Here is a 286,103-nt window from a genome sequence, read left to right as displayed (position 1 = left end):
ATATTCCTTGGGACAAAAAAAAAGTAAGAAGTGACATCAAAGATATGTTGTTTACATATCGAGGGACCTGTCTGCCCGTCTCTTCACATTGATTTTTACCGTACGAAAATATTATTTCAGTGACAAGGATGTAAACCTTATTCAAAACAGGATTTAAACCATATCCTGCGAGTGAGGCATCTCTTCAGATAGCCTGCCTGCACTTACAGCATACCGAAGGCATGCTGATTTTCGTCTGTGGTGTTTGTTAAGAGGGTCACAATATCAGGAAGCAGGAGAAGGCTCATCAAAGCCTCGTTGCTCGCCTTCGCCACTCATCAGCTAGACAGTACCTTGTTTTTTAAAGCCGAGCGGAAATGCATCTCCACTGACCCATTGTTAGAAACTTCCTTTTGTCTTTAAGTTTGCTGGAAGGAGTATGGGGGCCCCTTTTAACTCTTTTCCAATAGGTAATTTCCCTTAATTAGGGCTCTCATTACAAGTGAGAATTTATCAGACATGATTAAAGTAGCATCTTGTCTCTTTCCTATCGCCTCAAAAGGGGCATATTTTGATCTCCCAGCGTGTCTTGCAAACACAGATAAGCACAGGCAATGAGCTGGGAGATCACAGCAGAAATTTGGCCTGCTCAGAAAGTTCATGTTTGGAACTCGGCATCCTCAGAGCGTCCCTCTGAGTGGCAGGGTGTCCGAGCTGCCGCTGTCGGGGAGCGCTGGGGCTCCAGGGCAGGCGGGAAGCCGAGAAGATGCGGCTGCGGAGCTGAGTTCGGGGCTTTGGGAAAGCCACTGGGACTCAAGAACCCCACATGCACTGCACAAATCACCTTCGTGCACGCCCCTGGACCTCACTCCCTCAGAGCATCCATTTCAAGCAACTGTTCCGTCAGTAGAAAAGGGCAACTCCTATCCATGCTCATGAAATTTTAGTAGAAGAAAACATGGATATGGCCTTTTTGGAGCACTTGTAAAGGCATTTCCCCCTGTTCTAAGAGATCTGCTACAGAGCTTGCTGAAACAAAATCCTGCACTTGAATGAGGAATTTGCTCAACAGGTGCACCCCTCTGCCATCAGTACCCCAAACACTGGCCCTGCTCCTGATTCCTTCTCCTCAGTATCTGCTTTCCCAACAGAAAGTCTCCCTCTGACTTCCAGGGCAGTTGGATTGTGCTGGTATGTTAAAAATGTACTTGGGCTCTCAACAGTATTATTTACTTTTAATAAGCATGAGTGATAAACTCACGGGCAAGAGTATTATTTTATAGAGTAACTATGGAGATGCAAGTTATTGTTTCATTCTGTGAACCAACTAAAAGCACTAAAAGTCGTATTATAACCACAAGAATATTAATTTGCACCAAAAAATATGCTTTCCAACCTGCACATTATAGTAGGCGCTCACACTCATTAATGATCTAGTATTTACACTCACACTGAGCACAGAGCAGGCATTAATCTGGCAATAAAGAAGCAATAAGGAATTTTCCAAACATTAAAAACATTCCTAATCTGTGAATCACCTACAATCTGAGGTGTCACAAACATTCATCTCTGTATGTGTCACCCACAAACATCTGTCCCCTCTTCCCCTCGCACGAACACACATTCCATTCAACCACAGATACAATCAGGCTTTAATTTTATTTTTCTCACATAATGTTAATCAAGAGCTAAAAAGATAATTTCCTTCTACCACAAAGCAATTCCACTGTGGTGGAACAAACTGTTATCTTAAGTTTCACAGAGCAATTGTTCAATAATTCCTGTTTGTGGCTCTTTTCCAAATCCTTGAGAATAGCTCAGGCTGCCAACTCTTCTTAAAAAAAAGAAAAAAAATCACAACAGAAGCCGAAAAGCACTTGCTGTCACTCAGGGGTTCAGTGGTGGCAGGCCCAGCCATTTCTCAGAAGAAACTCCAGCTCTGAGACTCCGACACGCAGAAATGCACTGTCTGTTTGAAGACAATTGCCTGGAAAGATATAAGCTCCCAGACTGTAAATTTGTCGCAGCGCTGGCCCTCTGAGATGGTGTTATCTTGGCTTGGTGGATCCAGTGAATTGGAAGCTCCATGAGGAAAAATAGTAAGAAGGACACTTGGCATTTCTGCAGTGTTTTCTACATGCAAAGAACAGAACAAGCTTTAAGTGTTTAATGTTTATTAAAGAAGAATAGGAGGGTGTTTTGTTGCATGAAAGGAAACTGATAACACAGATTTCTTCAGTGAAAGTAATAAAATGTTCTGTTTCTATGGAAAGAAAATTAGAAATAATAACAACAGCCCTTAGCCAGAAAGTACCCTGCATGTCCAAAATCACAATTAATTTTAGCCCGTGATCTCACTGAGGAAGGGACAGTCATTTACTACAGCTCATACAATGAGCAGCACAACAGGGCACTGCCCTGCCCGTCGGTGGGAGTTGCCATCAGACAAATATTAGAGCAATATTAATCACCACAAGTGAAAGTGCAGCACTAAGCTGCCATTTCAAAGTCACTGGCCTGAGCTGGATGAGGAGTAGGGCAGGGAGGGAGGTCCAGGGGCTCAGCCCATGGATGTCAGCTCCCACCCAACCTCCTCCAAAGCATCCCAGCACATCCCAGTGACAACCTGGCCAGGATTTCTCCAAGGGGTTGGCCACGGCTTGCACAGGGCAGACTCCACTGCTGGGCAAGTCTACTGTTATCAACACCACGCCCCCATCACGTTCAACCCCAGTGCTAAAAGGAAGGGTAAACAAGATGTTTTTCACTCCAGAGCATTGATATCTGCAGATTTAATCATGTAAGTGGATAAGCCTCTATTTTTGGCGTCATTTAAATGTTTCTTTACAATGCTTCCACTTTGGTAAAAATGTATGTAACCCAACAAAGATATTCTCACTCTAAAACACAATAAAATTTAAGAATCAAGCCCAGACCCTCTTCTCCAGTCAAGAAGAGAAAAAAAAGCCCCCACACCATATTTAGGGAAATACAGTAGAATTTTCAGGGCTGGAATACACTATTTTATCCAGTCTCTAAAATTTCTGGACTCTGAGCACAGCAGAGAACAACCCAACCATTCTGGAAATATGCTCTCAAGGCAGAATAGTGAAAACAGACATAAATAACCAGCAGCTGCAGAAGAGCTTGGCTGCATCCATACCTGCACACTGAACAGAGGCAGAGAGACTCAGACAAGGTACGGCTGGAATGAAAACGCTGCTGTGCAGTTCAGCAGGACAAGACACGGTTCCCCAACCACGCAGCCTGCTCGGGTTATCTGATGCCTCCTCCCAAAAAACGGGTAAAACAAAACCCCACAAACATGCTACCATCAAAGATAGGCTTCACATCAGCCTTTTGACCTATTCAAGCTCACAGACCAGATTAAATAGAACCACACTAACACCAAGCAGCAGCAGGAGCCCCTTGCCGTGGTGTTAAAGCTCCGTGGGAAGAAAAATCAGCTGGACTTCCCTGGTGGAGGTGGACCAGTCTCCAGCCCACATAGTTCAGTGTCTCTGCTATGGGACAAGGGGCTCCTCCTGCTGCCCCTCTGCTCAGGATGAAACTCAGGAAAAGCAAAATCAGTAAGGAGAGGGAGAGGGGAGATGCCAGATCACATGTTGCATTTTTGACACTTCTGTTCTCAGCCACAAAGGTGCCACATTGAAATAATTGTCAGGACTGAAGAAGTTTGTTAATTCTTGTTCTCTCCCACAGCTCGCCATGCAAGCAGTGTTTATAAGGCCAGGTTCTTTTCACAAATCCTCACACATAAATCCCACTGAGATCAGCCAGGATCCTACACAAGCCTCCAAGACCATAACATGGACAAGAGACCACACCTCCCTTTCATTCCAAATCCAGATCCCCACTTGTAGTAGTTTTTACCTATTACACCCCTGGCTTAACATCCCTGATCTTACAGGTGCCGTTCCCTTTAAGTTCCTCCTGGCTCAGAAATGCCGACAGGAGAACGGCCACCCTGGGCTAAAACACACATACATGCACATGACTTAACACCCTGATCCTCCAGGATAAGCTATGAGCCTGTAAATCACCACACTTCCAGAAAACAATAGCTACCTCTTGTTTAAATAAAACTGCACCTGCTACATTAACATACCACCGAACAATCGCTTTGTTTTTAGGAGGCATCCAGGCTGAAGTCGCGCTGCTTCCTGACCCACATACTGAAAGGGTATTCTTAGAAGGGCACAGGGGTTTCATGGAGCGCACCAGCGTTTCACTGTGATCACCTTCCTTCCTTCTTTTGTGCTGGGGCAATATATGGATCTGTTTAGTTTTCAACAGGTTTATTTCCATCACAGCTCTCCAAGACCTTGGAGCCCTTCTTTGGCAAACACTCCTTTTCGTTTCCTATCTTGGGTCATTGCAAGCTCAGAACTCTGAATTGGGCCATGTTGAGTAATTTTTCAGGAGATTCTTCTCCCATTCAACAAGTTTGGTCAAAACAGGTGCCAGCTGGAAACTTCTTTGCCAAATGTTCAAACACTGCTAAATCATTCTGCTCTCCCCCCCAGCAGGTTAATTATGATGCCTGTTTCAAGTTTATTTATCTCTACTCAATGCTTGTTTATTGATTGCACTGGAACCCTCTTCTAATGGAGTTATTTTGATCAAATAAGGTGCTCAGCTGTCATTGAAAAATGGGCTGCTTGGAGAAGTTGGGTCACACATGCAGGGAGCAGCAGGCAGTGGATGCAAGAGCCAACTTCTCCATTTCACTAAGAAACGCAGTGTCTCCAGTGAGGAACATGGATACAGCACTGCTAAGCCAAAAAAAAGGGGGTTATTCCTGAATCTGAGCCCAAAGTAATGCCAAATCCAGCCCAGCCACTCCATTTCCACTTAGACGTGTCTTCTGTCTTGCAGGCTACCACACTCAAAGCCAGCACTCTGCCTCCACTCCCTAGTCCACCCATGGCCAGCAGCGCTTCCTCACCACCAGCTTTCCAGGAACGTGGTGCCCACTCCTCCTCACATCCCCTTCCTGGATGCCTGCCCCACACCGCACTTCCTGCTCGTCCCACGCTGCTCCCGGACGGATCCGGCACCTCCCAGTTCGCACAATCATTTCCACTCTCAGCTGCCTGAAGGCAGCAAACCCCGTGGGAGCTGTGCTCCATGGCACCAGTGAACAGCAACTTCAAGGTTTCAGGCATTTAAAACTACAGTTGAACTTATAAAACAGCATCTGGATTCAGACCATCCTACACAATTATTTTTGGAATTGTAAGAATATCTGTCCTGCTCCTGCAGGCACTACTAGTAGGTCACTCTTCCTTTTAATTGAATTACAGAACTGCAACCTGAGCATCAGGTCCATCAGCTCAGAATTAAGGAAAATGTTGTCAAACTGCATTTTAAGGCATCATTTGGAGTTTTGGGGAATCCTGAACCCAGGTTGCAAAGACAGTCAATCAATCAAAGGCTGTCTCAGACCACTATGTCAAAAAGGATTTCCAGCAAACACATAAGCCCACACCAGCACCTGCTACAACTCTTTCATAAGAACAACAGTCTCTGCATGCCTCATCTGCAAAGTCCCCATCTGGTCCACTCTCATTACTGTTCCTTCCCAATCAATATATTAAATTGCTTTTAAAAAGCTTCCACATGCAAGGCATGACATTTCTCAAAGTCTCATATAGAGGAAGAAATTACCCTGAAAGCCAAGTTAACCTCCTGGTCCCTCTATCAGCAAGATATGTAGCCATATACCAGGAGAAAGAGATGCCAGCTCTCCTGAAGATCTGCCCTGACCAGCACCTCCTGCTCTGCCACACCTTTCACCTGTGATGGACCCCAACAGACATCTCTGCCCAATGCCCTGGCCAACCCCCCCAGCAGCATCAGGTGATTTCACTGCCTCCAGTCCAGGGTGCTCAAACTGGGATACAAAGCACCTGCTGTGCCTCATACCAGGTCCAGCACCAAAACCACCAGTGAGAATCACCACTATCCGCACAGTTTCACCTCTGCAAGTCTCACCAGTGCTGAGTCTCAGCAGGGACCACAGCCACCCATGCAGGTGCTGTCACCATGCCATGGGACAGGCCCTGTGTGGGACAGCAGGTGCTGGGAAGTCTTTGCAGCCCAGCAGCAGCCTGAGGTCAGGAAGAACCAGTACATCTTACAATGAAGGGAAGCTGAGCCAAGCTCTGGACCAGTCTCTCCCCGACACAAAGGCATTTGAAATATGGACCAAGAACAAAGCTCCCTGTTAATAACAGTTTGTTTCGAGCAGTGAAAAATGTGCAATATTGGGTTCACAAGCTGAATTCCAAACTGCTCAGCCATTTTCCCTTCAACTTCCCAAATTTATTGAAGTGTGAGAGCTTGACGCTCTTTATAGTGTTCAAGTGACTGGCACACCACTTAGTTATGGAGACTCACATCCACAATCACTGCTGTGTCCGAGGGCAAAGTCAGCTCTTGGATTAGCACGCACTGGCCAAGTTCAACATCCACTTGTGCATCACAGGACAGCTAATTCCTGCAGAACCCACACTTACCCACATCCCTTCATTTTCCTGCTCTGGGGTCTTCTTTCCTATCTAACTCCTTCCAAAAGTCAGTTAGCTTCATCACCAACCCTCCCAAACACAGTGATGGATCCTACAGACATCTCTGTAATATGGATGCAGGGAAGCCACCACTCAGCATCTCCCACACTCACAAGGGTCAGCAGCACAGGGGAATGCCATTCTCATCACCATTGGAGATGAGAGAGAACCCTTCATCCTCATGGCAACTGGTTCCCTGCTGACTGTAGATACATTCAACACCTGCCAAGCAGCAGGACCAGCTTGTGTCAGAAACAGGTGAAGAGAAAAGCAAAGGTGGGGTTGTTTGGCCTCAGCAAAACCCAAGTGAAGCACCACTCTGCTGCCCACCTGCATCTTTGGCCCCTACACCCTTCTCCTGCTCTAGCCACCAGAGAGTACTTCTTCCCTTCCCTTTTATCAGTCAGGCTCGCAGATTGAATGTTATCAATTGACAGTTTTAAAGCTAAGGAATTGTATAAATTAAATACAGTCTGCAGCAAATATACTGAGGAGCTACAATTTATATACACACTAGATATGTGAGCTCTTAGTTATTACCCACTTAATGCTATGGCACTGATGAATGGTAAGGCCACCCCATCCCTGAAGGCACTTTTCATTACCCACAGTATAGGAATATTGAGAGAGAGTGTGTGTATGTATCCAGCATGACTGCTCATTTCCATAGTTCTCCATCAGGTTTGCATCCAGTTTATAAAATAAAAAATTACTCCAGGGACACATTTCACTCATTCCAGAACCCTTTCTCTCTCCCTTTCTCCCCCAGCCTATATCACAACTGCCGCTCTCCTCCTCCCAGCCCCGCTACTGTAACAATGCCTTAAAATCTGATGGTGCTTATTAAATGAAACAGCTTAATTACTATCAATATATAATGTTGTGTACTTCAGTCTCAACTAAGACGTCTGATCCCATTCTGCTCCTGACCTTTAATGGCCATCAAATCAAAGTAATTTTGGTCAGCTCAGTACAGCTCTGACACATGCCCAGGTCAGGAAGATGAAGGGACACTAATCTACCATGTTACCCTGCCCATTGTTTAATACCCTTCTCAATAGAATCTAATAACTGGAGAAATGCCAGTTTTCTGTCTAGTTTGGGTTAAAACCTCTTTCCTTGAAAATAAATAATTATGGAACATTCTGAATAGGCCAGGGTTTACATAATTGGTGCCTCTTAGACAGAGCAATATACTTGCCTTTGAAGTTTGCAAGGAGAGGAATTTAAGAATTCAAATCAGTGGCAGCGCTCCTGAGTGCGCTCCACTCTCCATCTTGGAGGGGCCAGAGCCAAAGCAGCCTTAATTAAGGGAAGTGAAAACCACTTTCGATTCACCAAGGTAACACAACAAGTGCATTGCTTCCTCTGAATTGAGGGGAAAATAGCAGGAATGCTTCCACTCAACAGCAGCTATTCTGCAAGCTGGGACTCAAGTCCTTCAGGGGAGGAAAAAAAATCTATCATAAAATAACCAGTAACACAGCACACTGTGCATAAAGACAACGGGAGTGTTTCAGTTCAAGCATTACTATTTATACATATTGTTTCCCTAGTGCTAAACAAAACAGGTTTTCCCATGCCAAAGCGAGGGACGCTGCCAGGAGAACTAGACACCCTGTCTGGATCGGACAAATAGCCTGACCTATTGACGGGGCAGCTGGATGCAGCAATATTTTATGGCAGGCTCACTTTGCTAATGCACTTGCACCAGGCCACTCTCAAAGCAACACACACTCCAGAAAAAAAAGCCAACTCTAGCACAAAAATGACATGTCAAGGCAGATACCAGCAACTCTCTGGAAAACCAGCCCTGGTTGCATCAAATGCAAGGGCAGGAAACTAGGGAAGCGTTTGGGGATTGCCAGGTTTCAAACCAGCCCTGCCTCTGTGCTGGGGAAAGAGGGAGGCTACAAATCATATCCACCCAGCTTTTGAAAATGCCAGTCATGGAAGCTGAGCAGAAAACACAGAAGGATGTTTTTGTTAATTACCCGTTTCTCCAGTGCCCATTCTTTACCTGCAGTCATTAGTCATGTAACAGAGCAGGCAGGTAACAAAACCCAGCGACTGAGATTTATAAGGCATCTCTCAACCCAGCGGTCCCACAGCAGCTTACAGGGTTGGGATTACATCATTCCAGAGCTCTTCAAAGGCTGAAGGGCCGAAACCCCCCTTGGTGCAGGCTCCATCACACCACAGGTGCTGCTCCAGGTCATAAGGAGCTTTGCAGACCCACAGGGACAGGCTCCATCCCTCCCAGCTCCCACCCAAGGGGAGCAGCAGCAGGATGTGGAAGGCTCTGTATGGCTCAGCCTCCCTGCACTGTCCATGCAAGGGAAGCAGGGAGGAATGCCATCAACTCCGGGGGAGTTACACGGGTGTAACTTAGAGCAGGATTTGCAATCAATCCTCACCCAGACACTTACTTGAGAAGGAATTCAGGGTTTGGCTGTACATACACCAGAATCACTTCACAACCACCGAATACATTTATGGTGTAATTGAATCCTTTAGTGACTTTTCTTAAAGACAAACCTTATCCATTTAGAGTCGATTCCGCATCATTAAAGTTAATGGGAGTTTTGCCACTTACTTCAGTGACAGTGGGGCTGAGGAGGGACCAGGACAGGGCAGATCACTCCAAGCAATGCATCAGCATCTCTGGCTGTCAACTTCTCTGAGAGTCAGGAAACAAGTATTTTTCCGTTATTTTGGAGAAGAGTTTATTCTTAAAGGGAACAAATACTGAGCCTTGACCAGAGGTCTATGTCCATGCTTTGCTCTCAGCCAGGCTGAAGTGAATCCAGAGGGAAGCTGGCAAAATCAACAGGGAGCCAGTCTCAGCCCAGGCAGGGGTCACCCAGACACAGAGGGGTTTTAGCACTGCCATTATGTGCTCCCCCTAAACTGGCATTGCAAGAAAATAGCATCAGATCTCCAGACACACAAAGCTGAAGCACAGAATATTCGTTTGATTCAAAAGTAGGCACACAAAAGTGATTTTCCTCATAAACTGCCATGTAAACCTTTTCCCTATTCCCCGCCAACCTTCCTCTGCATCTGATCCCACATCTGTTTGCCCTGAGTGGAAAACACTGATGAGTTTAAATGGCATGAGTCAACTCCCACAACCAAGAAGGGCACAGCCTAGACCACCAAATCACAGCTTATGAGTCTTTCCTAGCATATTCTGAGATAAAAGATCTCAGTTTTATTCAAACAGAGCCAAACCCTGCTGATACCTAATTTTGCTTCTATTACCTCATTAATAACCTACAGACGTTTGCAGCTTACACCTCTTTATGCCTGCATTGTGGTTGTCATACTCAGGCACGAGGGCTATTTCTTCTTGTATTTGTTTTGGGTTTAATTCCCAATTCTAGTCTATGCCTCTGCCACCTCTGCGGGGCTGGGCTCAATTAACCCTTTTGTGTTCTCTTTGCAATGAGCTGCAGCAGCTGACAAGCCATTCACAATCTTTTAACTGGTATTAATGTATTCATGTGAAAATATTCATTGACAGCTTTATGTAGCGTGGCAATCACCAAGTGACATTTAGTAGTTGAGTGTAAAGGCACATTCACATGTCAGTTAATTGCAAACATGTTTAACATGTGTATTTGCAGCTGAAAACAAACCTATATCTTAAATAAATACTTTTCATATTGGTCAGACTGGCAAAACCAAACACAAGTTAAAGTAATTTGACCATGTCAGGTAAACTCTCTTTAAGAAAGGTTTTAAATGAAGGATAAAACTGTTTACAAGTTTTTAACTGTAAAATATTTCTTTTCTTCTTGTATCTTGCCAATATCAATAAAAAAACAACATGTATAAATATATATAAACAGACACTTGGCATAAGAACACATTTCATGAAACGTGAGTAATAGAGCAGGAAAATTCAAAGTATATTTCTTTTTTTACTGTATTGAACGGACAGGTTATCGTAAAGAATACATTACGTGTAGATGGATGAAAACACAAAGTGCATGCAGGATACGTAGGATGTGAACAGGGTGTTCATTTCCAGGTAGAAACACAAACATTTTGGTTCATTTCAGATCTCACTTACGCTGCACTATTTGGTGTCATTTCATTGACTCCCATGTATTTGGACTTCAGTCCAGCAAAGCACTTAAACACATGCTTAGCTTTAAGCGCACAATAGTCCCCTTGAAGTCAAATTAGGCACATATTTACGTGCTTTGCTGGAGCGGGGCCATACTACAGATTTACACAGATGTAAGTGAGCTCAGATGAGCTCAAGCCACAATGTTTGTGTCCAGATTCAAATCCAATTGGCAAATGCTTTCAAAAGCCGGAGGTATTTGGATTAGGGGTTTTGGTCCAAGCCAATCTGTAACTTTAGTACCTGAACCCGCATTTCTTGTGCGCCCAAGACTCCCATCGGCATTAGTGGAAGCTTTGGAGGCACAAGAAGTACAAGAGCAAGACCTGTGGGACTAAAGAGCCAATTTACTTAAACCCAAATTATAACATTTTTTAACCTTTAGATTAAACCAAACTCCCACCAGAGTTCAGCCCTCGCTCCATTACATTTCTCACCCAGCATTTGGATTTTTTGTTTATCGTATTACTATTGCTTTTGGCCAGCATTCACTTTATTATATAACATTAACCAAGGAAAAACTAATGGGCACCATCAAATAGCTGCTAACATAAAGCACTTACAAACAAGTGCCATTAGTGAACCAGCAGACAGCACAGAAACTCATTTATGTTACATCTGTTAACACTGGATAAACACAGATCTACAATTTTAAATGGCAAATGATGCCTCAGTCTGGTCAGAAATTAATTTCCAGGTTTTCCACAGACTTCACAGGTCCAGCAATTGGGCACCACTTGCTGAACCCCCAGCCATGGATAAGCCAGCTAAGAGGTGCTGGAGCCCACAGTGACACACACACTTTCACCCACGTGCGGGCACCAGCCTCTAACAGTTCCAGCCTGTTCACCTGGGGCATCAGACACACAACTCCCCTTCCTCACTGAAGGAAAAAAAAAACAACAAAACCTTCAAAGCCTCGGGAACTGAAGTTATCACCCCTCACTCTGCAGCTCTAGCGTGCTCTGCACGGATCAACAGGTTCCTGCTTCTGGTATTGCTCAGCCCAGAGGTGGCTGCTGGCTCTGGAAAGCCTGTGGTTCCCATAAATGTGGGAAATGCTACTACCGACATGGGAAATCCCACTGGCCCAGTGCTGAGGGCAGCACACGAAGCTGGAGACCTTTCAGCAATTCCTGCCCTCTCCAGAGGACACTCCTTGACAGCAACAGCCTCCAAAACACACCTCGCCCTTGCTGTGGTCAGCAAAACCTCCATGGGACAGCACAGCCTGGCCCTGCTGGTTTCATCAGACACTGATAGGATTAACACATCTTTTCTTGCTTATTAACCAAAACCAGAGTGAGATGGTGTTATTCCATCACCTCCACCACCTCAAATACAACTGGCAAAGCTCTCCCCACACACAGCACACTGTGAGATTTCAGGACACAGGCAGGCTCTGAGCACACTAAAACCATCTCCCATCTCCCTTCCCAAACAATACTGACCAAGGCAGCAGGAAACTGAAGAAACACGCTGGGTTCTGCTGCTGACTGATGGTCATCTGAACCTGCAGCCAGAAATTAATTACTTTTCCCTTTTTTTATATGTTTTTCTATACATCAAGGAAAGTACAAAGAATCATAGGCCTGAAAGAAGAAACAACGGAAGTGCTGGCACTCAAAGTTGTAACAGAAAATAAAACTAGACACGGTATCCAACACTCACTCCCATAACATTTTAGCTGTGGATGGGGAGACTGCTGGGAACAGAGTGGTTTGTCGTTCCCCTGAGTTAATCTCCAACATGATCTGAACAGCACACAGGGGAGGAAAAAAACCTCTTCCTCCTATTGCTTTGGGACTTTGTAACCAACACTGACAAAAATCAGTGCCAGTAGACACAATACTAAACAAGTGAGAACACTACCAAAAAATAAATAAATAAAAAGAAGAAAACCAGGTATTTTTCAAGAAAACATCAGAAATGTTTCTAGTAGCCTCTGCCCAAACTCCAGGAGGAACAGCATTTTGTTGATAGCAGTTCTGGGATGACACCTCGGGACTGCTGTTAACATGTGCATTTACACCCAGGAGATGGAAACACCCCCAGATTCAAGTGCTGGAGGACACTACGGCAGCAAAGAAGTAGCAGCACAGTTTGCCAAAGCCCAAAAGTCAAATCATCCCCTGGCCCAAACCCACCACTAACTAAGCAGTACCTGAGATGGCGACTCCGCAAACACACACTCAGATGGAGCAGGGTGCAAAACACTCTCCCTGAGACCCTACAAGTTGAACAGCAAAATACTGTACAGGGAAACACTTGTCTTCTGTCCAACACAAAGCCAGCCTCCCTACTCATCAACTATCTTACAAACAGGTGTGAAACAGAGGGCCCAATTTGACCATGATGGGCACAGCTGAGCAGGTCCCTGCACAGCTGCGTGGAGGTGAAGCCCAGCAGAGGCACAACATGGCCTCAAAATCTTTCTTTTCTTGTTGTACTGAGTGATCTTCAGCCCTGCATCTCCCACCACCCCCATGTCCAATCACATGTCAGGCCATTTGACATGTCAACTGCACGAACACACTGTGTGACCCTCTGAAAACCTGAGAAACCCTGAAGCAAAAATCAGGAAATCAGCTGGACAGCCTGGGTACTTGAAAGGCTGCAGAGGACAACATTAGGTGGGGCACAGTCCCAGCTCATTAGGGCATAATTAGAAAAGCAGATGTCCTGCTCTTCCACACGGCTTTTTTGACTAAAAAAAACCAAAAACACAACAAAACAAAAAACGTAGCTTAGTTAACTGTCTTTCCTCACTCGAACACTCAGGAAGCCAGTAATGATATAATTCAAGCTTAATTTTTGCATCTTTTCAGCTGGTGTTGCACATTTTAACAGAGTTTTTTAAAGATATTATATATATTTTTAATAGTCACCAAGATCAGCATAGCTGTAGTACCAGAAAAATATCCTAAAAACTGATACTGGCACCAAGGGCTAGAAAACACGAGTGACTGATGGTTAGTCCTGATAATTCACTCTATCAGGAAGTGGAATGGGAGATGGATAGATAGAATAATGTTGTTATATAGCCATGAAAACAAGCCTGTAAAGATATTCCCAGAAATTAAAGCCCAGGCTGTCTCACCATGACTCTGCTCTGAAACAAATGATGCTCATGAAAGAACACAAATCCCAGAGACATCAGAAATCCAAAAGGGAGAGAAAAATCATTACTTTAAAGAACTGAAAATATTTTCCACTTCTAAGTGTTAGAGACTAGAGAAAAACCTTGACAGAGTAAAGATTGCCCTGTATCTGCTCTCTCCCCATCCTGGACAGATCCCAGGAGGAACAGCCAGCACAACTGCATTCCTCTGCCAAAGCAGGTTCTGCTCTCACACCAGTTTGACACCAGTTTAACTCCTGTGCTTTGGGGCTGTTCCTTCAGCATGCTAAGAGGAAAAAACCGTTCGAGCCAGTGCTGCCTGTGTGGCTCCTGCAGCTGACAGGAGGTATGGCTGGGCAGGCTGGGGAAAGGTCTGTCTGCTCCTGCTCCTCTGATGGTCAGGGGAAAGATATCTTGGAAAAGAAAGGGCTAAGAAGCTCCAAGAGTGAGAGAGTTTGGCTGAAAACCCCACCAGTAACATATATCCTCCTGCTAACCTCCTGCAGAATATGTCCAAGCTATTGGCAGATTTGAACATAAAATATCTTTTGCTAATATATTTTCTGTATCAAGATGATACAGCTAATTTCTGAAATTAAGTAGCGTCTTCCAATGAAACATGTATTCACTGTGTACTTCTATTAACTCAGTCCAGTGTCCAGATACAGCAGCAGAGGTTAATATTTGGACACAGCTGTTTTTCTAGCCATTCATATCACTTTTATTTCCTTTCCTTTTTGTTCTTTCCTTAACCTCTTTTTTACTGCTGTTAAATTCCTTGCTTTCATTTTTGCAGAAGTTCAGCCTTCCAGCCCACTCTCCAATGCTGTGAGACATCAGCTCAGACTCAGACTTATTGCTTCTGATATGTCACTCCACAGGCAGGGAGCCTAAAGCAACACTGCTCCCTCCAGCCCTCCCTTCAGCTGGATCCTCCCCGACCCGCAGAGCGCAGCTATTTCTGCAGAGCACAAGCACGGAGGAAATATGTGGACCTGAAGAGTAAGCCCAGCACCCAAATTCATGCTGAGCCTCTGAAACGAGAGACTAAGGAGGTCAGGATGCACAGAGGTGATTTAGCCATGTCAGCTTGCTGAGATCACACACACACACATATATATATAACTGGGACAGCACTGGGGAGACGAAACCACATAGACCAGTATACTTGGGACCTATTTAGTATTTGAAAAACACCCATCATCTCTTAAGAGATGTCCTGAATTATTCCTGCACAGAAAGGTGCCCGCAGAGCTGATTTGTTTGCATACTTCTGCTCGGGGGTCAGACAGCAATCCATCTGCATCTCCCAGTCCTCTTTCCCCCAGTATCCCTGCCCTGTCTGGTCACTTCCACCTTATTTCCAGTGCTACTTTTGCTGGTGACAGTGAGAGACTGCCCTTCATTCCAGGGAATACAGAAGGTTGGCAGGATGAGTTTGATGGTTACTGGCTGTCGTGTGCACAAGTTGCATAAACAAAGTGGGTAAAAAGACATCAAATACTCTCACATTATCTCTGCTCTGTGGCACCAAAAGGAGCAACCTTTCATAAAGGAAATACAGCCATTGGAATGAGTATTTCATTTTTTTTCTCTAGTTTCTTCACCTTTTTTTTTCCTTTCCCACAGTGGTCTCTGCATTCCCTTTTCTCATTCAAGCTGCATAAATACTGAGCACTGACGAGGTCTAAATTCTGTTTAAAACCCCAGAAAGGGCTTTTAAGGTCATATCTGTGTCCTCAGACCAGTCATAACTGGAAGAAGAAATGTCTGTGATTTAGTGTCTAATAAACAAACCGCCAAGGTCAAGATGGCATCTTCTCCCATATCCATAACCACTTCCCTCAACATTTTGAGCTGTTGCTTGTATCAGCAGTACTGCCCCTAATACCCAGCCATGTTTAATTTCCCTTCTATAAATGACTTCCCAGACTTCCCAAAGAGAAGTGGGTGTGAATTATTACATTGTAAAATAGATTTTTAAAAGATGGGCTATGCCAAGTGTAAAATAGTTATTTGTGTGAGGAGCAAACATAATGGAGATTTATCTTGTAAATTCCATCAAAGGAAGTCTGGACCTCAGTTTACACATACATATTTTAAACAAAAGGTTAAGGGACAAAGGATTTTAATAGCCTGTTTTGGAAGATGAGCCTTGAGATTGTGATGATTATCTCACCTGTAAAATCAAGACTCTTAAATTAGAAATGCTTCACTCCAATATTAAGTGTACATTGCTCATCCCTGGACCTGGGTCAAACTATTCCTTTGTCTTTAAAGGACAAAGTCCTTCCCAGGGCTACCCATCCATGCTGGATGGCTTCCTAGGGCAAAGCTGAGTGCTGCTGCCATGTCTTGCTTAGGGGTCTGGTCCAAAAGTCAAAACATTTTGGGAACCAGGAATGTGTGGCACTGCTTCCCACAGCAGGTCCAAACGCTGTGCAGAAAGCTGTACCACCTTGGCTTCTAACATTTCTCCCTGTTTACAAAATATTATATCTAAAACCATTACGCTGGTAACAGAATTGCAATCAGAAGTTAGGAAATCACTAAATAAAGCCCATTTTACTGCTTAGCTTCGAGGAAAACCATAAAATTATCAGTCCTCTCTTTCCTCCATATATTTCCTTCGCAGTTTGCGATGCTCCGTGGGGTATTTCGCTATGTGAACTCCGTGACGGTTTGGCTCCAAATTATCCGAACATAAAACGGGGCTTATGAAGCCTTGCTTAGAGGTTGTGTGGACCCTTTTTGTTGGCACAGACTTAAAAAGAACCTTAATAAACCTTATAGGCTTGAGAGACTTTCTGGTTGCTGGCACTTGCCAGCCACACTTCTCGGGTCCCTCTTGCAGTGCCCGCATGGAAAGTGGGCTGGAACCACAACCCAGGGGTTTTATGGGGCTGGATTACCTGTCGGTGTCGCCTTCTTCCTTCCCTGGGATCTCAGAGCTCTTTTCTTTGAAAGCAAGCAGGTGATGCTGCAAGGATACTCATAGCTTAATGCAGCTTGATCACCCCAGATTAATGGACAGAGCCAAAAATAATAGGGTCGGCTAAAACGGAGCCAGGAGGGCCATTTCCTTGCAGGGGGAAAGGTCTGATGGGATTAAAGCTGAAGCACGTCCACCCATGTGCAAGTGGAAAGCCTACCACTCCTCAGTCCTGACTCCATGGATTTTCCTTAGAGCGCCCACTTCTCCTTGGGATTTTATTACTGCCTGCAATGATGCTGTAATTGCACATGTAGGGCAGCAGGCCCGAAATTTAATCTGCATTTCTCAGGGCCTGAGCTCTGTGCGGGCTGCCCGTGTTTGCACAGAGCTCAGCACAACAGGCATCCAGTCCTGGCTACGTTCTGTGGTCGCTGTTTTAATTGAAGTCATAATAAATAATAATGTCAGGATGGAAATAAATCTCCTATATTTGGTCCACAACTGATCCTTCAGCATGGTGCGTGGTGAAAGCCCCAGCTGGGAAGTTTTGCTGCATCCCCTGGGTCTGACTCTGTACCACCCCTTCTGGCTCGGTCTCAGTTCAGTTTTCACTCAGGGCATTGGTTCAATAGAGGCAATTTCACCTTTTCTTTCATTCTGAGTGTGGTAACTGAGGTGAAAAGTACTGCACAAGTTTATTTCCTCAGGTGGTGTCTCTGATCTGCATCACCTGGAGTGTTCAAGTGCATCATTTCTTTATTTCTCAGTTACCTTGGCTTTATCAGGAAGCACAAAGTCCTGGAGAGTAATTATTCAGGCAGAGCATAACTGCTGAGTAACACTTACACGGGCAGCCAGTGACTACTGAAACATTGCTTACCATAAGAACTGAAAGAATCAGGACGAACATCTCATAGTGTTTATCTTTTACAAATAACAAGTTTTCATTATTGCTGTAAATATCATGAGACAGTAAGAACAAAACAGCAGGAGTATAGAGCTGAGCTGTTAACTCAGACACTGATGATATTCCTGTGCTTTTCGGTGTTATATATTCTTAGACCAATGCTCCATGCCAGTCCCTGCAGCCAAAAATACATCAAGAGCCTAAAAAAAGTAAAACAGAGACATCACTTCAAAATTATTTCAAACAACATATTTCCTTTTCTTCCTTTATACAGAACCACAAAGAGAACGGGCAAGATTAAAACTCACCAAAAGCATTGCTTAGTTCCTTACCAAGGTGCAAGTAAATAAAACGTGACACAGTAAGTTCAAATTGCAAAGAGTTTTCAAGAGGGGAAGGTTAATCATTTCTGTCAAACTTGGAAATGTTAAATGGTTTTTAAATCAAAAATATAGGCACCACCAGTGATTCAAGCTGTGCTTTAGACATGGTTGCAGTGATTTTTTTCCAGTGGTCAGTGCTTGTCTCTCACATACCTTCTGTTTGTCTGAGACTAAATCAGGAGGCAATAAATGGAGCACTTACTAGTGGCATCAGGTATTTCAGCAGCAAAGCTATTTGTTCAGAAGGTACAAATTCAGGCTATTGGGAGAACCACAGTCCTTGGGATGTAGATGCTGTATGTAGATCCTGAACCCCTCCTGCCCCCCCCCCCCCAAGTACCCCCAGCAGTCCTCAACCCATGGGAGAGAGATGGAGAGCGGGGAAAACAGATGGGGCACGGTGGGAAACAAGTATTCAAAGTCACTCTAGTCCCCCCATCAGCAGTGTTCATGTTTCATTGTAATGGCTAAAATGACTCTTAAATGAGGCCAGATTATGGGGCCAACCTAATTCACTTACACTGATGTAAATCCAGGTATCTGTTACAGCACTGCATGTTGGGGCTCACGGCAGAGCAAAAGCTGCTGATAACCAACCCCCCATCCCCCAAGGATGAAGAGAAGCAGATTCCTTCTGGCCAGACCCAATCCAAAGCCCGTTGAAGTCGGTACAAGCTCCTTCAGCTCCAGTGGGTTTGGGATAAGGCCCGCAGTGAGCTCTGAGCCAGCTCTGCTGCCAAAACACAAAATCCTTTTCCATTGGCTTTGCCAGTTTGGTGTTAATACATGTGTGAAGGAGCTTGGGGCTGGGGGGAAGTTTTTGAGGGTTTGGGTTTTTTTTGAAACTGAGGAATGATTTCACCCTTGCCAGCATGTGGACTTTGTGCAAAAGAACAGGAGAGGAGGCAGGAGATCTTTTCCTGAAGCCCTCGGCTCCCTGCCACAGCATCCCAGCATGGGGTGGATGTGTCCATTACAGGGGCCCCAAGGTCCCTAAGGCCACGTTAGTTCCCCCTCTCTGCTGCAGTAGGGCACATTTGGAGTCATAGGTGGGCATCAGTACAGAGCCACACTCACCAAATCCAGCTGAAATAAGAGGAGGCTTGATAAATTCATGGGATGTGGGAGAAAAGTATCCCTTGGACACAGGTGAGCCTCCTATGCCAGTATGGCAGGACCTGCTGAGAGCAGGTATAATTTTTATCCCCTTTCCCTTAATAAACAACGTTGCCCTGAACCATCCTCAAGTTTTCTCTGCCATCCAGCTCTGTCCCCACTGCCAAGTCTTCTGTTGCACATGTCCCATACAAGACACTGTTGCCCCTTTGGCTTTCCAGGGAAGGGGCTCTGCCTTCCTGTGGCTTTCCAAGCATGTAGCCCAGCCAGTCTTGGAATTAGACTGGGGCTTTTACAGCCTGCCACAGTATAAACAGTTTCAGTAGGGCACATGTTATACGGTAAGATCATCTGAAACCAAACATTTTCCCACTGCACACAATAAACATCCGTAATAAATTGCATTATACAAAATATATTTATGGCTAATTTTTTAATTTAAACCACCTGGGAAATTTTTGTTAGACTGGTTGATATGAAGGTCTCAGTATTCTGGTAATCTAATGATATCTAATAGACAAAATAGTATGATGTTACAGCAGTCTCAAAGCTTTCATTTTCTGTATCCCTCTCAGAGATCAAACTGGCAGAACTCATATTTTTTGAAATTTTATACATAATTGGTGATGCAATTGCCAAAAATAACCTATTCATAGAAGTCTTGCTCTTCTGGTTTCTAACTTACTGTAATCACTAAACAGAGCAGTGCAGTGCTTTGCAATGGAATATGGGTTTGGGTCAGGGAGCAAGGGCTACGGTTGTGTGGCAGTTTCCATTCTGCAGATTATTTTACAGGCAATTTAAATTTAGTTTGGAGCTTAAACGGGGCTAAAATGTAGTGCACCCATTCAGACATAAAAGCAATTCTTCAGAATAGGAATAAAGCTGTAACGTGGATGTATTTCTTTTCTGAACCGAAATTTTGCTCCAATATAAGATTTTCTAAACAAAAGCTATTGGTGTCAAAGGAGACAGTGTTTCTGTTGCATAAATTGAGCCCAGACCTGTGTTCCTTCCACCATAAAACTCACAAGCTCATAACAGATCAGCCAAGATTTCCAAAAAGACTTGGGATCATCACAGATCTTTTTGAGCCAGGCTCTTTCTAGTCAACACAAATCCCAGCTCAAACAGTGCTGAGTATCTGCAATGAGCGCTGGCGGCTTGGTAGTGGCTGGACTCATTTTAAAGTGCAGCCCACAACTTTAGGTACTTCCTTGCCTCCTGTTGTTCCTGAGACTTGGAGGCCATGTGGTACATTTCAGCCTTAACCCTGAATTTCCTTTATTTGGAGATCAAACTTTGACATTCCCTTAAGGTAGGGGGGGTTATGTCATTGTGCATATCCTACTTTAAAAGATAATGCTTCACTGAAACAGACCACGGTATTAAACCCCCAAATAAAACTAATTGTGTTTCACTTCCCAACTCTTATTGTGGGATTAACTCACATTTCTTTCTCTTTGCTACATATTTAGCACCAAATACAATATTCATTGCAGGCAAGCTTCCCTCCTCCCACACGTATCTGTGGCTGCCCTTTCTTCCAGCAGCACTGGAGAAGGCAATGCCTCGGCATAGCCTGGAAATGCAAACAAAAGGGAGGGAACATAAAGTCAACGAATGATCGAGCAGGGTTGGATTGTACCCTGAGCATTGTGAATTTTTTATTTTAGATGACAATGCAATGAGACGAGTCCTGGGGACAACAACATGCACTTCTCCTCAGGATCTCCATCCCCTTTCCCATTCCTTCTCCATTCCCTTTGCCATTTACCTGCCAGTGAACACCCTCCTTCAGCAGCCCCTGCAGCGGGGGGAGGCTGGAGGTGCTTCCTGATCTTAGTCCATAGCATGATCTATACCAGTCTTGTCTGGTTCTTGCTCGGGGTGTTAAGGACTGCAGCCATGACCAGTTGCACATGGACATGGCAGGAAACCACTGGAAACTCATTACAGAGCAGTGATCCAACCTGTGACCCCAGACCCCCCTCTTTGTACCCAAACCTCAACACTTACACCCTGTTCTCCTTCCCACCTTTGCAAAACCCATCATTGCCTTCGCCCTCAAAGCCATGGACAGGGCACTCCCGAGCCCAGCAGGGCTCTGAGGATGCCTGTGATCCAGGTAAGCAGTGCTAAGGATGGAAAAGACTTTGAGCCAGACGTTTGTTCTGCATTGTCTGAGCTGAGCCCGGGTTTTTTAATGGCCATTTAGTTTTTAAGTGCATTCCTGTGATCCCAGCCTTGAGCTTATGTCTCCATATGAAACGGCACTGCTTTAACTAGGTGCATAGATTATAAAACCAGGAAGAGTGGTCTGGTCTGCCCCCCTGTACAACACAGGCTACAGGAATTCCCTAAATTAATTCCTGTTTGGATTAGCCCGTATCTTTTTAGAAAAACAGCCAACCTTAATTAAGACAAAGGAATTCCAGTGATGTTGAAATCCACCCAGGTCTCAGTAAATTGTTTTACTGGTTAAATACCTCCACTACTTAAAATATAAACTGTACTTCTAATCTGCATTTGTCCAGTTCTAGCTCAGTCTACTGAATAACATGGCACTTGCATTTGCTAGTTTGAAACCCATATGGGATAAAACTCTTTTCTGCTCTTCATAAGCCACTCCTTGCCTAACTAAACTAAAATGATGTAAAACTGATTGTATTAAATTACAGCAAAAGAACACCAACTTGCTCCAAAAATGACAGCAAACCTAGTTAAATTTTAAATAAACAAATATTATGAATTCCTGGTTGGAAACCTAAGTGTCTGTACAAGCCCTTCCAAAGCTAAAGTACATTTGTTTAAAGAATGGTTTACTGCAAAGCAAGGCGATTTCTGTGGACGAGTTTTCATTAGCTGAGATTTATAAAACTCCATCTGCTTCCCTACTGCCCTTCCCTCTTCAACACTGGGTTGGAGCAACCAATGACACCTTCTTTCATCCACCACATACCTGTCCTGGCAGAAAATTCATCCCACTTTCTTCTTCAGCAACTCAGACATCTTTATCAGGGAGCTGTGCTCCCCAGGACTGCCAGAAATACCTTCTCTGTCCACACACCTCTACTTACATGTGAAGGCAATAAATATTTTAAAATGAATACTCCCACCAGGGAAGCACACAATTAGTGCATTTGGGAAGCATCCCAGGGAACAACACACAGGCTGCTATTATTAACTCTGTGTTCTGTATATGCATCCACAACATTTCAGAGCCTGTGTGGATATGCAGATATTGATGCCAGGACTACAAGCACTCAAGGAGCCTGTGCATGCAACAGTCTCTCTCTAAACTATACACTGTTCATACATTAATTGCAATTACAAATATCAAATGGATTTACCTGCTTTTTCTCTGTATGTGCACGCATAGATACAGATATTACACATATATACACACACACACACATCTCTCTGGCATAAACACAGAAGTATGTTATAAACTCACACAAATGCCCACATATCCAGGAAGCACAGCCATATCCACACTTATGTGCACTTAAATAAGTAGGTGAATAGGTGAATACGAACACTAATAGCCATTTATGGCAACAACAATGAAAGCTGTCCCTGGAGCCCGCCTAGGGTATGGCAGCCAAAATGATTGAGTATGTACAGGGCACTGCTGCAGCAATGGCACTCACATGGGCCTCCTTTTAGAAATGATTAATATTTAACCAACTTGGTGAACCTGGCTTTGGTTTTAGTTATGATTAGATAACAGGGTGCACAGAGCTGTCCCACTAAGGATGCCTGAGCAGCTTCCACTCGTGCTTTCTGAGAAGACAGACAGAAAGTGAGACGGAGAGAGAGGGAGAGATATGAGACAGTAAAAAAAAACCCACCCGTGCTCAGCTCCGTTTGTGTTTGTTTGGAAAGAAAAGGGGGAAAAGCTGCCTGAGAGGACGGTGTAATAAGATGCTGTAGCTTTCATGAAAGAGGTGAAATAATTTTAAACACAGACACACAATGAGTTTATTTATTTAGAAAGTTGTTAAATAGAGTCTGGGAATTCAAATATTCAATGTTGACATTGTACAGAGCTGGCAGGGAGCCAGCCCCGGCTCTCCAGAGGGACCCAATGGCCACGGCGCCCAGGCCCTCGCCCCTCCCAGCCCACTAACTAGGTAAAAGCCATTAGTTATACCCACAAGCAATATCTGAATCCGAGTCAAATAATGTTGCCTCAGCCAGCCAACTTCAAAGGCATGTAAGTGTGTTTGGCTTTTTAGTGCTGGAACTGCAGCAATATGTCACACTTTTGAAAGAGTTTTGTAAACAGTTCCTTCCCCTTTGTAGAAACATTTCTTAAGTTTCGTGTACCCCATGTAAACAGCGTTAATTAACAAGGGTTACATTTTTCATTTACAAGCAGGGCTGTATTAATAACGAGCTCGCTTTTCGGACCGTCCTTTTCCTTTGTGTCCTTTCTCTGCCCACCACCGCGGGCGGCCCGGTGTGGCCGGGGAGCAGCCAGGAGGGACAGCAGAGCTCAACCTTGCGCTCAGCCCCGCGCAGCATCACCACAAACTTGGTCCCAAATTCAGGGGTGGCTGTTGGTCCTGAGTAAGAGACTGTGGGAGGAAGATAGAAAGTGGGGAAAGGGAAGGAAGGGGAGAAAAGGAAGGAGGGAAGGGGAGAAAAAAAAGGAAAGGGGAAAAAAAAAAAAGAAAAAGAAAAAGACAAAAGAAAAAATAAAATAAAAAAGAAGAAAAGAAAAGAAAAGAAAAGAAAAGAAAAGAAAAGAAAAGAAAAGAAAAGAAAAGAAAAGAAACCCAGACAGAAATAGAGGGGAGAGAAAGAAGGGCGGAAAGAGGGAGCGAAAAGCCACACGCACACTCTCCGCCCTGAAAAGGGTTAATGAAGCGCCTGGTGAAAATGTGCCCGGCATATAATGGGATTGTCTGGCCCGTCCCCGCAGCCTCCCGTGCCCGCATCCGCCGCGCAGGAGCCACCCGGGGACAGCGCCGGGCCAGGCAATGCCGAGCCGAGCCGAGCCGAGCCGAGCCGAACCCAGCGCCGGGGCGGTGCCGACCGGCGGCAGCAGCGGCGGGGCCGGGCCGGGCCGGGCGGTGTGCGAGAGGACAGGGGCATCCGCACCGAGTGCCCGCGGCGGTACCGGCGCTCGGAGCGGGAGGTGATGGTAAAGCGATGGCAAATAAACAGCCTCGCAGAGAGGACCGGGAGCCGGGACACGGCAAACATCTCCCTGCTCGAAAACAAATTCCCGGACAGTCTTAAACAGGCAAATAAACTTGCCGGCTCTGTTTTTCAATCAAGCCTTTTAAGTACTAGACTGAGGCAAATTACAGGCGCAGGAAAACCTGCTGAAACTTAGGAAAGTGTTATTTTACTATCTCAGATGGTTAGAGGGATCTGGATCTACCTTGGCTGCACTAAATTGCCTGTAAAAAAGTGGTGATAAAGTGTAAAAGTAACAAGTGCCTCCTTATTCACGTGTGTTCCCCTAATCTGATCACCTTCTGTCTCTTTATGAGGCTACTGGGTGGCTGGGGCTGCCCCGGGCCGGCTGCAGGGCTGCGGCGGCCCGTGCTGGGGCGGGGGTTATTCGGGGATACGGTTTCAGCAGGAGGGCACAAACCTACCCGAGTGGAAAAGCAGCTGCCCCGGGGCCGGGGGCCTGTCCCGGCGCTGCGCGGAGCGGGGATGCCCACGCAGGTGCAGCGCGGATGGGGCGGCCGGGCCCGCGCCCCGCACCGCGTCCCGCACCGCGCTCCTCGCCGGCTGCCTCCCGAGAGCGTGGCGGGGACACAGACCTGAGCGTGTGTTTCCCCTTATTTTTACAGCTGGCCATTTAAAAAATTCACTAGCTATTCCCCGCGTGGCTCTTTTTGTTTCTCCTGAATTATTTTTCTTTCTACTTTTTTTTAAGGGGGGCAAAGCCTCAAAATTATTAAGATTTTTATACTGAGGTCAAGAAAATGCACTTAAGGTATCTTCCCTTAATTAGGAGGGGAAAGCTTTTTTGGATATGGGTGACAGTCACGCAATCGGGGCAATTTTTGTTTCACGCACAAAGCAGTAAAAGTGAAATAATACACGAAGTGAGCCCGATCCCGATCTTGCACCTTTTTCCACGGTAAGTGAATGAATGCTACAAAAGATTTTCTATTCCTAACTCAGAGAGAAAAGAAATGAAAAGCTAAAAACTTTTCCTCTCGAACGACTAAATTACAGGGGTCGCCTCCAGCCCTCCTTCCACTTGCCATGAAACTGAGACGCTCTTCGGGGTTGTGAAAGAAGCAGCTTTTCGAAACACAAAAAAGAAATAAACCCTGGCTTTTTAAATATGATTTCCTTTATGAGTCGATTGTAACCGAAGGATTATTTAATGCAACGCATCTGTCTGGGGTGGGGGGAGGTGCTGCTGCTGCTGCTGCTTCGAAAGCCAAGACGCACAAACTTTGCAGTCGATCGGATCTCGCCCGCGGAGCCGGAGCATGAGCAGCAGCAGGAGCCCTGCATCTCTGCGCAGCGAGCAAAGCAACGCAGGAACAGGGAAACCTGTCGGATTTTGTCGGGGATGTGAGCTCTTTTACTCCCATGATTAGCTCCAAAGTAGGAATGGCAACCTAGAGATTTAACAATGTATTTGTTTTCAAATTGAGGGCGTTGGATTATCCACTTTAAAGATCACCTAATCAAACGCAGGTTGCTGCTGTTGTTGTTCAGGTTCACAAAAAAGCTGATGATGATCCAGAGACATCTTTCGCTTCCCCTTTTCCACGCTCCTCTATTTTTCCCCCTTCACAAATAAAGAGTAAATAAGCATCTGCTTTTTACGTCACGCAACTTATGCAACATTTCATCTGACTTTTTTTTTCTCCTGCCCATTTCGTTTTTTCACTCGGGAATGTGAGTTGCCATCGCCATGGATATCAAATGAAACTTGCCCAGATGTGTCACAGAAAATAAAGACATCAGTTGCTTTTAAAATAGGGCGCGAAAGCTGGCGAAGTTTTGTTGTTGAATCCCTCTTTTTATAAAAAAGAATGAAAAAAGAGAGAGAGAGCCCCGACACTGCAGCATTTAAAAGCAGAGATGCCTATCATAAAGGAGAAACAGATGGGGTGAGTGTAAGACAAATAATTAAGTAAGTCGGGCTTTGCGTGTGGACGGCCGAGCCCTCGCCTCGCGGAACACAGACCTTCGGGCGGCCAAACGGTATAAAAAAGTGCTGGAAAAGCGCCTGAAATTACAACATTTACATCAACTTTTAGCGGGTGACTCCAGCGGGCTGGGAGCCGCTCCGCGCTGCCCTGCGGCCCCGCTGCCCCCCAGAAAACCGCGCGGGGCATCCCGGCCACGGGAGCGGCTCCCGCGCCCCGCCCGCACCGCGCAACCCCGCACGCCCCACGCGCGGCTCCGCAGGCCGCGGGGAGGTGGATTTTGGCACAAGCCCGAAAGTGACCAGGGCAGGGCCGGGAGGGTCCCCGGTAGCTCCGCACCGGCTACCTGCGCCCGCGCCTCGCCAGCCTCCCCCGCGGAGCTGCCGCTGCCCCTCCGCGCACCCGCACACGCACTCGACGCCCCCCCTCCCCGCGGCCCCCGGCCCTGCGACAGCCCACAGCGCCCACTATAGGGCCCGGAGCCTCTCGCACCCCCCCCCTTCCCCGACCCCCCCCCCCCCCCCACTCCAGCCCCCGGCAGCAGCAGCAGCAACTTCCAGCGCTCGCCACTGAACTTTTCCTCAACTCCTTCCCCACCTCCCGCTCGCAGTCCCCAGCCCGGCTCCGGCCGCCGCACCCCCGCCCCGGTCCCCGCCAAGCCGGGCCGGGCCGGGCCGAGCCGAGCCGGGCCGGGCGGCGGGGAAGGGATGCTGCAGGTTGCCGGCGAGCTCCGCGGCGCACCAGACATGTCTATGCAACATGGCAGAGAGGGAGGGTGAAAAGCCAAGAGAAAGGGGTATTGCACCTACTTGCGGCCAGCTTCCTCGCCCTGCCCTTGGATCGCATGCTGCCAGTCCCGCGGCCGATGCTGGCGTGGGGTTGGGGTGGGGGGGGCTTTTTTTTTTTCCTCCCGGAGCTTTTCCTCTTTTTTCGCTCCCCCTCTCCCTCTCTCCTCTCCCTCTCCCGCACACACACTCTCCCTTTCTCTCAATCCCGGCTCGCTATCTCTCCAGCATTGTCAGTTTGGACACCTTCGCACATGCGCACGGGCGGCTCCCCCCCGCTCTTCAACATTTCAGCGCCGCCAAAAAAAAGTTTGCAGCGATCCATCACCGCCGGTGGGGACCCTGACAGCCGGCACCGGGGCCGGGACGGGCCGGGACGAGGCGGGCAGTCGCCGCCGGGCTGCGCCACCGCGACCGCGGGGCAGCCGCTCCGCCGCCTGCGCACCCGGGAGGGGTCACGGCGGGGGAGACCCGCGATCCCGCGGGGCAGGGGCTGGGGGGGGAGAACTGACACCTTTTTTTTTCCCTGCCTTTTTTTCCTGCCTTTTTTTTTAATGGGATATTAAATACTGTTCTGGCGTCTTAGCAACGTTTAAATAGTTTATTCTCACCCGGCAGCAGTCACCGTAGATCTGTCCATATATACAGGCAGAGAGATATAATTTGATTACATGTTTTATTATGTATGCGTACCATGAAATCGTACACTTTCCCAGCGCGCACACTTTTTCGCCACCTTGAACTCGGCTCAGCCACCACCAGTTGGGCAGAAAAAAGGCGTTTTAAAAACAGTAACACCGACCGCTCTAATCTGTTTTAATTACTGGGTTTGCCAATCAAAGAGGGAGCGCGCAGAAATTGGGAACTCCTTTAGGGGATGGCTGTGTCCGAGGTATGAATCAATCCAAACTACGTATAGATTTTCCCCTGGTACAACCTCCTTGCATTAAACAGTTTTGTTCAATACCTTCCATGCGCTATTTATGTTCCCATTAATATCTGTTGCAAATCCTGCCAGACACCATAAAAGAAAATTACAATCTTTCAGACTCGGGGCTGCGCCAGTACATACACGCTGCTCAACTTTTTGTTTTAATAAAATACTCAGCATCGCCCCTTCCCCCTTCAATCCCCCTCCCCCAAGCCCCCGGCTGCCGGTGCTGAGGATCGTGAAGCCCCCCCGGCCGGCCCAGCCCCTCCGCCCAGCGCTCTCCGCACCCCACCGGTGACAACCCCCGGCGTGGGGCGGGGGCAGCGCGGATACCACGATGCTGCCCCAAACGCCCATCAGACCGGCGCAAGCACTTGAACCCGCTCTGCGGAGCCGTCCTTGATGCCCGTCGTTATTTTTAATTTGTAACTTAGATTTGTTATTTTAGGCGCACGCAGCTGCTCTGTGCCCACCACACATCCCCCCGCAGCCGGGCAGGGGTACATCTAACGCCCCCCGAGTAGGAGGGGCAGAAGGGCAAGGGGCTGCGCGGGGCTCGGCCTCCCCTGGATACAGACCCCCTGCACCCCTCTGGGTGCCCAGTCTGGGCTGTCCCGGGCGGATCTGGGTCCCTCTGCCCCGGCGGAGGCAGGGCCGGGACTGCCGCGGAGAGGCCACGGGCTGCGCGGGGGATGCGCGGGGCCGGCCGGGACCGGGGCTGCCCTCGAAGTCCTGGCACTACCCTCGGGGTCCTGGCACCACCCGACCCCAGACCCTCGCCTGCCCCGGGGTGTCCCCACATCACCCCTCTCCGCACCGACCTGCGGCGCCGGTTCACCTGTGAGAGAGAAAAGGCCCGTGAACTTTGCAAAACTCCCCCTGCCACTCACCCCCTCCCGGTTTAAGCGGAGAACCCCCCAAAGCCTCCGCCCGGGCAGGGATGCGCGTCCTTTCCCGTGCCCGGGGACGCGCTCCCAACGGAGCGGCCGAGCTCCATGGCCGGGCCGGGATTGCAGATGCGGGTTTCCCGGGCGGGCAGCCCTGACCTCGGCCGTGCCCGCCTGTCACTGCCACCTGCCCGCCGTCCCAGCGGCCCCGGGAGCCCGGCAGGTGCCGCGCCGCCCGCCCGGGGCACCGGTCGCCGTCCCGGGCCGCCCCCGCCGCCCCTCCGTGTCGCCCGCCGCGACTCCACAAGGTTCGCCCCCCTCCCCGAAAGGTCCCGGACAGCCCCCCGGGAATTCCGTTTCGTTCGTGCGGGGAAGCTGCTCCGCGCCGGCAGCCTCCGCTCCCGCCCGCATGGGAAGGGACCGGCCGCGGGGATGCGGGGTCGTTTTCAGCAGATGCACGGCCAGAAGCACAGATTTAAATTTGGGGATTATTTTTTTTCTGGATGAAGAGGTGGAATTAAATCTATTTCTAACACAGTCTGGGAGACCAAAGGCACCCCCTCACACACGGGTTTCAGTGCATTCCCCGTAACAGGAAATTTTCTCTTCCTTACATTATAATTGAACAAGCCCCGCAGCCTACTCGGAGAAAAGTTGGAATTCTTCATCGAGGTATTTGTTGTGCTATTGTCTTTGTGCAGTGAACTTTACATCGTGTTATTCAATCTCAATCTATATTCTCCTAGCTACCAGTAAGATTAATTTAATCATTGTAATGCAATTATTAATACTGTTTACCCAACGCTTGATTTCAGGTTTGCTGTTAAGAAATTAAGCTTCTTGCTGGGTGACCGAAAAGCTATGCAGGGATTTCCAGTCCACGTCGAAATGAAACAGTCCTCTTTATTTAGTCTCAGAACTCCAGCTTTCAGCCACGGGCTCAATTAGCCAAAATGGAAACAATTTTCATTCATTGCAATAACTCACTGTTCTGCTGATCACTTTCAAAATATACACTTTATTATTATATGCTGACCTCGGTGCCGCGAAGTGGCAAGGCTAGAAAGAGGCAGAGGGATCTCTCCAGCCCCCTTGGGCTGTAATTATTAGAAATTAATTGGGTTCAGGACCCTGGGTAGCATGGGTAAATTAATAGCTTGTCTGGTTGTTTAAATCCGAATTCTCAGTCCACAGGAGAGCAGAGGAGGGAGGCTCTCCCTCCCCAACCCGCCCCGGGAGAGCGCGGCAGGGCTGGGGCAGCGCCGAGCCGCCGGCTGATTTCCCTCCTTCTTTTCACCAACGCATTGTTTTCGGGGAGCTATTTAGGGGTTAAAAATCAAAAATAAAGATCCTGTATACTTGGAGCTGTCGTGCGGGAGTAAAAGTGAAAAGGGAGCCTTAGGCAAAAGGAAATTACTGCAAGCCCGCGTGACCTTTCCGAGAGGTAATCAATCAAGTGATCAACAGGGATATTTATCATTGCTAGATGGGGCTACTTTACAAATGCACAGGAGGGGGCGGGGGGATACACACACATACACACAAAAGTTTGGATAAACCCGGTAAGTCTGAAGACAAATACGGAGACTTTAATCATTGTGAAGATTGCACATTTTCTTTTCTGAGCTCTCAGAAGGAAAGGAGAAAACCACTGCAAAGTTTCCCAGAAGAAAATGCCTCCTGTACTAGGTGGTCACATGGAAGCTGTCCACTTCGCTTTGCAGTCCTGGGAAAGGCTGGGAACGACAGATGTGATTAAAAAAAAGGCACGAAATACAAGGGAAAATAATAGAGAGAGATTGAGGCTTTGATAACCGGGCTCGGTGTTTGTTTTTATGTAATGTGTTTTTATTTGCTGGCTCGAAGCTCGGAGCTGCGCAGCTCAGCCCTGCCTGCCTCTGGTCCCCGAAACGGTTAACTCCGAAAACATAACCAAAAAAAAAAAAACCACCACCCACCCCATGCCCCCTACTATATGAAATCAGCGATCTGGTTCAATTAAACTTGCTCTCCGTAGCATAAAGCATCCACCACAATACAGGCAATGAAAACCAACAATAAAAGCCCATGCATTTTCTGCACAGTTTCCTTCTCCCTTGTAAAACATGCCGTCGTGTAAGCACCAGACATTTAATTTTGCTTCCTATAACTTACCGGATTCCTTAACAAACCTACTCTGACCACTTTTCCCCCCCACCTTTTCTTTATTTTTTCCTGCTTCGCGCTGTGCTCCACGCACACTCCTGCACAAAGCCTCCCTGTCTGCGCGCTGTGCTGGAGCCTCAAACGATTTTCGAGGTGGGGGAGCGCCCGCGGAGCGCCCCGGGAACGCCGCGCCCTCGGTTTTGGGGAGAGACCCGCGGGCCGCCACTGCGCGCCTGCGGAAGAGCCGCGCGGTGCCACCGCCGCCGGGGGGGCTCACCCGGCCCCCGCGCGCCCCTGGGCACCTCGCACCGCCCCGCGCGCCTCCGCATTGCCCTGTGTGCCCCAGCGCGCCCCTGCATCCCCCTGCGTGCCCCAGCACGGCCCAGCGCGCCCCTGCATCCTCCTGCGCGCTCCTGCACCGCTCTGCGCGCCCCCGCATCGCCCTGCGCGCCCCCGCATCGCCCCGCGCGTCCCCGCATCGCCCCGCGCGCTCCCGCACCACCCTGCGCGCCCCTGCGGTCTGCGGCGCCCCCTGGCGGGCGCGGCGCGGCGCTGCAGGGCGCGGGCACGCGGGTGCGCACCCCGCGCTGAAACCGCGCGGAGAAAACCATCCCCAAACGGGTTTGGATGCGACGGGGCTTTTACGGCCCGGTACCGGCGCCTGCCAGGAAGGAAAGCTGCCTCTGAGTTTCCACCAGGCCTGGAATTAGCGTGTCCCTGGTGAAAGCGCCACCGAAAACACGGGGCTGGGAAGAATGAAGTGCATTCATAGGCGGGGAGACACGCACAGAGCAGCAGCGAGCCCTGCAGAACACTCCTCGAGAAATGTTTCCCTGCGAAAATGGTACAGGGTGCCAACTATGAAGCAGATCTTGTTTCTGCCTGTAGGAAGGACCTGGATTTCCACAACACTGAGACCGAAAGAAAAACAGAGAAAAATGAACAGACCAAAGGCAAGACTCAGAGATGGGGGTGGAGGCCCCTGTGGTAAACGGGGACACTGGAGAACTGAACCTGATTTTCTCCTTCCTTCCAGATTTCCTGTGTTACTTGCAGCTGGTGCCTTTGCATTCCTCCATCCCTCACCTGAAATAGACAGAGGTTTCCCAAAACCGAAGAGCTGGATGTCTGTTTTAAGGTGCAGAGCAGGGTTGTTGTGCCTTTGCTCCCAGTCCCTCTAGAAGGTGGCAATGTAGGACCGTCCCTGAACAAAAAACAGGACTCATGCATTAACTAACTGCACCCAAAAAACTCATTTATCCCTGTTCCAAAGAGAGGTGCAATCAATATTTTCAACACAAGCTCTTGTCTACATCTAAAAGCACTTTCCAGCCGAAAATCTCATATCCTCAAGAGGTTACCCCCCAGTACATCTTGCTCTTAAAGCAGCATCAGTGGGGAACCTAATTGGAAAACTTAAAGAGGAGGAGGGGGAAAGTAATTACAGGCCACTAGAGAAAAACAAACATGTTCTGAATGTAGACAAAACATTGAGCAGAGGGGAATTAATAGTACTACAAATCAAAAGGGAAAAATGTCAGCAGAAATCAGCAGAAAGTGAACATCCTATTTAAAGCGAAAATAGAACCAATCAAAATCATGCAGAAACACAGAGGGGAAAGGAAGCTGAAAATCAACCTGAAATCAAAATAAAGGAATGGAGTAGATTTTGCTCAGTACTGAGTGATAGTTTAAGCTGATGCATGGAGGTTTAAAAAAACTGAAGCTCCACCATTCAGGTGAGTCAGCAGGTGAGAGAAAACCTCAGCTGATCAGATACAAGAGTTTTGTGATTTATACCCACCGGGCCAGGCTGACTCATATTCAGCAAAGTGAACTGGGCACGGCTGGAAAATCCCTGCAGAGCATGGAAGGGGGTTTTCTGGTGACCTTCCCCTTCCTCCCTGGCATCCTCCAGTGGCTTCCCAGAAGGAAGAGGCTGGGGACTGGTGCGATCAGGGCTTTGAGGAGCTGTTGTCCCCTTTGGCCAAGACAAGGAAGATGTGCAACAGGGGCTGCTTAGCTCTCACAAGTCAGTAAAACTCTCCAGTGGAGCACAATTTATTTTGCTGGAGCCACGTTCTGAAACAGGCCATGAAGGCTGGGGAAGATTTGGATATTAAGCTCTTTAAAGAAGATAACATGACAAAATATAAGCTGTAAAACTGTAATGGGGTGATGGCAGAAAGGCTTCCAGACCCAGTAGTGCTGAAATAAATGAAATTTTGAAATGAAAAAATGAAATAATCATTTTGTCTGGTGAGAGCTGTGTCATGACCCAGGACTGTCATCACAAACTCAGGGGGTTCCTCTTTGTTGGGGCTTTATCTGCTCTTAGTCGCAGTGTTACTACCAGGCAAAGAGGGGGCTTCTTGCTGCTTGTCTTTAAAGGAACCACAAAGGCAAGTTAACACATCAGCCTTTATAAAATCCACAAACCCATTTTTTCCCTTTAAAGCATAAGGAACACATTCATATTTCACTCTCATTTCTCTCCAGCACAAAAGCACAGGGTCGGAATTAATGAGCAAAGTATTTGTGTGACGTTTTATATTGTATTGGCATTTATATAGTGCTTTTCACAGGCTTCATGTCAAAACCCTTTACAGGGCAATAAATCATACACCTTTCCTGATGAAATTGTATGTAGGCAATTGGGCACCTATTCTGCCCTCAGCAATGTCCCACGTGTGAGACACGGGAAGTGTGATGAAACCTGCAGAAGTGGGTCTGAAAAAATGGATGTAGGTCAAACCTTCCCCCCTTAATATCCTGCAACATGTTAAAAAGTCTTTAGAGCCCACTTGAACAGCCACGGGAAAGACCTAACCTTAACATGACAAAGCTTCTATTACAGTTTGAATTACTCAACATGCAAATTGAATTGTGGGTCTTACACTTAACCTCAGGTTTCTTTGCCTCTGAATTTAAACAAGATGTCCATTTACACGGAAAACAAGGATTTTTCAATCGAGTTCATTTCTAAAAATAGTTTTCATACACAAGACTGAACCCAAGTACAGAATTTGGGATGTTAGGCTTTCTGTTAGCACACACAAACATCCCTCCTAAGATGAAATTTCCAATGTGACAATGCATCTCTGCCCCGCTGGCATTTCCCTTCTTACTTGCAGTTTTTTCAGATAAGCAAGAGTAATGAAGTTCTGAGAACTGTACGCCTGATTAGACTGACTCTTTTACATGTTTATTTGCATTCCTGCCGTGTTTCCAAAGCCACTTTGGGGTAAGAAAAAATAGAAAGTCATTTGAAGTCTTTTCGGGGCTGGTAAGCAGGAGCTGGAGTTCTGCTCCCTTGCCTGCCTGGGAGATTCACAGAACTCTACCCAGTTAAGAAATTTTTGGATTCCATTGGTGCCAAAGGAAGCTTTGGGAGCGTCCCTCCTGGCAGACCTTACCCACTTCAACACAATCACCCCGAGACTGCACAAAGGCAGAGGCTGAGAAGCAAATGGAAAAATCTTTGCAGTGGCTCAACACTGTTTGAAAATCACTTTTCCACGCCGCCTATCTGTAACACGTGAAAACTGATAACATTCTGCACATACTGGCTGACGGTTCAAATGCATTAGAAACCAACCTAGTTATGATTTATTATCCGGAAGAGCTGTTAGAATAATTTATATGTATGAAAGAATACAAAAAAAATACTGTTCTCCACCAAACAGACATTTAGATTAGTTAATCTAAAATCAAGGTAACTCAGAAGTAGAACAAAAATAAACAAGTGAGAACACATTGCCCGGTTCCATTAACTGCCATGGGCTGTGTTAGAAGTGGAGGGTTCTTGCATCTTTTCAGAGGTGATCAATTTCTTGTGACACCTGAGAACTAACAGTGCAGATGCACAGCCAGGGAATGATCTCACGCAGCCTTTGCTTTCTTCTGAACATTGTGTTGTGAGCTCTGCACTCACAAGAGCCCAAACTCATCCACGGTTGTGCTCTGATGGCAACAGAACCTAATTTTATGTCTTGTTCCCATCTCAGTACACAACTTATTTAGTAGTTTAAAGAATGATCTGTAAATAATACACATGCAGAGACCTCACTGAGATGGATGACGACCATAATTAAAATGGTCTTTTCAGTGGGAGACACCATCAGCATCACTAGTTAAAGCTGAAGTTCAAGAGTAACCAACACATTAGAGCCTGAAAGTTCTATTCTTTCTGGCAGCAATACATTTGAAGATTAAATTAGATGAAATGTTTGTTACAACAAACGGACTTCTGTTAGCATTCAGGATTATGGTCCCAGTCAATGTTTATTATGCTTTTGGTCATATATATTCTAAAGGTCTCAATTTCCTACTTCCATAATTTTTTGATCAGTTTTGTTTAAACTGTGAGTCCTTTTCACTTTAAAAATTACTGCTTCTTCTTAAAACTTCTATCAGGTTATGGTATCTGGAATGAGTACTAAGGGAAAGGAAACGAGCTAAAATAAATGACTATCTAATCTAACCCATCTGACTACTTCTAAGGTACCTATTATTGTGGTATCAAAATACTAGATCTCTGATAGCATGTGATCTTTGATCTTAAATTGGACCTCCAATAACATTTTTAATTAAACATCTTATTTGATGCCTGCTGGAGCTAAGATGCAAATAGCATCACATAAAGAACAGAAGTTGAGAGAGCAGGGAACAGAAAATGATGGCTGGTTATTGTACCAAAACAAAGAACCCCATCCTCCAGTCCCAGCAGAATTAAAACAATCAGGCTCAAGGTTCAAAGACTGAGTAATTTAGAAATGAAAATGCTTTCAATTTATTAAAATTAATAGTGAAATAAACAGTTTGTCAGAAGCAAGTTCGAAGTACTACAAGAATTACTTAGAAAAATCGTAAAATTTTTTTGCTTCCTTTGCACTCCAGTGCCCAGCAAATGTCCCACACTGTTGCAATCCTTCACTAGGAATTTTGTAGGACTTCCACACTGGCTGAGACAAACCATGTCTGTTCTCTTTGAAAGGTGTTTTCAGATCACTTTGTGCACAGCACTCATTAGTACTAAAGCATGAATACACTGCCAAACTTTGCACAACTACACTAATAGTTGATTTGGAAGCTATTTCTGGGAGACGTGAAGAAGGAAAGGATCCTTAGAGCTCTGCTACTTCAGTTTGTGGAGGCTCATGAAAGCAGATATGGACCCACACCTCGTATCCACACAGGGCACATACAGACAGTGCTCAGAGCTGGCAGCAGCTGGGCGTGTCCAGTTCCTTTCACATCACACAGGAATTACTCTCGTGTGTGTTACGTGCTGCTATTTCTGCTCAGGACATAAGTCCAGATCCCATTGCTCAGAACTTTCTGCTAGTATGGAATCCCAAAAGAATTCCACTGTACTTATATTAAATCCCCATCAAGTACAGTATCACAATACTTTGATTACCAAGTAATCCTTTTTCAAACTGTCTCTGGAAAATTTTCTAAAGTATTCCCATTTGTTTTCTACGGGTTTTTTTGTTCTGAACTCATCACCATAATATGAGCACACTCTAAGAGTCCACCAGACAGCTCTTCAACCATTTTTCCCCCCAGATACTTCCTAGAGGAGGATGAGTACTTTTTTAGTGATTTGTAACATTTAAATTTTTCACTTAGATACAACTCCATGTAAAGATATCACCATGAGTTCCCTTCTCCAACCGCCTGGAGGAGCAGCCTCTTGGCATCTGCTGCCTGGAAGAAGGCAGAGTATAAGCAGTGGTCATCCCACACCATGAGGTCCAAATTCAGCTCTTTTATTTCAACTGTCACACAGAAAATGACAATAAATTATAGCCAACCCTACAGCAAGCAGTGAATAACAGTAGATACCATATTCCAGAAAGAACAACAGATGGAATTTTCATTTATTTTACAACGCACTGGCATTTCTAAAGGCCCATGAAAGTGAAAAGCCAAGTCAGTTTGTAACTTCCCTTAGACAGACCATCATGGGTGATGTTCATGAAGGGATCAGTTCCACCAGAGCCATCCCATTGCCTGCCAGTCCCTTGAGACCCCAGCAGACCCTCCCTGGTAACACAGTGATGCTCTACTCACATCTCACATTGGAGCAAGAGCAGCCAGTGTCTGCACGGGCGAATCTGTCTGAAGAACAAATCACAAAACTCTGCAGAGGAGGCAGGAGGGCGAAGATCTCATTTTTCTCCTTCCCCACGTTTCCTAAGGTAACTGTGGGCTACCCTTTTTGTTTTCAGTTTTCAGGAAAGTCCTTAAGCCTAGTTCACAGCCGTCTTTATGGCTGAGAGCTCATTCATCAAGAGCAAAATCTCAGATGCAAAGTTCATGACGGAGTGGTGAGGTGCAAAGTTGAAAGAAAAGCAAAATAATTTTTCCCATCCCAGAAATCCTTTCAAAATTTCAGAAGCACTCTCAATCACAACAAGATGACCTTAGAAGTGGGATTTGCTTGTTGTTTGGGTTTTTTGTTTGTTTGCTTTTACAGAAGCACAGGAAAAAGAGCACTGTAACAACATCATAACCCAGAACTAGGGCTCTCTTGGAATGTAAAGACTTTGGGGGTTAAATCCTTCTTCTCTGAGAGGCAGATCAGGGTTAGATCACACTCCCTCTACATTCTAGCCTGAAAACAAACTTTTTATTACAGAAGTTTCACTGAAACTGGCATGTTCCCACAAAGTGTTTCAGTGGTGAGAAATAAAGAGTTCTCAAGTGCAAAGCACTGCCAAAAATTCCCAATCATTTCTAGCCAGTGAGCAAGGAAATGTCTTATTTTGCCATCAGCAGAGAAGGATGTCTCTGTCCCAGTGGTGCTGTAAGTTCATGCTTCACCTTGTCCCCAGCAACTTATGTGTGCCAGGTACCTGAAACAACCTGAAACAGGGACATTTTCAAATGCATTTGAGCAGTTTGTGTTGCAGATGTTTGTATAAAAACAATAAACATGGCTAAAGAACACAGACAGAAAGCTACAGTGACCTCTCTTCTGTCCTGCAGCTATCGTCTCTCCCCTGCATTTACATACACACACATTCATGATGTGTGAAGAGATTTTGGAAATAAATCTTTTATAAATGTTTACTCTTCAAACCTATATTCCTTTAAAAGAGAGGTGGGATCCAGGTTTCACCTCTGGCACTTAGAACTTGCCTCTTGTTCACGTGTTGGGAAAAGCTGGGAAAGAGAAGCTCTTATGTTGCCTGAAATTGAGCACAAGGTGATAACTCTCTGATTTACCAGAACTCAAATTCTTTCTGGAGGAGAAAACCTGGAAAGGAGCTGGGTATAACAGAACACAACAGCAGCCATGGATCTCCTGGAAGGTTTGGTGGACACAAAGCCAAGGGCAGGGTGAGTATCCCTGTTGTCTGAGCTGGGTGTTTTGGAGTGGCCACACTTTTCCTAATCAAACTTAGAGGGGTGGCTGTTTCAGAGCCAGCACCTCTAGAGACCACTCTTGCCTTTACCATTTGAGAGTACTGGATGGAGTTAATTATTTCAAATTGACATCTCTGTGTTACGTTTACACATGCTTATTATACTCAATCCTTAACAGCAGCGATGCTTTGCAGTTCCAATGCATTAATCAACCCACACTAATTCCATCACTTTCCCAAATTGCTTTGCTATCCCAAAGAGGCAACACAACACCTGCTATTACCCCAACAGAGCAAAGGCTACCAGAGACTACATTCCAGGCCAAAGAACATCATCCATCTGTGCAAAAGAAATCCTGCTTTTTTGCTGAGGAAGACCTCATATGCTCAAAACAAACTTGAGAGAACTCAAATGCTTAATATATTTTTAATTAATCCTATCTAGCCACACAGCACTATGAGAAGCTGTAGTGTTTTATATACACATATATATATTAACCTCCTTATGTTTCACTATTTACATTGTGTTATTCTCTGGCTATTTCCCAACTTTATTCATTCACCCTAGAGATCAATTTAGGCACCAAAATAAAATATGATCTTATCTCTGCACTGCACAGAAACCCAAAACAAAGTTTCTCACGGGAGGCAGGGGTTAAGGCACTGGACTGGGTGTCAGAGAAGTGGTGTTCTATTTTTGGCTCCACCACTCACTTGCTGTGGGAGCTTGTAGAGCAAGATACAGAGCAGGAATGGAGACTCCAGCCAATAAATTCCTCCTCTGTTACTTTTCCTCTTTCATTATGCATGAGAGTGAGTTTTTCCAGCATTCAAGCATACGTCTGAAAGCTGGGGAAACACGATTCAACCAAAATACAGAACCAGCAGAGAAAGAAAATTAGTGGAAAACATCAATTACAAAGTTTTCTTGGGTGCCTCTGAAGAACTGAAACAGAATCTCTACTCACACAGCAAAGATAGAGAACCAAACTGAGCCCCAGTTTCAGTAGGCTTTGCTCCAAGGGCTGCACTGGACCTGCACGAGGGCTGACTTTGGCCTCTGTACTGCTACTTCTCAATCCGTTTAGTGCTTCAAGCAAGGAAAAATAGAATTTACTGGGGCAACTTTGATTCAAATGCCATAGTTAAGACTATATATCCAGACCTGAGTAACTGACCGCCTAAATTAAGAAGGACAAACTCACAGTTAAGTCCTCCTGGAAGTGGCATTTCCATGCCCTTCCTTAGGAACAGAGCAGGCAGTACTTCTGGCTTTGGGTAATAGCTGTGATCTAATGCACAAAGTTGCCACATTTCCCATCATTTTGGGAGAACTGAAGACACAACAAACATGTGGGTCCTCACCTGGGCGTAGCTCGATCTTGTACTACCATGCCAGCTACTGATTGAAAAGATGGATTTTTGCAACTACATTATTCTATGTCTAAAATACTTTGTCATGAAGCTGTTTTATCCTGGACTTATTTATTTTTAATCATTTTACCACCGACTCAGGGAATCTGCACCACATTCTGCTTCGAGCCGTGTTCTGGGTGTTCGGTGCAGACTCAGCTCATCTGCTGACAGCTTTACAGCCTGGTCTTGGACCCTTTAGGCTGACAGAAAGAGAAAACTAACCTAGTTGCAGAATATTCTTCAATATTAACTTTTTTCTAAGCTTTGTATATGATATATGTGAATTGTATATGCCTTGTTTTAACATTCAAGACTCGTGTGAAATCAAAGATTGAACAATAACCTCACAAAAGCAGCTGCTGTTCAGTGTCAGTTCTCAAATACAAGTAACTCTGGTTCTACTATATAATAAAATATACTAACTTGGACAAGAGGAATTTCTTAGTCAATCCCTCAAAATGCCAGGTTTTCAAAATCTTTTGGTCTGAAAGTCAGGCACACCTGGGCTCCTTTAAGGTGACCAAACACATGATATATCTAGTCATAAGTAATTTATTAGAAATATTAACAACAAACATTGGTCTCCTTATGTACAAAGTGTTTGTTCCCTCCTCCTATTTTCATGTCAAACCTCTAATATTTTTTTAATTTTCAGGGCCTGCAACAAACTGTCCCAGCCAGTTACTCAGGAAGGAGAACTATCTTCTTAATAAACAAGAAAAAGCCTTCCAGTATTATACTTTCTAAAATGTTCCTAGTATTTTAATTGCTGAAATATTAGGTAACCACAGTCTTCAATCTTTAATCTAAGTGCAAGCCACACTTGATATATAACAATTATTTCTTAATAAAATGTAATTATAAAAATTTCAAGGCAGTCTCAGAGAACGTGCAACTGAAACTGTTAATATACCTGGGGGATTATTTTCACACTTACGTATACTAGGCACTATATAAAACACAGGATTTCTTGGGATGTTATCAACAAAGGAGAAGGCTTTTTTTTAAACCTGCTTTTTACTGATTGCATTATCGAATTCAATTTTATTAGCTGGAATCTTCTGGGAAGGATATGATTTTAATAATGTATAAAAGGTTTGCCTGGTAGTTGGCTGTTGGCTTTTACTCGATACTTAATGTAATCTGTAATTACTGGAGCAGCTCCTTCGTTGGCCACTGCGTTGAGGTCATGGAAAGCTCTGCCGTGTTGTACTTGGTGTACAAGAACATCCTCCAGGTGATTGATGGCTACACCCTATGGAAATGGTATAATTTTGCCCTTGAAGCATTCCTTTAAGGAATGCTGTCAGTGCATATTCCTCCTTGTCAAGCAGTACATGGTCCTGAGGAACCTGGGACAGCCCAAGACCTGCCTCTATATCGAGTGTCCAAAAACATCCCCTTCAGGTTTCCCATTTGGTTCCCAACCCTCCAATCAATGAATGTACATATCTCTTATTTATACAAAAATGCTCACTTAAAGGGCATATTTTACCTTGCACAAGCATTAAAATGGGAAACACTTGAAGCCCTCACTATACTTTTAAAAAAAAAAGAAAATTGTTACAGGACTTGGCTTTGAGAAATAGACTTTCACCTTTTTAAAATAGTTCCTTCTTGCAATATTTTTCTTGAAGCTGTATTCCTGAACTATCCGAAATGCTTGGCCAGAACTTAGAGCAGAGAAACACAGTTAAAACATGATGTGAACTGGCTCCTATTACGAGACTGAACTGTATTTTAAAGTGTAACCCTGCAGTGCTGAGCTGAGCCTGGTGACACAGCAGGCTCAGGAGCCAGCAAGGCACCTGCACCTTCACATGGCACCTGCTTTGGTGGCACTACCAAGATAAACTTGAAATAGAAGCAAAATACTGGAAATACTCCAAACTGCTGTATCCTCCAGCTTATTAACCTTGAACTTTACACTCACAAGATTTCCATGAAATGGACTGACAACCAGAACAGCGGTCAGTAGTAATCACAGAATCAGAGATTTAACTGTTAGTCCACATGTGTTTATGATCCTCACTGGATGTAAACCAACTTTTTGTCCTGGTGACAAGAGTTTGCTACATTAAAACTGGCATTCCTGAAGGAAAAATCACTATGGAAAGTCCTGGTGACTGAATAATGAAAAATCAACTTGGTAGGAAAATGGATGATATCAAAATGCTGATTAATGGGTATATTTTCTCCTTTTTTTCTGTGCTGCATAACAATTTTTGCACTGGCTCACACCACCTTTAGGTTCTATCCATTTATTTCAGAGAAATTCTTCACTGAAAGGTTCTTGAGCTTTCACAAGAAAAACCAGGAGAAAAGAATCTACTTGTCATTTTTCAGAATTTGCCGTCTAGATTGATAGTTTCAAATTCAGTTGTTCTCTCTGAAAGCAATTAGAACATGGATTTATAAGCCATAGGGATAGAAAGATGTAAAATACTTCATCAGTAATATTTTGGCGTTAAAAACACCTCCAAAAAAAAAAAGGTTCCCTGAGATAGGTTTTATAGATTTTTTTCCCAGTATAGAAATTCATGTTTTAGTTAGCTGGTTACTCAGTGAAATTCATTCATTTGATGTCCTTTAAACAACCTGTTTTCCGTGGAGATGTGTCCTCACCTCCAGTTTAGCCAAGAGTGACTGTGGTTTTTCTGCATCTCCCATTGGATTTCCCCTGGGACCAGATGAATTTAAACTGTAGACAAGACCCAAAAGGATTTTTTTTAATATCAAATCAGCTTAGCTCTTATTGCAAATTTAAACCTGCTGCAAGACCAACATGAGTGGAAACTAAATATATTGTTGTTTGTGTCTAATGAAAGAACAGGGAGCTCTAAAACATTGGTCTCTGTAACAGATAAATGACTCACATGTACAAACAAATAAACCACTGCATTTGAGCAAGTCTTGTGATTGTCCACTGAAGATCAAGGTTGTTGTACTCATCAGCTGAGTTGCATCATTCTTGTTATCAGAAAATAACCCAAACAAACAGTAAAAAAAAACCCTAATATTTCTGTATCCTGCACAGCCAAGTCTGTCGTTTGGGGTTTTTTACTGTAACTAAAAACAATCTGCAATCAACATTAATACAGAAGAAAGCTGCTGCTCAGCACATCAGTGAGAACCCCCGGTACCTGTAAGGCCACCACTGTAATCCCTGATAATTTCTTGGGAGCAGAATCAAAGGACTATGGCGAGCAACTTCAATAAAAAAATCCAGCCAGAATAAATAGAGAAAACATGAAAACAGTGATTTTTCTGGCACTCGATTTGAAAGGAAGAGTTAAATTAATACATGAAAAGATCCTATCAGCTCTGACTTGTCTGAGTTATTAATTGAACACCTTCTTGGAAACACGCAGATAAAGACGTGTACCTTCCAGAATACGAGATAAGAGTGGAAGGAAAGGGAGAGAAATTAGCAGTTTTGCCGGTTCACTCCCTTAATTGTCAGGCTAAGGCTGTTCAAAGCTGCCTGGAGCAGTGCAATATGGAATGGCAACGAAAGTGTGGGCTGATGATGCAGAAGATAAAAACTTCAGGATTATCCTTAAACGTACTTATCTTTGGACACAGAAGAGGCTGTAAAGGCAGCTGAACGATATAAAGCTGTTCTAAAACAAGACAAACATCTACTCCATGTGTTAGAAGCAGTTCAAGCTGCTTCCTGTGATGAAAAACATGGACTGTACGGTAGACATACTACAGCTAAGTACAATAGATCCCATGATACAGTTGTTTAAAGGAATATTAGAGTGATGAAAGAAGTGATGGAATTCTGCTCTTTAGGAGCTCAGAGGCTGGACTGGAGAGAAAAGGTTTAACCATGCAGACTTGGTAAATGTTTCTGATCCTGAAACTCTGCGACCTAGAGAACAGCGTTATGCAGGAAGAGCCTGATCCCTCCGGAAACAATTGGGCTGGATGGGTCTGTTGCCCCGGGCAAGGGGAGAAGAGGATGGTGCTGCTGAGCACTTCCCATCCACAGCCCCAGCAGGGGGGCAGGATCCTCACCACCCTTTTACAGAGCAACAATCCAGGAAGCTCAGAAGGGCACATCTGGAGCCAGTAGCAGTCCGGGGACCAAACTCCATCACTTCGTTTCACTCAGTTTTTATTCTTTCTGCCTTGTTTTGTCCCCCACGGAGCACAGCGAAGGGCCCAACTGTACAATTCAGATAATGCCAATACAGTAGTAAGAAACAATCTTATTAAAATCATAATTGCAGCACTAAAATGCTTTCTATGAAATTATCATAGCTGCCAATATTCCATCATTAATGTACGAAAGTCTGATTATCTTTTCAATAAAAACAGAGAAATTCCAGCCTTTAAACTCGTTATCGTGGCAAACCAGAGTGTTGTGATAATGCTTGAGAACTTCACTTTGCAGCTGTAAAATTCCCAAAAGTCTTGTGACTCGGTTATAACTTTCTTATAGACGATCACCTTCCTCACTCACACAGCTCCCACATTCGCTTTTGGGAAACAAAGTGTATATTCCACAAAAGCAAGCAGTAAATTTATTTAAATAAATGAGAAATGTGGAAAGCAATTTATCCCGTGCACTAGAAAGGCCGATGTTTGCACATCCAGTTTCAAACCACACAATGCATTTTTAGAGGCAAAAGTAAAATTGAATATGTGCAAATGCTGATCTCTGACATTATTTTCAGTGAGGTCAAGTTGTCAAACTAATTTGTCAAGGTGAATCTGAAAGCCTTATAGACAGAAAATAAATTTCTTTAATTTATACAAAGTTTTGTTTTAATTAGTTTCTCAACCAAACATAACCTGGAAATTAGTGATGTTTTGAGCAAACTTGAAAGGGAATAAAAATCAAGTGTTAACCAACATTTCTTAATCACTTGAGTTTATCTAGAATATACATTGAAAAGTGCACTTTAAGTACCTGACAATTCATTATAGCACCTTCCCATGAAGCTTAAATATCATCTTTCCAAACTTTTGCTTTGAACTAGATTACATAAAAATTTATTTTAATTGCAAATCTTTTGATTTAAGGGCAGTTTGTCTGTACTTAGGGGGAAAAAAAAGGAAAAAAGGAAAAAAGGGGGAAAACTATTTCCACATATTTTTACTTAAATTCCTACCCACAAATGATCCTCCCTGCACATTAAATTCTGTAATGCGCCCAGTTTCACTCGGATGTTTTACAAATGAATGGCTGTTGCCATCTACCGTTGGAAAAACAGGACCAACAGCACGAGCACATCCCACAGACCTGCACAGCACAGACAAGATGCAGAAAACAAAGACTTCAGTGGCCACAGGGGAGCAGCTTCCCCTAATGAAATCTTTGAAATACGATATTCAGCTGACCAAAAAGAGGTAGAAAAAAGTCCCTTCTACTCCTAAACCACTACCAGTTTTAGGTCTGATACACCTGGGAAGTACACACGGAATTCAAACACTGATGACTGTTCTTTTTGTTCAGAGCTGAGGGTTTGGAAGTTGTCACCCAGGACTGCAGCCAGAATACACACAAATTAAAGTACCAACTAATAAAGCTTAATTTTAAAATACTAATAGGCCCACCCAAGTTACAGTTGTGCCTCTGCAGCCTGAGAACTGTCAATACAGGAGGTGAAAGCCATCCCCCAGCTTTGTGAGCAGTCAGGCAATGCAGAGCTCTTGCTTCAAGACACACCTGATGGGACCCATCGAGCAGGTCAGAGTCACCAAGCACAGGACCAAGACCCAGAGTGGTTCTCCCAGGCTCTTGTGCCAGAGGTTTAGCACTGCCTGGGGTTCGTTTTTCCCAACTTATTTTTGATAAAATAACTTCCCAGCTTGGGTGTGTTAATCTGAATGCAGAGAACTGGGCAAAGAAAGGTACAATGAGTTACTGTATTCTTAAACCATCTTTAGTCCATGTTTTTTAGCATTTGCAAAGATTTGATTGCATGACTTCACTACCATTGAATTACTTATGCAAAAATGATTGAGATGGATGCTTCTTCCATGCCCTTTGCTGATAAATATCCTTGGATACCACATCCAACCACATTTTCAAAGTACCCCTTGTGGGGCAATCTACAAACAGAATTAGGGTAGGGTTCTATTAATGTTTGCCAGACCTGTCGGAGGTTAAACAGCCTTTGAATTAAACCATTCTTTACTCTTTGATAATTATTATTTCTCCTTAAGACACTTTTTGTTGTCTCATAAGCAAGGTCAGCTTGAACTGTTTTGTTAGACTCAGTATCATAGTTCAATGTTAACTCTGCTGATGCTGTTCTTACAAGGTTTGCATGTTCTGTCTCCTCTGCCAACAGCTCTGGGAAGTGTTTAGCAGAATTTTCATTAAGTGAAAAAAATTCCAGCTTTTCTGTTAGTCATTTCATACACATAGCAAAGTGTACTTTAAATTTGCACACAAAGTCATACCAACATATGAATCTATTCTAATTTGCTTAAGTTTGTCCATCTTTGCATATAACCCTCTTGAACTGATTTAAACCTTCCTTGGTTTGTTTGTTGTGCACTGACACATCACATACAATCCAAACAATCATGATTGTTTCTAAACTAATGCAAGAAAGCTAAAATGTAAACTGGACACAGAGTAATGAAAGCAATGTAAGATAAAATCCCGCTGCTTTTCCATCCAGCAAGTTGTTCAGAGGGTGGAAGAGGGTAATGACTGAGAGGTGACTGAAGGCAGAGGCCAAGGCAGAGCCAGGAGTGGAACACAGCTCAGGACCCTGCATGGAACACAGCACCACAGCTGGAACCATCCATCCCTGGCTGGGATTCTGTGCTTAAAAGTGGGCACTTGAAAATGTGGTAGTGGGGGAGTTATGGTTGTCCCTTCAGGAGCCCCAAATCTGTCAGCTCCTCAAACACCCTCAGAAGAAGTTGGCTGTTTGAACAAGCAGGGTAATGTTACCCCTCCTCCTATGCTGTCAATTCTGTGGGATCTCCCAAGGGATTTCATCCATGTTGTGCTGATTTTTTTTCTAGGTTCTCCACAGAAGAGAAGCAATTTCCCACAGGGACAGAAAACTCTGGAGTGTATAGAAACAGCACACTAAAAGATGACCACTCCTGGCACATATGAGTGCAGTGAGGCCATTTCATGCTGCTGGGGTTTCAGACAGGGCTGTATCACCTTTGGCCAGAGCACTGTCCATGTACCAAACGTTATACAGCAGATGTGTGACTGACCTGGAGCAGGGATAACACCTTAGACATGCCATCCTTCACAGCTCATTGTCTAAACATCTCCTACAGAACCTCCTGATGACTTGGGTGTTAATTCCTGAGCATTTGGCACTCAGCAAGCCACCAAGGATGTGCAACCCTAAATCCCAAACCAGCTGAGTGGCAGCCCAGAGTATGAACCTCAATAATATGCTCCCACAACTACAGAGAACAAGAGCTGCTTTTCTCCCAAACATCATCACCTCCCTCTGTACCCCTTTGTGTCACAGCTAGAACTGATCATAACCTTCTCAGCGCACACAAGCTTTAAACGAACTATGAGACTCAGAAACAAAAATAAAAATCTGGAGATATTAAGAAGAGCACTTACACTCTGAGGGAAGAAAATCGACTTAATGCCACGCGATTCAAGCTTGGCACCGAGGTGGAGCTGCTCCCTCTCACAGGTAACTACTGCTCGCTGCCAGGTGAGCTCTGCTTCGAGGAGAGACACTGAATACAATTCCTTTGACAAAATTGCCAGTGGTTTTAAACTCTTCAGGGGAGAAATCGCTGAGGGCTTCTGTTTTCATTCCTAAAAAGCCATAGTAGCACCTTTCACTGTTTCACTGGGGCCAGGTGGGCACCTGCAGACTGTTCAGAAACAGTAGTAACAGTTCCATTTGTTGTAGTCTGTGCCACAATCCCACACTGCACAGTTTTCCTTGCTTCCATAAATAAATAGAAACAAAAGTAGACCAAGTTCTCAGTTTCTTAGCATTTTTACTCTGACATGTGGATCTGCAGAGCACATACTTTTTCATGCATGCAGAAACTTGCGAGTTTAATCTTATTGCCTCTTTCAGAAGTGACAGCAGAAAAAAATCCTGTAAATAACACAAACCCAGATATATTTAGGAGACGACTTTTCTCAGCGATACAATTGTAAGACAAAGTGAGTTTCCTTTGAAAAATGTCATGTAGTAAGCACACGAAGTATCTTGGCTTTGCATGCTTGGCCTTGAGTCTGAACTGAAGTATTTGATGCTAAGTGAAAGGTGTTGCTTGGAAACAAACTAAACAGTGAAAACACAGTCGTTTGAACCAAGAAAGAACATTACCAGTGGCAGAGCCTGTGCTAGTTTTAGCTGGATGTGGTTAATTGAGCAACATTCAGACTCCACGACCAGAAAGGACCGACACATCTTCAACTGTGTGGGTCAGTCTCTCCCATTTCTATTTATGCTGGCAGCAGAAGGTTTCTTTCAAACAGAATCACAAAACTGAGTACCCAAGTTCACTCCCATCCTTAATGCAAAGGAAAGGAGGCCACAAGATGGCACTGGTCAAACACTCGGGAAATTATGGAAGGGTTGGCAAATGTGAGCAGAGTGATGCCCAAGCCCTTTGTAGGGCCATGCCTGTTCCCTGCTGAGATCCACGATGGGGCGGCGGGGCACCCTCGGCTCCATCGCACCGGTCCCACACGTGCTCCAGTGGACCTTCTGCAAATGGGTGATGCAGAAACATCGAGGAAGTTGGGGCCTGTGGTCAGAGCCACCAGCATAGGCAACTGAACAGCCTGTTCCCGTGATGGTGATGGCATGGGATGGGCTTTGGGCACTCCTTCCTCAGGCAGACGGTGCTGTGGCTCCGCACACCACGGGCATGTTTGGTGCTCTGCCTGGCACATCATGGGCAAGTTTTGTGCTCTGCTTGTCACACAATGGGCAGGTTTTGTGCTCTGCCTGGCACCCCGCAGGCAAGTTCGGTGCTCTGCCTGGCACACCACAGGCAGGTTCTCTTCATGGCAGTGCCAGGGCCCAGGGAGAGGAATGGGGACAAGCTGCAACACCTTCCTCTCACAATCTCTGTTCCACACCTCAGGGAAATATTTGTCCCCAGCTCTCCGTGCTCAGTCTCGCGCGGTTCCGCAAATTCAGCCCTGTGCTCCTAGAACTCAACGTTTCCTAAACTCGATGTGCATATTTCGGCATTCCCGAGCTTCCACCGCCGCGGGGCTCCCTGCCCAGATTCGGCCCCGCGGCTCATCCCGCCCCCGTCCGGGCCGAGGGGCTCACAGCGAGCCCGGTGGGCACCGAGGCGGGGGGTGCTCCCTTCGGGGTCCCCGGCAGAGCCGGGGGGACCGCTTGGAGCCCCCGCCCGCGGCGTGCGGACCCCTGGGGCGGGAATGGGGGGCTGAGGGGGTGTCGGGGGAGACGCCGGCCGCGCATCCCACGGCGGAGGGAGCCGCGGAGGCGCCGCTCCCGTTTTGCTCTGCTGGGGCCCCGCGGCTGCCCGGGGCAGGGGGGGCCGCCACCGAGGCTGACAGAGACGAGCTCTTCGCGGCGGCAGTGGCGCTGGGCCGGCCGACCGCGGCCTCCACACGGCGGCGGGAGCGCCCCGGGCTGCGGGACGGGGACCCCAGGGTGCGCCGCAGTGGGGAGCTCCCTCGCTGACGTTTTTTACTGCCGGACCCCGTCCCCTCTCCCCTCCCACCCCCCGGGCCGCTCCCCTCGCCCTCTGAAAGTCAGCGAAAAAAACAGCGGGCGGGCGCTGGGAGCGCGGGCGCCATTAGGGTTAGTGAGCAAGGGCGCTCCCCACGCGACACGCGGCGCGGAGCGCCGCGCGCAGCCTCTTAAAGCGTCGAGGCCACGCCCATCGCGTCCCCATTGGCCGGAGGAACGCGCTCCCCCGTCGCCATTGGGTGAGGAGGGGGCAGGGGGCGGGGCGAGCAGAGTGGCGGGAGTTTGGAACGCGCCGCGTGCTCGCGGGAGCGCGCCCGGGCCGGGAGCGCGCTCGCCCTGCGCCGCCGCCGGGATCGGGATCTGGGAATAGGAAACTGGGGCCTGGAGCTGCGAAAGGCATCCGCGACCCGGAGCAGGCCTGCGGCTTGGGGCGGGATTTGGGGTCTGGTGCCAGGACGGGGGGACTGGTACCTGGGGTTTAGAGACTGTTGGCAGCATTTGGGAGCTGGTGCCTGGGGTTTTGAGGCTGATGCCAGGATTTGGGAACTGGTACCTGTAGTTTGGGAGCTGGTGCCAGTATTTGGGGGCTGCTACCAGGACTTGGGAGCTGGTACCTGGGGTTTGAAGGCTGGTGCCTGCATTAAGCTGGTGGTGCCAGGGATGTGGGGTCCTGGTACCAAGATTTGGGGTCTGGTGTCTGGGGTTTAGGGCCATGACTTGCTGCCTGGGGGCTGGACTTAGGGGCACAGGCCCACATTCAGGTCCTGCCCCCCCCAGTGAAGGACCCCTGGATGAGGCACCAGGCCCAGATCCCACCTTCTTCCCCCAAAGCAGCGCTGTGACAGCCCCCCATACTCTACTGGATGAGGGCATTTATTTCCCTCTGCCATGACCACCCTGTACCAGGTGGATGAGCCCTGCAGTACCTGCTCCCTGGAGCACTCACCTGGGACACCAGCTGCACCACCCCTGCTGCATCATGTTCCTCAGAGAGGCTTTTGTGTGTTTCCTTTTTGACACCGAGATTTCTGTGGAAAAGCAAGGCATTCCCAGGCAGTGCAGTTGTGCAGGTACAGCAGAGTGTAAAGCAGTAGTGTAGAGCTCTTGTTCTTCCCCACTTTAGTGCTACATGTGCTGTACAGTGTCATTTTCGTAAGGAGCCTCTCAAAAAAAAGTATTTTACACCTATTCAGAAAGATGTATTCATGGACTAACTAGGAATAAACAGACCATTTTTATTGGTGTTCTCCCTAGAATCTTGCTTCCAAGTAACTAATCTCAGGTTCTTTTTCATTAAATGTTAAGTAAAATCTGCTATTAAATCACATGTATTTTAGAAACATTTTGTGTGCCCTGTGTTAGGCTCAGCCTCACTGTACTCTGTCACAGTAATCTGCATTGCCTGGGAGGCACCCAGAGAAGCAAGAAGCCTTCTGTCCACACTGAAAGCTTCCTATTAGAAGGAGCTTTGACTTTCAGCCCAGCACCTCCTGGGACCATGCATTCAACTTAATTCCAGGGAAGAGGCCACCAGAAACACCAGAAGAGACTGGAGTGGAAGTAAATCCTTATGTCAACATGATGTGATTCATTCACAGTAGAATTGGAGTGGAGCCATTTCTTCCCCACAACCTCCCATCTCCCCAGAATGTGACTATCCCACATTTTTTTGGATACCTAGAGGAATCAAACTACAGTGGTATTGGACAAGTATTTTTCCACCCCAGACTCCATGGCAACAGCAGCATCTCACTTTGGTCAAGGTACTCAGGGGATGTCACAGGTAAAGGACATTGGAATGTGTATATCTAAATTATGTGTTTTGTTTTGAAAAAAATACTGAAAATGTGTTTGATCTGTTCACAATCCAAGCAACTCAGCAACTATTCAGCTCCTCAGAGAAGGTTACAGCATGTGACCTAAACAGGACCCTCCTCCTGGTTATCAAGCTGTGGCTGAAAATATTATATCAATAGTAATACATATACATTAGTTAATTTGTATTTTTATTAGTTTATTTACAGTTATTAAATCTTCAGGGACTGCTGTAGATCTTGAGGGAACAAAACGGGTGCAATTATGTTACTGTGTTATTATTTTATGTTACTGTGTTATATCTGTGTGGGCGACATGGGGGATGGACGGAGAAGTAGCTGCAACCGTTGTGCAGAAGTGGATTCCCAGAAGTGTTTTTCCACATGGAACTGGGAGATGTTACAAGCACGAAAAGGATGCTAATTTGGTCACCTCTTTACACACACATCCTTGCAGCCATTAGAAACCTCTGCGGGATGACAGCAGGAGCGTTAAGAAATCTTGCAGATGCCACTGCCAAACTCAACAGAACATTGTCGCTGCTTGCTCCCAGCTGTCTTTTGCTTCCCTTCTCCCTTCCCTGTCACTCTTTTTTTCTGGAGCCTTTCCTATTTCATTTCCCCCGGCTCTTATTACTTCTCCTCCCACCGGCTGGAGTTGCGTTTCCCTTTTTTGCAAAGGTTGGCAAACCCAAGTTCTTCTCTGTAGCTCTTCCAAGATCAGGCATTTCAGTGCTTGGTGCAGGCACTGCGGGGACAGAGGGGACGGGAGGCGGGGAAGGCTGCGGGTCCGCGTGGGGAGCTTGGCGGGTCCCTTGGGATGCAGGTCCCGCCGATACCCGTCCCTTGGGATGCAGGTCCTGGGCCGATGCCCGTCCCTTGGGATGCGGGTCCTGGGCCGATGCCTGTCCCTTGGGATGCAGGTCCATGGCTGATCCCTGTCCCTCGGGATGCAGGTCCCACCGATGACCGTCCTTTGGGATGGAGGTCCATGGCCGATCCCAGTCCCTTGAGATGCGGGTCCCGCCGATCCCGGTGCTTTGGATACCGCGCGGGGCAAGACGAGACGTAGAGGCCACGGTGGAGACAGCGGAGCCGGACGGGATGGGCCTGGATTAAGGGGATAACCGGGAAAACCGCCGACCAGCGGCGTTTCCGTAGTGTAGTGGTTATCACGTTCGCCTAACACGCGAAAGGTCCCCGGTTCGAAACCGGGCGGAAACACCCGCCGAGGCGGCGGTTTTTTTTTTCTTCCCCAAGGGTCGCTCTGCGTTCTTAAACCCCTTTCACCCCAGTTATTTTAACTAAAGCCGCGCGGCGCAGGGGGAGAATCGTCCCGGGTTTATTCCCCGTTCCATTCCTCGTTTCCCTCCCGGGTCCTCCCCCGGCGCGGGGCCGGAACTCGCGTCCCGGAAGCGGCGGCGGCGTCAGCGGGACATGGCGGCCTGAGCGCGGCGCTGCCTGCGCGGCCCTCCGCAGGTGCGCGGGGACAGGAGGGGACAGTGCGGGGACAGGAGGGGACAGCGCTGGGGGCACAGCGCGGGTGGCACGGCCGGGCCGGGGAGGGCTCTGCGGGCTCCGTCCCGCTCGTTGGCGGGGCCGGGCCGGGGCAGTGCGGGGGCTGAGACGGCCCAGGACCGGGCCCGGTGACCGCCCGGTGACCGCGCCGTGCCCGCCGGACGCGGGGCCGGACCGGGGGTCGCAGCCCGGGCCCACACGGCGTGACAGCCCCGGCGCTGAGCCCGGCCCGGCCGAGCCCGGCGGGTCCTGCCCGACTGCCCTCGGCATCGCGACAGCGACTGCTTCGTGACCATTAACTCTGTTAGCGGCAAAACAACGTGAAATCGCGCACGTAAATTTTTTACTTCTTCCTGGCTGTCGCAGGTCAGAACAAAGCGGCTGCAGCGCGTTGTCAAAATGCAGTATTCCCATCACTGTGAGCACCTGCTGGAGAGGCTGAACAAGCAGCGGGAGGCGGGATTCCTCTGCGACTGCACCGTGGTCATCGGCGACTGCCAGTTCAAAGCACACAGGAACGTGCTCGCCTCCTTCAGCGAGTACTTCGGGGCCTTCTACAGAGACACGTCTGACAATAATGTTGTCTTGGATCAGACTCACGTGAAAGCTGATGGATTCCAAAAGCTCCTGGAGTTTATTTATACGGGAAACTTAAACCTTGACAGGTATTTTATGCTATTAAAGTGCACGGGAAGGGGGTGGGGGGCGGGGAAGAGAATGGGGAAATAAACTTTGTGGCAAGACAGAACTGGATTCTTCCTGAGTTCTGGAGGAACCAATAGCAGCGGATATGATACATATTAATAGCTTGGAGTTCATCTATGGGCGTGCTTTAAAATACCAGATGACACAGCAGTGCCAGAACAAGTGTTGTCTGATATTTCACTGATTGATAATTTCCAGTCCCCCTCTCTGTCTGTGTTGGCAGGGATTAAACATCCTGTGTGATTACCAGGAGAGGGAAGGACAAGTGTGTTGTTTCTGGAGGTGAATTACAGTAGTTGTTTCTTCAAAATCACACAGAAACTGTATGTGGTAGAGATTACAGTCTGAGGAATGGATGACGATTTTAAAAGATCACATTGGTTAGAATTTGCTTGGTCTGTTAAAGTCTTACATTACAGTGCCTAAAAGGAGTCACAGAGAAGTGTTTCCCCCCAATACTGCATTGATTTTGTGCTTGTTCTGTACATCATGTACAGCGAGGATTTTTTCAGCGCTTTTCTGTCAGCAAGAGATCATCCCTCATGAGGGAACTTAGAAGTGGCTACTTAGAAGTACCTAGTCCAGGATTTTTCCTTCTTTTTCAATGTCTGGTGTCAAATGCAGGTGTAAAACCCCTTAAAAAAGCCCTACTGAACTGGGAAAACTCATATTTGATAATTTAAGTCCAGGTGCAGGGTGTTTTTTTCAATTAGCTACAAGCATTACAAGCAGCAGAGCTGGTGCTTCGACTGTAACATGTGAGCAAAAGGGTTCAGTGTTCCTGATGTCTGGGACTGCAGCAGGAGAGTTTCTGGATTTTTGAACCCACTGCTCATATGGTACAAGATACTGAAACAGTTGTATTCACGTACAGAGGGTAATTGTGCAAGTTACTTATTGTTCAGTTGCATTTGCTGTGTCATAGATTACGTTGTTTACCATTACTATCTTTTTAAAGTGCTCTAAATCCATAAATGCATTGGTGGTACATGCTGGCACCTTCTCCAGATCAATTTTTTCTAAACCATCAAGTTCTGTGTTGTAAGAACTGAAAAATAGTGTAGTGGTTGAAATGAGGACTTCCTTGGTGTCTGTGTGCAGCTGATTCAGAATTAAGACTCTTTGCAAATTGTTTGATAAAACAAGATTATTATGAGTCTTGCAGAGGTGCCGAGATAAATGTGCTGCCTGTAAATTACCTGACACTTTTGCCAGGAGGATTATGGAATGGTAATTTATGTATTTTTATCCCTTTGTGCTGTGATGTCTGAGCTTTTGGGACCAACAGGCCCATGTCTGGCATCACCATCTTACAAGGTAAGTTGACTTTTAACTTAAAATTCTACAGAGGCATGTAATGGGAATAAATTCCTCAGTCTGAGGGTGTGCAGACCCCACCAGACAATGACCTTCAGCTTAGGAGTAGTTGACATTCTAGTGCCCTGTGGCACTACAGCACTGAGAGATTAGACCTTGCTGTGAGGTCTCCAAGGTACATTTTCTGACAGTGTAACTTTTCTGCAGCTCTGTGTCCCTGTGTGATAAAGTTGGTGCAGAACAAATGTTTGCTTTGTCCAGAATGTTTCACCCAAGTCTTGTTTCCTTGCAGCTGGAATGTTAAAGAGATTCACCAGGCTGCCGACTATCTCAAAGTAGAAGAAGTGGTCACTAAATGCAAGATCAAGATGGAGGACTTTGCTTTTATTGCTAATCCCTCTTCAACAGAGATATCCAGTATCACTGGGAACGTTGAAATGAATCAGCAGACCTGCCTTCTGACTCTCCGAGATTACAATAATCGGGAGAAAGCAGATGCTGCTGCTGCAGAGCTGGTGCATCCCCTGGCAAAGAAAGCAGCTTCGGAGAAGAAATCGCCTCAACCCAAAAAGCGGAAGAAGAATTTCAGCCCCCCCAAAAGCCTGGAGAATAAATCCCTCCAGTATCAGAACGATGTGGCTGAGAACACGTCCATCGAGATGTTTTTAGATGCAAACAAACTGGCCACGCAGATAACAGAGCAGGCTGCCCAGGGCAGCGACAACTCGGAGCTGCAGCTGGGGGCTGTGGTGGAGAGCGAGACGCTGGCTGCGCAGGAGATCCTGGCTCAGACCATGGCAGCCAAACAGAAACGGGGAAAGCCTCAGCAGAGCTGTGCCCTGAAGGAGCACTGCATGTCCAACATAGCCAGCGACAAGGGCTCTTACCAGCTGGAGAGCTCGGGAGAGGAGCTGGACCAGAAGTACTCCAAAGCCAAGCCGGTGTGCAACACCTGTGGGAAAGTGTTCTCCGAGGCGAGCAGCCTCCGTCGGCACATGAGGATACACAAAGGGGTGAAGCCCTACGTGTGTCAGCTGTGTGGGAAGGCATTCACCCAGTGCAATCAGCTGAAAACACATGTAAGAACTCACACAGGTAAGCCGTGGGCTGTGGAGACCTGGAATCACACACAGCCTCTGAATGCAGGACTAGAAAGATCTTTGCTTTCTGATTTCTTCCTCTTTAAATTTTGTTTGTTGCTGGTACTGATATCCTGGTAGCATGAAATGTTTCAGCATTTTTCAGTACAAAATCATAGTTTCTACTTTTAGAAGGTAGAGAGGACTTTATTAGTCTGAGCACCTTGATTACTGGAGAGACTCAGAAAAGCTGGCTGTTCTTTAGCTCTCTAGAGAGATGGAGTGCCAAAAACTGTCAGCAGAGCATGAAAAACTTGCTGTATTTGATACCAGAATTTCTGGTGGGTTTTTTTATAAACTTCAAATCATAATATATGTTTGAGAACAAAAGAGGGGGGAAATTGCAGTCTTGTGGCAAAGAATTTGTCCGATAGAGTCTTCAAAAACAGTTAGAGAACTTGGCTACAACAGCATTTGGGATTTTATCAGTAAAACAGACAGCTGGAATGTGTGGTGGTGCATTCAGTAACATTACCAGGAGTTTGTGTCATATCAAGCATCGAAGAGAAATCAGTTAGAAACACTCAAGTGTTTTAAAACAACGTGTCTGACTTAAAAAGATGATGAACAGCAAACTGCTGGAGCCTGCCTGTGAGCAGAATTCAGGGATGGCACTGGTAGGAATGTCAGCTGTACCTTGTACTTCTGAGGGTATTGTCCTTGGAATTCTTGCATGAGTAGGTAGGGAATTCCATGGTCATTGTTAGATGGCACGTTAGATGTGTAATACTTTTAATTTTTATGGTTTTATGTACACAATATACTTAGGAATTGTTGAGTTTGTGGTTTGATTGTGCCCTGCCACGGAATTGCAGAGAAATGCATTTTTTTACTGTCATTGAGGACTGCAGAGTTGCACAAGCCCTTACAGGAGACTGTTCAGCGCTAAGAGAACATGAGTAGTCAGAGAAGTACCTGCATTCTGCAGCAGACTCTTAACAAGAGATTAGTGAGCACTAGACTGCACGTTGAAGACTTGTTGCTGTTGGGCAGATTTACTGGTTCATCCTGAATATTTTGAATGATGAATAGAAGTAACCAGCAAAAAGTCTGAAAACGTGGGAGCAGCATTGTTAAAATAATGTAGAGAAAGTGGCACTATTAAAAACATTGTTGTCTGGTTTTTTTCCCCCCAAACACAATGTAAGTCTTGTTATCCTCTGTGTTCGGAGCACATTCCACTTCAGTGGACTGATTACAGGACGTTCCAAGGTGTTATTTGTAAGAAGTATTAGAACAGACACCTGAGCTTTGGTCGGGTCATGGATTACAAAGCTTTCTTATGTAAATACAGAGAGCACAAGAGTGTTCTTTTTCCCCAGGGGAGAAGCCATACAAGTGTGAACTGTGTGACAAGGGCTTTGCTCAGAAGTGCCAGCTGGTGTTCCACAGCCGGATGCATCACGGGGAGGAGAAGCCTTACAAGTGTGATGTCTGTAACCTGCAGTTTGCAACCTCGAGCAACCTGAAGATTCACGCCAGGTGGGCACGCGGGAGGTCCTGCAAATGCTTGTCCTTGAGTTTATTGAAACAAACGTTTACTGCAGTGTCAGCAAGAGTTATACATTCACGTAATTTGGGCATTTCAGCTCCTTTTCTCATGGGACTTCTCTCACAGTGCCTAAGAGTAATTCCATGGATGTACTTGCCCACTGGGGAGAAGGTTTGTGCTGTGTGAATGTTGCAGCCTGTGCACTGGTATCCTCATGGCAGTGGTGCAGGATTTGATTTAAACTTCTTGTAGCACCAGAAAGGAGAGTGGTGGTGGGAAGTGACAGGACAGTTCTCACTGCTGTCTGTGTGGAGCTTTTGGCAGGAGCAGGAATGATATTCCCTTGTTAGGAATCATCATCTTGTCTTTCACTACACTATAGTGCAAAGCATGCTGAGATCCCGAGGTGCATGTTACATGTGCAGGGCCTGTATTCCAGTTCAGCTGCTGTGAAAATCATGGATGTGCTGATCCCAGAGTGAACAGGCTGAGTTGCGCTCCAAGAGAACTGCAAACAAACCAACTCGGAGTTGCTGTAACACATCACAGAACATGAGCAGGAGCTCTGGGGATAAAGTGCTCGCTGAGGCAGGTTCCTGGGGTGGGTGCTGCCGCTGGAGGTGACTGGGGTGTTGTTCGGCAGGAAGCACAGCGGGGAGAAGCCGTACGTGTGCGACCGGTGCGGGCAGCGCTTCGCCCAGGCCAGCACGCTCACCTACCACGTCCGGCGCCACACCGGGGAGAAGCCCTACGTGTGTGACAGCTGTGGGAAGGCCTTTGCTGTCTCCAGCTCCCTCATCACCCACTCCCGAAAACACACAGGTGAGGGGGCACAAAATCCCAGAGATGGAAGGCACCCGGGAGGGAGGGAGGGAGGGAGCGCTGCGGTGCCAGACAGGCCTGGAAGGGAGGACTGGATCCTGCAGAGGGGTTAGAGATGGGTAATGACCTGGAATTTACCTCTGGAGTTTTTATCCTGCTCCTTTCTCTTGGTTTTTTCCCTGAGATTTCGGTTTAGGGAGCTCTTTCTCCCATTGGACATTACCTTCCTTTTGAATCACAGAATCACAGACTATTTTAATTTGATTTGTTCTTTATGTGTATTCTGGTTTATCCATTGAAATAACAAAGTCCTTGTGTTTCCTTTAGGAGAGAAGCCATATATCTGTGGCATTTGTGAAAAGAGTTTTATTTCCTCTGGAGAGCTCAATAAACATTTTCGGTCCCATACAGGTCAGTTTTCAGACAAGCTGCTTCCTACACTATAAATTATATTCCACCTTTACCCTTTGCCTTTAAAATGCACTGTATTGGGCTGTATGTGAAAGCAGCAGAGTTTCTTAATTTATATATCTCTGGGCTAACATAATGTAAAGAAAAAAATGATTTTTTTTTAATTGCCTTTTTCAGAGTAATATCAGTGCATCAGCGTAGGTGTTGATGTATGAGCAAGGCTTTACTTAAAATGTCTAGGCCTTCTTGCTTTATTTCATACTATTATTCTGGAAAAAAAATTCTGAATACAGAAAAAAAGACAAAATAGGAGTTACAGAATTGTATTTTAAATACAACGTTGAAATCCACTGTGCTACATCTCTTACTGTATTTTCTTTCAAAGTCAAAATTGTTGTAACTGCCAAACCAATATTTTTTAGGTGAAAGACCATTTATCTGTGAAATGTGTGGAAATTCTTACACAGATATAAAAAATCTGAAGAAGCACAAAACGAAAGTTCATGCAGGTGAGTTCTTTGTGCAAAGAAATGCTAAGAAACCACATCAGCTCCTTTTGCCACAATGCTGAATAAAACTTTGCTTATCCAATCCTAAAATTAGAAAATAAAAGATTTTTGGCTAGGAGCTCTCTATAGAGGCAAAAGCATCTGCTTTAGAGATGTTCAGCTATCCAGCCTTGTTCAAAACTGACTCTTTACACCTTGACATCTGTCCATCGTTGTGTATTGATCATAAATCCCTTGCCTCTGTCACATGGAAAAAGGAATAATAGGTGTCTGTGCCCATCTGATTGGGAAGGAGAGAATGAGAAAGGAAGAGCCATGTGCAGAGGGAGATTTGACTTCAGGAAGGCCCAGTGGTGATGGGAGAGCAGCAATAAGTGTGGAGAGAGCCCGGCAGAGCCAGACAGTGTGAGCTGGGAGAGCTGCCAAGGCAGGCCAGGCTCTCGTGGAGGGACAGAGGGCAGACAACAGTGCCCCTGCCCTGAAATAACAGGCTTTGGAGCTTGCTGTGAAAGGGGAAGGGTCAGATACCCCATGTGGTTTAATCAGAGAAACATCCAAGAGCAGTGTCAGGCTGCACTCAGGAAGGCAGCAAGGAGCCCACTAACAGAGATTTCAGTTTGGAATAGAAGGTAATTTCTCAAGTGACTCGATAAAATCTATAATGTGTCTGGCTGGAATGGAGTTAAGAAATGTGTTCCCCTGAAGACGTTTATGGACAAATGATACATTACTATCTCGGTTAAAAGAGGATGCTTGACTGTGGCTCTGGTTTGAGATTTTCTGGGATGGAACATCTCGAGGAAACTCACAATTGCATTCTTTCCAAAAGCCCTTTGTTCACTGTTAAGGATTTGTTATCTTCTGTACTATACCAAGTAGAGATCAGGTTGGAATGCATCATCCTTCTGGTTGTCACACTGTGAGCAGCAGCAGATGCGATTGCTGGTGTTTACACTGTACTTACAGCTTGTTCTGGCTTTCCAGCACATGGAAGCCACTGAAATCCCAGCTGTCCAGGCAGCCTGTGACACACCAAGTGTTGGCTTTGACAGTCAGTTGAAAAGGAATTTGCACAGGAGCTATTAAACATTTGGTTTTTGTTTTTTTCTTTCCCTCAGGACCTGAAACTCCCCCTGATTCTAATGCACTCGATAATTCTTTCAATGAACAAGAATCCATTCAGAGCCAGAAAAGCCCTTTGTCTGAGTCCATAGATGTGAAGCCCTCTGAGATGTCTTTAGCACTTCCTCTTCCCATTGGGACTGAAGACCATCAGATGCTGCTTCCCGTGACAGGGAGCCAGTCCCCCTCATCAGAAACATTGCTGAGGTCTGCTGTGGCTGGATATTCAGAACCTCAGTTTATTTTCCTGCAGCAGTTGTACTGACAGAGCAGTGCAGAGCCATCGAGGTAGTTTGGTAGTGACCCTGCAAACCTTTGGTAACATGAACATAATCACACAGTCACCTCTTTGAATTGGACTTGTTCTGTTTTTGCCCTTTGTGTAAAGACACTTGTAAGGCATTTCCATCGTGCAGTGCTGAGTTGTGCTAATCTACAATCAAACTTCTATTTGCAATTAACACTGATTTCCAGGAGACAATTCCTTTCCAGCAACACCTGCCTTAAGAATTCTCTGTTAAATATGTTTATGTATTTTGGAGATCTCCTTTCATGTTTGTGCTGATTTGATGTGTCACAATGTCATTTGAGAACAGATATTTTAAGCCATATTTGATAGTTTATTAACCCAGAGGTGCAAGGGAAGATCATAATTTGACTATACTAATAAGCCTGCATTCCAAGGTGCTGGAATGGTCCGTGGTGAAGGTAGGTCAGGGCTCTGCTGAGGTGCTTGCAAAGACTTGCTGAGGCTGCCAGAAGTGCCATCTGCAGGTGAAGCCTGACCAGAGGGAAAGAAAGGTTTGGGTGTATTTTCCTGACAAGTAAAGGAAGGTTAATTTCTTTCTGTAGCATGGCAAGTCAGAGAGTCCTAAGGGCATAGATACTACTGGGTCTTCTTTCCAACAGGTTGCCTTTTTGTGTTTGTTTATGTAAGTCAGTCCACCATTGTCTTTTCTTGTCCCAGATTTGTTTTCCACATCCCTGAACCTCCCTGGGTTTGGCACAAACAGCAACAAAAGGAGAGCTGGGACATGCATGTTGTAGATGAGACAAAAAGATGCAGTGACTTAATTTGTGAGGCATAAATCAGAGCTTTGTAATCATTTTTTTACTGTAGTGCTGCTTCTTGTGCTAGACAGGAGGTACAGAAGAGGAAATAAATCCTGCCCTTCACTGTGAAAATAACAACACTACATGAAGAGGCATTAAAGAATGACAGAGCAGATTGGTATTCTTCCAGGGAAGGTTTTGTTAGAGTGTGACTGATTTGTTCTAATTGAAGTTTCTGTGTATTGCTTTGACTCTCATGTCACTTGTCCACCATAACTGCACAAACCTGGCACCCAGCAAGGCCCATGTAATGATGTTTTATTACCAGCAACAGACATGTTTAAAGAGCATTTTTAGTGTCTTGGTAGGGTCATAAAAGACGAGGTGACAACAGGAGTACTTTCCTGCTCCATTTTGCCAGTTTGTGCCATTAACAATGTAAGCATTATTTCAGTAATCATCAAGTAGTAATGAAACAGTGATCATACTGTACCAACAATGCATTTAAAGCTATAATTTGGTGCTAGCATTTATTTCCACTGATGCCTTGTGTCCAGACACTGATAAATAGAAGAGCATAGGAGATACCTCTTAACTGATCCTGTTCTACATGGACTAATAATTAATCTGCACCTTAATTAAACAGACTCATGAAAAATTTCTTGGAGGATTTCATTTAAATATTCTGCAAGTGATCCCTTGACTCCTGAGCATGACTATAGATTTATTTTTTTCTTCTTCCTCCATGTTTGTATTTGTAAAGTAATAGAACTTTTGCTTCTTTATGTTGATCATCTTAGTATATGACATGCTTTTAAAAAATCATATTTTATGCTTTAATATATGGTGAATTTGCTGTTGAAGTCTACCACAGACAGCAGGAGTACAGCCATGTCCAATGGGAACATCCTGAATGCAGGAATCTCACTCTGCCCACTGGAGCTGATTATTGCTGGACCTGCCTGACCTCTCATTTCTTTGTCTCTCTGTCCCACAACATTATGAACAGCTGATGTTCGTAACACTGGCAGAGGATAAAGGATGAAGTTCTCTGGTATTTTCTTTCCTGTTTCTTTGGCATTTCTCCTTTTCCTCCCCTCTTTTCCCTTTTAGCTCCTGTTGTTGGTGTAGCCCCTCAGAGATTCCTTAGCCTTGCCCTTTAAGACTGAAGAACCCCAAAGATCGGGGTCTTGACTGTGTGTAGCTTGTCCTAAGCTTCCTTTTTACTTTCTCTCTCTGAAAATAGAGCAGAAATCTTGGGATAGAATAGACTTAGTCATGAATACTGAGAAAAAAAGCACCATACAACTGATAACTTGCATATTTAAACAGCTTTGAAAGACAAAGTAATGACATGCTGCTGTTTACCTGAGAAAAGGAGCTGAAGATAAACATGTCAGGATAAATGATCATGAGAGAGTACTAGCTCTAGAAAGAAACCTAAAAAGTAATTACATTCCTACATAGAAAATGCATTCCATAACAATGTTTGTTTGGACTGTTTTTATATTTCTAAAATTATAGCTTGTTACTGTATTCTTAGATTTCAGACTTTTTTAAAAAATACAGTGCTTAGATTTATACAGGATTTGTTTAGATACTTATAACAGTAACACTTGCTTTATTAGTCATTTAGTTTTCTTTATAGACAAGAAGATAATCATTATTTTTTACAAGACAACAATTTTAACCTTTCTTAATAGAGTACACAGGCTTGTAGTTTTGTCTTGGAGCAATAATTTAGCGCCCTGCACTCTTGAGTCCCCATCTGAGAATCTTGATTTTTAGCCTCATTTTTTCATGAAGATATCTCAGCTGCTGAGGTATGATCTCTACAAACTGTATTCATTTACTAGAATATAGATTTTAAATAAATATATATATATAAATATATTTGTAGGTGTGTTCAGGCTGTAGGTCTGGACTGTACCTTTTGCCAACAGATGCATGGAAATCAGCTGCACATCTGAGTCCTGGGCTTAAGGATTCTGGGTTCCTTCTGGAGGTACAAGGCTTATAACAGTACTGGTCATTTCTGTAAGGGATTCATATGGGAAAGCATGGAAGCTTTTTAGGCAGATGTCTCCTTGCAAAAGGAAAGAAGGAATTTTAACAGTCATTCAGAGAAAATGACATGATTTGTCTGTTGTTTCAGTCAATTTTGTACTGAAGCTGGTGCAAGTTTTTGCCTGAATAGCTTATCTGCATCTAGAAATCTCTGAATTGGCTGCTTGGAAATACTTAAATGAGAATAACTCCTTATATGACATTTACTTCCAAACCTGTGCCTGTAAGTGGGCACAAAGCATGACAACCATTCTGAAATCCTTGTTACAAAGCAATTTTCAAGTATGGACAAGTCCCACGTGAAGGATTTCAGGGCTGTGATCCCATACAGGCTCAATAAGCCTTGCAGAATTAAGTTCAGATAAGGACTAATAACTGATTTTCTTGGTTAAATTATTTTTAAAGTATCTGTCCTGTATATACAATTTTTCCTCTGTTATTTGTATATACCTCAACTCTCGATTTTATAATCCCCTGGAAAGGGAGGGGGTTGTACATATTTAGCCTGAAGTGTTTTATGTTAGACTTTAATAAACTTGTTTTGTAATTTGGCCTCACTTTGTGTGTCCTGTTCATAACTGCAAGAAGGGGCAGCACTGAAAGGGGAACAGTCCCACATAACCCATCACAGCACCCTGGAACAGGGACTGTGGTGGCCCTTGGAGCACACGGTGGCATTGAGGTGACTGCGCTGCTGGATCAGTCATTTTCCTTCCCTTTAAAACTGGGGCAATAATTCTGCCTTTCAGCAAAATACTGCAAGTTCTAAAAGCTGAAAAAATGGTCTTCAGAGCAGGATTATGCTTAGCTAAGTTATTCTTAGCTACTAGAATAACTTAGAACATGGCAAAAAATTGTAGCTTGTATAAATACTCTCATTCCAAAGAACACAAGATAAATTCTTAAAAGATGTCAAGATTTGGTTTTCAGAGAAAGAAAAGCACTAAAACCCTCTGGCATAGTCCTCTTTCAGCATTATAAGGTTTTGCACAAATAATTATTTTAGGAAGCTGTTTATACAGAATTCAGTGGGAATTACTCAGCAGCCTTTTCTTACAGAAGAATGTCAAAGTAAACTGTAACACATGAGCTGTTTTTATGGGTATTGTCAATAATGCAGAGTGCTCTTACAGGCTGAGCATTTTGCTACTAAACAAGGGTTCAGATACAGTGCAAGTGTTTCAAACAGACACCAGCACTTTTGAAAGTAGATGCCATTTATCCTGATACATTTTGCATATTATATTGTTGCCATCTTAACCACATCACTAAATATAAAATACTGTTCTTGGTTAGAGTTGGGACTGATTGGTAGATTTGGTTCCCCACTAGCACAGCAGATTAATGAATGTCATTCATGTAAATTAAGGCCTAATTCGGTTGGTGAAATTAGTCTGAACTTCATATACCAGAGAAAGGAAAGAAAGACAAATGAAAAAAATACCTTAATCTGAGTCTTTTAGTGATCTTTCTGGCAAGAAATTCTGTTACCAGTACTGAGAGTGCTCTTAGCAGACTATCAGAGTGTAACCTGCAATGCCCCAGAGCAGCCACACTCAGAAAAATACCAATACAGGCTTATCTATTTATTTAAAAACTAAGGAATGTTCATAGTGTGCAGATTGTTCTCAACCAACCACGTTCAGTCTATCCTCGACTTTAGTTCTCATTGCTCTGTCCTTCCTGTTTAACAATAGTTAAAATATAAGCTCCTCTCTAAAACAGGGTGTTCACATGGACTTTGTGCTCAGCACGGTGGCTGCAGGTTAGGAGGGCCCTGTGCAGGTGTGTAGAACAAACATACCTGCTCTGGGCTTACCTCCTGTGATAACAGGTGCTTTTTGGAGCAACAGAATCTGACTGAAAAAAGCAACCAACAGCAAAAAACCTCCACACACAACAGCTCTCAGAACAGCCTTGGTCATTTCAGCTGGGGAAGGGGTGTCTCCATCTCCTTGTTTCTGCCACTGTGGCAATCCAGGGTCAGAACAGCAGCAGTTATGTCGCTGCTTCTCAGCTGGTTTTGGTGAAATTACTTTCATGCCTTTTTCCCCTCATACTTGGATCTCATACACACAATCATGGATTATTCCTCTGCCCTGCTTGGTGACTTTTTCTCTTCAGGAGCATAAATCGAGTCAGTTCTGCAGAGATGAGCAGAGTGAATGGAAAAAGGTTCCAAACTGAGTCATTCCCAAACCTCTACAAAGTCTTCATCCAAACCATTAAACAGTGTTTAACTACCATCACGTGCATATGTTGTCTTAACTCATGTATAGGAGTTGCCACAGGGCTATAATGATAGAAATACTTTCAGACAGTTTTCAAGAGAGAGGAAGAAATAATGGCACCAGGTTTGGTGGTGGTTTCCATTTGTAGTGCAAGAAACAAGTACATGCTTCAAGTAAATCAAAATTCCATGTATATCCCACTAAATTGGGTTCACTACCTTTAAAGTTCCAGCATGACCGTGGCCTATGTTAAGTTCACTTACCTTGGTTTAAAAATGTCACTGTGGGAAGAAGATTTAAATGATGCAATTACTAAATAAAAGGAGAGAGTATATGGAATACAATGGTAACAAATTGATTTACCCAAAGCTCTTGGTTCCAAGCAGGAATCTGGCTCTGCAGCATGTCTGATTTGCTGCCCAGCAATCCTGGGCATCACCTTTTGTCAGTGTGCTCTGCCAGTGTGCTACTTTTTCATAGTAATAGACTCTCCATGGACTGGGCATTATTTAGCACTGATTTTTAAGGCAATTCGTTCAATATTTTATCTCTTAATACCATTTCAAGCAGTTTCAGATTTCTTTTAAACTCAAGAAACAACAGCGAGTCTGACACATATAATCTATAATTACTAGAAAACAGATAGGAAAAGCTCAGGCCTGTGGGGTGCACTGAGCTGCTGCCTCACTCACAAATACTCCGAAACAGCTGCAATTGCCAGGCTGGTGTTGGCAGCACCCTCTGCCACGACCTGGTGCCGTGGGGCCCAGTAGTTGTGCTTCTGGAGGCCGTGGGACAGCTCTGCCAGCTGAACACGCCCATCCACCTTGTATGGGGACACGTCTGTGCAGTCAGGCTTCAGGCGACCCGTCTGAATCAGCTCTGAAAATGACTGAAAATAAAAACAGAGTATGACGTGTAATGTTTCCTTCTGGCTGCAGTGAAGGCTCTAGAAGATGACACACAGTGGGAGAGTAATTAATCACTTCAGTATGCTGATCTTGAATCTCAATCCAGAACCACCATATTATAATTATTAAAAAACCCAAACAGTTAAACAGGTGTCTTGTTCACTATTGCTGTAGCCTCCCCAGCAATGGTAAAAACAAGTAAGAACAAAACCCAATCCTCTCAGAGGAGTTCAGAAACAAACACTTACCCTACAGGCCTCTTCATCAAATTTGTTCCCCCAGATGTACACATAGGAAAGGATCATGTTTGATTTGATGGCATTTGAAAGAGCTGTAAGTCCTTTGCCACTTATATTGCAGCTTACTACAGACAACCTGACAAACAGAGAAAACAGTTACACAATGTGTGTGCCAAACCATGAAACTCCCATCTCTTAGTTAAAGAGTTTAACTATGATTTATACTTACTGTATATTTTATTTTATATATATATTATATATATATATTGAACTTTTATATGTAATTTGTAGTACAAGTCTTTATTTGTAGCAAGGTCAGTCCTACTATATAATATCCTTTTCAGTCTGACCAAGGCAGTTGGACTATGGGCTTGTTCTGTTTCTCAAGGCTCGTGCAGCCCAGGTTGTTCTCTGTTCAGTTCCTCGGTGTCAGTGACTTGCTCCATGGTGGCAAAGTCTCACCTCTAGTCTGCCTTGATGCCCAAGCCTTGGCGTTTATCCAGGCTAAGCTTTGATCTTTGTGGAGTGGCAGTTATTTTTACATTAGTGAACCTGGAAGGCTCTCGGAGGCACCTCACAGCCTCCACCTCCTCAGTCTGCTACTTAAAACTAATGGCTTCAGGTAACACCTTTGATCAGCTTTTACATCCTGCCGGAGCGGGTTTAACACAGCTGTGAAAGACACCCTGATGGAGAGATTACAGCTCCTCTGGGTTCACCCGGAAGCAAACTTAAATAGAGGATTTTCTTAAGTGTTGAAGATCAGAATCAACAAATATAGTGCCTTATCCCTGCGTGGAATCTGATTATCTCAAAATTCTGAAGACCTGCAGCTCTTGTTTTGGTCTGTGCATCACAGGGACCTGCGCTTTAAAGGTGCAGAAAGAACTGACAGATCTAATTGCCTTCCCCACACACCTCTTGGAGTGACTGTAAAAGTTGTGGGAGAGTTGAGCAGAACTGGGGCTCACCTGCAGCACCTCAGGATGCCCCACAGGTCTCGGGGCCCCTCACATGGCAGCAGACACCTATGCTCGGCAAAGAAATCCCACCCAATCTCTCACTCACATTTTTGCTTTCCCCCAAGAAGGTAAAATAGACCAAAACATTTGCAACTTCCTGACTCTCCTGTTTAGATCAACATCAAAGCACAGAGCTTTGATGCCAGTTCTGCCACTGCAAAGTGGCTCGTTAACCTGCAGTCTCTGGGAAACCTGTGCAAGTACTGACGCCTGCAGAGTCCTGTTGTGCAACAACAAGGCTTCGCTCAGGTACAAGGCTCCAACATCCTCTATTCGGTTTGCATTCAGATTCAGGATCACCAGGGTTTGGTTGTGTTTTAGTAGCTCTCCCAAAACTTTCGCACCATCACAGGTTATTCTATTACTGAAAGAGAGATGCACATATTTTATTTTAAACCAAAAAAAGACGCTAAGAAAATTAATTTTTATGTTAGTCAGAGATGTGTCACTTAATCACTTTTACCAGCTAAGGTCCAGGTATCTCAGGCTGGAGTTTTCATACAGGGCCTCACACAGTCGCTCTACACCAAAGTTTTTCATTTCATGCTTGCTCAAGTGCAGCTCCAGGAGAGAAGAGTTTTCCTTCAACATCCGAGCTACATGGACTGTGCTCTCTTCCTAAAAACACACACTCAGTTTTATTAGGCTGAACTTTAAGATAAGATATGGTCTTGCTTCAGTAAAAGCAAGATACACAACCAACATGAAGATTTGGTCCACAGCAGTGTTCTGTTTCGTATCTTGTGTAAAAAAACCTTATGAAACAACATCTTGTGATGAAGCTGAAAATGGAAAAAAAATTAGAAAAATATTTGCAGATTTACAGTATTAGCTACATCCCTGCAAATAGAAGCATCAATGTTTAATTATTATATCTAATCAGTTTTCCTCCCAGTCATTGCTCTTAAAAAAATCTGCTTTTAAAAAACTGAATGTTTGAACCAGTCTTTGCTAACACTGACAGTCTTTTGTCATCATGCTAATCTATGCTTTCAGTGCCACGTCCAATCTCAGTTTAAAAACCTCCAAGGATGGTGAATCCACCCCCTCTCTGGGCAGGCCATTCCAATGCCTGAGCACTCTCTCTGTAAAGAATTTTTTCTGATATACAACTTAAATTTGCCCTGGCAGAGCTTGAGCCTGTGCCCCCTTGTCCTATTGCTGAGTGCCTGGGAGAAGAGAGAATATAGAGAAAAGAAAGAATATTCCTGCAACCATTTACTTCAGTTTGCAAGGAACTCCAGGGAGCTGTGTAGTTCAGATGTCCATAAATAGATCAGCACTGACTTATCTCCACTCTCTGAGCTGACAGCCCCGTCATTTACATACCTCTTGGCTGTAAAGTAAGGGACTATTTAGGTTTATTGCTCTGAGTGATTTGTTCCGAGTCAGGGCTGTGGCTATTGCTACCAGGCACTGCAGGCCCTGGAAATGAAAATAAATAAACTCTTCAGAGAAACTTGTTCAGCATATAGATCAAGTTGCCCAATTATGATGACTATAATTTCTGCCTTCTGTACTCTGGAGAGATGGGAGTCCAATAGGCAACTGCTTACAGATGCATAACAGATTCTGTGATAATACCAATGCCAACTGCCTATGGAATAGTAGAGTGAGATCAGTCTAAGTAGTACAAACGACAACTCACAAAATAAAAAGCAAGAATAATGGATCTCAAAGATACATGTCCATTAAAATTATCCTCTATTTTGGTTTTCCTGATTTATGAAACAAAATCAGCTTATGTGTGTTATCCTGACATTCATCCACTAGGTAAATTCATATTTACTATGAATCCTGTGGTACAGAGAAGTGAGAGTCTAGAACATGGGTCAATTTGGATTTTTTTATTTCCTTCTGCTTTGCTCACTAATTTATATTTATGCTACTTTCCAATTAGGCTGGTCCACACCCAAAGCCCTTTAATTTTAAACCAACTCTCAATCAGTTCCCTACCAAGAACACACATACTAAGCTTTTGAATAAATCCTACACTGGCTACACTTTTCTTGTTCATGTATGCATAACACCTTCACAATTCCTGAGGGGCATTCCCCCTTCTAGTCTAGGTGAAAATTCGGAATTTCCAGGAAACAAATACAGCTTTTTAAAAGTGATCCACAGGCCATTCCAACCTCCTGAGTTTCCCTGTGCACTGTGAAGGAGTCTCAGTGCCCACTCCAGGAGGAGGCAGGTTATCCAAAAGGAAATTTGGTGCTTTTCTACTCAATTTAGCACTCCTGTGTTTATGTCCTTTATGGATCAAGGTCTGGTAGGAGCAACAGAGCTATGGGATGGGTGACTTTCAGGTGTTACAGCACTGCACACTTCAGAAGGAAAGGATTATCCAGGGAGTAAAAAGCCCATTCTTCAACATGAATTACACAGAACTTAGCACAACAGAAATGAGCAGCAGAAACAAACCTCAAAAAATGTGAAAGAGAAGCACTTACATCCCCAGGGACAGAGTGGCTCTAAAATATCATCAGTTCTGACTTCCCAGGTGCTTTATGCAATGTGTCTTTCCAAGCACACATTGCAATATTATATATTGTGTTACCTCTGGCTGTCACAAAATGTAAAATAAATGACAACAGATGGCATTCTCCTCTAATTAAGCTCTGCAGGACCCTTGTAATACCCTTGAAAGACTTATGTCATTGCTGATAGTTTTATTGGGTTTGCTCACCAGATCACAGTCTCCAAGATCCAACTTCCCTAAGGATGAGTTCAATTGTAGCATTGAAGCAAAGAACAGCCCACCTTGGTTTCCTATTTTGTTTCCAGTCATTTTCAGGTGCACAAGACTTCGGTTCCTCTAGATAAAATATATTAAAAAAATCCTTTAAAATGGCCTGGAAAACAGCACTGTCCTTTTTGTGTGTGAAACTCACTGGTTGTCACACAGAGACAAAACAAGCCTTGAGAAGAATTGTGTCTAAGTGATAATGCAGACAACTAAGTGATATCTTGGCCTGTTGGCTCAGGCTCCTCTCGGTGGCATCAAACACATGACAGTCTGCAATAAAAACACCAGTATTTGAAAACTTTTGTTTCTCCCAAGTTCACAAATTTCCCATGAAAATAATCGAGGCAAATATTTCTACTTAAATTGGCATCTAAGATGTGAAGTTATCAAGTTGCTTGAAACCTGCTAAGCATTGTACAAGCCCAGTGTTGTACAACAGCCTCGGTGTTTTGGAGGCCTGTCAGATTGAGTTGAAATCAGTTCAGGGTTCAAAGACTGTGAAGGAGGAAGAAAGAGCTCACATGAGTTCCCTTTCAAAAACAAAACAAATCTTACACACAAGGCTCATTTCCTTGGGAAACCACATTAAAAATAACAAACTTGTTTTTATGCTACTGCTGTAAAGCAAAGTTTTGAAAACACGTCTCAGATGTCTTGAATCAGGACAAATATTGACATCAAGGTACAAGCAAATTTAACACAATGTTTTGGGGACAAAAAGAATGGAAAACACTGATTGCATTATATATCCTGTAGCTTGGCATTTTCACACAGAAAAACACAGCTGCCATAGTTTTGTTTTTATAGATAATTAAGTGTTAATGGCAGCACAGTGCAACTTTCTCTTGTGTGAAATCTGATTTCTGAGGTCTGCCTTGGGAAAATAGGCAATCCCTGTGATACAGCAACATGCTGAATGGAGCAAAGACAGAGGCCCCTTTCAGCCAGCTCTGATGTTGGCAGGACAGCCAGTACTGGTCATCAAAAGCAGAAATATCCAACGAGATGCCACTGCCTAAACCTCCCAGACAAATACTCACACAAAGTGCTCCTGCTATCAGCTCTGCCCCTTTTGTGCCAATGTCATTAAACATGAGGTTCAGATACTGCAGAGAGAAGTTTTCCTTAGGAACAAACAGAGCAGGAAGCAATGAGAGTTTATTCCAGAGAACACCTATATTTTTCAAAAAGTAGATACACATATAAAACTCTGTCCTTGGCTGCATTTCAGGCAGCCCCTGACTGGAAGTAGTTTAAAAATGCCAAAGTATGTCAGATAATGAGGTAAAGGAATAAAAACCTGTCATATGGGGGTCCTCAAGGGGTGTACAGAAACCACTTAGGATGTGTGCTCAGCATGACCAAAGGAGGCAGGTGATCAAACTCAGGGGCAGAACTTCAGGCATTTTGTGAACTTAATGGCACCCCCCAAGCTCTGGGAACACAGGGACCAGGTGACACCTCACCACTGTCTATCTGTATTCCAGTACTTACAATAATAAAAAGGGATCATTAAAGCTTCCTATGTTTAGGCCTACCAAAAAACATAATACAGGTGATAAAGTAGCTAAAACAAAGGGCCTGGCACACTTGACACAACCATTACTCCCTTTCTTGAATTGAACTGTAAGCCTCAAAGCCTTGTAGTTTATTCCACCATTCTTTCCTTGGGACACTCTGGCCAAATATCCCATGTCTTTCTATCAGAAATTAAAAATCTCCACAGAGAATACAATCAAATTCTGGTAGGGTGGATTGGAATGTGAAAGTCAAAACTAATGGAATTTTGCCAAACCAATGCATTCTTGTCTCCAACACAACACATAAAAATACTTCCATGGCCAAATAAATTACAAGATGCTGAAAGATAAACATCACTTTGGTACCTGGAGAAATGTTGCCACGGTCTTTGCTCCAACATCAGTCAGGACATTATAACCAAGATCCAAACCTAAAAAACATGAAAAATGAGGAATGTGACAGATGCATATCTACATTTAACTGATCTCTAAACAAAAAGAAACCAAGATGAACTAAGGCTGAAATCAAGACTGATCAAGTTTTCTTATATTAGCACAGGAATGTCAAACACACGTAGAAAAACCTTACCTTTGACAAATGGAGTGTGGCATAAGACAGAGGCAACAACTACAAGATCATCATCCGTAACTCTCTGCACAGGCACTGGGTGATTATTTCCAGCTATTTTTAATGTGATCCCTTTTGTAGATCTGCAGTAACACAAAATGTAAGAACACAGGGAGAAATAATATGACACAGAGAAATGAGTTGTCTCTCCAGGTAAGAGGTGTGCCCATGCCTGTCCTCACTGATGTGCTTGCACATGGTTGTGCACCTTTGGTAACACCAGGACAGGTGATGTGATTCAAGCTGTCCCTTTCTGAAGGCACTGCACATCTGCAAGACCGTGCTGGCATATGGAACAAGCAGGAATAAGCAAGATGAGCAGAAGGCAGATGGAAATAAAGATTATCCCAGGGGTTACCTCATCATCTTCTTTTTACATGCTCCCTTTCCTTTATTTACTCTATCCTGCCCTCAGGATCAAAACCTAACACAAACCACTTAATTTTCTCAATTTTTTTTCCCTCAAGGAAAATTAACTTTGACCCCAGCAGCATCCACAGAGGAAGCTCTACCTAGCCACATAATGAGAGAGAATTTGGGTGGTTAATAGCTTGGCAGCATTCAGAGACAGCTCAGGGAAGCATGACTAGCTGGAATCTAACTGAATGCAGCTGAGGCTTTTTAAACGGGAGCAAGACAAAAGGAAGGGAGTTAGGATGGCTAGATACTGGGTTTGGCTTATTTAAGGGACAGAAAGGCACCATCCTGTACATTTTTCACTCGTTTTTTTGCTTTCACTGCTTGTAAAGCTGCCCAGAAAGGATATATAGCTACAAACTTCTGCCAAGATGAGTCAAACCAGAACTTCAGCAGTAAATGCTAAATTTGATTTGTGCTTAAGCCTGAAACTGCATGAACTTTCTCAATGCTCAATTCCTCATCCTGCTACCCTGTTTAAGGCTTTCAGAAGCATCTGAAACACTCTGTGTGTTACTTCCTTACATTTCATCATTGTTATCAGCCTCTTGAAGCACGTGAGCAATGAAGGGGTTTTCAGGCTGGCCCACATTCTGGCAGGCCTGCACATAGTGCAGGTGAAGATCTGGAGGAACCGACATGACCTGCTGGCAGACAAAACAAAGTGTTACTGCACCGTTACGGCACCGTAGCAACAGGAGGAGCGAGCTGCGTTAACAACAGAAACGGGGTCGGGCTGCAAAGGGTTACAGCTCTTGGTGTGCAACACTGGGGTGACAGATACAGGCAGGAAAAGCGTAAGGAAAACCCGTGGGTAGGTGGGTGTGTTTCTGATGTGCTGCCGCACAGGAGCTGAGCTGACAGAGAAGTGATCCCTGCACAGGATCTGGGCATTACCTGAGCCACGACCACCCGCACCCTCTGCCCGGGTCCCACCTGTGGTGACCGGCCCCGGGCGAGCGCTGCCCACGGCGGATGGATTTGGTCAGCAGGCTGACTGTTTGGGAACGGAGCCCGTTTCCAAGCAGAGAGAGGGCGGGGGTTGCCAGGTGGAGCCCCCCGTGCAGAGCCGAGCTGTGCCAGCCGCGCTCGGACCCTGCGGGAAGGGCAGGGGAGGTTCGTCACTTCACCCCCAGAGTATGGACTTGGTGCTCTGCCCTCCTCCGAGGAGCCTTTGCAAAACTGCCTGTGGTCACACCATCAGCTGTTACTCCAAAGGTGCCTGTGCTGGCCCTTCCCGGCAAATAAATCCCCCAGCGGCTCCAGCACTGCCCCTGCAGGCAGGACGGGGTGGGCTCCACCCGCCCGAGGCAGATCCGTGCGGGAGGAATGGAGCCCACCTGCCCCGCGGGATGCCCCCAGGTTTGAGGAATCCACCTGAAAGGAAAGCCTGACCTGCCTGGAGGAGTTTCCACATCACCTCTGGTGCTGGCCTTCCCTTTCCCATGTTTTTGTGAGGAACACCAGACTCTGCACTGCGCCTGGGTCCTTCACTGGATTAACCAGCACCAGAATATCAGATCTGAGGAAAAACTGCTTTAATGGTATTCCAAGTGTCACCTTTCCCTACTCCAGGGAGAAGGCAGTTCCACCTGGCACACACCTGAGCCGGGGTTACTCATTATCACTGACATCTCAGCGTCCAGGCAGGGAATAAACAGCAAAAATGTGGAAACACTGACCTTTGTGTTGAGTCATAAAGACGAAATACTGACTGGAGGGACTCCTGCAGTTTTTTGCATCTTTGTTTCCTGTGGAAAATAAGAGCTGCATTTGCATAGAATCAGTATGTCACAAACGGAGCAGAGGGCAATTTAAAAATGGATGTGATACTGTTAATGCATTTAACTCCACTAGTATTTGCTGTTCGTTTGATAATGAACAATTACACACTCTAAAGCTGTGCTAACAGTATTCATGGACACCCTCATTTGAGGGCTCAGGCTTCACCTTCCTTTTTATATAACATAACACTTCTTTTCTAAGGATTTTTCACCAGTGCAATTTTCTTCTTGAAAGTTACATTTACCAAAGTAGTAATTTATGCAAAAGACTCATTTTCAGATTTTATTCATTTAAATTGCTCTCCTCTGCACTGTGTACACAAAGGAAATGAAGAAGCAGACTAACGTTTCTGCTAAGAAATAAAATTAACCCCATAAGAAATCTTTCCAGCAGAGGAATCAACATGGATTTCTTTGCCAACATTTCCACCATACTGTGAGACATAATGTGACATTAATGAGCAGAATATTCTGTGTTCATCTATCACCCATAATGCAACTCCACAGCATTTTCTTGGGAGATTTTTTTCCCTAAAAACAAAATCTCAAAGATTACTTTTTAATTGACATAATGTATCTTTTTAATGGCTGTGTCTAGATACCTGTGGAGGTAAACGAACTGACAGATTTTAAATGCCTTAGCTTGTCTGAAAACCAATTCAGTATCTTTCCAGAGGAAGTCTTTCTCCTGAAGTCATTAGGGAGATTATAGCTGGGACAAGATACAGGAATTAATTGCAGAAGTCTGCCAGAAGACATCAGTAAAATGCAGGCAGAAGCGATAGAAGGGTCTGCTGCAACATGGAAATTCTGTGGATTTCAGCTGCTTCTAAATACAGGATTGGAGGGCCTCCTCATCTCTTGAGGTACGTGGTGCAGCAACAGGCCAGGGGTGTCAGAATAGAAATAATAGCAAAAATCAGTGTTTGAAACTCACGTTGCTTCTCTCTGTTTCACGACCATCCCAACAATTTCACAGTTTATAAACCCTACTTGTGCACTTCCTAATATTCTCTGTACATGGATTATATATCGAGCTAAGGAAAAATCCTTTACTTATTAAACCTCCTGCACACATATTTTCCAGAATCTGAAAGAACTGCATATGGAGAATAACTGTCTGCAGTACCTGCCCAGAGCCATCAGCTCACTGACCCACTTGAAAACACTACAATCTCCTCAAACAGCTTTCAGACTGTGTGCTAAATACAAGGCCTTGTGTTTGGGGCCTTAAGGACACAGGTACCAGCAAACATTTTGGAAGAAGGAGGGAGAGAAGGAAATGAAGGAATGCAGTTCATCACTCAGGGCTCATCCTATAATTTTAATGGAACTGAAAAAGATAAAATTTGGGAATTGGGAGGGTGGCAGAAGCATCGTACCCAACCAAAGTGGAGCTGGAGCTGGTCCTTGTGCATGAGAACCCTGTGATAGACCCTCTGACTGAAGTGTGCCATCAGGGGACATCTGCCACCTGGGAATACGTATGGAAAAAGGGAATAAAAAGGCCATAAACTTAAAGGTAAGTGTGTTAAGAAGGTCACTCCAACATCCACAGAGAGCTGTGTTTTCAGTAACGGGTACTTTGCAGGACAACCTACAAGTCACTCTGGACACATTTTCTGCAAATCCTTGCAGATCCATTGTGCAAACACATTGAACAATACATATTTTTCATGTGATTTTATGTTTGTTTTGTTGTTTTGGTTTTTTTCTTCAAAACAACATTGGTCTGTATCATCAGTGAGTCACATGGAATTAAAAAATACAGGACAACAAGAAAGGAAAGGCAAGTCCTCGGTCTTTGATTCTTTTGAACCTAAAGTATTCCTGTCTTTCTGGAATTCCATAATTTCTTCATGAACTACTTACTGGCAGTCTATCTCAGCTGCAAACAATGTAGTCTAATCCAGAATAAAATGGTTTTTTGGAGACCAAAATGCTCCTGACTTTTTGCATCATGAATATCCATCCACATGACTCTGCTTTTAGCCTTTTTCTCGAGGTAACCAAAATGTTCTTCTCTCTTTTTCAGATCCAAAGTTTGTGGTCTTGGTTGATGAACCAGAAAAGGGATTGAACCTTCCTTGACACCTAAGAATCTAATGGAAAAAAAAAGACAAAGAAAAGAGAGGAAAACAGAAGCCTGTAAAGGGATCAAAAGGGAAAAAAAAGAAATGAAATTTGTGCAGTAAACTGCACAGAGCTCTTTTCTTTTACAAGAAGGACAAATGTGAGCAGAGATAAGCAAGCAGGAGACAAGCAATATTAAAGCATTTGAATCAGTGAGTGTTACAATGAAAACAAATTATTTTTTTAGGTTTGGTTTTGTGCTTTTGTCCACATTAACCCAAGATGAATTAGGCAGACTTGGAAAGAATCTTGAGATGTCTCATTCTGAATGCATGTTATCTCAAAATATAAAGGCAGTTGATTAGGTGGAAATTAATCTAATCTGGAAATCAATCTAACCTGTAGGAATCTGGTGCAATTAAGTGTTATTTCTTCTGAATCCCAAAGTATTTTACTTGAAATTCTTAGAAACCTGTTTTCCAGTCAGTGAGGTACAAACATATTTACAGTGAAATACTATCTGTGGCCCCACCTACTAGCAGTCATTTAATGAGTTTTTCCTCCGGAAATGATTAGTTCTTTGTTTGGAAGTACAGAGCAGGATTCCAGGCAGTCAGAACACACACACTTGTACCAGAACCTGCATTACCATCCTCCCATCCTGCCTTACAGAGGTGTAGAAAGCTGTTTTGAAAGTATCTCCAGACTTTTGCAAAACTGTTCACTGATGTTTTGACAATCTGCAGCTACAGCATTTTGAATGACTGCAAGCTGTTACATCCTGTGGTGCAGCCCTTCTCTGAGGTGGCTCCGTGACTCTGTGTGTGTGTGACAGGCTCATATGAAAGCAGTGAGTCTGAAGGACACAACATTCTGCCATGATTTTGGTTCTGGCACATCACAACACCTTTGTTCTTCAAAAGAGCCACGACAAACACTCCTTGCTGTAACTCTTGCATGCCAAATTTATATTCAACCATGTATTCCCACAGCACTTTACAGAGAGCTGTTTGTCCCAGACATCAAATGTCCTTGTCTAGTTTTTATTCTATTTTGCTCAGTTACTCCTCAACCCCCTCCAGAGTTTTATCTGCAGCATTTACAGAGCATAGAGCTGGGTGGGACTGACCACTGAGCAGGTTCAAAATGCAGAGTGGGTGGGAGCAGAGTTGTTTATTTAGTTTAACTCGCTGGTCAGAACTGCAGTCCTGCTCTCCATCCCCTGGTCTGAGCTGCCTCAGGGAAGGTTCTGCATCCTGAAGGAGGTGGTGAAGGCAGGTCAGTGACACCAGCTCTTCCTAGAGTCGCATCTCCAGGGAGTGCTCTCTGAATCTGCACCCAGAGTATGGATCTCATTTCTGTTTGGCTCTTGATTGATACTGAAATCTCATTAATATGCTTGTTGGCAGGAGAGAGCTGGGACTGCAGGAAAGTGGGACGTCTCCATTCTAATTTTCCATTTCATTGGGTAACTGAGGCTGCTTTGATTGTTTTGAGGTGTCTTATGAATTATTTTCACTCAAAGTGAAGGCAAAGAGGAACAGAGAGAATGATAATTCAGAGGAAATCACTGAAAGAGATTTCTGGGAAGACTGGCAGATAGGACATTTAGTAGAGGTGATAAAAGTAATGAAAACTTTATAGTGGTACAATAGGTATGACAATCATGAGAGGGCAAAGGACTGAGCAGGGGATCAGGAACAGCAAGGGGAGATTTTGCTGCATAATGTGTTCTGAAGTTGAGAATGAGGAACCCAGCTATGAAAGAGAAAGAAACCCTAATAATGAAGTCCAGTTCACTCAGGAAGATTTCAGCAGATACTGAACATTACACATGAATTAGAGAGAGAGATTCAAGTGGGAAAGGAATGATTAAGAGAGATTCTCATAGAACAGATAAAGGATCAATTTCCCAGTTGGATGAGGGGCAGATTTGAGGAGGAAAGTCACAGGAAGGCAAGTGATTAAGAGATGTTGGTGTGCTGCTGTTAAACAGAGGTGATGGTACTTCCACATTAGAACAACTGTCCTGGCTTAAGTCACTGCTTGAAAATCTCTCATCAGCCCTGTATGAAACAGGGACTCTGCTTCATTTCAAAGACTGAGGATCTGTGTAGGAAATAACTGATCCCACACTGCAGCAATTCCCTGCTGCCTCTGACCAAGACACTCCAGTTCAACCCACATTTCCCAGAGCTGGGGGAGCCAAGTGCACTTTTCAAGTGGAACTGAATCCAGGGAGACTTTCACATGAAATCATGGATTAAATGATCAATAGACAACAGTACAGCATTGCCAGCTCCTGGTGATAGCTCTGACCAGCCAAAAGCTGACATTGGAAGGATCACATGGACTGAAAGGTGAATACTGATCAGCATCTGCAGGAGAGAACCTGCTGAGATGGGCCTTAGGAAGTTAGGAAAGTGCCACTGACTGATCCTGTTGTGCCTCTCCTCCAGGAGATTGCTGCAGCATGTAGAGATACTCAGAGCTAATTGAGCAGTACTTTATCCCTCAAGCTGCCTCAGGATTTCTCTAAGACTCCTCACACAGTGGGCAGATCTAATATCTTTACTTCCTAAAATACCTTACCGATGAATAATCCTACTGCAGTCTTGGAGCTCACGTGTGGGTTAACATGCTCCATGACACGAGTGACTGTGCCAGAATTTGGCTCTGTATAAGCAAACGCAATAAAAAGAAAAAAAAGTAATTATCACATTAAAAAGGAACTGGTTATACATCCCAAACTGGTACTTTTTCTAACAAGTCTTGAGCAAAGAGCAGAGTGCTGGGCTCTCACTAAGACCTGCCCTATGGCTTGGAATAGTAGACTTTGCTTATTTCCTTCATCTCTAAGGTAAGGATAATAACTGTCCATGACACAAGGTGGTATGAAGGTTGATGGGTGAATCCTTAACACAGGAAGCATGAAGACACTGCAGGGACTCCCACTGGCTTTCATATGCTCTAGATCAGACTCTTTCATATGGAAGTTTGGTTTTGTGCTGCATGTCATAAAATGGCCTGTTTCAAAAGCTCAGTCTGGGTAAGGCTGAAACAGCTCAAGATGAGAAGGAGCATCCCTGAAGTATCCTGAAATTTTTGCATAGCCTTACTGAGAACACTTATGGATTGGTCTGTGTCCAAAATCCTGCTAAGGTAGCAGGACATATCTCTGATTTAATGTACCACACATTTCCCTTGACCCTGAGACCTGCAAAGACACTGATCAATTCTTTCTTACCTTGATTTTTTGCTAATTCTGTACACAGGACTCATCTACACTGTGAGGTGGCAACATGGAGGCAGAGGCAGAACAGCTTCTTCTACATTCTTCTTACTGGACTTATAAATAATGTTGAGTTGTTGGGATGATTCCCAAATCTCCCATATAGATTTAATTTATTCACAAAGTGGCAAAAGTTTTGAGGGGGAAGAAACTAACATTTTAAACATAGAGGTTTCAAGTATTTTCACATTAAAGGCATTTTCTGAGACCACATTCACACTGCCCACCCACCTGCATTAACACACATCCCACCCACGTCCCTCCACTGGCAAACCTGCAGTGTGTCCATCTGAATCCAGCACTGCTCTCTGGGCAGGAGCCACTGCAGAATTCACTACGTGCAGATTAAGTGTCTATAGTAGTGTAAGCATGGCCCAGAGAATCTGACAGAATATGTTATTAAACTGAATGATCTATTATGCAAAAGGTTAAATAAGAGTTTTCTGTAACTGTGAAAGTATTTCAAGAGATTATTAAAGACTGTGCAGTCTCCTATGTCAGAGACATGTAATACTTGGTTCATGTGCTGCTCGTGAAATGCCTTCCAGAAACCTTCAACCTTCATCAACAGTCAAAACGAATGTTTCTGTTGTTGTCTTGATTAAAGCTTTCCAGTTGTTTCCTCTGGGATTCTGAGAGGACCCATCTCTGCATGCCCAGCTCTGCCAGGGCAGGGAGCTGTGCCAGTGCTGCCAACAACTCCCTGAACCACAGCCCACAGTCCCGGCAGGACGACGGGCGGAGGCTGAGATCCAGCTCCGAGAGTTCCTTGGATACTGCTAAACCTTGACAGAAAACAGCCCACCCTTCCTCAGAGACGTTATCATTATAACTCAAATCCAGCTTCTGCAATCTGGTGAGATGGCCATCCTGTGTCAGTGATGCTGCAAGAGATGACAGACACAAACACAACTAATAAATCCTGGCAATTGCTTTGAAAGCTTTTCATAAAGTAGTATTTTAATACCTCATTATTTAAGGCTTTTCAGCAGTCAAACAGCAAGATTTAACTCCTCAGCAGCATAGAATCACTTGCTGCTTATCTCAGAAAGACTGTTTTTCCACAGCTGAAGGAGTGTACAACACTAAAAACACAGCTAATTCAAAAGGAACACAACTATTGAGTTAAAAGTGTATGGCACCCTGAAAACCTCAGACTCAGTTGGAAGCAGTTATATCAAGTGCCAATTAAAATAGGCAGACAGGCTTTACAGGGAGATTTAGGAAGAGGAAAGTAAAACTAGATGAGGTTGCATGACTGCAATAGCAACCTCTCACTGTGGGAGGGCTTAATATACCCAAAAGGGAACTGAGGTCCTTATATGATTGGCAAAGGAGACACCATCAAAGGTGATGTTTGTTAAAGTCAAAAATACTCAGGTTTCACCTCACCAGATTTCACAGTCCATGGCCTTAGTAGTTGTCACACAGGTATTGCCAATCTCAGACACACAAACCCCTGAGTCAGGCCCACAGAATCACAAAGAGGAGTATAAAATTATCAGGTTTTTCAAAGGATTCTAAAATTTTTTCCTTTATCAGGTTCCCAGTTTCCAGTATTTCTCTGCTAAGAGGTAGTTGAATGTATTTCTGTTTTATTTTGCCCCCTGTAGTCTGACTCCAGAACACACCTAAAGAATTGAGAGCTGGTAGTGCCTGTATTACTGGCTGTCAGCACATACATTTTCTATAACTTACTGAACCTTAAACCAGAAAATGAGCAAAATAAAACTCCCCAGAGGGAGCTTTAAATATCTGATATAAAAACCAGATGCAAATCCTGCATTTTCTAAGTGATGGGGTTTTTGTATTAATAGACAAAAGTGCTAAAAGATTCTTTGTATTTTATCCTTTTCAGTTTGTGCACTGAACATGTACAGGACACACAATCTGCAGAAAAATGACAGCCCTTTCTGGGAAAATACTGCTGTATTTTCCATATTTTCATTTGATTTATGCAAAAATGTGCTCAGCCCAAGGAACAAGTCCCTTCTGAATTGTGGTCTAAATGCCCTGGCTCCTTGACTGCTGGTAAATACCGTGTTATACGTACTTAGAAGTGCCAAATCTTCAGCCACCAAGTTACAGCTGCTCAGTCTTAACACTTGAATCTCCGTTGCAAGCTTTAGTGCTCCCAAAAGCAGCTTTAGGTTCCCACCAACGCACTTATTCCAAGAAAGGTCTAATATCTCCAGTTCAGGAAGGTGAAGGGCAGCCTCAGCTGAAAAGATTAAGACCAACAACTTCTGCTTACTAAGAGAAAACAACACGGCCTCAACAGACACCTCACCTGCAATTCACCTGTAAATAGGATCCTAACAGGCTGTGCTTAGAATGACTTCTTTTATCCTAATAAAAGTCAGAAAAAAGAGAATAAGAAGGGCCTGGCTACAGAATATAGAAGGGATCTGTGCAGGGGTTTATTGCCTTTCTGTTCATATTATTGGCTTGACCTTGTCCCACGGAATTAATTTAACAGCTTGCTTTTAAACCATTTTACATCAATTTAAAGACAGCAATTTTTTGCTGTGAACTCACTATATAAGATGAAATGCTCTGTATCTTCTGACAACACTGATTTCCATGGTGTCACTCTTACATAATTGTAATGATATTAATACAGTACTCTTCCTGCAGGGACCTCAGACCAGTTTTGGTTGCTACTGCTTCTGCTGGAGGCAGTCAAGTCTTACTACAGGTTTAATGTTACCAGCAAACAGCACAAAATATACATACTCAGTGCACAGTAACTGAGGGATCCCTCTGTATTTGGATTTCATGTGCCACATGGAACACCCATCAAAGGCACAGTGTACCCATCAATCCACTGAGACTTGCAGTAAGTAGGCAAAAGAGGCTGAATTTACATATTCTGTGTTAGGCTGGACTTTCTTTATGGCTGTGCAGTATCTTTTCCAGTCCTCCAGACATTTCCTCTGTTTCCCCAAACTTAACTCTACCCCAGAAAGTTTCTACTGAAGTTTTAACCTGTAGTGAGGTGAAAAACACAATCAAAACTTTATTTCACTGAACTGCAAATGAAGTGTTACATCCAAACTATAATTACAGCATAATATGAAATCATGTTCTCCCTTCTCTTCCTAGATTAGGCAATCTACAAAAGCTCACTATCAGACAAAGGACTAAAAGGGCTTCATCCAGTCAGATACAATGGGGGAACTGATCTGACCACAGGCTTTTTCCCTTGGGACCTGTGGGATAATGGAACCACAATCCTTGGAGTTCAGCCAAAGGAGAATGAAGTTCTTTGTCCCACAAGGATACCCAGAGAACAGACACACTTTAAAGGACATTCCTACCTAGTGATGAAAGTGACTCTTCCCCTAAACCACAATTGCTGATGGCCACAGATTTTAGCTTTGGTAAAAACCTGAGTCTGCCCAGAAGAGGATCAGATGAGACTCCTACACTTTTATTCGAGGATAAATTCAGCTCTTGAAGACTGGAGAGTAAAGGTATCACCTGGGCTATGAAAACATGAAATATTTATTAGACAGTCACCAATCCAGAACAAATGTGTAGTTCTACATTTGCCTAACATAATTTCTTTTCTTTATAAATCAATCCAAAAGTCAAGACCACGTTGTTTACACTCATATTCATGTGAGTAATGTTTTAGTCCAAAAATAGCCTTGTCATTTTCAGTAGGAATGTTCAAGAAATTAGGTATTCCATACTGTGTGGAAGGTTGTCAGAACATGGTTTCTAGGAAATCTTGTAAGTGAAATAGGGAATTAAACATTCAGTGAGATGGGGGTTATTTCCAAGTGTCTTCATCACTAACTGAAAATTCACTTTTGTTATTATTCTCTATTATTCAATAAATTAAAAATAAATCATTATTGTTATTACTAATAGTGAATATTGCCCAATGCTTTTCAAATAATCTTTATTGTGGAAAATAAGATATGGGCACTATATGACTTCGAGTCAAGAGCTTTTGTTGTTGCTGTTGTTAAGAGTAAAAACAGATAATGCACAGATAATAAACTGTCTCACAAATTGATTAGGAAATGCCTTTTTCTTCCTAATAGTGTTTACAGCTGGATCAATTCCACCTGGAGAAAGCACACAGCAGCAGCAATGTGAGGTCTCCCAAAATCACTCTACTCGTGTGTAGCTCACCAAGAGAGTTTTAGGCAGGTTCATTTCCATGCACATACACACCTTGAGTCCACCCAACTTACACCAGTGGGAGAACTGTCCCATGGGATTTCCAAAATTAATGATTATCAAAAAACCAGTGATTGGAGGCAGTTTCCACATGCCCACTGTGGGTCTGAATCCTGGTGGATTCAGGTCTTTAATCCCATGTGGGATCAGACACTCTGAGATTTCCTTTGATTCAGAAAAAATACCATTCCATATTGACCCAGAAATCTATTCTCATACTGCACTTCCAGAACTGCTTAAAGAAAAAAGTACTGAGATCACCTATGCTGCCAGGCAGAATTCCTTACATCTTTGAGATATTTTCAGAAGGGAAAACCTGGATTCTTAGTGGATTTTCTCAACATGTCCTTACACAAAACGGTCATGTCCTCTTCTGTGACACAGCATTGGTGAAGATCAAGGACTTCCAGGTTTTTCAAGCTGGCCAAATGAGCTGTTGAGTCTTTAAAGCCACCACCAATCTCTTTGTTACACGATATGTCTAATTTCCTCAGCTCTGCAAGGTGCTGTAAAGCAGTATCTGAAATGGGAAAGGGAGCAAGCTGGTCACTGGCTGCTACAACAGCCCAGGTCACAGCTTTGGCATTTCTTTACCTCAACGTCAAAGCTTGCTCAAGGTATTGCAGGCAAAGCTCTTAGACTAAGCTTCAGTGTGTAATCACAGCAGACATACAGTAATACAGCAAAGCTTCCCCATCCATACAGCTCCATTCTTCTCCGACAGAGCAGGTGAAGGTGAGGCCAGCTCATCCCCAGATCCATTCAATCCTCAGCTTTTTGCAGAAACTACTGATGGACATGCTAATTAATGCCAGTTGTATTGCCTTATCCATGAGCCATCCACTAGGGAGAGACACAGATAACAGACCCATTGCATATGGCTTCACTGGACACTCTTTAAGTGACAATGGTGAATTTGGGTTTCCCTCAGAGAGTAGGATTAGCTTGTTAAAAGTGAGCCGGCCTGTCTGTGTCCTGGTCTATGCTCTGCCTGGGGAAAGAGGAAGTCACTAATCAGCTCTGAGATCTGTCTCAGATAAATGGTGTGGAGGGTGACTCTCCCCACTGGCTTTCACATGCTTGAGCTCAGGGCAGATAAATGTGACTCCTGCTGAAAGCCTCTGTAGTCTTTTATCAATCCTCAAACAGCAAATAACGACTGCCCATTAATGCTGCCAAACCATCAGCAAAATCCCACCTCATTGCCTCTCCTAAATGGTTTTCAGATGTACAATTTATTCAGAATGAAAGTCTTTCTGAACATAAAGTCTAACCTAAGCCCTGGAGACTGTCTTGCTTTAATCCACACATGTGCAAGTTTAACTCTTTCAAGCCTGGCACATTTTTCAGATCCTGAGCAATAACCTTCATGATGCAGCCGATGTGTTTGTTGATAGAGAGATCTAATACTTCAAGGTTTGGGATCACATTTAGAAATTCAGCTGGGAAAATAAAAAAAAAACAAGGAAAACCAGAATTGGTAATTGTCTGGAACACACACAGATGAACCCTAGAAAAATACAGCAACATGACAAATAGAAAGGTGGGCTGGGTCGGCCTGTACCTGTGGTTTAGTCTTGCTAAGATCCTGTTCTACCTAAAAAATACAGTGAAATAAAGACTGGATAGGAGTTGAGAAAACCAGTGCAAAACCTGTATGAAAATATAGGTGAAAAAACTAAAAAAACCTACAAGGACAGTTAGAAAAATACAGGGGAATAAAATGCAGAAATACAGAGAGAAAGAAAAATTTCTAATGAAAATATATAGGATTGTATGTTACATATGGGCCTCTTCCTGCAGTGGAGATGAGGGCACAAAGGCTTCTCTTTACAGAGAAAACACCTTTTAAAACACACAATCAGATAAAGGACCACACAGGATTAAGCTGTGGTAGGAGGACAGATGGGAGGAGTGATCAGTGGTTGCCAGCTCAGCCTGAATTCCAGACCCTCAGGTCTTCTTTCCCATTCCATGGATAACTGCATATTCAGCTGCTTAATTTTAAGCCATCATTGATGGAAATTCTGGCACTCTCTTTTGCTCAAGGTGTCAAAGGGTCCAGCACCCCTGGACCACTGAGGCTGCCAGGCTGTGGCTTAGATCTAATTGTTCTTGTCAACACTCCCTCACATGGTCAGAGAGAACAACTTTCCTTGGAAGAAAGTACATTAAATCCCCACATTGTGTTGTAAATACTGTTACAATGCAGACCTTGAAATAAATTAACTTTCCACCAATATTGAGCTCAATACAGCCATTAGATAAGTCAAAGAAGTTCCATTTTTTTAAGCCAGTCTCAGTGCAGCTCGATAGACACACATACCAAGGGATTCTCCATCCTTTGCTGTCAGGTTACAGTCTGTAATTTTCAGACATTTTAACTTGCATCCTTTCTGGAGTTTTTTTGTCAGCAGTGATAGTTTTCCACCTATGTTACTGTTCCATGACAAATCCAGTTCTTCAAGCTGAGAAACAATTTCAAATGCCTCTCCTGTAACAGAAGTCTGGGATGATTCATTCTAGGTATCAATTCCAGTGCAAACAAAAACACAGGTTTGGAATACATTAAAGAGGAAGGTTAGCCACCTAATTCTCAAATTACTTTATTTTGAATGTCTTGCCAGGAAAATTGTTGAAGGAATTGTTGCTTCTGCAGTAATGTCTAAAATCTCATGTTGAGTAACACAGATCACAAGTTATTGTTACAGTGCACACAGACCTGAAATTTATTCACATCCCCAAACCCTCACCAGGCTGTTTGGATGTCACTGTAGACCCGTGCCAGGACCCAGAGAGTCCAGTCTAGAGGGAAATCAATACAAGTGACAAGTCTGAATTTGCTGTATAGTGATGCTCTGTTTTATTTGGCAAACTTCCAACATCCTCTGTCTTGTGTCCACAGGTCATTTTGGAGGGGAGGAAAGAATTCCTGTCACTACAGTTTCTGAAATGTGAAAGCTTCATTTCTGACAGGAGTTCCTGACTGACCTCATAAGAAACCAAGATGAGCATTGTTTCGACTTGAACTAACTTTCCCATGATTTCAAGGCAGACAGCACTGACTTTGATGACATTCAGAAAAATCAGCCTTTTCCAGGCTTGAAGCAGCTGCCAGTGGGATCTGTGTTAGTGCTTCTTTGAAATACTAACACCCCACTGTAAAGCCCAGATCCTTCACTCCCTTTGTAGAGGAGGGAGGCACATTTGCATAAACTCATTCCCAAGAAAGATCAATTAATCAGACCATATGCAAATGCAATTCCAAATTGTCGACCACAAATTTTTGATCTAAAGTCTTGTCATCAACCTAATAATTGAGAATTGTATTTTAATAGTAACTCCCTTTCATGTCTGTGTGTTTTCATAATTAATTCTTCTCAAAAGATTTATAATAGAAAAATAATTATTTCTGTAAGTGAATATCCAGGTTTGAGAGAAAAGGACATCTTCATTTTTATTTTTGTATTTATTTTAAACTTTTGGCTCAGTCTTGAATACTGAGAAATGCTGTACAGTTGAGAAGTGCACCACAGCCTGTTTCTGTTTGACACCAGGACCAGCATTCAGACACATTTTCCACCCAGAAGATAAACAAAAAGAACTACAACTCCAGGAATGATTTCCTATCACCTCTCACAGTCACAGCTCTCACCAATCTCATAGGAGACATTATTATGGTTGTATTTGAGACACTGATCTCCAAGCAGAATGCAAGTCCACAAGAGGCCACATTTCCACAAATAGATGTGGACAAAGTCAAACAGTCAGTATTGGCCTAAATGCACAAGTTATTTTCAAAATTGCAGGCAAAATCAATGCAAACTGACTGTTGCTATTCCCCTTGTCAAGGGCATCACATTTGGACTGGAAATTCAAGTCCTATGATCAGTTTTCTGTCTGTCTTAGCAGAGCACAAACAGATCTGGGAAGGAAACAGCACTGAAGAACCTGGCAGAATAAATCAACAGGAAACACAGCAAATCAAACTCAAAAGAAAAAAAAGTATGAGAAAAGGTTTTTGAAAAAAGTGAACGAAATTTGAAAAAATAATAGGAAATGTAATGCAGATTTTACCCTCATCAGAAATAGATCAATTATTTTCTGCAGCTTTTGGAGAAATGCATTTTTCCTCTCCAGCAGTTAACATGACCCACTTCTGAGCTACCAACATACATGTAATTTTATTTCTGAACCTCTCCTGGAAAAGGCTCAGATATGAATGACATAAACAAACACCAGCTTTATAACTCAGACAACTTTTAGAACTTGCAAAATAAGCAGTAACTTTTATAATTCCTAGTTGACTGAGTTTGTCCTTCTTTCAGATACAAACCACAGATCCATCCCGGAGTGAACTCCAGGACCAGACGGTGACTCGGTGTCAGAACCTGAGTGTGTAACACCACCTTTATAACCTTTAAATCTCAAGCTTTACAGAAAGCAGAGTGCAGGCACTCCAAGGAAAGAAGTAAGCAGGAGCATGACCTTCTGCCAGACTTGCAAAAAAGCCAAGTCCTAAAGCTCTGAGGTGGCACTTCTGTTTTTCCTCCTCCAAAAGACCATTGTGGTTTTTGTGATAAGCACTCATCTGTCCTGCAGCTTGAAGATCTAAGCTGACCCTAATATGACTGACTCTGCTTCAGCTCTTCTGCCTACAATTAGACATCAAAGTCAGCAAAAAAAATACTGATCTAAATTGAAAACATGCTTTCCTGCAAAGAGGACTGAAATCTCTTCCTTTCTGAGTGTGAAAGCTTCACACCCTGAGGAATGAACTCAGCAGAGGTACCTACAGGTCTAAGGTAACACTTAAGCCCAAGTTTCTACTGTTTCACAGCAGGAGTTTTCATTGCCCAGTGTGGAAGCAGCAGGAGTAGGATGTAGGAAGAGATGAGATGGATTACATTAGCCCCAAGCTGTCTGGAAGTAAATGTAAATGAAATCCTGTACCTAAGGAGATGACATCCTCAGCTGTCAGCCTGCAGTTGTTAAGTCGAAGGACTTTTAACAGGTTCACATGATGAAGATGGACAGTGAGAGGTTTCAAAGTCCCACCAACACAACCATTCCAGGACAGGCTGATCTCTTCCAGCTCTGGGAGAAACGGCAGTAAAGAAGCTGTAAGGAAAGGAAAGGAAAAGCATATTCTATTTGCAAGTTTCTGCACACCCTGGATGTCAGTAAGACATGTTTTCTATACCAATACAGCATTATAAAGCCATGACAACTTGTACCTCAGTTTTTTTATCTGTAGTTTGAATCTGTAAGGACATTTATCTGCTTCACAGACCTGTAAAATTTTTTTATTTATATATATATAACATAATTAATATAATTTATTAATTAATATTTCTCTGGGACCACCAGATGAAATGTTAAATATACCCAGGCCTGTGTAAAAGAAAGGGAAAGGAAAAGAGAAGAGTGAATAACTGAACAGGCAAATAAGAATTAAAGAAATGTATGAAGTGATTAATTGAATAAAATGTTTGTTTACCCAGTTCCGTTATATCTGCTGCACTTAATGCACAGTTATTTAGATCCAGATTCTTGCTGTTGGGTTTCTTTCCCAGTTTCTGCATGAACTGGTTAAATCTCTGCTCACCAGATGGTGACTCTGCTTCAGAAATGAGATGTGAATGTCCATCTGAGCAACAAAGAAATAGGGCCCTGGTTACCTCTGGTACTAACACAAGGTGTAAAACCTGCCTGAGGCTGCCAGGGCAGGACTTCAGGAAATTAATTAAGTCTGTCAGTAAACCAGGCTCTGCTTTTTGATCAATGTTGACCAATAACCTGAGTGATAAGATCACCATAGATCAAATCACTACAAAGCTCCTGATGCAGAGTGAGAAAAGAATCTCCCATTGTATCTCTCCACACCCTGTTGTTTGGAACAGCACCACCAGTTCAAGGACATGAAATTCATGCAAAAATCTCAACTGCAGCTATTTGGGCTGCACAAGCTGCATTAGCACTGCTGTGCCTGCACAGCAAAAAGTTACACAAAATACTGTTCCCACTCTCTGGCTGTCTTCTTATTGTTTCCACAAACGAACTAAAACCCTTAGGACAAAGTATGGGGTTCTGAGCCTCACCTTCCAGCTCCTTTTTAAAAATAGCTTAATTTTCTCTGGTGTGGATGTAAAGAATATTCTTGTATGTGCAAAATAACACATATGATGAATTCCCATTCCTGTCTCCCTCCCCGGTGTGAAGTGGAAGGAAACATCTGCTCTTCTTGTCTTCTGATTGCTTTAACAGCAGGGTGGACAGAGACCCATCTTAAATACAAGCCAAGCTCCTGCTCAAAGCTTGACTGTGAAACCAAAGAGCCTCTGCAACTAATGACCTGACTTCAGCACTGACGTCTCACACTGGAGACCAAGAGAGAGGTCTCCAATGCTTTATCTCTCCTCAGCAACATGGATCTTACTCCTTGCTTGGCACCTATCAAATTAGAGGGTACATCCTTGATAATGTGCAAATCAGAAGTAAATCCTGGTTAAAAGATAAACTGTAGGGACCAAATACAAGATTTTTACTAGCAAGAAAAGCAACTGATTTGCTATGAAATTAAAATATAAACACATGCACATATATTTCATTATTTTATCAGCATTACCTTCTACAGAGACATCTTCCTTCTCACAATGATCATCAGCTCCAGAGTTGTTTATTTCTGTTTCCTCAATTTCCTTTCTGTCTCTGCCTTCAGATTTCCCAAATTCAAAGCCCCTGAAGAATTTTTTGATGGCTGAAGGCTGCTCTTTCCTTTTTTCAGAAGCACAACTCTTTCCTTGCAACTGTTTTATGACAAAGTCAAATGGGGAATTCTTTGGGATGTCCTCTTCATGCTTCTCCTGGCAGTTCAGCATGTCATCTTTCAGGGGATCAGCAGACATAAAATTAGCTTTAGTAACATTCACTCTTGTTTACCTTCTTTCATAATGGCAGATGCACTGAGAATTTGCCACCATTCTCTTCATTCTAAGAACAGCACTGTTTAGTTGACCAGACTGACAATGCTCAGTGCTGGCAGAGCAGGCTCAATGGTCTCAGCCCTCAATGGCACAAGTATCACCCTCTGCTGCCTTGTTAATGCAAACTGCCCCCAAGGCCACCCCACCTGGCCAGAGGGTGCTGAGGACTAACCTGCTGCTTCCCCTGGCATTTAATCCCCAGGTTCAGCTCATAGTCTTGTGGCCTCATTAAAGAAGCAAGCCTGAGATGTGCCTGTTCTGAGGGGATGCCAGGTTACATTTGACACCAAAGTGATTTTTCATGTCAAAGGTCAGTCTGGCAGTCAGGAAGGAGGAGGAGGTGCACAACAGGGAGCACAGGGACATCCTTGCCTGAGTAATGTCACATGGTCCCAAGCTCAGGGTGGAAGATCCAAATGAAACCCCAGTAACCTCAGAACAAAGCTGAAGTCATAGTGCCAAAACCAACCAGGTGTAGTAGCTGTGGACTCTGGGAGTGTGTCACTGCTGGAAGAAAAATCCCCAAGAGCTGGTTTGGAACAGCTCAGAGACCTCAGTTTTGGTGACTAATTAAGAGGCAAAGTAAAGTTTTACTCTATAATTTACATATTCTTTCCTCATTTCTTTTCATGCTACACAAGCCACAGCATCAGCCAGTGATTCTGAAGCTGCTTTGTTTTTCTTTAAGCATTAATTGAATGGTCTTTCTTTAGCTTTAATTCTAACATTTGCCTATACACACATGCTTTTAATGGAGCAGTCATAAAAACTTAGCAGGCATTCATTGACTTTGTGAGGACTTTGTGGAAAAGACATGTACATGTTGTAGTCCTGCTGTGTGCCATGGACTGCAGAGGGAATGACCTGTGCTCAGCCCCCGAGGCTGTAACACAGCAGAGCTCAGGAATAGATTCCTGTGCTCACACAGACTCTGCCTTGCCCAGCACAGACCCGCACACACCTCATTCCACAGTTTGCTGCCATCCACAGACTATATGGACTCAATCATTTCAATAACCATAACCTACAGAGTTATAGAGAATGTCACTGAAGTCTGCTTTCCAAAAAAAGAAGAAACACATGAAGAAGTATGAGAAACCCACACAGATCATTTTCATGTTATTATAGCATAAGGTGTATGGGGGGAAAGGTAAAAATAATGCAAAATGTAATTTTTATGTACATATACTTTGTGTGTGTCCTTGGGTGTGTGTAAAAATGTGGGTGTATATACTGATGTGCACATATGTATGTAAATTTTTGTATTGTGCCAGAAGTTTTCTGCTATGGTACAAATGTTCAAGGGCAGTGCACTTACAACTACAAAAAGCTGATGTATTGTTTAAAGTCTGGCTCTTAATATGTTGTCACAGCTCTATTTCTTATAAATACAAAACTGATACAAACCAACATACCTTGATGTACATCCATATTACTGAGCTGTACAGGAATCCTGCTTACCCTGGCTGTGATTTCATGCTGTAGAATGGTATTATTTTAAACAGACAATGAACATACCTGTCTTTTCCATTGGTTCTCTTGAGGATCTTTTTCACGTTCACAGCACTTTCAGGGCTTGCAGGAGAGCTGAGCCATGGTATGCAGACAAAACCTCACTACTCCTCTCCTTAATAGGAACTTCCCAAGTTGTTTTCTCTCACAGGTTTCTGTCTTCATCAGTTTGAGAGCAGCAGCTCTGCACAAGTGGAGGGTGGGCTCTTCCCCAGTGCCCCTATTCCTCTGCACTGTACCCCAGTCTCAGCCTGCTGTCCCTGGCCTCTGTTTCCTGGGGGGGGTGCAGAAGTCCATTTAAATGCTCTGATCATATCCCAGCTGAGATCACTCTCAAGGCAGAAATCAGGAAGTGGCAGCACAGCCTTCGATACTGCACCCAAACCACTGCACCTCCCTGAGACAGCTGTTGTTAGCAGGGGCTGAGTCACCCTCTAGATCAGGTTACAAGACTACCTGAAGAAAAGCTCTTTGTTTTCCCACCCCTTTTGTCCATACCGGTCAGAAATAGCGCTGGAGGCTGAGCAGAGTCCTGCTGTCAGCAGGATGTTGCACAGTTCAGCAAGGAAAAGATACCGAAGACCAGGGCACTCCTGTTCATTTTGGGGCAACGGGGGACAAGAGAAGAGAGGTCCAACTGCACCATCCACTGCAATCTGCCTGTGGGCAACATCATGATACAACATTGCTATGCAGTCGTGGGACACATCCTGTATATACCTCAAACTTCATCATACATTTTTTTTGTCTGTTTGCCTTAAATCTGATTTCCACAATAGAGAATGTTACAATTCCTATCTTAACCATATCATGTCCATTTATGCTGAATCTCTTTAGCCTTGATAATCCTTTTCAACCTATGAGGTCTTCCCTTTTGTAACCTAAATGAGCCAAACTATTCCTGTCTCCCCTCATGCAGCAAACTCTTAATCTCCCTTATCATTTCCTGCTCACCTTTGTCTGCACTTGTTGCAATGCAATTTATACTTCCTTAAACACAAGGGGCCATCCATGGATATGTGCACACTAAAGACATATGGGGACTGGAGTGATTTTGGTGGGGAGTGATAAAGTTGGTAAACAAAGCTAGCAATTCCACTGCAAGCAGCTGGGCAGACACCAGCCCCGAGGACAGGCCTGACTCAGTGTGTCAATGAACAAGTGATTCACGCAGGCTGGAATGAGGCACAGGCTGCTGCAAGGAGCCAACAGGATAAAATTAAGAGTCGAAAACTTAAAGTGAACACCCTGCCAATGAGAAGTGCCACAGCAGGAAACATTCACAGTAGGTAAAAATGCACAAAACAATTGTGATCATCATCTTTCCGTGCAGGAATGGAAGGCACATTTCTATTCCTGAACAGAAAAATATCCAAGCTGGTTTGAGGGTTTTCTGACATCAGGAGTGGTTGTTCTGTCCCAGTTTCTGTTTTGCAGTTCCCAGCATCTCACTACAGACCTTTATCCACTGGGAAGGATCACTCCCTGTGTGTTATTTCACTTCACATGTTCAGGCATTTCAGCTATGCAGACTATGGAAAATCCCAATTATTTGTGTCGGTAAAGAGCTTGTTGGATTTGGCAGCTCTGGTGCTTGACAACAGAGTGACCTGGAATGAAGCAGAGACAAAGCAACCTGTATTGTTGAACACATGCCAGGCTCTCCTGGCCAAGACATTAAATGCCCGCTGCAGTTCAATGAGAATGTGGAATGGGAATATTTAGCAATCTCCATCCTCTGAAACTGGGGAAATCCTTAAACATTTTAAGGACAAAGTACAGTGGATAGACTGGGCTAACTCTGCCCCCTGACATCAGCATTTCAGGGGACGTGCTGCCCATGCAGAAATTCTTTCACCTCTTGAGGCTGTTGAGAGACAGTGACCATTTCTCATGGCACCATGACAGCCTCCCTCTAATTTGGTGAGAATGGAAATGCAGTTTCACAGTGTCTTCTCTTTCCAGAAACCAAATTTTACCTTTTTCTACATCAGCTATGAGGGAAGAAGGGACAACAGTGTTACCCAAAACAAAGCATGTTAACGAGGTGGCTGCACTGGGCTGAAAACATGAGCAGCTCTTTGCCACAGGCCCAGGCTGGTGCTGTGAATTTGTGACATATCACGACAGCCAGGCCAGCCAGGCCCCCTTATCTGCTGTGTCTGTCTCCTCCATGACACACCACTGAGCAGGTGTCCTGCTCCTGCCTTCCAGACCTCTGTGTCTGCTTCCTGCAGTATGTCACAGGCAGCACAGGGCAGGCTGAGCTTTTGGAGTTTAAAAATAATAAATGCCTTCCCCTTTCTATCCAGTTAAATGGTCTGTGACCATCTGCCAAGTGCTCAGTGTCACAGTTGTTTATATCTGCTCTTCCCTCTGTCTAGACCTGGGGCAAGGTTAGGAACAGAAGCAATTTTGGAACAAAACAGTTAAAGTTGCATCCCACACAGCATCCTTCAGTGAGAGATTAATGTGGATTTTTGTACTTTGCCTCATTGTGACTCCTTAATCCGGCATATATTCCAAAGAAATAATGCCATTAGAGGATTAGTGCCACAAGTTCATTTGAAAAAAAGGATTTGCAAACACTGAAATCCTATATTCTATGTACTTAATCACCAAGTATCATTTTGGGGATTTCCTCTCCATTTAGGAGTGTCTCTTTCAATGAAACCCAAGCAAAGCAGCAACTCTGTTTGGGATGACTTTTATTATCCATTAAGGAAAACAAAAGCCCAAGCATCTGGTTAGAATAATGCAGAAACTAAACACCCTGAACTACACCCATCCTTGCTGCCTCACAAACGTTGCAGTTATACAAGGGAGGCACTTGGCCCAACATTTATATAGAATTTAATGATTTGGGTATTTATCTGCTAGGGAGTTTTGGTATTGTGAGTCCTGTAGCGCACAGTAACACTGTGACCATTCTTTGCTTCCAAGGCAGTTCCCTTCCCCAGCTTTGTCTCCATGGGCTTCTCTTGCTTGGCCCAAGTGGTTGTCCCAGTGATTTGGGGCAGCTTTGTACACCAGGAAATTGTTGAGGGTGGAAAAATATTTATTGCTCTGTGGTTGACTTGACCAATGCCAGGTGATTCACTCTTGGGCTGTGTGGATTCCAGAACACACGTGCCAGAAGCTGTTGCCAAATGGAGATGGGGGAAGAGTGGCCTGATCCAACACCAGGTTCACTGCCCTCATCTTTCCCAGCCATGCACATCCAACTGTGCTCTTCACAGCCCTCTCCATCCTCTCTCTCCTTCTCTGTCCCTTCCACTCATCCTCCAGCTGACCCCTCATAAATTCAGCCTTGCCTACATAGCTGGGAATCCTTCAGCTGGCACTGATGCTGTGCCACGACATCTGTGTCATCCACTATTTTGATGTTGACTTTCTTTACACCCAGGCAATCCACAGAGCAGCAGAGATCAACCCTAGGGTCAGATAAAATCCTTCAGAAGAGACAGCACACACGATGGGGTGGAAAGACCATTCCCCAAGGAAGAATGGACACAGCTGCACTCACTAGTGCAAAGTGCTCTGCAGAACCAAGGTTGGGAAATGTAGCTTGGGCTTCCAGGTAGAGATCAGCCATGTACTGCCCTCTGAATAAACATTTTTTTTCCCATATATTCCAACTAACAATTCAATTATGTCTTTTGAATTCCATAAAATTAAAGACTAAAAGATCTATAGCAGCAAATGTATAGTTATATCCCCAATGCAGACACTTTTAACACTCTGATATCAAGTTACTCCTTTTTAAATGGAGCTACACAGATAGAAACTTAATATTTCATTCTCAATTACAATATACGAGACTAATGGAGAAGATTTTCAGTCTGGAAAACTCTTTTTGGTTGAACTTATGCCAGGATTAATCCCCTTTCAGTTAATCATTTACATGAATGGGCAATCTGCAGAGTTCATGCAAGGCCTGCAAACTATATTAATTACTAGAAACCTAATTACAAATCAAGAGAGTCAAAGGATCAGTGGTACTTCCATTAGGTACCATCTGGTACAATGGGGCTGGATAGTTCACCAAAACTGCCCATGGCATTGTGTGGAACCTCAACCTGGATGTGTGCTGCCAGAGAGAGGAGGTTTATGCAGATACAAGAGCTGGTTGTAAAGCATTTTTATGGTAATCCTAAATGACAGCACCTGATCCCTGTATTCTGGCTGTTATTTCAAAAGTTAGCTCAAAATAAAGTCTAAATCCATACACAGGGTAATGAAAAAGAATGGCTAAACGGGTAAATATGAAGATATCTGCCATAAAATGGTTTAATTAAAAGTATTAAGAGTGTGTTTTGTCATAATTTGCTTTGTTAATTATTACTCCAAGTCATGTCCAGAGTGAAATTCCATGAATGATATGAATATGGCACAATGCACCTTCCATTCCCTCTGGTGTGTACGAGTGGAAGTGGAAATTTAATTTTATCAACTGATTTGCTCTTTCAGCACATGGCCAGTTTGGAAGTTTTGACCAAAACATGTCAGTCTTGTTTTATACCATATTCACCAAACAAAAAATCAGGTCTTTGAAACCTCAACTTGTATGGTTTTAAATCCAGACCTTCCCAACCATTTTGATTCAGAGACATATAAAATCAGATCTTCCTTCCACATACAACATTTGGACAATTTAATTTCCAAAGGATCTTAATGTTTTGCCATATTTCATCACTGAGATTCACTCACTGGCTTTTGGAATTGAGATCAGCCCCACTAAACAAAATTCAGTAGCTTCATTTTTGTCCAAAGTTTGGCTCCACTTCTGATGAATCCCCAGATTTCCATTGGTAACGAGACAGCTGTGTAATCCACCTAGTCTCTTCAAACTTCTCTCAAGAGCTGTGGTAAATGTAATGCTTTTCCACTGAACAACCAATCATGGTGCAACCTGTTCCCTTTCCAGTGAGTATCTGCTGACCTTGTCAGTATGAATTTAGGAGAACACCAAAGCTGGGCACTTTTCAGTGCTCTGCACGGTCAATAAAGAGATACTCTGGCACCAAGTGAAGGGCTGAGGATTGGGAAAAAAAACTCCCAAGGAATGCTTGAAGGACATTCTGCATAGCCAGAGCATCAGCAGATTACAGCAACTCTGACACACACCTTTGCCTGTTCCCCCCTCCGGTTATTTTTCAGTTTCTTGTGGAGCAAGATCCTGACTCTTTCTTAGCCAGTGTTCACTGTGAAGTCTAATGTTTGTTTCTAACCCCAGCATTCTAGGACACAGCTTCTTGTTCAAATTCATTCTTGCAATTCCCAGCCTACAGGTCCTAGACTTCCTAACCCATCCTTCAGTCCCCCCTCTCCTTACCTGTGCTTGTGGGACTTGTCCTCTTCTAGACTAGACCTGGGGGAAACGTGGAAGGAAGTGACGTTTAGATATGGACTTGGGTATGTCTGAACAGATTTCATTTTAGGAAGAGACAGGCTGATCTGCAATAAATAAGTGATTTACCAAGATCTGTATCAGTCCAGTTAATTTCATTATGCAGAAATATGTCTCCACTGAAGTGGAGATAAGCAGATTTTCATCTTGCTCCAATAAAATTGATAAGGAGAAGAAATAGGGATTATCACTCAGATTCCTCACTTATGAAAGACAGTGTTTAGAAATAGTGGATTAAAACCTGCTTAAACTCTAGTTTAGCAGGTTCTCTACTTACACAAATCCATTCCAGCACTGCTTTTTGATAACCAACATAATTCTCAAACTGGTAATAAAATTATCTAATATGATTTTTGCCTTGCATTTTTGAAGACTGATACATTCCCTCAGCTGAGCCAGGTCTGTCACTGATTTTACCAAAAGGTAACAAAGAAAAGTTTTGTTCCAAATCAGTGCTGATAAAATGACAAGTGACAATGGTAAGACTTTGGACAATGGACTAAGCCACCTTAGTGCAAGGAGTTGAGTCCACATGGATAACCCATTCTGGTACTTCAGGAATTGTGAAAGATGTGAAGTAGTTGACATTTCTTTTGAAATTAAATGAGTCTCCTTGTTCTTAATTCAGCTTTAGAATAGTACCTAAATACCCCAAACTCTACATTACTTTGTTCTATTCACAACTCATCTACCTCTCTCTCCCTTCTTTGCTGCTTTCCATTTTTTCTGCTGGTGAAGATGATCAGCAGGAACAGGAATGCTGAGAGACAGGCAGACCACTGCAGGATGCAGAAACACAGTCCTGCCTGATGCCTGCATAATCCAGTCAAGAACAAGTTGGTGTTCTCTGGACAGGGACCACTGAAGCATCTCTGTGAACTGTGTTTGTCACAGTTCAGTTCACTGCAGTCCGCAGCAATCCTGCCTCTGTGCCAGAAACCAAGGGCTAAATGACAGGGAGCTTGCAAAGCACTTTGCTCTCTCTTCAAACTTCCCTCATTAGGTAGAACAGGAAAATATATATATATATATTGCAGGGTTTGTTTCTATCTCAGGAAGTAATCTTTCCTGGTATTAAACTTTTTGTGGTTTCCTGAAATGTGATTCCCACGGATTAAAACAGTGAAAAATGGGTGTTGATGCAAGACTTTGCTTTTAATTTAATTGAGCAACCCCGTATCTTACAAAGAATTTGCTTCAGCCTCATCCTGGCTATCTTGAAAAATCTCAACAGAGAATCTCACTTCAAGACAGTATCTACTCATTACATATCAAATCCCATGTTTCTGTAGGGAGCTACAGACCAAGTGGACTGGACTGAACACAAGCTGACATTATCTTTAAGCCCAGAATGCTCCTTTGCTTCCTTGTCTGCCAGCACATGCAAAGATTTGGACAACCACATGAAAATTATTATCAAGTTATTTTAGCAGGTCTCTATTTTTTTAAAGAAAGTCCTAAAATAAGTTTTATAACCTAGTACTGGATTTCTTTTTTTTTAAGCAATGTATCTGGGTGTGATTTTCTTCTTTATAATGGAAGTCCAGGTAGCAACAAAAGAGCCATGATGGCATTTGCAACAAAAGTATTTAGAGTGTCATGGTGACCTAAAGGAAATAAAATTCCACATGAGATACTATATATGCATTTTGTATCAGGTTATAAAAAAATGGTTTGTTTTCTTTGAGGATGTGCTGGGCTACAACAGAACTACAATAACAATAACATTTCCCTGAGAGTGAATGAACCCATTTTCTCCAGGTTTGGGCATTGTGTTAGTGTTTGAGAAAGGACAAGGGGCAATTTTTTTGTTGCAGTGAGCACCTGATGAACTTTGGGGAGGTGACCAAGGATTAACAAACACCAACTCTGATGTACCATCAGCTGACATGGATATTGGAAGAAACTGAGCACTCCTTGACATTTCAAAACTCACCATTTCTTGGAGTTGGTTCTGGGAGCCAACTCACAGCCAGTGAGAATTAAAGAGTAAATTGTCAGCTTGAGCAGTATAACCATCTGATCCCTGTGTTAGCCTCACAATATGCTTAACAGGATTTCCACCTTGCAGTTCCCCCCCAATCCAATCACATGCACAGTTCTGGGATATCACAGTTCCAGGACAGCTGCTTACCAACGGTCAGAACTACACCTTTCCTAAAAATCAGTATAAAGAGGTAACACAACAGTGAGAGCCAGGCAATTGCAAACCTTCCCTCATATTTCTTGTTGGAACAGGGAGATTTGAAGTGAACGCATCAAGCATCTTAAAAGCTAACAATGGCTTAGCAGGTTAAATGTGAAATAGGTTTATCAGCTCAGTGCAGTGCTCTTCATGTAATTATGTTTTTACAGCCTGGTTAGGGGATGGTATTGGAGAAGAGCTTGTGATGTCAGAGTGGGAAGGGCTTAGGAGCAGGGATGAGGGCTAATCAAGACAAGTTCAGTTTGTATTTAAAGTAAAGTCAGCGTTAGTTAAGGCAGTTTTTGACATGTTAATCTTGATGTGTTTTAAAAGCTGCCAAACACATTACTGAGGCACCCTGAAAGGAAGACTTAGAGCAGAGTCACACACTCTTGGATGTTCATGGTGTCTTCACTTGACCCAAAACTAAGGTCTGCACAACAGATGTAAGTATACATGAAATAAAAACTGCTGGTTTTGAGTGTAAACTGTGATGCAACACCTATTAAGCAAGACCAAGAAGTGTATGATTTTTCAGATTTTGATAGGAAAGACTTGTCTTGCAACAGAAACAGAGCAGATCAAAGCAAACTTGTTTGTGGTGATCTTATATAAGAGCAGCACTGGAGTGCAGAGAGTAAAGTGAGGGATTGGCAGAGGTGACATGGAAAAAGTAAAGTATGGGATTAGCTATTTTCTGATTTCTCACCAATCTGCGAGATTTATTCCTATGGGTAAATAATTCTGCATATTTGGGTACAAATGCTGTATTTTTTATGACATAGAATTGATACTTTTAGAAATATTTAAATATTTATTTCACAAATGGAGTATTTTACTTTGGGAAGGCTTGTAATTGCATATTTGGTAATTTTCTAGAAAACTTGGTACAGATTGTGTTGCTTAATATACATGCACCAATGTTTCACTGTCTTGTCCAACCATAACATGATATTCTTGAAAGCTGGCTGGTTGTTAATCTGTAAATATATCTCTATCTTAATCTTTGTGCTGATTTATCTTTTAAAAGTGCAATAGAAAAACTCAAAATTTTACAGATACCCTCCTGCAGCAATGGATTTTCTGAATCAGTGTGCAAGCAGAATTAATCAAGGCCATCATCAGACAGAAATATTTGGCTCATTTAGCCTGATGAACCTACCTTAGATTTACCCAATGAAACTTTGTCTGTGTGTGCACCCAGTGTAACAACTCCCAGTGCTGGCAGCTTCTGGAACACCAGTGTATTCAGTGGAATTTATTTTTAAAAAATAATATCAAAATGTAATAAGGATTCCTTACATTTTATTATTATCTGAATCTGTGCATGGAATTAGCTGGAGACTGAGAACAGCTTGGGCAGTGTCATATTGCCTTCAGAGCTAAAAATTCCAGTTCCTCAGTTGCAGAATATGTGAATTTTCAGATCTCTCCAGTGCCCCAGAGATATGGAAAGAGTGAGAGAAGGAGGCAATTCCAACTCAAGTAATTTTATCATGGTCCGATCCTTCAAACTGGAGCTGAAATTGTTCAGTCTGTTTGAGATGCTGATTTCTGAGTCTGTTTAGAGGATCAGGTGTGCAATTTCACATGTTAATCTCACAGAGGGAAAAATTTGTATTAAACCCCATGACTTCATACATGAATTCATGAAATAAGAGTTTAGTATCTGACACATGTGACTTACACCTACTTTAACATACCTGCAAATATTTTTTCTGATGAATGTCCACTGTCTCTTGCTTTGTAATAGAGAAAGCTGACCTGAAATGATTAATGATGAAAACCCCCACCATCCTGATTTACATTAGTGGTGTAGGACACATCAAATGCAGTTCTCTGATTTATCGGAGGATTTGGGGAAATCCAAGAAATATTGCTGCAGTATTTAATACCTTGACTAAAAGGGCAGGTACTGAAGATTCAGTATAAGATTTCTAGATTCTTAGTTAGCCAGTGAAATTAGAGAGTTGCTAAATAAAAAGAATTTTTAATAGCCTTCCTAAACTCCTTTCCTCTTTCCACTACCTGGTTTCATTAGGCACTGGGAGAGTTGTCATTTGCACTAGAATTTCATGTCACAGTGAGACATAAATCCAAATGAGATGCAACTGCATTTCATCTGGAAGTACCAACCTTGATCTCCAATGATCAGAAAGCTTTCCATCCCAATAATTCAATTTCCACTATTAGTAAATAATAGATAAATAAATAAATCAATTCATACTTTTTTATGCTTTAAAAGTAGCAATTGTTAAAAATTAAAAAATACATAGTTTAATTTCCTTTCAACTGATCCCATTTAAGCCATATTTTGCAATCTTTAGGTTTCTAAAAGAGTTAAAGACAAGAGGATAATGTTTCAAATGTCATCCCTAATGATGAAATAAACCCACAAGACAAACAAGTGACATCATGCTTTTATCTCCATGTATATTACTGATGTAACACAAAGACCCATTCCTGGTAAATGCCTCCTCCCTGTACCAGTTTGCTGGGATCCAGGGTGGGTGTGCCACGGTGCATCTATGGGCACACACACACACACACACACACACACACACACACACACACACACACACACACACACACACACACTTTCTCCTCTACAGCCACTAATTTTCACTAGTTCTTGTTTAGTTATTGTCCTCAGATTTTTAACAGGCACAGTTACAGCCCTCAGTGTGATCCCAGCTGGAGCCTTTGGGTGATGCTACAAACACAAATAAACAGTATCAGCCCTGTGGTTGGGCAGAGACCAGTCCTGTGGTTACAGCACCGAGCTGAGAGGGAGAAGTGGTGAGCACAATTCCCACCTCAGCTGCTGGCTGTCCTGGATCCATATGCCTCCAATGCCATATCAAACAGCAGGACTGCTCCTTTTTCCTCCACCATCTGTCTCTCTCACCTCGTAGGCTCTGTGGGATCTCAGTGTGTGTTTGTGCCCAGCACAAGGCGTCCCCACCTCTGGTTTTAGTCAGTGCATCACTGTTGCCTTATTGGCACACGGGAATAAGTTTCCCCTTTCCTCCAGCCATTCCAGGGAGAACAAGAGGAACTTCAGTTACGAACCCAACTTAGCTCCTGAGGAATCGAGTTTGCCGGTACTAAGCCTTGACCACTCCTGAGACCAGTGTTTGAAAAACAGAGTGACTTGCTGCTTGCAATCTTACCAAATAGTTGGGTCAGTAGTGGGGAAACCTCCATCTCTCCAAATCCGTGTGAAGGCCTGCAATGCAAACCCTCCTGGCTGACACACACAGTATAAATATAGTTATTTTCCTTTCTTTAGGGAATGTATCGTTCTCAATCCAGTTTTAGGATTACACTCTAATCTCAGTCTCTGAACAATCTGTGCCCACGTATCTAGGATTAGAATTTAGCCCCTCCAATGGCACCTTACCCCAATTAAGAAGACATATTTCATGTTCCTCTATGACATAATGTTAATACAATTGCTTTTTTGCCTTCCAAAAGTCATTTAATTTGGTGACTGTGGACTCTGGAATAATTACAATCACTACTTCTATGACTCTTAGAATAGGTTTAGAGCAAGAACCCTTGATCTTACAGTTAATAAAATTAGGAGTATTAATAATATTGGAATATTTACCTATTTTTTAAAACAGTACCAGATTTCTCAAGTAATCAGGAGAGATTTTTCTAACAAGGAAGCCAATGAAAATGCAAATGAGACTATGTGTGATTTCACACGTGTATCTCAGTCATGTATATGTGTTTATATGTTTGACTGATTTCTCTGACACGGATGAACTGAGCATTTTGCACAATATTCAGCTTCTTCCAAACAGTCTGTGGAGCCACTGCTGAGGGACACCAAACACTGTCTTTAAAAAATGCTGATTCCATGGGCTTGATATAAATAAAGCAGTATAAGTTAATGAAATCCTACCTTTAGTTAAATCATTTAACTAAACAAAGAAGTCTTCCAGCAAGCCTGTATTATACCTAAGACTATACTGAATCTTGCCCATGCAATTAATAACATGGACACACAGACCCCAACAGACATCATGGTAGCATGATTAGATTTGCAAATGCTTCTGGTTCATGAGGTTTGTGTCTTGCCCCTTCTCATCTAATAAATTGAGACAGAATTAGTCCTGGGTGAGTGGTTCTGCCTGCTGCCAAGAAGGGTTTGCTGAGGGTAAGACTCTAAAGGTAGAGATTAACTTGTCTTCATCCCTGTAATGTGCTGTACAGCCAGGATTTGTGCAATAGGATCAGAGCAGAGCCATATATGAATCTAACCCTGGACAGCTGGTGTGTATGAATTTATATGAACCCTGATGGCAGATTCTGAGCTACCCTCAGATCTCAGCTAATAAATGTATCACAAGAATACTTTCCCTGTTCCCTCGCAGAGGCTTTGCTGGTGTTGCTTCCAATATGCTCATTCTTATGAAAATAGTCTGAACCTTCAGCACCTAAAAGTGACTTGCCAGGCAGAACCACAGCTAAGTAACCAAAAAAGGTGTTTTTCCAAATGGAATAACATAGATTGTTATCATTATTAATGTCATTAATAACACAGTCAAGTTCAGTACCTCCTCCAGACACATAGTTACATACAAGTCTTTATATGAGGTTATTAATCTAACTATTTATCCTACCTGATCAATTCAATACTTCTCTGAACAGGAAACCCAGGGAAATAAAGAAATAATTTAATACAGATAACACATACATACAAAACATGTCCTTTATGTTAAATTTAGATCAAACTCATATTCTGCCATTCAACCTGGAGAAGTAGATTATAATTCTGGTAGAAATAACATCTCAATTTTTTATCACAAATGCCAGAGTAATTTTTACATATCTGAGAAGAAATCCAAGATAAGTTAAAAAGGATTGACTATCAGACCAATTAAAAAAAAACAAACAGAATGACTTCATGAAACAACTGCAGTGAAAACCTCATTAAGGAATCAAACTGTTCTTTAGGCTCATGATGATTCAAAAACTGGGTCAATGGAAGCAGTGAGCTACAGCTTGAGTGGAAGAAGATACCAAAGAAATTGCAAGTCATATTATTCAATGATTTTTTCAATACTGTATCTTTGCCATGTCAAACCAACATACCATCTAGTCTACCTTTGCAAGGGTGAGTTGTTTATGTGATGCACATTACCTGAAGAAACAGGTGTTGCCTGAAGTGATGTTCTGTGAATCATGGTCTTCTAATGAATACTAATCTATCAGCAAACATGGATCAGCTCCACTGTGGATGCTGCTCTTTCAACACCCTACACCCAGGGAAAACCTCACTTTTTAAAAGAAAGTTTTAAAGAAAGTTCTTTAGTAGTTTCTGCTTCAGCTCTGAAAGGAGGCAGTGGAGAGATTGCCTGTCAACAGACCTCACATCCAACACAAACCCCAGACTTGTTTTGGGAACTGGACAGAGAACATCACAGTGATACTGGTGCTACTGGTTTCTAACCACAGTTACTGCTGCTTGCTTGTGGATAGATGACTGTCATAACAGGCAGGGCATATGGGATCCCACGTAGAGGTGGAGGATCTGGGTCAGAAAACATGAGTCTTTTCCCACTAGGTTTTCCATGATTCTACACTTTAAAGTTGCATCACATAATTTGAGTCACAGGTGTGATTTTAGGGGCAAGTGCATAAGTTCTAGGTAGGCCTGATAAAGAAAGTATCTTTTCCCTGGGTGTCTTTTTTCCACACAGGGACACCTTCCCCAGAACAGAGTGAATTCACAGCTGTGACTAAAACAGAGGATTAACACATTCTAGCAGTTCCTAAAAAGCAAAAGTGGAACAATTTGTCTGTCATCTGACAGACAAAACTTTGTCAGTGTTAATACCAGCTTTTAAGGGTTTTTTTCTGATTTACTAGAATAAAATGTTGAAACCTGGGGGTTTTCTCTATTCTGTCTATCTGTAACTCTTTGTTCAGACCTTCATATCACAGAATAACAGAATAGTTTGGGTTGTAATGGACTTTTATATCCACCTATTCCAATCCCCCTGCAATAAGCACTGACATCTTCAGGCAGATCAAGTCACTCTAGTCAGGTGCACCAGGCAAAGGTCAGGCTGTAAGGAGGTCAGCATAAAGTTTAAAATTTCAGTTTGTTTTGCTCAATGTTTAATTCAGAATCATTTATCCACGAAAAGAAACCTCCTAAATGGTTCACTGGACAACATGGTGTGGCAAATACCATCATCCCAGTTGCCACCTATTTTTTGAGCTGCTGAAAAGTTTAGTTCAGCACTAAATCGCTTTAGTACTGAGCTTTAAAATGCTTTAGCAGCTCAGAAGCACTTTGGCAGCTCAAATGCTCTTCATGAAGCACCCAGCATCCTAAATCGCTTTAAGTCTAAAGTATCCTAAAAAAAAAAGGCAAATGGAGCAGCACATGTTTGAATAATACATATGGCAGGAACAAAGGACATGGTGCTTCTCTTGGGTTTGACAGAATTTCTGCTGCCAGGAAGAACTGAATCTTGGCCGACGCAGAATCCAGAATTTATATTTACAAATGTAAAGAATCTTTTATTTTGAGGGAGCACCAGCGGTGTGGTCCAAGTGCAGCCTCTACTCTCAGTCTGAATGGCTGAAATGACTCACTTGTCTACCTTTTGGAAAACTCATTTTGAGGCTGAGACAAAGTGTATCTTCACCTTACCAAGGAAATAGTAAATTCCTGAGAAATGTGAATTAGATTGATAGCTTTCCCTTAATTCTTTTTAAACTCATCAATAGGGCAAGGGCAATAAAAGAAGTTATAATGATTAAGCTAAGTTATAAATGGCCTGGGTAACAAAATATGGGATTTAGCTTCCACCTGATTTTTGGATAATGAATTGTGCTCCTGTCTTTCCATTGCCCTCACTGTTTCCTCTACCAAATGCTGGTTGAACTCATGGAGCTCCAACTCTCTGACTACAGGATGAGAACACTTAAGCATTACATCTTCCTTCTTTCAGAAGACAGAAAGACTCTACTTCATCAGAGCTGAATGTGGATGGAAGTTCAACTCCTTATTTTCAACTTAATTAAAAAAAATTAAACACGAATCATTTTCTGTGCAAGTCTGGTTTGAAATGAATGTTCAGATGCCCCTGCTGCTGCCTTTGGAGCTGGCCTGCTCCCTCTGCCAACTCCAGCATTCCATACAGGATAACTTTTTAATGTTCAGGCTCTGGCTTACAGGACTTGCTTCCTTTATGACCTGCCTGTACAAATTATTCTGCTGTAGATTATTCCCCTAAAATCCTGAGCAGGGCATACTGTGGTTGTTCATTCCACTGGTATCAGCATCATTTTTCATCTGCCCACCTTCCTCTTTGGACAGACTTGGAAATGCTCCCACAATCCACCTCAGTGACAGTGCAGCTACTGAGCTATGCATTTGCACTGTATTAGTTTTTTTCTACCCTTCATCTGGCTTTATTTACCTGTACATATATGGGTAATTAACCTGAGTCTCACTTGTTTTATCACTGTTTTCATCACTACAAACCACGTTCCTTTACCTTTTTTACTCCATTTGACAGTCTTAAGGGGCCGATGTCATTCAGAACAGCTTATTTCTACCATTTCTGTCCATCTGTTTCACTTAATTTACAGAAGAGAGGACTCAAAACTATTACAATTCCCTAATTATCCCAGAGACACCTGCATTCCTAAATATGAGCACTTCACTGCTCCCAGGGCTGCTGTGATACTGCAGGCAAAGGCTTTGGCTTACTTACATCCATTTGAGCTGCTATTTCCCAACGTCCTGACTTTCCTTGCATGGACACTGAACACCTCAGTGTAAACAACATTTGCATTGTCCTGAAAACTGAAAGTTTCTATATGGAAAACATTACAAGGCACAAGCACTGAAAGGTACAGCTGTGACTGGCTGCTTATCTGAGAAATTACTGCCATAAACTGCTCTGTTCCTCATGTTGTTGAATGTCACAATTTGGTTGTAATAATGCCAAGGTCATGGGTGGTTCAATTCCCTATGTGGGGCATTGACTTAAGAGTTGGACTCGATGGTCCTTGTGGATCCCTTCCAATTCTGAATAGTCCATGAAAATGTACACGAGTATTTCACCTGGAGTGTTGTGTTCAGTTCTGGGCCCCTCAGTTCAGGAAAGAGATTGAGGGGTTGGAGCAGGGCCAGAGAAGAGCAACGAGTCTGGAGAAGGGACTGGAGCACAAGTCCTATGGGGAGAGGCTGAGGGAGCTGGGGGTATTTAGCCTGGAGAAGAGGAGGCTCAGAGGTGACCTCAGCACTGTCTGGAACTCTCTGAAGGGAAGTTCTGGCCAGGTGGGGGTTGGTCTCTTCTCCCAGGCACTCAGCAATAGGACAAGGGGGCACAATGGGCTCAAGCTCTGCCAGGGGAAATTTATCTTGGAGATCAGAAAAAAATTCTTCACAGAGAGAGTGCTCAAGCATTGGAATGGGCTGCCCAGAGAGCGGGTGGATTCCCCATCCCTGTAGGTTTTAAACTGAGATTGGCTGTGGCACTGAGTGCCATGATCTGGTAAAGGGACTGGAGTTGGACCAAGAGTTGGACTTGATGATCTCGGGGGTCTTTTCCAACCCAATCCATTCTATGATTCTTCTGTTTGCTCCTGCTGTTTCAGCTCCTCACGACAGCCAAGTTGGTGCTGTCTCCTCGCAGCATGACCCCTCGGGAGCACATGAGGAAGATGTCTATCCTGGGGGAACAGGGAACACTGGAGGAAAAGCACCTGTACCGATTAGCAAGCGGCATGGCAGCAGGAGGTGAGCAGGGAGGAACCCACCCACATTTGTTTATAGGATTGCTAATTCCTCTACAATATGTAAAAACCAGTCAGCAAAAGGTTTGATGTCTTTAAAATGTATTTCAAATTTATCTTAGGGGTAACTGCAGAAACATTTCTCTTAAGGTAATTAATAGTTAAAAAGGGAGGCTCTTGGCATTCAGAATTTGTTTAAGAGATGCTGAACATCTGGAAGACAAGTCAAGGTCATACAAGAATTTAGCAACAAAAGCCACAGCTGTACATTATGATGTTCTGGCTCACCATTGTAGGTTCTTCTTTCTAGAGTTGCTGTTTCATGACAAGGCAGGTTACAGCTAATAATATTTTTCTAAAAATGAAACTATATTAGAAATTAAAGCTCTCAAGCAGATAACATTCAAGGCTTTTTTTTCCTATTTCATACTGAATTATTATTCATTATAAATTGTCCTTTTGTACACTTGACTGTGCACATCTTGGTTTATTTTTAATTCAGTTTGGTTGTATAAATTTACATTATTTAAAGTAGTTATGATGGCAGCAGAAACATATTTTTTAGTTGCTGCTATTTATAAAAAGTTTGATTTGCTAACTCATACTGAAAAGCTGGCACTTGAGAGGAAAAAAAAAACAAAACAAAAAACCAAAAACCAAAACATTATTTCTGGTAAACTTATGTATGTATGGCCAGACTTCACAGACAAAGACTTGGGAAGGGCTCTCCCCACGTGGGTGTGCCCTTCCAGCCTGCGCAGTGGAGTTTTTAGGTGAGGCTCAGCGTGCACAGAACTGGTCCCACTGTTTAAGTCCTGGGGTCCATCTGCCACGGCCGAGCGAGCTTGAACAGTGACAGGGAAGTCCTCGGGACTGTCACTGAGTATCCGAGATCTGATGGCATCGGATGTCAGGGAGGCTTTAACTGCCAGGGGACGGTCTCACTGAGAGTCAAACTCAGGTCCTTGGGATTCAGAGTCCAGAGTGCTCTCCTTTACACCACAGGAAGTAAAGTTATACTGCAGACAGAATGACTTACTAAGCGTGCTGACCTCAGAACTGTGCCTGCTTTGTGTCAGAGCTGCGGCAGCGGCAGGAGATGCTGATGAGGAACCAGCTGATGGCAGTAAACCCCCAGCTGATGGCGCCGGGCCAGCAGCGGGTACAGGCGATCCCCGCCCAGTTCGAGCCGCGACTGGTCGACAGGTACAGGGCACCGTCTCTCTATTACAGTCCTACACTCAGCTGTAACTGTGCTGCCCCTGAGCATGTACACATCTCTGATTATTCTTAACTAAACAACATCCTGTGTGTATCTGAATGTATTTGTTTTCCTCCCAGAGATCTGTTACCTTCCACTGAAATGATGGCCTCAGCTGACCCCAGACAAATCCACTTATCCTCCCACCTTGGACCCACAGTCCCACAGCACCCCAACATGCCAAACATATTGGCCAACCGAGTTTACCCAGGCCCAGGTAACGAGGCAGTGTCTGCATCCTGAAAAGTGGGATCAGGGAAGTGAGAGAGCAAACTGCACCTACTAGTTTTCCACTGAGTTACTGGTAGTGTCAATAACTTTTCTTTAGATAAACAGTCTCACTGAATGGAAACAGCCTGTCCACCAGAGAATCTAAACTGCACCAGCTTAGGTCTACAAACATCCATTTGGACTGAGATTGGATGTGGCACTGAGTGCCATGATCTGGTAAAGGGACTGGAGTTGGACCAAGGGTTGGACTTGATGATCTCGGGGGTCTTTTCCAACCCAATCCATTCTATGATTCTGTGATTTTAGCTTTTGTTAAATACACTGTTTTCAGAGTCATTTACATGTTTTTCTACTCTCCTTTTATTTTTCTAATTTGCAAACATTTTCATATCAGAAAAGAAGGCTGCAGTAAAACAAATGAGCCCAATCAACAACACTTTTACACTGCACTTAACTCTTGCTCTTGTATGAGCATTGGCTGCTTTATACTGATCATATTGTTTAATGATAATATCACAAGCCACCTTACTCATGTGGGGCGACTACAAGTCCTTTTAATAAGGTTAAAAATTACATGGCACAACTCCCAGGGGAAGGCTGCACATCACTCAGGTCATGCTGCACATAAATTTACATCTCATTTTATACAAAGGGATCTTATGGGCTCCTTCTTTGAGATGAGTGAATGAATTCTCAATGTCACAAAAGAAGAATTTCTGGCCTCAGCTTTTTTCCCTTCCTAATGTGGATCTTGAATAACAGATTCCCTCAAGAGGAAATGCAATTTAAAATTACAGGGTCTCCAGGCTGAAAACAGTCTTGAAGGAGCAGGTTTGCTTTGCTCAGCTGATGGTTATTATTTTCTGAGCAGTTATATGTACTTCAAAGTCTGAAGTCACCAACTAAAACCATCCTGCTGTCTCCTTCCTTTATGGATAACAGCAGATATTCCTAACTACAGATCTGATCCTGCAAACACCTAATGCTGGACTTCATGTTTCTTCTACATATTCCCAAAAAAGCAATGACTACAAATAGAATTAAAGTCATACCTGCTTCCTGTTGAAACCTTAAAAAGCTTTTTAAAGTGTCTCTGCATTGCTTTGGGTTTTGTTCATTTGCTTGAGGAAACAAGGGGATTTTAAATACTTATTATTTTCCTCTCCCTTTAAGGATACAGCTTTATACAACCAGAATCCATGGAAGCTGTGGCCAGAAGACAGGAACTGGTTCAAAAGCAAAATATTGCCAGGTAATCAATAGCAAGCTTTGCTCAGAGGTGCCTGCCAGGCAATTACTAAATTACACAATTTTTTATTTACAATTATTGAGATTCTTTTCAAATCATCCAGAGAACCAGAGGACTTTTGATTATATTTGAAGGCCTGAAGACACAAAACTTTCTGCTTGCCCCTATTTCACTTTTAGTCTTAAAATTATATAAGAAAAAAACCCAAACCCCTTAGCTTGGTTAAGGAAACAACCTCCAACCCCAGCCCTCTGGATCCAAACACCCTGAAGTTACAAAAATTCAGAAACAAATTCAAAGCTCAAGGCTGTAGGCTGTCACCCACAGCATTTTAATTACCTTTGTCTCTACCCCACCAGCATGGGCAGCTTTCCTAGTTTACCGAATAGTTTGAATATCAGGGTGATTATAGAAAGTCCATCTATTTGTTCTAGTTGGAGTGTAATCAGTAGCTGGTTCAGTAACCACCAGTACCCTCCCTGTCAGCCACACCATTTCCACAGCACAACTCTAAACTCAACCACTCCTGCCCTGGGCTGCAGCACAGGACTCAGAGTAGCAGCCCTCACACTGTGACACTGAGAGCAAAGAACAGGTAAATTATGAGTAGGCACCTGAAGAGAATTATGACAGAAGTGTTTTGAGCTTTTCAGTCAACACAGCTTGATTATTAGCTTGATTATTGAACTCCTCAGAGCACAAGATTTCCATCAGCAATGCATTTCCCTTAGCTGTTGCCACACGGAAAAAAACCCTGAGAAAAACAAGTGAAATAACTAGCAGCAAGCACAGCCATCACATACAGGCTCAGCCACATCAGAGTTAGTCCTACCTGTTCAGGCTCTTCCCTCAGTCCACCAAAGCCAGCAAAACCCCAAAATAAAACAACTCAGACTAAACTCAGGGTTTTTTCCATTATATTCACACTGTTTTCTGCAGCACAGTCACCTTTACAGCTGCCTTTGGTCCTTTCACCTGTTACAGAAATCAGGTGTTGACAACCCCTGCACTTGCTGCAGTTGTGCTGCTGAACAGCTGGGCTCAAATCCTTGTTCTCCAAGGGAGTCTGCCTCATACCAAAGCCCAGTGATCCCTGTCTGCTGGTCCTCAGAGGAACAGACTATCTTGTCTGGAGGAGTAGGCAGGAATGTAATGCTTTCTGCTGCTTGTCTCCACTTCAAGAGCTGTGTGGAAGTAATGACAATTGGGCAGGATGTACAAGGACATGATACACAGACAAAACACTTCCACTGGATCACTGAAAGCAGAAAATCAATAATTCAGAGACTCTTGCAAAGATGAAAAGAGGGCAGAGAAAAATCCCTGAATGGAGTGATCAACTAATTCCCCCTCAAACCAAAAATCTGAATAGATAACTTTTGCCTAAACTGTTTTCCCAAAAATTTTCCACTCTTCTAGAAGTCAGGCTCCCTCTGAACTGTTATCCCCACTGCAGTGTCAAGAAAGCTATCTTGGAGATCTTTAAAGTGCTTTACTTCACAGGCTCTCTTCCAAAGAAAGATGTAGAAACCCCATTGGAAGCTCCTCAAAGCTCCTCTAGAAGCTCTAGTTTTCTGTTTAATCACTAGCTTGGCTTCAGAAAAAGCTGATGCCAGGAAAAGTTGGTAGAGCAGAGACAAAAAGTACTCCTTGTATTCTCTGTTTCCCACTTGTAATCCCTCCTACCCACTACTCCAAGGGCAGGAAGCTGGCACAGACTCTGGACCACCAGCTTTATCCACAAGGAGGGAAATCAGTTGAACACTTACCACCCAGATCTCATCCTTTCACACTCTCAGAGCCATGCCCAGGTGCCATCCACTATGGAGTTACTCAAGGGACTTAGAATTAGCTCACTCTGAATGTCACACATTCCACAGGTAATGTAATTCTAGTTTTTATCATTTACAGTATCACTGGAATTTCGCAGTTTTCCCAAGTGAGCATCATCACTTAATAATGCCTGGATTGCCAATACACAAATAACACTTTTTTGTCTGAAATATTATCTAGAGGCAACACATGAAGACATATTTCCCTTTCTTTTAACTTACTGGCAGCACATTAAATACAGCCAGGTTTGCCATTCCATCTGCAGTTTGTGCCCTCACACACAGCAGTGCAGGGGAGAGACAAGACAGGCAGTACTTTTGCCTCTTCAATTCTCTGAGGTTTTGTCTGTGCTGAAAACAAAGCAATGATGGAGGAACTGAGCTGCTCTAACTGCTTGTGCTCTGTGTGTCTCTTAGAATGGAGATGGAGATGAGTGCTATTTTTCAGCAAAAAGAAATGGAGAAAGCCCATCGGAAGGGACTACTGGGCCTGGAAGCACCTTTCCTTTACCACGGGATGCCAGCCAGTCCCATTGCTTTCCGTGGCAGGCACAGGCTACCTGAAGGGCACCTTCCCAGTGACTTGTACGTTCATCGTGCTACCCTGGATGAAATCCATGGCAACTCCATGCTCATGGCAACCAGCCCATACCCACCAGTCACCACACTGCAAAGGGAGAGGGGACGCCGGCCAGGGAGAAGGGCTGGAAGCCACAAAACCGCGGATTGCAGTGCCAATGGCACAAAGAGCCAGGCTGAAGACAAAACCACAGACTCTGCTACAGCTGCAGTGGATGATGAGAAAGAAGACAAGAAAGAAATAGAGGTGGAGACACCAACCAAACATGATCAAAGCAAAAACTAGACAGAGCCATCTGCAGTTGCCAAAAACTGTAAAGAGTTTGAACGAGGCTTGAGAAAGAACTGTGCTACTCAGGAGATTTCTACTGAAACCAACAGCTGCAGCAACACAAACGAGAAGGAAGCCAATAGCTCCTGTGCTGCTTTTGATGACAAGTACATGTACCCTTCTGCAATCCCTTTCTCAGCATTTCCATATGGATTTCCAGTACCCAATAACCCATTGCTACCTTCAGGTTTGTCAGAACTTCAGATTACAGTTAGAGTGGCACGGTGATGTAATTTGTTTTTATTGATCTCGTCTCATTTTTAGAGAAGAGCAACAAGGCTGGTGAAGGGACTGGAGCACAAGTCCTGTGGGGAGAGGCTGAGGGAGCTGGGGGTGTTTAGCCTGGAGAAGAGGAGGCTCAGAGGTGACCTCAACACTGTCTAGAACTACCTGAAGGGAAGTTCTAGCCAGGTGGGGGGTGGTCACTTCTCCCAGGCACTCAGCAATAGGACAAGGGGGCACGATGAGCTCAAGCTCTGCCAGGGGAAATTTATCTTGGAGATCAGAAAAAAACTTCTTTGCAGATAGAGTGCTCAGGCATTGGAATGGGCTGCCCAGAGAGGGGGTGGATTCCCCATCCCTGGAGGTTTTTCAACTGAGCTTGGCCGTGGCACTGAGTGCCATGATCTGGTAAAGGGACTGGAGTTGGACCAAGGGTTGGACTTGATGATCTCAGAGGTCTTTTCCAACCCAATTAATTCTACGATTCTATTTCTTCCCCTGTTTTAAGTAAATTTTTCATATGGTAGAGTCATTGCAACTAAATGTAGAGTTCATATGCTGCAAACAGTAATAACTGCATTCAGTTCCTCCTTTAAAAAGGAGTATCAATACAAAGTAACAAAATTGCTGTATGAAATTGTGAGTTAGTCTCTCCCTACTGCCCATAACTCTACTACATGTGCTAACTCTCAGTAGGCACTGTGGATCAGCAAAGGCTTGGATCTATTCTACTGAAATATTAGTAAAATTAAAGTAACAATAAAGTCTAAGGAATCAAAAGCACTGGATAATGTACTCATTAAAGGAAATACTGTAGCATGATTTTTATATGTAATGACTGGTAGGAACAGTGCCAGCAGTAAGCAAAAAACAAGCCACCAAATAACCCCTCCAGGACCAGGTACTACTGACTGTCTGGTAATTTTGTACCTAGGACTCCTGTTTCTGTCTGTGATTACACACTCTTGTTAATATATTGGGTTCTGGAGAAGTGTAAAAATTCTTATGTTAACAATCATTTCCTCCTGATTTGCCAGCAAAATTCTATGAACACAACCTCTGTGTTTCCTCCTCCCAGGAGCACATGGCCTGATCCTGAATGGAGAAGACATTTCTTCCATTGAAGACATTCGCAAGTGGACTGTTGATGACGTGCACAACTTCATCGTCAGCCTCCCAGGCTGCTCAGATTATGCCCAGGTGATTGCAAACATTCATCACATTTTCAGGTTTTTAGGACCATCTAGATTTAAAGGTCATCAAACAAATGTAAATGAGAGAGGGTAACTTGTTGTCACAAAGTTACAAATATAATAATAGTTTCCATTGTGTAGTTAGGAAATAAATATGAAGATAAAACACTAAAATTATTATTCTCTCATTTTATTCTCTGTGTCTCAGGATTAAGCCTAAAAAATAACCAGTCTGTTTTAGCACACCATGATGTGTTTTATCATTTCATCAGATATTTAAAGACCATGCTATTGATGGAGAAACCCTCCCACTGTTAACAGAGGAACATCTCCTGGAAACAATGGGATTAAAACTCGGACCAGCACTAAAAATCCGCTCTCAGGTATGATCATTAAATGTATGCCCAAGTCACAGACACATGAAAGAGCCAGAAGCTGACAGCATGAAATTTTCCAAACTAAACCACATTTTTTTCACTGATAAGGTGACTACCATAATATTGGGAGAAAAGAAATTACTCCAGCATAATTTGCTTTTGCTTCTCTGTATGTTACCACAGCACACAGGGAGACACAAAGGAATAGGATCATACATTTTTCAGGGACAGGCTGTCCCTTGTGTTTACAGTTGTCTGCCCTCAATTTCATCCACTAATATCAACTCTGTGTGTGTTTCTGTTCTTGCCTGGTTCTTTAGCTTTTCTTTTCTCATTAAAACCACCTCCTGGCTGGCAGTTTGCCCTCCCTCTGTCCCGGGGGTGCTGCAGCTCCCAGGGAGCAGGAGGACCCTGCTGTCAGGCCCAGCACTCCCAAGATGAGTGCTGACAAGCTCCTTCCACAAACTGGGCCTAAAAGAATACTAGAGAGGGAAAATGGAACAGACTCTTTTTGCTTTTGCTAACCACTGATAACTCTTTGAGGTGGCTGGGATTCCTTGGATGTCCCTGGCATTGCTACATAGAGTCAACCTCGATGTTTAATGGCTTTAGCAGTATCTCAAGCAGCACTTGCTGCAATTGTGCCTTTGTCTTTAAAGGTGTCCCGACGTCTGGGAAATGTGTTCTACATGATGAATGTCCCCCTGCCCGTGCCGCTGCCTCCTGCTGCCGGGAAACCCTCGGAGCAGCCCCCTGACATGGCCTCCCCTCTGCACTGCAACAGCAGCGGTGACACGCTGGACAGTCCCTGCTCTCAGGACCCGGAAACCTCCCAAGCAGTGGAACAGATCCCTTCAGAAAGCAGGGAAAATCCATGTGACACAGCTGGATCTCAAGCTGACTTCCAGATGATGGCTTTCCAGAAAAGTTGAGTTAAATCCAGTAGACAACATATTTTTAATAATACAGGAACCTCTAGTTACAAAGTGTTTGAGAAGAAGCTACAGCCTGAAACCTCTGTATGGCTGAAGGAAATAAGCTGCCAGTGCAGCACGAGGAGTGTAGTATCTGAAAGGCATTAAAAATGCAACTGCATCTTAGTGCAATTACTTTCAAGTGCAATTCATTGAAAAGAATACCAGTACAGTTAGTAGGTAATTTAATTTTTCATTAAAGTCCAGTGTCATCACTGAAATCTATGAAGAGACTCAGAGTACACTGTCTGTCTTACACTGTGTTCCTGTGGGCTGCTAAGAAACTACATGGACAAGTCACAGCTTTCACACATAGCTTGCTTCTCTTCCTATTGAACAAAAGTTATAGCAAACATTTACATGGAATTCATTGGAAGAGTTTGGAATTACCTGCAGAATATAGAGAAATCTCAGACTCAGTAATTTGAGTTAATCCCTTTGGTATTCCAGAACTAAGCCTTTCTAAGTGCCTGCGAAGAGTATACAGGATATAAAGAAGATACACAGATTAAACTCTGGACACAAAAATACCATGTGTCACAGTAATTTCAATTATTCCAAGGCATTCTTATCACCAGGGTTGGAATTTGGTTTGTGTGACTGCCAGGTGAGCTGAGTTTAGGGCAAAGCACTAGCAGACTGTGAAGAGCAGTCACTGGAGGACAGTAACATTCCTGCAGGCACCAGCTCAAAGCCACCTGGTTCCTGCCAACCTCTGCCACAGCAGCCTTGACCTACCTGGGAAAGCCATGGAAAGCCCTTCACTCAGCTCAGTGTTCTTCATTTTGGAAAAGGACATCAATTTTAGCCTGAAAGTTTCCTTTTCTCTGCAAAAATATGGTTTCCCCTCACTTCTGTTTCTGATGAGTCATTATCTCACAGCAAACAAGAAATCAAGATCTTAGCTAAGGATACATACCCAGCATTTATTGTGATTCCTGTGTGACTTCTCTTGTTCCCTCTTTTGGGGTATGTTCATACACTGGTTTTCCACTGAGACTTTGAAAGTCAGTATGCTTCAACTCTTCTCCTTGCAAGAACACTTCTTCAGTCCAAAGGACTCACAAATATTTTTGATAATTTAAGTTCCGTGAATCGAGGTTTGATAAATTGTTGCTCTGCTGTATGTTGCTACTTTAGATTTGCTCCCATTAGTTTAGTTTGTGTGGCCTCAAGTACTTAGAACCCGAGGTATTAAGTTGTTTAGATGGTGAGCAGCTAAACACATGAGGAGAGAGAGTATTTTCATACTCTGTTCTTTTACTTTAGCCCAAGATAATTTGTTTTATATCTTTGCTATATTTGTGCACTAGATAATGTAATTAGGTGTTTGCAACAGCTAATGAACTTGAGATGTTCATCTTGCTATACTGTCCAAACTTTGCACCTTTTGGAAGAGAGGCAAATACCTTTATTCTTTTTAGCATGTACAACAATTTCTAACTTATTTTTTGTACAACCGACAATCATATTGACAGTGTCACTTATCTAATTAAACACAGTTAATGAATTGCTTTTCAACCTGCATCCTACCTCCTCACTGAATGAAATATTTGAATCAGCCCACATGAAATCTTCTCCACCCTGGAAGAGGAACCCCGGACACGGTTCCAGGTGAGTCAGGCCAGGAGGTGTCGCTGCAAAGCCACGCGAGGTCACCTGGCTGCCCTCCCGAGGGAAACGCAGCACACCTGAGTACAGGTGGCACGCTGAGAGCAAGGACATGAAAACACTGAACTTGTTTTTCTAAAGTAACACCAAAGACTTGAAATCCCATATGCCAGGGAGGAAAGATCAAAGTGTGGTTCTGAATAGTGTGATTATTTTTGTAAATGGCTCAGAGGTGAATAATGCCAAAAGTTGAGAAAGTTGGGATGAAAACTCTGCAGTCTGGTAGTACTTCTGAAACTGAAACCCACCCCAGACATAGGACATGTTGCACACACTGGGGTGTTCTTCCCAAAACGACAAAAAGAATGACTTAATGGCTTCCTGTGTTTGGGGGAGATGTGCTGGAGTAGCCAAAATCCAGTAAGGAATGGACTGCAAACAGTTGTGGAGTGAAATAGGAAGGAAAGCAATTTACCTCAACAGACATAATTTATTCTATTTCTAAGGAAGTACCACTGGTAATGAAAGTTTCCTCTCCTACAGACACTTCAGAGAAAATGAAAAACAAAGGAAAAAAAGAAAACCAACGAAAAAAACATAGAATCAGTAGACAGACCAATATTTCCAGACTTTGATGTGTTTTCAGGAATTATGTTTATATGCAAACACTGAGGCCTTGCTAATTTTATGGTTTTTTGACTTTTAATGCTTATTCCAGCTGCAAAGGGGTTCAGGTAGCAACCACAAGTAACTAGAAAAGTTGGCAGAACTCTGCTACTTAATGACTTTGTGGTGCCTGTGCCACTACTGCATTCATCTTTTCTGCTATGCCACTAAAATCCCAGTGGGATGCAGATTTTAATGTATTTTAATATGAGTGGCATTATTAGAAATGTTTCATTTAAAATCTGTTGCTGTGTTAGTCCATAGCAGTGATGCAGGTAATGAAGATCAGAATGTTTTTTATGAGATGCTGTAGATGTATCTGATTTTGTATCTACACTAAATGTCTGGGCTCCTCAGCACAGGGACTTCCATCTCCATTTTTTTTAATAGGGCCAAGGTTAAAGACAAGATTAATAAAACAAAAATATAACAAAATGGTTCTGTACTATAAATACCAGATTAGGAATGTCCTGAAAAGAAAGAAATGGTTTGTCCTTCTTACAATAACCTGGGTTTCTGACATCATCATTGCTGCGTATGAGGATGGTGATATGGAATACACACTCACACAGACCTAAACAGAAAATTCTCTGCTCAATTTCCTGGGTGAAAAATCTCTAAAAAATTCTATGAATAGAAAAGCAAGGCAGAATTCCCACCTGGTCCAAGTCAGGCAGTCATTCTAATCTAGCACACAAACACAAGAGCAGGCAGCCAGGTCCACAAGGCAATAGTATTTCAAGCTGACATATACCCATGCCACCTGATACTTTGTAAAAAATTTAAACTCTAGAACTTTATATTTCTGTGAATCTGCCATAAAAATAGTTTTTAGAATGTTAAATTATCCTTAAACTGTGAAACAGAGAAAAAAATCACCTTTAGGTTTTTTAATTACCTCTATTTTTAAACTAAGTAGTCATTTCTTGTATTTCTTACTTCACCCTCATAGAATGTTGATTGTGCAGTGTTTTGAGTCACCTTCAACATCAGAAAATTTACAGGAAATACCCAATACTAGATACAGCTCTAGTTTTGGTACCTTGCTCTGGTAATGTTCTAAGACCTTTTTTATTCACTGGAAAATAACAAGTCCACTCCATGACAGAACGGTTTGGGTTGGAAGCAACTTTACAGATCATCCAGTTCCAGCTCACTGTGTTCAGCAGGATTCTGTTACCAGTAATGGTTGGGTTTGATTAGCCCTTCATGCTGTAATAAATAGCTGTAGCTACATTGCTATGGCAATTTCAATATAGAATCATACAATCACAGAATCATAGAATGGATTGGGTTGGAAAAGACCTCCGAGATCATCAAGTCCAACCCTTGGTCCAAGTCCAGTCCCTTTACCAGATCATGGCACTCAGTGCCATGGCCAAGCTCAGTTGAAAAACCTCCAGGGATGGGGAATCCAAACCCTCTCTGGGCAGCCCATTCCAATGCCTGAGCACTCTCTCTGTGAAGAATTTTTTTCTGAACTCCAACTTCAATTTCCCCTGGCAGAGCTTGAGCCCATCGTGCCCCCTTGTCCTATTGCTGAGTGCCTGGGAGAAGAGACCAACCCCAATAGTATTTGTTGTAGTAAGAGAAAACCTGACCTCCCTTTTATCATTTCTTTAGGGTTTGAGGGTTTTTTGCAGCTGCAAGGCTCCTTTCCTTTCTTTGGGAAGGCTTTGCTCCTACTATCACCTGTATTGGGGCCAAGAACTACTCTGTTAACTTGCCTTTTATGCAGTCGTTTCCTTTGTCCCATTGCCAAGTTTACCCAAGTCTGTTTTCTTCCAGACAGACATCAATTCTCCTACTACCCACATGTTCTTCTTGAACCACCAATTTCCCTGTTGATGAGGATGCAAAGTCTTTAACCCAGCCCACAGAAAATTCATCAAGACCCACTGTCTGTGTTGTACAGAGAATGATGCAGTATTTTTTCCTACAGTATAGCAAATACATGAATAGATGATTTATCAAAATTTAAAAACCCATGTGGCATCTGTAAATTACTGACATACTTATCAATCACACAGAACAGCAAAATAGAAAAACACTGCTGACCCTGGGGAAAAAAGAAAGCATCAAGCCAACCTGGTTGCCCTCTTTGCTGATTACCTTTCAGTTCCAGGGTTCAAACAGCTCTGCTAGGGGAGCACTGCAGAGCTGGGATCTGTGGGACTCCAGCAGTTCCTAAATGGTTTGCATTGAAAGATGGTCTGTAAAGCACTCACTGGCTTCTGGTTCAATCTGTAAAATGGAGGGATGTAAAGTCAAGACCCACATGTTTATCAATCAAACATTTTTATCTCAAACACTTGTAGTCATAACAACAAATCTATGATTTTATAAAACAGTAGCAGATAGTTTTGCCTAATGCTGTACCCTTAAATATTACCCGTCTTATCCTCCCCTCCTGCCACTGCCAAAAATAGAGAGGTACAAGCAAGCCCTTTATATATATATGTATATTTCCCCCCCCCAAACCTCAGCTGGTTCTTATAAAATGTATTTATGTTTTCCATTTCTGTGTCCAGGCACATCCTCACTGACACCAGCATGGTCTGATTGACAGTGGTCTTTAGGAAGATCTGATGTGCCTCTCCACATCAGGAGAGACATGTCCTTGTTAGGGTTTAACAGTTATTGCTAAAATGAAAATATACTCTTGCAATGAACAAAGCTGGTATTTGAAACAGAGGCAATTAATTACAGAAGGAGAAGTTATTTCTTAGTTTGCCTATGATTTTTGTCAGTTATATGTATCAAGTAATTCTGAGTTGTATAGAAATGAAAAAGAACTTGAAAGAGTGGAAGTCTTTAAGAAGCTTCTTAGTGAAAGATAATTCAGGAGACTTGTCTAATGAATCTTTGTTGTTCTGCTAAATTAAAAGCTAAGTGGCTAACTAAATATTTATAAGCTTTGGAGATGGAAGTGACTCAGGATATGTCTACACTGGAACGTGTCTCTGAGTAGTGACTCACATGTTTGTGGGTGGATTTTAGCTGAACCTGCCCTGACAGTGATGCTGGAGAGCACAAGGCCCATATTCCTCATATTTTGAGTACACAGTCAGTGCTGGAGCTGATTGGATGAAAAGAGAGGTCAGTCCAGAGCTTGCATCCAGAGGTCATCTGTAGATGATCTAGGAAATGGTTCCTAATACATTGCTGGGGAATTTGTCCTTTGTTCCTTGGTGAGGTAATTGTGTTTTGTGTTCTCCCCTGTCTTCCCCCAAAGCCAGAAGATAATCTGTGGGTCCAGTGGATAAGCTTCTTGCAAGTTAATGGTTTGTTCAACAAACACTTGCTCTGACTTCTGGTGTCACTTCAACTTCTCTTTTGCAGAAGGCTCTGTGACTTCAGGCAGAATTGGTGACATGGCTGTCAGTAATTCAACTGGCAACGTGTAGCCTTGTCCTTCTGGTGTGCAAGTCATAGTGATAACTCCACATCACCTTATGGATACAGGATGACCGAGCCCAAAGCAATCAGATAAGACATAGCACAAATGCCAATAAATTTACAGGGAAAAGTGAATGTGAGGGTATAAGAGAATATGTACCAAGAAGAGTAGAACACCACCTAACTGGGTGTCCTGCCTCAGGGGCCAAGAGAGGACAGCTAAAGCAGAGCATAAGAACAAAGCAAACCTTTCAGAATAGTTCCATTGTCTCCAGGGACCTATTTCACAGAGATGATTTCTATATTTAATAGCAGCTCATGATGCATTTTTGTTTCATTGATGTACCCAGCTGGTTTTGGACTAAGCCTTCAGCATCCTTGCTGCTGTATTAGATCACAGAGTTGGGGTAAAGAAGAGGGGAAGTAGGCTAATGAAATGCTCTTGGCCTGGCTTCAGTTGAAAGAGGAAACCACCCCAAATTGTATGCAATATCCTTCTCAACAGTAATTGTGAATCCACTCTAATGACAATGGCAGTTGGTCCTCTGGGGGCTGTGACTTCACTCCATGGTTCTGAAATGCTTCTTTTTGCAGCCTCCCCCACAGCTCAGACACTGACCCTAAACACAAGCAGTTTGAACCTGCACTTCTACTCCCTGGCTTTCTTGGGATTCAGTCACTTGCTTCTCTCCTGTTTGCCATGTTGACGTCTGCAAATCACCTTGTTCCTTGTACACTTCAGTCTTGCACTGCTCTGTGCTCCACAGTGGTAGGAATTCACCATCCAGTGCCTTACACAGGAGGACACATTCCCTTTCTTAGAGATCTGCCTGAAATGATGAGTTTGCTCCCTGTGCTGTTCCCTGCCCAGCTGTCCTGGGAAGAGCTCCTGCAACTTACTGTTTCTCAAACTTCAGATGAATAAGAATTTCTGGAAGGGAAAAAAAATCCAGGTGCTTTTCTGGCAGCAAATGTCTTGTTGTACTGCAGATAACATACCATGCCAAAAAAAAAAACAACTGCAAAATGAAGAGCTAACCATTAAAGATGGGTTTATGAATCATCAATAGAGTGAGAGACAGACAGCATAGAGAAGTAAGACCTTAAAGGAGCCCAAAAGTAGAGGTATGGGGATGATGACAAGGTGATTGCACCCTTCAGGAGGAGGGCAGTGACCAGGCAGGAGCTTGGTTCCAAACTGCATCTCCCCTGGAACAGGGAGAGCTTCACAGGTGAAATTCAGCCTGTGCCTGTGCAGGGGGAGCAGAGGAGTCTGAGCTGTGCTAAAATCCTGACTGCAGGCATCATGTATTATTAGCAATCTGTAAGTTACAGAAGGCTGAAACTTCTCCTGCAAGAAAGCCTCCATGTCAGATGTGCTTTTATGTTACTGTAAGTCAAGCATATGAAATAATTCTTTAAATTATTGCCAGCTTAAAACATTTGTTTTCTTTAATAAAGGCAGTTTGCCTACTTTTTACAAGGCATTGTTTTACTGTAACCATAAAAACTTCAATTCCCTCTACCTAGTTAATCTTTTGAATTACACTTTTCTAGTTCACTCGCTCTGCAGTCAGTCAGCTTAATTTGTAACTTGTATAGATTTTCTGCCCAGCAACAGCAAAAGGAAAACATTCAACAGAAAAAGATGTGGTACCAGCAAGAGCACAAAACCTGGCACAGTGACTGAGGGGCAAATAAGCCTCTAGAAACATTTTTAGGTTCTTAATTGCCCAGTTTTCAATCCGAGAGGTTCCAAAATTGTAGGAACAAGAAGGGGCAACACGACTTGAGAGGACTGGACAAGACGATACAGCACTGAACATACTTTTCCATCCCAAAGTGCCAGGGTGTGGTTTGGAAACATGGAGCCAGGATAAACGATTACACGCTTTGCTGACTGCAGTGACCTCACAGCGCAACTATGTGGGACAACCTCTGGCAAAAGGCCCTTCTGCTTTATAGAGGTTGCTTTTTGAATCTAATTCTATAAGTAAATGTGGAGGTCTGAGCTTTGAATCTGTTTAAATAGGTATCAGCTAACAAAGGCCTGCTGCATAAGGCATCTCTACAGCCTAACACACTGTGCAGGAGTGTCAGAACTAAATGTATAGATTTTTGTGGCCAAAGAGCTGGAGCATCACCTGGCCAGGGGGCTGAGGGGGACAATGAGGGCTGAGGGGGACAATGAGGGACTGAGGGGGAACAGTGAGGGCTGAGGGGGGACAATGAGGGGCTGAGGGAGGACAATGAGGGGCTGAGGGGGGACAATGAGAGGCTGAGGGGTGGACAATGAGAGGCTGAGGGGTGGACAATGAGAGGCTGAGGGGTGGACAATGAGAGGCTGAGGGGGGACAATGAGGTGCTGAGACACTGAGGGGCTATTTTTAGTGGTGCCCAGCACGAGGACAAGGAGCAATGGCCATAAACTAAAACCGAAGAAGTTTTACCTCAGTATGAGGATGAATTTCTTCACACTGAGGGTAGCAGAGACTGGAACAGGCTGCCCAGGGAGGGAATGGAGTTTCCCTCTCTGGAGACCTTCCAAGCCCACCCGGACGTGTTCCAGTGTCACCCGCTGCAGGTGTCCCTGCCTGGGCAGGCGGGGTGGACTGGATCATTTCCAGAGGTCCCTTCCAACCCTAAGAACTCTGTGATCTGTGAGGGGAGCTCTGAAGGGAGGGCAGGGAGGGTCTGAGGGACCGAGGAGTGGTGGTGAAGAGCTGAGGGGGGACAGTGCGGAGTGAAGGGTGACCGGACGGCATTGAGGGGCCGAGGCGGGCTGAGGGTCCGAGGCGGACTGAACTGAGGGACCGAGGAGGCGCTGAGGTGGGGCCGTGGCCTGAGGGCGCTGAGGGACAGCGGCGAGGGCCTGCGGTGGGATGAGGGACGGAGACGGGGCACCGGGAGACCGCAGCAGTTCCAGGTACCCCTGACTGACCCAGGCCGGACACTGACGGTCTGCAGCGCTTCCAGGGACCTGTGAGAGGCCGAGGCCGCGCATGGAGCTGCGGGGGACGGCACCGGGGGGCGGCACCGCCCCTTCCCGCCTCCTCTTCCCGCCTGCTCTTCCCGCCTCCTTTTCCCGCCCCTCCTTCCCGCTCCCGCCGCCTCTCGCGAGGCCGCCCCCCGCTCGCCCCCCCCGCGCGTCGCCGGCGGAGCGGACGGGGACAACATGGCGGAGCGGCGGCGGCACAGGAAGCGCGTCCAGGTACCCCCGACCCGACCCTCCTCTCCATCCCTCCCTCCCCGCCGCGCCCCGGCCGCGGATCCCGCTCCTCGTCCTCGGAGCGGCTTCCCCGGCGGCTCCGCGGCCTCCCCGCCGTGAGGGAGGGGAGCGCCCCGGTCTCGGGGCACCGGGAGTACCTCAGGCCGCGGGGAGAACCCGGGCTGGCAGCTGGCGGCGGGTTTCCCTCAGAATTTTCCAGGAAATGGGTAAACTGTGCAAGGAAACGGGGGAGCGCCGGTCGGAGCGTGTGGAGGGGCCGAGGGGCCCCGGCACGGCCGAGGCTCCTCCGCTCCATCCCCACGGGCTCTGCCCCTCGGAAGTTCTTCACCTCTAAACGGCCAAAGAGGGAGATTTCAAGCTATTCCCTGTTTTTAATCACCGTGTTATACTCTGGATCGCACTCGTTACCGGTGTGACCAATAGCTTAGTGCAGGTAACACCGAAACACCCGGAGCTGCTCCTTCACCCGGAGTGTCCGGCCCAGGGATCGTAACCAAAATACGGGACAGATGGTAAAAGCATCTTAAAATCAAACGTGCCCCAGCCAGGAAATGATGCGGTAAGGAAAGGAAATTAGTGTCTGGAAAACATAAACAAACAGACGCATCTATAAATAGACCTAATCAGCTTTGAGATCGCGTTAAAATGTGGTGATAATTGTGTGGAGGCACCGAGAGGCAAAGTGAAGGCACCTTTGGTGCTTTCGCTTACCTGGAGTCTGGTTTGTCAACAGGGACTTTTACTGAGTTTTTGATGCATGTTTTGGGCACAGTTACACTTATCAGTGACTATAATGCTTATTACTGTTGTGTATTATCAACACTGAGACTAAACAGTGCTTGGGTTTTATTGCTGTAAGAGCAGATAATGTTGACAGAGATCACAGAGCCGTTCAACAACAAACACTTCATATGTCACCCTTCTGCCTGGTTGCTCTCTATCCTTTCTCATCTTTCCCCTTCCCCAGCCCACTTTCCCTTCCCCCAAGAAGATGGAGATCTGCCTGTACTTGTAATGGTTTCTTTCTTCCTTTTAATTCAAGTTACCGAGGCAGGGGGAGAAATGCAAAGAGTAATTAATCAAAATCTTGTTAAACAAGCCTTATCCATCACAGCATTCGATGAGTTATTGTAAACCATTACAGAATTATTCTCTTTCCATGATTGTTATAGACTGTCCCTTTCCAAGTATGACGACAGCTCAATAAAGCATCCATCAAACCCAATTTAAATGTAATTTAATGTTTTGTGTAACACCCAGGGCTGTGGTCTTGCAGGCAGTAAAGCACATACTTAATTTCTAGCCTGTTTGCAGTAAAAGTATTTCCCAGATTGTTAGTAATTAAATCGATGTCTGTGTGTTAATGCTTAAGGTCGTGGCCTAAATTTGTGACATAATTATGGAGATAAATGTGGATTTTGGTGGGTTCCCAGTGAGTGTCACCAACAATGGGAAGACAAGACCCTGAACAAAGAATATTGGTGAATGCCCAGGGGGTGTTCATAATTGGTCACTGAATAAAACAACACATATTTTTCTTGGTAGTTGATTTTGGGGTTGTTTCTTTAAGCTTTTTGAACTTGATTGGCATATTTGCAGTATAAGTATCATATTTTCAGGTGAATGCTGCAAGTTCCTTCTTTTGAATTGAAGTGTGGGGTTTTTATTTCTAGGTGCTTGAAGTGTTTTGGCAGTGTGTGCTTAATTTAAGGTGATGTGTGCCCCTTAATAAAGAGATTATTTATTGTACTGCAGGCAGGTCTGACACTGAATGCCCCTCTGCCTCTGAGCAGAGCTGTAGTTCCTGACAGGAGTGAGGCTCTTGGATTTAGCTGTGGAAGAGACTGATGGAAGGGAGTTCAATTACAAATACCATGTGCACAGAACCTGTGTTTGGAATAATTTTCATAGGATTTTATGCCTGCTGTCAAGACTGGAATCATGGTAGTTAGGCCAGAGAGCTAGACATGAAAAAAGTCTCAAAAAAATAGTTCTGCCCAGCCTACTCTGTGTGTTTCCCATCGGAAGCAGCACAGGAAGGATGTGCTCCATGGAATGCATGTTCATCAAAAGGCTGTTGCCCAATCTTTGTTGCAGGGCTCAGACTCTCCTGCTGAAAGTTATGAAAGCTGCAAAAATCTTAACTTCAAAAATTTGAGCAAAGATATTTTAGAGGTAAAATTTTCCAAGTGTCGTTCCTGATGGTGATTTAACTGTAATTAGCATGGAGGTTAATTCGGACGTGCAGCAGTGAAAGGAGACTGGTCTGTAGGATGCAAATTGCTCACCCTGTGGCTGCCACATGATTCAAATATCTGAAATCAAGAATGTTTGCTGTGTATAAAGGACTTACTGAGAGAACAACAACATATGCTGTCTAATGGCTAGTTTAATATTTTTATTTCAGACACACACATCTCAAACGATGGGACATGGCTTTGAATGGCTGTTACTCCAGCAACTGAACAAAGCTATTTCATGCCTTGGAAAAAAACACAGCTCCATACGTGTCCTGGAATATTCCCTTAAGCACAGAACCTTCAGTGCTGGTTCCTGTGACAGGCGCTGGGCCGGTAACACGTGGCAGTGTTGGCAGCTCTGCAGAGGGACTGTTAAGGAGGCATTAAGTTTTCATTACCTTGGCCGGGTTCCACCCTGCACAGTTTTGGTTTGATCTTTGCGTTGTGATTAACAGCGTTTGTGTCGCACCCTGTGCCATGTCCTCCCCTCCAGAAATGGTGCTGCACGAAAATACCACCCTGGGGGACACAGAAAACACCCCTTGGGCTGTTCTTGTGTCAGGGTCTAACTGCAGGTTGGTGGCAAAAAATAGAGTGGCCAGCAGGCCCAGGGCAGTGACCTTTCCCCTGTACTCTGCGTTGGTGAGGCCTCACCTTGACTGTTGTGTTCAGTTCTGGGCCCCTCAGTTCAGGAAGGAGATTGAGGGGCTGGAGTGGGGCCAGAGAAGAGCAACGAGGCTGGAGAAGGGACTGGATGTGGCACTGAGTGTCCTCTTAAACACCTCCAGGGACAGAGAATCCAACATGTCTTGATCCAACCCTACTGTGATCACCAGCCCACGGCACGGAGTGCCAGAGTGATCACAGTGGGGTTGGATCAAGGGTTGGACTTGATGATCTCAGAGGTCTCTTCCAACCCAACTGAGAAGAGAAGAGCAACAAGGCTGGAGAAGGGACTGGAGCACAAGTCCTGTGGGGAGAGGCTGAGGGAGCTGGGGGCGTTTAGCCTGGAGAAGAGGAGGCTCAGAGGTGACCTCAGCACTGTCTGGAACTCCCTGAAGGGAAGTTCTGGCCAGGTGGGGGTTGGTCTCTTCTCCCAGGCCCTCAGCAACAGGACAAGGGGGCACGATGGGCTCAAGCTCTGCCAGGGGAAATTGAAGTTGGAGTTCAGAAAAAACTTCTTTGCAGAGAGAGTGCTCAGGCATTGGAATGGGCTGCCCAGAGAGGGGGTGGATTCCCCATCCCTGGAGGTTTTTCAACTGAGCTTGGCCATGGCACTGAGTGCCATGATCTGGTAAATGGACTGGAGTTGGACCAAGGGTTGGATTTGATGATCTCGGAGGTCTTTTCCAACCCAATCCATTCTATGATTCTGTGATTGCTGCCATCAGTGGCAGGAACTTTCCTGATGGACTTTTTTCCCTTGATTCAGGCTCTGTGATTCTCCTGATGAAGGACATCTACTAATCATTAACTGTTGTAGCCAAAAAATGCAACAGCTGTGCTGCTGCTCCTGTGCTGCAGCTTTGTGTGAGTGACTGTGGAAAGGATCTGCAGAAAGGACAATGCAGTGGCTTCCTAGTAATGCAGATTTTATTCCAGCTTGCCTGTTTGTCCTTATAGTCTCATAAATTCTAGTCAAGTGGAGTGGGATGAGAATGGCTAAATAACATCTTTGAAAGCTGAGTGGTATCAGGTGGTAGAAGAGGAAGAAACAATGATCAAGGAGCAAAAAAAAAAAATAGGAATTAAAAGTAGCAACCTGACTTTGTCATTAAAACAAGAATCACTCTTTTGGAAATTCTGAGTTACGTTTTTGGAGGTGGGAAGGAAAAACGTCAAAACAGCTGTCCTGGGTTTAGAAGGGGACTGAAACTTGTGTGTTTTGGCTTCAGAGTACTGTACGTTGCTCCTTGGATGTGTTTTAGAACTCTGTATGTTTACAATTTTGCTCAAAAAAATTAGCAATGGTTGGAAGATAAAAATGAAGAATGCTTCTATTTTTCTAGGATATGAACTGGACCGAAAAACATCTGCTAATCTTTTTCTGTAAAGAAAAGTTAATGTTTTGTGGCCAGCACACGGCCATGGCAATCCAGGAGAACTGGTTTCTCCACATGGCTCTGCCACAGTTTCTTTTAAGAGACCTGGGGCAATCCTTGTACTGGTCATCAGTGCAGGAGTCCAGCAATTTTATGTTTCTTAGTCACTGAAGAAAATGCAGATGGTGTCCTAAAAGCAAGTCCTAAGAAAGACCCTGATGTGTTTGTGTCCCCCCTACACACTCCCACCCAACAGCATACCCAGTCATGCCAGTTCTGTGCTTTTTCTCTGTCCTCTGCACCTTGGTTTGCTTTAGACAAATCACAGAATCCCAGACTATTCTGAGTTGGAAGGACCCACAAGGATCATCGAGTCCAACTCTTAAGTCAATGGCCCACACAGGGGATTGAACCCATGACCTTGGCATTATCACAACCAAGTTTTAACCAACTGAGCTGTATAACTGAGTGGGTGAGCAGCACCCACTCCCTGCCACTGAACATCCAGGCTAAGGTACTGACAGCAAGGAAGGGGAAAAGATAATCCTGCAATTCAGCCCGTGTTTGATGCACTGAGACCATCTGCAGAGAAGAGAACACAATTGCAGCTACAGTGTCCCTACAGTGTGAGGAGTGTGAGTGTGGAATGACACCTGGCTTGGCACGGTGTCACTTTTGATGTGGCCTCCCAGCTTGAGGAACAGGCTGCACATGATAAATGTGCTTAAATGTCTTCTTTTTCATGTCTGAAAACTGTATAAACTATTAGGCTTCAGCAGTCTGCTGTCAGGAGTGGTGTTCTGAAATTCTAAGAGCAAAGAAATAAACTAGATATTCATTTGATTGAAATAAAAGAATTTTGATGACCCCTTTAAAACAGAGGAGCATAAATGGAGTTGGACCAAGGGTTGGACTTGATGATCTCTGAGGTCTTTTCCAACACAGTCGATTCTATGATTCTGTGAAATCCTTCTAATGCATTTGTCTGCACATGAAATAACTTCTCTTGTTAGTGACACTCAATATTTACCCTCTTCTGATTTTCCAGAAACTCTGTTTACATTACAAAGCTGAGGAAGGAAATTGTTCTGTCTTCTCAAAACTGTGATGCAAAGAGGGAATAAAATGTGTGAAATTTCCAAACCGGAAATGTGCTCTGGCCTTTTGTCATCCATTGAATGTTCCAGGAATAAGAAACCTGAACAACTCCTGCTTAGGTAGAGCTGAGAGGGAGGAGGAAACTCACGGGCACCCCAGTTTCAACCAACCAGATGTTGTTTGTAATGTGCTCAGGCCTCTGGTCCTGCAGTCCCAGCTGGGGGTTGAATTAACTGGGAAGTACATCAAGGTAGTTCAGAATGCACTGTGCTGTACTTTGATTTGGGAAATAATGGTAAATAATTGGGGTTTTCCCTTCACCTCAGTGGGTCTGAAAGGTCCCTGGGTTTGAAAATCTTGAATTAGGAATTCGTATAGAGCAGAATTGTGATTGAGAATTATTCTTAGAAATTTAAAATGTCAGTGCATTTCTAGTAAGTGACTGGGCCAAGCACTGCTTTTCTTGTCTACAGGTGGAGTTCTTATGTCCAGACAAATAAGAAATTTGGATTGATTTTATTTCTAATGGCATTCTCCCAGAGTTTGTAAGTTATCAGTAAATCTCTGAATTCTGCACACTGTCCAGTGACAACATCCATTTTTCAATACATAAGTAGATGGAATAGTCTAGAACAAAATCTAGAGCAAAAGTACTTGGAAGTTTGACTCTATCCTATTTTTTATTATTTTAAAAGAGTTTAATGATAGAATTTTAATTAAGCATCTTCAGTGTTCTAGAAATAGTTTACACAAGATGTTTCCTGAATTTTTCTCTTCTCTATGAAAGCAAAAGAGCAGGAAGTTTTCATATTCCTTTTTAAGACTCTCTTTAGATTTTTTCAGAACTATCCCTTGATTAATTTGTATAATCTTTTCCTAAATGCCTAAGGAGGCTTAAAGTGCTGTTTTTACAACTGAACACAAGGTTTGGTTGAACTGCAGCTTTTGAAAGTTGTGGCCAGGTTTCTGAACTTCTCAGTGCTTTGGTTGATTTCACTTCATGAGGGAATATAATGTTATTTTCTGTCAGTCATCTTTTAACAGAAGTCTGGCTCTGCAAACAATGAGGTGAAAATAGGATGAAAAATGAGGGTTCAGTTGCAGGGGACACTTTCTCTGAACGGGCTCAGTTAAACTGTGGCAGTGTCTCACAGGGAAGCTGTTTTTGTTATGAAACTCCCCAAAAAAGGACAAAGCAATACATAGAAAGGAGCAGTAAAATCTCCTGGTGCCAGTCCCGGCCTGTGTGGTGCATCACATGGCCCAGCAGAATCATAAATATTTTAGGAAGAAGGAGAAAAACCACCTTGGCAGAGGAATTAACGCCGAGGTGAATGAATATCTGCAGCTCCTGTGGCTGTTTCACTGTCTGTGCCATGAGGAACAACAGTTGCCCTGTGAATTGTTCCAAATTCAATTTGCTGGTAGGAAATACTACAAAGCATTATTTCACCCAGAGATGCTGCCTGCAGTCAACAGTCCCACCGTGCCTTAGCCCCTGTGGTTATTCATTGTTCTGCTATTAAACCATTGTTTTGCTATTTGGTATCAAACCTGTTGCCATCTTAGGTAATTTACAGTAACTGGTACAACTGGACCGTGTAAGAGAACATCAAACCACAGCATAAATTCTGTACATACTTGCACTGTCAGGGAATGGTTTTCTGAGAGTTACCTGATGTTTGATAGTGATTTTAAAAATCCTTTTTAAAAAAGGATAGAACATGGAGAAGAAGATAGCTGAATCCATTTGAGGACTGTTGGGATCATCTGGCTTAATTTGGGCATGTTTGTGAAACTAAGTGGGGAGTGTGAGACTGTGTTTCCACTTAGATATAGAAGAGTTAGACTTTAAAAAATCTCAGAGCTAACAAACTACAGAGTCTTTTGGACATTTGGATACCTTATGTCTGGATTACTCTCTTTTAAAATTGTCCTCAGATGGGAAAAGCAACAAATCTCCTCCTGAAGGATATTCATTAACCAGTTGATTTTGAAAGTCAGCTGTGCTAACTGTTGAAAATTAACAACTCTTACCATCTGAAGCTTTTATTCTGATACAACAACATCTATTTGACCTTGCATTTCCACTTAACATGGTGCTTGTGATATTATGATTATACATCTTAAAAGCTGTAATGGAGGTTGTATATGTTTATTGACCTTTGGGAATATTATGTGTTTCAATAGACTCTGAATTTTTTTTTATTCCTGTAAGTGACCAATCTGGCTTGTGGTTTGTGTAATCTGTTTCTTTGGTCAGCATGAGAATAACAGGTACAGAAGAGATGCTGCAGTCTGGAAGGATGTCCCAGTGTCTCCCTGTTAGTGATCCATGAGGGGCAGGAGGGGTTGGAGAATTAAACCTTACGGATTAAAAGAACTCTCATAGAAAGGAATTTTAGGGAACTTTGCATGAGTCAGTTTAATATCCTAATTTTTTTTTCAGACACGTTTTTTGTGAAGTGGGAACATTAGAAAGTTCTTCCTTTCCTGCTTGCAAATGTTAGATCTTAATTTTACATAATTGAAAATGCCAATCTCCATCCTTCTGAGTTGTGCTGCCTCTGCAAGGTGGTAAAAGCACAGAATTCCTGACTGTTTGCAGACATGTTTGGATGTTCATGTGCTTCCTCCTGCTGTGCTTCCTGCTCTGTAGGTTGGAAGAATCTTCTGAAGGGTACTCCAGAGTTCAAGTTATTTTGTAGTCGTGCAGTCACACATTAATTTTCTAGTCAAATCTTTCAAATTCTTGGTTTTCTCCTTTTTCACGTGCAATCCAGGCTGCCCTGTGTTCTGTCAGTGTCATTGCTGTCATTTCATACCTGCTCATTCCTCACTGTTTTCCTTTGTTCCCAGCCTCACAACTGTTTCCATCCCAGTACCTTAAGCAGCTTCCCATGTGCCCACTGCTCTCCTCTTAGGTCCTCCTTTAGTTTGCTCTTTTTGCAGAGCTGGTAAAGGAGTTCTTAGTTGTACCTTCAGATCATCTAACTTAAAAATTCCTGTGTTTTTGCTTCATACAAACAGAAAATTCTCTGGAAAAAATGCCTTGACCTATTTTCACATCCTTTATATTCTATTTATTATTTATATATTGCTGTGAACTACCAAGGACTTTGCAATACCTGATTTTTGAGCCCAAATGAGTGATTTTCCAGTGTGTTTAAAAGGGTATTAATTTCTGATCTTTCCCACTGTAGGAAGTTGGTGAGCCATTCAAGGAGGAGAAGGCTGTTGCCAAATACCTGCGCTTCAACTGTCCAACAAAGTCCACCAACATGATGGGTCACCGAGTTGATTATTTTATTGGTAGGGTCACTTTTAACCAGATAATTAAGATCTTTTTTTAATATTCTAACTGGAAGGTGGGAGAGGCTGCTTTGGTTTTATTATTAGTGCTTTATCTATTAAGTTCTGATCTTACAGTTTGGGTTTGAAAACTGATCTAGGCATTAGGAAGCCATAAAATTAATCTCATTAGCCTGGAGTAAACACAGTAACCTTTTCACTCTGTGATTTAAAGGTGTGTGGTTGTCAAGAGTAAAGTGTTTCAGAATAGTGACCAGTCTTCCTTTAAAGGTTTGAAAGGATGTGGAACAATACCCAGAACTGACTGGTGTCAGGATGGTTCAAGGAACACGGACTAAATGTTAAAGTACATGACAGTGCATTTTTAATTCCCTTTTTTCCTCTAGCCTCCAAAGCTGTGGATTGTCTCCTGGACTCCAAGTGGGCAAAGGCAAAGAAAGGAGAAGAGGCTCTGTTTACAACCCGAGAGTCTGTGGTTGATTACTGCAACAGGTATGACCCAGCCTAATTCCTCAGTGTCATTAATGGCTGTAGCTGAGAAGATGTGGTAGTTATTTGGGAGCCTGTGTAAGTTGGGCTTCGTGCATCCTAAAACTTTTGTATGCAAATGGTTGTATTTTTATTGCTGTGTTTGAGGGTGGAAATGATGTAGTTTCATCATCTCCATTCTCACAACTCTGTCAAGCTTTCATTGCAGTGCTTGGGGCAGCAAGGTGAGTCAAATGGTTTTCCTGAATATTGTCAATATTTGCAGTGAGTGTGGTCAGAGCTCTCAGATCTCTCTGTGCTCACTGTCTGATGAGCAGGAGTCTGTGCTGCAGTTTTGGAACTGGGCTGTGATCCTTTCAATGAGTTACTGGTTGGTGATGGCCTTGAGACATCCTGGTGCCCCACTGCCCATATAGATATATCTATATTTATTTATATCTAGAGACACACACACACACACATATATATTTTTATATATACATATATACACACACATACATATATATATCTCTATATACACACATATATATTTATATATACTATATATATATACACACACACATATATATATCTCTATATACACACATATATATTTTTATTTATATATATATGTACTTGCTGTAAGGTTTGTTTGTAGCTGACATTAATGGAATACTTCCATATGTAAGTTTTATTTATTGTACATCGGTTTTATCTATTCTACATCACTTACCAAGGGACTCAGTAAGCCCTGAAAGATAATTAAATTGACCTGGCAGCTTTCTGTCTCCTACATATTGTGTATTCATTTATATCTGCAAAATGCTGCCAAAGAGAAGTCCATTTTTTACCCAGTTCTGAACAGATGAACCAAAAAAAAAACAAAGCAACAGGTAAGACATGGGATAACTCGGCCTGGTGTGTGTAGTAAATCAAGCAGATGGTGGTGACCTCTGCCTTTCAGTCATGCTGTTCATGATTGTGTTAGAGAGATAATCCAGAATGGTGTCTAATTAACATAATTGGGTGTAAATGTTGTTATCACAGCTGCATTTAAATGTATAATTTAACTATTTTCAAGACTCCTGAAAAAACAGTTCTTCCATCGAGCACTGAAAGTGATGAAAATGAAACCTGACAAGGATACAAAGAAAGAAAAGGAAAAAGGAAAGGCTGAGAGTGGGAAAGAAGAGGAGAAAAAGAGCAAGAAGGAAAGTGGCAAAGATGAAAAAACTAAGAAGGAGAAAGAAAAGGAGAAGAAAAAGGATGGTGAAAAAGAGGAGTGTAAGAAGGTAAGAACTCTCTGTAAGAGAAGAGACAAACCTGTAACAAATACATTAACCAATTGTTAAGATTACATCAGCTCAAAGGTGTAGTTGGTTATTCTGTATTATGATGTACCTTTTTCCCCTGTTTTCATCTCTAAAATATGCTGCTTGTTTTGTTACCTTTTGAGTTGTTCTTATTTTGATCTAGATCAAGAAAGAGGCCTCAGCTGGCCTTTGTGTACCTTGTTTTGCAGTGTGGGCTGAGTTAATCAGACCCTGCTTCCCTCCAGGGAGCAAGCAAGGCTTGTACAGCAGCAAAGAATGACATATGTGCATGTGACCAAACATTTAAAACCAGCACAGCTGCACAAGTGAAACACAAACAATTTTGCTGTGTTTGGTAACAAGAATGTTTGGAATGTAACATTTGGTATGTGGTGCCTGTAACTGGCTGTGCTGTGTGACAGCTCCCCAGCTGAACCAATCCTGCCTCCTTTCACTTGATCTTTCAGGTTCAAACTATTGTTGCTGTACACATTTTCACGTGGGTTTTTTTCATGTTTTCATTCCTGGTTTATTTTATTACTTTTTTTGTTATAAACAGAACAGAATTCCTAAATTAAAATGTTGGGAACCTGCAGGAGAAACTGGATGAGCAGGGGTGGTTTATCTTTTATATACAGGGATCTGAATCAGTGAGTGTTATTAGGATAGTGCTCCAAAGTTACTCCCATTCAGACACTCCTCTCACCTTTAGTGGGAGCACTGTCTGTCTATAAAGGCTTGGATTTCAGGAGAAACCCACATGGCTACTGGAGGAATTTTAGTCACAACAATCCCAGTAGCACAGCAGGCAGTGTGGGATAACCCAGCTCTGAGGTGCTGATTGTGGAAGTAGGAGCTCCTCCAATCTGCCCTCATCAGGGGAGGTACATTATTAAATGTAATGTTAATTTTTAAACTAATCATTATTTATTGAACAGATATTTAATGGATTATATGAGCCAGTGGGTAGGAACGTGAACAACAACACAGGACCAAAATCTCAGTGTTATTTTCACACAAGGAAATAAGCAAAGAGAAGGAAATGGGAGACAGGGAAGAGGAAGCACAGGATGCAGAAAGCGACTGAGGAGGACAGAGAATAAATGGGCAGAAACTGATTTTGCCAGAAGGCCTTTGTGGTAAATATGGCACCAAAGTACCAGATAATTCTAGGGAAGTGGGTGATGGGGAAGTGTCTTTCCCTGCTCTTGATCTCTGTGCAGACCTCTTGCTAATACCATCCCAGCTTTGCTATGCATTTGAAGAGACAATGTAATTGTGAAGTCATAATCTGCTCTTTAGATACTAATTAAAAATAAAATTTCTCTTTCCTTACAATTTTCCTTTATTTTTGAGGTACCCAGCTGGTAATTAATAAGAGCAGGAGAAAATTGAGCATCTTTACTTAAAAGAAAAAGTGTGAACATGATCTTAAGTTTGTGAAAAGTTATCAGACTAAATGTATTAACATACTAGAAATTCAAATGTCCTAATGTTATTGTAATGTTTATATATAATATTTTTGTGTGTATTTTATATATATATATACACATACATATACATGCATATATATGTGTAAATATATATATATACACACAAACATATATACATATTTATATCTATATAATGATTTATACATATATTAGATATAATTAAAATATTCATGTTTGTCTGTAGGATGAAACCCCAGGAACGCCCAAGAAAAAGGAAACTAAGAGGAAATTTAAACTTGAACCACATGAAGACCAAGTTTTCTTGGATGGAAATGAGGTAAGATTTATGGGTACTTTCCAGCTTTGAGTGTCACTGTGCTATTGCCAGAGAACAGCTTCATATACTGTATTTCTGCAAACCCTTTCTTGCTATGTTGAAAGAAAAAGTAATGGCAACCTGATGGCTGAGCTTGAAATCAGATTTTTAGATGTTTGCAAGGATGTTAGAGACAGGTAAATGTAAGAAAGCAACTTAAAAAATCTAAAAGAAAACTTAATTTACCAGTAATTCAGGGGTCATGAGGTGAAATGTTTGTTCTTGGGGTGTTGGGGCTGCCCAGGTGGTGCTGCAGCCTCTGCCTAGAGCTGACCCTGCCTGGGACAGCAGGAGGGGCCAGAGACTCCTGAGGCCCCTCCAGCCCAGGTTATCCCCAGACACTGCCATGCCAAGATAGTTCTAACCCAAACATGAGCCTTCCAGAACATCATGTTCACTTGTAGGAGGGGAAATAAAAATACCTGTCTGACTTTGTGCTCTGAGCAGGCAGGTGACACTTTCGCATTCCTGAATTCTCATCCCGGCTTTACCACTGAAATTGTGGCCTTAAATACTTCTCTGCACTTTGCTTTTCTGGAAGATAAAGAATTATTTACCAGCTCTGTAATGTACAGAGTCACATTTGTGCTTCCAAACTTTGTGATAAGTGGTAAGTTCTACAGTGCTGTGTGTGGCTGTACTGGAACCTGCCCTAGGATTGTTACATTCCTTTGATTATAAAACATACATAGCAGCAAATTCCATAAATAAATCACTTGTGTGCAAAAATATACTTCCTTTATGTATCTTGATTTTACCCTTCTCAGTCAATTCTTTTACACCTGACTTGCTTTGTTCCATCCTGCCCCCTGTGGAATCACACCTGGCTCAGATCCTCCCTGTTGTCTTTACATGGAGTGCCTGGAGTAGTTTGGCATTCCAGAGGGGGCTGCACCACAGGATTTGCAGCATCACAGTATTTACTGCTTGTCTTGACATCAGTTCCTATTTTGTTTGTTAATGAGCTGGGATATTTTAAGAAGTGCAACTCCCAAGAGGGTTTTTTAAGTAATTTTTTTTAGCTAATTTAGAGCCAACTCTTGTGTATTTGCATTAGAGGGTATTTTTTTTCCCTTCATTATTTTGCACTTACAAACACAGGATATCACACACTGTCTTACTGCCCAGTCTTGATCTGCAGCTTGTTTGGGCTCACAGAAGAGCTGACTGGCAGCAGCCACACCTGAGTACAGGCAGCTTTGGCACCCTGTGGGAGGCAGAATGTCCAACACTTGTTGCCTCACACTGAACCACTGCTGTGTCCTCCTGGGAGTTCATATTGACACATCTGCAATGAGGGCTGCTGGTTTCTAGCAATCAGCAGCTTCTTTTCAGTTACAAGCTTAGATTCAAACTGTTTACCCTGCTAAGAAAAAAAACATTTTAGTAGCTCAGGAAATCCTGCGCTTTTCCAAGAAGTTTTTCGTTTGATATGGCTGAGCAGCTCTGATTCAAATGACCCACAGTTCTCACACAAACAGTGGCACTGAGTGTGGCAACTGCAGACACTGAGGTAACACTGGCTGTGGGACAGACAGAGGGTACAGTGACACTGATCTGAGCCCAGCACATGGCCTGCTGTTTTGGCTCTGTGCTTTGTTCCAGGTGCTTGGCCTGGGTTTTTTTATTCTTGAAGCCTTTTTGTTTTCCCTTGGTGGACCTGAGAAACTTTATTTTTTTTTCAAAAGTGTTTTTGGCTTCATGCTGAACAACATTAATGAATAAAGAAGAATAAAACCGAAACTTGATGCAGTGATTTTTCTGAATATTTCATTTCCCCATCAGTTCTACTGTGATGGTTTTCCCCAAAACCCTTCTTGGGAATCCTGACCCCTTGCCCTGCTCCAGCACCAAGCACTGCAGTCTGGCAGTGAGTTTTGGGTGAGGGGATAAAGGAGATGTTTACCAGAGATTGTTTTCTGACTGTAAACCAGACTGTTTCTGTTGTAGGTGTATGTGTGGATCTATGACCCTGTTCACTTTAAAACTTTTGCCATGGGACTTGTACTTGGTAAGTCAGAGTAGACACAAGTTGCTTTAAGCTCACCAGTGAAGTGTCCAGTGGGCAAATATGGGTTATATAAAAATATTAAATATGAACAATACTTTGCTGACCCTAGAACTGTATTTGCATAGGATAGGACAAATCAGCCAATTTCAGTTTTTTAATCTAAATTTCTGTGTATATGAACTGAACCCATGAGCTAACAGACCATCCACAGTACTGCTGGTCCAACACCTTCCAGCTTCCTCACCTGGGGAGAATCCATGTCATCCCCTGGGGACACACTAAGGCCTTTGACCTTGGGATCACCATGATTCCAGCAGGCAGTTCCTGCTGCACCAGGTACAGCAGCTCCCTGCTCACCCTTTGGCTTGTGCCCTCTCCCAGAGCTGCTCTCTGGGCTCCCTTGGCCACTTGGAGCTGCTGAACAAAAACAGCAGAGGTGACTCCAGACAGGGTCTCAGTCAAGGCCTGAAATACTGTCAGTAGCTCACACTGGGCTAAGCCAATACTTTGAATGCTCAGTAAGCCGGGTAAGCTCTGTACCCCTTCGGGAAATCCTAATGATGCTTCTCCTGCTTCTCTCTGCCCTCACTGCGCAGTGATTGCTGTGATTGCCGCCACCCTGTTCCCGCTCTGGCCCGCCGAGATGCGCGTCGGTGTTTATTACCTCAGCGTGGGCGCGGGCTGCTTTGTCGCCAGCATTCTGCTCCTTGCCGTCGGTGAGTGCGGGTCAGGCGGGGCTCGCGGGGCAGAGGCACAGCCCGGCGCTTCCCGTGCATGAGCCGGCCGGTCCCACTGCCAGGACGGTGTTTGCCACAGTGGATCCTGTGTGTGTTCCCATCCCGGCCAGCGGGGGTCACACTTGTGCCACGGGAAGAAAGATCTCGTGTTCCTGTCACCTCTTAGTGTTTCCTGTATAAATGCAGGTTCTTTTAAAGGAGCCAAACAACCCCAGAACTGCATGTAAGAACAGGTTCCATGGTGAGAATGGTGTCACAGGATTTTAAAGGTTTCTTTGGTTGTACTTCTGTAGCAGAGGGATTAAGAGCCAAGTCACAGATAAACTCCACACTTAGTTGGATGGGGGACATGTGTTAAGAACAAACTATTCCAGTGTTATTTTGGAATGAGGGATCTTCCCCCAGTCCCTGGCGTGGGGTGGATGTTAGTAGTGGACATCTCTTACACCATTGGTTGTATGTTGTGTGTGTTTATAACAAACCCAGCGTTTGCCTTGCTCTTACACAGCTCGCTGCATCCTATTCCTTATCATCTGGCTCATCACCGGAGGGAGGCATCACTTCTGGTTCCTGCCAAACCTTACAGCAGACGTGGGATTCATCGACTCCTTCAGGCCCCTCTACACGCACGAATACAAAGGACCAAAAGCAGACTCAAAGAGAGAGGAAAAATCAGAATCCAAAAAGCAGCAAAAATACGACAGCGAGGAGAAATCAGATAGTGAGAAGAAGGAAGAGGAGGATGGGAAAACAGAAGGCACGAGGAACTCGGGAACAGAGGGCTCAGGAGGGGAGCGACACTCAGACACTGACAGTGACCGGCGCGAAGACGACAGGTCCCAGCACAGTAGTGGCAATGGAAACGACTTTGAAATGATCACAAAAGAGGAACTGGAACAGCAAACAGATGAAGGGGATTGTGAGGAGGAAGAGGAGGATGATACTGAAAGTAGGCCTTCACATGGAAAATCATAACTCACTGTGGTTTGGGACTAAGTATGTGCAAATGGTTGGATTTTCTTTGTTGGCTGATCACCAAAACATAGACCATACAGTAGCATCTTCGTTTGCTGAAATATACGTGTTACCAAACAGTTTTATATCTAGTTCCTTCATTTTTTTTAACCATTAACTTGATTACTTGGTACTCTGTTAATCATTAATACCATTTACAGAAGTTTTATCAATCTGACAAGTTTTTTATTGATTGATAGATTGCCCAGATTGTCCTCAAACCTACTGAAAAACATCATTTTCTGGTACTTGCATAACTGGTCAATTAGTTTAGCTTCTCAAACTTGCTTTTGTAAACCAGGTAAAAGTTGAATGACCAAATCTCAGACTATTCCTAGTTATACTCATTTGATAGTTAGGTAAAGCCCTTCTTAGCCCACAGCTTTCTTGATACTTTCCTTGATTTTGTTTTCAAAAGATTGTGAGAACTTTCGTAAGAAAACTAGTTTTAGCAGAGATATTTTGCTGACAATAGAGGAGCTGGTAGTGCTGAATTTGGCTGCAGTGTCTCTGTTTCTCCAGCCCATGTGCCAGCAACCGAGGAAATCCAAACTGGTTTTGTACATCCAGTGCAGAGAGAAATGTCATCTCCAGCAGGTGAAGGAGGCAGCAGTTTGGAAATAATGGCTGTTTTCTTTCTCCTGCTCCATCATAATTAAGAAAAAAATGTATTCTGTACATAATTTACAAATAAAGCAAACCATTTACTTTAACTGCTACTTATTATTTAGAGATTTGATCCAGCATTCAGTTTGTATTATTGAAGCCATTTTGTGGTGTATCTATGGGAGAAATGCAAGTCGAGAGGACCTCACAGAATATTTGTGTATGATCGGTAGCTGTTCCACAAGAGCTTTAGTTTTGTGCCAACATTCCATGTATTTGAGTAAACTGATCTTTATTAAATGAAAGCAAACACCAGAGCTGTATGGATGCCTTAATGTTAAACCTCTCTGGAACTGGAGTTTTAACCTGAAGAGGCCGGGGAGTGTCTGCTCCGAAAGCTGAGTGGGGACTCAGAGCTGAGATGACCATTAATGATTTGTTTGTAAATCCCTCGGAGCAGCTGGTGGGGTTTCTCCTGTGCATCCCTTCCTGCTGCCTGTGGAGGATGGACTGCAGGTTCTGCCTAAAGCATGGAAGAAGAAAAGACTCCACGTCTTTCCTCTCGATGACTTGAACTGTTGATTGATTGTCTGCTCAGCCCACTCAGAGAAGACGAGGGTAAGCTTGATGTTTTCATATCAGAGAACTTTTTTCCCCTATCCTAAATCACTTCCCATCCTTCCAGTGTCGGCATTTTGGATGAAGATACTAATTTTTCAGATTGTGCAAATAAAACCATCATCATGGGTGCGTTGATAAACAATTTGTGGATATGGTGTATTTGCTTCTTGAATCTCCTGAACAGTTACTCCATAAGGAAGCAGATAAATTGGATCACTTTTTTATTAACATAGCAAAAAATTAAAGGACCCATTAACTAAACAGATTGACTCCTGGCCACTTGTGTGTTGTCACTGATTAAAGCAGCTAATGAGTCCTGTTGTGCTGACTGAGGGGTGTGTGTGGTGGGGAGAGCAGAGCCTGCTCTGGGGGCTCACAGGGGCAGCTGAGCCAAAACAGTTTCTGAGGAAATTAATGCAGTGGCTTTCAGCTGTTTCAAGTACTTTTCCTCCTCTGAGTGAGATAATGTCTCCAGGGCCTTGCTGAGAAAATAAAGTTGAAATGGTCAAATAATAAATACTCCTGTAATGTTGCCATCTGCTCCCTGTTGTTGCACAGGTGCCCTTTGCCAGCACTGCCTGCCTGGGGACAAGTGTCGGGCTCAGAATTAACTACCAAACATTTATGGTGAACCTTAGAGAGTTCCAGGCTCCCATGGCTTAGAAATTTAATTGGCCTTAAATCTTCACTTGACCTGTTGTGAACAGCTCTGAATCTCTGAGGTGGTGTGAAGAAAGAGATGTGGTTGGTGGCCAAGGAAAGGACTTGTGGCTCATCACTGTGATCTAGTTATCCTAGAAATATTCCCCCAATATTTCCAAATTATTTTGGAATGAGATAATGAGAGCAGGGGTTACAACATGCCAGTAATAGTAAAATTATGAGTGGACTTACGGTATCCTGACAGATATTTCCAGACCAAAGAGGAAATCACAAAGGGACTTGGCCACCTTTAGTTATTTATTGGGACATTTTTATATCAGGCATTTCAAAGTTCTTCTTAATGTTTCTGACTTTTGCCTTCCAAGTCTAAGGTGACCTTACAAGAACAAGTATCTAGATATTTAGTGGGAAAGTATTTAAATAACTGCTCTATTAAAATGTCATTCCTGAAATAAAATTTCATAGTGGTCTTACTGATATTCCTGTCAGTATAATTTTCTGATTTGTTCTTAATTTCAAGAAAATATTATAATTCCCATACATTCTTTTTAATTAAGAAATTAATGGTGAAACATAAATGAGTATTCCATGCAGATCAGTATTTAGCAGAGATGTTGCACCCAAGGGTACTCTGCTTGGGTATGGATACAATAACCCCTGCTCACCTGTGGTGTTCTGGGGTCCTTTAACAGAGGCAGATCTTTCTCTAGGAATTAAGAAAGAATTAGAAATATTTGATGAACTAATTTCTTGTATCTGTAGATTAAATTTTCCAGTAGGAAAGGTCTGTATTATTATTTCGAGTTCTAGAAAGCTTGTGCTTGCCTTACTTCTGTATGTTTGAGTCAGAACTCTTGAGGGAGTTGTACTCGGATAAATTCAGAGTAGATCCCCAAGATGCTCAGGACCTGCACATCCTCCCACTGCTGCTTCTGCCCCGGGTGCAGCTGCTCCTTCCCTGGCTGGGAGGGGAGGGGGTATCACTTACCCCTTGGCTGACATTTCATCCTGCCACATCTCATACATTTTTAAACCCAAACATGCAGGTTTGAACACTACTCTTTGTTACACTATTTGTACCAGAAAACCTGTAACAAACATTTCCCAAGCTCCAAAACAGTCGAGATGCAACTTCTTAGTGCTTTTAATGCAAGATTTAGCACAGACATTAGCACTGGGGGTACTTTTTCTTTAAAATTAGGCAGCCCTTGTTCAGACCTGCAGTCTGTCCTGGGAAGTGTCTCCACCCACTTGCCAGCACAGCTGTGATGGATGTGTTAACTGTTAAATACAGCAGAGACAGATCAATTCTGCCAGAGACATTGAGCGAGGGAGTGGTGACATTTAACTGTTGAACAAGGCTGATTGCCAGCTCACTCCAGGCTGCTGAGGTGGTTTGACTGATGAGAAGGGCTCACTGGTTTGATTCTCAGCCTCTCTGATCACCCCCTCTCTGTAGAATTGGAATAAACCAGTAGATTTTTACCTGTTTTCCTGCTGGCAGGGTATGTGACTTGATGTTTGTAAAACACTGGGATGCAGGGCCTGGGACACTGACTTCTAACGAACTGGTACAACTCAAAGGTACCCTTGAGCATCATTTCTTACTGATTCTGACCAGATCCTTCCCAGAGGAGGGAGAGTGGTGTGAGATGGTCCAAGGCACTGTGCCCTTCCCACTTGGAGCACAAGGACAGGGGCGAAACAATCCTATCAGTGTAAGGGAACTGAGACTGAAGCAGCTGCTGAATGTTTTCAATAGACTTCCTGGTAATGGCTGGTACAATTTCATTAGGGCTTCTCATTTTATTTAATAAAGCATTGGATTATTTTATTTGTAATTCAGCAACAGGTGCAAGAAAACAAAAGGCACATTTCCTGATAGTGCCCACAAAGAGTCCATTCCTGCCTGGCTGGCACAAAGGCATTCACTCTGCCATGTGTATTTTTTCTGTATGTGAAAATAATGATCAGTCAGGAAAAAAACCTGATTTATGATAAAAGACTTTTGAAAGAGGAATTGCTTTAGAGTTGGTAACAGCACTGTGCAAACAGTTCCAGTGCAAGCTGAAGTAAAGAGAGAGCTAACAGTACTGGGTAAACACTGATCCTGCTTTAGACAGAGATCAAATCTTTGTCTGCAGGTGGTAACAACCATTAATCCTCATCATGTACAACAGAAGCCAAACACTGAGAAGGCTCAGCCCGTGATGCCCAAAAGTACTCGATGTCCTGGATCCACTGAGGGATGTAGGTGCTTAGGAGAGACACTCTGGCATTTTACCTTTGCTGGTCAATAAACAAAACACGGCGCAGAGTCTTGGGTGACTCTCACTGGCCCTCACAATAAATTCTTATTTTATTTTTCTGGCATACGAGTCTTCAACCATTAATTAGGTTGGTTTTGGTTGGCAATCAGAGGATGGAGTTTTGAATTCTTCACACTGAGGGTGGAATTGAAATTACATTTCCACCCTTAAAAGCTTCCTTTTAAATGAAAGTGCCAGTATAGAATTTGTTTACAATCAAAGTCTACCAGGAGGCACTAAAATACTAAAAGGTGTTGCAGAATATTGCTAGCTCAGCTTTGGTGTTTGGGAGCAGCACAGGGAGAGTCACATCACACCCTGCACTCCATGCTGGCTTCAGTCTTAATTTTAGTTCCTTATCACAGTGACCAGCAAGCCACAAACTGAGTTTTACAAATGACTGGTTCATGTAATGTTTACAAAGCCCTGCTCATACCATTTTTCTTCCAGTTCCCTGAAAAAGACAAGCCAAAAAACTCCAGCACTGCAGGGTCACCATGAGCACCAGGAAAGGTTACTCCTTGTGCAGCGAAAGAATGTGGTGGGTACACAAATCAAGGGAACAACACTCCTGAAAAATCCAGCAAGGCTGGCATTGACTCCGTGCTGCCTTCACTGGCTTTTCACTGAATAAGCAGAGTTAGAATTCTGTAACAAGATGCCTTCAAATTAAAGTTACTATGCAAATGTGTTTCTTCTCAAGTTCTTCCTAAGAACAAACCTGTTTTAAGATGAGCACCTCAAGTGATTCAAATGAAGATCTAAACGCACATTCTCTGTGCTTTTAAAAGGTTCCTGAAAAGTGAAAACATTTTGCAAATGGGACACTGGTCAAGCAGTTTCTTCCTTAAAGCTAGTTAAAGTTAGATAAAGTGGGTTAAATAGTTTTTAGTTAAATATTTTATTAAAAAATTAAACTCTTCATAGCCACCACCCTGTCTCTCTGAGACACGCAGCTTTTCAGGAACAGCAGCCCCACAACCGCTTGTCATTGCAAAACTCGGGCTGCTGATCCTGTGCTGACAAGGCACAAAGCCTGATGGGGCATTAAACATGCCCAGCTGGGCAACACCCAGTTAAAGGCACATCCAGGGGAAAGGAGAGGACTCGGGCAAGGCTGGATCAGACTGGAACTCATCACTGCAGGTAAGTGTGTTCCAGACAACACTCCGCAGTGACCATCCCTCTCCAAACCAGTCAGCCCCAGCCCCTCGCTGCTCACAGGGAGTTGTTCACAATCATTTTGCAGTGTTCACAGCAAGCAGCTTTCCTCACACATGACATCAAAATGCATAAATATGCACTTATCTCCTTGTGTTCTCCCACGTGGCTTGAGATGGCCAAGACACCAACATCAGATTTCTTGGAATACACAAAGGGGAAGTTTAAACAGAATAAAAGAGCAGATGGCAACAGGGTTCTGAAACAGCATGTCCCAAACAGGAAGAGCAGGGAAAAAGCAAAGATTCAGTTCTAACTGCACAGGAAGAACACTCCACACTCCTTCATGTAAAAGAGCTGTGTATTGTCTGCGCCTGCCTCTGTGCAAGGGAAAACTGGCCCCGAATCAGGCAGAAGCAACATGCAGGAACTCTTAAGGGTCCACACTGCTCTTCTTAAGTGACCTCTGAGCCCACAGGGAGGAGAGAGTAGAGCCTCACCCTGTTCAGTGAGGACACTTTGTTCAGTCACTGTTTCTTTCACAAAGTTATCAAGTTAGATTTGAAATCAGAAGGGCTCTTTTCCTCCTGTTGCTTTACCCTTTGTTCTAAAATCCTACCCTTACAGTTAAGTTCAGAAACAGAACTCAAAACACGAGCAACCAGCAGCAGGAAACAGCCTTAAGAGGGAAGGAAGCCTCTATGCAAATAAGGCAACAGAGGACACAAATCCACCACACAAGCTCTTAGTACTCAAACAGCTTTTGCAAGAGGTTTGCTGTTTTGCTGTATTATTTCATGTACCTCATCCTGGAGAAGTCTGTCTGTTTTCACACACAGCTGCCTGCATTCAAATATAAACTGATTTCTTAAACCTTTCTGTTCCTGCACATGAATATAAATGAAGCCTCTTTAATCAGGCAAGATGGGCTCAAGACATTATTTTCAGAATATGGTGTTTGTTAAGCACCTGCAAGATTTCCTGTGAAGGAAGATCTAGCCCTTATCCAGTACTGTGAGCACTTTCTGGCACAGAGAGAAGGATTTCCAGTGCCAAACTATCCATTTCATTTCCAGGGCATCCCATCTTGCACCATCATTTCTCTGGGATGGAAGATGAGATGCAGTATCCAGGAGCAGAAAACAGGAGTAATCAGTGAGTAATAAGCAAACAGCCAAACCAGCACAACAAGGTGGTGGAGGGGATGGGCAGCTGAGAAGCAGCCACAACATGAACCTGAGATGTGATATGGGCCACACTGAAGACCCTGCTTGGAAGAGTCACTGGGCACAGATCTGACACAGTCTGGAGGGCACACATTCACTGGGATTTTTAGCAGCAGAAAAATAAGTCTTAACTGTCCCTGTCCCCTTCTGGCTGCTCATTTCCACCCCCCAGGCATCTCCCCACACAGACAGCACAGTATTGTCTGCTGTCATAAGACAGGCATGAACAGAGACAAACCAAAACATGTGACAGACGCCATCCAAACTGTTCATTAGCTCCCACTGGCAAAACCACTTTCACTGCTTTGCCTTGGGTTAGAACTAACAACAAGGCTACTATTGAAGGCATTGGCATTCAGGTACTTGTGGGTGGACTGAGCTCAGAAGATGCAATACCCCCCTCAGGTGCAAACAGTTTCTTATACTCCAGTATGTGTACCAGTCCTGGGAAAAATGGTTTAGACAAGTAACTATTGCTGGTGTGAATTTTGCTGGAGATAACTTGAAGCTCCTACGTTTTTCAGAATACTGATCATTGTTCTTTCCCCCCTGAAGTTATTTAATCCTTCAGATGAACCATGGAAGGAGAAGAAGAGGAAAATAAAAAAGGGGAGGGGCAGGAAATCTCTATCATAGAATCATAGAATCGATTGGGTTGGAAAAGACCTCCAAGATCATCGAGTCCAACCCTTGGTCCAACTCTAGTCCATTTACCAGATCATGGCACCCAGCGCCACATCCAATCTGTGTTTAAAAATCTCTAGGGATGGTGAATCCACCACCTCTCCGGGCAGCCCATTCCAATGCCTGAGCACTCTCTCTGTAAAGTATTTTTTTCTGATATCCAACTTAAATTTCCCCTGGCAGAGCTTAAGCCCGTGCCCCCTTGTCCTATTGCTGAGTGCCTGGGAGAAGAGACCAGCCCCCACCTGGCTATAACTTCCCTTCAGGTAGTTATAGACAGTGCTGAGGTCACCTCTGAGCCTCCTCTTCTCCAGGCTGAACACCCCCAGCTCCCTCAGCCTCTCCCCACAGCACTTGTTCTCCAGTCCCTTCACCAGCCTTATTGCTCTTCTCTGGACCCGCTCCAGCACCTCAATATCCTTTCTGAACTGAGGGGCCCAGAACTGAACACAACACTCAAGGTGTGGCCTCACTAACGCAGAGTACAGGGGAAGGGTCACTGCCCTGGTCCTGCTGGTCATGCTATTTTTGATACAGGACAGGATCCCATTGGCCTTCTTGGCCACCTGGGCACACTGTTGACTCATGTTGAGCTTCCTGTCCTCTACTTACATCTGATTTTAATTTCAGGAGTTACATATTTTCAGAGTAAGTCCTCCCAGCCACTTGACACTTTTGTACACTAATACACAAACATCACCCACTGTGTGGACTCAGGGCTTCCCAAAAGGAGCATCCTGTGCTCCCAGCCATGTGGCAACACCTGCTGAATCCCCCTCACACACCTCCATTGCCTTTGTTCCACACACACATCAGACGTTTAGAACCCAAAACGTTTATCTGCCACATCGTTTAGGGTTTGGGAGCCCCAGAGCGCTGCCTGAGGCGCTGAGATATCACCGGCTGCTTCGCCTTCCTGTGCTGAGGGATGAGACGAACGGAGCCAGTTCCTCGGGGCGGCTGTGCTGTGTCATACGTGTTGTGTGCTGTGTTACATGTGTTGTCTGCTGTGTCATACGTGTTGTGTGCTGTGTTACATGTGTTGTGTGCTGTGTCATACGTGTTGGGTGCTGTGTTATACGCGTTGTGTGCTGTGTGTGCTGTTTCCCCAGCCACGGGCCCGCCCCGTCCCGCCCGGTCCCCGCTGGGGTGGGCGGCGATGGTGCTGGGCAGGATTGCGGGGCGGCGGCCGCAGGTGGGTGCCGGGGCCGGGCGGGGGGAGCCCCGACGGCCCCTCGGAGCCCCCCGGCCGTCTCCCTCCCTCCCTCTCCCTGCGGAGAGCAGCAGGAACCCTCTGGGAGGGCGGGGAGCCCGGCCGGGAGCTCCGGGAGGAGGCGCGGGCAGCGCCAGTCCCTCCGTGGGCAGGGCGGGGCCGGGTCCGCACGCTGGGACTGAGGATTCCGCGTTAAAATACATACATTGTTGTAATTATTATTATTATTCGCTTACCGAGCGGGACGCTGTTGGCGTGCAGGTTTCCTTTTCCGCGGACACAAGCGCAGCGCTCGGTACATGAAGAGGAAACGCAGACGGAGTTAAGTCGCGCTGTGAGATCTCTCAGGTGTCAGAGGATGTATTTGAGCCGATGGAGTGAAGCGGCGAGCCCAGGTAGGCTTGTAAACATCTGTGGATACTTCTCAAGTTGTACTGCCAAGGACTTCTAGTTGCTTTTCAGGGCACACGAACTCAAATGTCCAGTACCTCTGACAGGCTGGTTACAAAACACAGGTGTCTATTCCAATCCAGCTGTTGTTCACAGAGAGCCTAAGAAGCCAATTCCTTTTTACTTCTGCCTTGGCTTCTCAGCTCTTCTCTGCTGTCGCTGAGATCACTGACACCATTCTGCTTCTTTAAGGAAAGAGAGGAAAGCACGGACAGCTTTGTCGATGTCTTGCTGATTTACATGAAGCCATCCTGTGTTCATTCTCCTTAGGAATTAATACACAGAAAAGAGTTATCATAAGGAAACTTATGGAAGTCCAGAAGGAAAACCAGCTGTTCTGAGGTGTCTGTACTTACATAGCTTAATGAACTAAAAAGCCCAGTAACCAGTGAAGTCCACATGCTTTGGATTGCTCTGGAGTTCTAGGATTTTGGGAAAGGAGCAGCTGCATTGATGCTTTTTCTGCTTTCAGGATATTTCTGCAGTCTCAGTTTCTTTCAGGTTCCATGAGCATAATGAACTGTGAGGCCATACTGTGACATCTCCTGTGTCTTGTACAATTTCTGTAACTGTCTGATTTCTTCAAAATATGTAGGAGCTCTGAAACCTCCATCCCTCTGCCCAGCTGGACAGAATGACCCCTTTCTTTTCTAAAGGAGAGGAACACAGTCAAACTTATCTCCCAAATCTTTCCTTGGGACAGTAGCTTGAAAAATAACTTATATCTACGTTGACCTTGTAACTCTCAAGAATGTATTTCAAAGAACATAAAATTTAGGCATTAGTTGGCAATTTAATGATGTATTAATGAAGTTATTTACTCTTAATTAAGAAGACTGGAAAATTCAGATGTAAATTGGATAGTTGCTATGATGGAGAATTAATTAATTGGTAGAGGTACCTAGAAATAATTTTTTTTCTTTCCAGAGATGAAGCACCGTGCCCTGTGATACTTGTCTTTGCTGTTTTCACCATTGAAGGATGGCTGCCAGACTCTGTGAAAATGGTCCTGGTCAGTACCACTGCACCCATGTCAACCAGCCTCTTGAAACCAGCTGCATGTTGCTCCTGATTATGCTCGGAAAAGTCTTCCTGAATTTCTTCATGTTGCAAGTTAGGCCAAAGAACGTGAGAGTCAGTTTTATGGGGTACTTTTGCGTCTCAGTGGCACTGCTCGATTTCACGCTGCTGCTGAGCATCTGTTTCATTTTCTATTTTGAGGACTTTGCTGTCTGGGGGGTGCGATTCACCAAGTACCACATCTGCCTCTTCACACAGGTCACGTCTCTCACCTACAGCATTTTGCATTACCCAGTGTACCTTGTGGCTGGTCTAGACTATTACACCACCATCTCCCAAACATCCCAGTTCCCTAAAAGAGGCCAGAAGTTACTTTACATGTTTGCTGTGGTGGTTATATGGATCTCAGGGTTTTTTTGTACTCTCAAAGTTCCTGCTGTCTATGAAGAGCTGGAAATCCAGAGTGCTGTCTCTCCTCAGCAGTGCCCTGTCTCTGCCAGCCTGCAGAGCTACTCAGTCTCGTGTGCCATGGTGCTGCTCCTCGGCACGGCTCTCCTGGCCTGCTGGAAGGAGGTGGGAACCACCCTGCTGTCTGCTAGGCTCGTGTCCTTCTCCAGTCAGCCTGTTTTCCTGTTCTCCTACACGTCCAACAGCAGCACTTGCTCTAAGTGGCAGCTCCTGACCAGACTCCTCGTCTGCTTTCTCGGCACTTGGGCACCTTTTGTTGTTCTCCAGGTGCTGGTTTTGCTCCTGGGGGCGCAGATTCCGGCCTATGTGGACATGAACGTGCCCTGGTTGTACTTCATCAACAGCTTCCTGCTGGCTGCAGTGTATTGGTGCCTCTGCCACAGGGCCCAGCTGGCAGAGGGGATGTGCAGCACAGACCCGTTTGTCAGCTGGAAATTCTGCTTTGTGCCCTTCGACAATGGAAACACGGAGCCAGCTGACGAGCCCGGCGCGGTAATTGTCATCTGTTAACGAGCTGCTGGCTGAGAGGGCTGCAATAGGCGTGGGCTCTGCTGCTCTGTGCCTGGATCCTCACACACAACACAAGGAAACAGCTCCAGAGCTTCACTCCATGGAAAAGAGTCCAGTGTTGTAGTGAACATTGCACTGGAGTGCAGGATGCTGGTCCCAGTATGCCAGCTCAGGGTATTCAACTTCAAATTACATCCTTGAAGACCACTGCTCATATAACACAAGTTTTCAGTTAAACCTCATGCTTTTGACAGAATTTTACATGGAATGATCTCAGGTTTCACAGAGCAAAATGCAATAAAATCTTCAAGGCTGGGGTTACATACAGGTGCTAAGGTTCAAAACCTCTGTGTTTGTTTCTGGAAGTGCATTTCCTTGTTGAAGTGCAGCTTTTTGTAAGCTTGACTGAAGTTAAGGGTTGTCTGTTTAAGAAGAAATAAATTGTTTTAGTTAATGTAAAGCTACAGTTCTTACAGAAATAGAAACTGTGTTTACATGGTACAAAGACAGTGCAAGATGTGCAACTTCCACAGACACAGGAGAGGTGGGGGAGTTTCATTGTTTCTTTGCTGCTGTTCCACTAAATGTGTTAATATGTATTAAATATTAAATTATTACAGTCAACTGTAAGCAACAAGGTTAGTTACTATATAAAAATACATGCCCAAGGTTAAAGAATGGCTTACATGAAAACATAGTTTATTTTTAAGTCAAAATTACTTTAAAACAGTTAAATATGAAAGGGGACGACAGTGGGGAAAGAATTAGTCAGGCTTTGAGCAAAAATTCACTTAATCTCCAAATTCTTACAGTTTTATAAAGGACTTGGTTTAGTTTTGTGGAAGTGAAATAAATGATACACAACCAAAGCCGACAAATGAAAGCAGCATTTATTTCTGAAGCACTGAACTCACAATACAATGTTGTACTGAAAGAGGAACTAAGTAAATGATGCTGTAGGTTGGCCAATCATTCCCCCAGACCCACAGGGAACAATGATTTCACACAAGAATACTCATTAAGAAAACTCTGCAGATAACAAAAGGTGCAATTACAAGCAAGTTTAAGCAGCATAGTATAAGGTGCTTTGTTTCAGCATTTGTAGGATGGATTTATCCATTAACAGACAGATTAAAGAAATTTCACTTTTACAGATTGTAACGAATCTAAAATTCATTCACATGCTAGTTGGTAATAGGAAAGTGCTTCTTAAAAAAATTATTCACAAAGTGAAGATCATACTTTTACATAATTCATTGTGTGCTCTTCAACTGTAAAATTTAAATTTTGGGTTATAACTTACATTATTATATATCAATTATAGAGATAGATTTAATTGCAGAATTTAATGCCATGTGAGCTAAATTTTCTCATAAAAGAATATTCCAGTATTCACTCCAGAAGAATACACAATCACATCTTAATCATAAATTAATTTTACATTTCTGAAACATTATCAAAGTCTGATTATTTTCTTTTATTACTTCACCTCACATAGTGCTTCTTTCACCCACAGTTTGGGGTAAGTTCCTTTGAGGTTTCTGTGATATAATCAGAAGGACATGAGCATTTTTTTCAGGAGCAGAAATTGGTTTTGGGGGAAAATCTGTTAAAAAGGCCATCAAAAGGACAGGAAATGATCAAAAACTGAATTTTAAAACTAGTGCAATAAGAAGAGGCAACACTCAGCAACATATTTCGAAGTGTTTGGCACCACAAATTATTTCATCTTTTAAGCTGGGAAACGTACTTGGAGGAAATTCTATTTCCATGTTAAAAGTAGGAAAGCACATACAATATTAACTGGAAAAACAACCTTAAGCAATCACTCCCTGCTCTCTCAACCTGTAATTGCTGTTAGTTAGTGCTGGAGATGCTACAGGATAAACCATGGCTAAACACAGGGTTTGACACAGCATTTCTTCAGGTTTTATATAAACTGGACACCCACTGAAATGGGGCTGACAAAATATTTACAAAACCTAATTCCATTTAAAAACCAGCAAATACTTCAAATACAGTAATGCACCAGGCATTTCAGAAGATCATGAAATAACTACTCCCTACGGACTCAAGAGACAGGGAAAATTTCCTCATTTCAAAATCACACCAGATGAAGGCAAAGTTGTTTTCAAGTCCATTTAGGTGTGTTTTGCATGGTAAGTCTCACCCTTCTGATTCACAAACGTACACAGAACTGGAACTGCAACAAGCTGGGTGAGGCTGTTGAGGTGTTTGATTTATCAGTGTGGTTCAGCTTCCCAACCCCTAATTAAAGCTCACACAGCCCCATCTACCCCAGCATGGCAGAGCTGCCATAGTTGCTGCACCGCTCCTAAAGCCATTTGAAGTTTACAAGTCTATTTTTTTACAGGGGATCCACAACACACGGCCAAAGCAAATATTAATGATTGATGTTATGTCAAATTTATTCTTCCCATACTTTCTGGGGCAAGTGCCAAAGAGATCAACCTTTAAGCTGCTGCTGCACCCACTGAGGAGGCAACAGTGTCACTGCAGGACTCCAAGCAGCATCCTCTATACTGTCTGATTAAAACTATCAATGGTAACTCTGTTTGTAAACTCCCTTTTACCCTTGACATTCATGTAGGGAGACACCAGCTGTGCAGTGATCTCCATCCTGCTGCCTTCCTAGCTACTGTGTCTTTTCCTTGGTGCATTTTTGTTTACCTGGTCCAAAACTGACCCCTGGGTCCAGCCATGCAGTCCTGGACCATGTTCCTCTCTAGAACAGGATGAGTTTCACTGCCAGAGAGGACAGAAGTTATGCCAGGATGGTGGTAATATCTGAAAGAAAACAACTGCAGACAACCAACCACTGCTGCATCTCCTCTGTACATCCCTTCTTGTGCTGTGCCAGCAACTAATGGCCTTACACCACTCAAATACTTTACAGCCTTTAATTCTTATAGGATTATTTTATATTAATGGTAACAGCAGCTCAAGTGTTAACCCTTAATGAGAAACTTCTGTACTTTCCTCATACAAAGAATGTCTTACAAATCAACACTGATCTCAATGAGATCGTCTATGTCTTTTCAACTCTTGAGTATTTGGCACACAACGATAAAAACCTTCACCTTTACACACATCTTTTCTCATCAGTACTGGTTTGCTCATTCTGTGACACAAAGACTACTTAAAAATACATTTGAATGTGCAGAATCTCTCACTGTTCTTTCCAAAATGACTTTGCAAAAAGCAGCCAGAGGATGGGAACATCCTGGCTATGTAATGGAGAACATGAGCCTTCCAGAGGCCGCCCGGGTCTCTCCCAGGAAACAGATACACCTCAGGAATCAGTTCCATCTGTGCTTCGAGCCTAATCCCATAATCAGCATGGATACCTCATTTAGGACCAAGGAACAACACCACAAGCCTCTCAACAACCCTATGTACCAATACAGTGCTTGTAAAACACAACTATAATGCTCTTTAAGTGTTATGTATTGCACTTAAACAGTATTTATGATCACTATTCTATGAATATACAACTGTGCTCAAGTTATAATTACCTCTAGAGGAAAAATCTTTTTCTGTCTCATTTTTGTAGCTCCTTGCTATACAGAGTCCTTTTGGATAATTCAGCAGGAATTCATGCTGGAGGTTAAAAATTTTTTAACTTGAAATCTGTTCACAACACTGACTCGCAGAACTGCCTTGAAGAAGTTCGATCCATGGCTACAAAAGCTGGAATATGAGCTTACTGTAGATCTGCAAATAAAAACATATTCACAACTTTGGTTTTTTCCCTTCCACTTCACTGTAAGAGATCAGTAAATACTGTGCACAACCTTCAAGGGAATGAGAGGTGTGTGTGGGTTTCAGTGCTGAGGTTACAAACAAACCTCCACAGCAGCTGCAGGTGGGGCTTTGAGCAGGTGTGAAAGTGCTGACCATGAGGCCCAGGGGATACTCAAGACAAAGCTGGCACTTGTCTGGACCACAGTCACCACCTCTTTTTAAAATGTCTCTATTTGCAAAGCCATCCAGGAGATGTAACTACATAGAACCGATCAGGTCTAAATGAATTGTCATTACTAAAGGCAAATTCTTCTGAAGAAGAGGAGGCTCAGAGGTGACCTCAGCACTGTCTAGAACTACCTGAAGGCAAGTTCTGGCCAGGTGGGGGTTGGTCTCTTCTCCCAGGCACTCAGCAATAGGACAAGGGGGCACAGGCTCAAGCTCTGCCAGGGGAAATTTAACTTGGAGATCAGAAAAAAATTCTTCACAGAGAGAGTAATCAGACATTGGAATAGCCTGCCGAGAGAGGGGGTGGATTCCCCATCCCTGGAGGTTTCTCAACTGAGATTGGCCATGGCACTGAGTGCCATGATCTGGTAAAGGGACTGGAGTTGGACCAAGGGTTGGACTTCCCAATCTCGGAGGTATTTTCCAACCCAATCCATTCTATGATTCTTTTAAAATGAACTTGATTTAGGCTTATCTTACATGAACTAAACATTAAATGAGTTTAAATTTCTTTCTCCTCACAATATTTCCTGTCTCAACTGCAGCTCACTGAGCAAGAATGACTTGAAAATTAATTCACTATGAGCAACTAACACCTTACATTGAAATCACTCGTTTATACTCTGCTCACACCTATTCCCCTCAGCACTGAACAGTAACAGTGTATTGAAAACAAAATACTCTGAAATGTTTGTCTTCATCTCTAATCAACTAATTTAGGTGAATGTTAAAAAGAGTATCCTCTATTGTTTCTTTTACAGAGTCATTATCTGCAGCCTAAAACAATGGATGAGTAGCAGTTTGGCAAATGATGACAACTATGTATTTCTAAATACACACTAACAGGACATCTTTATGCAATACTGGTGAGAAAATAACCCTGCAAGCTTTTATACATGCTTAGTTTTAATGAACATGAATAGTCTCAATAACCTCAGAACTACTCATGTTGTAAACTATGTGGATGTGTAATTATTTGCAAAACCAGGACTCCCAACACAGCTGTCACCAAATTCTTTGATCATTCAGAGCTCTGTGTTTGTCAATGTGTAAGAAATCTGTTAAGCTCTTAAGCTGGAAGTTCTACATTGATATTGTGATGTTAAAATGAGAACAGTCACCTGAAATAGGCATTAGTTTTAGCTGACATGCCAGGCAGTGACACGCTACACCCAGCCCAGCCTCAAGACAAACTTCCACTGAACCCACACCTTTACACCTGAACATTTCCTTACAGCTGTCACACACCTGCTCAAAAAACTTGGGTTTATCCTATTCCTTTCCTCTTGCTGCCAAATCTGCTGTTAGGGTGGGCTCCATCTGCTCTATCCAAAAGGCTGGATTCCCATTTGTGATTTGTCCAAAAACAAGTAAGGGGGTAAAAAACCTGATTTCACAGGAAAGAAATGAGGAAATGGGTTTTTGCAGGACAAACATCCATCTAGAGCTTAATTTCTGTAAAAAAATATCATGGATTAGTGAGTAAAGAAGGGATTTACAAAGCTGCCTGTCTACAAACCCTTCAAACACTCTCTGGTGATGCAAGACAACTGGCACTTTCAGTCGGTGGAGGTGGCCAAGCTTCCCCACTGGAGTTCCCTGCCCCTGCTGCAAAGCCCAGTGAGATGAGCCAGATGAAGCAGAGGAGGCTGAACACCCATTTTGATCACTCATGTGCATTTCCTTAAAACCCCAAACAAACCCTGAAGCTGAGACAAGTGTAGTCATTCTAATTCTACTGGATGAAATCTTGACAGCCACATTCAGCCCAGTGCTCTGCAAAAGGGCTTTGCCCTGGGCTAATGCTGCAATTTGCATTCAGGAGTAGGGCACGATGGAGACTAGTGGAGAAAAAGGAAGCAAAAAAGCCATGCAAATTATCTCCCTTCTGAGCTAAGATCCCACAACACTCTCCATTTCTTCTGATAGGAAGTGAAATACTACAGGGATTACTGTGAGATGTAGCCCACAGCAGCAGAAGTCTGAATACAGAAAGCAAAACCCCAGGAAATACAGCTAATTAAAAGGATTTCTTGTAGATAAACCCAGTGGGAGCAAGTGTTAAAAAACAGTCAATTAAAACTTGCAACACTTCCTCTTTTGCAAGGGGGTCCAGACTAATGTGTGGGAAAGCCAAGGGAAATGGCAGTCTGGGAAAACCTCACCTATTGAACAGCAACAAGTGGGTGGTATATAAAATGGTTCTGGAGGACTATTACTCTAAGCATTAAACTGCTTTTCTGAGTAAATTCAAAGGTTTTGAAGTAACTTCAGTTGCACTTGAAAATTTTCCAGCCTACTTTCATGTACAAGTGTGATTTTTTTTAATTGATTTTATTGACACAGCTAGACTGATTTTATTGACACAGCTCTGCTGGCAAACACTCCCACAGCAGTGCAGTTCTGCCAGTACAGGTTAATGCAGCTGTGCCTGCTTTTAAGTTCCAATTTAATGCCAAAAGAAGTGGGAGAGAAAAAACTTTCAATCTGCAGAAGGTCCACATTCTTAGTTGCTGCATTCAACTCTGTTTAAAGCATCACTGTCTGTGGCTCCCCCAAACCCCACAGGGAATATTGTGCCCCAGGAGAACGGGAGCAGCTGAGCCTTACTGGGATCTGCGCTGACTCCTGGCACCTGGCAGCGAGTTGGACACAGACACAACCTGCAGTAGCTCTCCTGAAAGCTGCCTAATGAAGCAAAATGAAAACAGCCATGAAATTCTCATGCAACACTGATTAACTGCAGGTCTAAGTAAGACTCCAAAGTCCACAATTTCTAATATGCCTTAAGCCATTATCAAACCACATTTACGTACCCCTAAGAACAATACAATTTAGAAGACAGATTAAAAATCAGCCAGTGAAATTTCTGTATAAAAATAATAAAACTTTTAGACAAAAGCCAAAGGATAAATATCTAAGATATCTTTAGTCTTCAATTAGCTCATTAAAACAGAATGTATCCTTTAGAACATATGTTACAGATATGCTACACCGTGTATCTTACAGAAATGCTACAAGTGGGAAATGCTCCATCATCTGAATATCTTTCAGATGAACATTATCAAATGTTGGACCTTCAACTAAGAAGTTTATTTTACAACAGTAACTGAAGACAGAAAAAACAAATTAGAAAGTGCTTAGCAACTTTCCTCCAAAACAAACCCAGACATCAGTTCCTTCACTAAAGCCTTTGGTGATATTTGGACAAGGGCTCTCACCACACAACAGCATGTAACAGCAATGGGTTGTCCTAATTTGGAGCTTCAGTGGTTAATAAAAATATTAATAATTTCTGCTATTACTAAGCGCAAACAGTTGTAATTAAAAAAAATATTCTAATGACCTCCAGAAAATAATGGTAGAAAGTCTGTTAGTGGAAACAAAGCAATAGTCTAATGAAAGGAAAATGAAGCATAGATTATTCTGTAATCCCAATTTAGTCTTCAAAATCATTAGTTAAATAATATACATAATAATCTGTCACAAACCCGCCTTTCAGCCAGTGTATGTGCATTGACTCCTTTTGATCTAGGGCAGCAGTTCTCAAACTTTGTCAGTTCCTCTTTTTCCAGGAATACTTTACAGTCCTCCTAAATACCTCCTTATGCAATCCTATATTATGCAACAGTTTGCATAAAATACAAAATACATTATTTGCAGACACATACACATTTAATTCAAATATACACAACGACTATGAGCACACGTACCTTTCTTTCCCTATACAAGAGCTCAGGGATCCAGGTCTGTACATAAGGGGGGCAGAGCTGCTAAAGGGAGGGCACAGAAGGTACCAGATACATCCATGAAATCCATGCACAGGTGATGGAGAAGCAAAGGCTGAGAAGGTGCTGCTGCCTCAGAGCACACACAGCTCCAGAGAGTGTCAGTCACTGGGGAAACATGGACTCGTTCCACAAAGAGTGTGAGAGGCATGATGGGTGACACTAAAATCCCACTGCCTGAGCCTGCAGCATCCAAGACAAACTTTCCTGCCAGAGGGACAAAGCAGAGCCTCTGGAGATTTCTCCCAGAGTTTCCAAGTGCTGGCATTCCCCCTGCTGACCTGCAGCTCTGGGCTCCCTCGTGGCAGCAGCAGCTACTCCTACACTGAGCTCTGAAGGGGCTTAATGGAGCAACACCTTGTGCTCCTTCCTCAGACACTGCAAGCCCAGCTCACACTGGCCAGGGGACAAATAAAAGTGCTTGGAAGCCTCCAGTGGGAATGCACTACAGGGAAAGACATGTCAGAAAAGGTATCAGGTGAAAGAGCATCTGAGCTATGCTGTCCCTTTGCTACCTCCAGTCTCTGCAGTAACTCCTCTCTGCACAAGCTGGTCCTGGTTGCGCTCAGCTCCTCACACCCAGGCATTTGGGAACTGAGCCCTGAGTGCTCACACTCCTTCTCAGGATCCACTCTCAACACCCATTTGAGAACTGCTGGTCTAGTTTAACTAGCAGCATGGGAAACTACAAACCTAACACTTAATGCCCCCTTAGTGCATAGCAGCATTCAGAGAGTAAAGTAACATGTGCTTCAGCTACCTCTGGCAGGAGTGTCAGTAGCCTGATCATGAGGATTTTGATGAGTCATCTACATGGTTTATAGTATTTTACAGACTTCAAGAAAATACTATAGTGGCAGAGATGAGGGTAAGCCAGCTGCCAACCTACCCTTTACAAACAATTAGCTCAAGACTAAAAGAAACTCAGAGAGCACAACTAAATGCATAGCATTTTACTGGTACTAGTGCTTCCACATGCCCTGTGGACACTTCTGTCAGTTCAGTCCAAATACTGCTGTATGTGGGGAGAATCTTTCAGAATACAGCAACACAATTCAAATGTGTTTAGATTGGGATGGGGGCTGGGGTGTTAATCTTAAAACTCATAAAATGAAATACATGTTGGGGAATTTTCAACCTATCACAGCATATTTCACTTCATGTTTTACCATGAAAAACTTCAACTCAAAATATTATTCAGGCTTTACCTTGAACCTGTTAGTTGGAAACTACAGAGGACTACCTGGTATAATCAAAGGAACATTTTTAAGTCTTTATGTGGCAAAACCCCACCAATTTAACAAACCATCACAGTAACACTCATGCCACAGTGAAGATGTCGGCATATTACTGTCAGTTCTGTCACTGAGACACTTTGTTTAAACCTTCATGTTCACCTCCTAGGATTCTTTCAAGGAATTGATACGTGCACAGATTTTCAATGCAGGTCCAAGCTTAATATTCATTGCACTCATTAGGTGATCCTCCTTCAACAAAAGGAGAGCTTGTCCATCAATTTCTTGTGCTCTAAACTCATCTGCAATATCTTGACAACCTAAAAGGCAACAAAAAATAGAATTACTGGGTTAGGAGTGTGCATTCTTAGATCCAGTGATTCTGTCTGCAGCAGAGCTTCTCAGCTACACCTTTTGCAGTACTCATCCCTTTGGCTTGTAGAACCTAAATACATGCAGGAGTTCAATATTATGATGGTACTTCTGAGATAACCTGAAAGCAATTTTTGTTACAGCCTCTAATTACACTGTAACTCATTGGTAATTTCAATTAAAGATTGAAATTTCATTATGAGGAACAACCTCCCACAACTGGAAGTGACTGGGAAAACAGCACTGACATAGTAATCACGTGCATAATTTAAGCAGGTTCTTTCCAGCAATAAAGACACTATAATCTATTGCTATAAAAGATACTCTATTCCACTCCTATGTGCAACTCAATGAGAACATCCACACAGCTACAATTTCCAGAAGGTGTAAATTCCATTTGTGTTGACTCAACTGGGTTAAGGACACAAAGTTTTGATTTATGGGCTTTAGTATAACTATCTCACAAAGGCATTAATCATCTATACAGGGAAGTAACTCACTTCACAAGTACAACCTTAAACTAGTTGGATCTTTTTTCCATGCTAAACTCTTTTTCTGAACACAAAATAACATGGTCTCAGGTTACTGAGGCTTGCAACATAAGACAAAAGAGTCTTTATGAGTTGGACTGTCCCAGGTAATTGAGGGCCCTTTTCCACTGAAGAGCACTGTGGAAACAAAGGTTTCTCCAAAGATGTTCTGAACATCTGTTAAGCAGAAATAGCCAGTTATGTCTGGGTCTGTGGCAGCTCTGTTAGAAGGACAAATGTCTTCTAACAATGTGAAGAGAGCACTCATGGTCAGCTGTTTATTTGAAGCTTTTCTTCCCTTAGCCATGTTTTTCATGGTTTTTTTTAAAGATATTTGTGTTCTCAATCCAGTGGTCTCTCCATCTGTCTCAGAGCCTTTCAGACACACTTTAATTTTGCTCCACCCTCCATTCAAGCTTTCAATTATTCCTCAATTAAGCCTAGTTTTCAGCATTTTCATATTTTTCCATTTTAAATGTATACCATTACAGAGATACAAAATTACTCTGAAAAATTAATTTTCTACCTAGATGGGAGCAACTAATTTCATGTCCTCTTGTGTGTTCAGATTTAAATTGTATAAAGAACAGATAGTCTAACTTCCTGATGGATTTACAGATGTGTACAAGACAAATGGAAAGGAAACGTGGAAGGAAGTATCAGCATCCAAACCTGAATTCATTTGGATTATTACTGTGTGAAGGTCATAACATTCAAGGTTGGGAAAGATTGGCTTTACATGAAGAATAAAGCATGACTTCTTTTCTTAATGATTTGTTAAAGAGACCTCATGCAACAGTTATCTCTAAAATAATCATAAAGGTTTTCTTGTTGAAGTGCTGACAACTGATAAAATATCTGCAAGTCAAATATTCAGTGTTCCTGTGAAAGGTGTCATGGCATGTCTGAGACCTGACCATTGTGCCTGTCAGACATTGACACAGCACCTGAGAGATCAAGAGAAGTTCTTACATTTCAGAACAGAACCAGTTCTATTCAAACAGATAACTGGATGTTGTTGCAGGCTTTGTTCTTTAAGCAGGACACAAAGAATTTCCATGCAAGTTCTAAAATACTTCCTATAAAAGTTATTTTGGAAAAACAGAGGATGGAAGTTGAATGTATTTCAGTTCCCTCATCCAAGCACATCTGGGTATTCTTAAGCACTTTTGCAATTGCTTGTTGTGCAATAACTTGGCCAAAATAAAAAAAGGATGGGAAGTGGGTCAAGGGCCATTTATCTTTCAAGTGAAGAAAGGAAAGGAGAAAAATTCTGCGCTGTTTAAACTGTTGCTGTCTCTTTCCCCAGAATAAACAGGTAACAGTAGAAATGTCCTACAACCTTCATTTCTCCAAAAGGCTCCAAAGGAACTCAGGAAAGCCTGACAAGAACAGGACTCCACAGTTATGTCTCAGCTGCAGACTGTGCACAAAGCTCTAACCCAAACCAGATGTCCCCAATGTTTATGGAGAGGTGACAAATCCCCATCTCCTGCATGGCAGATGGTCTGCACGGACTGCACCAAGGACACACACAATATAAAACACCATAATGAAAATAAATTATATTATTTTTCATATTATTCAACTCTGACAGCATATGAAAAAATATTTTTTCAAGAGAGTGGCTTGACAATATATTAAACATAATAAACCCCAAAACTGCCAATAAACATGAATGTAGCTATGTAACAAGAATAATTCTGGCCAGTTGTGAATATAATATTAATTATCTAATGAACTTTTTTAAAAAGTATTGAGAAACTAGGCCTTCATATAGATGGGAATGAGTAATTATAACAACTTTTCATTAAATACAGAGAAGTGTAAAGTCTGTTTAAAATCAAAGATTATCTTGTTTACAGAATACAAAACCACCCTAGTTCCAGCTGCTGGTGAAATATTCTAAAAGTAATGGTTTCAAAACACCACCTACATTTTAAGAATAACATTTTTGCTTTCATACTTGCAAGTGAATTGTGCTTATGTGGCACTTAAATTACTCTAGGACAGGAGCTGCCATTTATTCAGTCTGGGATCCATTATTGCATTAATGAGCCTCAAATCCATAAAAATAGTACCTGAAAACAAGACTGATATAACTACATTCCAGTAACACAGAAACATGAATGATCATGTCTCAAACCTAAAGAACTTTGCTTGTTTTTATGGACATTCCTGCAGGTTCCCAGAAGCAGATAATGCAACACAATTGCAATAAACTATCAGAAGAAAGACACTTCAAGGGTGACTTTTGCTGATTTAAGACAACTGTTACTGACTTCTTTGCCTGACCTATAAAAGATTATCTATCATAACTCATGTGTATAACTCACCAATGAAGATATATATTCCTTAGAGGTTATTAACATAAAGGGATACCCAGAAAAGCAGTTTACACTCCAGAAAAAGTAGAAAATTAGGAACAAAGTTAACCTGTGTTTTAATGGGTAAGCAACAAAAAATCTGGTATGATTGCAACTGTGGAGACCTGCTTGTTACCTGGAGAGATTACAGCATCTGATCAGACAGAATGCCATCCTCAAGAAAAGGTAGGGAGTGTGAAGTTTTAAAGCTTATCACAGTTAGGAAATGATAAATAAATATCAAATAACCCAAAGATGTCATAAATGTAACTGAATATTGAGCTAAAAGAAAAGGTTTGTAAATAAGGAGAAACCAGATTATTTTTCCTCAGGATAAACTGTGCCTACCAGTATGCAAAGACCATAGGCAGGAGTTCTCTGAGCAAAGTTGTGCAAAATAAAGTTTAACTTTATAGAAGCAACTTGCTTATTCTTTTTTAATGACTTGTATCAGGATAAGTTTTTCAAACTTCTGAGTGATATCAAGGGAAATGACACTGCTCTTGTTTTTTCTACTGAATAAGCAGCAAGTGAGGAGGGAGGAGAAGAGAGAAGTGTAACAGGAGGAGGCGTGTCTGACTCTCTACTGGCCTCTTGAGAAAAGTCAGACTGAAGGAAGGATCAGCTCTAATCTCCATCAGCTGGATGTGACAGCAGAAGTGGGACTAGTTCTATGAACATGGGATTTGTGCTGAGGGAACAGCATATCAAGAGGAAACAAATCCCATTCCAGTCTCCATGACCAACTAAGGAGTACAGTGGTGCAGTTACCACACTGCTGTTCCTCACAGAGGTGCTATAAAGCAAGGAACTGCACTGTTAAAGCACAACAGAACAAGTTACTGCACACAACATACCAGGCAAAGAACGGATAAAGGCCCAGACTTCATCCACAGTCCACACTGAGGGGTCAGTTTGCACCACTGGTAACAGGTCGATGCTCTCCGGCATCTTCCGCACCCTCAGCTCCCTGAGCTCCCGCTCCCGCTCCCTCTCGCTCTGCCTCCGCAGACGGGTGGTCATGGCCATCGGAACGGCGTCCTCGGGAGGAGCCAGATCTTCTTCTGCAGATGGATAAGTAATTGGAAGCTGGAAAACGCAGCACAAACACACCACAGTATTAGGTTTTATTTGCAATTCCCAAACCAATGCCATATTTTAAGCAAATATTCCACAGACCTGTCTAAGAAAATGCTCTCGTGACGCCCCCTCAGGGCCGCTCGGCCGACGCCCGCGTCGCCCAAGACTTTGGCTATCTGACTTCCGATTCCAACGACTGGTCTTGTCTGATGTAAACAGCCCAAATTTCTTAGTGCAACTAAGGCTGTGCCTAAAGAAGTAAGATATATTCAATAATGCACTAATGCTTTTTTGGACTGAATTCAATCAAGTAACCATAAAATCACAGTGTTGTAGAAATGCTGCTTAAATTAAACAACAGCTGTCACAACAATACAAGAAAAAGGTGTCTCAAAGGCCATTTACTCAAGTCCCTCATCCTGATGCAGGATCAAGTCCACCTGGATCATCCCTGGAAGATGTCTGTCCTTCCCATTCTTAAAATTTTTCCATATAGAAACACCTTTGCATTTTATCACACAGTACAGTCCTGCTTGTCTGAAATATCCACTCAAAACCTACAGTCACACTGTACCTGTTGGTTCCATTTTCTCTACCTGGCTGAAACCCAGTCAAAGGAGGATGGAGGCAAAAATCCCATGTGAAGATTAAGGGTTTATTTCATTGGTGGTGTCCCAACAACTAACAAATCAAAAATATATATTCCCACCACTTAAAACAGGAATGTAGCAGATGTAAGAAAAAGGTCATCTCCAGGCACAGTGATGCAAAAAAAAGAACTAAGTGATGACTAGAAATGGGAAACTATCCCCCATTTCTAAAACATCTGAGATTAAACATGAATTATCCAGCTGTAATGATGGAAGATTTTACATTCAGATGTTGACTGCCAATTCTTCCTCTCTTAACGAAGAGGTTAATCCATTAAGCATCTAATGATAAGCAATAACTAGACAGAATTACCTTTTGGCACAGGATGTGGAGCAAAATCTTTTGGACCGTAGAAACTTACTGGGATATCCCATTTTTCCACAAAATTCACACTTCAGAAGTTCACTTTCAATTTCATCCAGTCCCTCTAAAGAAAGGAGGGAAATATAAAGAAATCAGTTTTAATTACACAAAATCATGTTCACTTTTCTCACCTCAAGCAGGCAGGTAAATGACTTTCAAATATCTAACACATTTAATTAAATACTTTGATTAACAGGCAATTATGCAAAGCTAAGCAAGTTGTAGGTTTCATTCCCTATGGAAAAACTCTTGAGCAAACTGAACCTTACTGAACCTTCAATTAAGTCATTCAATGAACATAATCAATTTTTTGCTCTATTTCAAATCATCCATGAGCAAGGATGCCCTCAAACTCTGTAAACAATTCAAATAGGGTTACAGTCCTCATTAATTTCTTTGTAGAGTTCATTAAGAGAACCAGGCCTTCCATTGTCTAAATTCAAGCTCTCTTGTAATGACACAATGCAGTAACTTTAAATACCTTCTTTGAATAATCAACTGCTACAACCAAAGGGCCTTGTGAAAACAATGAAAACACTGAATATTGAATCTATGAAATATCAAATCTATGAAAAAGGGAAGCTGCATGTAAGAAAGAGAAGGCTTATGGCATCTGCTGATTTGCAGCCTACTGGTACAGAATATTTTTCTGTTATTGGTTAGATGAGGTGGCTCTTTTCCTGCTCCACAAAAAGCACTAGTGCAGCAAAGAGCTGGAAATACTGAACAAACACAATCATACTCTGTAAGATTCAGTGTAAGAAAATCTTTGCTCAGCTTCTGCAGACATGGATGTATCTTGATGTTGGATGTTTCCTACTAGCTCATTTCATAAGTAGTTACAAACTTTGTACATAAAGCTAACACCAGCTGCCAGGAACATTAACTAAAACCAAAACCATGAACATGTGAGGAATTCAATAAAACAGACCAGCTGTTTGAAATCTGAGAAACAGTACAGTGTTCATACTGAAAAGAAAACTGAATCAACATCTAACAAATTAAGGGCAAAATAACTGTTGCAAACAGAGCTTCAAATATTCTTGAAGATACAGCAGAGGGCAAAATGTTTATTTTGTTTGACATGTATTGTGTGAAATAAGACACAAAAAAAATAGGAGTAATTTGATCAAGAGAGTTTATGTAATTGCAATTTACTAAGTACAGTCATCAATTTAGCTCATGAGTTGTGTCAGAGACCACTCCATTCTAAGCAGGACAAGTGCAGAGCGCTTGAGATTTGTGTGCAACTGCCATTGTGATGTGCAGCCAGCAAAGAAACACTTGAAAATGGTTTCTGTTAAAGATGGTGTCAATACTGGAGAAAGATTCCAGAAGTACATACAGGATGGGATTCTGTGCTACACATGGAACTGAAGGGGGGAAATGGGTATTTAAACAGAAACTACAAAACCAGAAATGACAAACCTTCTGCAATCATATCCTCTATCTCTGTGTCCGATGAGTTGTCTGCATGTTTCGTGTTCTGCAAGTCTGACTCCACACACACAACACTCATGATCTGACCCTCCACCAGCAGCCTTTTTTCTGCAGGCTGTTCTACCAACAAAGATGAACGACTGACCTATTGCAATAAAGGCAAAGCAACAGTGAGTAACTGAAAACAGCATTTGTAACCAGGCAGCTGTAACTGAGGGGATGATCAGTTTCTACTCCCTGTCAATGAATCGTTATGTAGTGCCAAAGCTCTAAATGTCATTCCTCTAACAAATAAAGACTCGCTCCTGCTCTGCAGACTTTACAATTACAGTTAACAAAGGAAGAAAGACATATCTACAGAAATGAAGGAATGGGAAAAGGAGACACACATTAAGTTAGTTAATAAGGCAGGTTTTAAATTGCCCATATGTGGATTTAAAATTTTCAACAGTAATTCTTTACCAGACACAGCACTAATCACACCTAAGCCATCAAAGACCTTTCCAGTGCTTTAAATAACAAATCATAACATTTTTGAATTTTAACTCAGCTCTGAGGTTTAAATTAAGATATCACTAAAATTGAGAGATCTAAAAGGCAGACAAGTGTAAAAATGTTATTCCTAATGGCAGCCTAAAATCACTGTCTGTAGTTATCTCCAGTTATACCCTACTACTCACTTGACCAAACAGTGGAAAAGGTCAAAAGCAACACCTGAAAAATAATTCAGGATCTAAATATCTATTAGCCTCAAATATCATCCTTACAGTTTGTTTCAAGGATTAGTAGCAAAAACTTCTCAGCAACTTTTACACTTACAGGAAATGGCTCCAATCCCTCCTGAATCACAAAGCCTTCGATGACATGGGTCAGTATCTGGGGTTTAACAATGGCCTGTGGAGGTTTATTTTCTAGGCTGGGAATGCTGTTGGGCATTGATGTGCTGTTGCTCCTTGTCGTTGCTGCTGGGAGCAAAAGAGGTGGTGGTGGAATAGAGGCATGTGACGGATCAGATGGAGATTTAATTACTGAGGCACTGACTGATGATGTCACTGAAGGCAGTCCCCCATGGTCTGAAAAAAAATAACAAGATTGTTATGTTTTTATCTCTGCTGCCCAACCATTAGCTCAGAATTCTAGAAATAAGAGGTGATAAACAGACCCATCTCTGCACCCATCAATCCCTAACACAGGCTGTGTTTTTACCTTTAAAACAAGATTTTACCTTTAAAACAGATTTTACCTTTAAAACAAGATTGTTTCTCTTGACAGACTATCCCACAAACACACAGTCTCATGCAAACACTTTCCTTTACTCAATACCTACTAACTATAAGCACAGCTGGCCATTAATTGCTTACACAAATCACAAATCTGTAAGTCAAAAGCTACCTTAGTCTGACCTTTGTCCTCACCTGACAAAGGATCATCTGAATTCAGAGCCTCTCCATTCCCCAGGGTTATGGCTGGTGGGGACAAGGTGGGTGGTGTGGGTGTTCTTGCCATGTGGACACAATCTGAGTCCTCGGGCATCTCTTCTTCACACACATTCTCCACTTGGTAAATCTGCATCCAACAAACTATTGCTTTAGAGAGATTTTCACTCTATCCTAATACCTTAAAAGAGTTGCATAAATACAGTGTTTAAAATAAATTACCAGTTCAAATATGCTAATCTTCTAATAAAATACTAGTTTCCAAACTGCATACCAAACAGTGAACAATGGGGACATCACAATGTCTGTGACAGCAAAATTATTTTGTTACAAACAGAAAAATATAAAGAGGCACAGCTCTATCAAACAGACCAGAGAATTTGACTTCTTTGATATCTTATCTGTGTAGTTCACTGTATTTTTATTTACATACATATTAGATGCTACTTAAACACATCTGCAAAATGTGAATTTAATGACAAGTCTGCAAAGTGTTCTCTGTCTTATAAAGCAGTATAATCACACTAAGTGTTTCAGAAGAGCACACCAAGACTATCAATCATTAGTGTTTATAACAGATTTTAAGGTATTTTCCTTAAAACTATTAAAATAAATTTACATAAATTACTGACAGTCAGTTGAGCAGATTAAAATGTAAAACACCTCGTCAAAACCAAACCTGGCTTATTCTCTTTTGCCCAATTTCTACATCAAATATCAGATTTGAAATTATTACCTCTTAATTAAAAATGAACAGCACACTTCCTTCCTTAACCTGTTGATAGCCTCCCAAACGCCTACAACTGTTGCTTCTTTTGCTCAAGTTAATCTCATTTAGTTACCACTAAAGCCCAGCAATCACATCTTAAATGCATTATTTGCATATAATTTTATTTCCCTGTACAAGACTTTAGTTCAGTGACTGAAGTCAAAACCTTCAGTTACAAACTGCAGATGTCTGAGACTAACCCTGAACCAAATTAAATGGCAGTGAAGGGGATTACCAAAACAGCATCAAAAACTCCCCTATTCTTTCATGAAGAGGATATTTTCAATGTTAGTACAAAATTACTTATTCAGAACCCTGTTATCTGCTGTACACCTTCACATCTGGTATAGAGATGATACTCCTACTCAAAATTTGGAATGCCCATATATGTACTAAGATAAGGAGGTAAAAGCTCACAGTCCATATGGCACAGTTATAAAAATACATTTTAACACAAGTGCTAACACATATTTATCTACTTTTTAAACTTCAAACATACTGCAATTTCATTAAGAGAGGAGATGGTAAGTTCTAATTTGCACTTTCATGACTCCTGGCTGATACTCTCGAACATCCATTACAAAAAGCCAACAAAAAATAAACCAGAGGAAAAAATGTCTATTGTTTTCTTAAAACTCATTTCTGTAAGCAGTAACTTTCTTTCTGTCCTGTCTAGCACCCGGTTTAGCTCCCTCTGAAGTCAATGGGCCAGAATCACAGCTCTGGAGAAGCCCAGGATAAAGGATGCAATGCTGCCACTTACCACTGGAGTTTCAATGGGAACTGATGGCTGCACCTGAAGATTTACTGCGACGGTCTGTGGTGGTGGGAGAGTCTGAAACGGCAGCTGGACCAAAGCTTCCGCAGCGGGAAGTTCTTCCTCAGAAACCAGAGTGTTTTGAACCAAAACCTGGCCCTGGGACAGAATTTCAGGCTGCACTTGTAAAGGCGGCACCGACTGCAAGGGCAGCGGTTGGATCTGTGAGGACGATGCCGCCAGCGGGATGGGAGTGGATTGCAGGGCAGGGTATTGCGGGTGCGGCGCGGGGGGCACGAGTGGCGGTGCGGGGGGCACCAGTCCGGGCTGCTCCACCGCCCCGATGTGCACGGCGGGCGAGGGCGGCAGCGGCAGGTGCGGGAGGCTGAGCGGCCGCACCGGGGCGGGCGGAGCGGGAGGGGCGGCCCCGGGCTCCGGCTGCAGAGCCGCCGGCACCAGCGAGCCTGCCTGGGGCTGGATAAGGGCTTGCGGGTGGATAATTATCGTGGGGGACTGACTCGGGGAGTGGGACGGCGGAGGGGATACCACCACTGACTGCTGAGCGGACTGGGATGGGGTGGGAGAGAGCGGCAGAGGCGGAGGATGGACGTGGATGGGCGAGCAGTGGGACGGGACGCTGCTGGGAGCCGGAGGGAGCCCGTGGCTGGGGACGGGCAGACAGTGCTGAGATGGAGGCGGCTCCTGGCCCGAAGGAGTCTGGAGTGCGATCGGTTGGACTTGCTGCTGCTGCTGCAGGATCAGCTGATGGTGGGATATCTTCGGAGGTGGTGAATGAAGGGGGATCTGCTGATGCTTTACTAGAGAATGTGGTTGCAATGGAGAATATGAGGCTGTGAGAGGGAAAAAAATTGACAATTAGTATTTATTCTTCAACTCCTGAAAGCATTATAAAATACTTTAAAAGGTTTTCACTTTAAAGATCACATTATTTTTAACACTTAAGAGATATGTTTAGAAATATCTTCTTTCACAGCATACAGCACACAAGAACAATTTATTAGGTGATAAGTATCTATTTCCAAAGCAAAATTGATTGACCCTGAGATGAGCTCAGTTGGTTAAAACTTGGTTGTAATAATGCCAAGGTCATGGGTTCAATCCCCTATGTGGGCCATTGACTTAAGAGCTGGACTTGATGATCCTTGTGGGTCCCCCCTTCCAACTCAGAATAGTCTGTGAAAATGCAGCAATGAACAAAGAAACACAGTCATGCTTTTTACATATATACACTTTCTAGATAAAAGTACATAAATTTAACTTTTTGGTGCTAGTACTAAGATTATTGTTAATCCAGACTTTGCTTATTTAAAAATTTCATGGGACTTCAGGTGAATTTAACCTTTGCTTTGAAACAGACTGGAACAGAAATGATAAGTATGTCACAATCAACAGGACTTGATAACTGCTAAGTTAAAGTTTACTTAGTCTCTAAAAATAGTATTATCCAAAATTCCAAGAATTCAGGATAAATTTAAACCATCGGAAGTATTTGCCTGAACTTGAACTCACAAACTGAGAGGTACAAACCTAAAAATACTGCAACTTCCAGAAATATCACATCACCGTTAAGGGAATCAGAGACTCACTAATTGCTTACAGCACACACACGTCCTGCACATGCAAATCTTGCTTTGCCTTGTCCACTTGAGACAAAACTCATTTATGCAGGTGTTTTATGGATTTCTTCCTTACCAAACTGAGTTCTGAGAGCATTAGGGCTCAGTTACCTCCAGAATGTCTGTCTCCAAGTCCTGCTCTGTCTAAAATCTGTCCTTAGTCAAGCTAAATTCCACAGACTCCAGACCCATTGTCTAAGCTACCTTCACTGTTCCAAAACAAGGAAGCGAAGATGCAAATAAGCTGCATGCAATGGAAATGCTTATCTAACCACGTGCAGGTTATTGTCACTTCTCTTAATACAACATACTAAGATTCTGAGCATTATTACCCATGGATTTATAAAGGTACTTGATATAAGAACATTCTGATGATATAGACAAGACAGGAAAAAAAACCAAAACACCAGCAAAACAGATTTTGATGAGAGCAAGAGCCTTGAGGTGGTTTCAGCCCACATATTGCTTCCCAGACTGGGGATGACATGTCCTGACAACAACCATACAGAGACCAGGAATGAGAATCTTGTTTGTACTGTCATTCAACTGTGTATTGCAATTGCTGTTTTGTGCTTTTACTATGATTAAAGAACATTCCTGCATCACTCTGCTCAATCAACGTTCTGTGCAATGTCCAAAATCAAGTAAATTTACTATTAATTTAAATGCTATTCATGTGGAATATCTAAAAGAACCCAGTCAGAGAGCACTGAACTCTGACAGAACCATAACATACAAATTAATTTTAACTAAAATAACTCTGCTGTAGCTCCATTTTCATCCCACCTGGTGTTACCAAGTGATGTATGCTGGATGTCCGTGTGACCGGCGTGCTCCGACACTCCGGAGTTGGGCTCTCGCCTTTCCTATTGCTTTCTGAGGGATCTGGTTGGCTGCCCTTGGAACTGGTGACAGGTTTACTGGGGCACAGGGACAATGACTGAGTTTGGCTGCTGCTCTTTGGTGGGCCATTCTGGGAACTTGACAACACACCCAGCTTCTGACTGCGCAGTGTCAAGTTCTGAACCTGGGAAATGAGCAAAACATGAAAAAACTCAAACAATATAGAAACATCTGTGACAAACATCAAGCAAAAATAGCAAAAAAAATTACATTATGTAATGCTTCTCATCCCATGTGATCAAAAGAATCTAAAAATCTGCATATTAAAGTATCTTTCAAGCTGTAAAATTTAGAGGACAGGGATCTTTATCAGTTCAGTGATAAACCACAGAAAAGTCTTTTGATCCTTATTGAACTTCTAAAAGAAATAGATATTGTTCATTAATTTGAATTAAAACTTGCATTTTTCTCTTTTATTGTACTTTCAAAGTGAATGACAAAAGCCATCATAAGGAAAAGCCATTTTATTTTCATACAGACACTGCAGAAGTGCAATGGTCTGTGAGTGAGCTTTCAGACACCAACATAAACCAGACCTTGGGTAATCAGTGGGATCAGAATCTGCTCTGTGTTATCCACACATCAACACAACTGAGACCTTTGTTTCTACAGTGATATTAATCTACCTTTCCATGATACCTCCAATGTCACATGAAATAACAGATTTGCCTTCTGAAAGTAAATCAGTCAGGGACTATTTTCATTGAGGTCTGTTCTATCACAGCCAGATTCTGCATGTAACAATCCTACAGGCTGAGCTAGAATTTTATTTTCAAGGATAATGATTTGTAGCACTAATTTACATCATATTTACATGAAAAAGAGGACTAAATTATTATCATCATCCACTGTTTTGACTACACGATCCCTGCCTCACTCAACATTTAGCACTCATACAATGAACATTTCACTTCTCACTGCTCAGTGTGTCACCACAGGACACGTTCACATCCTGCTCAGAAGGCAAGAGTAGCTGTTTCCTCATTGCCATGCAGGAGGCATTTACTGCAATCCCACCCCTGTGAGCACAACTCAACCTTCAGCACACCTTCACAGATAAGGTGACCTCCACTGACACGGGAGGGAACAGCTGGGGTTTGGCAGGAGCACCAGTGCAGCTCATCAGCTCTGTGGTCTCAACTGAGTAGTTTTTCTAAGCACACATTTCCCCCTTTAAGTTCTGGCCCACTCTGCTGGACAGAACTGTAATCAGTTTACACAAGCTCACCTGAGTCGCTGCAGACTGACAGGAAGATGAGGAGGATGATGAGACAACAGGAATGTCAGACTGGACAGCAGCCACAGTGGTTGCAGGAGTGAAAATAAGCTGTTAAGCAAGAAAAAAAACATATGCTGACAGACTGAAATTTTTGAAATCTGTAAAAGAAATGCAGCATCTTAAGGACATACATAACTTACATGTACTGATGTGCAGATTCTAAGATTCACTTTTTTACTATTAACTTACTCAAAGAACAATTTATCATGATAGTTTAAGTAAATAAAACTAAAAGATAATAATGTAAAAAATATAATAATATAAAGTATTTGTTCTACATGTTGAAAAAACCTTTAAGATTTATAAACACCCCTATGATCTTTTATACAAATGTTCAAGAGGACTTGCCCTCCAATTTTACAAATGAGTGAAACAAAGACAAGAGAGCAGCCCAATATCTAGTATAATAAAGAAAGAGAACTTTGGTCTTCCAATCTGTCAAAATGTTATTTAACAAGCAAAGCTGTGGAGATGAGGGGGATGGACCTGAGCCAATCTTAAGGCCTGTAACCACAACTTACCATTTGAGCTCGTAGATACATTTGAGCCTGGCTGGCACTCAGGGTGGGAGAGGTGCTGCCCAGCAACATCGTCTGCTGGGTGATGCTGCTGCTGGTGTTGTTGGAGGTCTGAGAACGGCTTATTATCTGTGCAGGTGTAGGAGAGGTGGAGAGGTTAATCTAAGGAAACAAAAATATTGCTTCTGTCATGGGAATTCAGTCATCCTAGGGTTTAAAGCCAGAAAGCCTTTGACAAAAATAGCAGGGGCAGTTGAAATCTCTGAACTGCAAAGGTATCAAAAATATATTGAGCCAATCATCACAAAACTGAATTCTGGCAAGATTGTATATTCTGATTCTTTAACTGCAAGCAACCACTTTGCAGTAAATAATAAGCAGTTACGAGTATGAGCAATGATATCATGAAGTCTGAAAAATACACCTCACAGAAATACACATTACAGAATATGTAGCACAAGCCCACAATATTTTAAGAAAAATACCTGAATTTTAATATTTAAGCATTTTAAAACATTTATAGTATCTGCCTGGACTGGTATCTTCTGTTATGCTTGTTATGCAACCTGATCAGGACACTTTGTGCCACCACACACAGACTTTAAATCCTCATTTTACATAATGTGCACATTAAAAAATGACTGAAGACTAAAATGTTCTCTAATTTCATATTAAATGCTTCTCAATAACTGTTCTGTAGCATCTTCTCAAAAAACAAAAAAGCTGTTGTGGTTTTGGTTTTCTGTTTTCTTTTTCTTTTCTAACCAGTCTAACAGAGTTAAGTGCCCAGCTCTTTTTCATCACTTACTTAAAAGATTTCCTTGAAAAACCCCAGCCCAATTATTCTGTTAGTTTAACATCAGACATCTTTAAAGACTTGCCCTCCTAAATTTAATGAATGAATGATTTTACTTCTAACAACTGTAAGCCAAGCCAAGCTATGAGAGCTTAAAAAAATACACAGTTAAATCAGTGAAGTTATGCACTGGAGTCATGAACAGCTCGAGGGTGTGACTAATAAGCAGGATGTCTGTAGGACTAACAAATCCTACACCAGACAACTGTAGAACTGTAAAGACTGTGAAAATTATATGTCTGAAGATGCCACTTAAAGAAATACAGCATGAACTGAACACAGAGCTCACAACTGAAACCTGAGCACATGCCTAGAATATGGGAAATGCAAAAAAAGATGCATGATAAAAGATGATAATCAATAAAAGAATGAATGCTATAAAGATTTAATCAGTTTCATAAATATATGTGAGTATTGACTTTGATTTTTATGATTTAGTGCTGTTTAATCACTGATACACAGTTATGATTTTAACCTACTGTAGCGCCCTCAATAAAGAAATAAAGAATGTCAAAAATCCAGTAAGAAATTAAGTAAGAGTATGAGAGCTCAGGGAGTGACTCTTGCAGGAGCCTGAACAGTCCCTGGTGCTTGTGGAGGGAGCAGCTGCCCCTGAGAGGACCAGGAGGGGGCTGGGACTGGGGAAGCCAACAGTGGCCAGCAACAACAGCACACAGTGCCCAACACTTACTACAGAGTTTTCATGCTCCTGTTTACTGTGTCTGTAATACCAACCGTAACCCTACAAATTGCAACACTGAAGTATTTTCTGCTTTTCCCAGTAGCCACGTAATAACCAAGCAGGGTTAGGAACGGGTGGAGGGCTTTGTTCAGTTACGTACCGAGGTCTGCGACATGCTTGACTGCTGAGTGACACTCCCAGGGGGGGAAGGACATTGCCTCCCACCTGACAGGCTTGCCTAAATAGCAAGAATACGTGTCAAATACTGAAACCAGAAAGTGTTTAAGTGATGTTCATATTATTGTATAAACCATGAGAAACAACCCTCTCTACCTTTACCTTTTTTCTGAGTTAACAGTAAAAACACTCAGTGGAAATAGTTTTCAGCAAAGTGCACTCTGCTCTATGGAATCCCACCTGCAGGGTGCTAAATTCCTTGAATTCCTACCCAATTTCAGATCCAGGCTTGAACAAAAACTATCAGGGGTAAAGTCTATCAAGCTGTTAATGATGGAGCTGACTGGTCAGCTCACTGCCTATGGTGCTCAGAACTTAAAATGTGACATCATTGAAAACTGTCGTTCTTAAAACACACGTAATATTTTTACTATCATTAGAATCCTCAAAAAAATAAAAAAAGCCTTACAAAGGCTGTGAAGAACATCCTCATGTTCTAAAATGATAATTTACGTATGCATACCTAGAGTCTACCACAGCAGGCTATTCCAACCCTTCTGATAATACAGGGACAGAGATTTGGGTTTCTGTATGAACAGACTGATAACCAAAACTCCTCAGCTGTCCCCAGCCTGTTTTCCTTTGCTCTGTCTCAGTAACTGTATATCCACACACCAATCCATCACAACAAAAAAGACAAATCAATGTATTACAACAACCTAATGAAAAAGTCATAGAAGGAAAAGCCAGGAGCCAAAAAGAGCTAGTTCAGTTCTGACACAAAGCAGCCATTTCCCTGAGGTCTTTAACTCCATTTTAGCATTTCCATGTGTAAAATCATTTACAACCACCTCTCTGCAAGATCATATTCTCAATCTAAAGTCAACTGAGGCCAAAGGAAACCTTGTCACTGCTTGAGTTCAAAATGGGTCTCCCCCAGTGCTCCCTAATGTTAAAAGCTGTGCTTCAGGAATGAAATGTCATTTACCTCCTACATTTTCACATTCAAAGTTAAAACTGAATTTTGAAATTACTTGCAATGCAGCCAGATGTGAGGCAAAACACACTACAATGTTCATTATTTTTATTTGATTTCACTAAGATACACTGCTATTCATTGCTTTCCTCATCAACGTTTAGAGAAAATTATGGGATGAAGACTGAAGCAGTCTATTTTTAATATTTATTTTATTACTGCTTGATGATTTACATGATGCATTACACTGCATGCAGTAAAGCATGGAATGGTTGCCTACTGTAGCATCTATACCACTGGACAAAACCCTCCAACAGTCTGGAGGGAGATACAATTTAAAATAACAACGTCATTAAAATGTAACAGTGAATTATGTTGAGGCATTAAGCTCAGGCACTTAAGCTGTTATCACGTTTGACAATGGCTGTAGCCCTGCTCTAGATAACACACCGTTCTTTGTCTCTTCACTCTCACCTGTGGAACAGTTGCCAGACTCTGAAATTGGGTACTGCTTAAGTGCTGCTGCTGCAGAGCAGCAGTCTGCAGCATGAGATGCTGCTGTTGGGCTGCATACATCTGCTGGAGGTACTGAGCAGCTGAGCTAGGAGGACGATGCAAGGCCTGCTGAATAACCTGTGATGAATCAGTAGGTAATTAATTACAATTACAAAGCACACACCATGCTGACATGATGTTGAAGTTTACCTTTACAAGGACTTAACACCAAATAAGTTCTTTTCACACCAATTATGTAATAGTGAACTTGCTGCTCTTGCTGAAGTCGCAGGGCACTGTCAGCATCAATTTATCCACACTCCCAAGGACAGCCTGACAACATCACACCCAACACAACATCCCAGGCTCTCAGCTGCTTCAACACAGCCTACACCATGTTCTGCTTTTCAAGAGACCAGGGCAGTGTGAGACAGCCCCAATTATCACACCCAACAGAATGGACTGTGGAGCTAATTTCAAGAGAAGCAAGAGGGGACTGGATCCCAAGCAGCAGCTACACCCACACAGACACCTCGGGATCACTGTAATCAATGTTGGTCCAACAAACAGCTTTATTTTGTACAGGTTTATGTTAATAATCCACACCCTTAGCACATGATGAACCAACTGAACTGTCTAATATAACACTTCCCCTCTCCTTTATTTGAGAGTCAGGTCTGTACCCTGCACTATCCTTAAGTCTGATACCCTTCAGTAAACAATATCTGAAAACAATCAAGTCAGCTAATGAGACAGACAACAGCAATTAAGACTGGAAGGTTAATCCTGTGTAAAGCATTGTGCAATGCCTGTACTGAGAGCTCTGCACAGGCAGTGAAGGATATCCCACACCCAGTACCTGCACGGCATGTCTGTCGGGGCCGCTGTAGACGGAGATCTGTGGGAGGGGCGTCCGGGAGGTGGAGGTGGTGGTGACAGTCGTGGTGGATGCAGAACAGGTTGTTGTGTTTGGTTCATTCTCCATCGCTGTGCAGCGCCCCACCAGCCTGGCAGGGTTGAGATCACAGTGGGTCACAAACAGAGGGCAGCACACACCAGTTTTAAACACAAAAAAATATCTAATTTTGGCTGAGATAAAATAACAGACAGTTTTCAAATGGATAAGACTTATAGAATCACAGAACGATTTGTGTTGGAAGAGACCTTAAAAATCATCTAGTCCAACCCTCTGCCATGGGCAGGGGCACCTCCCACCAGCACAGGTTGCTCCAAGCCCTGTCCAACCTGGCCTTGGACACTCCCAGGCCTGCCCACCCTCAGGGAAGAATTTCTTCCTAATATCTAATCTAAGTTTGTGGTATTTGCTATTACTTGATGGAATTTATTGAGAAACACAGCTATGACCCAAGATCCATCAAAAGTTGCAATAGAGGACCAGCTTGGGAATACACACAGGATTTCCAGGCAGCTACTCAGAAGGAGCACTGACATCTCCCTTTCCCTCAGCCCAGCACTGAAACTGCTGGTTGTTCTTGGACATGGAGCAAAACCTGTTCTTGGAAAAAATCACTGGTGGCATGTTTTGTTTGGAAAGAGAGGGAAAGGATATACAGAAAAATGCTTTCTACAGCAATACCTCACACAACACAGCAAGAACCAGGGGAGAAATGACCTAATCACCTCAGGTGATCCCCCTCAGCCTTATGAGAATTCCCTCTGCTGCAGAGTACAATCTCTATCCCAAAATGTCATCTTTGAAACTCAAATGAATCACAAACCTCAGTACATGAGGGGTGTTTACTTTGGTTTCTTTTTCAGTCTTAGTACTATAATTAACAGGAAGCAGCATAGTAGCTGTTTATTGCTTTTAGAAGGATGTTAAGAAAAGGGAGGGGGGAGAAGATGTTTCCTTCTCACCATAAAGAAGGGCTCAGATAAATAGAGGGAGCTGCAACACACTGGGAGAACAGCAGCTTTGCCAAGTGCTTAACAAACCACCCTTTGGATGCTGCATCAAACGGGAACATAATTAGGAGTTTCAGCTCACACAGCTGGAAGCAGAACACGGCCCTGCCAGGCTCCACCTTCACCTCCCAAACACAACTGCTCTGCAAGCAGAGCTGCACATGATGCTGCAGTTCCTGTAACAACCAAACTTTAACAGATAGATGGTCACCCAAGCACCTCTTGCCTACCATCACACTGGATCCTTACATATATTTTGCCATCAAAGAAAATTCATGGCAATGAAGGATGCTTTAAAAGCAGAGATTCCCTACTAATAAAGTATGATTTGCTGTAAAAAAATTCAGACCTGCTGTGCATTATTGATGCCATTTGTCTGCCTACATCAGAGCACAAGTTAACACACACTGGTTACCACTCCACCTGCAATAAAACCAGCATCACTTCTAAGACAACTTTACATTAATTTCACATAAGTACCTCAAAAAAAACCCCAGTACTGTCTCCTCCAGAGGACATTAAAAGCACTTCAAAATATTTACACCTACAGCTTGTCTGGCTAGTTTTTGCAAAGTTATGCAACCAGTTAGATGAGCTTAAGAAAACAACATTGGATGTATCATTTCCTTCGTTCTCACCCACAGTTTGGATGTGTTATAAGCAAGATGTGCAACATATCCCACTTACTAAGGATTCCATCACAAATTCACCCCTTAAGAGCTGTTAATCCTTTAGCTCAAAGTGTCTCGTTTTCAAAAATAACATTGTCATTGCCCAAGTTGTTCCCATAATGGATGTGCAATGAAAACAGGAAAGAGCTCCCAAACTTCTGCCCAGCAACTCCTCCAACACCTCACTTAGAGCAAGTGTGAGATGCTAACTCAGAGTAAAATTAATTAATTCTGTTTAATGATGACGACCTTGCAATGATGCTCCTGAGCAACTCAAAAGAACCTCCCTAATGCAAAGTAATTTTTAGAAAATACACTAAACTGACTTTAAACAACCACTACACATTTAAGCCAGACCAAAATACAAAGCACAACAGAAAACTATATTGAAAACAAGTATTTATTCAAGCAGTAACAGAACAAAACACCACATAACTTCAAATTACACTGTGCATGAGGTAAATAATCAGAAGGTTTTTTTCCTTTATATTTTTTGGTGAAAGCAAACACCTGAAGTAAAAAAACACCTGGTATTCTATGCCAGTAATGTCAAACTACCCTCACAGTGGAAACGAGAGGCACTGCTCATGTTTTAGAAAGTTTTGGTAAACGCCATGGTAATAACAAACACTGATGATAACCCACAGCCATAAATGTTATCTGAAAATAGCTGGGTTTTTTTTTTAATAATATATACAGTTTATTCTTATTCTTTCCATTCACAGCCTCCCACTACAACTCCAAGGGTACAAATCACAAAAAAAATTACGCAAAATCTCCTCCAAGCCTAACCCCCACAGGCACTTTGGTATGTGACAGAAGGCACTGACAGAAATAACACAATAATAACAATAAATGTTAAAAAAAGGTAATAACAGTAACACAGACAGGGCAGGTGTGCTCTGCGGGCACACACCCCCCGCCCGCGGAGGGGCCCTCGCCAGACCCACCCCCAGCGCCGCCGCGCCCCCGGGGCAGGGCAGGTGTGCGGGCGGGGCCGGCCCGCGGCCGGGGCGCGGTCAGGGCGCGGGTGCCGCCCCCGGGCCCGGCCTGTTCGCCGCGGCTGCCGCTGCCGGACACTCGCCTGGACTGGGTCGCGCCGCTCAAGGCTCGGGCGCCGCCGCCGTGGCCGCCATGTTGTCGCCGCCCGCGCGGGGGAGGCGCTGCGCGCGCGCGGGGCGGGGCCAAGGCCGGGCACGTGACGGGCCCCGCCGCCATGTTGGTGCTGCCCGTGAGGGGCCGGCGCGGAGCGAGGGTCGAAGTGTGGCGTTCTCACCATATCATAGACTCATAGAATCGATTGGGTTGGAAAAGACCTCCAAGATCGGGAAGTCCAACCCTTGGTCCAACTCCAGTCCCTTTACCAGATCATGGCACTCAGTGCCACGGCCAATCTCAGTTGAGAAACCTCCAGGGATGGTGAATCCACTCCCTCTCTGGGCAGCCCATTCCAATGTCTGATTACTCTCTCTGTGAAGAATTTTTTTCTGATCTCCAACTTCAATTTCCCCTGACAGAGCTTGAGCCCATCGTGCCCCCTTGTCCTATTGCTGAGTGCCTGGGAGAAGAGACCAACCCCCACCTGGCCACAACTTCCCTTCAGGCAGTTCCAGACAGTGCTGAGGTCACCTCTGAGCCTCCTCTTCTCCAGGCTAAACACCCCCAGCTCCCTCAGCCTCTCCCCATAGGACTTGTGCTCCAGTCCCTTCTCCAGCCTCGTTGCTCTTTTGGACTCACTCCAGCCCTTCAACCTCTTTCCTGAACTGAGGGGCCCAGAACTGAACACAACACTTAAGGTGTGGCCTCACTAACACAGAGTACAGGGGAAGGGTCACTTCTATGTGTGTATGGCCAGACTTGGCAAATGAAGATTTGGGGTCTCCCCACGTAGGCGAGCCCTTCCAGCCTGTGCAGTGGAGTTTTTAGGTGAGGCTCAGTGTGGGCAGAACTGGCCCCACTGTTTAAGTCCTGAGGTCCATCTGCCACGGCCGACCGAGCTTGGACAGTGACAGGGAAGTCCTCGGGACTGTCACAGCACTTGGTACTAACCGGGGCTGACCCTGTTGAGCATCCAAGATCTGACAGGATGGGATGGCAGGGAGGCATTGAACTGCCAGGGGATGGTCCCACTGAGACTGGAACTCAGGTCCTTGGGATTCAGAGTCCATTTGGAATGGGCTGCCTTGGGAGACATGAAGTCACCATTCCTGGAGGTGTTCAAGGAAAGACTGGACATGGCACTCGGTACCATGGGCTGGTTGACATGGTGGTGTTTGGGCACAGGTTGGACTCTGTCACAAAATTCCAAATGATTCTGTGGTCCTCCTGAGGGGATGGGGATGTGGGAGCCAGGCTGGAGGATCCCCCAGCAGCTGTGGGATCCCCATGAGGCAATGACTGGCTTCATCTCAGTGCAGGGAGGTTGTGGTGAGGGGCCCAGTCCCATCACACCCACAGCTCTGCATGTGGTGCTTTGTGTTCAGGTTACTGTCCACAACATCAGACTCATTCCCCATGTCCAACAAGCCAGTAATGACACACTGGAGAGCGACATGGATGATTTATTTCAGAGCTGCCCCAGCCCACATGCTTGGTGGGATTCTACAAATCCAGCACACCCCACCAGGCCTTCCACGCTGTCATTTATGCACAGAAGTTCAGAGTTAGTCACTTCCCAAGACAGACCCTTTATTAGAATCACAGAATCCCAGAATGGCTTGTGTTGGATGGACCATAAAGCTCATCTCATTCCACCCCCTGCCATGGGCAGGGACACCTTCCACTAGCCCAGGTTGCTCCAAGCCCTGTCCAGCCCTGTCCAGCCTGGCCTTGGACACATCCAGGGATGGGGCAGCCACACCTTCTCTGGGCACCTGTGCCAGGGCCTGCCCACCCTCACAGGGAAAAAGTTACTCCTAATATCCAATCTAAAACTACTCTCTGACAGTTTGAAGCCATTCCCCCTTGTCCTGTCACTCCAGGCCCTTATAAATAGTCTCTCTCCAGCCTTCTTATAGGAACCCTTCAGGTATTGGAAAGTCACAATTAGGTCACCCCAGAGCCTTCTCCTCCCCAGGCTGAACAATCCCAATTCTCTCAGCCTTTCCTCATGGAAGAAATGTTTCATCCCTTTGATCATCTTGGTGGCCTCCTCTGGACTTTAGGATTTATTAGGAATTTCCATACAAGTCAGGCAATCCCAGCTAACTTCTATGGATGCTCCAGGGAAGGGTCTGCACCCGGCCAGGGTCTCTTTGACCTGTAGGTGTGATTTTTAGTATTATAATGAAGACAGCTCAGCTTTAGGATACAGAGACCTTGAGTATTTTGCCAAGTTAGTACTGTATTCATAGACATACATCAACGTGTTGAGTTACTGCATTCCTAAAGCTTGTTAGTTCCAGGATGTCCTTGACTAAGAGATGCATCTGCTGCCTGTCCCACTGGAGAGTTCTTTGTTGGTGATTAGTTTTGAAAGCATACAAAGATTTTACATCTAAGAATGTCCTGACTTCAAATAATTCTGACATAGTCCATGTTTTGGAACAAGGTGAGCATGGCCACAGGGACAGACACTGCAGGGTTCCTGTGGGAGGGGTGGAGTTCAGGCATGTGTTGCTTGGGCCTGTGACAAATAACCCTTAGTTATTTCATGCTTTAGAGTAGGAAAATGAAGGATGTGGTAGATGCTGTTTGGAGAGTGCTGTTGGGAGGTGAATCACAGGATGCTTTGGGTTGGATCATCCAGTTTTACCCCCCCTGCCATGGGAGGGACACCTTCCTGGTTCCCATGGTTAAGGTCAAAGAATCACCTGCTTGTAGTGCTTCTCCATGTATGGAACACCTGCTCCTCAAGGACCTCAGCAGCTCCACTCAGGGCACTGTGGTGAACTATTAACTTCTCTGAGGAATGTGAAACAGCCTTTCATCCCTGTTAACAGAGCTTTAACTTCCTTCCTATGTATGTAACATTGACTCTGAGCTTTCCGTGCTATGGGGAAGACCAACCCTCCTTCTAAACTAACCATGATTCATCACAATTGAATTATGTCAGTAATTCCAGCCTGAAATTAGCAGCTCCTTCATATTACCAGCCAGATGAGTAAACCCAAGCTCTGTAAAGACAAGTAGTCACTATTCCTGACAGATCCAATTCAAGTTTTATGTGGGACATGTTGATAAACTCATCCCTCTCTCCATGAAATATATTTCTGTGATGAAACAACATCTTCTGTATCTCAGAATTATGTAACATTATTACACAGCCTCAGGTATACCAGTGTTTCCAAAGCTGTTGTATTCCCAAGGATACACAAGTGGCTCAGTGCAGTGAAAGGAGGAGAGCTGCAACATCAGACAGGAGTGCTGGTTCATGGCAGTTTAAATATTTGAATGAGAATTAGTTGTATGAATGAGAATGAAATGTTTGACCAACTGATGACGGGACATTTACCCTCAAACTGCGCCAGGAGAGGTTCAGGTTGGACATCAGAAGAATTCCTTCATGGGAAGGGCTGTCAGATGTTCCAACAGGTTACCCAGGGAGGTGGTGGAGTTGCCATCCCTGGAGGTGTCCAAGGAACGACTGGATGAGGCACTCAGTGCCAGGTCTGGTTGACAAGGGGGGGATCGGTCACAGGTTGGCCTTGACTGACACTGAGGGCTTTTCCAAACTACATGATTCTGGGGTTCTATGAAGTGGGGGGAAATCACCAGATATTTCACTGCTAGTTGGGATAGATAAGTTCTTTAGAAAGTCTCAGCAAGTGTCTTACAAAACTGAAACATTTTCCAAAGTATTAGAGATGAGCTTAAACTCTTGAAGGATGATGGAGTTACACTGAGCACAGGTGGGACTCCTGTGACAAGTAGTGACAATTTGCCAGGTCTCATGAGGATGCTTTGCTTCTGTAAAAGATGATGTGATTCAGCAGGAGAAAATGGGATTTTTCTTAGATTAAAAAAGAAAGTGTAGGGGAAATGAAGACTCATGATGAAATACTCTTGGAGACCCAGCAGGAAGTAGAAAACATGTTGGAAGTCCTGGTGCAAGATATGGGTGAGTTCAGGTAGAGCAACGTGTACTTTCTGATGTACAAACAGGATGTAAGACTGTGTGGAAGCTGGGCAGAGCAAATAATGTGTTTCTGAGGGGAAAAAACCAACCAACTACTGCAGGAAGGCCAGGTAGCATGAAAAGAATCTCTATTTTGCAACCACCATTAAAGTAAACAGCAAATAAGGCTTTAAGTTGTTTTATCAAAAACCCAAGGAAAAGCCAAGTGTGTTGATTTGGAAGTGCAGATCTCACCCAGCAGCCTTAACAAAAAGCTGAACTCCACAGTGCTCCAAGACACACATCCAGATGTGATGCTGACTGGATGGGGCAGTGGGAAAAGCAATTTTTTTATTAGAAAAGAAGAAAACAAACATTCTTGTTTCCTTAGGAATGCCAGAAGCATCCATCAGTTCAGGAAGTGTTGGGCAATAAGTATGTGTTGTCAAAGTTACTGATGTTAAATGGGCAAAGCTGGGAGGAAATACTGCTTGCAGCAATAAGGTGGCTTATGATTAACACCTTTAGTAAAATACCTTTTGTGGACCACCCTCTTCACCCTCCCAGTTAAAACAAATCCTTAATGTTACTTTTCTACAAAATATCTCAGCCATTTGATGTATGGCAATTAAAGCTTCACTGGAACTGACCATGTGTGCAGTGCACATGGCACAGAGTCTGGGGAATTCCCACAGAAAACCCTCTGGCCAGTGGGAATTGAAAGAAATGTGTTGCCATCACTCCTGAACAAACAGCTCCTGCTGCACATCAGCTCTGCACTGGCTGCTTTGGCCATGAGTTTGTCTTCATATCCTGAATTTTCTGGCACCTCTCAAATCAGGTTGGCAGTAGCCACAACAGTGGAGGAGTCACGGTGTGAACTGATGGCAAAGGACATAGTTAGATGTGTCCAGTGCTGTTATTCCTGACACTGGGATGGTGGTGATGGGCTTGGTTTTATGTAACAGCTCACGGGGAGAGCCTGGCCCACAGATGGACAGCTGCTTCCAGCCAGTACCACTGCAGGCAGTTCTGGATCTTTCAGTCTTAAAAGAAGAACAACTGCGGAATGGTTCTGGTTAGAAGGAACATCAAAGATCACCCTGTCTCAACCCCCTGCCATGGGCAGGGACACCTTCCCCTAAACCAGGATACTCAGAGCTCCACCCAACCTGGCCTTGAACACTTCCAGGGATGGGGCAGCCACAGCTACTCCAGGCAACCTGTTCCTCATAGGGAAGAAAACTTTCCTAATATCTAAAGTTAGCCTACTCTTTTTCAGCTTAGAGCCATTACCGTGTGTCCTGTCCCTCCATCCGTTGCCCCAGGTCCTTCTCCAGCTCCCCTGGAGCCCCTCTGGGCGGTGGAAGGAGCTTTCTCAGGTGTCCTGGAGCCTCCTCTCCTCCAGGCTGAACCCCCCCAGCTGTCCCAGCCTGGCTCCAGCCCAGAGGGGCTCCAGCCCTGCAGCATCTCCGGGGCCTCCTCTGGACTCGCTCCAGCAGCTCCACGTTCTTCGTGTCTTCAGGATCCCAGAGCTGGAGGCAGCACTGGTGGGGTCTCCCCACAGCAGAGGGGGAATCCCCTCCGTTGCCCGCTGCCCACGCTGTGGGGATGTGCCCCGTTTGTACCTGGGTAGATCGAGGAGTTTCGCTCCCTGTCCCGGCGCTGAACACCCAACACGCACCGTCCCGTCCCGTCCCGTCCCGTCCCGCTGCGCTCCCGCCATGCCCCGCGCTGGGCCGTACCAAGTGCCGGGGAGTTGTGTGTGGACGGCGGTGCCGCACCTGCTTCGTGCGCGGCGGGAGGAGCAGAGAGACCGTCCGGCGGGTTCGGCCCTGCCCGTCCGAAAGCGGCCGCTGCGACGGCTCCACACGGGGCCCCGAGTTCCCCGTTCCCCGGTTCTCTCCGCGCCGCCGCCCTCCCACCCCCGCTCCGGCGTGGCGCGTCCCGCTCCGCAGGTGTGGAGTCCCGCTGGGGAGAGCCCACGGAGCCCGCGGGGGGGGGGGGGGGGAACACCCGGCCTATCACGGGCATCCCGGTGCGGCGGTGCTGCCGCCCGGCCGCTCACAGAGCGGCTCCTCCGTCCCTCCGGGAGCACCCCGCGCTGCCCTCCCGCACCTTCCCGCAGCGCCCCGACCGCCCCGCGCCGCTGCTCCTGTTCCCGCTCCCCCCCCTTTCCCGCGGGTGGTTCCGCCCGGCGCGGGCGGGGCGCTGCAGGCGCGGGGGTCGCGCAGCCGCCCCGGCCCCGGCCCCGCTGTCGCCGCCTCGGGATCCCCGGCCCGGCCCGGCCCGGCCCGGGGCGATGCCCACACAGCGCGACGGCACCGCCGCCAGCACCATGTCGGCTCCGGGCGGCCTCGGCAGCGGCCTCGGCGGGGACGGCGCCCACCAGGTCCGGGTGAAAGCCTACTACAAGGGGTGAGTGAGCGAGTGCCCGGGGCGGGGAGCAGGACCCGGAGCGGCCCCGCAGGGGTTCGGGGTGCCCGGCATGGGATGCCATGCACACCCCCGGCTGCAGCCCCGGGTATTCCCTGCCTTACAGGGGAGGACGGAAAGAACGAAGGAAAAGCCCCCAGCCATGTTTAAACGGATTTCAAGCGCGGGGCTCGTGTGCGGAGGAGCCGCCCCTCGGTCTGGGGGCCTGGGGGGAGCCGGAGCCTCCCTCCGCCTGGGATGGCCTTCCCAGGGAACATGTGCCTGAGCAGCCTCTCTGCCCTGCTCACCCTGCGTCCCTTCACCCCCAGGCCCTGCTGTCAGCAACAACTACATATTCCTTCATAACACATGCCAGAATTCAGGCTTGATGTGTTCAGGGTCCAGCTTTGGGATTGGTCTCTCTGTATCAAGTGATGTTCAGGTCTAAGAGAAGAGGATGTTTGGATGGAAATCTGTTTTATGGGTTTTTAGGCTTTTCACCCGGGACTGAGTGACTTCTGAGGGAGCCTGAGTGGTAACTAAGATTCATCTTATTTGTGCTTCTGCTGTTAAACAAAACAAGCAAAATACTGAAGGTCTGCACTATGGAAATCTGAATTTTGTTGGCCTAATTCAGTGTCTCTCCAGCAATAACACAGAAGACAGAAGAAGTGTTCTGCCTTGGGTTCACAGCCCCCTATTAAATAGTAACAGTTACAGGACTTAAAAGGTTTGAGTGCAAGGATTGCCAATGGTTCATTAGGCCTTAAAGTCTGAGTGGAGGTGATCTAAGCAGAAAAAAATGTAGGTTGCATTTTTGGATTAAGAGTGAACACATGACACTCTGCACAGCTTCCTTGCAGTTATCTGTGTTCAGCACAAGGAGAGGTGCATTACTTTTCCAGTATTTACTTTCTGCTATCTCTAACCTTATAATTGTAAGGAGGGGTGTAGAAACCACTCTGAGCATTTGGCATTTACTGCTGTGTTTGGTGTCTGATTTGTGTCTGGTTTGGGGTTTTTCTTGATAAAAGCCTGCAGAAGTTACTCTGGAGACTGGCACAGTCTGTGGCCTTAAAGGATGTGTGAGACTCTGTCAGAGTAATAGTATGTGAAATTCTCTCCTCTTTGTTTGACAGTCCCTTTAATCCACCTTTTCCTAAGGAGGTGGAGGTGCCCCTGGCTATCAGCTGGAAGAAATGTTCATTTGGTCAGGCTACGAACTAAAATGGGAATTATTCTGGGTTAAAACGATTTATTTTTCTTCTGCTGGGTCAGTTTTAATCTTGATCATTTCCACATACAATCACACGGATTCTTGCTTAGCACAGGGAGGCTGAGGAGCAAGAAGGGAGAAAGCAGCTCAAGGCTGTGGGAGTGAGGTAAAAATGTGCTGCACTGGACAGGAATGCTGGCTCATGACACTGGCAATGATTTCACAGACACTGGAATGTTTCTTTTGAGTCTCATCCATTGACTTTTTCTCTGTTAATGCAGTTATCAGTTTAATAATGGCACTGAGTCACAGAGGGTGTTGGTTAACCATTGTGAATACCAGCAGACTAACAAGCTGAAAGCCTTAGTCATGATTTATTTTGAGATAAAAGCAAATCATTCTCTCCACTTTCTTGCAGCAGAAAGTCTCAAGCCCCTTCTCAGACTTGTCCTATCAAAGCCAAACACTTTCCCTGCACTTACCCTGAAATGACTTGGAGGCTGAGGATCTGAATGCTGATATCAAAAGCAACTTTTTTTCCTTTCTTTAAATGAACTGTCTCAAGATTAGAGCTGGATTGAGGGTTTAATGGGAAACAGTGTTAATCAGGAAATGTTAATATCTCTTAATTTCGTTTTAATAGAAGCATTTAAGTGAGTTGAAGAAGTTATTGGGAAAGTCTTGCTGGGAAGGTCTTTTTATCTTCCAGGAAGAATTTCTGGTTAAAATAAAAAAAAACCCCAACAAACAAACCCCAGCCACTTAGAAGCACAGATTTGTTCTTGAAACATTTGGGATAGTTGGGATACTTGCCTGGAGCAAAGAGCTGATCCTGAATCCCAAAAACGTGGGCCTGGCCAGGAGCCCAATTGCTTTTCTCAGCCAAGACAAAGACTTCCCACAGGACCCTTTGAAGAGTCTTTGTTTCATTGAACTGAGCAGTGGTAATTCTTTATCTTAAATTCATGAAAGAGGTTAAAACAGGAAGGAAAATTTTCCTAAAAATGAACAGAGATGAGAATAAGGGAGTGGGAAATTCCCGGAGACTTGGGAATTAGGGCACTAGGTTGAGTTTATCCGAGTATTTCCTTCTCGGTTGAACTGTGCTTATCTTTCTTACAGGGCAGGTTGTTTAAAACGCTTGTGAGTGTTACATCTTTAAAAGAGTTACTATAATCGATGTAGTAGAGGGTCCCCAGGGAGTGTTTAGGAATTTTTACCCAAATGTTTACGTGCTTTTTTGTTGGTGCAGTAACAAAAGCACAGCAGCTCCAAGTTCATGGCACTGATCAGCATCTGTAATTACACCCATTTCAGCTCTCTGATGGTATTCAAAGTTTGCCTTTTGTCTTATCTCATTTGTTGTAGGTGCTTTTTGTCAGGTCGGTACAAGCTGTTGTGTCATTAATACATGTTGTAGCAGCAGAGAACAGGTAGGAATAACACACTCCTTGTGCTCAAGGAATCCTGTGGAATTCGTGTTGTTGGTTGTAAAAATAGAAGCAAAACCAAACAAGTAGAAGAACCATTATCCTGTCATGATTAGCAATTCTAGCTTGTATTCTTTTGGTGCCTGACAGATTTTATGCTGGTTTTAGCTGTGTAGCCTGTAATGTAGGTTAGATTTTTAATAAAAAGGCAGTTCCCAGTGCTCTGCCTGCCTTCAGCTTGATTTGGTTCAAGTGAAAAACACCCGACAGTCCTCCCATGGTACATGTTAGACTTGCTTCTTTTCTTAATTTTAATACAGTTATATGAGTAGGAAAAGTGGGGTGAAAAAATTCGATTTTAATTGTAAAATCAAAATGTACCTCCATAAAGATTGCCAGGAAATTAATTTCTTAAGGATTCTTGAGTTCTTGCATAATTTCTTTGTATTATTCTTTGTCTTGAACGCTTTCTGACCAATTCTTCAGCAATCTTCTGTTGTCTGTTTATCATCAGGTTCCTCATAGGAAAGTGTTCAGCATAAGAAACCTTTGGTCTAAGCCTGTGAATACATTTTCACCCCTTCTTGCTGTTTCAACACTGATTTAACTTCACAAAAATACATTTTTTCCTGAAAATCAGCTTGTGGGAGTTGCTTTGATACCTCAGATTTCCACAGGGGAAAGAAACGCTTTAAATGGTTGTGAGTGTCAGTGCCTGCCCCTTGTGGCTCAGGAATGACCCTGACACGGAAGAATTCCCCAGGAGTCCTGTGTGCCTTAATTTCAGTGAGTTGTAATTAGACATTATCAAAAGCCTTAATGACTGACCCAGGTGTGTGATGAATATATGGAAATGTGGGTAATATGTATAATGTATCTCTGTATTTCCACATACATAATATAGGATACATTAGGCTGTTATGTTGATGTTGCTTGTGGAACATTTTTTATACTTGACATCATGTTTTTCTTTTAATAGTGCTATGAGCTGAAACACTGATCAGGGTTTGTTACAGCAGAGGAGGTAGAATCACAGAATCATAGAATGGATTGGGTTGGAAAAGACCTCCGAGATCATCAAGTCCAACCCTTGGTCCAACTCCAGTCCCTTTACCAGCTCGTGGCACTCAGTGCCATGGCCAATCTCAGTTTAAAAACCTCCAAGGATGGGGAATCCACCCCCTCTCTGGGCAGCCCATTCCAATGCCTGAGCACTCTCTCTGGAAAGAATTTTTTCTGATCTCTGCCTTCAATTTCCCCTGTCAGAGCTTGAGCCCATCGTGCCCCCTTGTCCTATTGCTGAGTGCCTGGGAGAAGAGACCAACCCCCACCAATCTTCCAGACTATTCTTCCCAAAGAATAGATCTTCCAAACCATTTAACAGCTGTCTGATACAGGACTTGTTGGAGTTATTAAGATACTAATTTAGAGAACTTACATAAATTCTAAAAGAATTAAACTAGCCTTTATTTGAAGGAAATGTGAATAAACAGGGGAATGGTAAACTTCAGCATCAAATCAGTGGAGCTGCTAAGTAAGCAGTGCCTTATTTCCTTCCTGGAAAAACAGGAAATACAGGTTAAGGCTTTGCCTCCTAACACAGGTCTGCTCTTCGGTGAATGCCCCAGTGTCTGTGACAGTAACATGCTGTCAAATCCACCCTGGTCAGAGACACAAACGTCGGAATTGGGTTCCCAGTTTGTGCTGTTTTTAGAGAGGATGTAAAGGGAGACCTTTGTGTCTCAGGAAGAGTTTGCTGTGCAGGATGGGCACAGTTGGGACGTTCACATAAAGCCCCATTTGCCCCAAATGCCTGTATGATGTCTGAATTTTGGAGTCCACATGTTGTTTTGGTTTGCATCTTGTCTCATGTGGAAATTGAGGGGCAATTCCTCAGCCAATCATGTATCAACCTTTTGACTGCTTTATTCGGATTATTGAAGAGGTGTCGTGTCTGTCTTAAACACCTCTATCCTATTTACTGGGCTCTCTCCCCTTCCTAAACCTGCTGATCATGTTCATAAATCCAGAAACAGGTTTGCTGCTCCTCTGGAGTGCTTAGGAATTGCTGCTTGGTTTAATTCCTGCTGCTGAACTTGGAGGAGCCTCAGGCAGCAGTTTGTTTGTCGTGTGCTCTCTGCGATTCCGGAGCGCCGTTCCGGTTCCGTGACCGTGAAATGTTGTGTTGAGTCACTGCCTTGATCCCACTCTGCCCATGCACAGGGTGGTTTGAAAACATTTAACTTGCTGCATATGTACACTTCAGTCTGGTAGGAGCCTTGATGTGAATTTTGACCAGATAAAAACTTTGTTGCTTTGATTTTTTTTTTTCCCCCCACCAAACAGTCCTGGCCGCTGGCACCCACTGAGGCAAATCCAGCTGGCTGAGGTTTTATGGGAAGATGAGTCTTGTAGCTCAAACTTCGGGCTCAAATGAGATGTTTGAGGAGTGTGTTGTGAACAGCCTTCCACTCTCTGAACTTTATCTCCCAGCTCCTTTGTTTAAGGGCTGAACTCTGAGTCACCTGTTGCCCTTTAAGGCCCAGCCAGTACCAACACAAAGGGTCAGCATTTTATGCTAACATATTAAAACCAGGTTAACTCACTTTTAATCTCAATTACCACAGAAATACCCATTCTGCATAACAGTAAAGTAATACATTTTAATTATAAGTATATGGCTCTCTGTCAGCCTTCCCTTCATTGTGTGAAGCACCACTCTCTTTTTAAAGGCCCTTGCAATATTTCAAACATGCCCCTAAACCTCATAGAAAACCTGTTTAATATTTGTCATTAATTTTTCATAACATCTACACAATCAAAATTTAGTTGGAGAAGATGTGTTTTTACATTTCTATATCTAATAACAAAATAACTGTTAAAGAGCAAGTAAAACAAGAAATTTGTTATTAATATTAAACATGTGCAGCATTTCATTCTTGAGTTTCCACTGATGTAATACATCTGATTTCTCTGTGTGGTTACTGTCTGCTCCAACTCACTTCATAGTTACTTAAGCATTAAATCTTAGTTTTTATGAAGCAGATACTTGGAGGATTAAATGTCAAGTAATAAAAATCACTTGGAGCCTGACTTTGCTATAAGAAGGGAGCTTATGTGCTCTATTTTACTTTAACATTTTGGATGGGGGCTGCGTGAGGTGTGGGGTTTATATTAGGGATGTATGGAAGGTGTTAGAGATGATGGTCAAGTGCTGCATTTTGCAGTATAATTCCTCAAATCTGTTTTTCTCTCGCTCAGGGACATCATGATAACTTACTTTGAACCTTCCATCTCATTCGAGGGACTGTGCAGTGAAGTTCGAGACATGTGCTCCTTCGACAACGAGCAGCTCTTCACCATGAAGTGGATTGATGAAGAAGGTAAATACATCACTGCTCATCAGTATGTTTGCTCAACTTTCCAGTTTTATTTTCCCTTTCATATTTTCCTTTCCCTCTGTCTCATAAGATAAGCTTATAAAGCATAGAAATAGTAAATATGACTCCAAAAATAGGGGTTCTCCAGTGCCTTTGTAAGTGTAGCTTAATGAAAAGGTGTTTCACACTGCTTGGTGTGTAGCTCTCTCTAAACCAAAATCTCAGTGATGATCAAAATGTTAATTCAGTGTTAGGATTTTTTATGAAGGGAACAGAAAACATTCCCTTGTATGGCTGAAGAAGATCATGATTCCCTTGGAACATATTACATTTTTGAAAAAGAGTTCAACTAACATTAAATTACACACATTGCAGTATTTATCTAAAATATTGATACAGTTTAATATATGGCTGAGTTGTATGTGTAACCAAAACCATTGTATCTTGAGTGTTATTATCAGCTGTTAATTAGCAAACCTAAAGTCTGTTAACACACAGACCCTGAGATTGGCTCAGTTGGTTAAAACTTGGGTGTGATAATGCCAAGGTCATGGGTGGTTCAATCCCCTCTGTGGGCCATTGACTTGAGAGTTGGACTCGATGGTCCTTGTGGGTCCTTCCAACTCAGTCTGTGATTCTGTGAGCTACTAATAAAACTTTTCCCAAATATTAAGAGAGAGATTACTTGTCCGAATGTGATGTATGTATTGCTTTTCTTCAAAGTGCAGTAACAGCTTTGGCTGAGAACCTGTCATGGCCAGCACTTACAGTATCCACCTTAAAGTTTACCTTGGAAGGAAAAAGTCCAATCCGTTCTCCCCGTTCCTTGGCAGGTGTCATTGAGCTGTGTGTGCACAGTAATATTTTTTTTGAAAGGTTATTTGTAGTTCCTGTTTTCTCTGTGCAATTAGTTTGTTCTGCACATGGATTTTGAGCCACAGCAACGAGAGCTCTGAGTTATGGGATGGCTGTGGAGTTATTGTAGCTGATGCAGCACATAAAGGGCCGCAGTGTGCAGGGATTTGTTGGCTGTGGTTGGTGTTTGCAGCATAAAAGGTGCTTATAGAACTGTTTCCTCCCTTTCAAAATTGAACAACTGCCAGTTTATTCAGAGCTTAAAGCTAAGCATGGACCAGAGCTGATTTTTGGAAGTGTCCTGTGGGCAGGTGTGGTGACGATCGTGTGGTCTTGGGGGTCTGAACCGGGCTGGGGATTTATTTCCCCTCATCATGCCAAAGGCATTTACTCCAGGCAGATGCAGGACAGTAGAATGTGAACAGTGTTTATGACTGAACTGTGCAGCAGAGCTGCTGGAGTTGAGCATTCACTTCACACTGAGCTGGCCCTGTTGTTTTATCATGAGGAAGATCATGGACTCCTCAACTGCAGAGGAAGAGTCTGCAGTGTCTGCCATAGTAAGAAGTATATATGTTTATTTAATAAAAATTTTGTGCTTATTCAATAATTTACTTGAAGCCACAGTTTATTCTGTCTCAATTTCTGCACTTTAATTAGAGATAGGATTGAAAAAAAGGAATGCTGCAGTTTGAATTGATTTATAGCCAGGTGGGGGTTGGTCTCTTCTCCCAGGCACTCAGCAATAGGACAAGGGGGCACGATGGGCTCAAGCTCTGCCAGGGGAAATTTAAGTTGGAGATCAGGAAAAAATTCTTTGCAGAGAGAGTGCTCAGGGATTGGAATGGGCTGCCCAGAGAGGGGGTGGATTCCCCATCCCTGGAGGTTTTTCAGCTGAGCTTGACCGTGGCACTGAGTGCCATGATCTGGTAAAGGGACTGGAGTTGGACCAAGGGTTGGACTGGATGATCTCAGAGGTCTTTTCCAACCCAATCCATTCTATGATTCTATGATTTTCATGTGTTCACATAGGAATTAATTTTCACCAGCAATCCATGTTTCTTTAATCATTGACTTACAGTTTAATGTCAGTGGAGAAAATGTTCATCTGGTGATGGGGAGTGTATTTAAAAAAATCCTGTCTTTATTGTGAGTAACTCTTGCATGTAGTCTTGGCTTCTTGCCAAGCCCCTTGCCTCCTCTCTCCACCACTCTGAAGTGTTTGCAATTGATATTCTTTCTAGAAACCTGCTTTGCTTTCTTGGAAAATTCTGTATCACATCCTCTTCACTAAAAGTGAAGTTTACCCTTTATTAGTAGCATGAGGAAATGCGTGTGCTGTGGGTTGGTTCTTGTTGCACCATTACTCACACTTTTTATAGTGTAAGAGAAGATAAGGGATCCAAGACATCACCACTTCTGCCTAAATTGCTTGTTCATGTGTGTGACTGAACTGGATTCACCTGCTCACTGAGGGTTTTATTTGTCATATACTGAATGTGTTTTTAGCCTTTGCAAGCTGAGAGCATCATGTGTAAATACTCCTGTGTCACAGAGGTAATGGCACACAAAGACAGATCCAGTAATTTAGCTGAGTGAAATCACTTCCAAAATACTCAGATGGAATTGGAAATCAGAATGAACTTGATTTGGTTTTAGACAAATTTCTGTTTTTTCTGTATATGGTCAGTTCATCTTCCCTCTGTCTTCTGAAACATCCCGTGGGATGGACACTGGCCTTGTGTGTGTCTTCAGTCTGTTGTTCCTTGCTGTATAACTCAAAAGTAAATATTCTCCTGTGTATCCCATCTGTCTCTGACTGCAAAATTGCTGCTGTTTGAACTTGTTGAAAGAGATGTCTATAAACTTCTGTTCTTGGTTTGCTTGTTCTTTAGACCCTCTTTTGCTTCTGCCAAAAGGAAACATAAAGCTGTTTGAACAGGTGTCAGAAACAAATGAATAAAAATTGGTTTGTTGATTCTCATAGTGAGTCTGAGTAAATGCAGTTGTTCCTTCTCCTCCCCTGTACCCTGCACGGTGCAGGTTTGTCTGGGTGGGCACTGGGATGTCCAGTTGTAGGGAGAGGTGGTTTGGTGGCAGATGATGACAGGTGACTTGAGAGGCTCATCTGAGGGATTGTGATGTGCAGGAAACATAAAGACAGAGGGCTGCAAATGGGGCATTTACATTTATTATTATTTTAGCAATAGAAAAGAATGGATAGAATCACAGACTGGTTTGGGTTGGAAGGGACCTTAAAGCTGATCTCGTTCCTCCCCCTGCCATGGGCAGGGACACCTCCCACCAGCCCAGGGTGAACTAATAACTAGAAGTATTTTATTTCTCTGGGACAGTGATGATTGAGATTCAACATTGTTTCAAAAGTGTTTCAGTTGTAATACTATTCTGAAAAACGGCTTACTGTTTTAAGGGGATAATTTTTTTATAATGTTACTAACCAGACACCAAAGAAAACACAGTCTTGTCAGAGAAACTTTATTATCAAGCCTTTGGCATGTAATTTAACCTACACCATCTCAAATGGTTGACAAAATTCCAATTGTTTATAGAAAAGAAGAAGCAAAACTAGCTAATCCACACTTTTTTCCTACCTTGGTGCCCTTTCTTTAAGGGATTTTATTTCAAATAGGTCAGTGAGTGTGAAAGTAGTAGTTAAAAATCAGAAAAATGGGGTGTTGTACTTGGGTTACGTTATTTGTCAGAGGTTTTCATTGAAGTTTGAAGAGAGACTGGAGGTCTAACTGCTTTTGCACCTCTGGTTAAAGTCTTGGCAGTGTTGAAGCAGCTGTGAAAACAGAATTGACTCAGCTCTAATTAAACATCCATGAAACAAAATGCAATCTCAGGTTTTTAGGTGCAGAACAATGACCTGCACCCCCTGTGACAATGTGAGACTTTGCTTGTATCAGACTGAACCAGTGATGTTTTGTGATTACCATCTGCTTGTCTCTTGGGAATGTCCCATATTTTCATTTTCCCTGAAAACATTGGATATGAGTGTATTTCCAGATGTATTCTCTGAACAGTGTTAAAAATAAATACCACCACAATTGAGAATATTGTTCTGCTTTGTTACAATAATTATCTTAGAACTAACTGTGAGGGAACTGTGGAATGGTACAGAACAAACTGGGATGAGTCTTATGTTGCTCCGTTATCTTCCCGCAGGAGATCCATGCACAGTTTCTTCCCAGCTGGAGTTAGAAGAGGCCTTTCGGTTGTATGAGCTAAACAAGGACTCAGAGCTTCTGATTCATGGTAAGGGGAAATTTCCTGTATTGCTGCTCATGTTGGTACCTGGGAAGTGGAATTCTTACCTTGTCTGACCTGTGCCTTTTGCACAGTTAAAGCCTGTGGTGGCATTGTGTCAGAGGGATGCTGGTGACCTTGCACTGTGATTTTAGCTGCTCTTTATTGAATTAAGGGATGAAAAATACTCTGCTGTCAGTTTATTAATGAAAGACCCTGTCTGTTCATCCATTCAGCCCAAGTGCCTTTGTGCACTTGCTGGCAGAAAATGGTAGAAGGGGTGCAGTTTAGTTTATTTGTTTTAATTATTAAATTTAATTATTATCTTCCACTTTGTTATTGATGAGTGATTTAGAGCAGCATCTCCACTAGGAAAAATGTTAATAAGCTCCATTTGTGATGCCAGATGAGTCAAATGTTTAACTTTTCTAAAACTAAGTACTTCAGTTTTAAACCTAATAATATTGTGCCCCTGTTTGATGTGTAATTGATACATTTTTATTTTTCAGGGTTATATTCTGCGGAATATTTTTCTTGTTGTTTGTGTATTTTTACAAGTCGAAGGTTGATCTTGGTTTAACAGATCAGAGCAGAAAAGCAGGGGATCATTGTGAAGTGTTGTGTGTTACACTAAAGTGGCTAAACACGCTCCTGCTTTGAAAAGGGTGCAAAAAATCAGTTCACCATCAACCTGTTTGGAAGGAAGAGAAAGGTTTTCAGCTTCTCACAGACAGTTTCAAAATGTGGAAGAATGTAATCTATCTGTAGATACATTTCACTGTTTTTCTATAGAATAGTTCACTATACTTTTTGATCTGCCCTTTCTCCATTTATTTTTGTGTTTGATTAGCTCCTGATTAAACTGGCACCAGGGCTGTCTCTCCCCAGCTGTCCTTCTCTCTCTGCCCATTACTGGAGCAGAGTAAACTGTAAAAAGTGGGTGCTGTTAATGAAGCTAAAAAATCTGGGGAAAAAGAGACGTGGTCAGCATCATATGTAGCTGTTGGACACTGTCATATAATTTATAGCATTTGGAAATCTTGATCAGATGTGAAGATTGGTCACATGAGAAACCAGAATCGTTATTTTTTCTAGTTGCTTTCTTTAGGAAATAACTTCACTTATTCTGCACCGTGCTCATACTTCTCATGTATGTCGGTTTTGTTGAAGTGCAGTCAGTGCTCTCCTCCCAGATGGCTGAATGCCTTTCAGGAATGTTGTATTTAACCCAAGGACTTATTTTCTGTCTGGAATAAAAATTAATCAGCAGTTAATGTCTTTCTTGCAGTGTTTCCTTGTGTACCAGAGCGGCCTGGCATGCCTTGTCCAGGAGAAGACAGTAAGTGGGCATTTGACTTAATAACCACAGAAAACCAGTTCAGATTTCCTGTTTTAACAGATTCTGATATTCTATGGTTTAGCATCACACATTTATGAATATTAATAATGCAAATCTGTACAAATTAAATATTGAAAAGGAATAGAAAGTCTTGCTAAACTTGCTGTTGTTTGTCACTTCTGAATCATTGTTAATAAGCATTTCACATTCCTGTTAACTATCCATGTCACTCTGCTTTCCTTGCTTTTGCCTCTTCTATCGTGACAGTTTTTTATCCTCTTCCTGTCTTTTTGGGAGTTGCCAGATTGTTGGTGACAGATGTGAACAGAGGCTTGTAACCAGTGGTAATGACTTGTGTCACCATTTACAGATCTGTGGTTAATTCATTTTAAATTGATGTTTAGGTACTATCAGGAGGATTCTCTGAAAATCCCTGAGTTATGTTAGTTGATGTTCTGGACATTAAAGGAGATAATTTCCCCTAAGTCTTAAAGTTTTATAGAAAACTCTGTGTATGTTATGCACACACACATCTGTCAGCTTGGTATCCAAGTCCTGGAAAAATGTAAATGTGCAGTTTACTTGGGCAGAATGGGTAATGCTGCTTGTCTGAAAAAATGAGGTTGCTGACTGAATCAGAAAGAATTTTGCAGCTCAGTGTGGTTTTATAGGTCTTAGTTTTCAGTTTAGGTTCCTGATATGCCTCAAGTAAGAAAAATAAAAAAAATAATCAAAAAACCCAATGTCAGCTGTGGGTCTAAAACACTGGAGGATTTGTTAAGCCATCTCATAAATCAGGATATGCTCCCAAAATTCACCTTCCTTCCTCCTTCCCCTTCGCCCCCAGCTCCTCCTCAAGTTTAGGTAAGGCAGGTGCATACTTTGCACACAAGTGTTTGTATTGTTTGGACAACTTTTCTTCCCTGGACTTGCTGTTCTTTTTAATTTTTGAAAATCAGAAATAACTTTGAGTTAATTAGGCTATTCTTCGAATTTTCTCCAAAACTTAAAAAAACCCCAAAAACCAGATACTTCAATATTCCTCTGTGTTCCTGTAAGGTGCGGGAGAGAAACTTCACTCTGCAAATCACTCAGCACAGACAGGTCCATGGGCAGATGTTGTAGTTCTGTGTTTCTGTTTGTGTGGATATAATCCTGTGTTTTTCCTCTTAGAATCCATTTATCGCCGAGGCGCCCGCCGGTGGCGAAAGCTCTATTGTGCAAATGGTCACACTTTCCAGGCCAAACGATTTAACAGGGTGAGACTCTTGCTGGGTACTTAAAGCCATGATACAGGAATGTCGTACTTTCCTATGTCACTGCCTTGAAAAGTTGTAAGGTGGTTTTATTCTCATTTTTGTTGTTTGTCTGTAGACTTTGGGTAACCCTGTACTTTCAAGAAACTTAAATTATCAGGAACTTAAAGTAGACCGAGAACATTAATTGGTTACAATTCCCTTTACATACCCTCAAACCTCATGATATTACTCATATCAAAGCTCCTGTGTTCCCTTAAAGTCTTCCCAGAGCCCAGATTGGAATGCTGGCCTTGGATGGCTGTGAGCTGAAAGTACATTTTCAGTTCTTGAAGTAAAAAGGTCTGAACTTGCTTGTGATGCACAGACTTCTCTGTCATTACTTTGGAGAAGCACCTGAGTTTTCTCCTTTAAAACTGCCTGTTTCTGGTGCAGTAATCTACTGAAAATAGCAAATCATTTGCAATTATTTCAAGAAGCAACGGCCAAAAATAATTAGCAAAGGACCAAGGAGGTTGTCTGCTGTGTTCAGAAAAAGCAACAGCAGAAAACAAATCTAAAATATTTGAATAAGTCAGGTCCCTTGACAGCTTCAATGATCTTTCCTTCTTCTCTAAGCTTAGTGTGTTGTGTGCTTAATGCTTGAGATTGTCTCCACTAAACTTCATCTTGAGCATCCTCATGTCTAACTTTGGCTTTGTTTTTTGTTTTGTTCTATGACCTCATTCAGGTCAAAGGCTGTCAAGGCACCATAGTTTAATCACTTTCCACTCTTGCCTCTGTGGCCACCCTGTTTTCCTGGATCTTTAGAGTTGTTTTGTGACTGTCAGTGAGTGGTGATCTTCCCATTCCCGGTACCTGGTGGTTTAATGTGTTGAAGCTTTTGCTCTCCTTTCCTCTGTAAGGACTCATGCACAGAGAGATGAGATACATGGCAAATGAGCTTGGTTAATGAAAATGTGGCTGGATGGTTCCTGTGGTTTAGTTTTGCTCTTTGATCAGCTTGTTTGGTTTGTGGTTGCAGAGAGCTCACTGTGCCATCTGCACTGACCGGATATGGGGCCTGGGGCGCCAGGGCTACAAGTGCATCAACTGCAAACTGCTGGTCCACAAGAAGTGTCACAAACTTGTCAGCGTTGAATGTGGCCGTCACACACTGCAGCCAGTAAGTGCAACTAATCTGGAAGGGTTGTCTTGAAACAGCAACAACCAACCAACCAAAAAATTTCATGCTATTTATTTTACGCTATTTTTGCAGCCTGCAAATGATCACAGTAGATGAAACATCATTTTTTATGGTTAATGTGACTTCTGCAAGAAAGTTTGGGATTCACTGAGCAGAATTAGTACAAAGACAGGAATCTGGTTTTCATGTCTGTGTCAAATATAAGCATCTAAGTGACATTTATCTCATCCTTCACAATATTGTTACATAGCATGTAACACACTATTTTACATCTTCAGAGTGAAGTACAGGTAAAATAAATTCTCTAAATGTCTGTTAGATTATTGGATTATTTCCCATTTACAGGAAAGGAAGATGAAGCGCAAGAAGTTCAATCATCTTTAGTTCTTAAGTTCCCAGAAAAATTTAGATTATTACTGTTTCTGCTTTAGTAAAGCAGACAGCTACAAGTCTACATTTTGTGAATTCTTTTGACTGATATATGCACTGCTAAAGTACTTAAGTGTTCCTGTCTCACTTCTCATCTGATTTACTTCTGTCCTATGTTGTACTAAGTTGTCACTTCAACAGCTTCTGGAAATGTGTCCTTTCAGAAAATAGGGAAAATAAGGACTGCAGTTGGGTTTTTTTTTATTGTTCAAGGATTAGAGCAGTAACTATGTTGACTAGTAAAGTTAAATAGTAGCTAGATTGTATTCCTCAGGGATCATTAATTTCTTTTATTGCTTTCAAAATTATGCATCTCACACTTGAACAGTGTATTACAAGAATTCTCTGCATATTTGCAGGAGCCAATAATGCCTATGGATCCATCATCAGTGCATTCAGATAATGTAGAATCAGGTAAGATCAATAATTACTTTCTTTAAATTACTCTAAGTTGCTGAAAGATGAACTTTGAAGTAAAATTATTTCAAAAACCCTTCTTAATTTTTTCATAAAATAAGAAAAGTGAGACAGCTTCTTAATGCTAAAAGGGATATAAGTATAAAAATTCCAGCTTTCCATATCTTCTCAGTTTAAGAAACTTGGCTAAAAAGGAAGAATTTAGGCTGTCAGTTACACTTTTCCATCAGTAAGCTGAGTACTTTAAATACCTGATGAAGCAAAAAACCTCAACCCTTAACAGCATTAGCAGAGTTTCTGCTGGAGTGGTAACCAAACAGTTTATTCTTGTGACAATCAGTCCTAATGCAAACCCATAGGGTTGGGATCCTTGCAATAGGTGCAGTTAAATTGTGTATCTTTGGGTGTGGAAATTTTAGGGCAAAAGAAAATGCTGTTGTGTTGCGTCACTCTTAATAACTCTTCTTGCACCTCTAGTGATTCCATACAATCCCTCAAGTCATGAGAGCTTGGACCATGTTGGTGAAGAAAAAGAGGTAAAATACCTTAACAAGGGTAACTCTATGCATAGAATCACAGACTGGCTCAAGCTGGGAGGGACCCATGAGGGTCATCAGAGATCTTAAAGCCTGTTTCAAGATCTTAGTAATTTAATTTGTCATAAACAGAAAATCAGCACATAAGGCACATTTGTGTTGCTCATTCAGGTGTATGCATTTGTGGCTTTCACACTGTTTTATTTTGAGCATCCAGTTGAGATGTACTTTCATTTAAAGAGCATTCGAAATCCCTACAAATGGTTTGTTTCTTATCTGCCAAGTCTCCTCTGCCTCCTTTTTTCCCCCCTTCCCATTCCTTTCCAGCACAGTGCAGTTTTAAGATTTGTGTTAATTGTATTGCTTGTTTATATTAATTTTGCTTTCTGTTTGAAATGCTGATTCCTGCAGTCGCTCACACTGGCAAGCTGCTTCCTCATTTCCAAGTGTCTTTATCCACAGGCAATGAGCATCAGGGAAAGTGGCAAAGCTTCTTCCAGCCTGGGCCTCCAGGACTTTGACTTGCTCAGAGTCATTGGGAGAGGCAGCTACGCCAAAGTGCTGCTGGTTCGACTGAAGAAAACCGAGCGCATTTATGCCATGAAAGTGGTGAAGAAAGAGCTCGTCAACGATGATGAGGTGGGCAGGGGTTTGTCAGTAAACTGAGCAGCTCTTCATAGAGATCCAGTGTCCCCCAGGAGGTGGGAGCCAGGCTGGGGGGCTGCAGCACTCATGGAGAATTAAACATGTGGTTACTTGTTCTGCACTGCAGAAGGTTTGCAAGGCAGGTCACAAATTTTGGGATCTTCGCTCACAGCCACCCTCCTGTGCTTGTGGTTTCGTCACAGGCCTCATCACCTCTGCTCCCAGTGTCTCCTTCCATTCTCAGCACTGTCTGCAGCAGTGCTCCTGCAGAACTGAAGTGAATAAGTCTGGATTCATTCCTTATTTTGGAGCAGTATTCTCTATCACTCTATACTTTGGCTTGCTGGGCTGAAATAAAACGAGTGGAGTTTCATTTTCATATGTTCAGGTCTGGGTTATTTTAATTGCTCTTTAAATCAGACATTCATCTTAAAAATTTTTGTAGCTTGCACAGTGATTAGTGAAAACTTGTCAGAAGTTGCACATTAAACTGCTTAAAAACCTCTTCTTAGTGTGGATTTCTCTTGGGCTTCTTTAGGCTACTCTGAAAATATTTGAGGGACTGTGGCTTGCAGTCCAAGAACTTTAGCATTAATTTCTCAGACTACCTTGGTTCCCTCTGCATTTATTGGTGCTACTTTACATTTCTCTACACCAGTTTGTCTTTTATAGATGTTTTCCTTTCCAAGTGTGGTTACACAAGGCTAAAAGTAAAGGACATTCACAGAAAAAAGTAACATGTTGTATTGTATTGCCTCACGTTGCAGAAATACAAAATATTTAATTTCTTGCAAGTAAAACAAGGACAGCAAAGCACTTGAATGTCTTTCTGCAAATTGTCATTAATACTTGACTTAAGAAGTGCAACAAGCCTTTTCTGAATGTCACTTTTCTTCAATAAACAGGATATTGATTGGGTGCAGACAGAGAAACACGTCTTTGAACAGGCTTCAAATCATCCCTTTCTGGTCGGACTACACTCTTGCTTTCAGACAGAAAGCAGGTAAAGGTCATCAGATAATAACAAGACAGTCTTACTAAAAAAAATTTCATCCTGTTAGGCAACTCAAAGGTCTATTTAAAGCATAGGGTGTTAGGTAGGTAGTGAAAGTCAGTGTTTTGTAAATCATTGTAACATTTTATGAGCCAAATCCCATGTTCATCTGAGGTTTTCAGATGGGGAAGATGCAAAAGTATATAAAGTACTGGTAGTGTGATAGGAAGAATTCTGGACAGGAAAAGAAGTGCAGCCAGCAGGAAAAAAGGCTTGAGAATATGAGACAGAAGAGAACCTAAAATGGGAGGGGAAAAGAGAGAGGAAAATCAGAAGTTTAAACAATGAGAAAATTGGTCTCAAACTTGCCTGGATTCTCTGAAGATGGTTCTCTGAGCAAGACTCAGAAAATAGAATCTGAATTTCTAAAAGGAAAACACAATAGAGATGTAAATTATTATTTTCCTACTCTATACAGTAATAACTTTAAATACATATAAAATACAATTAATTGTATATTTAAACAGTATCCTTGCTGTTTTGGAAAGGTGACAGGCTACTGGAGGGAAGTGAGAAGAAAGTATTAACCACAAAGGAGAAGATTAAAGGGATCAGGAAGGAAAATTAGTTTTCCTGGTTTGTGCATGGAAACTGATGTAAATCTGTTTATATAGTCACATATATAATAGTGACAAGCAGTAGCTCTAATGGATTAGGAATATTGGAAGGTATATCTACTTTCTTTTAGCAATAAAGGAATTATCTAGAGAAACTCAGTATGCTTTTACAATATATTTAACATTGGGAATTTATTCAGAAGGAGAGGAAGTGGTGAAACCAGCTATAGTACCCGAGGGGTGGGAGGAATGGAACTGTCATTGTTTGATACCAGACCTGTGACATCTCAAACATCTTTCAGCCATGTGCACAGTCATGTGTAACAATCCTGTGTGTTCCAGGTTATTCTTTGTTATAGAGTATGTAAATGGAGGAGACCTGATGTTCCACATGCAGAGGCAGAGGAAGCTGCCAGAGGAGCATGCCAGGTGTGTCTCTTTCCAGATTTCTTGCATCAAAACAGTGCAGAGATTGTGAGGATGAGCCAGCAAATCCTCTCCAGATGTTAATGATTTAAGCAATGGGAAACTGCATCCTCATTTTGGTGCTGCAAGCCTCCATACTTTGGTTTCAAGGAAGAGCTGTAGTAGGAAGCCCTTAGGTATTGTTTGCATTTGCATTACCCTGTATGACTGGAGTCTGATATTTTTTTCTAGAAAAACAGTTTTGTGCTATTTTTTTTACATGTCTAATGATATCAATGTGTTTCTCATCCAACAATCACTACCAGCTGTCCAGGCAAATGCTGAGTTCTTGGTGCATATGCTTAATCTCAGATGGTGAGATGAAAGGGATGATTGCAGTAGACATTAATACTAATTAAACACAAATTTTGAAGTGGATAGAAACATTTCTATGATTATAAACAACTTGCCACTTCTCTGTGGAAAAATAATAGAACACATAGGATTATGTTTTGAAAATGTCATACCAACACTGTCTTATTTGTGGGTTGGGTTTTGATTACCTGAGTAATCAATATCTCTTTCTACATTAGGTTTTATTCTGCTGAAATCAGTCTAGCTTTGAACTATTTACATGAACGAGGGATAATCTACAGGGATTTAAAACTGGATAATGTGCTACTGGATTCTGAAGGGCATATTAAACTTACAGATTATGGCATGTGCAAGGTAAGCTTTACTTTCTTGCTAACCAGGAAAATCAAAAATTAAGAAATAGAAGATGCAGAGACATAAAAATGTGACATGTCAGGGTATATATTTGGACACAGTGCACACAGGCTGTGTGCTCATTTCACTTCTACATATGGAGAAAGGACAAGTGCCCAAGTGCAAGGCTACCTATATATGTACTATTCATGTTTTTATAAAGCTGCTGGATCAGCTTGTCTGCCTTGGCTGAATAGGCAGGGCAGCTCAATCCAAAAGGAGCAAAAGGCTGAAATGTATCAGTCACACTTCCTTCTATTTGGGTCCTGGGACTCTTGACCACTTCCTCTGGGAAAATTTCTGTCACTACAACGATCTGGAGCACAAGTTCGACTTTGCCATGGAATTGCCATTATGTTGGTTATTCAGGACACTTAAATATAAAACTCAAAATTAAGTTCTTAGCAGAGAGGGAGTGTGGGATCTTTGGTTAACTGTTAAGTATTTTCTTCCCATCTTTTCTTAAAGGAGGGTCTGAGGCCTGGTGACACAACCAGCACGTTCTGTGGGACTCCAAACTATATTGCACCTGAAATTCTCCGGGGAGAGGATTATGGTAAATGGAATTTTTTGGTGCCACTTTATAACTTTCACCTTGTCTCTTACTTCTTACCTGAGTTGGTTTGCAGTAGAAAGTATAAACCTCCATTAGATACATGGTCAGTCTTTCAGGCAAGATGCTGAATTAAAAGTAAATAAAGCCTTCAAAAGAAGAGCAGAAAATACCCCATAAAGCAAATGAGAGGCTCTGCCTTCCACACTTCAAATTCTTTTTACCAGTCTTGAATAGTGCGAGTCCTTCAAATTTATTACTGTTTTTAACTATTTTAGATACCACTGATAATATACTTGCAGGCTGGAATTGTGGTTTTGGAGCTTTACATTTTGGCAGCAGTGATAGATTAGATTAGATTGATTAGATAGATAGATAGATAGATAGATAGATAGATAGATAGATAGATAGATAGATAGATCCATTGCAAAGGGCCTCAATAGTAGATGTCCCTTTACACATGTTTTATAATCTGCCATCTTACTTCAGTCAAATGTCTTTTCAGACTGGCTTCAGATCTTCCTTCCTTATCACAAACATTCCAGGCCAGACAGACTGGATCAGTCCCAGCCTGGCTACTGGATCAGTCCCAGCCTGGCTACTGGTCTTTCCCCTTAGCAGTGAATAGCACAGTAGATGTGCTTTGCTCCATGAATGGCTGACTTGCCGCTGTTAGAAATCACATACTTCCTCCTTGTCCTTATCTCCCTCCCTGGACAATGCACTGTTGGTTAGTAATGGCTTAAATATTATCTAAACCTTTGTTAGGCTCTTAAAACCAACCTTTAAACTCTCCATTTCCTTGTCTCTGTGCAGCATCCCCTCCTGTTATGCACATAGTGATCCAAGTAGTGTCTGGTACAACTGTTACCTGTTCTTTATTCAGCTAATTGGAAAGACTGTCATTACTTACACTTACTAATTAACTCATTCTTCTCTGTCTGTTTTTACCCTCAAAAGTGTTGGTATTTTTGTTGTGAAATGTCTCCAATGGTGTTTTCTCTCTTGAATTCCAGGCTTCAGCGTAGACTGGTGGGCTCTTGGTGTGCTCATGTTTGAAATGATGGCGGGCCGGTCGCCGTTCGACATTGTGGGGAGTTCTGACAACCCTGATCAGAACACAGAAGATTATCTCTTCCAAGGTAAGGACCACGGGTGTTCCTTCACTTCAGTGCTTTGCTTCTACTTACCTTTAATTTGACTTTAAAGATGCAAAGGCTGATAGGAACTTTGTTTTCTTGCAGTAATTTTGGAAAAACAGATCCGCATTCCCCGATCCCTCTCTGTTAAGGCAGCAGGTGTTCTAAAGAGTTTCCTTAACAAGGTAAGAGCTACAGAGGTTATCACTGACTTCTCAGGAGCAGCTGTTTTTTTGAAAACGTGTTGACTAATTGATGTGTAGCTGATGTACTTTGCTGTATACAGAAACAGGATAGTAAAGGTGTGAGCCTAAAGCAGAATTTCAGTGGGGCTGAATACCTGTCTTATAAAACCTGAAGCTCCAGGTCCTCAGGCTGGGATTGTAATTAAATTTCAATGTGAAAGGCATAGAAATGCTCCAAGTGATTTCTTTAACCCAGGGAACTGAACAAACTTACCAGATTTATTTTGGTTCTTAGAGAAGCAGCTTAACAAATCACTTTGACAACTCCTGATGACTCCATGGAGGGGAGTGCAGAGGCAGGATGTGCTCACTGCTTGCTGGGAGCTCTCTGGCCTGAAAGTCAGAAGGGGCACCTGTGGTAGTGGATGAGCCCAGGCATGTTCTGGCCTTTAGTGAGTGTTGCATCAGTGGGAAGAAAGAGAGAGGTACAGGAGAAACCAGACTTGGTTAAATTACTCTAAGAAAGTGACACTGTTCACTGCACACTGTTACAGCTCCCTGGTAGTGTATGCATGTGTGTACATGGAGAGGGAACTGCCTTGTTAAAATAACCTTCTTTCCACAGTATTTTCCAGTAACTGCAGTTACTGCCCAAGTGTGATTGCCTGGCATAGTCTGCTCAGGGAGGAGCAGGGGAAGGTGTGTGGGGAAAAAATCAGATTAATTAGTAATCTAACCACACCTGCTCTGAAACATATGGTGTGTTTAAACAGGTCTGAATACAAATGAAGAAAGGTGGCAGAGGCATTCACACAAAATTCAGTGAAGGGCTTCCATATATTCATGCCTATTTCAGCCAGTAAATTGGAACAGTTTCCAAAATAAATAATGTGAGCTTAGTTCTTCAGTGTCCCTTGTAACTCTGGTGTTTCATTTTGCATGTTATTCACTTTAATGACACCATGAATAGGCTGTGGCATCCATTTAGAAGTATTTTCTTCCTTGCACAGGATCCAAAGGAGCGTTTGGGCTGCCATCCTCAAACAGGATTTGCAGATATCCAGGGACATCCCTTCTTCCGCAATGTTGACTGGGATCTGGTATGTGAGTGCTCACTGGCTTGGCTGATTCCTTTCCTACAGTGATGACTTGAAAACTTGTGTTGAGCATAGGAGATGGCTTTAAGCTCAAAAGCCTTAAGATCTTCTTTTATGTTATACCATAATTGCGATACAGAATCTTTTAACCCTTTTACACAGGAGATTAATAGAATGATTGTAGAAAATAAAATAATAGTAACTCCCACCCTTGGTTAAAAATAATTCAGTAGGTTGTAACTCATTCTCAGTGTCACTAAATGCATTTATTCTTTTAGATGGAGCAAAAGCAAGTGGTGCCTCCATTTAAACCAAATATCTCTGGAGAGTTTGGTCTGGATAACTTTGATTCCCAGTTCACCAATGAACCTGTGCAGCTCACTCCAGATGATGAGTAAGTAATGTAGAATCTCAGAAATTCTGATAAATCTGTGAAGGAGTTAAACAACTTCATTTACTAGCTGTAGCTGTAGTCCATAAGAGTATGTGCAAAGCAGTAAATAGCATTTTCTTGTGTTAGTTCAAAGAAAATTCTGTTATGTGTCCTCCTGTAGTTGAAGTATGATGGGATTAAGTCTTGTAGTCTGGCAGGATGTAAAAATAAAGTAACAGTGGGAAAGTTGCTATAAAGGATCTTAGTTTTCTTTTTGCTTTACTTTAAACAGTGATATTTCTAGAATGTTTGGTTTAAATTGAATTTACCTGAACCAGAGAAGATGCTTTGTTTGGCTTGTTCAGGTATTTTAAATAGTTAGTAGTCAGATGAGATTATCCTTGTTGAAAAGCCTTGACAAAATGCTTGATAATGTGCTTGATTTGGGATTTGTGGTCCCTTGCTCCAGAGGGGCCCTGGTTTGGGATGAGGAGGGAAGGGCCTTTCTAGTTTGACTGAGCCACTGCTGCTCACATTTTAGGAATTTTTCTAGGGTAGGACATTACCACAGCGAGTATTAAAGGTGACCTGTGCACCTTAATCAGGTCTGAGATCCAACTTCCTTCTTCATCCCCTCCTAAATGTGGAATGTACAAATAAAGTGTAGAAAAGTTGCTGATGCAGTGCAGTGTCTGTCACATCCTAATGTTTTCAGGATTTTACAAAACTGACCGTTTAGGGAAAGTTTTAAAACCGCAAACCTTGCGGATTGCTTTGTGGGAGAATGTGCAGCCCAGTCACTGCTCCTGAGAGGTTTTGTGTTTTGATACCATTATAGGGGCTAGACAAAAACCAGTGGTAACTGTAAAGGTAGAGAAGGACAAAAGAGAAAAGCAAATGTTCTCAATTCCAATTTGCTGTGCAGGTTTAAATTTTAAGTCAAACTATCAGTGAATATTGTTATCTCTTAAATTTTTCTGAACTAATGACTTTTTTTTAATCTTAATAGTGATATTGTGAAGAAGATTGACCAGTCTGAATTTGAAGGCTTTGAATACATAAATCCTCTTTTGATGTCAGCTGAGGAATGTGTCTGAATTCTCCATTTCTGGACTGTGCCAATTGTTACTCTGTTTGTTTCTGCATGGATAAACATCTCTCCATTTGGATGCACTTGCATAGAATGAGTAACTGAACATCCTGCCCTTGCCACCAGTGATTTACTCACTATTTTTCTTTTTGTATTAATGTTGTCCAGGACAGTTGTTACACTGAACCTTCAGCTGCCAGATTTAAAATGTTAAACTTTCTAGCAGTTTTGCCAAACCTGAATTTTAACACAGAAGCTGGTCTGTGGGTCTCCTGTGACTGAACAAAGGTGTCTGGCTGTATAGTTTGCCAGTACAGCATTCTGAGGTTTTAGGAAAGGTTTTTAGTGCTTAATAAACACAAATTGCATCAGGTGATGTAATAAATTATCATTCAAAGATTTCAGGTTTTTCAGCAAGTTGAGAAGAACTTATCACTTCTGTAGTCCTGAATCTCTTCAGTCTAAACATCTGTTTTCCCTGTTCTAAACTTAGAGCTATGTTAGTGCTCTTCAGATTGAAATGACAGCAAGGAGAGCAGATATTTACACTGAACAGTCAAGAGTGGCTGCTTTCACAGGGTGTATTGCTCCTATCCTGAAGGAGATGATTAACTCCATATTAGAATTGGTAGAGCTCCAAAATTCACACTAGGAATTATATGCTGATGCAGAGAGTGCCTTTCTAGCGTGGCCCTGTCAGCAAGAGTTGGACACGGTATCAAGTGTCAGTTTAAATAAAGAATTCAGTTAACACTTTGAGAAGTTAAAATCTATACAGCATAATTTAGCAGTAATGGGCAGCTAATACTGACAGATCATGCTATTTATTGCTTTTACACTTTCTGTCTTAACTGCACACGGTACAGCTGCAGCCTGGATCAGGGCATTGGTTCCTTCTATCTTACTGCCACGTTGTTGGGAATGTGTTCCACTTTGCCAGTGGAAAAAGCACATCTATAAAAAAAATAGGTGCTGTCCACAATGACTCCCTTAACTTCGTCCCTTAGAGATGATGATCTGTAATCACAATCAAACCTGAAATGTTGGTAGCAGGCTCAAGGAAAGCAATTGAAAGAATGGTTCAAACTAGGACTTAGGCGGTATGTTTCTTACATTTCATGTTAGTAAGCAGTGTAATATACAGCACAGATAATTCTTATTTTTAATGTTTTAAGGAATAGTTACGAGTATTTTGGGCTGAAGAAATGCCAAATGTACTCCTTTTTTATTACTTTGAGGAAAAGGGATTAAGAGACATTGAAGAAAGGACTCTGCGTTATGTAAGAGCTGTAAGACAAGCTAAGTGTCTCTGAAAGCGGGTCTGAGTATCTGCAAGCACAAGTTAGCAAACCTTACCTGGAGCTTTTACTAAGACTTTCTGCTTGGCCAGTGTCTCTCCTTGAAAATCCTTGTATTGCAGCACTGTAAATCCGTAGCACAAATCTTCCTGCGTATGTTTGTTCACTTCCATGTGAGTTGCAAGGAGAGGGATTGCACAAATACACGCTGGTGTCATGGTATGACATTTAGTTCATATTTTTCTTTGCAGCATGAATAGGAAACTCTTTAGTATTGGGCTGAGTTTTCAAAACTGGGAAGTGATTTGAGGGGCTTCAGTTTCAGGGCAGTGTTGAACCTCCACACTGTTAAAAATCAGGTTCCCTTAAATTCAAGTTGTGTCTTTTCAAATGTAAATTATCAGAGTAAACCTACTTTAAAGAGCAGCTAATACTTTCAGCACGTTTATGTCAAGTGAACTGCTTACATGCAGTTTTAAAATGGTGATTGTTTAGCCTCTGACTCCTGCACCCACATGGCTGGTTTAGACATCAGGGCATAACTGATACTAAATTCAGAAGTTATTTAAACAAGAAAAGCCTTTTCTCTCTACAGTGGCTTAATTTCTGATGGGGTATTAAGAAAAATGGCTTTATGTAAGGAAGGACATTTCTGCCATTCATCACAGAAGAGTAAATTTAATTTTTTTATAGGTAAAAGATGTCACAGAAAAGATACTTTTTCTATTTGCATATCTGACTGTTGAGAATGTTGCAAAGCAACAAATATCTTAAAATTACTGTAAATCCATTTTTAAACTTTTAATTCTCTCCAAAGTGCCATGATATTAACTGTTATTTTTCATTGTTAAGCATATAGCAACTGTCATAAATATTCAGAAGGGACATTGGGTGTAAACAGTCCAGTGCAGTAGCTTTGTGTTTTGGAGAACGTGTCTGCATCAGAAGCATGATGTATTTATGTGGAGTAACCTCCTTTTTGTATGCAAGTTGGATTCCTATGGGTGCTCTGCTAGTTAATATTGTCACTACTATTTACCTGTTTCATATGGAATATGGTCTTGAATGTTGTTGTGTAATCATTTCCTTTATTTGTGCACACTTTTTACTTTAAATAAAACATTTATATTAGGCCTCTATGTGTTAAAATCTCGAACAAATCCTGTGCAGTGCCTGAGATCATCGTCTGGCCCTTTTAACCACATCTCACAAGAGCCTTGTTCTAATCTTGTAACTCTTGTATGACTGGGATAGACCCCAGCAACCAAGAAATGCCTTCCTTAGCCTGCCTTTCCCAAATGTGTATGAGGATGTAGGTCCCTCTGCAGTGTCATTTCCCAGCCTCATGTTCCTCATGCCTGTTGGAGAAAAAGCATCCTTTTAGGTTCTGTCTTTCATTCCAATGCCAGAGATGAGACAAAAGCTGTGAGGCTCTGCTCAGCTGTGCAGATGCAGCTTCTTCAAGGAAAATACAAAATGCAACTCCAGCTTGCTTGTCCAAGGGCCTCTTTCAGCTGGAAGCTGCACGACGTCACCTCAGCTGCCAGAGCTGGGATTTGGAGTTTGGAGCAATGCTCTCGTCTGCTGCACTTACTTCTGCATGATTTCTTTCTTTGTGCTTCAACTCCTCCCCTGCGTTCGCTGAGATTTCTGACACAGAGGGCGAGGGCACTTAGCTCATGCCCTGCTGCAGATGCAGTATTTTAATATATTTATTTCAGTGTCTGTGTGTGTTTCAGAAGACGTTTCCTCTTGCAGTCTGGCTGGTTATTACGAGTGTGTGCCAGCAGTCCCTGGCGAGTGCTGCAGATGGCTGCATATCTTACATGCTTAACCTCCCCCCACGCACGCTCCTTGTTTCTGTTCAGTTGGGTGCCCAGCTGCTCTCGCCCCAGTCTGAGCAATTGTTTATGCTAAGACACTATAAAAGAAATTAATAGCCTGTATAATCTAAATATACACTTGATAACTGCTAAGCATGTGTCCTCACTTCAGGTTGGATGGCGTAAGACGCTTAAGCAAGAGAGGAATCTGAAACTGGCCATAAAATAAGGATGTTTTCCTGGGAAGAGGAAGGTGGGGATTGTAGCCCCTTTGATAAAAAGGGGATTTTACCATATCTTTTACCATTCTTGTGCAGAGTTCCCCTAGAGTTTAAGATATTTTTTTTCCTGCTTATGATAAAGGGATCTGAATTGCCTGCTTAAAATGTAGGTCCTTACCATTTAGTCACCAATAATTAGAGACAGGAAGCACCTACCCCCTGGGGCTGTGGGGCTTTGGCAGGAGGTGGCTCTTTCAGGCATGAACAGAACCAGGAGTCTGTTGTATCCACTTTTGACTCCTAAGCATGAACAAAGGGTCTGGGTTTAGACCCCTCAGGCTGGGGTTTGTGTCCTTCAGGAGCTGTAGTTCTGTACAGGCCGATTCCCACAGGGACTTGGTTTTCACAGTCCACAGTAGAAATTGTAGGCAGAGTTAACATCTTTTTTTAGACAATCCTCTACCTACAAACTTTGTCTTCCATTGCCTAATTATTGTAGCTCTATAGCAACACTATCATTACAGCACAATAGTTACCAGAATTTGCAACCTGAAATGGAAAATGTGCAGCAGAACTTTAAAAAAAAACCCAAATGAAACAATGCCACTGACTTTCTAAGCATCCATTACATCAGTAGGTCTAATAAAAGATGGAATATCTGCCTACATACATTGCCTTCCTTACAGCCATCGATCAGTCCTGCTCTGGTGTTACATATCTTGCATTTTCTTCAGTAAATTTAAAATGGACTATGACATAGTGCATTTCTCTAATTGGTATTTGGGTTTTTTTTTAAATCAGGTCCTAAATTCCTACAAGGTGGAGCAGACAGGAACGTCTAGAAAGTTTGGACAATATTGTCACAGGTCTAGGTCTTTCAGGATCAGCTCCAAAAGCTGGTAGATGTAGAAATCTTGTTTTATTCTGGTATTTTATATATATATATTTATTTGTGTGTGTGTGTGTGTGTGTGTGTGTGTGTTCTGCTATTCCTGGGTTTTAAGCAAACCTTAGATCTGCTTAATAACTAAGTACAAGGTGTTAGTATTCTTCACAAATGTGTTTGCTTTTCTATAAAGCTATTTGTTTTCCTACCTGCAAACATCTTATTGCAGAACAACAGAGAATTAAACAGAATTTAAACAGGCAATTGAGACCAAACACAAGTGCACTTTTGCATGTTTTCCATGCCTTGGGCTCCCTGCTCTGCCCAAAAGCAGTTCACATTTTCCAATAAGGCTGGTGCTTGCACTCCTGCAATTGCTTTGCCTTGTGGTGTTTGCTTAAGCGTAAATGGAGAAGAAATGCCAATATTTATAAATCCCTCTGCAGAGTCACTGTGTGAGGCGATCCTGAAAATGCTGCAGAAGCGTTTGGTGCCACAGCCACAGTGAGATGATGCCTGCTCAGCCCTGTGCTTGTGTTGCTGCAGCCAGAGAATGAAATTTATGGAAAGCACCGGAGTACCCATTGCTGCACTGTGCTGGATTCAGGTTTGTGATCCATCCGTGACATTTTCTTGAATACACAAATCCTATTTGTGGTGAATGTCGAGTGGCTGGAAAGCACAGAGGTGTCAGCCCTGATCATCCTCCAGTTCATGAAACTTGTGCAGAGAGCCTGATATTTTCATACCTACACATTTTGGCTGTGACTGTGCTCCTGTGGGGGAGCCGCATAGGCAAAGTCTGGCAAAAGGAGCTGGAAAGCAGCAGGGTATGTGTAGGTAAGGGAAAATGCTCTCCTCATAATGGTAGCAGTCATGAAAACAGCTAAATAACTACTCTGATGGGGAAAGACTGGGTCAATCCTTAGTGATTTACAAAAACAAAGCGAGGATGGAAAAAGATAAGTAATAAAGTATTAAAAGGGATTTGGGGTGTATTTCTCCAATGCTTGTGTTCTTCCCCAGTATTAAATCTGAATTCCAGGTTTTGGGAAGCTTTCCTCTCTGCTTTGGCCTACATGGAATGAAAGGAATTTATGCCTTCTCTTCCTTCTCTGTTTTCACAGGTAATTCAGAGGTTTACATCCCTCAGCTAAGGTTGGTTTTGTACCCCTTTGTTTCTAGCAAAACTGCCTGAGTGCTGCAATATGGCAACAGTAAAACAATGAACCTTGTTACGACTCTTTCCACTGAATATAAAAATTGAGGTCATGCTCTATTTCAGTTTTACAATTCCTTCATCTGTACCTGAGTTCTTTAATAATAGAAAGGTGGTTTTCAGTACGTTTTAAAAAATGAATATAACCATTATTATCTTTGTCATCACAGAGTATCATTCTAAACTCTATTCTACTACTTAAACTGTCAAAAATAAATTACTTTTGCAATAGAAAGCACCACAGGGCCCAAAGGTGGCACCAGGTGCTGTGCAAACATGGAATGGGATTGCTCCTCCCTGCAGATGTGACAATCTAAGGTCAGCAATGGACTAAACCCCCACACAACCTCACTAATCCGAGGTCACTGCCTGCCCAGCCATCGTCAGGAGGAAATGTAGATCATAAAATCATGGAGTGTTTTGGGTTGGAAGGGACCTTACAGATCACCCAGTACCAAAGATAGTGTAGATATTGTAGATATCACAATGGATGTGTTTAAAAGAGAGTTAAGAGGTGACTCATGAAGCAGCTTCAGTGATGCTCCAGGGCCCCTCCATCAGTGGGCCCAGAGCAAAGCTGAGCATACTAAAGGCATGGTCAGGGATTAAAGTGCACCAAACCCCACTCTCAGCTGATCAACACTGAGGCAGGTTTAGTTGCTCTCTGATAATCCTTCTGGGACAGCATTAGGAAGTAGCTCAGAAGGGAGCCCTGGCCGGTGCTGAGCCGTGCCTGGCGCTTGTACAACTGCCCCGTTTTCGTGTGCTGTGCTTTTGTACTTCCATCAAAATATGTAACTGTGTGGGATGAAAGGCAGCAGCAAATTGGATTGTGCCATGATCCAGCTGAAGGGCTGCTTCTCAAAGATGTAAACCAGAAAGCTTTGGGCTTCTTGCGGGCAGAGGAGACTTGTGAGACATCAACTACTTGTACACTGACTAAGAGAGCACCTTCCCCACCTCTCTGCAGAATTTGACTGTTCTGCTTCCCAAAATGTCTCTTGGGCTTCAGCATCTCCTCTGAGCCTGTGACTGAGGGGAGAGGTGCCATGATAGCGCTCTGGGGACAGACACCATCACAGCCACCAGCCGGCTCCACATCTGGTGTCCCAGCAGTCCGGGGGCAGAGCAGAGACCCCCCTGTGCAGGGACTGGCTGGGGGACAGTCACTGAGGGACAGTCATTGAGGGGCTGTCACTGAGGAACTGTCACTGAAAGACTCATTGAGGGACTATCACTGAGAGACAGACACTGAGGGACTGTCATGGAGGGACAAATACAGAGACTGTCATTGAGGGACAGTCACTGAGGGACAGTCACTGGGGCACTTGTCATTGAGGGACCCTCTTTGAGGGACAGTCACTGAGAGACTGTCATTGAAGGACTGTCACTGAGGAACAGTCACTGAGAGACCCTCAATGAGGGACTTTCACTGGAGGAACCCTCTTTGAGAGACTCTCGCTGGGGGACAGTCACTGAGGGGACCTTACTGGGGACCCTCTATGAGGGACAGTCTCTGAGGGACAGTCACTGAGACACCCTCACTGGGGTACTCTCTATGAGGGACAGTTACTGAGGGACAGACACTGAGGGACCCTCACGGGGGACAATCACCGAGGGATTGTCGCTGAGGGACACTCGCTGGGAGACCCTCTTTAAGGGACAGTCCCCACGGGCCCCTTGCTGCGGCCCCTGCCCGCCGCTGCCGCCGCGCCTCAGGGGAGCGCCAGCCCTCCCGCCCTGTACCCGCGGCCGACGGGCCCTCCTCCCGCGGCCGCCCTCCCTCCCTCCCTCCCCGCCGCCGCCGCCGCCGCCGCCGCCGCCCCGTCGCCGTCCCTCAGCGGGCGCCTCTCGGGCTGACGGACAGAAACAACACTTTGTTATGTTCATTACACACATATATTTCCTCCCAATGTTTAATCGCCCGTTCCTCTCCCGGGCGGGCTCCCCGCGCTGAGGCGGCGGGCGGAGGGCGGGGGAGGCGCGGGAGGCGCGGGCGGGGCTGCCGCTGCCACCGCCGCCGCTGCCCCAGACAGTGGGCGGGGCCGGCGCGCGCCGCCGGCGGGTTCGTGCCCGCGCGCCGCCGCCGCCGCCGTCTCGGTCTCCGCAGTGAGGTCACGGGTGGGCGGCGCCTGCCCCGCGCCCGCGGCCGCCGGAGCAGCCCCCGCGGCGCCGGGTGAGCAGCGCGGGCACCGCGACCCGCCACCAACGGGGCACGGCGGGGCGGCCTCGCCGCGGGGGGCGGGCGGGGGGACGGCGGGAGCGCCCGCGGGGGATGGGAGGGAGCGGCGGCGGCGGCGGGGGCGGCGCGGAGAGGGGGCGAGGGGGGAGCGGCGGCGGCGGCGGCGGGAGCCGGGCAAGGCGCAGGGGCGAGCCCGGCGGCGGGAGGGGGAAGGGCCGAGCCGTGCCCGGAGCGGGGCCGGGGTGAGTCACGGCGGGCAGGGAGCGGCGGGATGCGGCGTCCCGGGAGGGGCTGTGGGGCACGGGGAACGGGGCACGGGGCACGGGGTGGGGGTCGGGGCCCGGCCCTCGGCTCGGGGGAGCCCCGTCCTTCGGGACGGGCTCGCCGGTCCGGGCCGCCCCCTCCCCCGCCGGCATCGCCCGTCGGCCGGGAGCGTCCCGGGGCAGCGTGAGTCACCGGGGAACGCCTCTGGCAGGGAATCCCGGGGTGGTTTGGGTCGCAAGGGGCCCTAAAGCTCATCTCGTTACACCCCCCCTGCCATGGGCAGGGACACCTCCCACCAGCCCAGGGTGCTCCAAGCCCTGTCCAACCTGGCCTTGGACACTCCCAGGGATGGGGCATCCACAGCTTCTCTGGGCACCTGTGCCAGGGCCTGCCCACCCTCACAGGGGAGAATTTCTTCCTTGAGTCAAATCTTAACCTCCCCTCCTTCAGCTTAAAGCCTTTCCCCCTTGTCCTGTTACTCCATGCTCTTGCCAAAAATCCTTCTCCACCTCTCTTGAAGCCCCTTTAAGTGCTGAGCAAACCCTGGGGTTGCTGCTGATCACCCTCTCTCTCTGCTCACAGGTTATCAGGAAGGACTGGTGGAACCCGGTGCTGGCACATGGTGTGAATTCAGCCCATGGCCTGCATCTCACCTCTATTACTAATAACTCAGGCTGGGAAAATTCTGACACACACCGGTGACATCTGGGCGAAAGGTGACTCTCTAGGGACGTTTAGTTTTTGCTGTCAACCTCAATCAGCCTTTAGTTTGAGGATTTATTTGTGAACTGCCATAGTAACTCTTGTGGTGGTGGTGAAATCATAAAGCTGGCAGCACAATAAAGCAAGCCCTTAAGATTGTGTTTGATCTCCGGGAGCTGAAAGTGCTGAATAAAATTTTCACACAACTTGAAGTTACGTTTTGGATTGGTTGCATTAAGATTGATGTTTTCAAACTGAGCCCATTTTTCTATTTTAATATTTAAATAGAGACTTATTTGAAAAATCAGTATATTTTTCAAAGGAAAGCAATGATCAAAGATGGACATGTATCAGCACATCATTTTTTACTAAATTGCTGTACAAGACTACTCTGTAAAATAGTGGGTAGGGTATGAAGAAAAGCCTTTTATATAAATACTGCAGTGGGGTTTTTATATTAGAAAATTGAACAAATACCTAAAAAAACTGTGTAACCTCTCCATTAGTAATTTTGTAGTATTACATGCAAAATGGGTTACAGTTTTTACTGTTGGAGGCTGAAGAAGTAACATTTTACTGAAAGGAGTGTGAAACTTGGTGTACCTGAGGTAATCCAAGACCACTTGAAACTATTTTTTTTATGAATAAGCAGGAAAATGCACATTCAAAACTAACTTAAGTTCTGGTGTTCAGCGATGGAAAGTCCACAGATAAACTTCCCTCTAGGTCTGGTTTCAGACCAAAAAAGGAGCAGGATCCAAGAGGATGGGAGTCCTCCACTGAAAAAAGCAATGACAGAACTGCATGTAAATAATAAAGTACAGGTTGTAATAAATAAATTGCCAACAATAAAGAAGGAAAACTTGGATGACTATGATGAAACTCCTGTGGAGGCTGATGGGGAAACCACCAAGCCAAACAGTACTTCACTATCTGAGCCTTTGAGTTTAAATCCAGGTTTGAAACACACACTGGCACAGTTCCACCTGAGCAGCCAGAGCTCTCTGGGTGGACCAGCAGCTTTTTCAGCTCGTTATTCCCAGGAAAGCATGTCACCCACCGTCTTCCTGCCTCTTCCATCACCACAAATCCTCTCCGGCCCGCTGCTCATTCCTCCGGACAGCTCCACGGAGCTCACCCAGACGCTGCTGGAGGGCGAATCCATCTCCTGCTTTAAAGTTGGGGGAGAAAAAAGACTTTGCCTTCCTCAAGTGTTGAATTCGGTTCTCCGAGACTTTTCACTGCAGCAGATCAACACGGTGTGTGATGAACTCTATATTTACTGCTCACGGTGCACTTCCGACCAGCTTCATATTCTGAAGGTTTTGGGAATTCTTCCGTTTAACGCTCCGTCCTGTGGGCTCATTACGCTGACGGATGCTCAGAGACTATGCAATGCTTTACTGCGCCCTCGCACTTTCCCCCAGAACGGCGGTTTTCTCCCTGGTAAGAACACCTTGGCCCAGCTAAAAGAGACTGGCAGTGCCTTTGAAGTAGAGCACGAATGCCTGGGCAAGTGCCAGGGGTTGTTTGCACCTCAGTTCTACCTTGCCCCGGATGACCCGTGTATCCAGTGCTTGGAATGCTACGGGATGTTCTCGCCCCAAACGTTCGTGATGCATTCCCACAGATCCCCGGACAAGAGGACCTGCCACTGGGGGTTCGAATCGGCCAAGTGGCACTGCTACCTGCACATTAACCAAAAATACTTGGGAACATCAGAGGAGAGGGAGCTGAAGCATCTCTTGGAGGAGATGAAGGAGAAATTCAGTGAGAAAAATCAGAAAAGAACGCGGTCCAAAGTAAGTTCACCTGCTCTTGTAAAGCTCCCAAATCTCTTTCTGCTCACACATAAATTCTTGTTTTGGAAGCGCATTGCTTGGCTTTTCCAAGTGGGAATGCTTGTCACATCAAGCCTAAGTTAAATTTGTGAGAGAGCTTCACCATGGAAATAACATTTCTGATTAAAAGGGGTGGTAATTTCTTCCCTCTTTGGGCTGTAGCTAACCACTCAAGCTGGCTTGGCTTTGTTGGTTCCTGTTCTGTTGTAAGGTGTTACAGACTCTGGAAAATTCGGGGCTATTGTGGGAATTTTCATTCTCCCATTTGACCTCTGAGTAGGTTTTATGCGGCGTGTGTTGCAGCAGCTGAGCAAAGCAGAAAGGAGCTTGAAAATCAAGTATTACAAATGAATTCTTCATTTGTTATTTGTACTCCAGCACACACACGTGGGCTGCTTGGCGACCTGGCTTGCTGGCCACCCATCTCATGACTTGTGTGCAGGGTGATGGTGCATTGCTAAAGGGCTATTTAGAAGCCCAAAGTCTGCTTGTTCAGCAAGAGCTTTCTGTTTAAACCACTTGTGTAGAGAAATATGCCAAAAAGAGGGGGTTTTAAGCAGCCCAAGTAATGAGCTGTAGGCCGGTATCTTGACAATGGTTAATAATAGACTTCTTATTTTTTCCTAAAATACTGCTGCAAGTCTGTGCTGTAGTTCAAAATTACAGAGCTTATTTGCCCCTTGGAGAGCTTATATTTTAAATATTAGGACAAGCACCAGATAAACATTAACATCATAGATGTTTTCATTCATAGAAAGCACACATTTTGAGTATAATTTAAACTTAAAGAGGTTTTTAATGATTCCTGCCCCTTGTCTGTTTCTTTTCAGTGTATTTGGCATTTCCGTGCCTGTTTCATGGCTCCTGGTTTGATGATAAATCCTTTTTGCCTGTTGGATATTTTGTGGTGGATTTCAAAATAGCAGCAAGAGCAGCCCAGATGGTTGAGCCCAAAAAGGGGTGCTATAATCTGACACCTTTTGGCATAAATTTCTGAAAAGTTAGTGTTGAAGGAAGGCTTGCTGTAGTAACAGGTATTGTTACAGTGGTGCCAGTGTACAGGAAGGGATTTTAGCAGCAAATTCCATGGAATTCTGCAGTATCGTGTGCTTCCATGTGCGGAATTAGTTGAAGATTCAGTCTCCTAGCAAGGAGACTTTGCTTTTCAACTGATAAAGACATGTCAGTCTCTATCCCTGCAGTGCCAGGGTAGGAAATAAACTGTAGTGTGGTAGATGCAGCAGTGGAAATAGTCTTCCATATTCATACTAAATGCTACTTCTCTTTCCATAACAGCAGATTTCAGACAGTGAGGTCTTTTGGTTTCATGTGCAGAAATGAAAAAACCCAGCTGAATTTGGCAGTAGTGATAATTAGGACTGGACCAGTGCAAATGAAATACAAAAACTTTCTGCAGCCTTCCACTGCAGACCTGTGTAATTCTGTCTTACAAAGCAACATATGAAACCAGAGTGAGAAGCTGTGAAAACTTGAACAAAATAACATGGTGGGGGAGGGTTTTTCTTTTTTTTTCTTTATTTTTTCTTTTTTTTTTGTTTTGTGGATATTCCTCTGGAATATAAAAGATTTGAAGAGTTTAATAGGGCAGTGTTGGAGCACAGCCTCTGTTTCCTTGTCCTGATGAAGCTTGGGCTGCTTTGGTCATCTTTTCATGGAATCATAGAATGGTTTGGTTTGGAAAGGACCTTAAAGGTGTCTCATTCCAGCCCCCTGCCATGGGCAGGGACACTTTTCAGTAGCCTGGGTTGCTCCAAGCTTCATGCACCCTGGTCTTGAACACTTCAGGGATGAGGCATCCACAGTTTCTTTCCCTTGTTTCTGTGGTGTGGGAGAAGGATTAGGTACAACACGTAGACATTCCCTGTCCTTTGACTCCTGGGGGAATTTATTTGCAGGATGTTCATTTGCCATTGTGTCACCTCTTTACCACCTTTGCTGAGTCAGTGCTCAGAGTGCCGATGCATCTTTGTTATCTTGAAGGGCCCAGGAAGAGCAGTTGCCCTTGGCTAGGTCTTTATCCATCTAATAATAATAATAAATTAGTTAAGTCCCAGAGCCTTTGGAGCATCTTAGATCCTTCCTGTGCTTCGCCTTTCTCCTTAGCATTTCACTCTGAGTTTATTCATCTCACAGCACATAAATATTCTGTTTCAATATTTTAAGAGCAGATAAAGTGCTCAGGAGGTTAATTCCTTTCTGTTCTTTGTGCCAGTAAGAAATCTGATTGTCATAATTTTCTGTGATGTTCCATCCTGCAGTGCAACATCCACCTGCTCTTCATGGAACAGCTGTCACTGAGTCTCTGCTGAGCTGCACTCTCAGATCCTCCTTCCCTTTGACTTTGCGACACTTTCTCATAATCTGCACTGAAAGTTTGTCTTGCTTCTCAGACTAATTCCTTGAATTTCCCCACAGTGTGTGGGGAAAACTTCACAGTGTGGAGAGTCAACATTATTTCTCAGTGTTCTATAAATCCCATCTCTGCTGAGACTACTGGCTTAATGATTAGACTGAAACCACTACTTACCTACATATTGTTTTTACTTAATGTCTTTGCCCAGCTATCTTGGAAGAAAAACATTATTTTTCCTGTAGCCTTTCAAACAGTTTAGGTAAAAGTAATTCAATTCAACTTGGATATATTTTGTTTATGGAATTATTTAAGAGCATCTAAAATAAACAAATTTTTGGGCAATGAAATATATATATATTTAAGTAGATGCTGTTTTTATTAACCTGGATGGGGAGGAAAGAATCCTGTTAGAAAATTACTTCATGTTTATGGTTACATTTAATTTTCTTTCATAAGTAAAAACCTGAGTGCATGCTGTGAAATTTATTTGCAAAATGCACACTAATGACTGGACAGTAAAGTCAGTTTCCATTTAAAATAGGTTAAAAAAAAAGTAAAAATTGGACCTAATAACTTGAAAATAGACATTACCTGATAGTTAATTTCATATGTAAATATATAAACATGATAAAATGTGAGTTCTAAAATATGGACAAATTTGCTTCAGAAGATAAAACCAGATCACTGCATACAAGCTTCAGTATAAGTAGATTAGATGTGATTATTTAAAATATTTGAATGATCTGAGTAAGTAGAAAAACTTCACAAGTGTCAGGAGGAGGGATTATTCAAATCTTTATTATTTAAAGGTTCGATTATGAATTTACTCCTCTGGAGCTTTGCTTCCTTGTGCCCTCTCTCCTTTCTGTCTGGGTGGGAACTGATCTGAGGACCTGCAGGAATGGAGTTACATTTCCCTTTCATTGTGAGGGCTGAGTTTTAAGGATTGGGAGTTTTGATCCGAATAAGGCAGGTGGGATTTGGTCCCTCCTCTCCTGGTCAGGGGGTGTTGGATTCTGCAGAGCGTGGCACAGCCAGCCCTGGTGGCACCAGGTGCTCTCTCTGCCTGCCAGGGATGGGGTTCTGTGACACTTCATTTCAGGGTGTGCTATTACAAACTTTTCTGATAACACAGCACACAAAACCACATATCCTTTCCTTCATTTATATTTTTCTCTTTCTTCCACTAATTAAACTGCCTTTATCTTATCCCAGCAACTCTCTTGCTCTTGTCCCCACCTTCCCAGGGTGGTGGGGAGGGAGTGGCTGTGTGGGTGCTTGGCAGCTGCCCGGGCTCAGCCAACCACACCCTACCCAAAAACCCACATCCCAAGGCTGTTTTAATACCGTGAAATTAAGAACCAATTTCTCACCTACTAGTCTTGTTTAAATACACAGTGAGACACCTCTCACTGGAAATTACCAGCAGCTTTGCAGGGGAGAACAAAGTATCACCAATAGCTTTGATTAAAGTGTAATTCCAAAAATACTTCTTGAGACAAACAGAACAGGAATAGTTATTCAAAGAGAGAATTCCCAGAAGTTTTAAAAATCATTTATTCTGATGTACTTGAGTTAATTTTGTTACTGCAAAGGAAATGGAATTGTCATATTATTGTGCATGACTTTTCCTGCTTCTGCAGTAAAATTCATGATGACTGAATAAAATTCTGTCCTTGGAATACCACCATATTGTTCCTTTTTTGTTTGTAATAAAGTATCTCACAGGTGCTCACCTCTATGTAGATACTTTATTGCAAAAGGCTCCTACAGCTTTTTGGGAATCCTGCTGTTTCTGTTTCTCCCAAACTTGTTTAGCAACGAGCCTTTGGCAGAGTTCTGGAAACTCGGCAGAGCTTTTGTAGGTAGGTTTATAAAGAGATTTTCTTTTACTTTTTTTGCTGTTTTGCCCATAATGGGAAATTGGAGATCAGAGGAAGTTCTGTGGCTTGGCCTCACCCTGCAGCTCTGCCAGAGACCCCCCCATTTCCCAGTTCCCCCCTTTCTCTGGTGTGTCTGTATGAACAGTGTAAATGCCATTCCTCTGAGGAGTGTCTATGAAAATGTAAATAACATGTACCCACGTTCCAACAACCAGTTTATTTTCTTTTCTTTAGGCAGAGCCACAGCAGAACCTGGAATTACCGCAGTGGTATCCAGTCATCAAGCAAGAAGCAGAAACTGATCCTCAGCCACCCTCCTTTTTCCATCCCAGGTAACTGTATTTCCTGGTTAGAACTCAAAGCACTATCAAGTATTTAAATACTTTTGGCTATTTAAGTATAATCTAAACTGAAAATATGTATTTGCAACCTGAACTGTTAGGAAAACTCTGGGGGATCACAAAGGAATAATTGAACCCTAACTTTTATGCATTTCTTAATGTCAATACTAATGAACTGTTTGTGAGTGGGTTTTGGTACAGGACTGAAGCTGTGATCTGTGTGTGTTCTTCAGTAACCAATACAACTGAAATGTAATTAAAATTTCTCTTTTCAGAGTAGAAATGACAGAAGGTAATTTGTGACCTTTCACATTATAATACAATCCATGCCCAAGGAAAGCTGCACAGGCCCTATTTACCATGAAGGCAACTTAATTTTCTCCCAGAAAGACTTGTAGAAGGTGTGAAGGCTTTCTGCTACAGTGGAACAATGACTGCAGCTGAATTGTCTGCTGACCAGTTTCCTGGTTTTAGAAACCGAGTACATTTCCTTAACTTCTCACACAGTTTGTCGCTGCTTCAGTGAGGGAAACAGTTTCTCTTGACCTTCCGTGTGCCCTCCCCCCCTGTGGTTACACACTTGCTGTATTTGGGTCAGAGCAGACCCTTTTGGTTAACAGCAGGCAGCAGAGCAGCAAACACATCACTGGTTCCCACGCAGCCATGGGAGTGCTGAAACTCCTGTGATGGTCCCTCATGTTCCTGTTCCTGTCAGTGCCTTCCTGCAGAACCAGGAGAAAGGGAAGTGTTGGAGACAGCGGCGTTGACTCCAACAGCATGACATGGGTTACCCTGGCACTGACTGGGCACATCTGGGACTCTCTTCCCTCTCTACCAGGGAACAGCTGAATGGTGAGGTTAGAGTGGGACACAGGGATGCTCCTGGGAGCCCAGGAGCCCTGGAAATCCAAGTGTATGTGGAACAGGAGGTCCAGCTTTAGCCTGGGACATGCCCCAGCACTGTCAGGATGCAGCTCTGCTGTTTAATGAGATGCTCATTCCCACCTCACTGATCACTTCCCCATCCTCCATTGCTAATACAAGGATTATGAAAACACTACAGTCTGGATTCAGTGACATTCTAATTTCACTCTTTGCATGAAATGAAAACTTATATGATTTTCTGTATGATTTTTTTTTAATCAGCCATGTTTGGAAAATCCTCTTGTTTGATAGCCTCAAAACCTTATCTAGATAATCTACTCAGTAAAGATTAAGTGAATCATTAGGACTGGCTTTTGCATAGGAAAAATTTAAAAAGGACATGCTTATTTTTTACAGTTTGAAGTCATGTTAAATTAAACTTACTGCTCTGTACCAGCCATCATTTATTATGTCTTACCTTTCACTGTGTTCTGCTGTTTCAGTTACTACCTTTACATGTGTGATAAAGTGGTTGCCCCGAATGTATCTCTTGCATCACAATATAAAGATGTTGCAAAAACAGCAGTCAGAGCTTCAGAAGTCATTAAATCCTCACCTGGGCAGTCGGAGAAGAAGCTCAGTAGTGGAAAGCACAAAAAAGCTGCCTCCTATCCAGAGGTTTCTCTTGAAGAACAGGAAAAAATTGACTTGAAAAGTGGTGTGGAGCAGCATAAATGTTTAGGTGAGTAATGAAAATCATGTTGAAGTCTTTGATTTTTATACCACAAAATTTTGGAAAGCGTAACACCACCAAGCTGGAATTTTGTGACGTTTCCAAAAATGCCCTTCACCTTTCTCTCAGTTTTCTTTGCATTTTTTCCCCTCTGAAAGTTGAATTTTCTGTGATTATTTTGCTGTGTTCTTCTTTTCTGTATAGATCCACCTGTGTCCACTCATTCTGCGAGAGGTGGAAAACCCGACCGTGTTTCTTCCAGAAGCACCAGAGACTCTGTCCGTGCTGAAGGGGGTGGTGATGCACGAACCTTGTCCCCCACTCTCATGAAGGACATCAGTTGTGAAGATGACAAGGGAAAGATCATGGAAGAAGTCATGAAAACGTACATCAAACAGCAGGAAAAGCTCAACACCATATTGCGGAGGAAGCAGCAGCTGCAAATGGTACCGTGCCAACCTGAGTGCATTCCCCTCTGACCTCAGAGAGCTGGTGGAGCTTCCTGGCCCCAGAGTCAATATCACAGATTGCATTCATTTAGGAGCAGCAAAACACACAGATCATCTTTCCCTCAGCTTGAATCCAGACACCAGATCTTTAATATCCCCTGTGCTCAGGAGGTTTGAGCCAACTAAAAATTGGTGTCTCTTCAGTTTGCAGCTACTGGGTCCAAGCAGCTCCTTCTTTTGCTGTATCCTATTAAATTTCTCTTTTCAGTATTTTAAAGAAGTGTCTTACCACTGCCCTGTATAAAAAAACCCCACCACCTTCCTCTTTCTGTTTGCTGAGCCTTGTTTTTAGAGATTTAATTTTTAGTCTTTCTTTGTACTAATGGATGATTTTAGAGGCTGGTGTTTACTTGTGACATTTCTGTTTTCTCAATTAAGTTAAATAGTGTCTCCATTGATGGAACAGACCTAATAGTTTATTTTAATTTATTTCAGTTTAGTTTAAATGTTAATCTCAGAATCTATGAGTTCAGGTAGGGCCATAGAGCTGCTCACTTTTAAGTTGTTCTGCTGTTAGAGGTAAAGTTTTTAGGTAAGTTAAAAAATTAAGACTTTAAAAATATCAAAAGGCTAGTGGAAAAAGAAGCCAAACACATTTATTCTGTTTTCTGATGATGGACTTCTTACATCTTCAAAGTATATTTTAGTAAATCAGTGCTGGTGCTTTCTGAGATTCACTGCTGGAAGTTGTGAATTTGTTTCTGGAAGATTTGTGTACTTGGAAGTACAAAGAGTTCCTTAAAACTGAAATGTTTGCTGCAGAATTCCAGCCTGCCATTGATAAGTAGATAAATACCATTATCAGGCTGTTGCTGTCAGTAGATAAATATGGCCTTTTTGGCCTCACTGGTTGCAGACACACATTTAAATTCAGGTTTTTTTACTTTTTGGTCTTATAAGAAAGGTATATGTGATCTTGATTTTTCTTTATAGGAAGTGGAAATGTTAAGTAATTCTAAAGCTATGAAGGAATTGACTGAAGAGCAGCAGAATTTACAGAAAGAACTCGAGTGTTTGCAAGCAGATCATGCCCAAAGAATGGAAGAGTTTTATTTTGAGCAGAGAGACTTGGAGAAGAAACTGGACCAAGTGATGAAGCAAAAGTGTAGCTGTGACTCCAATTTGGAAAAAGACAAAGAAGCTGAATATGCAGCACAGGTAAGAAGGGAAGGTTTGTTTCCAACCAAGCTCTTCTCTAGTTATCAGGAAAAGGTGAAGCTCTTGCTCAGACACCTGAAGGTTTTGTTTTCTCTGTTTTGACACCGCAGACAAAGACCAAAGTAGGTCACAAGTGACAGCAATATTTATTTCCCTTGATTGAAGCTGAGGTAGAAAGCACCTTCTGGGAACATATGGAGTTAGTGGTGAAATATTAATCTTAAACATAAGATCTGTTATATCCTCATTTAAAACGAGTTTTGTTCTTAATGTACATAGGCTTGCCAGAGATACAGAATTAAACAGTCTCATTTTATTTTTATAAAAAAGCTCTTCATCTTCTTCTTTTTATATTAAAAAGAATTCCAAACTTCTGAACCACATTTTTGTCAGATTAGCAGAATCAGTTGCTGCTCTTTGTGTTCCTTGGTGGTGGAATCTGCACTCTCTGCTGAGCCCCTTCAGTTTTGTAGCAGAGCATTTGGCCAAGAGTTCTCCTGGAAATGAAAATCATATGGATGTCTCTCATTCCTGCCTCTTTGATTCATATGTCAAAACCTATGGAGTTGTGTTTTTTAACTTTCAATTTCCTTTCAGCTTTTACTGTTACTTCTTTATGTTGGAGGGTATTCATGTCCTTCCAATGGGGAGAAAATACAGCCAATGCCAAAGGGAATCTTGGAATACCCTTTTAAAAATCAGCTGCAGTTATGATCAAATGTATATTGATGCATTTTGAGCCATGCCACAGAAAACTAGTCTTAACAGACTCATTTTTAAAGTAAACAAAATCTAAAACTTGAGCTCAGCAAAGCTTTGTGGTCGTTTGTTCCTGACTGTGTATATTTCCTGTTCTTACTGACTCAAAGTGAGAAACAGGCAGTACTTGAGAGACAGGTTTGGGTATTTTTGGTGAGTAGGGCAGAGACCAGCATTGTAAATCCTTCTCATGAATTTAATTTCATGACATCCCACTCCACTGATTCCTGGCCTTTGCTGCCAGAAATAATCCTCTCTGACTAAGGCCTGATTTACTAAACATCTGGTACAAGCCCTATTAGTGCAAGTAACAACGTGTTCTAATTTATGAAGATAATCATGTATAGCACTTTTTATATGGCTTGTGCAGCTTGTGTCTTTAGAGGCTGAAACCCATGCATTGTTTCCCAAGGAGAGTGGTTGAGTGTTTCTTTTGAAGTTAGATTTTGAAAACTAAATACATTTGTTGTGTGAAAGTTTACTCTGTTAGTACCTGAGTGGTAGGACTATTGACAGCATGTAATTTGAACATTTATCTCCATTTATCAGATCTTACAGTAGCTTCTGGTCCCAAGAAGTACCAGAGTTAAACAGAGGTCCTGGGAACTTCCCCAAGCTGTGGATACAGCATTTTAGAAAAGCCTTAATCCAATGTCTTCCTGAAGCAGCTGCCCAGGCTGCCTTTTCTGACTGAGAACTGTGGACTGGGAGGAACCCTCCTTGTGCCTTAAATTAATAATTTGGGATTTGCAACTTGCTTAAAAGCCTCTTCTTTCTAGGCCTCTCTGAAGACACACATTGCCTTCTCCTCCTCTTTGGCTTCTTTGTTGTCTACTTTAATTGTTGCTTCACCCTGTCAGTTACAGGAAGGCAGAATAACCAGTACTGGGACCTTTCCTCTGAGCTGGAAATCCAGACTCAGGCAGAGGAACGAGTGTGGGACACGCTGCAACACGCAGGCAGTGGGCACTGTTGTGCTGCAGCAGCTCCTGAATCCAAGCCATGGAGTCAGGACTTGCATTAACAGCCTATTGCTAGCTAAGAACTGCTCAAATATTTCTCATTATAGAACTGTGATGTTTCTCTAAAATCAGCACAGCAGCTGCTTTGCCCAGAACAATTCATAGCACTTTGCAAACACCGGTGATCCTCTGTGCTCCTGCTTCTTTCATTCTCATGAGTTTTATTCCTAATTTTCAGAGAGATGGATGTTTGGTGATGATTTACATCAGATAGATACTAATCATTATAAAGGCAGATGGATTTTTTGGGATTGAGTGAGGTCTTTCTGTAGGAAGTAGCCCCATAAATCAATGGGAGAGAAGAGAACTGATGTCCAGTCTCCTCCCTGTTTTGACTCCTGGTGCTATGCTCTAAACAATAAGGAACTTTACCACACTTGAAAAATTCATCAGATGTTTCCAGATCTCACTGTAAATAAGTTTTGATGACATTCTAGCAAGTTTGAGCCTTAATGTATTCCAAAAATGAAAAAAATACCTAATTTCTGTATTTAAACACAAAATATTTCACACAAGTATTTAAGTGGGCTCAGGTAATGTTCAAGATTTTCTAAATGTTGTTTCTGGTAATTCTGTTTCATTTATACTAAAGGGTATCAGAGAACAGTGTTGGTGGTTTTGTTTGCTCTAGAAATGCTTTCAGATATTGAGATAAAGAAGTTACTTTTTGTCAGATGAGAGAAATGAACCTGGGAAATGGACAAGTGCAATTTATTCTGGGGTTTGTGAAACATCTGATGCAGACACCATCATAACTTTCCCAACAGTTTTATCAACATGGCCTAGTTGGTTAAAACTTGGTTGTAATAATGCCAAGGTCATGAGTTCAATCCCCTGTGTGGGCCAGTGACTTAAGAGTTGGACTTGATGATCCTTGTGGGTCCCCCCTTCCAACTCAGAATAGTCTGTGATTCTGTGATAGTCCTATAAGTACAATTTATATGTATTAAAATATTGGATTTTCTCATTATTTAATGTATAGTATGATGTTGATGCCATTTTCTAATGGTGCAGTAGGTAACTGCAAAAATTCCTGATAACAGTAGAAGGTGAGCTGATAAATACTGGTGAGCTGAAGTACTTTGATGCACAGGGTGGTCATCATGTTTTAAATAAGTTTTCTAAAGTGTGTTCTGCCTCTCTGTCTCTCCTGTTTTGCAGCTGGCAGAGCTGAGGCAGAGGTTGGACCATGCAGAGGCAGATAGACAAGAGCTCCAGGATGAGCTGAGGCAGGAACGAGAGGCACGGGAGAAGTTGGAGCTGATGATAAAGGAATTGAAGCTGCAGATCCTGAAATCTTCTAAAAATGGGAAAGGAAAGTAGAAACTGGAAGAGGAAGCACAACTGTGTCCTTCAAACAGGGTGTTTTGGTTTTTAATGAGTTGTGAACAATTTCTGTGTGCTGAGAAAAAGTGTTCTCTACAGATTTCTATTTCCCAGACAGGTCCAGAGGAAGATTATACATAGATATAAATAACTAGAGATAGATAGACATTTTTAGATTTTCCTAACCAATGAAAATCTGCATTGATTTCTACTGGTGTTTTTCTCAAACAATGAAAAATATGAAACTCTTGGTTTAGAGTGACCAGTTTCTGTCTATTTCTAACACAGTCTTAAAGACTCTACACCTTTAACACTGTCTGTTCAAACGTGTGTGGGTATCTTTATTTTGCTATCAATTACACATCCAGTTATACAAGTACATTAAGAACATTCTGAATTCTTCAAAGTCAAGAATAGTTTGGGTTTCAGTGAGAATTAAATGTTCTTGAACTGAGGAAAGTAAAAGCAGCTTTTCATCTGTTAGGTAATGCTCAAAATTGCCACAATGGTCAATGATTGATCCTCAAAAGTGATTTACCAGCACAAGTTTTCCCCATAATTTCATTGTGTGAAGTCAAACTGATCTTTTCAGTATTGTCTGTTTAACAACTTGTTATCAATCTAAAGAGTGTTAGAGCCAGCACTTGCTGTGCTGGAAGAAGAAAACATTGAGATTTTTTTAAGTTAAAAAAATCTACAATTATAATGCAATCTTTGGAAGTCAAAAATTCACAAGTTTTCTTCTGTTTTCTTCTGTGTAGTAGGTATGAAAGAAACATTGATAAAAGGCTTAAAGGTGAGGCTTTTCCTTCTAGAAACTATAAAAGCTTAACTTTTTCTGATACTAATGCTTTCAAGAAAAATAGTAGTTATTAAGAAATATGTATTAATTTCTTTAGCACCCTAAGCCTCCACACTTTGAGCTTCTTGCCAGCTTGTGGACTTTTCTTTCATTACATAGAACAGGCCTTAACTGACATCGTGATCATAGCTTGAAAAATAAAATTCTGAGGTATGGCACTTTGAGAAATCATTTTGATAGTCTCTGTATTTTACTGGCATGGTAAGGTTACCATGAATTAAGAAATACAGCATGTTTGTTAAGCTATAACATTGGGAATTGTGTAATTGTACAGAATTACTGTTTTATGTGTATATAATGTTTGAGTACTTCTGAAGTCTGGTTCCTAGTGGTTTAAATGCATGGCTACAGAGTTGGATGAAGAAATACTTTTTTTGCACTTCTCTCCAAAAAGTTGGATACAGCTGGCAAATGTCAGCTGATCATGTCAGTGATAGGAATATTTTAGTAATTCTAGTATTTCACTACATAATTTTAACTTGTGCTTTAGCTTGTTTTTGAGGTACTGAGGTTTAATATCCTCTTAATAATTCAGTTCATTTTGGATGAAGCCACTAGTGAAGGCCTACACTGATTATTTTTTCCCCTGAACTAGTAAAACTGAAAACTTTTGAGTTCTTTTCTGTTTCTGTGTTAGTGGTATAACAAGACTGAGTATCCCAGAGAAAGAAAATTGCACATATCTTTAAATTGAATGAGAAATGAGGTGGTAAATTGAAGTCATGGAGTCATAGGATGATTTTTTTATAACTATGTACAGTTTTGTTTATTAACTCTGTGTCATAGTTACACTGACAATTAAAGCAGGATAGATGAAAAATTACCAATTTTCTTTGTCAGTGTTGATCAGAATCATAGAATGGTTTGGTTTGGAAGGGACCTTAAGGATGATTTTGTTTCACCTCCCTGCCAGAAAAGAAAACCCAGATTATATTTTTCCCTTCTTCAGCGCCATCTCCAAATTTTTACCTTGAAAACTAATAAAAATGCAGAGGAAAAGTCCTGTCTTTGCAGTGTGGTTTGGTGGGAAAGGTGCTGACGAAATAGTTCAGGCCGTGTGTGCACCACTTGCTTTAAAACCAGTGTGAATGTTTTGTTGTACCAACCACCAAACCCGGGGGTGCAGGGAGAGGAGGCAGGAGCATTTATAAAGTGTGATGGGCAGGGAAGGGAGCAGGTTGTCCCACTTGCCTGGCAGATCCTGTGTTGGATCAGCTGGATGGGCAAGGGACAAAGGCGTTATTAAAGGATGGAGAGATGCATTTCTGGTTGCTTTTCAGTGTCAGTGTTTGGACCCAACTTGTTGGGTTGTCAGTGTAGATAAGCAAGGCCATCAGCTGCAGTGACTAATTCACATACTGTTTATAGCTTGGCTGTTGAATGTATGGAATCCTCATGGGATTGGTGGGATATTGTGTGTTCCGTTCCCATTCGGGTCTTGTCTCTGTTATGTGACTTCTGCTCAGATCTCCCCTGTGGCAGTGGTTGATGTTCAGCAGGGAAGGACTGGGGTCCCCCACCTTCCTGAGCCTCAGCCAGCACTTGGGGAACTGCTGGAGGCTTCCAAAGTGCTGCTGGGCATCCTTTGTGCTGATATTTCCACTGTTGCAAGAACTGCAGCAGCTGTAGGATGTTTTACCAATTCCAACTGCAGATAAGGCCTCCTAACACTTTTCAGACATCTGGCTGATAAAGCAAATGGGACATTTATTAAAATGACTTTAAAAGTAGCTTTGTAAATACTCCATTTAGTTAATATGAAGTTAGAAAGCATTTTAAATTATTGTAATCCTCTTAAAATTCTTAAATGCTATCAGGCTCTTGGCGTAACATAAACAATTTTCATACATGTAGACTTAATTTTATACTGATTTTAAGTAATAATGTATACATAAATGTGCCATAGACTTTTGTGTGTTCACAGTCTTTGAAAGATAGTTTTTTAGTAAATTGTAAATAATACTGTATAAGTTCTAGAACAAATATATGTTGACGTTTCCCCCCCCCCCACCTTGTGCTAGTTCTGTTGAATAGTTTATTTTGGAGCTTGATTTAGGAACTTGGAATGCACATTTGAGGGCCCTCACTTAAGTGCACACTTGAGGACTCTCACTTAAGTGCAGACTTAATGGTAGGAACTTATTCTGCTGTCAGGTCCTTGCTTTTAGTCATAGCATGCTCATTTTATGTATTGTGACTCATTTTGCCTTCAGTTATTGCTTGCTGAACTTTCAGGCAGGAGATCATGTTCCCAGATACTTGTGACATGAAGCCTGTAGGAAAATAAAATGCTAAAATTGTCCATAATTTGAAATTTGAATTACTAAACACCTATAGAAAGACTGAAGTTGCCTAGTGCACCTTTTGGAACAAAGCAGGATTCAAGGTGAATGCCTCTTTTGCTCCTGTACTTTTTTAAAAGAGAACTTTCACATTCTTTGTATACTTTAATCAACAAAATATAAGAGCTTAGAGAGTAAAACTCTTGTAATTTTGGCAGTCTAGAAACCCCCTCACTTGCAGAATAACCACGTGTCCCTCAACGAAAGAGATTTTTATCTAAATCTCCAAATTTAAGTCTGTGTTTTAGTTTTTTGTAAAGCATATCATTCAGTTTGAGTATTTAGATGAATGTAGTTATGTTTCACGTTCTTAAACTAATTTTATTCTATATTTAATATATTGGTAGCTTAGGTGTAAAACCATTTGTACATAGTAAAGGCATAATGCAATTAGTGAAGTAGGAAGAGTTGGGTGGGAGCATAAAGCTACTGGTGGCCTGGAGAAAAGTAAGTCTTGGCCTGTATTTTAGAAGTCACAATGTTTTATTCATACATCTTGTTTTATATGGGGGGAGGGCATAGTTAGAATGTGTTATGAAATTTTTGGAAACCTTTCCTAGCATTAGTCAGGAAGTTGGCCTTGAAATGCTGTCATGGTCAGCTTCCTGGAATTCACTTGTTTGTAGAGTATATATTTTGATTGTCGGTAAAGATAACAACTTTGTATTTTTTCTGCACTTAATTTGTGTAATTATTCCACACAACAGAGTTTTCTATAACATGGTGAAGTCGACAAAAGACGTAATTTCTCCTACCTGTTAATCTGTGCTTGCAATATTTCAGAAATTTTATTTAAGCCATCGATAGTAAGCAGCAGAAAGCTGCAAATTTCAATTTTCTTTTTGCTTATTTTATTTGTAGTGTGTGTGTTCATCAGTTTTCTTTACAGAAAGCTTGTAGAATTTTCTATTTGCTGCATATATCTATTTAAAAAAATGCAGTCATTTTTTAGCTTTTGTGAAAGCAGTTACTGCTTACAAATTGCACGACAATTTTGTAGTGTCTCCATTACTTTGCAAATCGTTTTTTTCAGGGTTAGTGGTTCAGTTGGAAAACGCTTGAAAAACGAGTTTTAAGCACTTCATCAAGCACAGCAAACACGGTATAAAACTTTGCTATTTGAAAATTGATTAAATGTAACAATATCAATTGAATTTTTTTTTCTTCTAAGAGATACCTCACTTAAAGGAAAGCACAGCTGTACTGTATTTAAACTAATTCTAGGAAATAATAAAAAAGTTGGTCTGAAATATTTCGTTGCCATCACGTTGCTTTCTGTGATTGACAAGACGTTTTTGTGTTTTCATCCTCACTCTCTCAAGTATTTATTGCTGTTGACATGCCAGTACAGTTCTCTCAAATGACAGAAAGTAGCTGCAAAACAACCGAGTCTCTGTGAGCTCGAGGCAACAGGTTGAATGACTATTCTGAAACCATAGGAAGAGCCTGTGAAAAACGATCAGTGCATTCAACAATTTTTAATACTTTGCCAATGATGTACAGTCTTATTGTCAGCGTTGCTGTGGTTGCATTACATGACACACAAAACTGTCCTCTACCTCACGTGAGATTTAACAGATATTTTATATGGTTTTAGTAAACAAGATGCATCTATCTGGTCACTTAGTTTACAAATTTTGAATTATATTTATTGAAACATGACATACTGTGCTCTTAGCTTATACCTCAATTGTATTTTGTGCTGTTATCCATTTCCATGCCTTGTAAATACCTGTATAGATGGTGGATTCAAAAGCAAATAAAGAACTGTAATGTCAGAACACTTTGCCTCTGTCGTATTTTTGAACACTGACTTCTAAATGTGACTCTCTGAAGGTGTTTAACACGGTGCCTTTTTAAGGAGGACAGAGCCCTCCTTACTTTGATTACAGCAAATTAAAACCTGATTACACTGAAATTTGTTTGCAGGACTCCCATGGCCTGCAGCAGGTCCCCAGTTCTCTAGAGAGTATTTTTAGCAAAATCTACATGATCAAAGCCCTCTCTCCCCATGACTCCACTTTCTAAAGCTCTTTTGGCTTTACCTGTAAAGATTTACACTTGAGATTTCTGTGTATCTTGGCATAAATTTGGGGTTTATACCTGTAAGTACAACCACTTGCCCAGCTTTGTCACCACTTGACTGCTCAAGCAATGTTTGAATTGTTGGTATTTCTCTTCAACAGCTTAATAATGAATGAGATTAAAACCACACATTCCCAGAATAAATGCTGAGATTGTACAAAGTTAAAATCAGAAATGAGTTTTCCTGTTTGCAGAAAAAGTGGTTACTGCTGGTGGCAAATATGCTGTAGAGTGACTGAGAAGTTCTTAGTTTTTGTCAACTGTGTGATTACATTGCTTAACATTTTTGTGTACTATCAGAGACCTTAAGTAGCAGAAAAATCAGAACAGGAGAGGGAAGGAGCAGCTGAGGAGGAAAGAGGGAGGGAGGAGTTCCCCTAAGCTATATATGAGTGAGTCTTCCATTTGCATTGACCTTCTGCACTTACAACAATAAACTCTGTTCTGTTGGTCACTTAAAAACACCCTCTATTGTAGCAAAATAAAACTTTTGGTACAAATAATAATTTGGGGATTTTCCGGATGGTTTTGCTAATCCTGAGAGTTTTTTCTTGGCAGATTAGAAAGCACATTCACATGCACACACTTTGGTATTTTTATTTCTCCCCAAATAGGTGCAGAAACACTTTATCCTTGTTTTAAGGAACTGCTTTTGCATGCAGGAAATCCTGATGATGTTTCAGGTCATTGCAACCCTTTAATGCTACCATGTACTTGCCTGTATTTTACAGCTGAGGAGAGAAAGAGGCAGTAGGAACAGGATAAAGATGAAATGGATAATTTGATGTTCTCAGCCTTCAGTATAGAAGAAAACTATAAACGAGCTGTACCACTTAAACTTTTTTTTCAGCATCCCATCTTGCATTTTCATGCTGCTGTTTCCAAACAGGGAGAAGCTGCAGATGTAAAGAAAAGGTTCAAGGTGAGTCATTTGGATGAGAAAGAGCCATGGGGTGTTGATAGCTTGGGTATGACTAATTGCAACGCCTGTCTTTTGTCAGGAAGAACAATGAGGATCAAGGGAAAACTGTGTGAGTGAAGAGTGAAAAGATTGATTTTTAAGGAGTTCACACTGTTGCTGAAATAAATGTATGTGTAGCACTGGCTTTGAAAACGGTAACTTTTGAGACTTGCCCAAAGTGATTCAGTTTTTTTGGTCTATCCCTGGGAAGTCATTCTTATTTCTTGTTTTATTGATCTTGTAAATCATTGTTCACTTGTCTCATACTACCTTATATTCACTTAACTGCTGGTGGTGTGATTTATAAGACAGATAAAATTCTGCCTACGAACATTAATGAAATAATTCACACTGTGCCCTGTGGGCTGCAGCTCGAGTACTGTTGAATAGTGTTAGTTACCAAAGTGTAAAATTTACTTCTTGCCTGTTGAGCACAGTCCCTGATAGATACATTTGTGACAGAAAATGGGGAGTTAAGAAGCTTTCGTGGTTTAGCAAGCCAGGACTGTAGGGGACTGAATTACAGAAGGATGTGTTTGCAACCTGCAAATTAATACCTTGCAGCATTTAAAAAATACTTCAGTTGTGCATTAGGATGTACCTGCACTATCACTGTGTGAAATGCTTCTAATCTCAGCTTTGAGGTGAAATTTGTAATCCCCTCTCCTTCCAAATTCAGGGGGTGACACGTGATCCATCCAGAGCAAATGTGCAGTTCAAGAAGTGGAACAGCACTAGTTTCACTCAAGAGAAGACAAGTTGATCTCCTTAATAATAGATAAGCAGGAATATTGTTTGGGGAAAGATTAAATCCATCTGGAATTGAACCAGAGGCAACATAAAGATGCTGGTTGGATGTAAGTAACAGCATGCTCCACCTGAACTGGGTGCAGTGGAAGAAAAAGTTATGTAGGAAGATGGAATGGCATTAGGAAAGTCAATTTTTTACAAAAATACCATAAGGCAGGTATCACAAAAAAAAAAACAAAACAAAAAACAAGGAGTAAACAGCAATATAAAACAAATGTGAAAACAACTATTGATTTTCTATTTATTATAAAATTCCACTTCAAAGATAATTTTCAGCTATTTATGTAGTAACTCCAGTGTTCAGACAAAGTTTTGTCACAAAACTGTGTCCTCAATGTCCTTGGACTTTGAATCTAAGGAAGAGATGGCAGATGAAGCTTAGGATACTTTTGTTCATGTTTTTCTCGTTATTTGCTAAAGAATGGGAAAAAATACTGTAGGATGAAGAGCAGGATATATTTAATTCCCAGCACCTTAATCTCAGAGTGGAGCTCCCAGTATTTCTTTGTCACTAACAGCTCCAGGAGTGCATCAAATTCCTTGTTGTGTCATTTTCTTGCCTCTTTTCCTCCCCGTGCAGCACAGACAGCTTTCCACTAGTGGTCTCTCCAGGCACGCGGCATCTGCCGAGGTCCAAACCTTCCCTTGGCAAACCCTGCAGCTCTGGAGGAGGATGCACAGTGAGGAAATATCCTTAGGGATGTGTTGGCACCCGGTAACTCATATACATGTTGTAAAAATACAAAGCAACGTTAGGAAAATATCCTGCCTGCCTGTTTTTCCTGATGCATAATGGGAAGATGTGCAGTTTCTCCTCTTTTGGCGTTTTGAAGTGGTCTATTTCTGTTCTATCAAATGTACTAAAATTCATATAATAAGTTTACTCAGAATAAAAGTCTTGAGTTAAAAGCTGCTCATTCTATTTTGGGCGCTCAAAAGTGGAAATCAGGTGCTGTTAAACACATATTTAAGACTCAGTGAGTGTTAGTTAATACTTCTGAAAACTCAGGCACAGCAGAGAATGCAGTAATGGGTCTTCTGTATTTTTACAATTGCTGAAAAGATCAGGAAATACCTAAGACTGATTTTGTCCCTTTACTGCAGCTGTGCTGATGGATTTGCTGAGATGATCCATTCCAACTCTTGAGAAATTCTGTCCACCGCGTTTCTTCCCTTATCATTCCACGAGGAGGTACCATTGTGACCATCTGTCTTCAGCTCACAAACACTGCCTTAATTTTTCTCCCTTCATGCTGAGTTTTGAATAGTCAGGCTGTTTGCATTTGAATAAAAACCTCCGGTTTGTTTTTCAGGCACGGCTGGGTGCGACTGTGCATCTTCTCCTCTCCACACCCTCCTTCCCCTCGGACACTCTGGATGAACTGGCAGAAGTTGGGGCTCCCCGCTCGCTCCTCCCATGTGTTGTGGGGCTGGAGGCAGCTCTGACCCCTCCCAGGGAGGGAGCTGGGCAGAGGCAGCCGAGTGTTCTCAGCAGAGCCTGATCAGGGACCTCATCCTGCCAAAGCCCATCCCTGCTGCTCCCAGCACCGGGATCTCGCCGGGAGGCTCCGCTGATCCCCTGCGGGCACTGTCCTGTCCAGCTCGCCCCTCCAAGCGACAGAGATGGTGGCCACCTGCCTGCACCTGGCTGGATTTGTCTGCAGTTTTATAGGGTGGATCGGGGTGGTTGTGGCGACGGCCACCAACGACTGGGTGGTGACCTGCGGCTACACCATCACCACCTGCAGGAAAATGGATGAGCTGGGATCCAAGGGGCTGTGGGCAGACTGTGTCATGGCAACAGGTCTCTATCACTGCAAGCCCCTCGTGGACATCCTCATACTGCCAGGTACGTGTGTCCTGTCCTGTCCTCCCCATTCCCACCCAGAGTGAGGGGTGAAGCCTTGCCTTGCCTGACAGAGCAGGTCCTGCTGCTGGAGGAGTTGGTGGTGAAGCTCCTTCAGCCTCATCAGTGCAGGTGGTCCATTAAATACCCTAAAGGATGTGAATGATAGCTCTTGATGGGATTCTGATTGATTTATACCTGTTATCTGTGGCTACTAAAATCCCATTAATGTTTAATCATTGCTCTTAGTAAAACTTCACTCTTCCTTTCATTTCTTGTCTTCAGACTGCACTGCAAAACATACAGAGTACACTGAGGTGTAATAGAGTATTTCAAGAGGATGGTGAACTATTACAAATGTTAAGGCTCGATTCCTTTAAATGATTTGGAGTGTAATGAATCTTTCAGCATCTATTATTAATGCTCCTATGGCTTTTAATCTTTTGGAAGATCATCATTAGTCTTGATGGTCTTGTGCTTCCCACAGGTTCTAAGGCAAGACAGAACTCCTACACAGCAAACAGATGTAACTGTATTTAACTTGTCTTGATATTTTTAATGATATAGCAATTTTCCTCTAGTTTATTACAACACACAAATTAAGCATGGTGTTTAATTAGTACTAATGAATGTTTGGAGCTAATTAAACCTGCCAAAGTCTTGTGAGGTCTAGTCTCTGTGAGTTTAGTTTGTGATCTTGCCTGTTTCAGTCACTGTTAACTCTGAAGTGCTTTATTCTCCTGTATCCTGTATTTTAGGTTGCAACTCCTCTGTCATGTCAGAGGTGCCTCTCTCAAAGCTGACAGGGTAGAAATAACCATTTCTTGTAGTTTTCTTTCATGTTTCCTTATTTACATGTTGAAACTGATGTGAAAATTGTTTTGCCAGAAGTGAAAAAGTTTATTTCTGACTTTCTCTCTGTTGGTCTGTGTCACACATTGCTCAGCAATATTGAGAGTCTCTCAGACTCACTCCTATTCTCCCTTTCTCTCTCTGTGTATACTTTTATTTTAGAGGACTTGCTTTCCTTATTGCTCCTGTTGTTAAATCTGATTCAGCTCAGAAGACAGAGGAAGGGTTTGTCCCAAAAAACCCCATTATTGAATGTAACTTAATAAATAGGTAAATGTGTCTTCCAGCAGCAAGAGACCAAGGCTTCCCTCCAGCAGAAACAAAACACAAACTAACACTGCTTGTATCCTGTTTGATGCCATGAGAAGGAAGTTTTTCCTGGTGTGCCCAAGAGTCTTTAATTGTCTGAGTCTAGTCTTTAAAATAAATTGTTTGTGTTCTAATTTAATTGGGAGCAATTGCACAGAACCCACACTGGGCACTGCCATTGCTTTTGTTTAGGGTCTCATTTTATGCCCTGAACTCATCAGATAACTTTTTTTGTTAAGTTTCCTCTTGAAAAAAATCAAGAAAATATTCAATATGCAGAGAGTCTGCTTTTCCAGGAACAGTAAATCCTCATTTCTGATGTCATACCTGTGTGTCAGCAGGATGTGCTTGAGGTCCCTGTTTGCTGGTGTTATTTGAGGCATCGTGTCTGTATCTGGCAGCTTTGTTTTGTTATTAAGAGTTTACAGAGGGCCAGCACACTGACTGTGCCAAGCCTGTCCTGGGAGCTGGGGGAGGTCACCGGGCACTGGGGCAATCGGACACTGGTTCTTTTTATTTATGTAATTTTTTTTGTAGTATATACACATTGTATCTAAAATACATAACATTTATATATACATTCTATACATAAATATTTAAAACCCCATATATATGATTACATAGACTCTCCTGGAATGGCAGAAATGTCATGGTCCTGCCCAGCACACCCACAGCCCCTGATCCCTGTTGTTTCTTTCTGCCTTGTGCACAGGGACAGGCAGGAGCGGAGTGGTAGCTGCTGAAAAGCCAGGGAATCTTGTGATGTCCATAGGGACCCAGAGGAATAATGCAGTCCTTGGTTATGGCAACTCAGGGAGCTCTGCAAAGTGTAGTCAATTCCTCTCCCTGAGGAAGGGCTGTGCCAGCAGCCAGCTTGAGCCATGGATCTCCCCTGGGAACCCACAACCAGCCTGAGCTCCTGGGGTGCAGCCTGGAAGAATGTCCCTCCTCCTCCTCCCAGGTCAGCAGTGCTCAGCACCTTGGGGAACCTTCTCATAGTATCCCATGGACCTGTGTTTCACTAGTGGGTCTTCTGCTATTCAGCCCTCTGAATGATGGTAGATTCTTTAAGACTTTAAATTCTTGTTATTTAATCAAAGCTCTTGCTACAAAAAGATATAGAAAAGCTCCTTCCTAGCCATTTCTCCCACTTTCCCTTCCTGTATTTTTCAGCTCCATGATTTCTCAGTGTCTTGATGGAAAAAACTTGTGTTTTCCAGGCAGTGCTATTTGTTTGTTGGAAAGTTCTGAGCCTGCACATCCCATGTTCATGCACTGCCCACTGCACTGCAGCCTCACTGCCTTGTGCCTGGTGTGGATTTAATGTTTACACAAGGGATGAACCCCTCTCCCATGCTCCATGCAAGTCTAGGGATCTAATCAAACAGAAGCCTTTGTCCAAAGGTCTCCTTCTCTTGTGCCAAATAATCATAATCTTCTTTCCTTGCCTTGCCGACAGGGTATGTCCAAGCGTGTCGAGCACTGATGATCGCTGCCTCTGTCCTGGGCCTTCCCGCTATATTCCTGCTGATAACGGTCTTGCCCTGCATCCGGATGGGCCACGAGCCTGGAGCAGCCAAGTACCGGCGGTCCCAGCTGGGAGGGATCCTCATCATCCTCCTGGGTAAGGTACCTGCTGTGTATGAAGAGCTGGAGCTCTTCCCCTGCTCCAGGAAGGCACAGTGTGGACTGGATGAGTGTGTTCACTTGGTAGGATGTTTGTCCAGGCTTGGACTGATCCTGGAGTTCTCCATCATGCCTGCAGTTTGTGGTGTGGACAAAAGGCATGGACAGGAGTGGGAGGACAAAGACAGGAGGCAGGGAGTGAAGCAGGGTGAGGGAGGAGGGCTGTGAATCCCACTGTCTTTGTCTTCTGGAGTCCTTGGGCACGGCCTGAGGGTGCTGGTTTTGCTGGTTCACTGTGGAAGACATGCTATTTTTGGAAAAAAGGTCTAGACTTCCAAGCTGCTTACAGGAAATGGGTAACTTCCAAATTTTCCCAGGGATTGCAAATGCAGTGGGGTAAAATAAATGGAGGCGTGTGGAAATGGAAGCTCCCACTGAAGTGGGACTGGTCCTGTAGCAACAGTAGGGGAAGGAGCACGGAGGTGGCGCAGGCATGGGAAGAGGGATGGCACAGATATGGGAAGAGGGATAGCATGTCCCCTGTGCCTCCCAACACCCTCTGGCTGGCCTAGTCCTTGGCCTCCAAGTTCCCCTGGGAATTTCTTCCCGTCCTCAGTGCTTGTGGAGGAGATTGTTTTGAGCAGTACAGACTGTGGAGCTCATTGTCCCCCATGCAACACCTGCATGTTCTTGAAGCCTCGTCATCTCAGCAACAGGCTGTGGTGCCTTGTTTTCACCCGTCTGTGTGGCAGAGGAGGATGGGGGAGGGAAAGTGGCCTCTTTGTGTGGTGCTGCTGGTCGCTGGCAGCCAGCACTGACATCATGCCCATCTTCTTTCTTCTTCTTCTCCTTATTTTTTTTCAAGTGGGCACTGAATATAGCTGCACACTCAGAAGGGCTGTCCCCTGGGTGCTCCTTCCATGCAAGTGATTCCTCCTCTGGTGCCTTGTGATTAGTATGAGTCCATACATCCCAGATTTAAGGGATTGAGTCCAAGGGACCTGTAGGGTTTAAGGGCACATTGTCACGGCTGGAAGTCCTAAAATCAACTTTATAGGGCCTGTTTAGAACATTCTAATCATAAAGAGCCACATTAGAAAGCTGTTGGAATGTGATTTTCATCTCTGTCACGTATTTAGTCTCAGCAAAGTGAAAGAAAAAGGGTTTTTTTCTGCTTGTGAATGAAACTTCAGTGCTGGAGGAGTCTGCCCAGAATGGTGAGGTCTGGCAGAGCTGCACTTTGTCACCAAAGCCAGGAGTTTTTGGTTCCAGGCAAGGAGGACTGTGCTGCAGGTCAGCTCTGTTTGCGTGGCTGCAGACATGGAGGCAGGAGGATTGTCCCTAAAAATCCCAAAGGGCAAGGGGACAGCAGGACCAGCACACATGTGGCAAATTGCAGTATTGGGTAATGCTGCACTAGAACAAGTGAAGCCCCACAAGCTGCTGTGTCACACCAGGGTCTGGAGGGATTTGGGGTCTGCTGTGCCAATCCCCCATCCCAGTTCTGCTGTGGTGGGGACCAGGCAGGAGAATAGATGGGAGGAGACCACAGAGAGTTGTGGTGTTCCATAAGACAGGCTCTCCTCTGCCTCAGAACATGGTTTTCCCACTGGGTAGATGCTGAGAGGAAAGGAAATGTGGGAGATCACATCTCTCACATTTATATCACATTTATATTCCAGAGACATTGTCAGATGATTGCTCTTGGGATCAAATTAGGACCCAATCTTACTGATTTTTAGCCCTGTAAGTTTTGAAGTACCTACAGGTGAAGTGATTTGCTCATGTCACTGATGTCCTGAATGATCTGGGCTGGGACCAGAGTCTGGTCACAATGTTTTAGTCACAATTACAAAAATACTTTATTGTCAGATCACTAATGAAGAATAAATAAGATCCTTTTGCTCTTTAGTTGAGATTTTATTGTGTTGGGGTTTTTTATTTTATTTTTTTAAGTAAAAGCCAACCAACCCACATCTACTTCTACAAAGCTCAAATTTTTCCAGGCTGATCAACAAGACAGTCCTTTTGTCATTATTTAAGTTGATGAATGGTCTGTTACTTGAAAAATGAGGTGTTACCATTCAACAAGCACGGATCAGGCCTTGAAATACATGAGATTGACTTAAAATCCATTATATTCTAATAGTAACATGCCCTGTACTGTTCTTATTTCCCCCTGGCCACTGAACTCTCACTTGCGGTTTCCAGGACCTCACAGGCTTCCTCTTAGGGGCGACCAGCTCCCAGAGCTCTAGTTAAAAGAAAACAACTCCCAAACCACTCCTTAACACAGCAGAAATAGGGAGTGGGGGTGCAATCAGGGGTCCTGGCCCCATGGCAAACTTCATCTGCTTGGGGAGGGGATGGCAGTTTGTCACTGACATTTATTAGAAGGGAAAATGGGTTGAAACACAGCATAGAGCCAAAAAACCATCATATATGTAAGAAGTTGAAAACTTGCCAGGAAAACAATGGGCTCAGATATTCCATTGATTTTTCTGTCCACTGATAATCTCAGGCTGCAGAGTGCAACCTGTGTGCACACCCTCCTATCCTGTTGCTGATGTGTTTATGGCTCTGCTTGATCCTATCTGACTGAGAGCATTGATTTATTGTCGAAAACAACCATCAGTAGAGGTTTGCTCTGAGCTGGTATGAAAACATTTCATCCATTGGTGTTGATGGAAAAACCCTGGCCCAGCCTGTGTTGTTGATACTGATTTGGGGAACCCCTTGCTGGTAACCAAGTGGACATTTTCCTAATGGAGGAGAGGGACTGAGGCACTGCATAACAGAGATGAAATATATGTTAGTTAGTGGGAATTGTTATTACAAAATGACCTACCAGCTATTGTGTACTAAATAAAGGATGTTGATGAATTTTTCCGGATACTGCATGAGATTCACTTGTAAAACCATAGATAACAAGAGAAAAAGATTGCCTTGAACATAAAATAAAAGATTATGGATATCTATTATTTCAACCAGATACTTTGAGAGAGAAATCCATATAACTTTGAGTCAGCAACTTGGAATAGTTAAATTTAGCTGTGAAAGAAAGTATTCTTTCTTCTGCAGAAAGCCTTTAACTTACTGTTAAGGAATTTGGCAGGGACTCTGTCCCTTGAGTTAAAGTAATCTTGCTCCCTCTCCCCCAGCTCCCCAAGCACCTCCTGTGCTTCTCATTCTATGCACTTCCATCTGACTCAAAACCTCGTCTGGAGTATTAAGAGTTTGAGCTCAACAGATCAAGCTCCTACAAATCCACAGTCAAAAAGGACTTTGAAACACTGGGAGCTGGGATGTATCCCTGTGGGTTCACAGCAATCTGATGGAGCAAGGACATTCGTGCCATGCAGTGCTGAGAGGATGTTTAGGTAGAGGCAGTGGCTTTTACAGGACTGCCTGCTCCTGTTGCATGTGCTGCAAAACATACCTGTTTTTCCAACTAACCTGGTTGTCTAACAGAAAATATTCCTTGTGTTTTCTGAAGATTTACTTTGCTCCTAGGCTATATTTGCTACAGCAGCTCTACAGTCTGAAGACTTTCTTATTTAGAGAGAGGCAAAGGGTCTCTCAGCATTAGCACAAGAGAAAGGATAATAACTTCTATCCACTCCTTTTTAGAACTGTTTTAGAACTTACAACTTGTCCTAAAATGGCTCTTCCAATCTCCTTGGCTTTCTTGACAAATCACCTTTTTTCAGCCTTTCCCTGTGATACAACTAGAGCAAAATTTGAGTCCACTGAGAGATGTTGCAATTGCTGACTGTCCTTTCCCCATCTACTCAGAGGATTTACAGCCCAGTCTCATCTGTTCAGAGCAATGAAACCCAGTCCTGTTCCAGGGCATTCCTCTTGCTCAGCAGTGGGGTCACTGGTGACTGACGGCAGCTGGTGCCCTACGAGGACAGAGAGGTCAAACGGACCCATGCAAAGTCCTTGGCTTGTGTTTCACAGCTTTGTGGTATTGTCAGCACTAAAATAAGGTGGTTTTACATGTAGTGGAGCTACACACACAAGAGATGCCATTGTGTGAGCATCCCTGAGAGCTCCTCTCACCCCAGTGCAAGTGTTTTCCTTGCTCCTGGGCTGTGGGGGAGGGTCTGGATAGATAAGGCTCTTATAGTCTATAGACATACATATATATATATTTACTGCTGACAGAAAAAGAAAAGATGATTGTATTTTTTCGGACAACAAAGCAGCTTTGTTTCAAGAGCCTATTAGAATGCTTTGTGGATTCCCAAGTGATCCAGTTTTGTTTTAAAGCACTGGGAGATCATGAGCTGTTTGCAGGACTGCCCCACACGCAGGAGAAATACTCTTTCCCCTCCCTGCCTTCTCCAAAATTCCTTCTGAAGCTGCGGGGCCCTTGCTTTGAGGAGGCCCAAAATTATTACTGGCTTTATTAGCATCCTTCAAATGTTCTTCTCTTTTCCATAAGAAAATATTTTCTCTCACAATAACTGCAGCTTTGGGGATGGGTTTTCTGCTGTACTGTCCAGGAGCTACGGTTTGTTCTCTGCTTTAACTAAACAATTTTATTTTTAATCTCACCCCTTTCTTTTTCCCTCTTGCAACCTTAACTTTCTGACACTGCCTCCAGATACCTTTTAACACGGTCGGTGGAAATCTGTAAGGCTGCCACAGTCCTGTTATTGTTTTGCTCTGATTCTCTGATAGCCACAAGGATGGAGTCCTGCACAGCTTGTCCCGGAGGCAAGTAAATATTGACACATTAATTCTTCTCAGATGTACAGGCCATCAAGGAGTATTGTTTTAGGACCTGCTCCTGGGAGGTGATTAACACCATCAACTCCCGTTGCCCTCAGTGCATGTGGGGACTCTGTGGGGACTGTCTCCCTCACACGTCACCTCACAGCACCACTGCAGCAGCCTTCCTGCTTTTTGTGGAAAAAACCTATGGAATTTCAAGTAAATTGTGAAGCCTGCAGTCATTTTCTGACCCTCTGTAGACTCTAGGTAGGGTCCTGCTTTCCCTTCTGCAGACCCTCCATGTCCCATTTCTATTCAATTCAGTAAGTTTCTGGAGAGCCTTGCCAGATTTGTCCCCATCACTTGATAAAATTTTCCATAGGGAAGTGAAATCTGGTTTCCAGAGTTGTGAGACATTTCCTTCTCAATAAAAAAAGTCCTGACAAGGCTGAACTGCATCTTATTTTGCCTCTGTCCATTTTCTGCTCATATTTTATAAGACCCTACTCTGTCTTGCTGAGTGCTTGGATATTTTGGTGAAGTTTATGTGACCATTCAGTAGAGACACTGCAACGGTGTGGATTGACATGGGCTGAGGACACAGCATGTGAGTCTATGCAGAAATAATGATTTAAACCAGGTGATTCTGGGCCACTGATTTTACTCTCCCACTAACGCACACATGCTCTTCCTTCATATTTAATCTATTCCTAATTCTGGAGCTCTCCAGAGCATCAGTTTCATGGATGACTCTCATCCTTCCCGGTTAAAGATAATCTAGGAGACAAACCTGTTTCCCTCCTCATAAACATATCAGGTTGTGTCAGGCAGCAATTGTTTTTCCCTGTTGTTTGTTTCCTTCTTGTTCATCTCTGAGAGAGATGGCTGTTCTCTCTCCTTCCCTCTCTGATGAGGCTCCTGTGTTGCCTCCTGCTCGGAGATCACTTGGAGGGATGGGCTTCCTCTCTGTCCCCTGTCCTGTGGAGCCTTCCTTCCTCTTTGGTATGCTTTATGTCCCGTGGCGGGGTTACATGCTGGAGACCCCTCTGGTTTGGAACCCCAACCCTCTCCTTCTTCTCTCTCCCCAGCCATGTGCGGAGTTGTCGCGACGATCTGGTTCCCCGTGTGCGCCTACCGCGAGACCACCATCATGAGCTTCGGCTACTCCCTGTACACGGGCTGGATCGGCTCTGCCCTCTGCCTCTTCGGTGGCTGTGTCATCGTGTGCTGCTCGGGAGATGCGCAGACGTTTGGTGAGAACCGCTTCTACTACGGCTCGGGGTCCAGCTCCCCCACCCACGCCAAGAGCGCTCATGTGTAACCGCCCCGGGGACGCCCCACGGCTGCCGTCGGATGCTTTGGCTGGTGGGTGTGTGTGCCCTGGGTTTGCTTCTACTGACACACATGGCTGTCAGGCTCCCAGGGGGAGGTGTAGAAAAGCAGCACAAATGTCTGGTAGTTTGAAGCATTATTCCCCCCCATCTGTTTCCCCCATTCTCTAGAAAGACAGCTCCAGCCAGCCCTACCTCTTGGTCCTCCCTGGTTTGTTCCCACCCCCTGCCCCATCTTCTTGTAGCCAGGATGACTCAGATGGTTTGGGGTTGTAATGTGGGGTTTAGGGTTTTTAGTTTATCTTCTAGCTCCCCTGATTATAGGAGAGTTAAAAGCAATAAAACAGAAATGAGAGAGACAGTTTCCCATTGTTAGAAGGACTCTGACAGCTTCTCCCCCCACCTCACTGTTTGCTTTCCCCTGCTCAAGGTCTCGGCTCTGGCACAGTTGGGGAGAGAGGATAGGGAGGAAGGCTGTCCTCTCCCACCGGGCGAATGTTTCTCTTTTGGAACAAGAGGAGGGGACTTTTCTGCCTTTCTCTGTAAATACTTTTGTATGAGTTCCATCATTTTAGTAACAGTATTTCCCCCACCCCCACAGTCATCAGTATGAAGGAAACTGAACCCAGAGGTCCTAATGACACGGTAGATAACAGTGCCTTTTAAAATAGTTATAAATGACTTTGGGGGCTCTAATCCCCGCCTTCTGATTTAGTTTCTTTTTTGTTTTTTTTTGTACAGATCAGTTACTAAAAATGTATTTTTACATTTTTTTAAACTCCTCGCATTCTTCTTTAAGTTTGTGTTCTGTCTTGCCTTGTTAAAGCAGCACATTTTAACATGCAGTATAATGTACCTGTTACAATACAATTCTGGTGAGTACTGATGATGCCTTTGTACTTTCAGTGAAATACTGTACAATAAATAACAGAGTACCTGCAACCTATGACTTCATTTTTTTTCCTTCCTTCCTGTGTGTTTCCATAGCTAATTTTTCCATTACAGGAATTTCCCAATGGTATTGAAGATTAATTTTTTTACAGCAGTTCAGGATGAAAAATTCTGCTCTGCTCTGGCATTAAGTGGGGAATATTTAAAATATGAGTAATCTTCCTTCATAGGACTGTCCATTATTTTATCCATTTGTTCTTGCAATATTCCCAGTAGCAGCATGTACCCACTTGTGGGATTCTCTATATTGGGAAGACTTAGAAACCCCCTGAGGTGGTGGAGATGCACCCCCAGCACTTCCAAGTTGAGACCTTGTGTTGCTGGAAGTGCTCTCAACTATAATAAAAATCAGATCTGGGGTCATCGCTCTGATTAAAACTGTGTAAGATCAAGATCTGACTCTGTCCTTACCAGAGGCTGTAGCAATTTAATTATGTTGATACAAAATCCCATCTGTTCCCAGAGATGTTAACTCAGTTCAAATAATTTGTGTAAGCCAGAAGGAAACAAGGAATAGCTGCTGTTCAGGGATGGGCAAGGGGAGAGCCCCAGTGGAGAGGTGAGGGGAGGAGAAGGGTCTGAGCAACCAAATTTGAGTGATGAAGAATAATTTGAAAACAAGGCTGCAAATCAAGCTTTGTGATTTGGGACTGTCCTTTCACCTTGGTCTGCTTCAGCTGGAGAAGCCAAACAGAGCAACACAGCCATGGGCGAGGATGTTGCAGCTCCCACCCCTGCCCTCCTCCCTGTGGGAAGCTGAGCTGGAGCATTTAAAAGGAGCCAAAGGGAGGCTGATTGTGATCCATCAGCGCCCCTTTGCCTGCCTGGTCCAGGGATGGGCAGTAGCCCGAGCATCTGCCTGTAACCCCGAGCAGCCTTGAAGGCGTCTCTGTTATGTGAGCTGTGCCTCGCTGCCCTGCTGTACAATGTCCCCAGGGCGGGCAGGGACCGGTGGCAGGACACTTGTGCCCATGACATCACAGGCAGGGCACAGGCAGTTGTTGTACGCGCCGGGCACTGTCAGTGCTGCCATTGATGTGCGGGTGCCACGGGCGAAGGGGCGGCGCACAGACGTGCCAGCTTGTGCAGGCTGCCCGGGAACTGTGGATTGTGCCCAAGGGTTTAGCCCTGGGATTTAACCCCGGGACTGACAGTGGCACGGGAGACCTCGGAGAATAAAACCGCCGGAATGCTGCCCTGCAAACAGCCCTGAAGCAAACTGGCCGGAGGTGGGGCAGAGGGGAAACACAGGAACACTGTGCCAGATGCCCAAGGAGAGGTTTTGGAAGGTGTAGGTGCAGCTGGAGGTGCATGACTCGATGGGGAACGAGCCCTGCCAGGCAGCACTTGGGGTTTTTTTCCTGTCCACTTCCTTAGGCTGCAGCTTGTCCTTTCCAACCTTACTCATTCTGTGATTCCGTGACCTTCAGGCACGTGCAGCTGGGGACCCTTGGCAGGGGATGGTGATGGAGCTCTGCTTGCTCTTCCCATGGCCACAAGTTACCAGTATCAGGCCACAAATGTAACTCTTAAAAAGCCCTGGGTGAGCTGCTCAGAGGAAGGAAGAAGCTTTATTTCAGGGAATAAAATAAAACCCCAAACTAAACAAAACAACCCCGCAGCAGCTATGGGGTAAACATATGTTTGCAGCTGTGGGGTATGAGGAGATGGGGTCAAGAATGTGACAGGCTATTAGTGCTGGCACTGCAGAGGGGAAATGCTCAGAGGAAGCACAAAGAATGTTAAACTTTTCTAGTTTTAAAAGATCAAAGCTGAAATACCTGCTTTGTGCTCTCCCAAAGCATCCCACTCTCCTGTGGGCTCTTGCAGGCGAGGTTGACCATAGCACTGTTGGCTCTTGAAGACTTCTGGTGCTTGTTTGCTGACTCCAAGCCTCAAAATAAGGTCTGGTGTAATTGTCCTGAATGGACTAGCTGTGGAGTGGTGGGTGTGAGCAGTGCTGATCTCCCTGGTGGGGAGGTGGTGGTCCCCAGTGCCCAGCACAGCTCTCCCCAGCTCCATCAGGACCATTTGGAGCTGGTGATCCCAACTCCATGGCAGGGAGTGCACCTGGCAGCCTCCCCACTCCCTAGATATCAGGGATAGAAGGAGGGAAGCCATGGGGGATACTGTGGCAGGCACCTGTGTCCTTACAAGCGATGCTTCCCCACAGACCCAGAGCTTCTGCGGGGAGGGGACAATGCTGTGACACGGCAGTTCCTCCAGAGAAAGGCGGATGCCAACAAGCAGATGGGAAGACATTGGTGTTCCCTGGGGCTTCACACTGCAATAGGCAACCTGTGGCCATTGGCTTTAGGCTTTTTCTATTTTTTTTTTAATTGTGCAAATGGATAACCATTTTCTTTCACAACAGTGGCAGTAAATACCAAAGTCAGCTCACTGAAATGGATTTTGTACAATGGAAATTTTGAAGCACTTAAGGCAAGATTTTGGTCATTTCTACCTTCAATTTTGCACTGGAAAAGTATCAGACTTTCAGGTACTGATTGGCTTAACAAAATTTACATGGGAAATTTTCTTTTATTATTTTTTGGTTTAGTCTTTCATTTAAAAGATTTACATTACTATGGAAACTGATACTAAGACACATTTGTCTCTGGCTTTCTTTACAAATCCCTTAGTTCCTCTTTGATTTTTGAATGTAAAGGCACACAATAAAGCTTTATGCATTTATTAAAATATACAGATTTTGGTAAATTTAGATTTTTTTTTCTTAGTATCTTGTTTATATATATGTATTATATGTATAGTTGTCAACAACACAATCATTTGAAAATAAAAATCACTCCATAACATATCTGCATATTTTTCTTTCTCATGACACACTACAAGATCCCATTGTACAATGCACCAATGGGCTTCTGGAAACCACAAAAAAAGTAAAAATGGATAGAACAAACTGCTTTTAACAAATACACCAACTTCATACCAGAACTGCAGAGAATTGTTACACCAGAAAGTACCACCTGCAAAAAAAAAAAGCAAGATATACATCAAAAAGACCAAACAAAACAAAGTGAAGGTCATTTACAAGCTGGATTTACAACATCCCACGTTGTTTGGGGTGTGATTTTGCTGCCATGTGGAGGATGCCGGCGTGATGGGCCTTGGACCGAGGGGTTGTGATGGGGAAGAGAGAATTTGTGGAGGGGCTGAGATCTTAGAGTTGGTCTGGAAGGTTTGAGGTATTTATGCTCCATCTGTATCATGCACTGGGCCCCTCAGGGTGTGGGCCCCAAGGAGGGGGTCAGGCATGGAGGGGCTGTGTGCCTCTCACCGGTGGTGGGAGTGGGATGGTACCACTCTGCCTGTAACCTCCTGATGCTCAGGGATGTGAGAACCTCCCTCAGGGTAGCCAGGGGGAAAGGCTGGACTTGGGATTACAGCAACACAAGCACGTAAGTCTCTTCCCAGTGTCCAAGACCATCCCTGAGGCCAGCAGTGCCTAGAAGCAATGGCCACACCTGGACCTTTCGTCTTTGCAGTTTTTGCTCGTGCCACTGAAGAACCCAGTGCTGCTACAAGAGGCAGCACACAATCTCCCAAACGGAGGCGGAACCCGCATGTCCCCCAGGAACTGCCACCTGGAGCAGAGGGCAGGGATCCTGCTGTGAACCAGCCCTTAGTCACTGGCAAACCCGGGCATGACCCAGCCTGTGGCTTGGCTGCCTCCTCCTTAAACACCTCCATTGGGTGGGATGTGGTGGGCTCAGGAAGAGGGTACAGCTCCCACCTCTGACACAGTGAGGGCTTAGGGCAACCCATCCATCTGTGCCAGACAGTGCCACGTCATCCAATGCTGTTTCCTGGTGGTCCCAGGTGTGGCACAGCCACAGCACTTCCTCAGGAAGGGGAAGGAAGATGGGGGAATGGGAACAAGAGCAGACAAAGGGCTTCACTCAATGCTTGGATCCAATGGCGAAGTTCCTACAGACACCAAAGAGCAAGGGATCAAGCCCCCACCAAGTTATATGGCGTAACTAGAGCAGACGTGACAACAGACACTGGTACTGGTAACTGCTCTGTAGCAAGAGATTAAGGCTGCAAGAAGAATAACGGGCTTTGATTCAGCAGGGTACTTGGGCTTGAGTTTGTGGCTTGGCAGGTGCCTAAATATTGTGCGGAAGCAGGACACACAGGACTACCTTGGACACGGTAGAGTACAAGAGCTGGTAGGAAAATATCATCAGTCTTTCTCCCTGAAAATGTGAAGCCAGACCTGTGAGGTGCCATCTCTCTTGGGAACTTCTAAGGCATCGAGGAGGAGAGCAGCCAAGTGTGGGTGAGCAGTGACTGTTGCAAGAGGAGCTCAGCACCGCTGGAAAGGTTTCCCCAGCTGGCCCATGAGTGGTGTCCACATTGCAAAGAGCTTTTCGGTGGCACACACTTGGGATTTGTGCTGTGGAAGCGCAGTAGGGGTGGGCAGCAGGAGCAAAGCTTACAGGTCCTTTAGCCAAATCCTCACTCCCACCTTGAAGCCCCCCCAGAGGCCAAACTTCCCTTGGCTTGCCTAGAGCGCTCCAGGTTAAGATCTGAAGAACTGGATGCTCTTCTCCACTGGGAAAAGGACTGTGGTTTGTCACTTTTTGGGACAGAAGCAGCAGGGAACCTTCTGTGTCCCCAGGCAGAGCCTCTCCACTGAGCTCTTGAGCCCTAGGAGCAATGGGGGTGGGCACACATCCAGGCATCCTCTGCACCCCACAGGCCACTTACCCAAAGAGGGTGCCAGGCAGGTGTTTTGGGGGGTTGAGCCTCCTTCAGTGAACCAAAGTGTTAGTGGTTGTCAGTATCCATGAGGATATTTCCATGTTGGAAATCCTAGCCCCGCGGATGTTAAATTGTGCCCTGGGATTGCAGCAGCAGCAGCAGGTACTAGGGATGGATTCATCTGTGGCCTTCAGCAGCCAGGATGAGGATGGGTGTTGCTGTTGATGGGGTGCTTTTCTGGTTATTATTTATTCAAAAAGACATTTCTCCATCACAGTGTTTTACACTAAGCATGATGGGCTCCAGCACTGGACCTGCTGCTAATCACTGACCAAACCCTGTCACTGCCAATGGTTCTGTGAGGATACTGCCAGCAGGGAATTTAATGGCACTGCTGGGGAATATGGCCATGTCTGGGGGGTTTAACATCCTCCTGCCGACAACCTCTGCCCTGCCAGCCACCAGCTCTGTTTGGTTTCAGACTGACATACAGACACTTACAGAACAAGCAGCATTCAGTGTTTTTCATACAGCACCCATCAAGCCAAGGTCAGAAACAGAGGGAATGGTACAAGGTGAAGATGGCAGCAGGGAGACAGATTTCAGCTGCCAAGTCCTCTCTGCTTGCCACATGTGGCCCAGCCCTGTCAAGGCATGGCTGACCCAGGGACACTGCTGTTTTGTGAGGGCATGGATGCATCCCTGAAGCACTGAGGCCAGAGGGAGCACTGAAGTGTGCCCAGTGCGGTGGGAGAGAGTGACGGCACAATAATTTTTGTAAAAGACAAAAGGTGGTGGAAGCAGCGCTCAGCCTCAGACAGGTGATGCTCAGAGGAACAGCGTGTGGTCCTTGTTGGCCATTCATACAAAGTGGGTTGAGCCAAGAGTGGGTCACAGTCCTCACTGTGACCCAAAATGGGACCAGACTCCCAACTGCAGATTTGGGATGTTGGGCTGCGCTGGAACTTCAAGGTTGGACTAAGACATGGATTAATTTTGAATCACAGTATTTGGGGAGCTTGCATTCAGGGTGTGAGGTTGGACTCAGGGGTAGCACTGCTGCATACACCAAGTGCCTTCACACCAGAACAGGCCATGGATACACTGTGATGGAAACAACCATCCACCTCTGAGCTACTCCTTGGAAAGAATTGGTCCATCTCCCTTTTGTACCTACCACCTGTCTGTGCCTCTGGCTCAGCTGTCACTTCAGGTGGTTCAAAGGAAAAAAATTCACATGCCAAGAAAGTACCAAAAATGTAAGAATGGCATCCCATGGCTGCGGCCATTGGGTGGACATTCCCAGAGGACAACTTGTCTCATCCCCTTATGTGACTCCTTCCACCTCTAAACGCCCTTCCAGTTTGGCACATCTCCCACTCCACTGCCTCCACTGGTGCAGCTGGTGTCGGGAGATCAGCTGGTGCTGGGGGATCAGCCAGTGTTCACCAGAGCGAGACCCGACTGGTGGAGCTGGATTGGGCCACAAGTGATTTTGGTTTGGGGTCAACGGCAGTCACAGAGCGTGTCCCAAGGACCGGAGGTGAGCAGGGCGGTGGTGGAGGACCCGGGGAGGATGGGAGAGGATGGGGGAGCCACGGGGACCCTTCCTCATGGTCTGGGCGGCGCGGCGCCCTGCTGCCCATCCCGCTACTCGGGCGAGTAGTCCAACTCGTCGTTGGCAATAAGAGCCTCCGACGGCGGTTTGTGCCTGCCTTTGCTTTTTGACCTGCTACTTGTCCGATGGCTCTCCTTGACGTCTGCCATTTGCTGGTATGAGAAGCCCTTGTCCTCAGGAGGACCCCAGCCTGGGTAGCTCTCGCCCTCGGGGGCGAAGGAGAAGCCGACGTCCACAGAGAAGGGGTCGACGTCCACATCATAGCGCTGGTAGGTGCTCTGGTGCAGGGCCTCCTCCCGGGCGCTGATCTCCAGGGTGCTGTTCCACATCCCGTAGCCAAAGTAGATGAGCAGACCTGCATTGGACGAGAGGGAGAGGGTTGGACTCCAGCTACCTGATCTCACCTTCCTGCACCAATGCTTTCCCTGGCAGCAAATCTATCCAGAGGTCACCTCCAGTTGATCCTGGGATTATCCTATACCGCACATGTGCACAGAGAAACCCCAGACTTCTCCATGTGCTATGTATGAACTGAGCACAGAGGGGACTGCTTTTGAGGTTAAATCAGGACCCCACATCTCCGTCAGAAAAACCAATGGGCTGTGCCTCCCCCAACAGACTGGTAGAGCCTATCACACCTAATGCAGTGGCTTAATTGACTCTCTGCCATTCCTGGCAGCTGAAGAGGTATTAAATGTACCCACAGGGGAAAGTACTTAATCACAGCAGATTAAACTGATGCTTTGGAGTCATCTTTGCTTCCAGGTAAAAGGGCTTTCCCTGGATTTGCAGCTTCACCTATTTCCTTCAAGGGCCAAAAAAAAGGACTGAGTATGTCTTTTCCAGCCCAAAAAGTGCAGGTGGCAGCTTCTGCTCAATGGCTCAGCATGGAGGAGCTATGAGAGCTGCCTATTTCTCTGGGGTTTTTGGAGTGAGTGGGTTGCAATGTAAATCAAGGGAAACTGTGGTTATGCTGGACTCCTGGCTATGTGTCAGAGAGACTAAACTTGGAAATAAAAGGGTTCATAACAAAGCCTGTGAGTTCTAAGATGCCCCTGCACCAAAGTTAAGAACTTAGATGAAGAAAAGGAGATACTTTTTCCAGATCCCTTGGTTCTATCTTTCCCAGGGCTGTTGGGGTTGGACAGCTCTGGGCTTTGGAAACACAGTGCTGAGATACTGGTGTGGGCTGCTGAATAGCTCAAGTGGGTGACATAGCAAGAAAGCAGGCTGATTTCTGTACAAAACCTGCCTGTAAGGCAATTTCCAGAACCCGCCTACTTTGCATCAAAAAAGCCACCAAAATAGTCACCTTTGCATGGAGCAGTTTGCTTCCATCAAACTGACATTTCCTGGAGGTGTAATTTTCCATTTAGGTGTGGTTCAGGGGCTTGATAAAATGAGGTCTCTAAGAACTTCAGGATTACAAGGGGCAGATGAAAAGGACTGGACATGTCCCAGCTGAAGAAGCATCAGCCCAAGCACTCTAATTAGGGAAGTTGTTATTATTAACAGGCTTTCAAAGAAGTGTCAGTTGAAAAATTAAAATAAATGAATCTGAGACTCACCCACAAAACACCAGACAGCAAATCGGATCCATGTGACTGTGGAGAGCTTCAGCATGAGATAAATATTCACCAGCATAGCGAAGGCAGGGACGAAGGGCAGACATGGTGCCATATAGGGCAGCTTCTTGGGGTTTTCTGGCTGCTGCAAGATCACAAACACCAGCACAGCGATGAGCAGGACCATCAGCACCACCAGGAGCACAGCCCACCAGCTCTGCTCAGAGATGTAGTCTGCCCCAAAAATGATGAAGGAGCAGAAGATGAACATGAGGACGAAGAGCAGGAGCACACAGGTGGTGACCGTGTGGCCGGTGGCTGCCGTCGGGCGGTCCATTTTCCCCGGCAGCCCCAGATGGATCCGCATCGTGTAGTATCGAGGGCCAATCAGCTTCTTCAGCTTGATGAGATAGATGTTCTCAGACTCATCTGCCTCTATCCCTGTGGTCATGTCGACTGTGCCATAATTGGGGTGATTCACATTGTAGGCGGATTTATCAGATTTCCCAATTAGCATCTCATTATCCCCTAGTGATGGCAGATTTTTTGCCCCGCACGTGTTGGTTGGTGGGCCAGAGAACTCCTCTCCTTCGCTCCCTGGGGAGCAAGCTTCCTTCTCACAGTCAGCCAGGATGCCCTCCTTCTTCTTGGTGTGCTCCTCAGAGAGGAATTTGACGAAGCCGTCAATGTCGCTCTCGGGCTGGTACCGGAGGAGCAGGACACAGACGGACACCAGTGTGTAGGCAAGCAGGGTGCCAATGGACATCATTTCTATCAGGTCCCGCAGGCTGACCAGCAAGGAGAGCAGTGCTGCAAGGAACCCAGAGACAATACAAGCCACAACAGGGGTTTCCGTGTAAGAACTGACGTGGGATAAAAACCTGGAGCATGAAACAGTTGCAGAAAGTTAAAATTGTACATCACAGCAGTTTCATGTTGCAATAACCCATCCCCAGCTGGAAGGGACAGACCCAGAGCCAGGGTCCCTTTAGCTCTTGTTACTATTTGGAGCTTGGACTCTGGGCAGCTGGGAACTGGCAATACTGCTGAGGTTGGATCTGGAGTTAAATCTAGGTCTGACCAGCTCTGAAATGGGTGCTTGGACACTTGCAAGTAAGTGCCCAGATTTTATGTGTATGAGCTGTTCTCCTTTGCAAGTAACTCTTGAATTAAACACTCATCCTTACATAAGTAGAATTTCTGGGTACCAGCACGAAATGAGAATCTTCTGGGTAGACCACTCCAGATATTTTTCTCACAAGATATTGCATTGGTGTATGCTCATACTGTAAGCACTGAGTTGGTGTGTGCTCCCTGTACTGTGGGGTGTTAGGGCACAGGACAGCTTTCCATTCCCCAGCACAATTCCCCTCCACATCCCAAGGGGCCAAAAAATAAATGTCAGCATGGGCATGACTGACCTGAAGAGCAGCCCATCACCAGCCATGGCGTAAATCACTCTTGGCATTGGGAAGAGAGAGCCCAGCAAGCTGACGGTCAGTCCGGCCACAGACCCAATGGCAACGATGAATTTGGCTGCGTAGAAGCCGTGGACTACAAACATTTCCATCAGTGGGGACTCGGTGTCAATGTCATTGTAGGGCACCATCAGCGTGAGGATCATGCTCACCTGGGGAAGGTGAGAGGAGCAAGACACAGGTGTCAGTAGCAGCTCCAGCAGCTGCTGAGGACTCTCAGGGTGCAGGGGCTGCTTGTCAGGGGTGTCAAGTCTGACTGGGATTGTATTCCTGTGACCCCTGTGGAGGGGTTGTAAAATACTAGAGGTTAGGACTACATATGCTTTGCTGTGGGGTTGTTGATCCAGAAAACTGTGGGAATTTGGTATCTGCTATTCAAAGGCAAGAAAGAGACACTTGAACTTTGCTGTAGTGGTGATGCAGGAGTCAAGTGGGACTGGTGTGACTGGTGAGGCTGGTGGGCCTGGCAGGGTTAGTAACAATTCTACTGGCCATGTTCCACTGCTGGGACTGCACTGTCTGAGTCAGGCACTCCTGATGGGACAGACCCTAAACCCAGACTGCATTCCTTTGGGAATCACCCTGATCCTATTTCAGTCAAGGAACATGGTTTTGTGAGAAGCTTTCTTTGAAATTATCAGAACAATGGTTTTTTTTCTCCTTCATGACTCAGTTTTGTTCCTTTATAGGGTAAATCTCTGAGTACAGACACATTGGGGTGCAGGGCAGCAGAATCTCTCACACGGCCATTCCTGCCCACCTCTCCCCTCATTTAGACCCTCTCCCATATCTCCAGCAGAGGCAGTGCTGCTTTTTGCAGAAACATGGAGAAAGGATGCTGCAATGCTGCTTCTCCTTCTGCTTTGCTGCACTCCTGGATGCAAAATTAGCTGTGGGTAGGGATGAGGGAAAAAAAATCTGCCACCATGTCCCTGCAGCTGGCAGAGGGGTCTCCTCAGGTGACAGGAGCCTGGGGACAAATGAGGCGGTGGCCAAGGGGAGCCCTGGCAAGCACTGGAGGCACATGGAAACAAAGCTGATGTCTGTTCCTACTAAGGAAAGTGACCCTGTCTGAGGGTCAGACGAGCACCTTGGCTCACCTCACCTCACCTCACCTCACCTCATCTCACCTCAGACTTGGGAGGGGAGCTGTGCAGATGCCCAGAAAGGACTCACACTATACATATATATATTAAAAAATAGTAGTGTATCTGCATATTTCTGTACATTTCTCCTGTATTGGTGGTACTTACAGACACATAAGCTGTCAAGCATGTGACGAGTGAGGCCGTGATGGCATAGGGGATGGAGGTGTTGGGGTTCTTCGCTTCTTCTCCTGTGGTAGCAATGATGTCGAAGCCAATGAAGGCATAGAAACAGGTCGCAGCTCCTTTGAGCACCTGTGTGGAGGATCAAACTTCTGGGTGCCAGGAGGGAGGCTGGCACCCAGCCAGGGAGAGGGAGCTGAGCAAAAAATGAAGAAGCCCAGTTCTGCATTATCTGAGCTAAAGGGTGAGTGAGGGCACGTCAGGGGATGCACACAAAGAGCTGGGGACTGACCCTGTGTCCACCCCTAGCCCAGTGATCTGGTCTGAGAAAAAGATTTCAGTGTGTGTCCCAAGCCACTGGAGGCATCTGCAGCTCATGATACACAACAAACTTGTGCCCATGCAGTGCCCCAGTCTGCTGGGAGATCCTGCCACTGTCAGAGGAAAGAATCAACAAATTTCATGTTTGCTTTCACAATCCTCCACCCCAAACCCGTTTATATTAGTAGGGATTTGGAACATGTTTACACGTTCTGTCTTAGCAAGATGTCTCATGTGGCAGCAAGATCCACTAGCAGAGGAAGCAGGAGAGAGCAGCAGCAGTCAGATGTGTGCCGCTCTCCAAACAACCTCTGTTTTGCTTGGAAGCTGCAGACAGGTTAGGAGTACACATTGGAGCACTTGGATGAGGAATTATTTGTACTGTTTAGTTACTTTTTTAATGTGATTTTTTAAAATATACAGTATTAGTGAGGACATTTATAGGAAAGGAACACTGAAGCAGGGTAAAGACTGCCTGGCTCTGAGTGAGCTGACCTGGAGTTGTGAAACCCTTGCTTACATTGAGATAGTTTGTTGGGTACCACCTGTCCATCACACCTCTGTCATCTCAGCTATCTAGTAATACAGCACACAGTAAAACTTCCCTCTTTTAGGGACTATTTTTAGTTACCTTTTTTAAAGTATCCCCTACACTCCCGGGGATCTCACACTTGTGCTTGATGGATTTACTTTTAAACAACTTGTGAGACAACCAACCAGCTGAAAATGATGAGACTTCCTTGTTGGGTTTGATGTGTTTTGGGTACCTATCTTTTAAAACTATGGGGTTTTGCCACAAGATATATGTTGAGTTGGATTGGAGCAAACAAGGTATTTTCTATTTCCTCTTTTTCACTCTTGTTTTATGGTATAAAAAGCCAAACACAACCCAAAGGTAAATATGACTTCTGCTGTCAAGTGAGTGCTCTTCTCCTCACTGTTGTTCTCTGGCAGAGAGGTATTGATTTACTAAAGGGAGGTGCAGGGAATGCATGTCAGCTTGGGATACTTTCAATAATCAAGGTTCTTGGTTTACTTTACTTTCTTGCTTATTTTTCTGCACAAAACCCCAATGGAGTTGAGCAGTGTAAATCTGAGAAATTATCTTGGGTTTAGGCCAACTGAGATATTTTCAGTCTCTGTTCATCCTTGGATAAAAACCAGTGCAAGCAAGCTAAAAAAGCCAAATATGTCCAAATTCTCAGTAAGCTATGAGGGAACATCCATAAAATAAGTACTGGCAGGTGGCATTATGAAGTGCTCAAAACAAATGCTTGAGGAACATTGTTCTTGAAAACCTGCCAACACAAGTATCTCCCCGCTCCACAGAGGCTGAGCCACATCCTCTCTGGAGCACCCTGTCTCAGATGGCCACAGCACTTTGCTCCATGGCCTGGCACTTAGTGGTATCTCTTGGAGGATACTTTCATATGGAGTTTGGGATTGGAGTGCCATTTTGGGATGGTTCTGGGTTTATGCTTAGACGTGTCAGGAGATAAAAGCAAAGCATTGCTCTACTCTTTGGGTTTGTTGGAGTGAGCAGGTCTGGATCCAAACCTGCAGTACTGGGATTTGGATGTCCCTGGTCAAAGCACTGGCAAGTTTAGCAGTGTTGGATTTGGAGAGTGGAGTGGAAGTAGAGTGTGTACACCATGAGCAAAGCTGAGTGTGTTGCACCACTCAGGTGCTGCATGTCACTCTATGTGCCCAAGACTTACCCCCGGCCATCCAAACGGCAGGAATTGCCCTTCAGCCCAGTTGTCACTTTTGATGTAGAAGAGACCAGCAATCATGATGAAGATCCAGACTGCCAAGTTAATGACATTGAGCACGTTGTTCAGCCCCACTGAGTTCTTCACCCCCATGGCCACAATGATGGTGACAATGACAGCAATGACCAGAGCAAGAAGGTCGGGGTATGATTCCTCTCCTTTCCCTAGGTGAGAGAAAAGAGGTGTGTTACTGTCCATCCACAGCATCTCCAGGAACTCCCTTTTTAGACCTTGAAGCTTTGCAGAACTCCTGGGTTTCATTGCAAAGGTGGTCTCCAGGTACCCCCACCTCCACCCACTAAAGCTGTTTAATTAAGGTGATAAATCTTGATGCCTCAAGACACTGTTCAGAGTTTTGGGAGAGCAGCAAACAAATTATCAGGTTCCAGTTTGCATAACATGTATCTGCCAAGTACTCATTAAAAATCCATCAACCATGAAGTTTTCATGGCACAGGTAGAGGACAGCTGGCTGGTTTGCTTACTGGAAGAACCCCAGGACTGTTGCTGGAACAGCTGATCATACAGGATCCCTGCAGCCCTGAGTTTGTCCATGGGAGTACTGCAGACACCAGCTTGTGCTCTCTACCAAAATTCTGTGTGTGCCTCAATGGGACCAAGTAGAGTGTTTGCACTGGGTGAAGTGTTTCTGTGCTGTCATTACCTTATGATAGTCCACTGTTTCTCTGCATTTATTCTAAATTCCAGCTCATCCCAAAGGGGCTCTAAGTGTCCTGTGTCCCATCCCCTACATCCTGCCTGTGAACCCAACTTGCAAGGCAAAGTACCAGAGCCAGACAGACAGTAAATAATAAATGAAGCCTAATATCCATGTCTGACTTTTGATGAGCTCTCAATTGCTTTTCAGGCCCTAATTAATGCAGGTAGCTCTGCATAGCACGACGCACCCAGTCCGTTCAAGGTCCCGACACTGTTGATCATCCAGCGGCTGATGGTGTGGTTGGCCAGTGAGTCGAACATGCTGCTGAGGGCACTGGCCCCCGCGGCCGTGCCAATCAGGTACTCCAGGATGAGGTTCCAGCCAATGAAGAATGCCACAAACTCCCCCACTGTCACGTAGCTGTAGGTGTAGGCAGAGCCCGTGGTCTTGGGGACCCGCACGCCGAACTCAGCGTAGCAAACACCTGTTTGGAAAAAATATGAAACAATATAAGGAAGATGTGTTTGGAAAAGGAGAAAGTAAAATTGCCCTGGTGCCATCTGCCTGAAGGTGTCAGGAGGTGTCAGGGGTGCAGTCAGCACCAGGAGTCCAGAGATATCACAGGGCCATGGTGACCCTCCTTCTTCAGTTTCTTGTCATAAAAACCAGACAAGTTTCCACTAAAATCAAGTTGTGATGGATTTTCTTTCTGAGGAGGCAGTTCAAACTAAAGCTGAACGTTTACATGGGATCCTGGACCAGTGCTGCCCAGCCTTGTCACAGAGCAAGATGTCACAGGAGGGCTCACAGAAGGCTGCACCTCTCCCTTTCAAACCTTTCAAACTCCAAATGTCCATCTTGGGTTGCTGCTCTGCAGATCCAGGCACAAGCACTGCCCTGATCATCCCTGCTCTTGTTCATACCCATAGAAGAGGAGTTTGAAGACATCCCACATAAAGAACATAAGTTATTTTAACACTTAGAAAATGTTATATTTAAGTCTTCTAAAGAACAATTGCTAAACTAACTGTGCAGAAGAAGAAAAGAAAAGCAAAAAGAAGTATTTAACTGGAACTGTTTGGAAGAAGAATTCAGTGGACTTTAATACTTTCTGAACTCCTTGTGTGCTTACTATGTCAGGATAATTTTTAATAAAAACTTGACCCTGACACATTGATGTCTTAAAACAAACATTAGCTTTTATTTAAAAGGAATGGATGGACTTAGCTATAAATTCCCCAAATATTAGTCAGGACAAATGCTGGAAGAGCACACAGTGTCCTGCATGTTTAACACCTATTAAACCCCAAAATCCCTGCCCCAAAGACCTCAGCACAGCTCATATGGGTGAATTGGTTAAGGCCGTTACTATCACTGTGTAAACACATAGTAATTATTGAGCTCTTTATCAACTACTGTTCACTATTTAAAAGATAATAATTGCTTCAAATTTGCAATCAGTTCAGTATAGAGAGGAGAATGAATAATTTATAAAAATGTTATGAGGCAGATGCTCTTACTCTAAGTGCAGTTTTTACTCAGTACAAATACAGAGTTGTTGAATCTCTTAAGCTGAATTTTGTGATGCTTCTTTTCTTGGCGTTGAAGGACTTTTATATTCCATTCACTGTTCAACTTCCCTGCGTGTTGTTTTGCAATGGGACTCTTCAAAACCTGATTTCTGTAAAGCAGCCCAACAGGAGCTGCAAGACATCCCCGTCATCCCTCCAGCCCTACTGACAGTCATTATTCAAAACTGATGAAAAATGCATGTGCTTGGCAAAGGTACGACGTTCACAGATAACTCCAGACCTGAATGATTTATGAAACTGGTGCTCTGATGGGGACAAGTATCTTGTGTCACTCTCTGATGGCCTTAAAAATCATATACTCTTTCTTGGAGGCAGATCTACTTTTCGCTAATGACAAGATAACAGTTAAAGATGATTGTTATCAACACACAATGATAACAACACAGCAAGGACATTAATATGTATAAAATGTTTGAGTTTTCAATTACTCTACTAGGATCCCAAAATAGAAGAGCAGTCTTTCAGTATGTGTTGGGTACAGCAATATGTTGTGGATATCAGCATTAGGTATCAGCATATAATTTATATCTCTCTCTCTACATAGATCTATATAGACATATATAGATATATGTACATGTAAAATACATATTATATATAGTAATCTCTGCTGCATTTTCAGTGTATAACAATAATATGTTATTAATCTTATTGTCTTAATATTTCCGTATTAATATTATTATTATTATTACAATATGACTGCACAATAACACTGTGTTAGTTACTCCTTGGCAGCTTGATCTTTTCAGCACCTTGTCCCGCTGCATCCAGAGGGATGCAGCTCTCCCAGTGCTCCTGCCCAGCCAGTCCAGTTTGGGGTCTGCAGGCAGAGGTTGGGCACACCCTCCCTGCCACAACTTTTTGAATCTGGAGACAGATTTATCTTTTTTTCTCCAATCAAGACTGTTAGCAAATTTCTGCAGAGAACAAGGCAACACAGTGGTTGTTTGAAAGAGCAAATGTTCTACAGAGAACCATATCTTTTCCTTGAGTATCTGCCACACTTGTGCAGTTGATGTGACAGTTGCTATGCTGGTGTAATTATACAGTTATTGACATTATTTAGCAGGACACGAACACAGTGGGTGGTTGGGTCCATGGCATTGGCCCTTCCAACACTCCATGTACAAAACAACTGATGGCATCAGGAACTGGTGGCTTTGGTGTGCTGGGATGGTGGTGGCCATGGTATGGATTCTGATCCTCCCACTACTACCTGGCACAGGAGCAATGAAACATCCTACAGGTCACTGGCATGATGGGAGTGAATCTTCATGTGAAAAAAAGCCTTCAGAGAGGGGCCTTTCAGATGCACTGGACATCATAACACAAAATAATTGATGTTACCATGCAAGAAATCCAGAGGGATCACCTTTTGTTAATGAAGAGCACCCAATTTATTGAGACAGGTGTATTATTTTCAGCAAGCCACTGAGCCTGTCCATTGTGTTTCATGATCACTATGTGCTGATATATAAGAGGCAGCTCCATAAAGGAAGATTCCTTAGAATAAGGGCTCCCACCTCACCAGCACCACTCAAGCAGCTGCAGCTGGAGCCCTTCAGCCCAGCCTTCATCCTGCAGCCAGGCAGCACCTGAGGCACATGCTTAGCTCCTCCCTGCTCCAGGGTGCATCCTGGCTGCTGGTGAGCCATTCCCACATGGGTACCAGGTAAGACCATGGCACTGTGCTCCAAACAATGTTATATTAATTCAGGAGAGGACATCACCAAAGGGGCAAGCAACAGCTGGTGGAAAAGGCTGCAGAGAAAGTGATGGGGTTGGGTGAGATGCAAACTGCTGATTTTTACCGTGAAAGTGTTTTGGTTAGACATGGGTGTGAGTGTGGGGATTCCCAGCCATCAAAGCTGCTGGAAGGAGCCTGCAGTGCTCGGCAGGTTTTGTGGAGGAAAGCTGGGCAAGTGTTTGTGCTTGAGAGCTAAAAAAAAAAGGCTTTCCAGTGAGAGAATAAAAGAGATTGATTTAATTTAATTTATCAGGTTAATGGACTATAGTGCATGTGTAAGTACTCTGATGGGGTACATGTTGCTTAAACCTCGGGGAAGGCATAACCAGAATGTGTTGAGTAGATGAAATTGGAAAAATCTCTATGTGAAACTGGGTTGAACAGTGCAGAGGGGTTTCCCACTGGCAAGGCTCCCAGGTGAGCTGGATGGCTCTCTAGATGGTTTTGGTTTTTTGTTGTTGGAAGTTTTTTTAAATCCAAACCCCTCCTGGGTCCACTTTGCAAGCAGTGGGGTTTGACTTGGTAAGATGTGAAGAACCAAGGGAGAGTGGGTGATCTGGTGGTCCCACCTGGCCTTAAAACAGAAAAGCTTCTTAAAATCTGTCCCTGCACACTTGCCCAAACTCAGAGCCTGGCACACCAGGAGCAATCACGATGTGAGAGCTGAAATCACATCCCCAGTGAGTCCAACAGCCGATCCAGCTCCTGAATTCTTGCTTGGTTTTACTTGCCAAAAAAGTGTTGCTGTTACAAACAACAGCAGTGTAAAGGATGAAGTGAGGAAGCGGCCAAGGAGACTATCAAAACACTGCATCCTTCACAAAACACTTTCCCAGAGCTACAAAAGCAAAGGGAGATGAAAGCGGAGTGGGAAGTGGCGCAGGCTCCCGTGGGCGAAGGCGGGAGGAGCTCCCGCTGTGGGGCAGGGCTCGTGTCTGGGGTGAAATAGCCGCTTCTGGAGGACAGTGTGTTTTTGTTAGCACAGACCCACCCAAGCTCTTTTTGCTCTTGGTTTGCCTCCCAGCCAACCAAACCCTCACAGAGGAGAGAAAGTAGGCGCTGGGAAAGGAGAGACACTGATGCTATCTACTGCCTCGGTTAAAGAACGGCCATTCTGGGTTTGTTGTGTTGGGATCTCGAACAAGCATTGGATCTCATTGCAAGCTCTCTGCTCTTGTTGTGGGCTTTGAGCATGACGCTCATGCCCGTGCTGTGCCAGGGTTGTGCCTCTGGGCTGCAGGGATGTCAGGAGTTCAAACTCGCACGCATTTTGGTGTCATCTCCATGGAGCAGCCCTGCAACATCCAGAGAAAGAGCACGATGTGTTCCCATCTCCACCTACAAAAATCTGGATGTTGAAAAGCTGAGCTGGGTCATCTTGCTGTGTTTGCTTCTATCAAACCTCTGCCATTTACTCAAGTTTCCTTATCCAACCCGCAGACAAAAGCTGGATACCAGACTGACACAGCATGCAAAGTCCTCTGAGCGGGGGAGAGCAGGAACATCACATCATCGTGTTAGCACTGATCTGGAAAGGACAAATGCCAGCAGTACTGGCTTCATGTGGAAACCGCAGCTCGAGCCATATGCTCAGCTGGGTTCCTACGGAGGAGATGGAATTCACAGAGTTTTCACGAAAATACATAATTCCTCTCTCCCTGCACATTTGTTTGTTGCGCTTTTGTTTGGAAATTCAAAGAGTGACCCTGCATGAATAGGAGCCAATAAAATCAACTCCAGAACTAATTTCTTAATTCCAGGAATTTCTCAACTGTTAGCCATGTCAACAAAAGAAGCTGGCCCTGGTGCTGCCCAAGCCACTGATATCCTCCCTGCTGGAGCTGGGTTTCCCGCATTTTGCCCTTGCTCCAATGCTCTGGCTTGGCCATGCTCCCTCTGCCTGGGACATGTGCTGCAAAACTTTCCAATGTCTCAAAACATATTGACCACTGGCTCCATCCCTGTGGGAGCCATTGGCAGCTCATCAGGATAATTGTGCTTGTGTTGCTGGCTCCCACTGCAAGGTTTGCTCTAACATTTGGGCAATGAGAGACAGTGCACCCCATGAGTTGGATGAACCCAGATGGGTGAACCAGGGAAATGTTTTGTTTCTTTTTTTGAGTCTATGAGGAATGTGCTACCTCTTTGTAGCTTATGCTGCTGAGCCTGGGTCCTGCCAGGTGTGCACCCGAGAATGAAGAGGATGCAGGAGATGGCACATTACTCAAAATCCCATGCACATGACTCACCTGACAAGATGGAGGCGACGGCAGCGATGATGAAGGACACGATGACTCCGGGCCCCGCCATCTCCTTGGCCACCAGGCCGGACACCACGTACATGCCGGTGCCCACACAGCTCCCGACGCCGAGGGAGATGAGGTCGAGGGTGGTGAGGACCTTGGCCAGCCTGGCGCCCTGGGTGGCTGCGGCCCCCGTGCCCTCCAGCATTGACTCCACGGGCTTGGTGCGCAGGACGCGGGTGCGCAGGGCATGGCCTGCGGCCCCCCACGGCACCCGCCGTGGGTCCAGCCGTGAGAAGAACCCACTCATGGCTGGTGATGGGCTCCTGGAGGGTGGTCACGGATGGTTTTGGCAGCACCTGCTCAGGCCCGCGGCTGCATCTCCCTCCTGCGCTGATGGCCTGGCTGCAAGAGAGAGGAACAGAGTCTTTGAAATAGCAAAGAAAGAGGAGCTGAAATGTTCGCCTGAGCTGTTTTCTGACTGGCCTCTGGTGTTGGGAGAGCTTTGGTTTCACCAGTGCTGGTGCTATGGAGAAATCTCTTCATCCCAATTGTTTTGTACAACAGAGATGCACTACCCTCCTTTATGTTTGCAGGGGTTTAGCCCCTGTCATCACTACAGTGCTACAAGCAGCAGGAACTGGATTTCCTCCAAGTGCTCATTACATGGCTTAATTTCCACCAAAAGCAGTGATGGCTACATGTAACTGTGAGGTGCTGGTGGCCATAGTGGCACACTGGAAACTGGCGGGGACTGAGCCTGACTCCAGTCCTGGTGGCACTGCAGTTCCAGCAGCAGGACCTTCAGCCCACCATCACCATGACAGACTATAGAGGAACCTCCCATGGAACACCTCCCATGCAGACAGGCTGAGAGAGCTGGGGCTGCTCAGACTGAGAAGAGAAGGCTCCAGGGAGACCTTATAGTGCCTTCCACTACCTAAAGGGGCAACAAGAGAGCTGGAGAGGGACTTCAAACAAGGGCATGGAGTGACTTCCTAGTGACATGCAATGACTTCTTGGCTTTGAGCAAAACAACAAGAATTGATAATCTGCAAGTTAATAGAAAAGAACAGGAAAAATAATTTATTGAATATGAATTTTAACCTGACAGTTTCTTTCCTGTTAATACAGAAATCCTTTTTTATTTTCTAATTGCCTTGAAGACAAAACAATTATTTTTTCCATCCTTACATCCAAAACAAATTACATTGTGTCCACCAGGCAGCCTTGTGTTGCTGGAGTTTATTAAATGAAACATAGCATTCATTTCATGTTTTGGTTGATCACAGTTCAAATTGTGATGATTTTTTTTACCTCAAGCAACCACAAGCTAAAAGGCTGGATGTTCTAGTTAGGAATAATAATAAGGAAAAATTGTTACTGCTCCCAAGCAAATGCACATCCGTGGGTTGAGAATAAAACCTGGGTTTGGCTTTTGGGTTGCTCAAGGATTCAGCTGCTTTGTGGCATGGTCTGGATCACAGGTGAGGTTTTACTTTGGTTTAAGGGAAGGTTTGTGTTGGAAGGGGCAGCTGAGCCAGAGCTCAGTAGGTCTGTGTCAGCTGAGATCAAACAGAGCTGTCCTCATAGAATCATAGAATTATTTAGGTTGGAAAAGACCTCCAAGATCATAAAGTCCAACCATTAACTCAGCACTGCCAAATCCACCATTAAGCCATGTCCCCAGTTGCCACATTTATATGTCTGTTAAATCCCTTCAGGGTTGGTAATTCCACCACTGACCTGGGCAGCCTGTGCCAGAGCTTTTCCATGAAGAAATTTTCCTGATATCCAATCTTAACCTACCCTGGTACAATTTGAGGCCATTTCCTCTTGACCTGTTACTTATTACTTGGCAGAATACGCTGATTCCCACCTGGCTACAAACTCCTTTCATGTGTTTGTAAAGAGTGACAAGGTCCCCCTCAAGCCTCCTTTTCTCCCTGGGGCACTGTGCCCATGTTCTGGCACCTCCAGGCTGGCTCTGCTTTACCAGGGCTCTGTTTCAGCCACAGGTAAAACAACTTCTCCAAGGAAAGTGCTCATCGCTACCCAAAATTCATTGTCCTGTTATCCAAAGCACAGCATCTCTGAAGCATGGGCTGCAATGAGGTCTTGCAGTACTTCCCACTTCCCATCCCCTAAATATTTATCTTGGACTTTATGGATGCTCCTAGCTAAGTTTGAAGGACTCAGCTTGCTACACTAAGGTTTGCACCAAATTGACTTGAACCAGCTACGAAGGGCCATCAGAGGACATAGTATGGTGTGGGATGGAGGTGCTAAGCCTGTACCTCTGGCATGGAAAGACCTGCCTTGCATTTTTGAAATAACTCTGTAATTGCTGCTATGTTCAATTAAAGCAATCATTCAAAATTATTCCAGATGTTTAAGTGAGATAAGCATATTGCTGCTCTGTAGCTTGGAAAACATCCTTTCACTCCATTTGAAACCATGAAAAAATAAGTGATGGATGGCAACCATCTCCATAGGGCAGGGGCAGCTCCCTTCTGCTCTGCTCCACTAGCCCTGACTAACCAAAAGCACACTGTGGGAAGGAAAGGGACTTTATACTTGCTTTCTTTTTTTTAATCTGCTGTCCTCATCATAAACCCAGGAAGATGCAGGGAGCTGTGGCTCGGAAGGGATAAGCTGCAGCCGGGTTTTGGAACTGCTCAGCTCTCCATCATCAGGTTGTTGGGGTTGGTTTTCCTTGCTGATTGGCACTTGCTGCTGCCACCACATGCTTGTTAGCGACCACTGTTTGTACCGAAACACTCTTCTTCATCAGGGTAAATTAACTAAAACTGCAATCAAGTCAGAAGGAGAGGTCTAGGTATTTACAGGCATGGATCTTCCTTAGTGTCTGGGTCAGTGCTGAATTACTCCTGATGTAAAACTTGTTCTGCTGGTGAGATGCAGCCTGGTGCCCCAGAGCATCACCCATCCTCATCTCCACAGCTCCAGCTTCCCCAGACAACCTTCCCCAAAACACATCTGTGTCTTGGGATGGCTTATTTGATTTTTCTGTTATTAACAGAAAATCCATCTAGGAGTCCATAGGGTTGTCCTTGAGCAAAGATCTCTATTAAAATCTCTTGGGGATGTAAAAGAATCAGAATATTGATGGTTGCAAATGAAAAACGAGAGTTCCTGTTGGTGTATTGATGGAAAGCAAGGCAGGGGCACTCATTAAGAGGAAAAGGTTTGATTTTCTCTGCTTTTCCATGGCTCTCAGACTAATTATTACAGAGGAAAACTGGATGATGCCTCCAGCAGCTGGGCCAGCATGGCCCTGACTCCAGCATGCAGGGCAGCAGCATCCATTTGCTGCAGGCTTTTCTAGGGGGAAAGCCCCTTCCCACTTGCCCAGGGGAGATGTGCTCCAGAAATGTGGGATTGAAGCAGGTTCCTATCAATCTCCAAGGCAGTGCCTGCTGTGTATCCTGGGAATAATAACATGGGTATTTTTGGTGCTGGAGCAATAACCCTCAGACTCCCTCCCCACTCTGATTTGGGGTCACGTGCCGAGCTGGGTTAAAGCATTTCCTTGGGGAAAGGGAGCCCCAAAGGCTCAAAGGGATGGGAGAGGTGGCTCGAGATGATGGAAAAGGCGGTTCCAGGCAGCAAACCCGCTGCAACCCAAGAAAAAGGACAGGAGGGACAATGTGCTAGCCTGACCTCACTGCTCCCCCTTCCCTTTTTCCTTTAATTGCGAGCTCGGTGACGGTGAGGCGGCTTGTCTGGAGAGACATAGGATCCTGAATTTCATTACAGCTCCTACAGCAGGGACAGGACTGACGTCAGCGCAGCGATGCGGGAGCCGGGCAGCGGCTCCGGCGGGCGCCGAGCGGAGCGGTGCCTTCTGCCGGGCCGCGCATCACCGCCGTGTTTGCATTGCGAGTGCGATGTCATTTGGAGTTTTACGTGCTTGTTTTTACAGTGCTGATCCCCAGCTGGGCTGCCACTGTAAAAGCTGCCTCTGTCTCCATCATCAGCCCTCCTTAAAGGGATTTTAAACCAGGCACAGAGCCGAGAGCGAGGGCTGGTCCCCTCCGATCCCGCGGCCGCTCACGTGGGTTCAGCTTCAGCAATCAGGCCTTGTGCCTTTGCTGGTAATTTCTTATTTTTAATATTTCCATTTTTACCTCTGATTGAGGAATTCAAGTGGAGCTGTGGTTAATTTAAACTAAAATTGTGGCTAAATTAAACCAGTTATAATATCTCAGGTTTAAGACCAACTTTCTATGTGCATAAACTGAAAAGAATAGTCAGGGATTTTTTTTTCTCTGTGCACCTTCCTAGCAAAATGGAAGTGGAGAGGTTGAATGGCACTTTTTTCTGTTATTTCTGGCTGTGTTACATTTACTGTTTCACCAGTGTTAGCACCACTCCAAGATGGCCAAACAGCATTAACTTCTTTTAAAAAATAAGCAAAATAAAAGAGGAAATATTTGATTTGACCAAAGACACAAGGAGAAGGTGCCACACATCCAGAACTAGCCCCGAAGGAGTTCTTAAACTTTACATTCTAGTCTCTAATGCAAAAGATCATAGATGTGTAATCCAGTGAAACAATTAGCATGTACATAGAGATCACCCTCTTTTGCCTCTCTCCAGCCTTCAGGGGGGATATAGCGTGATGGTTTAACTGCTGGGGAGAGACAGGACTGCCTGACTTATCAGGGAAAAGGGAGAGGGAAGGATGGGAGAGATGTTAAAGTTTCTTTCTGTCTTGCAGCTGGTGGTTCCCATGTTCTAAGTAAATAGCTAACTGGTATTTGAGCACTGCCTGGCAGGCAGGTGAGCAATGAGGAGGTTTTGGTGGCTGAGAGCTCATCTTCCTGCTTGGATGAGGTGGGAGATGAAGTGACACACTCAGAGGTGAAATTAGAGCTGATCCTGGTGAAGGCCAGCAGATCCCTTGATATTGAGTTGTTCTAAAGTTCGCAAGGGTTAATTACATGCCAACCTCACAAACAGTTGGTCCAGGCTGTCAGGGTCCCTTGGGATCCTCTGGAGCAACAAGCTAGGGAGAAACAGGTCTGGGACTGGAGGGATCAGTGTATTCCTCCTCTCTAGGGCCTGGATGCATTTGGAGATGGCACTTACAGTTCTTATAGCCTGCATGGGATGGAAGCCAAAATGCACCATTCACCCTTTCAGAGATGCTCATGTGCATCCCAGCAGGCTCGTTCCCTCCCCCTAGTAAATCCACCTGCCCAAGACATCAGGTTTTACCCTCTCCTTCTCCCTTGTGTCTGTAGAAGGAAGTCCAATGCCTGCACTTTGGTTTTCCACATGTTTTCTTCCCTTTTTGTACAGGTACAAATGATTCCTATGGTGCAGAGTGGCGTAGGAATGAGTGCAAGGAATGACAGACAACAGTCTGTGCGTGCCAAGCTGTATGTAATGCAATATGCATGAAGTGCTCCATTTGGGTTTGCAAAAAAGCTATTTACCCACCAAAAGGAAAAAAAGAGAGAACTGCAGAGAAAGAGGTATAATCAATTTGCACATTTGAAAAAAGGTCTAGTTTGTCATTGTAGTCTTGAGATGGGAAAGTAAAAGCCTTAAAAACTGTAACAATACTGTTAATGCAGGGAAATGGCAAACCAGGAACTTCTTGGTGCTATACCAATAGGTTTCCTCTAGGAGAGTAGTGAGGCCACATGAAATTAGTAGATTTCTTTCTCCATCAGTAAAATGAAGAAAGTCACTGCCTTACAGAAGTGTGTGGTGTTTAACTCAGTTGGGTTTTCTGTGAAAGCGAAAGAGAAACTGTGCTAAAAATGATTAATGCTCCTCTGGATGTGCCTTGTTGAAGTCAATATTGGTTTTGTATCTGCACATGGCCATCTGCAGAAGGATTCTTGAGGTCCTGGGCACCTTCAAACACACATTTGTGGCAGCTGTGTGATTCTGCATTCCAAGTGCAGATATGGACACCAGTGCTGGCAGCCACCAGATACAGCCCCCCATCCTGTTGCAGTCTCAAGCCACAGCGATCTCAAACACATGAAACTCCTAAAGGAAGTCTGGGCTCACAAGTCTGGGTGTTCAGACTCTTTCAAGGACTAATGTGCTGACCCTTGAAGTTCAGGCATTTTAAACACTATGAGATGAGTGCCCAGGAACCCAGATTTGCCTCTCACAGAATCACAGATTCTTAGAATGGCTTGGGTTGGAAGGAACCCTAAAGATCCTGTAGTTCCAACCCAACCTGCCATGGGCAGGGACACCTTTTGCTAGACCAGGTTCTCAGGGCTCCATCCAACCTGGCCTTGGAAATATGCTGGCAGATTCCTCTGCACCCTTCCTGCTGGTTTTGAGAGTGGCAGCTCCAGACTCTGAGCTGTCATAAGAGGAAAAGCATCTTCCTGATAGTCCAGTATCTCTGCATCACAGCAAGTTGCCCTTTTGCAGTGCTGGGTATAGATTGCTCCAACAGTACAGCCACTAATGGCATCAGTGGGATGTTGCAACACTGAGCTTTTCCCAGGTTTTGGTTAGATTATACTTTCAGTAATTACCATTTTGATAACACATTTTCTGTATCAAATCTCAGTGTTAAGAGTGCCTTTGTATCGCTGAAACTTTTAGACCTGGGTTACCAGACAGTCTCTTCTAGAATTATACTAATTTAAAAACTGTCTTTGCTTTAACAACACACAGGAGGAAATCTCTCTAATTACTGGGCTCTATTTTCTTTTTCTTTCCTCAGTGGATCCATACTTTTACACCACAGAATGAAAGTCATTATGGTTTGCTGCAGGCCAGACAGGAGAGCTTTTTTCATTTGGCATAATTCACAGAATGGGTTATTTATTAATGTGTGAGGCTCTCTAAACAAAATGGATTTTTACTGTTGCAAGAGTCTGGCTGATGCATCATTATGACAACTTATTGCGTTGCTGGGTAGCATTTTGAATTCAGTGGCAAAACCATGTATCTTAGTAAAGAACTGGTTTAACACTTTGCCTTCATCACCTGAACCAGGAAAAATGTACCTGTATATCAAATACAGGAGCTGAAAATCCACTATTTTTAAACCTCTTTTTTTTGTTGTTTTTGTTTTTAATATTGCTGGGTTCACAGAGATTCCTTTATTCCCCTCTAAGAAACTGCTGGGTTTTTTTCCTGAATGCTGACTCTCACTGACCAGCAATCTTTCCAGCTTTCTGTAATAATTTAGTAGGAGCCTGAGCTGACCCTTTACACAGTAAACACATCAGGCTTACAAACACAGTTCAGCTCTTGCCGGGATTCAAATGCATTTATCTTTTATATGTGCACATGGTCTCATTAATTAGTTATCGTGTTCCGTCAGCAGATATACAAATGTAATTGATTATGCCTTGCTGCCCCTCTTCCACTATTTTGGCTATCAGCTAATTAATGCAGGAGAGGTTCTCAAACAACTGCTTTCCTCAGAAGAAGCTGGAAAGACACATTCTTCAATCCTGAGCCTACTAAAGGTTCCAGAAGAAGCAGTAGTAGAATATGCAAATCAATGGGAGCTTTTTGCATATGCAAATAGGAGCCTTGAGCTGGGGAGTAATTTGCCTGGCTGTAACCCCGTGTCACTAAATTCCTCAACAGAAGCCTGGGGTAAATCCAATGCCACTTCCAAAGAAGTGAATAGCAGCTCCTGCTGCTTTTATTACGTTTTTGCTGCTTATTCTTATTATTCACTAGGACAAAACATCCTTGACTCACATGAGTAATCCTCCTGCATTTCAACACAACCGATTATATGAGTAATGTGAGCACAAGTTGATCAAAGATGACGATTTAGAATAGAGTTCCTGTGTTTAGTCATTTATCATCATCAGTCAGGCAAAGGCACCATAACACCTAAGCAGTGTGTAGTGTGAGTAATACCTGGAGCTTTAGCATGAGGGCTTTCTGACATTTCCCCATGAGTTAAAAATGCATATCTAAGACTAAAACAGTATCTAGGATGGTGCTAGAGAAGCAGAATTAAATGAAGAATTATGTATTCTTAAAAATGAAAATAGCATAAAAGTTAGGGTATTATAACATTCCTGAGTGATGCACACACTGTCTGGAGATGTCCTTATGGAGCAAGGGAATCAGTGTGAGCCAAAATTATTACCTTTAGCTTAAAGTACCTAATTGCAGACTTGGTCTTAGCCTCCCTTATCAGCAAGACCCCAAACCCCAACCTCTTTCACAGACAATACAATTACAATCAGTAGTCTCCCCATGATGTGCTGCTCTGCCTGGCAAGTCTAGCTCCACTGGTGTGCCCACACACAACTAAGAGTAGAGCTGCTGAAATATTATTGCTGTAGTTCTTGCTTGTGCCAGAGCTCTCAGCCAAAGGAACTGACATATTGCTTCTTTCTGTCTTAATTTACTTTGTGCAAAGCTGGTGCCCTTGGTTATTAATTGCACTTCTCCTGGTCCCTGTTGCTGCCACAGCCGCTTAATGAGTGGAACACACCTGCTGTTGGCAAGGTGTCTTAGACAAGGCAGTGGCATATCCAGATGCTTCCCAAGTTCCTTGCTTCAGGGCTGGAGAGCACAAGACCTGTAACCAATGCTTTCTGCCTGATCCCAGCTGAGAATGAAGGACAAGCAGGAGAAGCACTACCAGACTAGGGTGTCCAAATCCCACCTGGAGCCACCGTGGCATTGCTGAGCACTGTGGAGCTGTGGCTCATTTAGTATGACTCAAGAGGTCCGTCATCAAGACCTGGTTCAATAATCCTCAAGCACATGTTTAAGGCTAAGTTTTAATTGGGCTGCTGTGGGTGAAACATGTCCAGGTGTGGAAGTGACGTGTAGCACAAAGGGGTGCCTCAATCCTCAGTTTTAAAAAACTTTGTTGAGGAAGCCCAGACTGCACTCAGGGAGCTGAGGGACCTGCAGGAGGAACAGACCAAACCACTAACTGAGGTCCTGATCACCAACAAGCAAGAGTCAATGACTGTGGAGAGGGACTGCCCTAAATGCACACATGTGGTTTTACAGACATTTACCTAAAGTTTTGACACAGTTGTGACAAAGTTTTGACGCCCCCACAGACACTTGTGGCATGGCAGCAGTAACCCATTTCCCTACAGGGCGCAAACCACTTGGTCCTGTAACACTGACTTCTGAGAATTAGGTTGTAGTGCTTGAAAACCGGTGCTGCAAAAGCTCTTCTTCTGTTCACCTGCCAGGTAGATTTAATTTATAGTATCATGACTCAATAAATTATTGATGCAGTTACTGTGCTGAGGAACAGAAACAACAGAGTCACATGCTATGTGGCTCCACCTCACTTGTTTTGTTTCATAAGTGCCTCAGCTTAACTCTGACAGTTTCATTGTAGGAAAAAATAGTTTTGTCTTAAAGATGTTCCCACCCAGTGACAGAAAGGGGGGGGCTGTGGTGGCAGCATCAGTGCTGGCCAGAACACTCAGTCCCATGTTGATGACCACATGGTCTAGAGGAAGGGCTGCTACACGGTGGGCCAAGGAAACAAACACAAGAAAAGAATTCCCAGTTGTAGAGATCACTTTCCTGTTGACAACCACCGTTTAGCTATGTCTCATCCCTTATAAATGAAAAATGTTTTAGGAATCTCTGTGGATCTAAGTTAGAGTTTGCTCCCATTTGCACCCAGTGTGGTTTAATGAGTTCAGCAGACTCATCCTGAACTGAGGTGAGACTGGCCAGGTTTTCACATCCTTATGGAGTAGCTTAAAAATGTCTACTGTGTTTCTGATCTCTGGATACTTTACATCCCTAGATCTTCTGTCTCTCTCAAGAGTGACAAGTTCAGCCCCAATTAGAGGGCACCAATCTGGGAATGATTTGGGGATTTTAATTTTTTTTAATCAATGTGAAAGAGACAAATACTACCCACCTGCTAATGTTTTTGAGTGACATACAGGTCCCACGATAACACATGGATGAAGAACTGTTTGTTCTGGTTTTACCTTCTTATTTTAAAAATGTTTTAATTATCCAAACAACAACATGTTGCTTACATATATACATTATGATTATTTTAGTAGCTCAGGTGTTCTGAAATGAAAGTTCTGGTTATTCTGGGGCTAAGAAGTCTGTTACAGATTGCTCTATTATCCTCTTTGTTTGTTTGTTTGTTTTCTGTAAGAGCCCAGGACTGTGTTTATGTTTGTGTAGGTTCTTGCCATCCTATTTGCTTGACAGTTGCAGGGCTACATAGGAAAACCATTAATTTAGCCATTAAGAGGTTTTCCTGTTCTCACTGAATTTTCTAGAAAAACTCCTTTTGCCTTCAAGAGAAGATGGATGAAATCTTATTACATGTGTGTGATTTCAGAACTGAGAAAACAGACTGTCTTGTGCTGAAGAAGGAAGTAATGTCAAGTCAGCCTACAAATATATCCTTTAAAATAATTTTGGCTGGAATCCTTTCTTATACGATCCCATCTGAGACTCTGAAGATACACAAAGAGTGAATTTTCATCATTTTCATATAATCAAAAAAAAACTGGAGAAGGATAAGATATGTCTTAACTTCAGAGTCATGACTGACTCCCTTAGGAAAATGATTTTAAAATGCTTCATTTCACTGGAATATGCACAAAGAAAGATATTATTTTTAGGGAGAATTAATTAATGAAACTGATTGGAAAATTGGGGGATTGAAAATAGAAGTTGGTCAGTCATTTTTTCTTCTCCTGGTACGTAGTTAAAATCCCACCCACTGGGAATGTTGTACTTGTCTAGAGGGGAGACTGGGATTCCTGTACATCTCTGTGCCTTACTTGGAGAATTAAGAATCAAAAGTACCATTAAGTCCTCTGAGTTAATTCTGTCTGAATTGCAGGCCATTAGTTTCCAGGCAATTACTCCTGCAGGGAGCCCAATGACTTGTTTTGGCTAAGCTGCATATTTTGGGAGGACATCAAGTCTTGACATAAACAGATGGAGAATCCAGCAGGTTTTCTGATGGCTCCTTCATCAGGTCATCAGCCCTCCACTGTTCAAAAATGTGCTCTCTCACTTAAATTGGAATGTTTTGGCTTTAGCATCTCGGCACTATCTCATGTTGTCTCTCTCTTTGGCAGATGGAGGAGTAACTCAGTGCCTAATAATTTCTTTCTGTAGAGTCTCTTCGATTCAAGAATCACGTCACCTCCCACCCTTCTTTTTATTGAAGTGAGTTCCAGATGCCTTAGTATCTCCTTTGTAAGGTTTGACAGGCTTTGACTTTTCTTTCCTCTTTTTTTCCCCCACCCTTACTTACAATTTTATCGTCATTTTTGTTGATGTCTGCTCTATTCTAGCAGTCTATTTCCAAGGGCTGAGGCAAAATTTCCTTCCTACATTTCCACTTAGTGAGCAGCAACTGAACAAGACATTTTTTTCTTGTTCTTATTCAACAGTTTGTCCTATCACAACTCTTTCCTCTCTGCTGTCTGCAAAGATATGTACTGCACGTATGATTTTACTCTGAGAGGACTCAATTTTCCCTGTTGGCATTATTTACTACTCATCAGTCTGTTTTGTTGGCAAAGTTTAGGACCTTTGATAGATGAAAATGGGAAATTGGGCCTTGAAGCTCTGCAAGACCCCCTTAATTCTCTATTCTCATGCAACAAGGATTCCTCATGAAGAGTATGTTTAAGAACAGATCGTCAGTTTAATCCAGGTAATTTTTCTCTCTAGTGTTGTTTTCGGCTTATTTGAGGGGTTTTGTTTGTTTACAATAAGTTGTTCAGCTCCAGTAAGTCATAAGCCTTAAGCAATGTGTATCAGTAAAACAAACACAAGTAAACATCTTTGGCAATCAGACTTTCAGTCTCATGACAGTTTTTGGGCAGTTAAACAAATGCCTTGGAATGCTAAAATGGACTTGCCTTCTATTTAGGGACACTGGGAGAATTAATTAGTTAATATGTTAGATTAAATAAGACACGGTCCTTTTGAGACAAAAGTCTTTCCTGGGGTCGAACAGAGTCATACAGCTTTGTAGCCCTCCCCAGAGTCGGTGTTGATTTTGGAAGCTCTGCATTAGAGCACTTTCAGCACAGCCTGTGACAGGAAGGCACTAAGTCGACCTGTATAAAGTATTACTTAAATGGGCCACAAAACCTGGGCTGTAAAACAATTTGAGAGAAGAGAAGAGAATAGGCTTTTCAATAGTGCTGCCGGAGCACACCTACCCGGGGCCGAGGCGGGCAGGCAGCTGGTACCAGGCAGTTCCAAAATACCCGTGTGGAATCAATAAACAGCAACGAGCCGGGGTGACGTAAAGAGGAAGGCAACTCCATTACCGGCCTCAAGTCGCGGGGAGTTTTGCCGGCGCCAGCGGGAGGACCGAGCCGCAAATGGGGCCCGTGTGTCTGTGTCACCCGTGGCCATGGGGAGTCTCGGCGGGGCCAGGGCCGCCTGCACAGGGGGCCGCCCCGTCGGGGCTTCAGCACCGCGGACAGCGCCCGTCGGCGCCGCCGGCCCCACGCGTGACCGATCCCCGCGCCACACTGGCGGGTGGCATTGCCCCGTCGGTGTTCCCTGCCCCGAGAGTGTCACTGGCCCCGAAGGTGTCACCTGCCCTGCTGGTCCCATCTACCAGCGCCCACCTCCCTCGCTGTTTCCCATCTCCTCGGGTTCTGTTCCCCTTATTGCCCCCCTTCCCGCAGCGTCCCGACCTTTCCCCCGCGTGTTCCGTGCGGTCACCTGTAGCGAGAGCTGTCACTTCGCTCAGGCCACCCGGTATCGCTCCTCTCACTCTGTTTTTCCCCGTTTCCTATCAATCCCGCCCCGTCAGCGCCGGCGCCCCCACCTCCTCCTCCTCCCCGCCGGCGAGTGCCCCGACACTCCGTAAACACGGGGCTGCGCCGGCCGGGACAAGGGGATGCTCGGTCGGGCTGGGGTCCCCCGGGAATGGTTCCCCGTGGCCCGTAGGAGTCGGGGCGCTGCCCTTGCCTAGCAGGGCACAGACCCGGCTCCGTGTGCGTGGCGGGGGGGCCGCGGCCGCGCTTCCTCGCGGTGCGCCGGTCAGACCTTTCCGCGGCTCGCCGCCGGTCCCCCGCACCCCGAAGGGCTCCGAGCTCCCACTTGCCTGCACCCCCCCTTCCTTCCCTGCCTCCCGTCCCCAGGGCGCGGGCACTCACCGCGGGCGCGGAGGGCGGGCGGTGCTGCGGGGCCGCCGCGGGCGCGCTCCCCGCGGGGGCGGCTGCGCTGCTGCAGCCGGCGGGGCGGGGGGGGCTGCGCCGGCACCGCCGACCCCGCTCCCGGCAGCGCACGGAGGGCGGAGGGAGTGTGGAGGGAGGGGGGAGGGATGGAGGGAGAGAGGGATGGAAGGAGGAGGGGAGGAGGGAGGGAGGAGGGCGCTGCAGCTCCTCAATTATTCAGCGCTTCCCCTCCCCGCCTGCCGCATGTGATCGCCGGCAATAGCCACGGGCCGTGCCGGGCCCGAGGGACCTCTGTGCGCGGGGCTGCCACCTCCCCTCCCACCGAGTCCGTTCTGCCTGCCCAAGTGTCCTGACGGCTGCAGGCGGCATCCGCCAAACTGTCTGGCTGCTGAAAAATAACTCTCCTGGCTGCCTCCTCCAGGGCAGGGCTTTCCTCACCCCAGGGACAGAATGTGGGGACCCTGCTTTTTAATTTCTCCTTGAATTGAACTGTGAGATTTGGGTGCTAATGCTGTAATCCCGGAACAGGCAGAATTAGGACTAAAATAATGCCTCATGCATTGCAGCATGCCGTGTTGTCCAGCCCTCTGCACGGCCAGGCTGGGAGGAGTTAGGTGTCAGGTGCAGGATTTATTTAATATTTTATATCCATAGCTGCTTTTCAGGGTAGCTGGAATTCATGTTCAAGATTATTCCTTTTTGCACTTTTATTTATTGATTCTTGCTGTTTGGTTTGCTCTAGAAACACTCTCTGTCTGTATCTGTATTGTACCATTTTAACATCAAATCCAAACTGGTTTC

General features: G+C 43.7%; 12 protein-coding genes and 1 non-coding gene across 27 annotated transcripts in view; 8 read left to right on the top strand and 5 right to left on the bottom strand.

Moving 5' to 3' along the window:
- The window catches only part of MECOM (MDS1 and EVI1 complex locus), a 333,501-nt gene extending 306,187 nt beyond the window's left edge, over positions 1-27,314 (bottom strand). For all 6 annotated transcript variants that reach the window (XM_071566409.1, XM_071566413.1, XM_071566416.1 and 3 more), the window contains exon 1: positions 27,118-27,314. In XM_071566409.1, coding sequence (XP_071422510.1) covers positions 27,118-27,154 — 37 coding nt within the window. In that variant the 5' untranslated portion in view covers positions 27,155-27,314. The remainder of the gene's footprint in view (positions 1-27,117) is intronic.
- Positions 27,315-52,457: 25,143 nt separating this feature from the next.
- Positions 52,458-52,530, top strand: TRNAV-AAC (transfer RNA valine (anticodon AAC)). The gene has a single exon. It is a non-coding gene; the product is annotated as a tRNA-Val (tRNA).
- Positions 52,531-52,631: 101 nt separating this feature from the next.
- Positions 52,632-64,018, top strand: MYNN (myoneurin). Its single transcript, XM_071566508.1, has 8 exons — positions 52,632-52,785; positions 53,191-53,489; positions 55,139-55,941; positions 57,308-57,467; positions 58,121-58,299; positions 58,627-58,710; positions 59,133-59,219; positions 60,338-64,018. The coding sequence occupies exons 2-8, from the start codon at positions 53,224-53,226 to the stop codon at positions 60,604-60,606; spliced, it is 1,848 nt and encodes a 615-aa protein (XP_071422609.1). The 5' UTR covers positions 52,632-52,785; positions 53,191-53,223; the 3' UTR covers positions 60,607-64,018.
- Positions 64,019-66,063: 2,045 nt separating this feature from the next.
- Positions 66,064-74,918, bottom strand: LRRC34 (leucine rich repeat containing 34). Its single transcript, XM_071566359.1, has 11 exons — positions 74,861-74,918; positions 73,704-73,822; positions 72,723-72,844; positions 72,500-72,564; positions 71,654-71,737; positions 70,554-70,682; positions 69,194-69,289; positions 68,328-68,482; positions 68,073-68,228; positions 66,852-66,978; positions 66,064-66,584 (listed from the first exon to the last, which is right to left on the bottom strand). The coding sequence occupies exons 2-11, from the start codon at positions 73,817-73,819 to the stop codon at positions 66,381-66,383; spliced, it is 1,254 nt and encodes a 417-aa protein (XP_071422460.1). The 5' UTR covers positions 73,820-73,822; positions 74,861-74,918; the 3' UTR covers positions 66,064-66,380.
- Positions 74,919-80,411: 5,493 nt separating this feature from the next.
- LRRC31 (leucine rich repeat containing 31) lies at positions 80,412-93,692 on the bottom strand. Of its 2 annotated transcripts, XM_071566261.1 has the most exons (10): positions 93,026-93,692; positions 91,150-91,407; positions 90,022-90,171; positions 89,475-89,642; positions 86,848-87,015; positions 85,796-85,963; positions 84,874-85,041; positions 83,648-83,815; positions 82,381-82,548; positions 80,412-81,211 (listed from the first exon to the last, which is right to left on the bottom strand). In XM_071566261.1, exons 1-10 carry the CDS (start codon positions 93,036-93,038, stop codon positions 80,892-80,894), a joined length of 1,749 nt encoding a protein of 582 aa, XP_071422362.1. In that variant the 5' UTR covers positions 93,039-93,692; the 3' UTR covers positions 80,412-80,891. The 2 variants fall into 2 exon arrangements, with proteins under 2 accessions (XP_071422362.1, XP_071422361.1); XM_071566260.1 differs by lacking the exon at positions 93,026-93,692 and having other exon boundaries at positions 91,150-91,429.
- Positions 93,693-109,287: 15,595 nt separating this feature from the next.
- Positions 109,288-117,593, top strand: SAMD7 (sterile alpha motif domain containing 7). Its single transcript, XM_071566863.1, is given in 8 exon segments — positions 109,288-109,390; positions 110,466-110,592; positions 110,728-110,864; positions 112,052-112,130; positions 114,377-115,056; positions 116,170-116,291; positions 116,557-116,667; positions 117,321-117,593. Coding segments are annotated over 8 exon segments (1,632 nt in total).
- An 8,820-nt stretch (positions 117,594-126,413) lies between these two features.
- Positions 126,414-144,074, top strand: SEC62 (SEC62 homolog, preprotein translocation factor). Its single transcript, XM_071566174.1, has 8 exons — positions 126,414-126,522; positions 135,124-135,232; positions 135,619-135,724; positions 136,782-136,992; positions 138,691-138,783; positions 140,773-140,833; positions 141,430-141,549; positions 142,079-144,074. The coding sequence occupies exons 1-8, from the start codon at positions 126,487-126,489 to the stop codon at positions 142,543-142,545; spliced, it is 1,203 nt and encodes a 400-aa protein (XP_071422275.1). The 5' UTR covers positions 126,414-126,486; the 3' UTR covers positions 142,546-144,074.
- A 6,757-nt stretch (positions 144,075-150,831) lies between these two features.
- GPR160 (G protein-coupled receptor 160) lies at positions 150,832-154,443 on the top strand. 3 transcript variants are annotated; one of them, XM_071567031.1, is made up of 3 exons: positions 150,832-151,049; positions 151,329-151,462; positions 152,445-154,443. In XM_071567031.1, exon 3 carries the CDS (start codon positions 152,499-152,501, stop codon positions 153,513-153,515), a length of 1,017 nt encoding a protein of 338 aa, XP_071423132.1. In that variant the 5' UTR covers positions 150,832-151,049; positions 151,329-151,462; positions 152,445-152,498; the 3' UTR covers positions 153,516-154,443. The 3 variants fall into 3 exon arrangements, with proteins under 3 accessions (XP_071423132.1, XP_071423131.1, XP_071423130.1); XM_071567030.1 differs by having other exon boundaries at positions 150,994-151,049; positions 151,308-151,462; XM_071567029.1 differs by lacking the exon at positions 150,832-151,049 and having other exon boundaries at positions 151,068-151,462.
- PHC3 (polyhomeotic homolog 3) lies at positions 154,385-183,567 on the bottom strand. Of its 4 annotated transcripts, XR_011698793.1 has the most exons (16): positions 183,500-183,567; positions 180,678-180,825; positions 179,798-179,956; positions 178,331-178,408; positions 176,636-176,794; positions 176,064-176,162; positions 174,719-174,959; positions 172,302-173,146; positions 170,749-170,899; positions 170,153-170,406; positions 169,322-169,478; positions 167,843-167,957; positions 166,979-167,129; positions 166,657-166,888; positions 158,757-162,851; positions 154,385-157,250 (listed from the first exon to the last, which is right to left on the bottom strand). XR_011698793.1 is itself a non-coding variant. In XM_071567025.1 (15 exons), the coding sequence occupies exons 2-15, from the start codon at positions 180,801-180,803 to the stop codon at positions 162,697-162,699; spliced, it is 2,922 nt and encodes a 973-aa protein (XP_071423126.1). In that variant the 5' UTR covers positions 180,804-180,825; positions 183,500-183,567; the 3' UTR covers positions 154,385-162,696. The 4 variants fall into 4 exon arrangements, 3 of the variants coding, with proteins under 3 accessions (XP_071423126.1, XP_071423127.1, XP_071423128.1); XM_071567025.1 differs by having other exon boundaries at positions 154,385-162,851; XM_071567026.1 differs by having other exon boundaries at positions 154,385-162,851; positions 176,636-176,761.
- A 6,105-nt stretch (positions 183,568-189,672) lies between these two features.
- Positions 189,673-215,503, top strand: PRKCI (protein kinase C iota). 2 transcript variants are annotated; one of them, XM_071566253.1, is made up of 18 exons: positions 189,673-189,889; positions 195,794-195,915; positions 199,957-200,046; positions 201,326-201,376; positions 202,550-202,635; positions 203,657-203,797; positions 204,607-204,661; positions 205,142-205,200; positions 205,663-205,839; positions 206,751-206,848; positions 207,799-207,885; positions 208,455-208,590; positions 209,098-209,185; positions 210,199-210,324; positions 210,427-210,506; positions 211,517-211,606; positions 211,882-211,997; positions 212,986-215,503. In XM_071566253.1, exons 1-18 carry the CDS (start codon positions 189,774-189,776, stop codon positions 213,071-213,073), a joined length of 1,806 nt encoding a protein of 601 aa, XP_071422354.1. In that variant the 5' UTR covers positions 189,673-189,773; the 3' UTR covers positions 213,074-215,503. The 2 variants fall into 2 exon arrangements, with proteins under 2 accessions (XP_071422354.1, XP_071422355.1); XM_071566254.1 differs by lacking the exons at positions 189,673-189,889; positions 195,794-195,915; positions 202,550-202,635 and having other exon boundaries at positions 199,956-200,046.
- Positions 215,504-220,584: 5,081 nt separating this feature from the next.
- On the top strand, positions 220,585-239,456 carry SKIL (SKI like proto-oncogene). 2 transcript variants are annotated; one of them, XM_071566397.1, is made up of 7 exons: positions 220,585-220,689; positions 221,542-223,463; positions 227,994-228,091; positions 229,468-229,706; positions 229,902-230,143; positions 231,140-231,364; positions 234,307-239,456. In XM_071566397.1, the coding sequence occupies exons 2-7, from the start codon at positions 222,357-222,359 to the stop codon at positions 234,466-234,468; spliced, it is 2,073 nt and encodes a 690-aa protein (XP_071422498.1). In that variant the 5' UTR covers positions 220,585-220,689; positions 221,542-222,356; the 3' UTR covers positions 234,469-239,456. The 2 variants fall into 2 exon arrangements, with proteins under 2 accessions (XP_071422498.1, XP_071422499.1); XM_071566398.1 differs by lacking the exon at positions 220,585-220,689 and adding an exon at positions 220,865-220,937.
- Positions 239,457-240,498: 1,042 nt separating this feature from the next.
- On the top strand, positions 240,499-253,157 carry CLDN11 (claudin 11). 2 transcript variants are annotated; one of them, XM_071566368.1, is made up of 5 exons: positions 240,499-240,682; positions 241,401-241,578; positions 242,845-243,380; positions 245,998-246,162; positions 251,975-253,157. In XM_071566368.1, the coding sequence occupies exons 3-5, from the start codon at positions 243,155-243,157 to the stop codon at positions 252,205-252,207; spliced, it is 624 nt and encodes a 207-aa protein (XP_071422469.1). In that variant the 5' UTR covers positions 240,499-240,682; positions 241,401-241,578; positions 242,845-243,154; the 3' UTR covers positions 252,208-253,157. The 2 variants fall into 2 exon arrangements, with proteins under 2 accessions (XP_071422469.1, XP_071422468.1); XM_071566367.1 differs by lacking the exon at positions 241,401-241,578.
- Positions 253,158-255,844: 2,687 nt separating this feature from the next.
- SLC7A14 (solute carrier family 7 member 14) lies at positions 255,845-285,429 on the bottom strand. The gene is made up of 8 exons (XM_071566691.1): positions 285,282-285,429; positions 272,164-272,562; positions 266,826-267,062; positions 265,865-266,082; positions 263,811-263,957; positions 262,501-262,709; positions 261,083-261,960; positions 255,845-259,869 (listed from the first exon to the last, which is right to left on the bottom strand). Exons 2-8 carry the CDS (start codon positions 272,465-272,467, stop codon positions 259,547-259,549), a joined length of 2,316 nt encoding a protein of 771 aa, XP_071422792.1. The 5' UTR covers positions 272,468-272,562; positions 285,282-285,429; the 3' UTR covers positions 255,845-259,546.
- Between the last annotated feature and the right edge of the window lie 674 nt (positions 285,430-286,103).

This window comes from Pithys albifrons, chromosome 11, assembly GCF_047495875.1.
Source record: "Pithys albifrons albifrons isolate INPA30051 chromosome 11, PitAlb_v1, whole genome shotgun sequence".
Lineage (NCBI taxonomy): Eukaryota > Metazoa > Chordata > Aves > Passeriformes > Thamnophilidae > Pithys > Pithys albifrons.
This window is presented reverse-complemented; position numbering and strand designations above follow the sequence as displayed.

Bases quoted from the DNA above. Each gene is read 5' to 3' on its own strand.
- LRRC31 (XM_071566260.1), bottom strand. From the start codon at position 91,429: ATGTCTGCTGATCCCCTGAAAGATGACATGCTGAACTGCCAGGAGAAG. The intron at 87,016-89,474 runs GTACAGGATTTC...CTTCTGTTACAG, and splicing joins TGAGGATGTCATCTCCTTAG to GAGAGGCATTTGAAATTGTT. The intron at 85,042-85,795 runs GTTAGACTTTAT...TTCCCATTTCAG, and splicing joins AGACAGTCTCCAGGGCTTAG to ATACTGCTTTACAGCACCTT.
- SEC62 (XM_071566174.1), top strand. From the start codon at position 126,487: ATGGCGGAGCGGCGGCGGCACAGGAAGCGCGTCCAG. The intron at 135,725-136,781 runs GTATGACCCAGC...ACTATTTTCAAG, and splicing joins GTGGTTGATTACTGCAACAG to ACTCCTGAAAAAACAGTTCT. The intron at 138,784-140,772 runs GTAAGATTTATG...TTTCTGTTGTAG, and splicing joins TTTTCTTGGATGGAAATGAG to GTGTATGTGTGGATCTATGA.
- SKIL (XM_071566397.1), top strand. From the start codon at position 222,357: ATGGAAAGTCCACAGATAAACTTCCCTCTAGGTCTGGTTTCAGACCAA. The intron at 229,707-229,901 runs GTGAGTAATGAA...TTTTCTGTATAG, and splicing joins GGAGCAGCATAAATGTTTAG to ATCCACCTGTGTCCACTCAT. The intron at 230,144-231,139 runs GTACCGTGCCAA...TTTTCTTTATAG, and splicing joins GGAAGCAGCAGCTGCAAATG to GAAGTGGAAATGTTAAGTAA.
- CLDN11 (XM_071566367.1), top strand. From the start codon at position 243,155: ATGGTGGCCACCTGCCTGCACCTGGCTGGATTTGTCTGCAGTTTTATA. The intron at 243,381-245,997 runs GTACGTGTGTCC...CCTTGCCGACAG, and splicing joins GGACATCCTCATACTGCCAG to GGTATGTCCAAGCGTGTCGA. The intron at 246,163-251,974 runs GTAAGGTACCTG...CTCTCTCCCCAG, and splicing joins GATCCTCATCATCCTCCTGG to CCATGTGCGGAGTTGTCGCG.
- GPR160 (XM_071567031.1), top strand. From the start codon at position 152,499: ATGGCTGCCAGACTCTGTGAAAATGGTCCTGGTCAGTACCACTGCACC.
- PRKCI (XM_071566253.1), top strand. From the start codon at position 189,774: ATGCCCACACAGCGCGACGGCACCGCCGCCAGCACCATGTCGGCTCCG. The intron at 201,377-202,549 runs GTAAGTGGGCAT...TTTTCCTCTTAG, and splicing joins GCCTTGTCCAGGAGAAGACA to AATCCATTTATCGCCGAGGC. The intron at 207,886-208,454 runs GTGTGTCTCTTT...TTTCTACATTAG, and splicing joins CTGCCAGAGGAGCATGCCAG to GTTTTATTCTGCTGAAATCA.
- PHC3 (XM_071567025.1), bottom strand. From the start codon at position 180,803: ATGGAGAATGAACCAAACACAACAACCTGTTCTGCATCCACCACGACT. The intron at 170,900-172,301 runs GTAAGTGGCAGC...TGTTGGATGCAG, and splicing joins TTCCCATTGAAACTCCAGTG to ATTTACCAAGTGGAGAATGT. The intron at 169,479-170,152 runs GTAAGTGTAAAA...TTATTGCAATAG, and splicing joins AGGGATTGGAGCCATTTCCT to GTCAGTCGTTCATCTTTGTT.
- MYNN (XM_071566508.1), top strand. From the start codon at position 53,224: ATGCAGTATTCCCATCACTGTGAGCACCTGCTGGAGAGGCTGAACAAG. The intron at 53,490-55,138 runs GTATTTTATGCT...GTTTCCTTGCAG, and splicing joins GGAAACTTAAACCTTGACAG to CTGGAATGTTAAAGAGATTC. The intron at 58,711-59,132 runs GTCAGTTTTCAG...AATATTTTTTAG, and splicing joins ACATTTTCGGTCCCATACAG to GTGAAAGACCATTTATCTGT.
- LRRC34 (XM_071566359.1), bottom strand. From the start codon at position 73,819: ATGTCGGTTCCTCCAGATCTTCACCTGCACTATGTGCAGGCCTGCCAG. The intron at 71,738-72,499 runs GTACCAAAGTGA...TTTGTTCCTAAG, and splicing joins CCGTGGCAACATTTCTCCAG to GAAAACTTCTCTCTGCAGTA. The intron at 70,683-71,653 runs GTGAGTATTTGT...TATTTTATCTAG, and splicing joins TGATAGCAGGAGCACTTTGT to AGGAACCGAAGTCTTGTGCA.
- SLC7A14 (XM_071566691.1), bottom strand. From the start codon at position 272,467: ATGAGTGGGTTCTTCTCACGGCTGGACCCACGGCGGGTGCCGTGGGGG. The intron at 267,063-272,163 runs GTGAGTCATGTG...TTTTCCAAACAG, and splicing joins CGTCGCCTCCATCTTGTCAG to GTGTTTGCTACGCTGAGTTC. The intron at 259,870-261,082 runs GTGAGTCTCAGA...CGTCCAATGCAG, and splicing joins TGCTGTCTGGTGTTTTGTGG to GTCTGCTCATCTACTTTGGC.